The following is a 243,793-nucleotide window of genomic DNA, read 5'->3' on the forward strand; positions in this document are numbered from 1 at the left end:
AACTAGGAAAAGACTCACAAACCATGGAAACTATTTCCAGGAAAAGAGTGCAGTGTCGTGAGAACACCTGATTTGGTGACAGGTGAGTAGTGTTTGTGTTCTGGCTTCCCTATTTCCTTGCTTTGTGACTTTGGCCACATCACCTAATCCAGGCTAGGTCTCTTGGCCTGCAAAATGTGGGTCATAACACCTCATCTCTCTCCCTTGCTGAACTCCCAAGAGTTTTAGAAAACATCAGTTGTGACTGTGATTTCCCTCCTGCCCTCTGGGAAAGTGGTCTTACACAACCCAGGGCCAGGAGTGGGTGGTTAGGACTTTCCTGGTCTGAATTTGGATCCTTTTAAGACCTTTAAGTAAGACGGAAGAAAAGTTAAATAAGGGCCAAATGGAAAAATGAAGCTCTCAAGGAAACAGGAAACTGGATGTGCTGTGGGATTTTATTTCTCATATGCAAAGCACATTTTCTTCAACCTATCATTTCTGAAATAAACGATCCACGATCATTTAATGTGAATGCATCCCAGACCTGGGTTGGGCCCACGTAATTTGAAATAAAAAGTGACTGACGGGTTGACAGAAAAGTTCTGCCAATAAATTACATACATCCTGTTAGTACAGTCTCATACCTAAAAATATCTTCAGAGACTAAAGAGAATTGGCAGTGTCTATAGATGGACTGAAAAGAAAAAAGTCAACCATAAAAACAAAGCAAAATTATATCCACACTCCCCAAACTGTAGTTAAAATTAATTTGCTTTTAGACCAAAGTCAAACGTGTCAGTGCAACATGTAGTTCATTGAATTCATTCAGTCAACGTTAACTCAAACTGGATTTTTGTTGTGTAAATTCAGCATCCAGATACAACTTGTGTTTTGTTTCTAATAGAAGTGCAGGCTAGTACCCTCCCGGGGAAGAGGGCGGCCTGTAACTCCATAAAGTGTTTCTGTTTCGGGAAGAAGAGGTGGTAACAATAATAAATAAAGAGATAGATTCTAGTTCTAGACAATCAGATTTGCTATTTGCTACAAGTTTGCTATCCAAAAAGCAAGACCTTTAATTCCTATAATACTATTGCCCTTGTAGCTGGAAGTCACTTCCACACAATTTGCCCACCGGAAGCAATTTGGAGCTTCAGGCCTCAGAATTATCTTCCACTTCCCAGATGGAAGATCAGTGTCTGGTTTCAAAGGAGCTCGAGGTGAGCATAGTTAAGGCTGACGTTGAGAAGGCCATTCCTCAGCTACTGCTCCCCATCACTGTTGCCAGGTCAGGTCAGGAAAAGCTAAATAATTTGTTTAACCCGATCCCCTTTCCCTACCTTGAGGGAAAACTCCTATAAGCTCACTGTAAACACAATTATGCCATGTGGGGCTTTCATTAATCTAGTACAAACCACAACCTGACATACACTGGGCAGGATTTGCTTTATTTTTTTTCTTAGCTCATTTTCAACACCAGCTTATCCTCACACTTCCTACCCAGAGGTGGTTATTTGTACAGTGTGAGTTTGGGGGAAAAGAGAAGTTACCAGAGCCAACCTTTGCCATGGCGAAAGTGTTTTCCAGGACCCAGAGATGGTCTTGGATTCTTAGGATTGGGTTTCAGGGGACTCAGAGTTCATCATAAAGTGCTAAAAACTCATTTTATAAGTAGGGGACTGAGTCCCACAGGTCACCTAGCCAGTGACTGGGGTTCATTCATTTAGCAAATATCTATTTTGTGCAGATACTAAACTAGATGCAGGGATGCCTTCATGAATAAGAGAGATGTGATATCTACCTTGAGAACCCAGAGTCTAATGGCCTTGACCTAGTATTCTTTTTATTAGATAGCCCTGTAGGCTCAGACATTAACTAGGGACAGCCACAGCTTTGGGCTGGGGAAAATCTGTGTTCATCAAACTCTTTTGACTGTAACCCACAATAATAAGAAAGACATTTCATCACAGTGCATGAAGAATATATATGTATATGGATATAGGACATATATGTATATAACTAAAGTATTAATGTATATAAAAAATTCCAGAAACAATATTTACATTTACTGAGTATCATGCACTCTGGTGTTTTCTATTTTGTTTTTTCAAAATGCTGACGGTGATCTTCTGCTTTAGAAGGTGCAGGTTTGTGGCAGAGCATTCCCTGAAGCTTAAGGGTGTGGTGACATTGGTGGAACTGTGATTTAATGAAGGTTTTCAGGGATTTGAAGGATTATGGTGTAGAGGATGAGGAACCAGCTGCTCTTGCTTGCTTAAGGCGCTGGGGACCAACCTGGAGGAAGTGGGCTTAAATGGTAATGGCTGCGATTTAGAGTAGTAGACAGAGAGACTAGCAGCAAAGGCTGCCAGGGGACGCTGACAAAGCTCTTACCTGCAAAAATGCCATCTGTTGAAAATGGAAGTGGGGGAGGATGACAAACCCCCAGAGACCCTACATCATGAGGACGTGGGGACTTGTGGGGAGAAAAGATCGGGCTCATTGGGAGTCTTGGCTGCAAGTGGGGGCGGAAAACATGCCACTGAGAATCATGGCACAGATGCAAAAGTTCAGGGATTCATGTGTCTAGCCTCTGGAGGGATCCCTCTCTTTCCAAAATCTATAATCCAACCCTTCACGCAACCCATCCTTCTCAGTGAATTAAAGAGAGACAGGAGAATACAGCACTATTGACAACAGCACGTTGGTTTCTTTGCTCTAAAAAGGAACTGGAGATGTTTTTGAAGAGGAAAAGACTAAGAAGACGCAACAAGTATCTCCAAATATTCAAAAAGTGGTCATGTGGAAGAATAAGTAGTTTTGTTCTATGTTTCTTTGGATGACAGAACTAGAACCAATGGGTAGTAGAAATAGGAAGATAGACCTAAGCTCAAATAAAGAAAGAACTTTCTAATGATTAAATGCTGCCCAAGCCTGCAAGGGAGATCCAGATTATCAGAATTGTTTAAGAAATGGTTGGATTACTTTGCTTATTCACAAACCTTTACTGAGTTCCTCTTGTGTGCAGTGTACCATGCCAGCCCAAGGAATATGCCGCTCTTGAGGATCTCGTAGAAAAAAAATTCTGCACTGTTTGAAGAGTAGCATTTTGTAACTTCTTAGATTTCTTCTAATTCTAAGATGTTGTTCAAGGTTTCCAGGGTGCCCTTAACTTAGGAAGAAGATCTGTTAAGACCTCATGTGAGGGGGGCACCCTTGGGTAGTGTTTCCCTGGTTACTTGGTGCAAGGACTACCACTGATAGAAATGATCAATATCTTAGGCTTAGGGAATTTTGTGTGACCAACAGTCTATCTTGCTCTGCTTATCCGTAAGAGTTCCCTATTATTCACAGGATGAAGTCCGAGTTGCTTAGCCTATCCAATTCATTTACCCAGTTATTGCAGCATTATAGCATAAGTTGCCAAATGGTGATTCTTCATGCTAGCCTGCCTGAATTGCTCATTCTCCTCTGATGTGGGTTCCTATACTCAGTCTTCCAACTTCCTGGAAGTCTCTCTTTTCCTCTCCACAGTGCCCTTCATGCCTACCATTCAAAGTCTTTCTCTGTGAAGGCCTCCCTAACGCGCTCAGTTTGTTCTCTATCTTCTTGCCTATTGTATTAAATACATCCCATCTGTATGGTCAAATGGCATCTCTTGGGTAGATCTTTAACTTTGGGCACCTGTATAATTTACCTCATCAACTGGATTGTGATCTTCTTTTGGGCAGAGGCCACACATGCTACTTTATTCTGTCTTCTTTTGCCACAGGGCAAAGCATACCTTCGATTCATATGAAGTTTGCTGTAAGTGAACAAGACCTTTCCCCATCTGGTCTTGTTACAGCACAGTCACAGCTCAGGCCTATTATTTATATGAATGGAGAACATCTTATAGATAACAATGCTGATAATGTTTCAAAATGTGTGTCGCAGGCTTATATTTCACATGGGGTTTGAACAATAAGGGTTTTAATTTTTATTTTGCTTATTTACAAACATTTCTAGAGCATTTACCCTGTGCCAAGTGCTGACTCTCTGGGTCCATGAGCCTTTCCAGGAGCAGGCCCTTTCTTGTTCTCATTTTCTTTTTTTTTTTTTTTTTTTTTTTTTGAGACGGAGTCTCGCTCTGTCGCCCAGGCTGGAGTGCAGTGGCCGGATCTCAGCTCACTGCAAGCTCCGCCTCCCGGGTTCCCGCCATTCTCCAGCCTCAGCCTCCCCAGTAGCTGGGACTACAGGCGCCGCCACCACGCCCGGCTAGTTTTTTGTATTTTTTAGTAGAGACGGGGTTTCACCGTGTTCGCCAGGATGGTCTCGATCTCCTGACCTCGTGATCCACCCGTCTCGGCCTCCCAAAGTGCTGGGATTACAGGCTTGAGCCACCGCGCCAGGCCCTTGTTCTCATTTTCTTTGCCATTCTCTATTGGTGTGTCACTGCATGGTGTATGATGCACTAATTTTCGTTTTGTGTGCCTAGTGAGGATGTGGAATTCTAGAAGGATTGAAGGATCTTCTGGGGGAAGCCTTATGTTTTCTTTTGGGATTGTAGCTGTCTAGAATGAGCCACATCACTCTTACTTCTCTTGCAAGACTTGTAATGTTTCTCCACAGTCCTTTCTTTTGAAGAAGCTCTCTTAGCTCTATTCTTTTCACATAGGACTCTGCTTTTTCCCTTCTTGAACCATTTCAGGATGGCTGCCTAAGGTCTCCATTCTCTAGGAATTTTTCATCCAATGGTGGAGTAAAGGGTGGGCTTTGAGAAAATTCTCGGAAGAAATATTTCTTCTTGGAGGGCTGTCCCATTGATAAATATGAACATGGAAATGTGGTATGATGTGAGAAAACTGTTTTTTTCCAGAATGAGGGGAGCCTAAGGGGCGCTTATTATTAAACTCTTGCCTTATCCAACCCTCCTCACCTTCCCCACCCCATATTACACATACACACACACACACACACACACACAATCTCTCTCTCTCTCTCTTCTCCAGCCTTCCAAACATCTTGTGGAGCTGTTACATTAAGTTAGAGTATGATAGAAAATTTCCCTTCTCAAAATTAGAAATCAAAACTTCATTCCGAAAACAGTATTTTCCTTGATCAATAGATTTAAGTAAATAGAATTCCTCGATTTGTGTATTGTGACCTTAGTCAGTAACCTTTGCATTTTACACATGAGGAAACTGAGGCCCAGACACGCTAAATCATTCATCTGAGGTCACACAGTTCATTGATGATAGAACTAGGTTGAGGCTTTCCATCTCCTCTGTCTCAGTTGGTTGCTTCTCAAAGGAAATGATGACAAATCCCGATAGCTCATGGATAACCCTTTTCCTTCTCAGGCTCATCACCAACAGTCATGCTCTGAAGAAAATTGTTGGTTGACCGCTGTTTTATTTGGATGCACTAACCCTGAGATTTGTTTTGAAATTGATTGGCCCTGACTGTTTCCTAGTATCACAAATAGGCAAAGGTTGAATTTATTCTGTTGTTATTCAAATTGCATGCTTTTCTAAAAGGCTTATTAGATGGAACGCTTGGGAAACTAAATAGCTTGGATTTTTCAAAGAAGTTTTTTAAAAAAGAAAGAACGTTCTCCAGATGACAAAAATGTAATGATTATTAGAGATTGATTTTATGTAGCCAAGGGGACCACTGAAAGTACCAAGAGGGCTTGTAGAGAGACTGTATTTGCCAGCTCTTCCAATGAATCGATGCAATTAGATTTGTTTCAGCAAACATTAATGACCGTTGAATATATACAACACAATGTGTTAGCAGGAGAATTAGATGGGTATGAAGGAGTACAAGACCTAATCCCTGTCTCCAGGTGTCAGCAGACTAATATGGAAATGCAAAGACCCTTAAGCAATGTTGTCCAGATTCTTATTTTTGGTTGAAGAAGACAACTTCCCCTACCTAAGAAACTGACTATTCTTCGGGCAAAGATATACGAAGAGATGCATTTTCTTTCAATAAAGCTCTCAAATTTATCTGTATTTTTTTCTAACCTTTCTTGAATATATTTATAACATCTGCTGCATTCTTTTTATAGAATAACAACTTCCATGTATTTCCCATGGATAAATGTGATGTATCCTGTGATGTATCACACAATACCTGTGATGTATCCTTTAAATTTATATTGCTTTATTGAATAAATAGGGTATGCTTTTTGTTAGTCTGGCCCCAGAACTACTTTCTCTAAACTCCTATGAGTGTGAGGAAGGAAGGGAGCCATGGGAAAACCCATGACCACCTTGCTTTCTCCTTTGTAATTTTGTGGATATTAGTAATATCCCTTCTAAATGTTCCCGATTAAAGAAACTTCCATCACTTCAATTATTTCAGTTTCCCTTTATTTAACATGCTTCAGTCCGGCCTCCATTTCTCCCTGCCTCAATTCATTGTTTCTTGTTTCTTTTGCTGTGTTTGCTTTCTTTGTTTTCTGGGTTGCTTTGCTCAGCTCATTACATCTTTTGGGGGTCGAGGTGGGGGGTGGCGGGAATGAGAACAATGCAAATTACCCCGGTTGGGTTGCACCATGCCTTTATTCAGGAATCAGATAAATTGTCTATATTTTCAAAAAAGCAATCGTGCTGATGATGTGCATAGAATTTTATTGGCCTTTTTGGCCCTAGCTACACATTGGGATGCTGTCTTCAGGGAATAGCCTATAGAGTCTCCTGAATTCCTCTCTTGTAACTAGTTGATTGTGGGGATGCCAGTTGGTTATGAATCTGCGAGATGCCAAGTGTTTCTTTTTATTGTTGTTGTTATGCTTCCAGAAATGCTTACGTATTTTGGCTTATTTTCTTTCCATTTCCCGCACCTGTTGGTTGTCTGATTAGGTGTACAAATTGTCCCAATTTCTTCTTACGTGAATGGATTCTTTCCAAACCCCTCTAATAAGAATTCTGAATTTCAAGCTTACATTCTTCTTGTTGGAATCCCAGCCCGTTAGAGTGGAAAGCACCCCAGTGTCTAGTTTAGCAGTATCGATTATTCTTCTTTATAACTGGGGAAGCCTTTTTACAAACCAAATTTTAAATCTTAAATGGAAGCTCACTGTAGTAACATCAGGTTATGCATTCAAACAGATTTCATCCTACATACATACATATATGTGTGTGTGTGTGTGTATGTGTGTGTTAGAGAGAGAGAGAGAAAGAAATTTGGCTCAATGACGGCATACCTCAGAGTAAGTGTGAGATGGGAGATGCTCTTCCTCACCTGGTTTTTGTTCTTTTGTACTTCCCCCAGCAAACATTTGGGTGATTTAGGGTTTTTTAAGAGTAATTTTGATTCCATGCCATATTCCTTTGTGAGTCAACTCTAGGACTTTACAAGTATGGCTATTTGATGGAATTTGGGATGAGGACTCACATCCTATCCTTATTGCCCACCTCTTTCCTTTTCTCCCTAATACAGGTTCCAAGGAGCATAGTTTATAAGTCAGTGAACCAGACTAATTCCATTTTATGTGCAAGGAAACCTGGACTTAGATATAGGCATTGATTTGCTTAAGGTTGCACAGCTGATTGGTAAGCGCTAGAAATGGAATTTCTACTCTCAAGACCCATAGGCCATTGCTCTGAAAAGAGCATATTGGCTTCCCCTTTCTTTTTTGGTTTAAAATATCTTCTAGCACCTTGTAAATATTTATTGTCCATGTCTGGTGCCACTTTAGTTCAAGCTGAGAGTAGGTTTTCTGTGGATCTGCTGCCAAAGATCTCTTCCTAAACTCTGCTTACTTTCTATTGTCCAAAACTTCACTCTCCAACCCTGCTTTTCTATCATCTCCTGCATGGAAGCTGAGATTGTTCTTTGTCAACCAGTTGTTTGGGCCCTGTTCACAATATGAGCAATGATTCTAGAACCTAGAGGGCTACCTAGTGTCCTGACATTCATTAATGATCACAAAAACTCACTCGATCCGGGGAGATATTTACAATGGACCTAGCACTGTGTTAGTCACATTACAAAAATTGTATTAGTTAACTCTTACAACAAGGTCTGAGGTGGATACTGTTTCCCATTTTTCGGATGGGGAAATGAGGCTCAGAGAGACTGCCCAGCGAGCAGCAGAGTTGGAATCTGAGCCTCGGCCCGTCTGACTCTAAAACTATACTTTAGGCCTCCAGGCTCTCCTGACTCTCAGGCATTTGGAGCCAGGACTTCCTTATGCCATCAATACCCACATTTATTGTATAAGTAACTATAATAATTAGGGGAAGGTGTGGGGTGGGCCGCTGCTTTTTGTAGCAGACTAAAATGATTTTAATCTCATTTTATAAAGCAAAGACTATGGGTGAACTTGTTCATCAAATTCTGAAATACAAGGCAAGCAGACAGTTTGGAAGCTTGAGGTAAGTTTAGGGAAAATAAGGAAATAATACTTCTCCTAGCACGTAATAAAGTTATGGAACTCATTACCCTGAGAGGCTGTACAGACAGGAAATGTAAATGGATTAAAAAGGAGTTTGGACAAATTTATGAATGACAGAGTCATAAAAGACTTCTAACAGAAGCTGGAATATATGAGGTATGACTATAAAGCAATGAAAAAATTTTTAAAAACAAACACTACAACTTGTGTATCCAAATAAATATATACTTTTCCTGCAAAGTAGTTGCCTTGGGAGAATATTAGCTTATTTTAATATTGTTTACTTGTTCAAAACATTTTTGGAACCCATGGAAATTTAGAGGTTTAAGTTCACCCCTCTCCTTTTGCAGATGAGGAAACTGAAACCTAAAGTAATTAAATAACATGCTCACAGCTCTGGGCTTAGCATCCTGGTTGCCTGACTCCTGACTTATTGCTCTTTTTACAGCCGTAAGCTGTCTCCTGCAATTGATTTCTTCAGAGTCCATGACTAATTCTTTAGGATACCCTAATCGTGGTAAGTCTTCATCCTTTGCAAATGGGTTTTTGGAACAGCCAAAACTGATTTAGATTTAAGATTGATGGTTAAGATGTGTGTTCAAGCTGTACATTAATATTATTTGTTCAAAACCTGAGAACTTTTTTTTTTTTTATAAAGAGGCAGTAAAGTAGTGTTTCTTTTGTTCCCTATAAACCGACTTTCTGCTAGCCATCTTCAGCCGGCCTGAGGAATGTATAGCACACCTTTTAGATCACTTTTCATAAGCCACAGCTTTGAGCTGAGTTGCTTGTGGCGCCTCCTTCTCCATTATAGTTAATGAAAGCACAGCCAAGGGAACTCGCTCTGTCAAGGACAAAAGGAAGAGATTGGAGAAGCGGCCCCCCTGGGGCAAGAGGAGAGTCTTTGGAGCTCTCAGAACGCCTGGAAGGAATGTTTCAGGTAGACCAGAGCCCTATTTCAAGGAGATCAAAGCTATTTTGAATAATGAAAAAGGAAAGAAGAGAGTAGACAAAGTGGGGTTAAAATCTGGACACAGACTACTGTTGTCAATGAAAAGACAAAAAAAAATTCAGAGCTCAGATGGAAAAAAAGGAGATTTGGCTACAGTTCCCTAGAGGCAGCAAATGTGGGTACCAGGGAGGGATCTCATCAAGATCCAACCAAGGACAGAGGTCACTGGGAGCTCACTGGTTTGTGTTCATTTATGCCTTGCCAGTTGAATTCACTTTGATCACTTGAATCACTAAAGGATATCCAATTGAATATCCTTTTCACTTGGATTTCTAAGGAAAATAAGGAGAGAGGGGAGTGACGGAAGGAGGGGTCAGGCATAGAGAAATCCCACAATCCATGAAGCGTATTAGATGACTTTTGCTTAGGCTTGGACACTTTGCTTCCCCAAATGGATTTACAGCCCTGAACCAAAGCTAACAGAGAAAAGACAAACATGTCACTGAAAGTAACATGTTGACATGTGTTGATATCTCAGCCAAAATTTATAGCATAACCCAGAAAAAACACTTGAGATGCAGGGCCATGCCTCCCGGCTGATGGCATGTTTCTGGAGACTACTGGTAGGCGATATCCCAGACAGGTAAAGGCTAGCAAGGAAAGCACCAAACAGTGGCTCTAGATGTAATCACTGAGGCTCAGAATTTAACCTCTGTTTTGTGACACTTGAAGCAGACATAACAGAAAGTCTGGATTGGGTAGAAATGGACAAGAACAGTTTTTAGATTTGATGAAGACTTTGGAGGAGAATGAGGAAAAAGAGAAGGGATAAATACCTGTGTTTACACATACACAAACACACATGTACTGAAAACACTTATATAAGCATCTACTGTCTATATATATATAAATATCTACTATATATATGTGTGTGTGTATATATATGTGTGTGTGTGTGTATATATATGTATCTGGGGAGTGGAACATGTCCATCTCTGCAGTGTGGTGAAGGTAGGGATATGGCTGTGCAGTGCTTGTGTGTAGGTGTGTGTGCGCTCACATGGACCACTGTGCACATGCATGCCTACAGACACACACACACACACACACCCCACACACTTTATCTCACAAAGCAGAATTATTATATATATCCTTTTTGGCTAAGAAAGGGGAAGGGGGGTTGAGCCTTAGCTGTGGGCGCGAAGTTGCTAATAGTAGGAAACTGCTTATTCTGAAAACTTCTACAATTCCAGTTAATCCTATCTTGGCTCCAACCCAACTCCACAGAGCCTTGTAGATTTTGCAGAGATACAGAGGTGAAAAGGGACCCCAGGATGCTATTTTGAAAAAGCCCTCATTTCTTGGGGCCTGCTTTGGGTTCCTGGAATGAGAGGAGGACAGCCCCCTCAGCCTTGTGGAGGGGCTGCTGGGCAGGTTGTATCCCCTTTGGGTGTCACAATTTTGGAGGGGCTCAAAGTACTCTGCTGTATGGTGAAGGTGTAGATAGGGTTATTGAGTCCTTGTTGTCTTTACTTAAGAATGGGGTAGGTTTCTGGCTTAAAAATTGTTTCTTTGTTTTTGAGACCGGGTCTCACCATGTGGGCCAGGCTGGAGAGCAGTGGTGCAATCACGGCTCACTGCAGCCTCGACCTCCTGGGCTCAAGAGAGTCTTCTCACCTCAATTTCCTGAGTAGCTGGGACCTACAGGCACAGGCCACTATAACCAGCTCATTCTTGTAGAGACGGGGTTTCATTATATTGCCCAGGCTGGTGTCTAACCCCTGAGTTCAAGTGATCCACCTGCCTGGGCCTCCCAAAGTGCTGGGATTACATGTGTGAGGCACCATACCCAGCCAAAAATAATTTTTTTTGGATGCCTGTCTCTGTCCTGCTGACCACCAGACTGGATAAGTGTTTGTTACTTCACCTTGGCAGATGTGTGTCTGGGTCCAAAGTGGCCAAGGCCCACAGGGCTATGTCACAATCAGGTCACAGTGGATCTGGAAATGCTAAGTCCAGAGAGGGGACGTCAGCCAGCTCATTTCTACCCATCTCCATCTAAACCCCTGGTTCCTGCGACTTGTTTCAGCGTGGAATGCAATAAGCCTCTTTAATAGGTGGCAAGTATTATTTCTTCTAAGAAAATTCATTTGTTTTCAAATTAAGTTATGTGTTTCAAATTGAAAAAAAATCTTAACAGATGTTAAGAAATAAGGGACAGTCAATGCTTGTCAGACTTGAAGGGGGCAGAGAACACACTAGAATCATTTGATCCATGAGTAACCTCAGGGCTAGGACAAGGAGCTGCCTACTGGTTCTTTTCAGCCTCTTGTGTGTTCCTCAAATGCAACCTTGGAAGCTTGTTGTCCCTTAACAGACTAAAACAAAATCCTTGCCACTTCCCTGCCCTACCATTTCTAAAAAGTTGAACGCAGAGAGTCAACTCTGGCTCATGTGACTCTCCTCTTGAGTTTAGACAGAAGGAACTCTTGGTTTGTGCATCCAGGTTTCAAATCAAAACCTCATCAATGAAGAGTAATGGAAAAAAACAGACCTTTGGCAGGAATCTCAGAATCTCACAAGTCCCAGAGAAGATTGTGCAGCCTGAGGGTACCTTCAAAGTCCAGTGCAGGCCCTTCTCCAGGACTCTTCTCAATGGATCTTCTCATTACCTCAAACTCAAGAGCTTGTCTCTTTCCCTAAACAACTGACCGTGCCCATATTATTTAAGTACCTTAAAAGGAAATGGAGAGTAGGAACTGGTCCCATGGATCCATTTACCTGATCCTTGTGTAATGCTGAAAAATGCAACATCTGGCCCATTTTAAATCTATGTGGGTTTAAGAAAAATGGCACCTGTCAGAAAAGAAAGCTTTTTCTTGAAGCATTTGTTCTGACTTCATATTTTTGTTTAACAAGAACTATTTTTTTCCGTCTATTCTTCAGACCAATCCCACACAGTAAGCTCCTGGGATATTACCAGGCAAATTAAGGCATGAGGTATGAAGGAACTGGTCCAGGCAGATTCATGATCCTGGACACTCAAAGATCAAGCCCTGGCCTGAGAGTGGTGTAGGAAGATGAGTAAGGAGATGACTTCTAGGCTGTGCAGCTCAACCCCAAGTCCTGTATGAAATGTGAGGCAGTGCTATGTGGTAGAAAGACAGGCACATAAGCCAGCCAGCCAGCACGGTTCTAGCTGGGTGAATGTGACCCAGTAATTTAATTTCTCTAGAGCTCAGTTCCTTCATCTTTAAAATGGGAAAAATAGTGGTAATGTGACAATTTGACTTGGCATTTTGGTAGACATTTTTGGCATTCACAGTAAATTTTTTTTTTTTTTTTTTTTTTTTGAGACAGAGTCTCGCTCTGTAGCCCAGGCTGGAGTGCAGTGGCCGGATCTCAGCTCACTGCAAGCTCCGCCTCCCGGGTTTACTCCATTCTCCTGCCTCAGCCTCCCGAGTAGCTGGGACTACAGGCGCCCGCCACCTCACCCGGCTAGTTTTTTATGTATTTTTAGTAGAGACGGGGTTTCACCGTGTTCGCCAGGATGGTCTCGATCTCCTGACCTTGTGATCCACCCGTCTCGGCCTCCCAAAGTGCTGGGATTACAGGCTTGAGCCACCGCGCCCGGCCCACAGTAAATTTTTATGATACTCAAAGAAAACCATTAAAATGTCAGCTTTAATATGTAGATTTATATCTATGATGCTTGTATATATTTGAAAGAGCAAGAAGGAATAACTGGGCTTTTAGCATTAATTATCACATGAAGCAGAATTTGTGAGAGGAATTATTAACTTACTCTTCATTTATCATTTGATTATTTAATTTGTTATAAGATTCATTGATTACTTTTGTTTTTAAGGAGATCTAATAGATAAATAAAATTTATTAAATAAATAAAATAATAAATAAATAAAATTAAAATTAAAATCAACTTTAAAAATATCAGCTCTAAAATATTCCCTAATAACTTCTGAGGAAGACACCTTAACACATTCCTGACTCCTACCCCATTCCTGAACCTCATAATAGGGATGGAGAGGGTTTGAGACGGAATAAAGCTCCAGATGGGGTGGAAATGTCAGAGGTGAGGTGAAGTTCAGGGATGGGCTGAGGGCTACAGATCAAATGGAACATTTAATTATATGACTTCTGAGCTTTATTTAATCAAGAGGGCATATTTTTAAATGCCATGTTTTGAATGATAAATCCCATAGGTTTGGAGGAGGTTTAAATGAGATACTGTTTGTGAAGAGCACAGCACACGGTGATGATGGGATTACTATTAGCACTCCTTGCCTGATTCCTTCCTCCTTCTTTCCCCTATCCTCCCTCCTTCCTCTGGGTAGTGAAAGAGCAAGTGAAAGACACTCTTACTCTTAACCCCATGCTACGCTACCACGTAAACTTGCCATCTCAAACACAGAGCCCTGTCATGATACAGAGGGGCTGGCACTAATTTTTCTGGTGCCTTCAGGGCACACGGCCATGGTCCTCAGTCAATTAAAAGATGGTTCTTCTAGAGCCTTCCCCCATCACCTCAAGGACACTCTTCTCAAGGATCTTTTGGATCTCTGGATTCTGCCCCATGCTAGGTCGTTAACGAATCATTCACTTCCCCAGCTAGATCAAAGGAGAGTGAAAGACACAGGCCAGGATTCCAGAAGCCCTGCATGGAACTGAGCTGGGCTCATAGACAAGTGAGCAAACAGTAGGGGCTTAAGGGCTGCACTGTACACGAGGGGCCAGGAAAACCCCGAGGAAGCCAAATTGGCTGAGAACACCACGTTGGCCTTGCTTGTCTGCACTGCCCCTTGGGCTCTGAACGATCCTGCTCTAGGTCTGACTGAGAAGCTTGGAATAGGGTGTTGGGAGAAGTTCACATGCTGTGATTGTTTTAATAATTTAATTTTTTAGTTACCCAGAACAGCAGGGATTTTCTTTCTCCCCACAGCCTACTTTCTTTTGAGCCTGCATCCCTTTTGAGAAAGAGATTTCTGAGAAATACATACAAAGCAGACTTTGTGTGTGTGTGCGTGTGTGTGTGCGCGTGTGTGTGTGTGAAAACTTATCAAAGTTACCCTGCATGAGGCAGTCAACATGACAGGGAAGGAACTTTGCTGTGCTGGGAGATGCACCTTTCTGAGATATCCCAGGAACCTAGAGCCTCAGTAATGAAGGATCTCACATTTCCCCCTGCAGGATGGAGCTGGGGCAGGCTGGCCCCAGAGGTTGGATCCTGGGTTGCAGAAGAGGGAGATGCGTACTTTCCACTCTCCACACTGACATAGACCATTATATATGTATTTTTTCATGTCACGTAATTTCAATCACCTTCCTACACTAAAAAACGTAGACTTCTCCAACATCATTCTTAAGGCCTGCGGTGGATTCTATGAGATGAAGGTACCTTTTCATACATGTTCAAACTTCATAGCCTGTCTTTCCCAGTGGCTTGTGATGGAGTCCTCATCAGTGTAGCGAGTTGGGGAAACATCTCCGAGGAGGAAGCGATGACTGGCCTGATGTGAGGTGCTGCCCCAGAGGTCCATCTTGTTCTGAACCCCCTGCGATGAGCTGGGTCGCAGGCCCTGATGTTTGCAGCCACGGTACATATGTGACATTTCTGCCAACATACGCAATTATACTATCCCTTAATTAGAAACCCTGTCTTTATACCAGGGAAAGCTTCAGCTGCTTGTCAACAAAAACATATTTGTCCCACGGCCTTAAGAACACATACACATAAATTGCCAATTATTCCCCATTCATAGACTTTGGCAAGACACGGGAGAGCTGTTTGCTTTCCCTTAGGCCAAATTAAGACTTACCTTTCATGGCAACTTATTTACTGGAGTAATTTTCCACCTCATTTAATTAGGCTAATTGATTCAGCAGCCCTGTCAAAGGACAACGCAGTGCTGGGTGCTTGGGGCAAATTATTCTGACCTGCTTTGAGCAAAGGCCTGATTCGCCTTCCTGTTTTCAAACCCAGATCAGCCTTTTTTTTCAACCTTGTGTGTCTGACTTCTCAGCACATGGATAAGTACATGTGGACAGCCATTAATTTATTAAGCACTTTGAAAAGGGCTGGGTGCTGAGCCCAAGCTGGTGATTCATTGATCCAAGGAACAATGAGCCCACTGAAGCCTGAGAGTGAATTGAAATAACTGGATCTGGGGGAATCGTGAATTCAACAGATTCCAGCGCAACTAAGAATTGTCATTCTCTCCAGCTGTTAGTTCAGATGTTCCAGGAGGCATTCCGCAGGCCATGTTCTAATGCATCCAGTTCAGAAATTTTATGGTTTTTAGGAAAAATAAATAAAAATCAGTGTAGCAAGCTGGGAAACAGCTCCGAGAAGGAAGCAAAGGCTGACTGGGCTGGGTAGATCTTAGATCTTGCTAAATTGCAAAATGGATTTCTATTCTCTTTTTCCGTGTTCTCCTTCTTGCCCCTTTTCTGATACATGTGTGTTTCACTGAACGTCAAGTGTAGAGGAATGGCTACTCCACACAAAGCAAACAATTAGAAGCCAGTGCTCACTGAGGCCACACTATGGGAACGGACTGTTCTCGACTCTATGTGTATCGATTCATTTAATCTTCGTTACAACCTGGTGCATTAGGTATGATCACAATCCCCGTACACAGACAAGAAAAACTGAGGCACGAGAGATTGAAGGACTGGCCCAAAGTCACACAGCTGGAGAGCATGGAGTCAGGACTCAAACTCTCTGTTTTTCACCACTACTCTAAAAAATGCTTCTTGTATGGAAAAGCAGTGACATGTTTTATAAGATGTGAGAGAGGGTACATTTTGAGGAAGGGCCATGTGTTCTATTTTTCCATTAATATATAAACTTCCTCCTATTAAATTAGTGAGGAAAATGAGATTGTGCCAATGTTGGTCTAAAACGGGAGTTGGCAAATTTTTCTGTAAAAGGGCGGATGGCAGATATTTTAGGCTTTGTGGACCACATATGGTCTCTGTTGCAACTACTCAACTCTGCCTTGTGGCACAAAAGCAGCTATAGACAGTATGTACACAAGCGAGTGTGGCTGTGTTCCAATAAATCTTTATTTACAAAAACAGGCGGCTGTCCAGATGTGGTCCACAGGTCATACTTTGCCAACCTGTGGTCTAAAAAATGGTATTTGTATGGGCTTAAACCATCACGAAAACATTCTGAAATCTTAAAAACAAAGCAAAACCTATAACCCATTTATGTTCCTTGTAATCTAAATGCATTCATCTTTCCATGCCCAGATGAACTGATTTCTTGAGGCTTTCTCTCTCTCTCTCTCTGTTTTTTTTTACAGGTGACAGCTTAGTGCATCGCATAAACCTGAATTTGCCATTTTCCCAACCTGAAAGCAAGGGTGGCCAGGCCACCCAGGGCAATGGTGAATGGTGGGTGAGAGGCAGAGCCCCTCTCCAATAAACAACCTGGACTGTTTATTGGGTTTTTGACCAACAAGACCTCAGGGAAATTCCGGGAGCCTGAGGTTGGCAGAGACACATAGAGGGGTGTGCCCTGTTGTCACTGACCAATGGCAGATGTGCCCTTACTCTGAACGCCATCAAGAACACCTCTGTAATAATTTTCCTGTCCTCATTAAGTTTGAGTTTGCAAGGAGACTCTTGTAAGCCAAGTTAAATACTCTGAGGCTTTATGTCTGAGATTCAGGTAGCTGCCACCCTGAGAGGGGAAATGCCTGGCATTAGAGCTTCTCCCACAGAACAAGGTGGGGGTGTGGATTTTCTTCCAGAGAAATCACCATAACTCAGCCAATATTGTAATTAAAATAATATAGTCTATAAAGAAAACGGATAAAGCAACTTGAACACGCGTAAGTACAAGGCTCAACAATAAGATACAATATGTATTTACATATTGTACTACAGTATGACAATTTAAAGAAATAAAAAGTATAGTTTTAAAATGGGAAGAGAGATGGGGAGGCGATGATTCTTTTAATCTTTATATATCTTTTCTATTTCTCTAGCTATATGAATCATATTTTTATAGAAAATCATCAAATATAAACCCATTTACAACATAGTAATGGTAACAAAACAATGGTCTCACCTTCTGCTGCTGGTTGAATGTGTTTTACTGTGGCACCAATGTACCTGGTGTACTTGTCTAGCTACTCTTCCTTATTTGGAAGTTCCTGTGTGTAGGGCATACATCCATCCTGGTTTATTCAGGAAAGTCCCAGCTTATGCCTTTTGGCCTTGGGGAAGAGTGTCCCTTTCACTCTCTAAAATGCCTAAGTTTCATTGATATTATGATACAGTCACCCTAGCCATAAGCTTTGATGAATAAATAGACTTAGGAAGACGTGTTCTTCCCTGGTGATCTGCTTTTGTGTCCACATTGGGTTGAATCCCTCATGAACCTCTGTCCAAAGCAGAGCTAATAGGAGTCCCTCTCTTGAAAATTTGAACTGACTCACCAAGGTCAAGCCAAATGGATTTGAACAATGGAGTTGAGGTCAGGTGGAGCGGTGGCCAGATCTGTTACGACAACAACCTAAAGGCATATTTGCAAGTCATCATTACGGGGGTAAAGGAGTCAAAGGCTTTGGAAGGGAGACAACAGGGAGAAGGAGGTCCTGTTTTCTTGTCATTAATGGGTCAGACATCACCACTGGTCTGCTGAGAAGCATGGCTTCTATTATTCCCCATCCCTTCTTCCCATAGCTATCAAAGGGCAGCTAGGAGTAGAATAAAACTGCCTATATAAGGGAGTGTTATGTGGCCCCTACACCATTCTCCCTTCCCCTTCCCCTTCCCAGGGGGCTTCTGCTCTCTTTGAAGTCAAAGGGTGGAACACCACTCATGCATTTTTATGCAGACTCTTGAAAGTAAATCCAACTGCAGAAGGAGTTGTGCTTTTTATTTCCTGTTGGTGGCATCCAGTCACCAGGCTTGAGAACCCATACCTGGGCTACCAGAGCAGCAGAAAGAGACGGCATGGTATGCTACCAGGCAGCAACAAAGACTGTCCCTCTAGGGTTCCTGGTTCCTGAGAGAATGGAAAACAGATCCTGTACATGTCATGGGCCCCAGATTTGGGGTTAGGAAGGGAAATTAGGACTTGGTTCAATAGTCTTGCCAGAGACCAAAGGAGTTCGGGGCATCAGAGCAAGTGGATGAACCCATTGGCTGGAGGACAAGTGAAAGATGTGGCCTAGTCTCCAGGAGACCACCTATGCTTAGAAGAGTTTTTTTGTCAGCATGGCTGTTGGAGCTACCACTTGACCAGGTTGAGTTCATAGATAATGAACCAAGTCAGCAGTTACTACTAACCAAGGTGATGTCTGAAAACTCACTGTGACATTCACGTACTAGATACACACCTTCTCTTCCTCTGATCTCCATTCCAACACAAGAGGAGACAACAGGAGGAAGGAAGCATGTGAGAGAGACTGTGTCTCACTGTCCACCCCTGGCCAATCCAGTAAAGCTCCATGCATAGTCTTCCCTGAGGCTGAGAAGGTGGAAAGAGAAGCACTACCCGTTGAATATGGAACTGGAGATTTAATATTGACAGCACTGACTCTTAGAGAACTGAAATGAGACAGGAAAGGCATGCTGTCCTCTTGGGTGTTGCTAAGAGTGCCCCCACCAGGGAAAAAGGGTAGTTTGACAGAGCCCAGTTGGTAACACTTGATAAAAGAACCTGTTTTATGTTTATTATCTAATGAATCAAGATTCCTCATAAAATCAGTTTGTGGAGAGAATGTTAGCAGCTTCCTCAAATTCAGCAATTGTCTTTCCTGAAAATCCTAGTTCCCAGCACACTGAGCTGCCACCACGAAGCTTCAGTTTCTCTGCCACCTGACACCATGGTGATCGCTCCCCACTTCCAGTGGAAATGTGTCAAGGAAGCTGCTAATGTGAGTAAAATCAGATGCACAACTTTAATATATAACAGTTGCCACCCCCGATACCTATGTCATGGCTCAGCTACCATAAGTCTGTTAGACTTGGAGCCCAAAATATAATTCCAAGATTTTTACAATGTCTTAAATTAAGCTGGTCCACTTAACTATGGCATCGGAGTCCAGCCATCAAATATTGCAACAAATGGCTCCATATAACTCTTGTCTAACAGCAAAAGATCATTGGAAGATTGTGTGATCGAGATACTTAGGCATTTGTACCTGTGCAGGAGGTGCACAGCCCTGGGCAGGAACAGGTGAGAGCCTTCACCTGGAGCATACTTAGAAGGCAACTCATGTTCCCAGAAGAGACTGAAGATGGGAAGGTAGCTGCCTGATGATGACTTGCCAGGTCTTTTAAGGCTTCCTGACACCAACTTTCCTGACATTTCTTTAATAGAAATAAATCCCTTTTTACTTGAGTCTGGACTAATGCACACTAATAGCTGCACTCAGATAAAGGAGAATTCTTGTCATTGTAATTCTGAGGACAGGATATGGGTGCAAACTTAGAGGTGGTTTTAGCCTATTCCTTTCTTCTGCTCTAGTGAAGAATTTGGCACTCATTCGTTTAGGACATGCATTCTCAACAGGGGCAATATTGCTCCTAAGGGGCTAAGATTGACTGGGGAGGGAATTAGATATTACACTGGTTTGTGGCTCTTCAAAGCTCAACTTTACCCAACAATATATACAGTATATCTATGAACTCAAATTTCTTGGAGAAGACAAGGAGACAATTAAGAAATACATGTCTAAAAAGGCTATTTAGAGTGAGACATAATGAAAACAGTTTAAGAAACACTAATTAGGGGAAAAACATAGAAAATGGAGCCCTTTCAGTTTAAAATGCTGAACAATGTTTTTCCACTTTCTTAGACATGTATAAATTCCTTTATTGATGACTAATGTGGGAGAATTAGATTTACAGATGGCCTCTGCTTCTGAATGGAGATTTGCCTCTGTTTTCTGGCTTCTTTAGAGGTCCTAGATTCAGAGAAGGATCTTTCACACACTAGATATTACCTGCTTTTTCCAGGCTACTTAAGTGTTATATAGAATTTGGGCTAAAAGGAACTGCTTCCAAGTTTCATCTCCCACGGACACATTATCCTAACCTGTTAGCAATATTCAAGGTCTAGGGGTATTTTTATGACTTAGCACTGGATAAATGTGGCAAAGTCTGGGATTTGTTGAAGAGAATGTATTCCACACAAATAAAAATGCAGAATGAGTTCTCAGAGTGTAGCAAGGCAAAGTGAGCAAACATGAGAGTTTCCATGCATGAATACTACATTCCAATAATAGCTGGATACATTTTTCCTTCCCACTTTGCATGGTTATAGGCATAGCTAGAATAGGCATAGCATAGAACCAGCCACATTGTTCTCTAGTAGGAATTATTGGCCAGCTGAAGGCTGGTGCCTCACTGGGCACTGCAGGTAGCAAGCTTGGCATGGAGGGCACATCTTACTTCTCCCCTGGGCCTGATGCATCTGTGGCACTTCCTTGCTTGGAACACTGGCTGCCACATGACACATGCCAGCTCCATGGCCTGGCAGTCCTTGCCTGAATTAGTGTCCACCACAGCCAGCGTTGGTAACCTCTCCAGCAGATGAGGAACTGTGGTGAGGTCGGAGAAAGGATGGTGCAAAGATACCACAACCAATTTACATGAATAATCCTTGGTTTTTGTATCTTCTAGGGATGCAAGACTGTTTCAATATTTGAAAATTAATCAGTGTAATCCATTATATAGACAGGCTAAAGGAAAAAAAATGTCATAGGATCATATCAATTATCCAGAAAAAGCATTTGACATAATTCAGCACCCATTCATGAAAAACTCTTAGAAAAATAGGGATAAAGGCAATTTTCCTAACTTAATAAAGATGATCTGCAAAAACCTACCTCTGCCATTACACTTAAAGGTGGTAGATTGAATACTTTCCTCCTACAATTGGAAACAGGCGAGGATGCCAACTCTTACTTCTCTTATTCAATATGATGCTGAAGGATAAGGCAGAAAAACAAAATTAAGGGCTTGTAGATTAGAAAAGAAGTAATAAACTGTTCCTATTTGTAGATGATATGATTGTTTACATAGAAAATCCTAAAGAATCTATAAGCAAAACTCCTAGAACTAATAAATGATTTCAGCAAGATTACAAAATGTAAGATAAGCATGTAAAAATCAGTTGTATTTCTATATACTAGCAAACAGCACATGGACAGCAAAATACAATACTATTTATAAGTGCTCAAACTAGATAAAATACTTAAATGGAAACCTAACAAAACATGTTCAAGACTTGTATGTTGAAAAGTGTAAAATGGTAATGAAAGAAATTAAAGACAATCTAAATGAATGGAGAAACATACTGTGTTTATGAATTGTAGAAACACAGAGTAAAGATGTCAGTTCTCCCCAAATTGATATACAGGTTTAGCTCAATCCCTTACCACATCCCAGCAAGATAGTCATTGTAAATATAAGCAAAATTATTCTAAAATATATATGAAAAGCCAAAAAAAAACCCCTCTAGAATACTAAAACAATTTTGAAAAATGAGAATAAGTGGTGAAGGGCCAGGCATGGTGGTCACGCCTGTAATCCCTGCACTTTGGGAGGCTGAGGCAGGCGGATCATGAGGTCAGAAGTTTGAGATCAGCTGGCCAACATATAGTGAAACCCCATCTCTACTAAAAATATTTAAAATTAGCTGGGCATGGTGGCAGGTGCCTGTAATCTTAACTACTTGGGAGGCTGAGGCAGGAGAATCATTTGAACCCTGGAGGCGGAGGTTGAAGTGAGCCAAGATTGTGCCACTGCACTCCAGCCTGGGTGACAGAGCGAGACTCTGTCTTAAAAAAATAAAAAAGAATAAGTGGTGAAGAATCAATCTACCTGATTTAAAGATTTATATTATAGTTACAGTAATCCAGACTGTGTGGTATTGATGGCATGATAAACACATACATCAGCAGAACATAATAAGAGAACCCATAAATAGACTCAAACAAATATGCCTGACAGATTTTTGATGAAAGTGCAGAAGCAATTTCCTGGAGGAAGGGTAGACTTTTCAATAAATAGTGCTTGAGCAATTGGGCACCCATAACACCCGCCCCCCCCCATAAAAAAGAACCTTGATCTAAATCTCATATCTCACACAAAAACTAACTCAAAATGGCTACTGGCCTTAAATAAGACATAAAATTATAAAACTTTTATAAAACACAGAAGTAAATCTTCAGGATCTAGGGCTAGGCAAAGAAAGATTCTTACGTTCTATCTTTTGCTATTTTTTTTTTTTTTTTTTTTTGTAGAGACAGGGTGTCACTGTGTTATCTAGGCTGGTTTCAAACTCCTGGGCTCAAGTGAGTGCTGGGATTACAAGCGTGAGCCACTGAGCCTATTTTTCTAATTCAGTCTTTTTTTAAAATTTTTTCTGTAGCAATTTTTAGGGATCTCACTATACGTTGAGGAAATTAGCTTTTTATGATATAAGTTACAATTATGTTATTTCCATTTCATCAGTAATTATTTGACTTTTTGTGGGGTTATTTTCTCTGATACAGAAATTTAAAATTTTCCTTAAATCTTTTTATGGCTTCTGAATTTTGTGTCATACTTATAACAGTCTTTTTTTCCTCTAAAGTTATTTGTAAAATCTCCCCACCTTTCTTTTAATACTTTTTCTTTTCTTTTTGTTTTTTTTTTAAGACAGAATCTCGCTCTGTTCCCCAGGCTAGAGTGCAGTGGCGAGATCTTGTCTCACCGCAAGCTCCGCCTCCAGGATTCACGCCATTCTCCTGCCTCAGCCTCCCGAGTAGCTGGGACTGCAGGTGCCCGCCACCACGCCCGGCTAATTTTGTGTATTTTTAGTAGAGACGGGGTTTCACCGTGTTAGCCAGGATGGTCTCGACCTCGTGACTTCATGATCTTCCAGCCTCGGCCTCCCAAAGTGCTGGGATTACAGTCTTTTAATACTTTCATGATTTTTGCTTTTCATCAGGGATGCAGGCTCTCTCCATCCTTTTCTATTAGCTTCCTTACAATGTATGCTTCGGTCTTTTTACTCACAAGATAGTGTGCACCTCTAGACATCAAGTCCACATTCTAAAACAGAGGTGGGAAAAGGGCAAAGGCATGAAACAGTCAGGATAGTAAGTTTGATTTTTTGAAAAAGGCATCCAGAAAGTTTCAATTCAAGCTCAACTTCTGCTTACACTTACTGGCCACAACTGGATTACGTGGCCACTCTTAGCTTCAAGAGAGTCTGGTGATGTAAATAATTCTAGCTGGATACATTGGTTACCCACCGCCCTGCCCCAAGAAACTGGGGTTCTGTTAGGAAAAGAAGGTAATAGTTATATTGGGCAAATAGCTAGCAGTGTCTTCCTCCAGCTTCCTTGCATGATACACAGGTGCATTTTCTGGGTCCCTTGCTTCTCTCCAAATGTGTATATTTGCATTACTTAACTGACTTCTAGCATCTACTGTTAGCAACAAGTAGCATCTACTGTCAACAACAAGTAGTCTGATGTTAGTCTGATTCAAGTTCCCTTATAAAGACTTTTTCTCTTAGAAACCTTTAAAGTTTTCTTTTTATTTTTTAAAATACTGTAAGGTTTCCTATCCCCAGGGTGGAATCTTTTCCGGCATTTTGTTGAGATCTTACGAACCCCTTCCAATCTGTAGATTCTTACTGCTCCTCAACCTAGGGAAAGTTTATTCCTCCTTTCTTTGATTGTTTTCTCCCCTCCCTTGTCTCTGTTCCCTCCTTCTAAAACTTTTATTGAACATATACTGGATCTGGTAGATTTCTCCTCTTTGTCTCCTAACTTTCCTATCCCAGTTTCCATTTCATTGTCTTATTGCTCTACATTATGAGTGGTTTGCTTCGTTGTAGATTGCAGACCACCACCCTCATCTTTAGGCACTTTTGTTTTATTGTTGATATGGCTGTTTTATTTTGAAAATTGTTACTTTTAAAGTTTCCAAGTATTCTTTCTTGTTCTTTGAATGCTTCTCTTTTTTTGTAGTTAGCCTGTTCTAGGTTTCTGAATGCATTATCTTCTTAAAACTCTCTGTGGATACTAATTATACTTTAAAAAAAATGCCATTTCTGTTCTCTGAATTACAACTGATGTCTTTATTCATCCAATCCTTTTACGGAATCAGCTTTTCTTCAACATGAGATTATCTTTGGTCCTAAGGTTCCTTTGCTTTTTGTACAACAAGGCTGTTCACCCAACAAACCTCTCCCATAAATAGGGGAGCAGACTGTGTGCTCTGATTAAGTAGGCAGGGCACGGGGCTCTCTATAGGGTGCAAGGGCATGGAGCAGCCAGGAGAACCCTAGAGGGACAAAATAAGGAGGGCTATAGTCTGGGAGTATTGCCCGTATTTTACTCCTAGGTGGAGCTGCCTTTTTGGTTCCCTAAGAATCTAATCAGGGTGATGGTTACAGTTACCAAAAGATTTGTTTCAATACTCAGACTCAATCCTATACCTGCATCCTTCCCAGGCAGAAAACATATTTTCTTCAGAGACCAAATGTCAGGCTTTTTCTGGGGACAAAAGTTGTCAGCAGATGTAAGGTGCTGTTAGGAAGGGGAGAGGCCTCACTGCCTCCGCTGCTTAGAAAGCATCTTAAAAATAATAAATAGCCTGACGATCTCTAAAAGATTCTCAACAGAATGTGAGGGCCCAGTAAAATGAGTGATGCTCATAATTGGAACCATCATGAGTCACTGTTTACAGTCTACACCATGTTGAGAATTTTTTGTTTAAGAAGGTAGAGTACTGTGTATTTTCTTTTAGAAAGTTTTGTGATCCCAATTAAAGAAATGTAACTTTAAATGGATGAGCTTTATTTACTTGGGAAATGTACAAAAATAATGTCAGATAAATGAAGCATTAATCTGACTGCAGATGTGTGTGTGTGTGTGTGTGTGTGTGTGTGTGTGTACATGAAAGAATTATAGTAAGGTCTTAACTTGGCTTAGTGTAACTTGATCAACAGTCAGGTCCATACTTCAGTTATCTATTAGGTGCACAACTTTGAGCTAAGTGCTGTGAACAATTCTTTTAAGAAATGAAGAGGTGAACAGAGGGCCCTGGCCATATGTTTTTCATAATCTGACTGCACATTCAGTATTCAGAGTTTTCTGTATTTTTTTATGAACTTAAGATACTTTTTTCCCCTGAGATATTCAAGATAGTCACACAACTTTTGAGAAATAAACTATGGAATCATCACTATTCCAATATGTGATTTAAATTACATATGCCTGTAATCAATGAAATGTTCAACACTTGTTGTTTCTTTAATACTCTTAGCCAAATAAAACGATATATCATGTAAACAGATATATAGCATAAATCACTATATTTCCTCATTGTGGGTGGGCTTTTATGTATGCACATATGTAATATATGTATGTATATATAATATATACACCGTATATTTTTTAACAGAGAAGAGGCTCAACATAGTGCCCTGATTATGTGACTTATATGACCATAAGGGTCATTTATCAAATTCATGAGTTTATTGATCAATTTATGATTCAAGCTTTTGTACCATTTCAAGAACTGACATTTTCTCTAATACCTTTATCACCAATTTTATCTTTATTTAATTTTCCTAATCCATATTTATTAATATTATTAAAAACAGAAAATTTTATCTCTCATAAAACATGTATTTTTAAAAATTTGTAACTACTGGCTTCTAAAGCAACTAAAATCTCATTAACTTCTTTTTGTCACCAGCTTCCAAGGATGAAGTGTAGAGATCTTTTATAACTCTTACACTGTATAAGGTGTCAACAGGGACAGATGGTGCCCTGCAATTAGAATTGTCCAAATTCTGTAAGAGCTTATTTGTTATACAAATGCAGGGAGCATCCAGAGGAACCACAAGGGAGGTGGCAGGAACAAGGGCTGGAAGCAGCAGAGTCATTGCCACTGCCAGGCTGAGAGGAGAGGGAGGGGCAAAGAGAAGACATTGCCAGAACCAGAAGGAAGAGAGTTCTGAGAAGAAGAGTGAGGGACATAGCAGCTCAGGGCAGCCTCACAGGGAGGGAAGTGGGAGAATAAATTTCCAGGATACCTAGAATAAGTAGCTAGAAAAATACCCAGAATTCATCCTTGTTTTCTCCGAACCCCATCAGGGCTCTCCACTAACCCAGTGGGCAGCAGGAGACCCAGGAGACTACTGGTGGGGTATACACTCGTATCAGCCTCAGGGCAGAGATCAGGTGGAGAGGGATATGGAGGGACAAACCAGATGACCAGTGCATCCACAGTCCCCTCAACCAAATGACCAGTGCATTCACAGTCTCCCCAACCAGATGATGAGTGAATCCACAGTACCACGAACCAGATGACCAGTGCATCCACAGTCCCCCAACCAGATGACCAGTGAATCCACAGTACCACAAACCAGATGACCAGTGCATCCACAGTCCCCCAGCCCGGTGACCAGTGAATCCACAGTACCACAAACCAGATGATCAGTACATCCACAGTCCCCCAGCCAGATGACCAGTGAAGCCACAGTACCACAAGCCAGATGACCAGTGCATCCACAGTTCCCCAACCAGATGACCAGTGCATCCACACTCCCCTCAACCAGATGACCAGTGCATTCACAGTTCCCCAACCAGGTGACCAGTGTATCCATAGTCTCCCAGCCAGATGACCAGTTCATCCACAGTCTCCCTATTCAGATGACCAGTGCATCCATAGTTCCCCAATCAGATGACCAGTGCATCCACAGTCCCCCAACCAGATGACCAGGCCCTGAACAGCTCCCTCAACCATATGACCAGTGCATCCACAGTCTCCCCAACCATACTACCAGTGCATCCACAGTGCCCCCAACCAGATGACCAGTGCATCCACAGTCTCCCCTACTAGATGACCAGTGCATCCACAGTGCCCCCAACCAGATCACCAGTACATCCACAGTCTCCCCTACTAGATGACCAGTTCATCCACAGTCCTCACAACTAGATGACCAGTGCACCCACAGTGCCCCCAGCCAAATACCCAGTACATTCACAGTCTGTGTTTGTGTGTTCACATGCATGTACATGAGTATGCGTATCTGTGGCAAGGGGACAAGCATATCATGTATGGAAGTGTCAGAGCAGATGTCCCAAAGACTGAGCCTTAACTTGGTATAAAATTCAAAGGAGATAAACAATGACACTTTATTTGGTCTATAAGAAGGAGATCTCAGTGACTGTAAATAACTAAAGGATAAGGTGTATGTGCTGCCAAAGTGTGCTTTTAAGGATAAAGAACACAATGTAGGAATCATTGAAAGAGGCAGACAGGATCTTACAAATCTTAGAATTCTTCCATTTTTCTGGGTGATGATGAGGCCCACATGGCAAAGTGACTTCTTAGAGGCCACCCTAGATTAAGATCCAGTCCTCCTGGTTTCCCAGCCTCCCCTCTTTCCATAACACTCACCTGCCATTCTCTAAATTCTACTGACTTCCCATTGCATGGAATTCTGTGAAATGTGGATAGTTGACCATTTAACATACACAGTCCACACACTTCTGCTCTCCTGGGCGGCCTCTGGTTTCATTCCCTGCCAACTTTGAATCAGGCATAGCTCTTTGTTATACAGCTTGTCCCCCAGGCTAATCCATTCCATTGAGCATCACTGAGGAATGTAGGTTTTTACTGGAAATCAAGAGGGGGAGACTAATAAAAGTCTCATTAAAAACATGTACCATCTACTCCAAAGTTACCCGTAGGCTATAGACCTTTCCTTCCTTTCTCCTGACCCTTCCCTACCCGCTTCTGTGTCTCTTTCTCCCATCTCTCTCTCTCTCTCTCTCTCTTTCTCACACACACACACACACACACACACAATCTCATACACAGACACACAAACACACACATGCACACACACACCCACACAGACCCCTGCCCAAATCTACTTCCATATTTTCCAAACTGGATCATAAACCAATAGTGAGCTGTGAAATCAATTTAGTGGGTGACACTGCCATTTCTAAAAAATGAAATAAATTTTTAAAAATGAAATTAAAATAGTGTGTGTTGGTGGGGGACTATAGTGCAAAATGTATTTCATATTGTGAGTCCTGGTGAAAGGCATTTGGAAAACGTCTTTCATCACATTGCCATCAACATGTGCAAGCCCATTATTTTGAGAACCATAATGTGGAGCTCAGCTTATTAAAAAGATCTTCTAGTTTCCAGAATTCACTCCTTTCAGGACACATGGTAGGGGCAGAAATGACAAATGATATATATATATATTTTCTGTCATATCCATTAGTTGGTGAGCAGCAAGCGACATTTTTAACATGTTATTGAGTGGGATGTGGGAAGATTCCCTATCCCAAAGAGTACAGGAAGAGGTTGGGGAGCTCAACCACTCTTCATGAAGAGCGGACAGAAAATAGGGGGCCAGGGGTCTACCAGATACATGAGAGGAGCATCCCAAAGGGAGACCCCAAGTACTATAGTTGTAATCCTCTTGAACATGGAATAGGAGTTAATTCAAGGAAGGGTTGATACCTCACCAGGTTGGAAATTCCGTGGATATCAAGGAGTATAACTCAGGGTACACAAGCTTTGCCTTCTTCTTTACATTAAAAAAAATACAAATTAACCTTCATTTCTGATCCTTTTACATCAGGAAAAGATTCTATGTGATAGCAGAAGATGACAGGTGGTGTCAAATGTGGGGGAATCCTAAAGTGCCAGTCTTAGATAAGGGAACTAAATCGTTGGCTGGGGCTCCTAAGGATGGCATTATTCATGTCACCTATATATGTTCCAAGGCTTTCTAGGGAACCAAGTTCTGCTTTCATAAAGTCCAAGATTGTGAGAACATGAGTTCATGCCTGCAGACTTTCTGGAGGCCATCTCCAAAATGCCACTCAGATGCTCTGAGAGTTTTGTGGAAGGCTATGATTGGAACAACCCTCAGGTTCCATCTTCTGATCTTGCTTCTGGCTGAGTGTGGAATAATCTGATATTGCCTCTCCACTGTCTCATGGGGGTGTTGACTGGTGATGACTTGACTCCAGCCTCAGAGTGAGGCACTGCTCACCTCAAGTGCACAGGCAGGGCTGATTGCTCTTGACCTTTCTACTGGCACTGGATACCAGATGATTGGTACTGGTACTGGGCCTCACTACTTGAGTTATAGGGCATCACAGCTGCTGTCCTACATCCTGGCTGCCCAGAAACTGGCCACCTCTCTACATTGCTGTTGCTGCTGGCTCCTGCCACTTTCCCAGGGACAGCTCATCCTCACTACTGGAATCAATCCAGGATATCCATGTCTTAGCGTCTGGGCCCAGTGAACTACTGGCCTGAGAGAAACAGGAAAATCCTCCTTCCCAGTCCAAAGATTGTGCCTTATTTCTTCCATTATCCTATTTTCTTCCTAGTGGGGAAAACTCCATTTCTATGCACCAAAGTGTGGGCTTCTGCCATTGCTCCAGGAAGGTATAACAAAATAGCTCTAGATTGATATACATCACAAAATCCGGCTTATCTTGTCTTATCCGTTGTCACCTTGGTAAAACTTTCTAGAAATTGTCATTCATTGCTCGCTGGGAAGAGAGGCAACGGTTGGAGTTGTTTACAAAATGACTTTACTAGGTACCTTCTCTCTGCGTTTCTACTTATTCCACCACACTTTTCATTTCTTCCCTTGCTTTGCAAACTATGAATATGGTTCTTCTCTATTCTGCTAGATCCATAGACCCACTGAGTTTTTTTGATACAGATTAATTCAACACATAATTTTTGGACATTTATTGTGTCCTAGTTACTACTGCCAGACTACACAGTTTGCGCCTACAGCAGAGAGACCTCAAAAACTCATCTTGCTAGTGTAACATGCGTCCAGTGGCCCATGTCTGGAAGCTGCCCAAAGAGAAACAAACATGGAGGAAGATCAGAGTATCTATGCCTGTGAGGGCTGCTGAAGATTTGTCTTAATTCCAAATGGCAGGAATAAAATCCATCTGGACAGGGTGTCTTAGGAAGCTACAATAAACCAGAAGTAGTGTTTTCATGTAGATTTTACAGGATTCCAGAGAGAAACCATAAATTAGTGTTTATTTTTTAATCCCCCTTACAAGGGTCATTTTAATTAAAGTCTTAAGTTAAAGGGAGTTGGTGAGTTTATCAGCCTAACATCTGACCTAATGTATTTTCTGTTTCTTTGCAGGGCCATGAAATTCTTCATGCTCTGGGATTTTTGTTTTCCTGAAACCTTTGACACAGAGCTTTCATTGAGAAGAGGAAATGAAGAAAGAAGCATGGTTCCAAGTACCATGAATAGCCCCACCCGAGGGGAGCAGTTTGTGTATGCAGAAAGCGCCCTGGGGTGAGTAAAGGAGCTGCCATTTAGTGGACAAGAGGCCCACTGTAAACCACGGAGGTAAAGGGAATTTCAAGGGAGGAAAAGTGAATTGACTGAAAAATGTCCCTTGCGAATGCGACCAGTGTCAAATGCAATCCTGGACCAGCACCCTGCCTGGCCTAAGCATTGTTACTCTATCTATCACTGAACTGAGAGTTGAAAAATCACCTGGGGGAGAAAGGTTATGAGGAATAATGAGAAAGCTTCTGGCCCAATTTGGTCCCAACTTCAAGATTTCTTAGTTTTGAGTCAGATTCAAACCTTTTGGGGCCCAGCTTTATTTTTTTTCTCTTGGCAAACCACAACATCCTATTTTTAAGAAAGGAGCTTTAAGAAAGAGTTTTTGGCCATCAAATAGCTGTTAGAAAACAACATTTTGATGAGTTAAGTGTAAATGAATCAGAAACATGTGGATTAGATTTACCTCAAGATACATGTGGGTTTGAAGGGAGAGGAGGAAAAGGCCTAGGCAGACTCACACTTGGGGTTTTGCTGATCCTTAGATGAGTGAAACATAGATTTGAGGGGGCATCAACTGCCAGCACCAAGAGGATGTGGCCGGGCCTGTGAGTATCATTGTCATTGTTGTTCTTATCATTATTGATGATGCATGTGGCCATTTAGATACCTAGCAGGGTCTCTTTATCTTTCTTATGCTTGTTGCTCAGACCATCAGTCCCTATGAAGGGAACTACCCAGCACAGTGAAGTGTTAATGGCAAGACTGGGCTTAGGATCGAGAACTTACACTTCCTTTGCCACTGAAAAATGCTTTGTCTCTCCAAGGCTATGAGAAGATGATGTATAAAAATATCCCTTATGGTGCTTAAAAGGGGATTTTTAAAAGATATTATGGGAGACTTTCCAACATAAAATATGCCTACCTTGTATCACTCAAGAAGCCCAGTGACTTCTCAAAGTAGTATGGAAGTAAAAGGGAATTTCAAGGGAGCAGAAGTATATTGATGGAAAGATTAAGTAATGTCCTGGCAGTTGTACTAAATGGTCTTGAACATTCCTCCCAATATCCTTTATTCACCTACCACCAAATCTTCAAACCTTCCTGCAGCTGTTCCTTTCTATCTTTCAAGGGAGAAAATGTTGTTTACTTCATCAGAGGTCAATGTCTCTACCTGTGCTCTAGACTTGGGCTGTCCAGTATGGTAGCCAGCGGTTACGTGTGGCTATTGAGCACTTGAAATGTATCCAATCTGAGTGGAAATATGCTGTAAGTGTAAAATAGGATAAAGATGAATGCAAAATGTCTCATTCATAATTTATTATGTTGATTACATGCTGAAAGGGTAATATTTTCAATATTTTGTGTGGAGCATAATATGTAACTGAAATTAATTTCACTCCTTTGATTTTACTTTTGCTAACATATTTACCAAGATATTTAAAATTACATATATGGCTTGCATTGTGCTCTAGATGCAACATTCCCTAGGGGCTCAGAAATGTTACCCTTCTAATGTTGTCATTTGTTTCCTGTATCTTCAGCCCACCATTCTTGTGTGGATCATTGTGTTAGCTTTCCACTTGGGTAAATGGCTCTCCAAACAAAAGCAAACTAAATCCTCCCTTGACCTCATCACCCTCACTAGTTTCCACTCTCTCCCATATACCGTCATTAGCCAAGCTTCCTGAAAGCACTGCCTACACAGTCTGCCTCCGCTTCCTCATTAGCCCATCTCAGTCTGTATTCTCCTCACCGCAAGCCAAAACCTGCTATTGCTAAAGTGATGCATGGTCTCTTCAGTGCAAAATCCAAAGGGTACATCTTTCCTGACCATCTCTGCAGTGTTTGACATAATTGATCACTCCCTGCTTCTTAAAACTCTCTTCTCTTGGCCTTCACCTCAGGTGCCTGGCTCCCCTGCTCTCTCTGGCCATTTCTGCTCATCCCTTTTGTTGGACTTACATCTTTCACACCACCTCTAAATGCTGGGGCACCTTAGGCTTTCACTCTGGTCTTTTTCTCACAATATGTTCTTTCCTTAGACAACCTCTTAGTTTAAATATCATTTATGCTGAAAACTCCCAATCTAAAGACACCAACTGCAGACATGGAGATACCCAGACCTCTCTTCTGAACTCCACACTCACGTGTAAGTGCCGAATTGACTCTTTATTTAGGACTGTCTTAAACATTCCAAACTTATGTCCAAAAAAGAAGTTGTAGGCTTCACCTCCAAAGTTTGTTCTTTTTCATCTCAGGAAAGGTTATCCCCATTCACTCAAGTTCTCATGTCAGAAACTGGACAGTTTATCCTTAATTCTTACACCTTCTTCTGTATATAAATATCACCAAGTATTCTCAATTATACCTCCAAAATGTGTCTCAAATCCATCAGCTTCTCTCCACACCCTAAAGAAGAGTCCATCCTTTCTTCCTGGACTACTGCTAGTGTCTCTTAACTAATCTCTTTGCTATTGCTCCCACAATCTGCTCTTCATATTGTAGCCAGAGTGACCTTTAAAAACAAGAATTGGACCATGTTACTCTACTGCTTTAAAACCCCTGATGGTTCTCCATGGACTTAGAATAAAACCCAGAGTCTTTAATGTAACCTGCAAGAGCCCGCATGTTGAAGCTGTTGGCCACGGCTACACTCTGTTGGCACTGCCCGCACTCACACGCACACACACACTGGCCCTCCTGGAGCCACACTGGCCCTTCACATCCTTGCATCTCTAGTATGAGTCCTACCTGAGGGACTGCACATATGATAGCCCCTTTCTTCAACCGCCTTACTCTTCCAGCATCCTTCACTCCCTTCAAGAGGGGTTCTATGATTCCTGCAGCCTAAATTAATCCTTCCCACACCCCATTAGCGTCTCCTATAGTGCTTTGTATTTTTTCTTCATAGCACTTCTCACAATTATGCAATTATATGCTATATCTACATCTCTTTCCCAATAGTTTAAAGCTCCCAACCTGGGCTGCATCTTACAAACTATGTGTGCCTGTGATGAAGTCGTGTTTCTTACAATTGATAATGTCTTAGATCAAAGAAACAAGGCATTTATCTGTGCTTATTTGTTAATATCTGTTTCTTCCACTTGGCTCTAGCCATGTGTGGGCAGGGACTATGTCTCCTTGGTTGTCCCTCATATTCCCCAAACTGCCAGGACTATGCTACACAGGAGGTATTGTATGAACATCTGTGGAATGAATGATTGGATGAAGGAAGGAGGGAAGGCAGGATATGCACACTGTGTTGTGGCCACTGCAGCCTCCCATTCTTTCCAAATGTGTCCCCTACTATTCATGTCCATAGGCTGTTCACTCAGTACAGGTATATTTGCTCCATGTCCTCTTCTCTTGATTGATTGTCTTTCCTATTCCAACACATACACTAAGACTGAACATGATTTTCAGCTCCTCTAAGAGGACTTCTCCCAAAATAATGAACTTTGCTTAACTTCCTGAGTTAGAACCCAATCCGATCTTGCCCAAGACGTCTTTTTTTACAGGAAATTTTATAGCCCCAAGGAGGAGACACACCTGGGTTCAAATCTCAGCTTTCTACCTGTGTGAGCTTTAGTGTAATATTCAGTTTTCCCTCCTATAAAGTGGGAATAGTAACAGAAAACCTACCTCACACGGTTGTGGAAGGATTGAACAGGATATTGACAGCAGGGTGCCCAGCTAGCATAAGAGCCTTAGTGAATGTCAGTCATGATTATTATTTGATCTATGTATTCTTAATTGTCATGTGTATTTTTAGGGATCAAAGGAAGGGGCTATAAGTTAAAATCACTACTGAGTGTTCTATTGCTTGTTTTGGGGATATAAAATCTTCATCAATTTTATTAAAGCTTCCTTTCCACCAATAATTGCTGTCTGTGGTCATTTCTGTTTGGCAGAAGCCTCCTTCACATATTGGCCAGAAAGTCTAACAGCAGTCCCACCATAAACTCCCTTTTGCTTGTTGCCCTTCCATCTTACCTACTGTCTTTCTACCTGCCACAATATAGTGGAAAGACTCATAAGACAGGTAGTGTTGGAGCCAGATCTTGAACCCAAGACCATGGTTCATGTTATTAGTCTGTTTTCACACTGCTGATAAAGACATACCTGAGACTAGGCAATTTACAAAAGAAAGAGGTTTAATTGGACTTACAGTTTCACATGGCTGGGGAGGCCTCACAATCGTGGTGGAAGGCAAGGAGGAGCAAGTCACATCTTACATGGATGGCAGCAGGCAAAGAGAACTTCCGCAGAGAAACTCCCATTTTAAAAACCATCAGATCTTTTGAGACCCATTCACTATCATGAGAACAGCACAGGAAAGACCTGCCCCCATGATTCAATCATCTCCCACTGGGTCTCTTTCATAACATTGGGAATTATGGGAGCTACAAGATGAGATTTGGGTGGGGACACAGAGCCAAACCATATCAGTTAGTGTTATACATTGTTCACTCTCCTGCTTCCTATTCTCACTCTTTATTTTTTCCTTACTGCTAGAAAGTAGGGAGCTAGAATTTGAATTTAAGTCTCTCATAATTTTTTAGATTGGTTAGGCAAGGAAGGTCTCAAAAGAGGTGATACTTAAGCTACTATCAGAGTGACAGGAAGGAACCAGGCATGAGAAGATCAGAAGACAGAGCAGAGAGAATTGCAAGTGCAAAGTTCCTGGGGTGGGAATGAACTTGGTGTACTTGAGGAACAGAAAACAGGCAAGTAAGGTGGAGTTGACAGAGCCTGCATTGGGAGTCACTGGCTGTGGGTTTGAGAGGGGAAGTTGGCAGCTTGAGCTAGAGGATGTCAATAGAGATGCAGAAAAGTAGATTTCTTTGAAATGTACTTAGGAGATAGAATCAACAGTACTGGCAGTAGACTGGTGGTAAGAGAAGGGTAGGCTCAAGGGTGACTCTCAGCTGGGTCTGGCTTGAGCAGCTGGGTGGATGGTGATGCCATGTACTGGGATGATAAATACTTGAAGAAATAGATTTGAGCATATGTTTGTGATCTCTCTGGGATACATCAGTGATGCCAGACAAGTAACTGAATATGCTAGTCTCAAGTTTGAACACAAAGTTAGAAACTAGAGATGCATGTTTTAGAGTCATCAGTATACAGATGGCATTGAAAGCCATAGGAACGGATGAGAATGTCTAGGGAAGGAGGAGGGAGAGAAACAAGAAGAGAGCCCAGGAGAGAATACTGACATGATTGATAGGTGGGTAAGAGAAGTGGAACTGGGAAAGGAATGGCCAGAAAGCAAAAAGCAAAACAAGGAGAAGGTGGGTTTCACACTGAATCTAGGAGTAAATCATGTTACAAGAAGAAGGAATCAGTCTTGTGTCAAATGCTACTACAAAGGTGCTGGAGACGGATTTAAAAAATGTGTCTATGGAATCTGGCTTCATGGAAGGTTGTGGATGACTCTGACAAGAGAAGTGTAGGTAGAATGGAAGGGAAGTGACAGATTGCCTGCATAGCTAATATTTTTAAAGAACTTATTTTAAGGAATAGCAAAGAAATGGGAATATGGGTCAAGAGGTCCTTTTAGTAGATGGGAGACAGGAGGGGCTTCTTGTTTTCTGATGAGAATGATCTAGAAGAAGTAGAGAGATGTATGACACACGAAAAACTAAAGATCCACATCTGTCCCTCTTCTAAAACTGGTGCTTTTAGTACTTATTTGCAGAGTCACAGTCCCTGTGGCCATCGCTTGCTTCTCCTCCATATTGAAATTAGCTTGGAGAGGGTGCATTGATTCCTTCAGATCAAATTAGAGTCTCTTTGTGTTTCTCTTTGCCTAGACATTCATGTGACCTTCACAGACAAGTGTTTACTGGAGTTACCCAGAACTGAGCAAGGACAGCTTTGGTCTGATAAAAGCACACTCCCCACACTGGCTCAGAACCCTCAACCTTCCCTTTGAACACAATATAAATGCTACTGTGGACCTCAGAGGTTAATCCATTACAACAAGGCAATTAAATTTAGGGACTGTTTGGAAGATAAAAAGCAGCGAGTAATAACCAGGTCAGAAAACTCAGCCATGATGGATTTCTATAATTTCCTCTGACTTCACGGAGCTGCATCTGGTGACCTGAGGCAGGATGGTGTGACTGCCCGGTGGTGTCAGAAATGTGAGGGGGAGACTATTTTTATTAAACTAGTTACTTCTAAGGCATTGGCCTCTCTTGCTTCCCCTTTCTCTCTCAAGAAGGTCATTTGCCAGCTGGTAATACATTTAACCCTTAAGCATACAGTCAACCTCAGGTTAGCGAGGAGGATCATTTTACAAAGGCAAGCTAATGAAACTGATGTTTCTCCTGGTTAGTGTTCTCAGTTTTGTATTTGAGCTACTTCCCCCTCTCTTGTCAAGCCACTTTGGTTTAAGTGCCTAACCTCCTCTGGGGGATTTTGTATAGATTTTCCAATAATAAGATGGTTAGTTTGTCCACATCTTCGCTAGAGGCTTTACCTATGAGAAAGAAGAGAAAATTGCTTTATGTCAGACTGGAGCTGGGATGAGAACCCTCAGACCCTGATTTATTGCTCTTCAGCTTTGTTCCCTCCACCTCTGTCTCACACAGCGTGTGGTCATCCTGAGTCATTCATACCACAAATGCTTCTGGACACCCACTCTGCCTGTGACACTGCGCTAGGCACCATGGCAGAGTGTTTGACTACATGGCCCCTGCCCTCTGGGAACTGGTTCCTACTCTGTTTCAGCGGGGAGTGCAAGGGGGTTGCTGACACAGTCATTTTAGGGGTTTGTTTTCTCTGCGCCAAATTGCCCTGTCTCATTAATGACAGGCTCAATTTCCATCAGGTTCCCTGATGGATCTTGCAAGACATCCAAGAGGGAGCTTCCTTCCAGCGCAGAAATGTAATTCCCTGCGGATACGTGTTGGCATCTACCAACTCAGAGACATAATGAAGTTAATTTTGAGGAAAAGCAAACACAAATATAACGGTGATCAGAAGAGCAGCCACAACTGTCTGAGCCATTTATTTAATGGACTAATTAGCTTCTTAAGTACTTTGTACTGCCCTCTTTTCCACAGAGGATTTAAAGAGATGATTGGCTCAAAGGACTGGTTTCGGATTTGTGATCAGGACACCGAGTTCGAGTCCCAGTTCTGATCATCTGAGCTCTGCCTCCATCTCAGCCTGTAGGGACCCAGTGTCATTAAATCATTTGTCTTACCTACTTTATGGGACTGATGGGAGGATAAAATGAGATAATAATATACATGAAAGAACCTTGTTAAAGAATAAAGCGCTATGCACATGTTAGTTATTATTTCAGAAACCAAAGTTAGCAAGAGATAAAAATCTTAAATCTGGGAGGAATTTTTCTGTGGAGCTAGTTGGCAGGTCACTTCTTTTTCTCATTTCTTCTTTGTTTGCATCTCAGAGAATTAGCAACCAGATAGGAAGGAAATGCCATTATTAGAATGTGGGCTGCCTGGGTGGTGGGGAGGTGCCAGCTGAGGCATTTTTAACAGTGTGGCTTCTAGGGCTCTGATTTGCATACTTGCAGCTGTCTAGCCCACTGATAACCAAAAACACACCCAAGTGATATGTATATCTATATTATGCTTCAGTTTGCCAAGGCATCTTTGATTTTTATCTTCAGGCTCATTCTTTTGGGTAAAGGCATCAACTTCGAACAAATAAACAGATAGCTCAGAATAGTGCTTAGGTGTGTTCAGAGGAAAAATCTCTTAGAGAGACTAGGCATCAGCAGACCAGGCTTTGCCACTAATAATCATATTGTCCTAGCTGGGAGAGGCCATGCCTTGCATCTGATAGGAACTGGCAAGTAGCTCAGTAGGCTGTATTTTGAGAAATCCACCTTAGAAATTTCTTATTTGAAAATTAAAATGTCGCACACAAGTATACATATATATATATATATAAATACACACACACACACACACATATATATATTTTTTCCTCTCTCTCTTAAATTTCTAGTCTTTTTTGTTTGTCCACCAACAAATAGGTGTTTATCAATCGGTTTTTCACCAATATTCTTCAAGTGTTTCTCAAGAGTGGTCCATTAAAAGTCCACTTTTAAGAGAATCGCCTGGAGCATTTATTAAAAATTCAGACTCCCTCCTTTGGACCCATCAAATAAGCCTATCTGAAGGAGGGGTCCTGGAATCTGCATTCCCAAGAAACTTCCCAGGAAGACATCGAGCATACTCAAGTTTAGGGCCCCATTTGTGAAGATTGTCTTCAAGGGTTTGGTAGTTTCTATTGCTATTTCTCTTAGGTTAAGTTTCTGGGCCAGGACTCTTGATTTCATTTTGGGCAGCTGGATCAGCTCATCCTGGCTCTATATCCCTCTTTAGCTTTGGGAGATCCTTCACCAATTTTTATATTGCTCTTGTTGACCTGAAGATCACTGTTCTTTCCAGACAGGACAGAAGCAAAGCCGGAGTTGGAGAACTCTGCTTTCATGATGTCATCCTCCAAATGTACAGCATCAGCACCAGTCCCAGACCCCTCTCAGATTGTTGGTCCCATCCTTCTAAAAAATACCCTCCTTTAACTCTTACATTGTCACTAGCCTCACTCAGTGTGGACCAAGGTGACCAACGATTCTTTTTTTTTTTTTTTTTTTTTTTTTACTCTCCCAGTTATAGCACTGAAAGTTCCATGCCCCAAGAGTTTCCTCAGTCCCAGGCAAACTGGAATGGCGGGTCACCCTGTCAGGGAGGATATTGCCCTCCTTGACACTCTCCTTACTGTTAAGCCAAACTTATATTTTCATGTTTGATTGAATGTTCATCTTTTGTATCTATCTCTTAAATATTCCCCTGAGAGCTTCCTGTGCAAAAATATGGGTTTATTCAACTGAGTGATTATTTTTATTAAAGCAGGTAGAGATGTTGCTTGACTTCTGTTGAATGAAGGAATACTTAGGACTCCCCACTAAACATCCTGGGAGTGGAAGCAAAGCTACTCAAGGATTTGGCTGCATTTTAGTCCCCTGCCTTTCTGCATCCAGCAACGTGTCAGCTGTTCTGCTTTCCTTATCTATTAGTAGGGTTATTCCCTTAATGTCTTAGGATATTTTGTGTCATTCTTTTAGTCAAAAGTAGGATCAATGTGGCTCGGATTTACCTGTAGGTAGGAATAGAACCCAAACATCAAGCCAGATAGGCCTTATAGTGATGCTTAACAAGACATCAAGCACTCACAAGAAGACGCAAATATTGCTAAGTTTATCCCATGCCGTCTGCTAATATACCCCTCCCTGTGCCTCTTTCTCTCACCTTCTGATGTGGGTAGTTCTAATGTCATTTGGGGAGGAGACTGAAAGCAGAAGACTATTGCCTTGAGGTAAGCAAGGGAATGTCTTGAGATTTGTATTTGTCTTGGTCAAAATGTACACATTTCCAACAGACTTGGGACATTATATTATCTGTCTCCTCTGCAATCCTTTGGTTTCAAATGAATAGAAAGGTCTCAAATTACTTCAAGCCAATTCCACTTTTGTCCATACACCCAGCACTTCTATTATCATGGCTGTAAGGCAATCTGAAGCCTCCAAGATAGGACAGTAGAAAAGAGGGGAATGTCAGGATGTAGAAAGCCAACTCTAGGACTGGCCTCCAAGGAGGAGGGCTGATTAAGTGTCATAGTGACGTGGCCGAACTGAGATTGAATGTGTGTTGATGAAAACATCCTAAGATACCAACATGGTAGCTGAAACTCCACAGCAACAGGATCTGGGCAGAGGCATATTCTTCGTCTGGGCGGTGGGTGCCTGTGTGTCTAGGCACTTTTGTCTGTCAGCAGCAAAACCCGAGCCAGTAGGGAGGCATATGGTGAACAGACTCCTGAACCTAGGCTATGTTAATAGGCCGGGATAGAATGTTGCGTTTTTCAAACTCATGAATTTCTAATACTCAACCAGCTGCTTATCATTGCTACAGGTTCCTAAGGGAGAGGGGCAAGGGAAAGATGCTTTATTTCTAACTCAGGTTCTGGCCATAGTTAACCATAGTCTTCGCTACAGTGGGCTGGGTCATGTATGAACTGTAAGGACCCCATATTTCTCGTCTAATCCAAGACCTAGACTAAAGTCAGGACACTTTTGACATATCACTCTGACATGAGGATGCACACAAAAAGAACCCCAGAGAAAGCGAAATTGGCCATGTTCATGCCCATTTAATCTCCTCCCATCCAAAGTTTCACTGCCTACAACTGAGATTGAAGTCTGTCCTGAGACTCTATGATTTCAGAGCTTTTCCTCTTGGAAGCAGAGAGTGAGGGGATTGAAGAAGCCACCTAGAGAAGAGAAGCCTTGAACTATTTCTAGAGGAAAGGGTATCAGTAACACTGTTAGGGTTTAGACCTGTGTCAGTGGGCTGTGGTTCAGAGCAGGGCATTCACCCCCATGGAAATAATGGGATATGGAGTAGCAATGATTGCAAAGAGGGGGCTAAGGTTAGTGACTTGGTGGACACATAATGCTCACCTAATTCCTATGAGCCATCAGCTTGTATGATGATCCAAACTAACTCCAAACATGCCTATTGATTGAGATAGGATTTCTAATTTACTGCCTGGCTTGGGCTGGCTCGGGGCTACAGTGGGTCTGAGGTGTTAATGAAGGGTGTTCAGTTCCTACAGGGCATGAGGCTGAGGCAGGAGAAAGAGTTACAGTACCTCCAGTAAGATGCTGTATGCTATCTTTCTCCACTAGAAAGACCTACATCAGTTCTTTGTAGCTTACCTGCTTAACCCTCAGGGTGGATGGAGAAAAGAAACAGTAATCTGTAGTGATTCTGCAATGACATCCCTGATATACCCAGGAGAGAGTCAAATTTTCATACTGCAGCAGGACCTTCTGAGATTAACTGCTCATTGCAGACCCCAGTATATCTTTGACTAGTTGTTATGCAGCTGTTCTGATATGTTGTTTGAACATATTGGTTTCTTGACTAGACTTATTGCATTTAATACATTTTAACAATATGCAACAATCGGTTTGACACTGGTTTGGACAATCAGAAGGGATGCCAAGATCAAATGGAATGGGTGCCACACCCAATCAGCATGCTATCAATGACCTGTCCAATCAAAACAGAAGCTAAGCATAAGCAACCAATGTATTCACACAAGCTCAGACCAGCTGAGGAGCAGCCCAGTTTAGATGAATGCTTGGAATAATTAATTCCAAAAGACGCCTTCTACTAGAAAGGGTTTCAAAAAGTATGATAAACTTGTTGAGTCTGTGGTTCCGTAAGTCCTTATAAGAGCTTTCCTGAGGCAAGCCTGGTGTGAGCACATTGCATGGCTTTATGTAGTGAAATATCTTCATGGAGGGTAAGGCAGCAGCTGGAGTTTGGCCACTGGCCACAACTCTTCCTCTGCAGACTTGCGAGCCAATGTGTATATGGGATGGAGGCAGAAAGATATATGCCAAGATTGTGCTTGAATTCCCTGGAGATGGCTTGGAGGCTGATACACTGACATTCACATGTGTGCACTCACATGGCACTCTGTGCTGGTTAGTGCTGCCGGGGTAAAGGGAGCTGGGCCCAGGCAGAGCCAGCGGCTCGCAAAGGCATTGTTCATTGTATTGTAAGTGACATGAAATCCACCATTTGACAGCTAGCCCACATAACTGTGGTGATACGAAAGGCTCACTTTAGATCATGCATTCCACTGCTGTGCATGGATTAATATGACTTTGAAAGGGCTTTTCTTTCTTTCTTTCAAATTTAATATGGGAATATATGAGGAAGAACATGGTAGCAATTAGTTGCTGGTATGAATTTTATGAGCAGTTTGCTAGAAACCACATTAATGACTCCATGGGTAGTGCTGAGATCAGTTTTGTTATATTATTTTTTCTCTTTTTCACCCCTTTCCCTCTTAAAAGGCCAGCCTGAAACTCCAGGATGGTGTCAGGCAGATGGCCCTAGTAGACAAAGTTTTCTTTTCCAGGATAGATAGCCCAACTCAACCCTACATTGGATCTTGTACTGAATCTGCTGGTGGGTCCAGCCCTGTTTCTAACCCTGGAGCACTATAAAGATGGGAAGTCATCTGGCATCGGTTCTGACAGGTGGAGTGAAACCCTTGCAGGAACTGTCCACAGGGAAGTTGTTACCAAGGAGGGAAAAAAGAAAATCCTGAGTGTTTTTCTCAATGTTAGCAATGGGAATAAGAATAAAATGTAGGCATTAGCTAGGAAAAAAATGGAAACAAATAGTCTTTATATATTCTCAGGAAGCATGAAGATGGTTTTTAAAATATTTCCCCAGAAGCCAAGGGAAAGGGTGGGTATTGGATAAAGGGACTGGATTCAGGAAGCAAACAGGGCACAGCTTCCTGGGAATGTGTGATGAAGCCAGCTGAGGTCTGTGTTCAAAAACGGTTTCAATGTTTGGGTCTGGAATCTTGAAAGAAACAAAAATAAGTTTGTTACCAAGTCACAGGCCTTGATCAAGTCCCGAGAGAAGCACCTGTAAACACAAAGCAAATTAGGTGCAGTCTCAGCCACAAGAGTGAATCAGCAAGCAGGGGAGGTTAAATGGAAAAACAAAATCAAAACAAAACAAAAACAAACAAGAAATAACCTCATTCTGCTAGAGAAAAAATAAATAGGCACAGGGAGGGTTGCAGCATAGCTTTTACTTCTGATTCTTTTCTCCAACATGGGAAGTTGGCAACCAAGAGCTCTGGAAGAAGTAGAGCCAAGAAGGTAAACTGAGGCCTTTTCTGCAATTAGGCATGAGATAGCCCTCTGTGATGAGAGACGTAGGAATATCAGAATCTTGAGAACAAGCACTTGCAAATCTTTGAACTGAAAGTTGTGGCTTTATCTCCAGGAAGCTCTTTGGCTTTTGACTCAAGCAGAAATTCAGATGGACTATAAATGGTAAGCTATGGACCAATGATATAATGGCATCTCATTAACATATTTTTTCCTAAAACTTACAAAATGAAGGTGATTGGTTAGTGCTACTAATTTCAGATATTTTCATGAAGTGGTGTCTTTTGGACTGATAAGAAGTAGAAAATTCATGACAATAACTCCAGGGAGGTTTGAATCTCTAGCTCGCCTGGATCCCAGGCACATCTGCTTCTTGGCAGTTTGTCTGAATGATGGGAACAATACCATCAAATATCATCTGAGAGAAACATGATTAAATGGCCTGTTTCCTGACATTTCCTGATGAAAACATTGTTTTAGCTCCGACATGAATATTTTAATAATAGAGAACAAGACTCTTAGTAAAACTTGGCTCCTTGGAAACATTCCCCCTTTTAAAGACTTTTTGATGTAGCTTAGGACTTTTTAGAATGGGCTGTCTTATAAAATTTTGATGCCTCGGCTAAATTTTGTCAGATTTGAAGGAGGCTATAACAAACATGTGTGTAAGAGTTTAAAAAGTATCATTGGTTTAAAATCTAATCAGTGAAATCCAAATGTAAATGTGATTTAAAATGTAATCGCCTTCCACCTCCTCTCAAATAAAGCAAAATCAACACAAGGTCAGTTTTAATAGAAAAAATAAGTTATGGTGGGTGCATGCGCTGTCATTTTATTTTGTTTTATTTTATTTTATTTTATTTTTTTACTGTGCTTGTATGTTATATAAACTCTTTTTGATATCCTTCACAAAGAAAAAAGTTAAAAAAAAATAACTTGTTGGAACTGGGAGCTAAACGTCCCTCCTACACGAGCATACACAAACTCACACACACACGCATTTAGTTAGTATTAGTCAAATCCTCATAAAATTTTGAGTTCATGCCTCTACAATTTGAGTGACACAGAGTCATGAAAATAATGAGTTAGAAACCAGCAACTATGAGGGAAAGCTGAAGGCATTGGCGTCGTTTAACCTGGAGAAGACAAGGACCCGGTTGATCGGTTGATTTAATAATGGTCTCCCAGTTTATGGCGGGTTATTATGCAGAAGATGGTGTCCATCTGTTTTTCATTTCTAGTGAAGACAGAAAAAAACGGAGAGGCTAGAATTGCATCAGGGGAGATTAGGGTGAGAGATGAAGAAGGTCTTGTTTGATAGGGTTGCGAGACTGGAATGAACAACCAAGAAGGATTATGAAATCCCCATCTTTGGAATTCTTAAATTAATGTGATCTGCATGAATCAATGTGGCGGGATGGTTTTGTTATCTGCCTGCTAGCCAGCAGAGGGATGGCGGGGCCAATGATTCCGTAGGCCAAGTCTCCTGGTGCGCCATGATTCTTTGAGTTGAGTGTATTGCCTGTGGCAGGGAATCCAATGTGCAGAGCCAGGAGCCTGCTGCCCTGTGGCAGGGCCGCTGCGTCTGTGTGCTGGGGTAAGCTGACACTTCACGTTCCTTTCGACTCAAATGGCTCCAAAGTCGTTTAGGATCTTTCTGACTGCCAACTGCCACCTTGAAATAGGAAAACTATTTTAAACAAATCCTCCAGGACATGCAGGCAAAGTATGCATTTGCAGTACTCAGAATACATGGTCACCGGACACCTCCTAGAGACAACTGAAAACTATTAGCACAGCAGGAAACCCCATGGAAAAAGAGGTGGGAAATGGGAAGATTTGGATATTAAACTTATATCCTGCCTTTCTCATTTTGAGACATATTTTTGACACAAAGCTAAATTTTCTTGATGAGCAGATTTCTTCCTCTCTCTCTCCCCCTCTTTCTTTCCTTTTCTTTTCTTTTTCTTTCTCTCTTAAGTTCTTTCAAGCTTTTTTTTTTTGCTTGAAAGCAAAATATCTTAAGTATGACAATTAGGTCTTATGGATGCTAGAGGTAAACCCTGAGAATTTGAAGGAGGCAATTAAAATTTTTTTGTGTGTGAAAAATAAAAGTCTAGTACTTTGCTTTACTTATAAAAGGATACTCTTACTGTATCTGTTTTAAATATATTTCTTAAGGTGATGAAACATCCCAGGGAACAGAGCTGTATGTGAAGAGATTTGTGTGGAAAGGAGGATTTTAAAAGTTTTTTTCATCTTTCTTAACATTCTCCCCAAGCAGCCCAACCTCACACTTCAAAGGAGCAGAGCAGAACTTTTACCTAAGCGAGGTCTTGCCTCTCCCAGCAGGCTTGGTTTCCATACCATGGTTTTTCTGGAAATGTCCTCTTTCCATACGCTACCTCTGAGTCACGCCTCATTGAGAGCGATGATTATGATCGCTGGACGTTCGGATGCTGCTGAGAATCGGGAGGATATTTTGAGCCCTGGAATTCGGGCTCTGCCACATGTTTGGATTAACAACCAGTTAAACCTTGCTAAGGCAATATTTTTCTATGCAGTTAGTTTTTATACCAAACAAGGTTTGTAGTAATTGGATGCCCTACTTGAGCAAAACTGTTTACCAGAAAATAAATCACTCCGGGCATTAAGAAAACACAAGCCCAGGGATTCGCCAGCGCAGCATCATCCCGTTCATTTCTCATAAAACTAGCCCCAAACATGTGCATTCTCATCTATGATGACTTACACTTTGAATTGTGGTCTCTTTATTTCCATGCCCATTATAATGCTTACCTAAACATTTCCCTCTGTTTAGCTGCGGTGCTTCTGGTAATGACTTCTATTTGGCTGCTGGGAAACATTTGCCAGGAGAGAGAGAGGGAGGGGGAGAGAGAGAGAGAGAGAGAGAGAGAGAGAAGAAGGGAAGAGAGGGGGGAGGAGAGAGAAAGGGAGGGGGAGAGAGAGAGATAGAGGAGAGAAAGGTGGGGGAGAAAGAGAGAAGGGAGCAGGAGAGAGAGCAGGGGAGAGAAAAAGAGGAGGAGAGACAGTGAGGGAAGGAAGGAGGTGGGGAGGAGAAAGGGGAAGACAGAGAGGTATAGAGAAGAGGGAGGGAGAGAGAGAAGGGAAGAAGGGAGAGCAGAAAAAAAAGAGGCATACTTTTTTCATAACTGGCCATTGAATTACAGATAATTAAAATTTAAAACAACTTCAGGCTATCTAATGTAGTTTCTATGATTGGTAGATGAGGTCAGGAGGAGAGTGACTGGCCCTAGGTGACATAGGAGGCAGAAAGGTGGGCTGTGAGCTCTGTTGACCTTTGCTCTGTCCTGACCCTCCTACTGCCCCCAGTAGTCTTCTTTTTCTCTGGAGATCTTGGCTACCTAAAGAGGAATTTTAAAAAGTAAGCTAGGTAGGCCATGCTCTCTTAGGAAGAGAGGATGGAACCGAGCTCCAGCTAGAGGTTTTTCCATCATGCTAACTATGAGAGTCAGGAGGTTCCAGGAAGCAGGACCACATGCTGGTGTGTGGTTGTGCCTCTCATGAATGGTCCTGCTCAAATTCTGGCAGTCACTTAAAGCCAGTCAACTATGTTTGAAGAAGAAGCAATTAACAATGCAAATATCAGGGCAAAACAAGAAAATAATCAAAACATGTTAGATTTTCAGACTTTGAGCATTTTGGTGAAATTCTTACAGAAAATGGAAGACCAGCCTCCCCTTTGCTGTAGTCTGAATGTTTGTATCTCCCAAAATTCGCACGTTGAAATTCTAATCCCCAGGGTGGTGGTAATAGGATATGGGGCCTTTGAAAGTTAACTAGGTCATAATGATGGAGCCCTCGTGAATGAGATTAGCGCCCTTATAAAAGAGACCCCAGAGAGCTTGCTTGCCCCTTCCACCATGTGAGAACACATGGAGAAGGTGCCATTGATGAACCCGATAGTTGGACCTCAGACCCCAAATCTGCTAGTACCTTGATCTTGAACTTCCCAGCCTCCAGGACCATGAAAAATCAATTTCTGCTGTTTGTAAGCTACCCAGTTTATGGTTTTGTTATAGCAGCCAGAATGGCCTAAGACACCCTTGAAAAATGACTTATTTATTCTATTGAGCTCAAGTCAAAGCTAATAGCTTTGGTCATTTGGAATGACTCTAATTGGCTTTCCACCAGTGGGAAGGCCTGATTCAAGTCAATTTTGTTCATAAGTCATAAATGCTATAAAAGGGAAAATGTACCCCAAAAATAATCCAAAAAATTTAGAATTTGCCTCCCTCATGGCTTCAATTTTGACTTCAGCAGATTGAAGTATTTGTGGAGATTTTGCTGCTAATGTGTAGCTTTGACAATAAGACCAAATTCTTGGTTTTTGAGAGTACAAAAAGAAGTTGCTAAGCATAAGATTTAATCATTAATGAAGTGAACATAATTTTCCCTTCCAATGAGACATTTTTCTTCACTTTAACAGTGCCTTGTAGTTTGTCAGAGGAATTGGGGTCATGAACATAACTTCAAAGGCGTTTCCCCAGTTCACTTATTTCAATGATAAAGCCATTCACATGGAACCATGTCTTGCTTGGATTCTAGTGTTGAAACCACTTCTTCAGGTCCAATTTGTGTAGTCTAGAAATTGCGTGAGAGCTGGGATGAAAATTATTGAACCAACCACATTGTGTAGCATTCTTCCTTGCAAATTCAAGGTAATAGATACACTTTTGAAGAAGAAATCTATGAATGAAGGTCAGAATAAATCATTTTATTATGCAATATGCTTTAGATGTTCCTACTCCCATAACCATTAAACAGTAACACTCAGGTCCTTGCTGTGCATAAAGCAGTGTGAGAAGCACAGAGTGAGACACACAGACCTGAATGATAGTACCTGGTCCCTTCCCTCAAGAGCTTGCACATTGCACAGGGCAGAGCCACTATTTTTAGCCTTTTCCTCTTGGCGACATCATGGGTCAAGTCAGACCATGAGACCTGCAAGACTTGGCTCCATATGCTTCTCTCTACCTTTCCACCAACTTCCTATGTCAAATCACCTGGCAGAATAACTGCAATGGATGGTTGGGTTTCTTAACCTATTTGACCATTACTGAATGTTACTGGGGGAAATCATATGAAATCTAAATTTTTGTAGGTTAGAAACAGTCAACTACTGACAATTTCATATGGTTCAATCAAATATTTAGCATGTTGTATGCAGTGAATAATTCTCAAGCTTTTGAAAGTGCTTTTAGGTTTTTCCAAGAATTCATCCCCTAAGACTCTCTCTCAGCCAGACAGGCTGAGTGCCAGAGTCTGATACCTCCTTAGGGTGATTGTTTCTGGGAGGTGAGAGGTGATGAGGTTTGGTTAATTCCAGCTGAGGTGCCCTGAAATGGGTTGCTTTTAGTGGGAAAGGTATTTTCAAAACTCGTTTGTTTGCTGAAACAATCTGATTTGGGTAAGTGCATCATAAGAATTTCATAGTATATAATAAATACAACGATATGAAAAGTGATGTGACTTTGTAAGGCCCTGTTTTCACTGTAATCTCTTCTGTTTAAACTCATGCTTCCTAGTGCTGTGTTTGAATAGCGCAAACTGATTTCATTTGAATTTTAAACATCCATTAAAAAAAAAGAAACCAAGTAATGGATTAATCATGTAGATATTAAACCAAAAAATGAAGAAGAATAGGAGGAGGAGGAATGAAAGAACATTTAAACCTCTGTGACCCCACCATAGAAAGGGCTGCTTTTAATATTTTGCTGAAGATTCTTCTAGATTCTTCTTCAAATATTCTTGGGAAGCTGAGGGGAAACTATTAATCATGCGTAACCTACTTGGGATTGATTTAATCAAATGTTTTTAGAACTGGAAGTGACAAAAAATATTGTAGACCAGTCCTCAAACAGGGGTATTTCACCCCACAGGTGATATTCGGTAATGTCTGGGGACATGTTTGGTTGTCACAACTTAAGGATGATCCTGGCATCTAGTGGGCAGAAATCAAGGATGCTGCTAACACATTGTACTTAACACATTGTACAAACAACACACATGACAGCTCCCACAACAAATAATTATTGGGTCACAAATGTCAGTAGTGCCGACGGTAAGAAAGCTTGTTTTAGACTAGTATCCTTATTTTCTGAGTAAAAAGTCCAGAGCTAAAAGATGGTTTGCACAAAGTCACTCAGTCAACTGGTGGTAGGAGAGAGATGAGAACCTTTGCCACTTCTGCCCGGTCCAGGGCTATTTTCACTGCATTGGGACAAATGCAAATTTTGGTAGCCAAAGACGGGCTCAGGAAAGCATGAGAGCATAATTCTAAAACAGGGCTCTGGGGGGAAGATAGATCCAGGTATTGAGGGGACAGGGCCTGCAAACAGAAGGAGACATTAAATAGATAGAAGTACAGTGAGACCACTGGGAGCAAATTTTAGAGGAGGCCCAAAAAGAGCAATGGAGCTCTATCCCTAGCGAATATGGCTTGCTAAGCAAGTTTATATGGATGTTTCCATGGTGCTTGTATGACCTTCTCTTTCCAGTTTGCCTGGAACCGTCTCAGTTTTAACACTGAAAGTCCCATATTCTGGGAGCCTCCTCAGTTCTGGGCAAACCAGGATGGTTGTTCATCCTGTTTCCCATTCCTTCACATAAATATACTAAGCAAAAGTTATTCTGCCAACTGGACACTAGTTTGGTGAATTGGAGGAAATTTGGTGAAGAATGTGTGGGACCTCTCTGTATATTTCTATAACTTCCTGCGAATATATAATTATTTCAGAATAAAAGTCAAAAACAACTTTGTGAATGAGATCTAAGTGAATTACTAACCTTATCTCAGCTGAGACTACAGGGAACTTTCATGTGGCGAGATAGGATGCCCAAAGTAGAAAGCTCTTTATGTTGATATCATAGGCTGCCACACCATCACCATGGGTGACAGCTTCATGGGTACCTGAGAAGGGCAGGGAGGATGGCACAGTGCAGATAGTGTGGTTGGCATTTAGGTATGACCATAGTGTTACTTAATCTTGAAGCAGTACAAGTCTTCTTGTGGTGGGAAAAAACATATGTTTGGGAATAAGAAGGAAGGCTGGTTTATACAACAAAAAAATTATGAAGTCTTCCTTGAGGGAGTCATTCATTCATTAATTCTTCCATTCACTGCAGTGACAAACACTCTGCTTAGTGATAGAAAACTAAAGTTGAGTAGGAATCCTTCTCTCCCCTTGAAGGGTTTTTGGTTTGTGGGGGCTGAAAGAAAGTCATCGAAGAAAAACGTCCTGTGTTTACTTTAACAATGTAAACTACACTTCTTTCTTAAGAAAGGGAAGGGAACATTAGTTGAATACCTTCTATGTTCAAGAATATAAGTTCTTGTGTATATAAGTTAGAAATCTGCAGCTGTGTCTTCAGGTAATTAAAACAACTGGACTTTATAGAGGCACATGGGGTTTTCAATGTATGGAAATAATTTAACTGGTATTTTAATTTAATGGAACTTCTATTTTTTAAAAGAAGCATATCCACAAATTGGAAAATATCAAGTAAAATTATCTGATGGGCCTGGATGTCTGAACATTGGGTGGCAGTTTTTGACCAGAAGACTTCTCAATCCATTCCACATTTTTTTTTTTTAGCATTTTAGGTTAAATCTCGGAGAATTTTTGTCTAATTTTCCACTAGGGGTCAAGTGCATATGATGCTTACACATAGCCAGAGAAGGTAGTATTCTACATGGTTTGATTTCAGCACGGCTCCTGACATTTCTAAGTGTCCCAACCTATTTTGCCTGAAGCTTGTGATGATGTTCTCAGTGTTATCAAGCCTTTCATTTTACTGTTATATGTCTTCTTTCCTGAGAGGAGGAACTCTGGAGATGAATTCTTTTTTAACGGCAAATGAATGCTACCATACGTGTTGCCAAAAGAGGAAGAAAAGTATATTAAGTGCTAAGCCATAGCAAATGGGTCAGGAGAGAAAGGGAATCAGGAAACAGATGGTAATGGGGGAAAGGAGGAAGAAAAGCATAAATATGCTAAAACAGGAAGTACTGGAGGCAAATCTTGCCCTGTTTCTCTTACTTTGAGAATTGCCCGAGTGGTCAGGAAGTCAGAGCTGCCATCTTGTTTTCAGATGTGCCTCTATCTAGGGTTTTATCTTTAGTTTTATCAAAGGAGGTACAGCTGGGAGAGCTTTTAAAAAATACCTACCCTCCAGCCCCACTTCCAAAGAGTCTGAGTCAGTAGGTCTTAGATGGGAGGGCCCCAAGCATCAGTATTTCCTTGAAGTACCCTGGGTGACAGCCATAGTTGAGAACCTGTATCTAGAATAGTGCCCTAATTTTTCAGATGAATAGATCATGTCCAAGAGACATTAGGTAACTGACAAAGGGCCACACAGCTAAACCCAGAGGTACATCTAGGACTCAAGGCTCCTGCTTTCATGTAAGAATCTTCCAATAATATATTTAGAATCTCCCAAGTGTAAAGTACTAGGCTAGGCTTGCTCTGGATGCTAGAGAAGTCCTAAATCTTTCCCTAACGGGCTTCTTTTTGTTGTTGTTAAACACCTCACATGGTGCCTGCACATAGTAGCACTTAATAAATACTTGCTGAATGAAGGAGTGTGGCTCATGTTTAATTTTCTCCCTCACGCCCACCAGAAGCACTGAAGTAGCACTGCTCTAAAGTGCTAACGTGGAATGGAATTACTCCCCACTCAGTCCCTTTCTCAGAATGTGTTACTTCTTTGTGACTCAACCTATGAGCCTAGGATTGAGTAGATCATAGCATTCGAGGGGATTTTCATTAAAGTAATGAAGTAGCAGTTGGCTTTTCAGCTTCAAATTCTTTCCCTTGTTAAAGAAACTGAAACATTATCTTGAGTAGGATTGGCTATTTAAATCCGGCTGAATGGTTTTTCAATAGAAGTGATTGAAAAAAAAAAACATTTTTCATTTTTTGGAGGAATTTGTTCCATTCTGTCTTGTGTTTCATTATAAACAGTTTTTTAATAGCAAAAATTATTCTTCATGCCATAAATGTGTGGTGAATGCCTCCCAACCATATTTCCACACAGACTGCAGGTCTTTGCCAATTTTTCTATATGTAGAGCCTCCACTGATGATGGCTCAGAACTGAAACCCAATCTAATGCTACTAAACTCCTGGATTGAGAAGGGTTTTAAAATCACCTTTGGTGGTTTACACAGAAATTAACCCAGGGCCTCTGGCTTCTCTCCTTTCCTACGGTTGTTGATGATGTAAGACAAAGCCCACTTCATGCTGGAGTGTATGCTCTTGAGGGCAAGGGTCTGGTCAATTTCCTCACTTTATATCCCTCACTCAAAGCAAATGCTCTACACCATGCAGGAGAGGAGTTGACAATGCCCCTAAGGGATGCAAATTAATTCAGGGGGTGGGGATGTGAAAATGGTTTGTGACCCTTCAAAGGGCCATAGTACATAAATTAATATATAGTATATCTATGTCATTAAATTTTCATGGGGAGATTGGGGGAAAATATCTAAAAAGACTTCTTAGAGGAGTCTAAAAATAAAAAGATCAAGAGACACTGCTTTAAACCCATCTATCAATTGATTGAACAAATGTAATGTTAGAGGCAACGGAACTCTGTGCCTCTACATTTTAGAGCTGGTCGACTAACATGAGCAAAGATTCCTATGTTAAGAGATTTAGCTCACTGCCACAACATTTTGACTTTAGTCTGAACTGTTTTCTACATTTTCCCATCCAAGTACTAACCAGGCCCAACCCTGCTTAGCTTCCGAGATCAGACGAGATCGGGCGTGTTCAGGGTTGTATGGCCATAGACTGTTTTCTACATTTTCGATGATCATTTTGAGGTTCAACATTAAACCACTGGAATCAAGGACTCCTTCTTGGTCTTTTGCCTCTTTGGGTGTGAAAATGGTAGAAATGTCTAACGGGAGCAACTGGACGGAAGGCGATGAAGCTGGGTGTCTGTGACAGTGGCAGTGACATGGAGCAGAGCACAGCAATTTCCCTGGGAAAGACCCACCAACTCTCTTTTAGGGAGCATCTATCCAGAGGCACGTTAGCTTCTTACGGCTCTGCCACTTATCAGATTTTGATAAGATGTGAATCTCAGTTTCCTCCTTTCTAAAATGGGGACAATGGTAGGTGATACCATGGCCACATTATAGGGTGTGTGGTATCATATGAGATCATACAGGTGAGCAAGTTATAAGTTATTAATTTTGGTATAAGTTATTATTATCCTGCTGTTTGAAATATTATTTTGAATTGATCTCCTGTGAAGAAGCAAGGGAGGATTTGAAGGAAAAAGACCTTTTCATGCCCAGGGCAGTCGGGGCCCTAGAAGACTCCATATGACACTCCACACGGCCCCACTTAGATGTAGGGGAGCTTGGAAATGAGACACCTGGTTGAGCAGTCACTTGCCAGAGGGAAATTTGTATAATGGAAGGGAAGCACAAGGTGGACAGCTAACAGTCTCTGCCACAAAAGAAAACAATTTTAACCTGTATCTAATTTTCTGAGAGCACGGATACCTAAGAAGTTAAATCATCCTAGAAGGGTTCCCTTGAAGGTGTTCCCAGTTTGCAATCTTGCTCCTCTGTCTTTGTCCTTAAGTCACTGCCTCTTTTCAAGAGTACTTTCTTCTTTTTAATTCTGTTGTGTAAATTTCTACATTTTTGAGAAAGCCACTCCACCTATAGAAACTTCTCTTACCATAGGATCCACCCTTTTCCCGACAGGAGTTTTCCCCTAAATTGGATTTATTCAATGTGGTATCATCTGCCCTCTTGGGAGGTTACTGGGGGAAAGTACGATAGCAGCCATGGTAGTCTTTGACCTTCCAAGACCTTTAGACTAATCTATGAGCGGTATGGGCGCAATAAATGTGGTCCCCATTGAGCCTTTTACATAAGGGTGAGGAGAAGTTACACTTTCTTATTTTTCTAGTTTTCTGGGGTATTGTCAGAACAAATACACACACACACACACGAATCTTTGGAGGACAAAGTTTAATTCTCGGCTGGGTGCGGTGGCTCACGCCTGTAATCCCAGTACTTTGGGAGGCTGAGGCGGGCGGATCACGGGGTCAGGAGATTAAGACCATCCCGGCTAACATGGTCAAACCCCATCTCTACTAAAAATACAAAAAAAAAAATTAGCCGGGTGAGGTGGCGGGTGCCTGTAGTCCCAGCTACTCGGGAGGTGGAGGCAGGAGAATGTCGTGAACCCGGGAGGCGGAGCTTGCAGTGAGCCGAGATCGTGCCACTGCACTCCAGGCTGGGCGACAGAGTGAGACTCCGTCTCAAAAACACAAAAAGTGTAATTCTCAGTGAGGGACAGAAACACTTTCCTAATCTTCCTAACCACTCCTTAACTTGGTAGACTGCTTCTCTTATAGAAGAGTTAGCAATTTAAATGTTATTGCAAAATAATATTGTTTGTTTTCATTCATCATTTACTTTTAAATGTACTCCATATCTTTGGATAATAAGAAACTTGAAGCGTTGGATTATCATTTGCAATAGCCCAAATAGATTCCTAGATGAATGCCATCCTCTTGTCCAGTCTCCCAGGGCATCCGAATAGCTTCTTCTTCCACTTATGCCATTTCTGTGTCCTCCCAGTGTACTTCCCCTGGTCATGCTTATGCATGCCCCAGTGCTGTTGCCTGTCCTGTTCCCCCGGCCAGGAATGCTCTTTGAATAATTTTTTTATCCTTCAAGACCCAATCCAAGTCCCACTCCTCCATAAAACCTTCCCCTACTTCTCCAGCCCACACTGACTTTGGTCTCTGACCTTTCATTACATTCCCCAGAGTTGAGTGAATAATTATTCTGTGTATTTTCTCTCTGTTGTCAAGGTGGTATTTGCAGATACACATACTAAGCACTATATAAAAACGTATTGACTGGATGAATGTTGATGTGAGACTAGAAGCAAGAGAATATTCTTGGATATCAGATGACAGATGGTGTTTTCTAAAACTCTTCAAGGACAAGGAAATTATCATATATAGTTCCCTATTCTCTCTACTTTTAGAACTTTGGGCAACTTATCTAACTTGTTTAAGTCTTCATTTTTTTGTGTATAAAACAGAGGGAATGAAAATCACTTTATCCAATTTTTCGAAGACTCAGAAATAATTTAGGAAAAGTATCTAGTTGAGTCCCTGGCATACAGTAGGTGCTCAATAAACATTAATTGTCATTACTATTATTGTTGTTGCTGACATCATTGTTATTTCCCACAGTGTCTAGTATAGTGCTGAATATGTGATATGCCGACTGACTCTTTAATCCTGGACAATGAGGTTGTTCAGGGCCCTGCAGTGTCCTTCATTGCTCTGAATATTTCTGCATGATTAGTTCACAGTGCAGGAAATCTGTTGAGGGAAACAAGTTGGAGGAGAATCACAAAGATCCAGTAGGAGTGCCTTATCCAAGCCCCACAGCCTGAGCCAGGTAGAAATGAAAACGTTCTCACTGAATTCCCTAGACTGGCATGACCCCAGACCTTAGCTCAGACTACGTGAGGAGTGTGATAAACCAGACTCTGAATAGTGGCTTTCACGAAGCAGCTCAGATAAAAATCTTACTATTCAATTTTTAAATTTACAACTTAGAAATTCTAGATTGGTTGACATTGGCTCAATACTTTAAACCAGCTGATGGAAAGAAAGATCTGTTATTGATTTACTGGCCTTCTTCTCCCCCACCCCTTTCCTCTGAGCACTGACTAAAATCTCTCCAAAACAAGTATTGGAGGCCTCACAGTCTTCAGAGCACTGACGGTGGGAGGAGGAGTGCAGGAAGGGAGGCATTCACATCTCTTTGCTGGCATCTCATTGTGTCCCTTCTTCAACATTCGCTGTCTGGCGATCCACCATTCTTCTCCATCCCAGAGCAAGACCTAATCCAGCAGTAGGACCCCAAAACATGAATCAGGCCAGACACGGTGCTCGTGCCTGTAATCTCAGCACTTTGGGAGGCTGAGATGGGTGGCTCACTTGAGGTCAGGATTTCGAGGCCAGCCCTGGCCAACATGGTGAAACCCTGTCTCTACTAAAAATACAAAAAATTAGCCAGGCGTGGTGGCAAATGCCTGTAATCCCACCTACTCGGGAGACTGAGGCAGGAGAATCGCTTGAACCTGGGAGGCAGAGGTTGCAGTGAGCCAAGATTGCACCACTGCACTCCAGCCTGGGTGACAGAGCGAGACTCCGTCTCAAATAACAACAACAACAAGAACAAAACACGAATCAGCTAACCTGGATTCTGTTTGGGCTGAGCTCTCCCAACAGCTCCTCTTCCACCTCTGCAAGTTATGCATATCTTAGTGGAACTCTTCACCAGGCAATCTTTGCAATGCCACCCACAGAAGGAAGGGTTTAGGGAATGGACTATTCCTATCAAGTAGTTAAGGTTATGGGGAGAAGGAGAGGCTGGTATAGTCTTTAATCCAAGGAGCCTCACACTTTATCTGCTCTAAGGGACTAAGGCTAACAGAAGGCACAACAGAAAAATGACAATCATCAAATGAATAATAATTGAGTGTCAGACACCATGCTTCATACTTGGCATGTATTATTTATTTTTCATAACAATCTGAATATTGGAACTCACTATCCTGAACAAATTAGGCTGAGAGAGCTCAAGCAGCTTGCCCAATATCATGTGGCTGGTAAGTGGCACAGCTGAGCAGAACTTTCTCCTGTGCTTCATGACCTCTCATAGGAATGTACTTCTTGGGCTTCCTTGCCTCACTCGGGATTTACAGATCACAGGACAAATTGTGCTCAGAAGGACCTGGTGGGAGAACACTGCCCTGTGAGGCAGAGGCCTGTGCTCTAATCCTGCTTCTGCTATTAACTCTTTCACTTTGTGCAAGTCAAACAAATATTGTGGGTCTCATGCGTAAATTGAGGGAATGGAATTTAAACATCTCTGGAAGGTTTCTTGCGGCTCTGTGATTCTATGAACTAGTATCTAAACACATTTACAGGAATAACACAAACTTCTCCTCCATCCTACACTCAGTCATCTAGCAGCCCTATTCATACGGAATATTGGGAAGAACCAGATTATAAGCAAAACTGCTGTCACAAAATCCCCAAACATAAAGTCATGCCCTTTTGTAGAATCAGGCCCTTTCTCTAAGCCTGTTTATTCATACTTTTCAAATTACTCTAAGAAGTTTCTTCCACTCAAAATGTATATGACAAATTAGAAAAGGCATGAGGAGAAGCTGACATAAACAGGCACAAACAGAAAAATGAAGGAGGAGGGATCATTTTAAAAATACCTAAGGAAGAAAACAGGTGCAGGGCCAGTTAGTATAAGGAAGAAAACCCCAATTATTTCAATAGACCCTTAGGAAATCTTTGCATCATTACAAATAAGACAAACACATGATGATGTTTACATGGATACATTTGAATCACCAAGAAAAGATTAATCAATGTGGGTAAACTCTGTTTAGGAAGGAAGTAAGATGCATATTCTGTTATAGAAAGTTTTCCATTTATTATAGTTAACATTTTTCCTTTTCAAGTTTTGATACCTTACTGGGTAGACTCTGAACTCTAGAAAACTGCAGTTTTGGTTATCTATTGCTGCATAACAAAGCACTCCAAAATATAGTGGCTTATAACAACAAATATTTTACTGTCTCATTATGCTATGGGTTAAACGGGCTCAGCTGGGAGGTTCTTCTGCCCCAAAGAATGTCGGCTGGGGTAAAGTCATCTGGGGACTTAATTGAACTGGAACATCTTGAGAGCGTTTGCTCACATGGCTATTGGTTGATGGTGGCTGTTGTCTGGGAGCCCTCCTGGGGCTGCCCCCAGAGTGCCTGCACATGGCCTCTCCATGGATAGCAGCTGGGTTCTGAGAAGAGCAGTCCCAAGAGTGAGAATTCCAAGCAGAAGAGACAGGAAACTGTCAGTCCTCTAAAAGGCTGGGCCTGGATTTGGCACAGCAATACTCTGGCCGTATTTGATAAGCAGCTGCAGGACAAACCAGATGAAGGGAGGGGAAATAAACTTGAGCTCTTAGTGGGGAAAGTGGCAGTGAAGTTGCAGCTGTATTTAATCTACCACACCTGGTCTCCAGGACAACTTTTTCCCTGAGAGGCTTGGAGGACTGAGTTTTTACTGTGCTTCATTTTCATGTTGTACTTTTGTGTTTTTCAAAACACCTTGGGAAATACGTTATTTGATTCTCTCTCTCTTTTTTTTTTTTTTTTTTTTTAACACAGAAGCTGAAGAGACTCTTTTAAAACCCCAGGAAGGTTATGTCACTGCTCTGCTCAACATTCTCCAGTGGCTCCTGTCTCAGAGAAGTCCAAAGCCTTGCAAGGCCTACCCTATTCAGTTCCACATCCTTTCTAATCCAGTCTACATCCCTCCCGGCCACTCTGCTTCAGCCACTCTGGCCTCAGGGCCTTTGCACTGGCTATTCCACTATCTGGAATGCTCTTTCCCCAGTGATCTCTCAGCTCACCTTCTTACTTCCTTTGAGTCTATATCTCAATGGCACCCTCTTAGGGTACGCCTTTTTTGTCCTCAGCACTCCTCCTTCCCCTTCTAGGCTTTGCTTTTTGCCAAAGCCCTTAGAAATCCCGTATGTTTTGTTTATTCATTTCTTTATCTGCTTCTCCCAGAACTCCAGGGAAAGGGAGACTTTTGCTGGTTTGTTTACTACTGTACCCTCCGGGACTACAACAGTGCCTGGTCCTTAGTGATGATTCATATGTGTTTGAATGAGATATTGAATAAATGAATGAGTTCTCATTATGTATTAGTATTTATGAGTCATGGTAAGGGCTGTGTTCTTGGCTTTACGGATGAAGAAACAGAGTCCCAGAAGATTTTGTGACTTGTCTGAGGTCACGCAGCTAATGGTAGAGCCAGCTCTAGAACCCAGGGGCTATGATCTGCAGCCTCAGGTCTTTTGGGCAACCACTTGCTGCATTTCCATGGGGCTATTTCCAGGCAGGCACATACCTGGCTCTGACATGGACTCCGGACAGGCTCAATATGCAGATACACAGTCTTTCCCCGAAGTGAGAATAGGGTACCACACTGCTGCTGTCATTTCCTGGACAGAGAAATGTGCATCTTGCCCGCTGGATTCAGAGCAATAGTAATTACGAGAGTCTGGAGGGAAGTGAGAAAAGGCATCAGGGGCATTTAACAACCTTCACTGACCTGCAAATTATTATTTACAGTAACACAGAGCATTTCCTCTTCAGAGGCAAAGATGTAGAACATATCATACATGTGTCTTTCTTTTTTTCTTTCTTACTTTTTTTTTTTTTTTTAAATAAGACGGACTCCTCATAGTGCTCTCCGGAAGCAGACAGAGAAGAGAAAGGGTTATTGGGCAGGTCAGAACGGACTTACCCTTAGGAGATGAAAGGAATGAATCTTCACCGTTCTTTATTAAATTCCTCCAGGAACTCTATGAAGATGATATTGGAAAACCTGAGAATCACATTGTAAACTCTTGAGAGGCTGGGTCGGGTTTTATTTATCATACATCTCCTGTTGATCCGGCACACTGCTTTGCAACAGCAGGTCTGGAGAAGTGTGTTCAGATTGACTGCCTGGGCTGGGAGGGGCTTTGGTTCTCATCTCTTCCAATCTCGTCCCCAGGATATAGACCATCTGCTCATTCCTAGACTGCTGCTGCCAAACCAAAAACACGTCCACTGACTAGGAGCTCATTACCTATCAGAGCAGCCCTTCTTTTCATATTGTTTATGTTGAGCTACTGTCTTCTTACTACAAGCGCCACCTTTCAGGTCTGGTTCTTTCTTCTGGATTGACAGAGGATAAATCTACTATGTTAGTAACAGATAAGCTTTCTTACATGAAATAGAGCAAGTTCTCCTTATCTCACTGGCTCTAAAAAGCAGAACTTGGCACCTAGCAGTCTGTGAAAGCAGGAGTTCCCTGAGAGGCCTCCCAGAGTGTGTGTGTGTGTGTGTGTGTGTGTGTGTGTGTGTTTCTGCATGGGGAGTGTGTTTCTAATGCGGTGGTGCAGAGTTTGACATTGGAGTCAAGCTACTTGGGCTCATTTCCAGGCTCTATCACACAGCCGTGTGACTTAGATATGACTGTGTCTCAGTTTCTTAATCTGTAAAATGAAAAGAATAATAGTGGCAACCTGATGGGATTGTTGTGAAGATTAAATGTGCGAATGCCTGTGAAGCATGAGTACAGTGCCTACCTAGCATATACTGTGTGCTTGATCCATGTGAGCTCTTGGATGCTAATGATGCAGTGTCTTTGGGAGGAGGTTCTGCTTCTCACAGGTTATAACAAGCAGAAGAAACCCGTGGAGCTAGGGGAATTGTCCCTGGTGCCTTCTCCTTCAGTGCTTCTCTGCTTTCCTCCCTCTTTCTCCTCCCCTATCTGTGCCCAAGCCATTCTCCAGTGGTCTAGTCCCAGGATACTGTTCTCTAAGCTGGACAGCTGCTGCTTCCTGGTGGGTGTGCCTAGGGACTCTTAGACTTTTTCACAGAGAACCAGGGAGATCCACAATTCTTCCAGGTGTAAAAAAGGGTGACCTCTCAGTGTGGTGAGTGGGAAAGAGGTATTCAGGAGACTGAAAGTAAAACCCTTCCCACTACCCCTCACCCCACAACCACAGACACTCACCTACTTGGACCATTGATTGTGTATGTCCATGAAATCACATCTTCCTGCCACGTGTTTTAAACCTGACATTTTCTACCTTGCTAAGTCGTGACAAATCCTTTGATATGGCCAAGAGTGAACTGTTTTCAATTTAGTCAGAATTCTCGACACATCACATGAAATGAGAAGAAAGACGACCTGATCAAGAAATGATATTAATGTTACAAATTTTGGCTGGGTTTAAAAATAAACACAGAAGAAACTGACAGGTTTTTTTTGTTTGTTTTTGTTTGTTTGTTTGTTTGTTTTTGAGACAGGGTCTCACTCTGTTTCCCAGTCTGGAATGCAGTAGCAAGATCTCTGTTCACTGCAGCCTTGACTGTCCAGACTCAAACCATCCACCCTCTTCAGCCTCCTAAGTAGCTGGGACTACAGGCATGTGCCACTATGCCCAGCTAAATTTTCTATTTTTAGTGGAGACGGGGTTTCTTCATGTTGTCCAGGCTGGTCTCGAGCTCCTAGGCTCAAGCCACCTTGGCTTCTCAATGTGCTGGAATTACAGGCATGAGCCACTACACCTGGCTGAAATTGACATTTTTGAGGGCCTGTTTTGTACCAGGCCCTGTGCTAGGTGATTAGCATAACCCAGAGAGGGGTAGTAGTTATATTCTCCCTATTTTCAAAGATGAACAGTGAACTTCTCAAAGTTCACAGCAGTCACTTGAGCATTCCAACCCTAGTCAGTCTGCATCCAAAAGCAGAAGGTTTTGGGTTGTGCAGGCAGAATTTGAAGCCAGTGATCAGGAGACTTGTTTTCTAATCACACAATAGGGCTGGCTGCTATTTCTTTCTTTCTTTTTCTTTTCTTTTCTTTTCTTTCTTTTCTTTTTTTTTTTTTTTTTTTTTTTTTGAGATGCAGTTTTCCTTTTGTTGCCCAGGCTGGAGTGCAATGGTGTGATCTCGGCTCATCGAAACCTCCGTCTCCCGGGTTCAAGTGATTCTCCTGCCTCAGCCTCTTGAATTGCTGGCACTGCAGGCATGTGCCACCATGCCCAGCTAATTTTGTATTTTTAGTAGGAATGGGGTTTCTCCATGTTGGTCGAGTTGGTCTCGAACTCTTGACCTCAGGTGATTCACCCACCTCGGCCTCCCAAAGTGCTGGGATTACAAGTGTGAGCCATCGCACCTGGCCTCCTATTTCTTCATATGTAAAATGAGAATGAGAATGATAATATCTACCTTGCATTCCTCCTGAGGTAGGTGAAGCTGCTTTTTAATCATTTAATTTATTTATAACAGTAATGCATACACATGAACAAGAAGTGTCAAGGGCTGTTGGAAGTACGTCTCTCTGCCCCAGCTCTGAGCTCATGCCCTGGGTGTAACTCCTTAGCCATGTCTTTTTAATTCTGGTAATTCTCACCACAACCTTCGATAATTACTTTATAATCTATTTCTGGAAATAGTCCTATTTAAACTGTATCCACGCCCCCCTACTTTGACACGGATTTTTAGCACATTTACACTGTCTCATATCTTCCGTGGATTTTTGTACACACTGATATTATCCCCATTCATTCTTGTGGCTACTTTTATAGGTATTAAACAACCTACTAAAATCTTCACTTTGGGATTTGTTAGGAGGAATCTATTGGCTTGTGACGGGAATGGACGTGCTGCTAGGGCTGAGAACATCTGTTTGGTTCCTCCATACCTCGCCAGGCCTGGAACCGTCCTGACACAGGCAGGCACTGGAATCTCCAACAACAGCACACCCGGGGTCCCTGGCCCTCACCACCTTCCCATCTCCCTTTTCTGAGCTGTAACATTTCCTTCTGCCTTTACTTCTGGTGTATACAATTTATATTCTAGGTCTCCCAAGTTTTGTCTGTAGGCTAATTCGGAAAACAGAAAAGCAATACATGAATGTGAAGTATTCTGGTTATGAAAATTTTATATGCTGCAGAACCAAGTAGTATGACCAAATCCATATCATTGAACAGGGAACATTGAGGGGAAGAATGTTCCCAAAGCCAAGACCAAACGGATACTCTTTTTTTTTTTTTTTTTTTTTTACACAGACCAATGCGATGGCTGCCGGTTGCTCTCTGAGGAGGAGGGCGGGGAGTTATAAAACTCAGAAAGGCCTTTCATTAATCTCCCTGCAGTCCATCCCTGCTTGTGGCCCCAAGGCTCTGATCTGGGAGCCTCTGCAGGGCTTTGCTGGGAACGGCGGCTCCACCTCCAGGCCAGTTCTCCCCCTGCATGTGGTTCTGGGATGTAGATTTTTCTACTTAGTTTTATCTGTCGATATGATCCCATCTTCTTTTGGTCCAGGTATTTGTAAAATTTTCTGGATTGCAGCTGGAACCGTTCATGCTGGTTATGAATTTATTCTTTTGCATTTATGTGTTGTTATTTCAATGGGATTGGGGAGGAAGGAGAGGTAAAAGTAGGCCTAATCTACCATGTTGAACTTCAGGATTTATTTCAAAAATTTTAAAATTCATAACTATTCCTTCAATGAATGAATATATGACCTCATGGTTTAGGTAAGGGTTGACCATTATGGTGAGTTTTTGACGGGGCCAGAGAATCTGCCCTTGCATCCTTCCCTCTCCCCACCCCAAACAAACAATGCCATTTCACGTCCTTATAAATAAATGAATATTCCCATCTGGACTGACTAATTTGACAAGTCCATGTGTCAATGAGATGAGAACACAGAACAGAGAACAGAGTACAGGAACGAGGTGCAGGGACAAGGGAAGAATGAAAGGGGCATTTCATACATTTTAAAAGTATCTTTTATTGTTATATCTAGGGACTTGTTTTGCAGCCAAAAGAATCAAGACATCTTCAAGATAACGTGACGTAGCTGAAAGTGTTGGGATGGCAGTAAGCAGAAAGACGTTTGAGAACAGTTTTGTTTCTTCTATCTTCTGCAAATTAGGTACAATGATAATACATGCCTGGGAGGTGGTAGTGTCGACTGAGCAAGGGGGTATGTGGAGAGCACCCAGCACATTGTAGGTTCTCAGCAATGTTAATTCCCTTTCCTTAGAGAAGAGATGGACCAGCACAGAAGAAGGAAGATGAAAGCTCTTTACCTGCTCTGCTTAGTTTACCACAATCAGTTTCATATCTTTATTATTTGTCTTTGTTTTTTTCTTTTTTCTTTTTTTATCTCCCTGCCTCTTCTCTCCTCTTCTCTACCCCAATCCGCAAAGCTGGTAAAATCTTTAAGCATACGTTTAAAGAAAATTGCATGGTATCAGCCGTAGGAATGTGTTACCATTTCACGGTGGCCATCCTCAGCTCCACCCCAAGGACCCCAGATGGAGAATCCCAGCTGAACCTGAGAGCCTTGTGGTGGTGTTTCCCGGATGCTCTTTCTGCCCTGTCAGCCACTTTCCTTTAAATTAAATAGCTCTACAGTGATGGGACAACTGAGGCCCCTGGTCTGAGATAAACCCCACGTTTTCTGTGGCAGGGGCTCTGGCGGCATCCTACCGAGCTCTCCATCACTGTGTCAGATCCTGAGCGGAGCACATTATCAAACAACCTGGGATTGACAGAGGAAGATTTGAAAAGTGCTTTATTCTTTCCACAGCACCAGCTTCAGACACTTAGTCAAATTGTTCTTTCCTGCCTTGAAGTCAACCACGGTTCACAGACTCACATGACCTCCAGGAAGCCGGGCATGTCCTTGCCCAACTAAACTCCCAGAGGCCTGTCATGTGCCTGTCAGCTTCTTGTCTCTAGATATTTTTCCAGTGGTGAGAGAGATGCAATGTGAGGTCCCCAGACTCCCTGAGGTTAAGCCCTCTTGCCCCCACTGGGGGATTTGAAGTACATCTGTCCGGATTTGAATCCTGGTTTGATCAGTGGACAAACTTCTGTACTTTAGTTCCCCCAGCTACAAAGTATTGATATGATTTCACATGAGAACCTACTTCATAGGGTTGGAGTGAGAATGAAACAAGTTAATACATGAAAGGCCTTTACAGCAGTGGGTTCTCAACTTTGGTGCTCACAGAATCACCTGGAGGGCTGGTGAAAACATAGATTGCAGGGCCCCAGAGAACGCCCTTTAGTTGGTGTTTCTAACAGGCCTGCAGGTGATGTTGATGCTACCCGACTGAAAACCCCTGTCTTAGAGCAATGCCTGGCACAAGATCGATGCTATATGATTGACTTGTTTTTCATTATTTACTTGAGAGAAGAAAAAAGAATGCCTCACTATGTTTAGAATACATGCATGATTACATAGTACCCTTAGAAGATTCTGGGTAGCAACTGAACTCGCCGTGCCCCCACTGTGTTAGATGGGCTTTAAAGGGTTAGAAGACAGTGGGGGCTGGAGACAAGCAGGGCAGCCAGCAGATGCTGCAGTATCCAGGAGATCCCCTGGCCCTCCCTCTGTGGCTGAATTTATGGGTAAAAACAAACAGGAGCTTGGGAGCCAGATAAGGCTTGCCTTGCCTCTCTCTCCAAGTATTTTGGACTCAGCATGGCTCTAGGTGTTACAGGAAATAATGACACCCAAGATTGGGCCCAGCCTTAAACGACCTCAGTTAAGGAGCTAAATCCATCCCATACCAAACAATAAGGAAATATGGGAGGTGCTTCAGGTCTGACATGATGCTAGCTGAACACACAGTAGGGGATGGCCCTGGGTGTTAGTGTTTGGCAATGTTTGTCACACTGACCAGCATCTAAAGGTTGTTCCACCGCTAGCAGTACAGCACTGCAAAGGGTCCTCTGGCCTGCTGCACCTAAATTTTGTGTCCAGAATGAGAACAGGGCAGCCTGCTTCCAGGGCCCCTGTGAGGACAGGAAGCACTGTAGAATGCCACGAAGTCAGGGACCTGTCTGTTCTGTGCACAGCCACACCCCTGGTAGGCATCCTGACAGTGTGTTGAATGAGTGCACGGCTGAGCGAAGCACTCTCAGTGTCTAGCTGGCGGGGCTCAGCATGGATGACTGTCCTTACTGCTGTTGTTATTTTTGGTAAGGACCAGCCTGATTAGGAGAAACCAATGGAAGATGTAAAGAGTGATCCAGACCTGAGGGATGGATGGGATGAGGAGGACAGATGAAGAAGGGTATTTTGGGTATGGCTGACGGTGTTGGGCAAGGTGGGAAGCAAGAAGGAGCATGATATGGCCTGGCTCAGCGAGGAGGCAGAGGGACTGTGGATTGGGACTGGCTGGGGGTGCAGGCTCTACAGAGCCAGACATGGGGAAGCTTCAGGATCTGTGCATCCAACAAAAAGCATTCATCTCCCAGCTCACTGCCCCATGTCTTTCTGACACTTTTGGTCATATAAAAAGCAAGAGTCAAAGAGCCCAGGTTGTAGTTTCTTCTTCTTTCTCTCCCAATTGAAAAATCATTTTGATAAAGAGAACCAACTGGGGCATAGAGGAACATTTCTCAGGTTCTCAGGTCAGTGTGTCTTACTCATTCTACCCATATATACATGGCTTAGGTCCGGGTGCTCATATCTAGGCTGACTCCAATATCTAGGGTATTAGAACGGTTCTTGGTAATGAATGGTTCTTGCCTTCTAGTTAGTTTGAATGATTTTTTATTCTCTGAGACATAGCTGTTTCAGGGGTGGCCTTGTTCTGGACTTCTAGAAAGCCTAGATACAAGTCTGGTCTATGTGTTCTTAGAAGGAGGAATCAGAGGAACCAGGAGCTCCCTGCAGGAGGAGAAAGAAAGGAGGTTAGCAAACCTGCAGAGAGAGAAAAAAAACCACATCCTCGTGTGCCAGCTGGCAGCACTCAGTACACAAAAATGTTGATAACTTTGACTTTTTTTCTGATTACTGCTCACACCCTAACTCCTACCCCTCACACATACACAGTCTACCTTCCACACTGCCATAGGGAACCCTTAATAGGATGCATACCTGACTGCTCTATCTGCTTTCCATTTCTGGCTTATAAAACTCCAGTGGCCCCCCCAAAACCTGCAAAATTGAGTAGAGTTTGGCATAGGAGGCTTTTCCCAATTTGGCTCCAATTTAACTTTCCAACTTCATTCCCATTCCCTTCCTTCCTCCTTCCCTTGCAGGACTGTGGTGGCTCCCTAGACAGTTTGGTGTCCTACCTGACAAACTCCTATTCATTCTTCAGGACCAAGTCAGTGCCACCTCCTTACCCAGGACTGATAAGAGGAGAGTACTTTTGTGATAGCCCACAGTTTCCCAGCCTCCAACATGGAGGGAGAAACACAAGCCAACAAAGCTCAGCTCTCGGTTCTGGCCCCACCTGTGTCCACAGGAACCCCAAACCACCCTCCAAAAGCCCCCTCCTCCAGTTTTCCCAAGAGTCTCCAGAAGGTGTTATCTGCATGCTCATGTGTGCAGCTCTCTAGCTCCTTCATGGCATTTGTCAATTTCCTTCTCTATGGTGCAGGAGCTGGTTGCCGCATCCCCACAGCTGCTGACAACAGGCTGTGGTACCACTGAGGCCACAGCACTGTCTCCTGCTGATGCTTGCTGAAGGCTGTGCCTTCTTTCCTTCAATCATATGTGTGCTGGTCTGGCTCACAGCTCTGCACTGCAGTATAACTTCCAAATGGGGAGCATGGGAGAATGATAATGTGAATAGGATATGAACAGCTCCCACTTACCAAGCCCTTGTGTGCACCAGGAATGGTGCTAAACACTTATGTGGATTCTACATTCTAATCCTCATGCTCACCCAAGAAGTACATCTTGTTATTATTCCCATTTTACAGGTAAGGACCACAACACCAGAGGCTCAGCAAGACTAAGTGGATCCCCTAAGTTCTCATAGCTGCTAAGGGGGGGGCTATGAGTTTAAATCTAGGTCTGTTTGGTTCCAGAGTGTAGAATCTTTACCATTAAGTGGTGCTGCCTCCTGCCACAGCTTGCACACCAGAGCAAGTGAGATGGAGCAATCCAATTCCTTACTCAGCGATTACTGATTCCCTCGGCAGTCTAACAGCTGGAACTCTCTGTTTCACCCACAGCAGCGCCTGGCACGTAGTGGAAGCTCAATAAATATTTAATGAGTGAAGGAATGCATGAATAAGTTGAATCTCATTCTAATCTGACCCTTTCTCCCCTAAACGTTGGGCCTGGAGAGGGTCATCATATCCTTCTTTAGCCTTCAAACTCAGATCAATAATATGGCTCAGATGGAGTTCTTACAAAGCAGGCTGAGATGCTGATGTCCATGAAATGAACCTTGAAGCTTTCTGGCCTCGATGGCAACAATAGGGTCTTCACTACGTTTTCCCATCTCTTCACACAAGGCCTCGGTCCTCCGTAGAGCCCCACCAGCCGTTTTGGGAGTCCTGGAAAGATGTGTCATGTGTGCCAGTCGTGGTCACTGTGTGGTGTCCTCTGTCACTCTGGCCCCCCAATGATGTCTTCTGCCCGCACGACCTCCTGGGCTGCCTCTCCCTGCCCCTGCTCCAGCACCTCCTGCAGAAATACCATGGTTTATGTTCAGGGCCACGTCCTCTGACTGCTGCCAGCCTTCACCCTGCCAGAGCCATGCTGTGTTCTGTTCAGACATGGAGGGGCCACTACCCCACTTTGTCACACACTCAGCCTGCTGGAGCTCGACTGGGTGAACACGTGAGTGCCCATGACTTACTAGGTCCTTTGAAACCCTCTGCTCTGGCTTCACATTGTAACCCGTCTCCACAGTGTCCAGACTTGAGTTTGGAATTAGTTGGTATGTGTGTGTGTATGCATTTGTATGTGTGTGTGTGTGTGTGAACATGTGTATGCAACACCACACTTTCCTCCCTCCTCTCCCAGCTTCCCACACCGACATGAGACTCTTTCCTTTCCTCCCCAACAATGCTAATCAACCCCTGGATATAGACATTTGCTGGTCTTGGTTCCTCACCCTCCTCCACTTCATCAGACAAATCCAGCCACATATGGATTCATTTTAAGGATTATCTGGGACCACCCCCACTGCCATCCTCTGGCTACAAACTTAAGAAGATCTGCTTCATGGTGCAGATGTCAGGTGACCCAGCCTGCTGAGGAACGGGGAAGCACGTATTCAGCTTTATCAATGGGTCTGCCATTTCCAGATTTAAGGCCTGGATTTACTGTGAAGCTGATGAGACTGAAGCTTTCGAATCTCCCCCTCACTCCCCCTGCCCTCACCCCTTGCACAGGAGGGCCTTAGTGCTCATATGTCTTTGTAAAATTTGGAAAAGTAAGCCATTTTAACACAACCAGTTAAGATCACTTTTTCTCCCAATCTTTCCTCCATCACACCTTCCTTCCAGTTAGGTGACCTTGAAGCAGCCTTGGGCATTTTGGGGATCTGGCTAAAGGGCAATAGAGTTGGGCATACATGAGTTCAGGTTTCTTAGGGTATGTTAGGGTTGTTTGTCATCTTTTCTATGTATGTGTTTTTTATTTTTTAATTTTTATTATACTTTAAGTTCTGGGATACATGGATAGAATGTTCAGGTTTGTTACATAGGTATTCACATGCCATGGTGGTTTGCTGCACCCATCAACCCGTCATCTACCTTAGCTATTTCTCCTAATGCTATCTCTCCCCTAGTCCCCCACCTTCTGACAGTCCCCAGTGTGTGATATTCCCCTCTCTGTGTCCATGTGTTCTCATAGTTCAACTTTCACTTATGAGTGAGAACATGCAGGTTTTCTGTTCCTGTGTTAGTTTGCTGAGAATGATGGTTTCCATCTTCATCCATGTCCCTGCAAAGGATAAGAACTCATCCTTTTTTATGGCTACTTAGTATTCCATGGTGTATATGTGTCACATTTTCTTTGATGGGCATTTGGGTTGGTTCCAAGTCTTTGCTATTGTGAATAGTGCTGCAATAAACATACATGTGCATGTGTCCTTATAGTAGAATGATTTAAAATCCTTTGGGTATATACCCAGTAATGGGATTGCTGTCCTGGGGCAGTACTGGCAGGGATACCCCTACTAGCCGCTAGGTGGACTTGTCCCTTATTGTGGTACAAAGATGCAGGATAAAGGTCATCTTTTTCACCATGCCCTAGGGAACCTGGCATGGGGGGTAAGAGAGTAATGGAGGAGAAGGAAGACAGAATAAACGGGTGGAACCAGAAGCTGTGCTGTGGAAAATTCTTCCCATGCCTGATTAAAACTATTACTTGAAGGAGGGAGGTCCTGCTGAATCTGATGGGGCGGGGTGGGGGAAGAAGGGTTGGGGTGGGAAGAATGGGAGAAGGTAACTCAAGCTAGGGCTTCCCCGTCCACCTGTCAGACTCTGCAGGACAGACATCCTGGCATCCACCATGAGCTCATCTTCAGGCAGCCCTTGGAAGGCTTCCTCTTCCTGCAACCCGTAATCTCTGGACATCTTTTGGGCTTTTTCTCCTTGGATCTTCTTAATATTCACTAGTTCTTTTAGCTGTGATGCCTCAAACCTTGCTTCACAGCCCAGCCCCAGATGAGATCCTGAGACCAATTTCCCTCTGTCTCAGTCATCGCTCTGTGCCCAGCCTCACTCCTGGAGCTCTGACCACCAGTGAGGTTGAATCTTTTCCTCCATTGCTCCCTATTCTCTCTATAGAGGGTCTCAAGCTGTGCTCAGAATAGGCAAGGCTCTGTTACTGAACAAGGATCTTGTCTAACATCTTTGTTTCCCTCAATTCTAGAAAGAGGGTCCCAAAAACTTCACCTTGTTTTCAAAGGCCTCAAAGCCATGGTTTTGTGGGTAAAGGTGTCTCTAATCTCTTTTGAGTTCATGGTATTTGAAACCTCTTAGCATTTGAGGTCTTCATACAGACATAGAAGGCCATGAGGACATGCCCATGTCCTTCCTCCCTATCAATGGGACAGTTTTCCAGGTCATTTGTTAATTTCATTCCCACTGGGTGAAAAAAAAAAAAAATCAACCTGTAGTTAGATGTGATTTACATATTCACTCTGCTACTAATTGATTGAGTGAAGTAAATTTACAGAAGTAAATCACTTTTGTCTTGGTGCTCATTTCTTCTTTTATGAAATGAGGTTGTTGGATTATATGATCACTACAGTCCCCCAAGCTATAGATTATTATTTTCTATGACCTTGTGCTTGCAAAATTCTAATTAAAGAGAGCTTAACTACTCATAATTGTCACATAGCTAGAATTTAACTCACCTTAACTTTAAGGAAAAGTCACACACACAAAAAAGGTTTGCATTAGGGAAAGGAGACAGGGGAAAAAAAACCCAGGGTTTGGAACAATCTTATAGCAACTCTAGCTACAGCTATAATATTATGTAGTGATCATTCATATATTCAATAATCTAAGAAAGGCTCAGTCATGTTTCTTGGACCTTAATTACTCAGAGAGAGAATGAATTAAAGCATTTTAGAAAGATTAACCCCAAAAAGGTAGACTTTATTCATTGTTGTTGTTATTTTTGTTGTTTTAACAGAAAAAAAAAAAAAAAAAAAAAAAAACCTGGTCTTGAGATTCTCTGTCCTCTCCAGCATTACAGTTAATCCATCAGCATCTTGTTATGTGCAGAGAGGTTTCAAATGTCATCAACGCAAGGGGATTAGAGACACTTTGCTCTCATCCTTGTAAACCATGGCTATGTAGACTTAGGCAACCAGGTGAAGTTTCTGGGCCTGTCTTTCTAGAATTGAGGGAGACAAAGGTGTCAAACGAGATTCTTGTTTAGTAACAGAGCCATGTCTCTAAATGTGCACAGACCTTATTCTGTCCTCTCTCTTCCCTCCTCTTTCTTCCATGGCTAACAATAGTCCCACCCTTCACTTTCTCCATTAAAAAATAAATAACCAAAGCAGTGGAGGAGATTCAGACTCTCTGAAAATACCAAGGACATCTTTGAAGTGGCTGAGTACACAGCCTTTCAAGACAGACAGAGACGGCTTCAAATACAGGCTCTACCACTTACCAGCTCCAGGGGCTTTACGAAAGAGAACACAAGGGAGGCAGGCAGCTTGGAATTGTAGAAAGACAGAAATATGCAGGGGTCATCTAGGCCTGTTCATGAAAGAGGCATTTTGACTGGGGTGAAAGGTCTTTTAGGGCCATCTTCCTGCCTTTGTTGAATCAAGGCTGTCTGGCTAGCCACCTTCGGATTCTTAGGATGGTTTCCCAGGTGTCTGAGGAAGAGCATTTTAAATAGTACAGGAGGGAAGAAGGGACACACTGGCTCCTGAAGATGTCAGCTCTACTGTTACTTAATAGACTAGTCTCTGGTTTAGATATCAACCCACTATATGTTTGGCTATCAAATACCAGTCCACAAGAAACTGATCTTTCTTCTCTGGATAAGTGCAGACTAACTCTAACTGCTGGACCTGCCAAGCTGAGGACCAACATGTGGACTGCGGTAACTTCGTCAAGCTACTGCTTCCCTGGGAGCCAGCCAGCCTGTCCCTGATGACAGTCCTCTCTCTCGCCAAGCTTCCTAACTGTAACAGATCTCAAAACATTTTGCAAATAAGCCAGTGCCATCGTTGCACTTTGGAATATACTACTTAGCCAGCACAAACAGCTTTTTTCTTTTCTTTTCTATTTTTTTTTTTTTCCTTTTTACCAAATTTGGTAGTCTGGCTTATCGCTGGCTCCTGTCCTCTGGCAGTTGCAACAGATGCTGGTGGTTTGTTGTGGGGCATTGGCTCTTCGGGGGTGATGATTTGTCACTTGGGTTTATGTGGCAAAAGAGGGATTCCAAGAAACACATGTTTAAGAAATTTAGGAAGGAACAAGGAAGTGGATATGATCATCAGCTAATTGGTTTGTTAGGCCAAAAATGCCTTTTGGTGCTCACCACAGCACTGTCACCAGCTCTAAAGTAGCAGTGACCTCCCTTGAGGTCACTGTGTGAATGACTGTGATAAATGTCTGGTTTTGGAAGGTTAGGGATTTTTCTCTCTTTGCTTGTTCTTCTTCCCGCCGACTCTATCCCCCTTTGGTTGTTTGGAATCCTATTGAAAATCACAAACCAGAAAGAAAACAGCTTCCAGGATCAGTGGTGAATATTTCAAGAATCAGGTTACTGTGGCCTGCGGCTCTTGAGCTCAACTTGAAGGCAATCCAGGTTGCTTTGGTGGCCTCCCAGTGCATTTTCCCTAAAATAACCACTTTCTCTTAGTTCACCAGTGAGCAGGAGGTGGAAATGGGCTGAAGGGTCAGGCTAAGTAATATGGCAGGATATATATATCCCCCACCCCCTACTGTAATTGGGTCTAGATGAGGCTACCACTGAGTCAGATGGCTTGGAACACAAACGAGTGTTAGAGGCGGCCGAGTACCTGATTTTGAGGGAAACTGAGCAATTTTGTAGGCGGGCTCTCAGTGTACCTTAAACTAGAGATTCAGGGGGTGTGTGAAGTTAAGATACTGGGTCAGTATAAGATCATTTATAGAAATGCAAGATGGGCCTGGAAGGACCCTTTTCCACTACTCTGGTCTCTATGGAAGTCAGCTGCTTCTGGAAAGTAGAGACCAGGGTAGTGGAAAAGCCTGAACTAAGAGTCAAAAGTCATGCTTTCTTGTTCTTGCTTCACTTCATGCTGGACTGCAGAACTTTAGACAAATCAGTTTGCCCTTCTGGGCCTTACTTGCCCGGTAATAAGATAATTGGATGAATCTTTTCACGATGTGTTTTCCTTCTGTTTACCCAAACTCACCTCAAATATTCTTGTCACCACAAGTGCTTTCATCATTACCCTCAGTGAGTCACATAAAACAAATTTTGCACCATGATCAAATGTGATCAAACGTTCCATTTTTCAATGTGGTATACTATATAGCAGCAATATTATAAATTTCTATTAAATTGAGGCACCAATACACTCCAAAGGGAAAAAAGCTAGAATTGTAAAATGTTTCAGAAATAATTTTAATTATAAATGGTGTCGCAAATAATGGCTAAATATATATTGTGCAAAGAGGGGCTACTTTACCAACTTTGGAGATTAATTTAGGATCATTTGTATTTAGCACCTTCTTTAATGCTAAAGATATTGTTACTGCATTTAAAACAATGTCTTCTTAAGAACATTCAACCTTCCTTAAAAGTCGTTTACACTACTATTTGCCTATGCACCCTCAAGATATATAAACCCTAAATTAATGAGATCTGAATTCATGAGATGTTATCACATTTGCTTTGGAGTGTTTTGAACCATTTGGTAACTCCTGAATCACCCTAAACTAGGGAAATAAATCTGATGTGATCTATGAGATTACATATGAAGCAGGGAGTTCTCTACTTAACAAATACTAGAGTATATAGAGTTAAATTTAAACCAGAATGAGATTTCCTGAGATCTTGAATACTAATATATACTGCATTAGCCTTGAGATGGGTAAGGTCCTTCATAACAAAATAGAACACATGCCAAATCTGGTATCTTAAAGCAGTAATGTAGACTCCAGCCTTCTGATTAAATTCTTTGGATATTAAAATTTGGTTTGACCTAAATTCAAAGTGACTGGATATTTTTTTTCTCCTGTAAATTTCAGAGTCCTCCATACCAAGGCAGAGGAACTACATCTAAATCTCCCTTTTAAAGGCACTCATAAAAATGCACTCAGTGCTAAAAAGTTTCCACCCAAGAAAATGAACAAAAACAAGCTGGATTCAAATGGGAACAACAAAAAATAAAATTAGAAAATTCTGTAATTAGACTCAACATAGAAATATGTTCTACATAATTTCAGTAATTGTGATCAAATAAAGAACAGAAATGGCAAAGTAATTCCATTTTTGCAGGAGCTGGTTTTCAGTTTCTTTCCCCTGCGCTCATTAGCATCATAAAATGTTAGTGCTGGAAGGGTCATTAGTGGCCACTCATTCCAGGCCCCCTTGGTAGAGGAGGAGGCCTAGAGAGACAGTGGAGCTGGCCAGTGTCATGGAGCCAATTAGTGGTAGAAAGAGGACTAGAACCCAACTCTTCCTGAGCTACCACACTGCATAGCAGAATGTCTAATAGATCCTTGCTAGGCATTTGTGGGATTGAATAAACTGATGTCCTTTGAGTTTTTAACTGGGAGCTAAATCAATCAAAGGCCATCCATTCTTTTTCATGTGTGTTTTTTCTCAAGACATATTTTCTCCATCTGATTCCCTGAACTCAATAAAAGATTTGTAGAGAAGGGAGTTGAGGTGGGGCCATTGAGAGAAGATATTTTTCTCCACACTGAAGTTTGTACTAGTGGGTGGAGGGTGAGGGAGACAGATAAAGAGAAAAGGGCTACTCAGAGGATATGATTATTAAACACTGAGTGACGGGAACAAATTTTCAAGTATATTTTAATAGGTTTGGTAGCTAGGTATGCATTCTCCTATTTTTGAGAGAATTAGAAGTTATTCCTGTGATGAATAGAGTAGGCACTCACTGATTGAATGAATGAGTAAATCTGTGAAGGGAAGAGCGTTACGGTTTTATCCACGATATTTTGTTCAAGTCTTCTCAGCTCTTGTTCCCATTCTCTAAATGGACAGACTAAGGCTTAGAGAACATATTGACTGGCCCAAGGTGTTAAGTAACTTCTTCGCATACTTCATACTTTTCCCTCTGCTTTCTAGTGTAAGAAGTTATCTTCTTATCAACTTCTTGTTTTTTTTAATGAAACTTTTTAATTGCAGAAAAAGGGGAAAAGGTAACCTTCTGGGTGCATGGCTGAAACCAGAGATGAAAAATAAAAATAAAAATGGCTTTGAGATTGGCAGCTGCCAATGTCATTGAACAAAGTAAGTTGCATATTCATATTGGAGCAAGTAGAGGAGGGTGAGAATGAATGGCTTAAATGCTTTGTGATTTGCAACTGTCTTACTCAATCCTGTTTCCAATTGAATGGCACACTGTGGGTCAACAGAGTCCTACATTCAAAGAGACTCTGTGGTGTCTTTATATAATGAGATTGATATCAGGTTCCTGGGTTCCCTTCTCTGAAGAATCCTGCATAACTCCATCAGCATGACCTCTTCCAATGAGAGGAGAACAGCAGCTTTATTTATTCCCAGGTCTCTGGCGTGTGTCTCAGGGAATGACATCACCTCTCACTGAGTAATTCAGCTCATAGGCCAGGTTAGGAAGAAGGACCAGCATCTGCCTTTCCTGAATCCCACCCAATCTCCAAAATGTGCTTTTTATGGAGTAAATCATTCGCTCATTAGGTAAAGTAAACAGAGAAATGATGTCAAGTTTAAATGGACCAGGCTTTGGTTCAGAGTGACACTGAGCAAACAGCCAGGCAGGACCTATCCGGCCCTCTGGGGACGTGGATGTGCCCACATAAGAATGACCCCAATTAGCACCAGTGGGGAAGGGCTTGCAGTGTGATTAGTATGCTCCTCTGAAGCCTGAGCTTTCCAGCCCTGGAAAGCAGAAAGGCTGAGGCAGGGGGATGGGAAAGGCATCTGACTACAGCGTGAGTTCACTTTTTGAAACTCTGAAAATCATAGTCTCTGATAGAGGCTGATATCCTCCAGGTGACTTCTGTCTTTCTAAACACAAGGAAACTGAGGCTCTGGGAGGTTTAAAGGCTTGGCTAAGGTTTCAGAATAATTAGCATTTGAATCAAGTCTTATAACCAGGTTTTCTTGTTATCATGAGTTGGGGGGTAAATATTTCTTCCTTCTGGCATTCCAAGAAAAACCATCCATAAGAGCAAGAAACACATCTGTCTTGTTCGCCAAAATGCTGGGCACATAGCAGATGCTCAAGAAATATTTAAAGAATAAAAGAAAGAAATCCAGATCTCAATACTCATGAGGTCCAAAGATAAAGTCAAACCAGAACACCAGATTATACCCAGCTTGAGCCCTGAGCTGGTTTCCAGGATGCAGGTTGGAAATTCTATTCTGCGCCTGAGCTATGCATACACCAAAAAGAATCTAGAAGCAAAATGTTGTGTTGATCAAGTGGAAAAGTCAGCCACCTCCCTCTAGCTTATAGTATTATGAAGCTTAAATGAGTTTATAGTTAATATCTAGTGGAAAGTGAGTCCTCAGTAGTTGCTAGAGGTGGTGATGATGATAATGAAAATGAACTTTGTGCTATACCAGATCCAAGCCCTCAGTTTGAAGTTCCTTCCACCTTTTAACAGCGTATCTGACTCAATCATAGCCGTTTTTAAATAACTAGAACAAGTACAGATATATTGTTCTTTTAAAAAAAAGAAAGAAAAAAATAAACAAGAAAAAAAAAGATGTTGGGATTCCACTCTAGGCTTTCTTATATTTTGTGGTGAATGTAAGTAAACAAGGGATGGTGAGAAGAGTCAGAGGATGTTTCAGAAGGATTTGCAACCAGAATGAAGTCAGAGCGTGTGACATATAAGCTATACATGTAGCTCTTTCCACATCATTCCATTTCATGTGATGACCAGATTAGCTTTCCTAAACATAGTGTTGATCATGTCACCCCCCTGCTCACAAGCCTTCAATGGCTCTCCATCACCTTTCCAGAAGAATGCAAATTCACCTGCCTGGTGCTTGCAATTGTCTTCAGTCTTCCCTTTACTAGTCCCTGTGGTCTGCATGGAGCCTGTCCTGTAGCCAAGATCCACTTGTCATTGCCTGAATACCTCTTGCAACCTCCACCTTCATGCATCTGTCCCTGCAACCATCTTTATTTCTAAAATCCTTCCCATTCTTCCATTTCTAGCTTGCCTCTAAAACCATTAGACAGGGCCGGGCACGGTGGCTCACGCCTGTAATCCCAGCACTCTGAGAGGCCAAGGCGGGCAGATCATAAGGTCAGGAGATCAAGACCATCCTGGCTAACACGGTGAAACCCCGTCTCTACTAAAAATACAAAAAAAAAAATTAGCCGAGCGTGGTGGCAGGCACCTGTAGTCCCAGCTACTCAGGAGACTGAGGCAGGAGAATGGCGTGAACCTGGGAGGCAGAGCTTGCAGTGGGCCGAGATCGCGCCACTGCATTCCAGCCTGGGTGACAAAGCGAGACTCTGTCTCAAAACAACAACAACAACAAAAAAAAAAAAAAAAAAAAAAAAAAAAGGAGAAAAAAAAAGCAATAGAAAGAACTTCCTTTCTTCTGAACTTTGAAAGCGTTTTGTTTGGTTTTTGTATGCTTGATAGGACCTTTATGTACTATTGCCTTAATTTGTGATCTTTGAGGTTATCTTTCACACCAAGTTATAAACTAGAGCTTAGGAACCATTTCTTATTCATCTTTTTACTCTCCTTCGTGTTTTTCAATGGTAGATGGTTAATATTTTCTTATTGAAGACATGATGGAATGAATGGTGGATTGGATAAGAAGCTCCAGCATCTCACAGATTGAGGAAACTATAAGTACACATGTTAACAGCAAGGGTTCTAGCTGCTCCCACCCTGCTGAGGATTGTGCAGATTTGACATTTTCTCCACTACTTTCACGAATGTGGAAGAGTCTGTGCTCCCAGGCATAGCACCAATGAGAGAAGGAAGGCAATGCAGGGTATTTGAAGGGCTGTGTCTGCTGAGCCTGGTATCCCTAGATATTCTGCCCCAGCCCCTGGGGTCCCCCAAGTTCTTTCCTCAGATTGATCTCATTTGCTTCAAAGATCAAAAGGCCCAAGGCCCTCCCAGTAAGGGGCTCTTTCTATTCATGGTCAAACAACTGGGCAGCCATAGTAACGGCTCTGCTTGTGTATATATGTGTGTGTTCATGTGAGAAGGATGTGTGGAAGTTATGATATTTTAGCTGAAACCTAACTATGTGGTAAAGGGTAGGGCATGGTCATGGACGCAGGATGGTACCAGACATGTTTAAGTTCAGTAGTAGCTTAATTTGGCTGGAACTTCAAATGGAAGAAGAGTGGAAATTTGAAATGCAAGGGTGGGGTCACATCAGAGATGACTTAGAAGCCGGGATAGGGGGAATGGCAGGAGAGTTGAGAGTAGGAATGGAAAACAGGTTTCCAACTCTTGCTGTAGGACTTAACTCCTCTGAGTGCTGGTTTCTTTTTTTTTTTTTTTTTTTTTAAATAAAGTGGAGATATAGTACTCACCTTATAAAATCATCATGAAGATTAAATTATATGGTATATGTAAATTCACTTTTTCAGGATGAGTATTAGATGAATTTGGCAAATTATTGATCCTATTTTTGAAAAGGGTAAAAAGATAGTTGCTAACTGCAGAACAATCAATGTGATAGGGCCCTGGGGTGAGATTCTAGATCAAGCTGTTGAAAAGTTGGTTTGCAAGCATGAAAGAAAGTTCCAGTAATTACCAAGAGCCAGCATGGGTTCCCTGAAACCTGTTCATGACAGCACAATATTACACTCTTTGTTGTGAGAGTAGTTTGACTCATCCAGAAAATGTAACCGAAGTGGAGTACCTGGATTCCAGTGAGGCAATTTGCAAGATTTTTCTTCACAACAGGCTGATGAACAAGATACAAAAGTACAAGCAGAAGGGCAATGTATTTGACTGGTTTTAAAACAAGTTGCATATGCATGTCCCCAAAGTAATGACTGGTGAAATCATGTCAATCTGCAAATGATTTCTAAGTGACAGGCTACTTATCTTTGTCTTGTTCAATCTTTTAAAAAAAGAACTTAGAGGAATACTTTGAAGGTCTGCTTATTGAATATGCAAATGGTGAAGAGCTTGGAAGGAAAACAAATATTAGGTAATAGAACCAGGATTTTAAAAACTCTACTATTTAGAGATTGCTACAGTATTTGGGTTTTGACAATAAACACTGTTTATTTCATGATGAGTCTTTAGAACACTGTTATCCATGCATCCAAATCACAAACATACTCTCCTCTTTCTCTTGGCTTCCTAAACTTCTATGAATATTCTGTTCCCCTGGCACTGAACCAGCACCATAGGAATGGAACAAAGACAGAGCCCTCCTTCTGAAAGACCAAGCTGTAAAATTAGCAAAGGAATAAAAAACAGCTGGCGAAATGTGATAGTTGTTATTCTGAGCCCATGAACCTGAAAAGATAGTTTATTTTAGAAGACAAACAAAATCTGCCTTCTGTTTGATCTGGGATAGCATCCACCGTCAGAAGCCGTCCACTCGCATTTAGTTACTCTGGAGGTTTGGGACAAGCAGTACAGGCGCTATAAACAGAGAACAGAAAGGATCAGTTTCCATCATAATTTGACAGTAAACAGTACTAATTTGACTCTGCAGCTGTTTATCGATATCCCAAAGAAAAAGTTGCAATTCAATAGAGAGAACAGTAGCCAGTGTGTTGGGGCAGAATTGTTCATAAGATGGCAGGAGCCAGGCTGTCTTGAATCTCTTGATGTTGGAAGAACACAATGTAAATTGCCACACAATGTGGTTTTCATCTGGCAGCAGATCCAGCAATGGGAGCCTATAGTTTTTAGCCTCCAGAGAGGGTTCTCTGTAGTGGCTTCATCTTGATTTATCTTAGTAACTGCCAATGGATTCCCTGTCAATCATTTAATATTTTATAGAAAACAGGTCTGGCCCAAGGCAAAATTCACTTACTCACTCACTGACTCGTTTTACGAGTACAGTGTTTATTAAGTGCTTATTATGTGCCAAATGCTGAGATGTGTATTGAAGAGAAAAATGATGAATAGCGTTCATGCCACTGTGATCTTCACTTTCTAGCTATAGAGAAATCTGCAGACTGATAATGATGATACAATAAGATAAGTATAATAATAGACATGTGCTCTAGTTATCAAAGAATCTGGTTAGTTGAGTTCCCATGTGTGTATCATCTATGAACTGGTCATACAGAACTAGGTTAAATAGTATCATAGACTAGATTCAAAAGCTGTGGCCCACTTTATGTATGTGTGTATGTATGTATGTATGTATTTATTTATGACATTTTAGGTGATTTTAACAAGAACTAATATGCCAGGGAACTTGGCAAGTATTTTCCATGCATTATGTCCATCACTCCTCACACCCACATTATAAGGTAGGCACTATCGTCATCACTCACTTGGGCAATAAACAAGCTATGACATGGCATGAAGGTTGAATTTCTTGCCTGTGGCCATGAAACTAGTGAGTGGGGAAACCAGGGGTAGAATCCCAGTTCAGTAGACTCCCAGTCCCATGCTTTTTATAATAATGTTTCCAGTTAAGGTACTTAGAGGTCGTGAATCCAGGAGCTCATCATGGACATCAATTATCATTGTCATACGTTTTTGAAAAAGCATAGGTTTTGCCAGTGAATACATTATTCTACTAATTTATTACCCATTACCTCTCAAATATCTCCATATAACATGAAACTGCCACCTTTCGGTGATGCTCAGGGCCTTTTGCCTAGGATAAACAGAATATTGGACTTCAGTTCTTTAAAACGTATCTGTTGGACACTTACTATATGTCAGGAACAAGCATATGCTCTCCCATTACTGGGAGCCACAAGTCCAGTCAAGATGTGACATTATCCTGATTCCCTACCAGGAACAGTTGTCTGCCTTCTCAATCCAAAATTTAGAACAAACACAATCCCACAACATTTTAAATAATTTCAAAGACATTTACCATTTTCTGTCAAACCAGAGAGAACAGTAAGAGTGGACAGCTATTAGAAGAGAAAATCCTTTCCCATGTTCAGTTTAGTAAGAATATGCACTTTTACAACTTATATTTTAATTTATCTTCCTTTCAGATGCAATTGAATCTTCATCATTAGGTCATATCGGGCCTGGCCAAATAAAGCATTCTGTTTAGAAAATGGAACACTTCGTTCAGCCAGCATCTCTCCATTTCACTTAAAAAAAATAGACACAGTGGACTTGTGACTTCCAAATTATTTCACGCAGTTGGTTTGCCCATGTTCTGATGCACAATAGATGTGAGTGAGCTTTGGAAATCCTGAGGGCAAAGGAGAATACACGTGATTTGGTAAAGTGGCAGAATTTTCTCCTTATATGTTCCTCATGTGTATGTGTGTATATATACATATGCATGTACACACATATACAACACACATATATGCTATATATAGCCTATATAACACATATTATGTTGTATATGTATACACACACATAACATATATATGACATGTGCATATATAACATATAATATACACATATGTATATTACTGTATATAACACATATACATATATAATGTATCTATAATATATATATTTAATTTCTTTGGTACATTCATCATTTGTTAAACACACAAAAAATGAGGGAGGTATAGTTCTAAATATCATTAAAGATAAATAAACTGTGAAGCTCAGTTAGGCCTCCTCATGTTATACCTTGATTCCATCCCCATCACTGATCTGTGCCTTGTTACCCGAGTGCTACAACTCACTCTGACTTTTCTTGGCAGTTTGTTAATATCCTCTCACTTAAGGAGTGAGTTTGGAGCATTCAATACAAATAATAGTTTATGTGTAACTATATGTGTGTCACATATGTATTATGTGCCGGTACTTTACAGCAGCAGAACACACATCAGTGTGTGTATTAGGATGCTCTCAGTGGCAAGCAACACAATATCCTGACTTCACTGCCTTTAGCAAAGAATACATTTACTATTTCATGTGGCAGTTCCAGATACAGCACATTCAGGGATGGTTAATTAAGTGGCTCAACGACATTATTGAAGACCCAGGTTCTTTCCATCTCTCTGCTCTGCCATCCTCAGAGAGGTGGCATTATGCTCAAGCATGTCCCCTCATGGTAGCAAAATGTCTGCAGCAACAGGACCAGTATGGTCATCTAGATATGATTGTGACCAGGGGAAGAAGATACCACTTCCTTTTATGCCCCCTCATAAAAGCAAGGAAACCTTTCATCCAACCCCTCAAAGACTTCCCCTCACATCTCAGTGGTCAGAATTGCATTACAGGCCCTTCTTTCTACCAGCCACTAGCAGAGGGAATGGAGCCACCATTATGAGCTTACACTAACCAGAACACACCTCCTAGGGTTCGTGACCATGTGGAAGAGGTAGATACCTGAATAAAATTGAGGTTTGTTTATTAAGAAGTTGGAGTAAATGACTTTTATGTAGGCAGTCAACAGTGTCTGTTACAAGCGGTCATGCCTGGCCTGTCTAACCTTCAAATAGTCTTGTATAGAAGGCAAGTCAGGCATTACAACCCCCAAGAAGCAGAAGAGAAAAGCAAACATTTTAGTTGTTTGTACAAGGTCACCTGGAATTAAGCAGCAAAGTGAAGATTTCAACCAAAGTCTTCAGTCTCATATTCAATGTTCTTTGCATTACCTGTCTCCTGGTCTTGGCATAGTCAGGGACTTTTCATCACTTTAGTGCTTGCTATCTTTCCTGGCACCTGAATTCAGCTAAGATTTGTCTTCTTCCAATGATGGATGTGTAGCTGACACTTAGGGAGAACTTACTATGCCCTGTGCTAAACACTTTACACAATTAATCTCACGAAACCCCAAATCACACAACTAGTGTGAGGAATTGGGTTCAATTGGGTTTAATCAAGTCTAGAAACCATATTCCTATTACTACAAAGTGGGTGTACTGCCTGTTGTCAGGAATGCAATGGGCAGGCATGGAGTTAATTCAACATTGCACAAACCAAGGAGTGCTTTCAGATGGAAATTGATTTACAAGAGTAGATATGTGCCTTTGTGGTAGAAGAACCTTGGTATTCAATCCAGTTATCCTCAGTTACAGGCTATTAGAAGCTATGGCACAAAGGCTGGATTTCTCGCCTGTGGCTGTGCAACTAATGACTCTGTTTTCTTATTTGCAAAATAAGGATAAAAGTAATTTCTACTTCAAAGCCTTGTTGTTGCAAAGATTAGGAAAGAATATATGCTGAAATACTCTGTAAATTGCAGAGTATTATAATGATTATTAATAATGTTTATGATAATTGGCATCATCTGCTTTCAGAGATCAGGGTGTTCCATGCCTGTGACTCATTTTCTCTGTCCTCTAAGAAAGGCAGGGGTTAAGAAACAAGAAACTGTGAAGTGATACCAACAGTCCTGCAGAGAGGTGAAGGCTGTCATAGCCTTAATTTTGCCCTGGGCTGGGCACGGCTATTCAGTCCTGATAACCCACCCCCACTCCCAGGATGACTTCCTCACCTCTCCTATTCCTCACTCCTCTCACCTCTTTCCCTGGAACTGTTTAATGCTCTCCTCTGTCTTGTGGTTTTTCTCTAGGTGGCAGGGAAGGGTAAGATTGTATGTAACACTAACAAAATCAGTGAATGGGCATAAATTACCATGTGGATAAACTCCGGTAGAGGGCACAGGCTGCTCTGTGTGAACTGAGATGCTCCTCAGAGCTGATTTTACTTACGATGCAGCAGACATGGAGCATCACCCTTGAACAGCACGACATAGACCTGCCGGATGCTACAGCTGGGAGAGGGAGAGACCCTGGCAATCACCTAAACCCTTCTGTTCCAGATGTTAATGGATGTGATTAAGAAAGAGAATTCATACTCAAAAGTGTCTGGCAAGCACAGGGCTAAACACAGTTAAACAAGTTTCTTTATTTATGGTTGGATCTGGGGAGTCTTTAATAGGCTAACATGTATTATGGATGTCTAAGAAGGGATTTCCCAGGATTACTTGATAATAAAATAATTTTTTCACGAAGCATCTGATGAAACCCATTTTCCATAGAACACTGAATAAATCCAGTCATATTATTTTATATTTGGGGAAACTGAGGTTCACAGAGGTGAACTGAGTTGCTCAAGCTAGTGGAAGAGGAAGGCTCCCAGTTCATCATGCCCTATATAGACAGTTCTCAATCTTTATTGTCCATCAACATTCCCTGGAGAGCTTGTTGAAACAGATTTCTGGGTCCCATCCCCAGAGTTTCTGATTCAGTAGGTCTATGGAGGGGCCCTGGAAATTTGCCTCTCTAACACATTTTGGGGTGTTACTGATGCTGCTGGCCTGCGGTTCACACTTTGAGAACCCCTGCCTTATAGCACCTGACTCTTATTAGATATTATGGCAGAAAACAGATGAGTCGGGTTTCTTCTATTTGGAGAGGTGTGACTTCCTGGAAGCAGAAGCAACATGAATAGAGTAAGCAGGTGCCCTCATGATGGGATTTAAGGAGCTCTGGGAGACCAGCTCAGCCTTCCAAACTCTTCTACCCTTCCTGAAGATTTTCCTTCCCTTTGTCACCCTACCTGGAACCCTACCCAATGGAGATTCATCATGGTTCTTGCTTTCCTTGTTTTTATCTTGTTGTATTTTACAATGTAAATCTCCTGGGAGAGTTGAAAAAGATCATCAGTCACTCACATTTGAGTAAGATTTAGTTACATTAGATTTCCCTTTGTACCTAGCTGAGAATACTCTCAACAGAGAAAGGGATTTTTGACTGGGTTGGGGAAATTGCAGGAGGAAGACTTATGTTTGGAGGATGGAAGGGGACTTTCAAATGGGTTCCTGGGTGTCTGGTGAGTGAACATGCCAGATGGCATGCTGCTTTGGGTTGAGCTGTGCTTTCGTGCTGTCTCCTAAGTATCGCTAGCTTCTGAACCAGGAAGGAGGGGAGAATGCATATTTTCCTGTTGGATCCCAGGAGGACTTTCCTCATTCCACTATGGGAATCTGGGGTAGTGGGGCAGATACAAATGACTCCCAGGATCTCTGTTGACCAGGGAAGCTCCTTTGGGTGACAAAACGCCAGGATCTGATGGAGTCTGAGCGTCGGGTGGTCTGTCCCTGTGCTGTGCCCTGTGTTCATGGGAACATCTGCCGACTTCTTTGCTGAATTCTGTTTACTAAGGAGCTATTGGTTTATTCCCTGGGGCTATAACAAAAGCTGCTGCTTCATCGTTCTGTCTCCCTCTGGTTTTCTTTTTACCTTTTTCCTCTTGTCAGCCTCTCTGTGTTTTGCCCTGTTTCCAGTCACAGTCTCTCTATGGAGGGAGATGGGAAGAAACTTCTCTGGACAGGAGATTTAACATTTTACATATTATGCGGCAGACATGGAGCATCACCCTGGAACAGCATGATATAGACTTGCCAGACGCCACAGCACCTGGACTACAACTGTGCCCATTTCCAGGGGTGCCATTTGCATAGAGTTCCATCAAAATGTTACCCTGTACAAGTCATGATACTTGGGTGGCTGTGGCCAGTGCCTTCCCTAATCTCTGCCTTTAACTTGTGAGGAAGAATGAGGATGGGGTGAGAGTAGAGGTGAGATGAGAAAGAATAGAGACCCCCTTCAGCAGACCCAATACCAGGAAAAATTGCAATTCCCTTTCACTTTCTTCTCAGCTGCCCCAGGGTAGCAGGTGGCCACCCTTAGGATCAACCTCAAGTAGCATAAGGATGGGAAATTCAGATCCCTGGAATGCTGATTGGGGATATACTCTGGGTCCAAGATTTGGGGCTGCCCATAGCTTTCAGAGTACTCAGCTCACTCTATATGTAGGACAGTGATATCTGGAGGGCAATTGACATCTGCTACCCCAGTTACTGAATCCTTTAAAGGAGAGTTTTAAGGCTATCTTCTCCTGGCACTCTTGTCTTTTGTTTCTAAAGTACAGGGCGGTGGACAGCAAGGACCAACAGCCATGGAGAAGTGTGGAAATCATTTACTACAAGTCTCCCAGAAGAATGCAGAATTTCAGATCAAAGTTAGAATGGACCTGTCAGGCAATATTTATCCTTCTCTTTCTGAGTTCTGATGACTGACATTGTTCTGTTTTCATTATTGGCCCTCAGAAGCAATTGTTTTAGAAAAATATTGTCTAGACTTGAAATTGAGTGAATATGACATTAATTACAGAGGCTTTCCTCTGAATGTCTCTTTGCCAGCTGTGTTCTCTGTGCATGAGCCGCTGGTGGCTCCCAGGAGACGCGCATGGTGAAGAAGGGAATGGCCGGTGTCAGAGACCTGCTGTACGAAGGTTCTGGACTCTGCCTTGAACAGAGGTCCCAGGTCCTCACATTTCACCCTCACGACAACCCTATGAAGTTCGTTCAATTTTCCCTGTTTTACAGCTGCAGAAACCTAGGCTAGGAAACTTCAATACTATGTTCAAGTTCAGACCCAGATCAGCCTAGTTCTGAGATGCGTGTTCTTTCCATCTACCAGGTAGCAAGGTAGCTTGGAGTGAGACAGGATCCATTTAGTAATGGATTCACTTACATTACTAATTCATTGTATAGCTCTTTAAGGCTGTTTTTCAGCTGTGAATCCCTCCATTACTGGGCCACAGCCTCCATATAGTGGGTTATGATGGCCAACATTTAAAAAAAAAAAAAAAAACTGAGAAAGAACCCAGCGTGTGCAAGTATGTCAGTAGTACTGGTTTTGTGGATCTAAAGCTTACATGACTTGGAGGGCCCTATTTATGAAAAAGGATATATAATTATGATACTTTTTTTGAATAAAAATAAAATCACAAGAAATCAGGAGTTTTAAAAAGCTGACCACAAAATCCAGACAACAACATACTATTTTTATTAATTAGCAGTTTGACACACTCTATGGTACCAGTTATCCTACATTTGTTGGCTGAATACTCTGACCATGTCTTCATACAATAACAATGTTGTAATGTTTTCTATGGAAAGATAATTTGATCTTTACCTTAGCATCATTGATTGAGACTTTTACAATCATTGGTAGAAAAGTTTCTTTCAGCATCACAACCTGCATTAATAGTGTCATTCAACATTTTAAGACTGTTGTCAGATTTGGGAAAATCTATCAAGTTTCTTTCATACATGAACTTAAGGGCTTGGAAGAATTTTCCACAGACTAGCTTCTGGATTTACACATTTCAAAACCTGTTTCTCCTCCACTACCATGCATTTTTCAGTGATGGGTATCCCAGAACCATGTTCACATAGCACTAAGACCACTAAGCCTGCACTTTTGTGTCGTAACACCAAAGGGTCAGCATGGTGGGCAATGGAAATATTCCCACAAGTCATTCCTATCTTGGGAGGTACTAGCAGTAACGTAACCATACAAAGAAGAGACTGTGAAATGTCTTTCTCTCTGTCTATTTCTCTACATCCCACTACACCCAAGCTACAAATATCCCCAATTCCCCATCTCAACTTCTGTTTAGTTGGCTCCTCGAAATGCCCAAGGGCATCCTAGCAGTACCCAACATATGGAAAAGACTCATTGGAGAAAAACTGGAATGGAAAAAGACAATAGTCTCCGGATCTTACTTTTTCAAATGATTCAAAAACAGGTAACTATATGAACACCTCACATGGGCCCTTCCCAAGGCCTTGTGCATATGAGTGACCCTGAAGCTTACATTTCACTAGCTTCTTAGGAATTCTTTGCTCATGTATGTGCATGCTGGGAGCCTTTCTACTAAGGGGTAAGACAGAATTAATGATGAAAATATGTGTTTTTCCCTCAGATGTGCAAGAGTGACAACAGGGTTGAGAACTAGAGCTTTGGAGTTTATAAAATGCCAATCTTAGTGCTCCAAATCTGGAGCTCTTTCTAGTTCAGGAGCAAACAAAGGATCCTTTTCTGTAAAGGATCAGAGAGCAAATATTTCATGCTTTGTGGCCACATGTGCTCAATTGCAATCACTTACCTCTACCTTTGTATTGCAAAAGCAGCCCTAGAGAATGCATAAACAAGTAGTGTAGCTATATTCTAATATAACATTATCGAGAAAAACAGAGATAGTTGGCTGGCTCCTGTTCTAGTAGATCTCCCTTGAGTTGAAAGTTCCCTGTATTGAGGACAGGAACGTCCTCATGGAGAGGGTGTGTGGCTTCCATTGCTGCCATGTGAGGCAGTCATTGCTGGCTCTCACCATCTTTTGGTAACTTTGGAGTAGGAGGGTTTTAAAGGAGAAAAGAGAGATGACTTGTGAGATAAACAACATCAAGGAGTTTTTAAGTGCAGAGATTTTATTTTCTGTTTCTTTCTCCCATCTGTAAGTCAATCATAGACTAACATATAGAGCAGACGTGGCTTTTTGAGTCCAAGCATGAGTCACTTCACTAGATGTGACTGAAATATTAATATTAAGTTAATCTAATTTGTTCTTTAAGTTTTTGAGAGCTCCAGTGAACCTTCTGGTACTGACCCTTGTCATTCATACCCACCACCCGTGATCCACATCCATTTCTACAACATACATGTTCACATTACCAACATCTTAATTTTCCTAGGTCAGAATATTAAAATGATTAAGGTAAAGTTTCTGTATTTGTCTTTTTGAAGAGAAGCCTTGCAGAAGAAACACAAAACTATTATTATTATTTTTTTTTGCTTTGGAAACTTCAAACTATTTCATCAAATCACTATGATTATTGTATACTTCAGAGTTAAAATTAGGAATAAATTTTAGTATTACTTTCCCTCTCTCCTTTCTCTTCTCTCTCGTTTTAACTGAGTTATAAGAAAGGACTTGATTAAATAAAGTGGAAAGCATCATGTTGTAATTTAAAGTATTTTGGAGTTCAATTTTCCTCCTGTATACATTCTCTTTATTATATTATATTTCCACTCCCCCAGTTAGATGTTTAGCATCGCTAACAGATGCATATGTTACGTCTAACATACACTGATGAGATAATGTCCAATATTAGTCTAACAAGTTAGATAATGTTCAGTGTAAATAGTATAAAAATATTTTGTTTAACCCTTTTGGCACAAGAAATTTCGTTTACTAGTCCTACCAAGAAAAGTAGCACTGGTAAATGATTAAATGATCATTGACATTTAATTTAAAGCAATAGTAAGTTCTGGCTAATAATGAGTTCAGTAGAGAAGCCTACTGATTATAACTTATTTGTGTTTGCTTTTTTAATTTTTTTTTTTTTTTTTTTTTTTTTGCCAGAATTTCACTCATTGCCCAGGCTGGAGCCAATGGCTCACTGCAACCTCTGCTTCTTGGGTTCAAGTGATTCTCCTGTCTCAGCCTCCTGAGTAGCTGGAATTACAGGTGCCCGCCACCATGCCTGGCTAATTTTTGTATTTTTAGTAGAGATGGGGTTTCACCATGTTAGCCAGGCTGGTCTTGAACTCCTGACCTCAGGTGATCCACCCACCTTGGCCTCCCAAAGTGCAGGGGTTACAGGGATGAGCCACCACACCCAGCCTTGAATTTTTTTATTCTGTTTCTTTATTTTTTGTGTGTTTGTTTTTAATTGCTTTCATGGAAATGATTAGAAATTTTATATTTCTTCTATGAATTGTACAGGACCTATCGGAAGGGACATGTCTAGAATTACACTTCTGATAAATGGTAGAATGGGGTACAATTTGAGGCTTGAGTACTCTATCCAAGAATTTCCCGCATGGCAAGTGAGTAAGGGCTCAGTGTTGATTCTCAGATAGCCTGAGGATAGTATAGGGTAAACAGCAGGGCCTCTGAATCAGCCTGAACTGGGATCACTGGCCACTTGCTGATGGTGTGACTTTTCGAGCCTTTGTGTATCATGTGTGATTGGGAACATTAGCACTCACTTTTCTTTTGTCATTAAATGAGATTATGTCAGAACATTCGAGAAACTGTTAACTTACTGAGTTAGCTATACTTTTTTTTTCTTTACCTCAGTTTCTTTAAAGCAGGGGTTACTGACCACATTCCAGTTACCTGGATGGCTCTTGATGATCCAACAGACCCCAGATAAATGAAATCTAATAAATAATTGAAAATCAGATTGCTTGTCTCTAAGATCATTTGACTGTCCCCACACCAACAGTGGGTACAAGTGAACCAGAAACCTTAGCTCTCCACTCAACAGTGTTTCATGTGCATGTAGACATGTGGAGGGATGGAGGGGTTTGTAACAATAGATTATATTTTCACAGCTCTTTTACATTATGTTTTACAGAGCTCTTTATGTATGTTTCTGATTTTATTATCTTGGCAACTCTGAAAGATTTTCAGCTTCAAAAAGATTACAGCACTTATAAAAGTGCATGCAGTTTTCAAGTGGCAAAACCAAGGCTCAATCCCAGGCCTTCAAACTCCAGCTCCTTCTCAGTCTTCAGACTTTGCATTAAAAGGCTGCAGAAGAGGCTTTGTTACCTGTTTCATCAAGGTTTCTTCCCTCTAGGCAGAATTGTGATGGGAGGAGAAGAAGAGCAGAAGAGGACCAGGGAGGTGATTAGTAGAAAGTTACCTGCTTCTATACTGCAGAATAAAGTGCTGGCTTTCCAGACAGCTGGAAGAGGGGACTAAATTACTCGGGGCTATGTCTTCTGTAGCCTGAGAGCCCAGGGTCAGTGGTTCTTGGGTGTGTGGCTTTCCAGATTAGAAAAATTTTCCCTAAAATTGGAGGATGAACATGTGATTGCCAACTTTTTATTTTACTGAACGAGGATAGGACATAAAAACAAAAATGAAAACAAAGCAAACACTTGATACATATAGCCAATGTCATTTCAGTGAAGACATTAAACACCACCTCCCAAAAGGCAGAATATACTTTCAGAATAAAAGACTAAATCAGGATCTATCAACAATTCTCTCCCTCTCTCTGGCCCTCCCTCCTTCCTTCTCTCTGTTACTTCCTTTCTCCTTTCCCTTCCCTTCTCCTCTTTTTTTCTTTCTTTCCTTTTTCCCTCCCTCTTTCTTTTTACCTTTCTCCTCTTTCTTTCTTTCTTTCTCTTTATTTCTTTCTTTCTCCCTTTCTTTCTTTCTCCATTTCCTCCTTCCCTCTCTTCCTCCTCCCTCCCTTCCTTCCTTCCTTCCTTCCTTCCTTCCTTCCTTCCTTCCTTCCTTCCTTCCTTCCTTCCTTCCTTCCTTCCTCCCTCCCTCCCTCTCTCCCTCCCTCTTTCTTTCCTTCCTTTTCTTCCTCTCTCTCTCTCTCTCTCTCCCACCCCCCTTTCTTCTCACTGGAGCCCACTCCATGAACTGGCTGTTGAGAGCCAGGACCAGAGCTCTCAGTCCTCCCTGGGAATGCATGCCTCTCCATTTTGGAGTGAACTATACAAATTGTGTGTTTCTTGGAGTCTCTGAGATCTCTGGTTCCAAGAAATGTAAAGGATTTAAAATACTAGTGCACCATGACTTAAGAAAGCACACAGCAGAGCAGAGTCAGCCACCAAAGTGTTGAAATGTGCCCACTAAAAACAAAGGGGACCTACCTCTGCTCTTCCCAAAGGAGGTGCAAAGAGCTCAACAGCCATAGAAAACACGAAGTCTGAGAACTACCCATGCACTTGACAGCTCTGGAGGGGTCCTTGGTGAAGAGCCTGGGTGGGTCCCATCAGGAGAGGGTGGAGGCTGTATTGCTTGGAGAGCAGCACTCCAAGTTGGACATTTCCCTTTGCAGTGGGGAGATTGGGTTTCCCAATGATTGAATTTAATGCTCAGGCAATAGTAGTTGAGCATGAATCACTTCATTTCCTTTATGTTGCCCCACCTTCCTACCCACACCCCTCTACACACACTTAAACCACCCCCACAGTGCCCAGAAACTATCCACGGGCCCAGTTCTTTAGAAGTCAGGATTGTTGGATTCTGCTGTGACTGTAGGGAGGTGGGGGATAGGGAAAGACACAGATTCCTGGGGGGTTTGTGAAGACAGTTTGCATCCTACAGACTCACTAAAGTGGTGTCCATTGACGGCAGAGTTGGCCTTACCTGGAGGCTTATGAGAAGTGCCCCACCCAAGAACTAGCAAATCAGAATCTGCATTATAACAAGTTCCAGGTAACTCATGTACACATTAGAGTCTGAAAGATGCTTGTCTACAGCACCCTGGGTGTTAAAAGACCCCTGACACTGGCCTCTGCCCATAGCTGAAATGTAGTTGATAGTTTTCAAGAAATTAAATTAAAAATTCCTTTACAAGTATAGAGTGAGCACGAGTTAAATATTTGTTGAACTTATTAATCAGGGATTCTGCAGGATGCTAAAACTATTTTAAAAGAGAATACAAAAGATGGCAGTGTAGATAGCTAATGAGAGAAAAATTACTGAAATAAGATTAAAAACTTAAACTGTAAAACTAGTTAATGTACTATAAGACAATAAAACAGTAACCTTTGGGGTTACCTTTTCTAACAGACAGAAATTGCTTGCATTGCTACCAGATAAAATTGTCATACAGCCTATCAGCCTTCTACAGATTAGCATCTAACTTTACAGAATTTGGGCTCTTGATCAATACTAAATACCTTAAAAACATATATCTCCAGGACAGAATCAAACAACTCCTCAGAAGGCTTGTTAGACAATGCTCTAGAATAACTCTGAGAGGGAACTGTGCTTTTTTCACATTTCAGATAACTGCTTTTTTCACATTTCAAATAACTTTTTAAAACATGGAGTATGACCAAAGAGGTGCTGCAAGCTTCCTCCTGGCACAGAGCATCTTCATCTCCTGCCTCCCCAGGACACGCATCTCATTCCAGTAGGTGTCAATACTCCTCACGGGAGACCCTTTGCGGTTAGAAAATAAGATCGAGGCAGTGCTTTCAGAGAGCACGCGTGAAGATGCATGTGGTTTACCTAGAAAAGAAATGAGAGGAATGAAAGCCTTGTCTGTTTCTCTTCTTTCCACATGTTGACATGGGTTTCTTTAGCTGGTTGGCTACCATCATAGATGCCAGACAGCTCAACTCTTGGGAGATGAGATGCAAGATGGTCAAATAACAATGAGAACGTTGATTCACAGAAAGGACAAGTTTTAGGTGTTTTGAGAGGCCCCAGCTAATTTGGGGTTCCAGTACCAGAGTGACAGAGTGGCTAGCAACCTTGCCCTAATGGGAAATGAGGTAGAGCTGGATATAGTATTTATAGTGTGCCCTTCACGGGATGTTTCTTTTACTTAGTGGAGAGCCCAACGCCTATTTTCCTGCCCCAGATCAAAGGGTCCCTCACATGGGAACCTTGTTTATACTGGCAGATGCCCTCATGGCTCTTGTCTGAGTTGTGTCCAGTTCATGCCTGCCTGACCATCACTCTGGTGCTAGGAACCCCTTCCTTTGTTCCCCTCCACAAGACATTCTGGCAGGGGCTGGTGGGGGGTGGGGGGTGGAAAACTAGCCTGGAGCAGTCCCTGGTTCTCCAGGTGGAAAGCACAAATTCAGTCCACCACGACAATGGGAAACAAGTTCGAAGGCTTTCGCTTACAGATCTGGACAGGGAGGGTGCAATGAGTCTGGAGGGCAGATGCTCCATCCCTGGGCCATTCAAGGCAGAAGTGAAGAGTGAGGCAGGGAGAGAGAAGAGAGCTCTGCAACTAGCAGCATAAATAAAGGAGTAGGGTGTGGGTCATTCAAGTTAGAGGGCAAATGCCGGAATGCTGTCTTTAAAGGAAGGATGGGAAAGTGGGGAGCTCCATCTGCAGGGCTGGAGAGACACCTCTGAGTTCTTGAGCCATTTGGGTGCTGTTGAACTGGAAACTGTGTCAAGGTGACTGAGACCCATTTCTCGTATGAGAAAGTGAAATGGCAGAAATAGATATCAAGGCAACATAAATTATCAGAATTCACAAGGATAGGAGCAGAAACCACAGATCTGAGTAGGTCCCATGAGAGTCTTCCACGTGGGCACCTGGGATCTGTAGGTAATGTGGACTTGTGGCCTAAGGCAGGCCGATTGAGGGAAGTCCCTGGGGGCCAAAAAGTGAGAGAGACAGAATTCATTCTTGTATCATCCACTCAATCTTTATTGACCAATTACTGTGTTTGGGGCATTGGGCTGCTAAGATGAATAAAAATCAGTCTCTGTCTTCAAGGACAGTTGAGTCAAGGCATTTAAACCTGGGCTTCATGAGGAGACATCAGGAGGGTTCCTAAAATTATAAGCATAACTTTGTATTTATGTTAATTTTTCTGGGAAGAGAATCTGTAACTTTTGTTAGAATCCTAGAGTTTTTGTTATCTGCAAACAGAATATAATGAGAGTTCAAGCAGAAATAAAATGTTAAGAAGAGGGCTCAAACTCATAAAATATGCATTGTTAGCACCAGAGGCCAGCAAAGTGGGCACATGAATCTCTGTAGAGTAGGAGTCGAGCTTTTTTAGGAAGCTCTCTCATGGAGAGTCCAGTGAGCCTCCCAGTGTTGAGCACGTCATTGAGAACCCTGGTGACCTGGCTGAGCAGTCATCACAGTCTCCCTGCTCCTTCTTCCTGAAAAAGTGTGTCTCCCTCCTCTCTGCTTTCCCAAGGCCCCATTCATCCTTCAGGGCTCCAATCCTCCATGGGACTTTCCTAGAATTCTCCAGCCCTCAGAGACCCCTTTTCTCTGAACTTCCATGTCCCCTAACCTGCCTGTCCTTATTAATATTTCATGTCTTTCTTTTCAGTACATTTCAAGCAATTTTAGAGCATGGAATGGAATGGAGGGTGCTGCTCCTTTATGTCTCAAAGCATTTGGCTCAGTGCTATCCAGCATTGCTATTCAACGGTATTGTGATTTTATTTTTTATTTTTTGGCTCTCTGGCGCCCTGTATAGAAGAAGGAGGTTTCTTCCTGGGCTCCTACTGACAGAAACAGAAAATAGCGAGAGACACAGACACAAACCAAAGGGAATAAAGTGGTAACGACTAGAAATTCACCGTTGTGGTTACAGCCGCCATTTTACTCCATTTCTAACTTGAACCATTTCCTTTGCAAATTGTTTGGCATGGAAACATTTCAACGCTGCTTGAGGGAGGTGGAAAAGAAGATACACTAAAGAAAAATGTAGTCTAAAGAGGCAAAAACTGTAAAAAGGAATACAAACGGAGGATTCCAGAGTAAAGCAAGAGGCTGTGCAAATAAACAAAGACGAGAAGAAACTTCTCCAGACAACACGGGCTCATCGTTGTCCATGCATTGCCCACAACTATGTTTGCACAAATATATCAGGGATATCAGGAATGCTATAATGATACTCCATCACCCATGGTTCTCGTTTTAACCACTGTAATAAGCAAAACATACACAGCACATTGCTGGCCCTAAAGACTATAATTTTCTCTGAGGAGAAATATTGCAAAAAGGGAAAAAAAGAGAGAGAGAGAAGAAAACATGATATTTTGTTCAGTTCCTAAAAAAAGCATTTTTCCCCTTTCTCTGCTGCTCTTTCCTTTCATTAAACTGTCCTTAAGTGCTTTTAGAGAAAACTAAGTAGGCCACAATTCTGGGCTGCTGACTGAATAATTATAAGTCTGGGAGACTGCTGGGATGGCCAGAGAGAGGCCCAGGTCCCTCTCCTGAAATCCAGAGACCCTTGGGGATTGTGCCAGTTGCGGCTGGACTCCTCACGTTGAAATGATTTCTCATTTTGAAGGAAAATCAGGGACATTCTTATCCCTATTAGTCCTCTGAGAACTTGGGCCACTGCCAGATTTTATTGGAAAATTGCAACAAAAGAAATTAGAGATAGTGAGTTCTTATATTCGAAGGGTTACACTAGAGGCATATCGAAGCCAGATTATTTCCAGATCAGCTCTGCTTCATGAGTTAAAATATATTCTCTGCTTTTAAAATAGTCACAGTTCCTTAGATTCAGATTCTTATTGTTAACTATTGTTAGTTTCTCCCTCTCTCTCTCTTTCTCTCTGTGTATGTCTATAAGAAGTTGTTATAAGTTTGTTATAAGGAAAAGTACAACAGAAAGATGAGTGAGCACCCTACTACTAAAGTTGAAAGCAACTGAACATGTGTCTGTTTACTAGGGCCCAGGAGATGGCTGGGCACATGAAGGGACACCAGAGAGAGACGCTCCAGAGGTCAGGACACATAATCCACTGGAGGATAAGACAGAGATGATATATACTCAAGCACAAAATAATCATTGCAAAAGATCTGACAACAAGTGCGTTTGATGTTTGAGTCCTGCCATGATGTGAATGTCTGATTCCCAGGGACAGCCCAGCATGGAGACCAGGCTTGGGAGCAAGACATACCTGATGTTGTGTTCTAGCTTTACTCCTTATTGGTTGTGAGCTGGGCAAATTATGTACCCTTGTTTGGTTTTTGAGATGAATGAAATGTAGCATAAGATTTCCAAGTTGCTTCTTATTCTAAAATTCAGTATTTCCTCCTTTTCTAACTTTTCTGCAAATCTGGTAGTCTTTGTCCAAGTTGTAAGTATAGCCTCAAGGTGACAGGGGCGACACAAAGTAGGCGTGTACCCTTTCTCTGTCCTCACCCACCCTCTCTTCCCAGTACTCATATCATCAGATGACACCCTGGCAATTCTTAATGTAGTGTCCTCATGTTCTGAAACAAAAACTATTTTTGGTGGTGATGGGGTAAATGCTAGAAATGTGAAAGAACGCTACTTTGGGAGGCCGAGATCACGAAGTCAGGAGTTCGAGACCAGCCTGATCAACATGGTGAAACCCTGTTTCTACTAAAAATACAAAAATTAGCCAGCCATGGTGGTGAGCACCTGTAATCCCAGCTACTCAGGAAGCTGAGGCAGGAGAATCGCTTGAACCCGGGATGCAGAGGTGGCAGTGAGCCAAGATCATGCCACTGCGCTCCAGCTTAGGCGACAGAGCGAGACTCTGTCTCAAAAAAAAAAAAAAGGAAATAAATGTGAAAGAACACAAACCACAATTTTATGTAAACTCAACATAGTGAATTGGGACATGTGTTAGGTATGTCTTTGTTCTCTGGCAGTGTAAAGATCACAAATACTAAAATAGGAATAGAAACTAAAAGATAAAGGAAAATCATGGGCACAGTCTTATACAAGTCTCTAAGTTAAAGTTACCCTAGACAGGTAAAGACTAGGTCTTCCTTTCTAGTGCAGTGTTGGGCACGTAGCTTGGTTTAATAATTCTTGTTGATTATTGGCCAAAATCAGCACTTTTGATCTAACTGAACCAAACTCCCTCAGGTACAGCCATAAGGGAAAATACAGGGGGCAGGTGATGGGGTGCCTATTTTCAGGGGATCTTTGAGGTGAGTTGCAATTCCTGGAGGGACCGGAAGGAGGAGGAGAAGTGGTTAGCTCTGGCCCATGCATTCCCAGAGACTCAACTGGCCCAGTCCCACATGTTAGCTAAGGCTCCTCATTCTGAAGTTTTGCCCCTTTAGCTCCCAGAATAATCGATATGGCTGCTCTTGCATGTTATTCTATTATCATTTAATGGTAAAACACCAAGTTTCTTATGATGAATTTAAGTGGCTAGCATAAAACATTCTAGGCACAAGGATGAAAGTTACTTATACCGTGTTGATGATGGACACTTTGAAGCAGAGTGTACTCATCATGTGAAGACTGTTTATCAAATGCAGTCCTGGGTACTTTTTTCTTCTAAGGGAGTGACAGGGTAGATTTGTTTGTGAGGGTGTGGTTTTGACTAGAATTTCTGAGCAACGAAAAAACTGTAGTGTTAATAAGGAAATGTAGGTGCCTCAAACGTAACAATAATTAGGTAGGTCAGTGCAAACATTCTCTCCTCTCTTCTTCCAGTGTGTGTTTTTGGAGATGACAAAGTGGTTGGCTATGCTTAGGAGGCTCAGCTAAAGACACTCCCTCCCACCTCCCTAGCCCAGGGGAGCCTGGAGTCCTGTCCCTGCGCTAGGGTAGGCGCTGGGAGGCAAACATCATTCCGTTTCTCAAGTAGATGGTCTGCTTATCTCTGAATCTCAGTCTCTCCCGCACCAATGAGTTCAGTGAACATGTTAGAATTCCCATAAGGAGCAGCCCCTTCAGCCTTGTTATCAAGTGCTGTTTCCAAACCTCTGGGCCCCTCCCTTCTTGCTGTCTTTCCAAGAAGCAGTTTTCACTTGAGGCTCCCGCTTTATAAATGTTAGGCTGGCTTCTCTCACTGTTCCTTCACGGAGAGCTCCATGAAAGGAGGATTAGGGCCATATTTTGTCTTCCTTGGCAGGGTTCCCGTGTGAACTGTAGAATGATTCTCCCAATGTATTACAAGGCAGGCCTGGTATTATCCTGCTTTTGGTTCCTCAAGAAATTGCACAGCAGTAAGTACAGTGCCCACACGCTTTGCACAGAGTAGACAGTCAATAAATATTTGTTAGATGCATAAAAGCAACTCACGACCCTATTTTTGTTACTTCATTTTGCATTAACAATGTTTGGAGGTGATGAATGTCGGCTAAAGGATTCCATGTTTTATCAAATACCTTTCTTAGCCAAATTTTTATTGGCTGAAACTTGAGTCCACCCAGGTCAGGACAGTTGTTGAAGAATGTCCCTTTGTCCTATGCCCTCCCAGCATCCTCTAGCATGCCTCCTCCCTCCTCACAGGGGGCATCCCTTCTGTAGCCCTCCAAGGCCTGGACAGTATTGCCCCCACCAGTCTGCCACTGTGACTGAGTTTGGGCTTCCATTTATACCTGTTCTGTGACTAGCAGCCAAATCTTGCTAAAATGTAATATATCATTTGAGTTCTCTCTCCTGGGATAATATAGTTGCATTTACTAGTAGCTTTTAGGAGATCCTGTGCTTTAGTTTCCAGAAGTAGTTCACAGTAAGGATTTTGGGAATAGACATTTAACAGCAACAGTAATTTATCTCTCCTTTAGGACTAAAAGCATCTTGGGGGTAGTCCCCTTTTTACTCATCTTGTATCCCTGGAAATACTCACTCTGGTCAGTTATCAATAACATTTCATGAATAAATATTGAGATGACTAGTTAATGTAATAAAATAATTTGAGAGATGATATACATGAATTAATATAACCCTGCCCATGTGATATCTTTGCATCCTTGACAATTCTTTTCAATGGCTTCAACCCCTTCAGTTGAGAGAGAAATTTTTCAATATGGGGGTTATGGTAAGCAGTCTCTAAGATGGTTCCCAACGATACCCATGTCCTGATATTCATGGCTTTGGGTAATCCCTTTTCCTTGAGTAATTTGCTTCTAATCAATAGAACACAGCAGTATTGATTAGGTTGCAAATGGTTGTCACTTCCTTCCTGGTAGTTCGCTTCTGTGCTGGCTTTGATGAGGCAAATTGCCATGTTAGAGGGGTCCATATGGCAAGGATTGGAGAGCAGTTTTCAGCTAATAGCCAACAAGGAACTGAGGTCTTCAATCTGACCACTTACAAAAAATTGAGTGCTGCTAACAACCTTGTGAGCTTGGAAGCAGATACTTCCCTGGTCAAACCTTTAGATGAGCCCTCACCCATAGCATGAGCGCAGCCTTGTGAGATCTTGGAGCAGAGGATCCAGCTGAACTTCCCACAGAGTCCTCGCCACAGAAGCTATGAGACAATTGTGTTGTTTGAAGCTGCTAAGTTTGTGGTGATTTATTACACAATAGAAGACTAATAACAAGATCTCTTATGTCATTTGTCATCCAAGTTGTCCAGGCTTCCCAAATGACATTTTAAATAGAATTAACTCTGGGGAAAAATAACCAAAATTGAGTTGAATGATAGTCTGGGTCTTGAGAAAGTGGCACCTTTCCATCTGGTCTCATTCCTCAACATGAATCCTTCAAGGAAATTCATAGCATTGGCCAAACCCCCCAGTCTCTAAAATCCTAAAGAACTCTGACAGTGACCGAACTGACCCCAAGAGAACCTTTTACCCCGTGCCCCCTGTCTAAGCCTACATTCATGTCTCCACAGAGGTCTGCTTTGGTCCTTAGAGATGTCTGTCTCCCTGTCCTAGAGATTCTGTACCTGATCCTTATGTCTGAAGGAAATGGCAACAGTGGGTACCCCATCACCAGCTCCAGCAGTGGGTATCAATCTTTGCTTCACCAATCATCTGGGAAGTTTGTTCAAATAACAGATTTGAGCCTTACCACTTAATTCAGAGGGTCTAAAATAAGGTCGATGAAAGATCATTTTTAATAAGTTGCCAGGGGGTGCTGATGGTTTTAGTGAAGTCCCAGGCTTTCACACACCCTGGTCCAGAGGTTCTGAAACTTTGTACAAAGTTTTCCCAAGAGCACCAAGTGTCTATATTTCAGTGATCTGCCAACAGAATGTCATTGCATGCTTATGACATTGGAAAAGTCAGAAAAATTAACCTATGTAGACCTCAATTTGTATAAGTGCCATAAAAATTGAGTAATCCAGATATTCTCCTTTAGTCCTGGAAGTTAAATAGGGAAAGGGATAGTTTACTAGTAAAAAGAGAATTCACAGACAGTGGTCAGACACCACTCAAAAGTTATTTTATATTAACCCCTTTGGCCCTTACAACAGTCCTGTGAGGGGCGTGCCATTGTTAATTCTACTTTACAGATGAGGAAACAGAGGCCCAGAAAGACCAAGTGACTTTTTCAACGTCACACGTGTGGTAGTACATGCAGGACTCAAATGCCAGCAGGGCGGCTCTAGAGTCCATGCTTTTAACTACAGGGCTAGACCACCTCTCCTTCAAACTATGAGTGTTCCTGAGTTTATAAAAAGTGATATCAGTGTGGACTGCACTTATCGGGGAAGACAAGTTGTGACTGAGCTTTATTGTGGAATAGAATTGTCATTGGCAAAAGCCATAAAGAGAAAGATACTATAAACAGAGGGAATACCAACAGGAGGACAGAGAAGGGAGCCTGAGTGTGACACATGGGTCAAGTGATGAGGAGACTGGCTGACCAGAGTGTGGTCCAGCAGATGAGCAGTGGAGGGTGGGGCTGCAGAGGGGAGTGGGCTATGGGGTGGCAGAGGAGTGGGGGCCTGAATGCCATGTAGAGGAATTGTTGACTATCCAATAGCCTTTTCCCCTTCCCCCTTGCTAAGGAGAACTCCAACATTCTTATTGTCCCACGGTTGTTCTAGTTCAATTAGAGGCACTCTCTTCCCTTTTGCTGGTGATTGGCCTAGGGATAAGTATGTGACTCAATTCAGCCAGTAAGATACAAGTAGAACACTGCTAGAGGCCTCCAAAAAAGATTTTTGTCCACAATTAAAAAAGAGAAATTGTCGTGTCTTGAATGTCTGACTCCAAAACTCATGTTGAAATTTAATTGCCATTATAACAGTATTAAGAGGTAGGACCTGTAAAAGGTGATTAGGCCATGATGTCTCCACCCTCATGAGTGAGATTGGGTTTGTTATAAAAGGCAAGTTTAGCCCCCTCCTTTTTTTTTCTCTCTCTCTCACCCTCTTGCCTTTCACTGTGAGATGATGCATCAAGAAGGCCCTGTGAGATGTTGGTCCCTTGATCTCAGACTTCCCAGTTTCCAGAATTATGAGAAATGAATTTCTACTCATTGTAAAGTGCCCATTCACAGGTATTCTGTTGTTGCAGCAAAAATGGACTAAGACAGAGATGCCAGAGGTAAAGCATTTCTGACCCCTGCCTTACTTCTTAGGATACTGTGGTGTGAAGACGTGATGTGTAGGCCTTTGACAGCCATCTTGTAGCCATGAGGGGAAAGTCAGAGAATCACAGAAATGCTAACTCAAATACCTGAATTCATAGAGCTACTGATCCAGTCCTAGAACCACCTCCTTCTCTTCTTGGTTTTTTGTTTTTGTTTTTGTTTTTGTTTTTGACATGGAGTCTCTCTCTGTTGCCCAGGCTGGTAGTGGTATGATCTTGGCTCACTGCAACCTCTGCCTCCGGGGTTCAAGTGATTCTCCTGCCTCAGCCTCCTTAGTAGCTGGGACTACAGGTGTGTGCCACCACAGCTGGTTAATTTTTGTATTTTGGGTAGAGATAGGGTTTCACCATGTTGACTAGGATGGTCTCGATCTCTTGACCTTGTGATCCACCCACCTTGGCCTCCCAAAGTGCTGAGATTACAGGTGTGAGTCACCATACCTGCCCTGTTCTTGTTTTTATGTAAAATAATGTAATGCCTTTATCACCTGGGCCACTGGCAGTTGAGCATTCTGTTGCATGCAGCCACACACATCCTAACTAATAGAGAGTATCTTAGGAAACCAGGGTCTTTAGTGAAATAATAATAATAAGAGTTATGAACAGGATTGTACTTCCACACACATTATTTCATCTAGTTAGAAATGAAATAGCACCAGCTTTGGAGTTAGAGAGCATGGGCATGAGTTCCAGCCCTGATCTGGAAGATATTATCTTCTTGCACCTTAGTTTCTTCATCTGTAAAATGCAAAATAACATCTCCCCCTTCAAGTTGTGAGAACCAATAAAATAATAGTTTATGGCGTCCAGCTCAGCATCCAGCACTAGCTATGTCTAGAAGATAGATATATTGACAATGATAATAGCAAATGATTATGAGTTCTTACTGAACACCAGCCTCTGTATCAAGGACCTTATGTGTATTGTTTTATTTAATCCTCTTGGAAATAGGTATTATTAAAAACTTCAGTTGCATTTATTGCTCTTAATCACCAGAGCCCTTTTGAGGAGGAGGCAGGGCAGTACAATCATCATAATTCTCATTCTGTAATTGAGAAGGCAGTGCAGTGAGTGGAAGTGGTTCTGATGGCAGAACCAGGGTGTAGCTGGGGTCTCCTCAATGTAAATCCCAATTCAGAGCCATGACATGTTGGTGACTTGTCTCAGAATCTTGGTGGCTCAGTCTCAGGGGTGACCATTTGCCTTTCACTGGCCTTGCTTGTTAATAAACATGGTAGCATCTGTGATAGTTATTAACAATATCTATCACCAAATACACTGAAGGAGGGGAAATTTAATGCTTTGCGTGTCCCAGGAGAGGTTTGTGGCTTCTACCTGATGTGCCCAGAGCATCTGTCCAAAGGTCATGATGGACCCGAATTAATGAGGTTGTTAGCCAGCTCCCCAGGGGTGGTAACAAGGGGCCTTATTAGGAGAAGTTTCCCCTAGCTGAGGAGTTCTTTGCAGGGTGATGGACCAAATTGTTGGCAGTGGGAGGTCTGGAGAAAGATGTGGGGCTCTTCTTATGTGGAAAAAATCCTTTGAGCAGGTACATGTTCCTTTCCACTTCCCTGTGGAGACCACCCACATGTTTGTGTGCACTGGAATGGGGAGGGTAAGCGGCCATGTGTTTCTATTTAGGTGTGGGTTGCTCATTTGTGTAAGTGTCACTGCCTACGTTGTTTCAGCCCATGTGGCCTGTGGATTCTGAACGGCGGCGCTGACTCCTTTGCTCTGTTTTTGATCATGCAAGTTGAAAAAGAATCATGTATGTTAGAGAAGGACTGAGTCATTAATGGACCTTCCTTTGTGTCCGGAGGGTCGAGTGAGTTTCTCAAGTTCACACAGCTGGTTTGGTGGCAGAGCCAGACCCAAAACCTGGAACAGCAGCACACCAAAGTAGAAAGAGCTAGGGGTGCCAACGAGTGCCCAGAGTTGTAACACTCCAAGTGACACCAGTCATCTGGGACAGGTCTCTCTCTATCCATCCATCCATCGTCCATCCGACATCTCTCTTTATACAAACGTTTTCATACACGTAAACAGATAAACATATATGTGTTAAGATACACAAGATACATGCTATATATTTCAGCCATTCGTCATCTACGTGCATATGTCCATATGTATACACATATATACATAGATTACATTTAGAATATAAATACAGGTACGTCACACATACTATCTCCCTATTCATTCACGCATATATTTCATACGTTTATTCTTCCATCCATCTGCTTGTTTTCTTAACCCTGATAATTTTTTAATGGGTGAAGGGGACCCTAAAAGTAGTTTCTAAGGATGCTTGTGTGATTGGTATCCCTCCAAGATGTCTCAAGATTAGGATAGGTCCTTATGTGGAAAGTGATTGTCTGTGTGGTCCAGTTTGAGGAGGGTGTGTCTTCCCTTGCCATATTCACTTCTGCGATGTCAGAGAAAAGAAGATCAGTAGATCAACTGACTTGTGATGGGACTAACAATAGTTACAATGTATTGACTGCTTATTATGTTTAGGAGTATACGTAGCATTGTTATTTGCATTATCTTGATTGGTCCTCATTTCAGCCTACAAAGCACATGCTGCTGTTATACATCCATTGCACAGATGGTTGTGGCCCAAGGTCACACAGCCAGTAGGGGACAGAGTTGGTTTCTCCCCCATGGTGCTCAGAGCTAGCCTGATGTTTGAACAGATTCCAGCTGATCCCAGGCTGTCCTGAAGCCTGCTTCTTCCCTTCTGGTATGGGCTGTCCGTGGTGGGAACTAGAACCTGAGGGCCCTGGAGCTACATGGCAGGCATCTCTGTTACCATCAAAACTCACGTTTTGCCCATGCCCTTTTCCCCACACTCAGGAAGTTCCATGCAGAGGTAAAGTGTGTACTGACAGCAGTGGCATGATTTGAAGGCTGCTGGATGGCCCCCAGTCTTGAGTTCCTTCCCTGGAGTCTTGTTGTTGATAGCTAAAATTTGAAGCATGGCTTTCGCTTTCAGTTTCCTTTGACTGCAGACCTTTCTTACGGAGAAGGTGCACCCCATAATTCTTGAGGATTCAACTTCTCTAATTTGTATCTGAAGCTTTCCCAGCTCCCAGCCTGGAAGACTAACAATATGAGAACACTGAGATCTCAGGGGTGAGGGATGAACTGAACTGAGGGAGGAAAGAGGGATAAACAGGGAAGCTGAAGGGCTAAAGTTGGACTTCAGCTACAGTCTCATTGGGCCACATCAGCTCCACATGAATCTGAACTCCAGGATGCTCAGCTTCCAATCTGGCTGGGGCCAAGGCAGAACTCTCAGCCATCAACACCCAGGGAGAAGTCACGTGAAGAGCAAGAGACCTGCTGTGTGGTGGGTGTTTGCAGAGGGCACCAGGGAGGCTGCCTGTGGGTGGCACAAGAGCCCGGCTCTGGTATTTCCATTCCCGCCTGATGAGGCCGAATGAGCCGGTCTTCCCAGGGCAATTGCAGCACAGCTCATTTGTGCATGTTTTACAATGGTGTTGATAAAATCCCCATGGAGCCCCGAAGCATGTGTGAGGAGTTCCCACCAGAAATCTAAACAACGCCCTGGCGTTGCTGACAGCTTAATAATGTGACAAAGTTCAGCTTGTTCAATGACAGGGACAGGAATGCAGCTGGGCTGTTCTGACCCAGAGCTTTGAAAATATCCCCCCTTTACTCTGACCCAGCATTTGACAAATAACCTTTTCTTAGCCTCCTTGAAGGCACCAGACAGAACCAAGTGCCATGCAGGGGCCACATGCCACCGTTAAAATGTTAAATGGAGTGGCGAGGGCCACCAGAGTCACTTGGGGCTGACATTTATCTTTATTATTATTATTAATAATAATGCATATATTGCTTTTTTGGTGCATTCCAGAGTTTTTTTGCACTCCTAAATCATGTGGCTGTACATCACCCAGCCCGATAAATCACCCAATGAACCCAAATTCAATGCAGCTGTCAGGTCAGATCTGCGAGAGGCAGAGTTAGTTTAATTGAACTGCAGCAGGGAACCGACGGGCGTTGCCCAGAAAATCAGAATAATAGCAGTGTTGCCGGTGACATTTCAAGAGCTAGACGTGAACTGCTAGCTTCAGCTTTAATTTTACTAGAGGGAATGGGGGGATGGGTGCAGGGAGAAATCCAGACTTCAACAAATATTTAAACTCTTAGGGTTTTTTTTTTTTTTTTTTTTTCCTGCCTCAAAGCCAGTACAGACAATGAGTTCCACATTTAGAAATTTCAGTAGAAAGAATCCCATTTTTTTCTTCTTTCTCCAGCTTCTCCCCATTTCTTCTGCTTGCTTCTTCCTCTACTCCATGCCCCCTTGTTTTCAACAAAAAGAAAGCTGAAAGTAAAGAAACAACAGGATTTGAGTTGGAGCCAATTTAATGGGCCAAGAGGTTACATATGGAGCCAACAAATCATGCAAGCATGAAGGATATTACTGACTTAAAGTTATGTATGTTAAAGCCCAAATCTTAACAGCATTCATAAAGGTAAAGGTAACTAATGGAGAGGCTTAACCGACAGAAAATGGGCTTTTCTCCCTGGCTGCCCTGCCTCCCTCTTAAAAATGGCAGTGCATCTCAGCTGAAGAAGGCCTTCCGGCGGCAGATTCTCCCCGTTAAGTGATGAGAGGGGAGGGCCTCAGTCTTACTCACCAAGAAAAGACAAAGCTCAATTGGGTTCTGTACCAATAGAAGGCTCCAGACACCATTGTTTGGTTTATTTTTGTTTGCATTAAGTGTGTCTCTTCATATGTTTTGGGGTTACCAGAAAAACCATTCCCTTTGCCCCCTTAATTTTTAAAACTGTGTGTAATTTTAGGGAAATTTGATCCATGTGTTTCAGATTCATTTGCACTTAATCATGAAAATCTCTCTGGAAAGAGCTATTTTCTCTCCCAGAAGACTTTGGTGCCCTTTTAAATAAGCCCTGTAAGTGCCCTTCCACCCCAGGCTGCCCTCTTCAAGTGCAGAAGGTTGTGTTTGGCCAAAGGAAAACCAACCTGACCACCAAGGGCATGGGTCTGGTTTGAAATGTCAAACTCGTGAACTTGGACTGTATTCTGGAAATGGGGAAATGACTTCCCCTTAGCCCCAGTGTTTACATAGTCAGAGAAAGAAGCTTTTCCTTTTTTAAAAAACAAAACAAAACAAAACAAAAAACTGATGTGGAGATGTGTGTATCAACTCTACAGCATTATAGTTCCTTCCAATAAGCCAGGCAGGGCTCACTGGAAATGCCCCATGGCCATCCACAGGTGAGTGTTAGACTCACAGGATCACAATGCACACTTGCGACTTTTCTTTGAAGTTCCTGGAGAAAATGCTTTTACCAGAGACTCCCAATTACCAAAAACACCCTGGAACCATCTTGGATGGCTCCCAGGGGCCATGGAATGACTGTGTCCAGGATACACATCTCCCCACCCTTTATCCACAGCAACCCAATCACTGCATGGAAGCCACAATCCAAATCCTTCAATCCAAAACAAACATGTCATTACCAATCTCAGATTAATTGATGCCATTTGTGTGCCCTGCCTGTTGGGTTTCAGCTGGAGGCTGCCCAATGGCAATGGCCACCACCCTTGAAAACCTCAAGGCACTCACAACTGTGGCCCTTGGCAGAACTTCCTTAGCTGTTCTTCTTTAACCCTGTGACTCCAAGCCTTTCTTCCTTCCCACTCTTTTCCCACTCTGAGGATTTGGACAATTTTGAAATGAGTTCCCAGTGAAATGAGAAGATCTGTGGAACTGAGTTTTGCTTCAAGTAAATTTCTTTTTTTTTTTTTGAGACAGAGTCTCGCTCTGTTGCCCAGGCTGGAGTGCAATGGCGCGATCTCGGCTCACTGCAAGCTCCGCCTCCCGGGTTCACACCATTCTCCTGCCTCAGCCTCCTGAGTAGCTGGGACTACAGGCGCCCACAACCATGCCCGGCTAATTTTTTGTATTTTTTAGTAGAGATGGGTTTCACCGTGTTAGCCAAGATGGTCTCGATCTCCTGACCTTGTGATCCACCCGCCTCGGCCTCCCAAAGTGCTGGGATTATAGGTGTGAGCCACCGCGCCCAGCCTCAAGTAAATTTCTTTACTGTAACTCATTAATAGTAAGATACGCATGCGTTTTTATTTTAGCACCCTTAAAATTAGAGTGCTCCTTATAATCAATGATAAGAAATACTGTGGTGAGGTGATGGAACACATTTTCCTCTTTAGTGGTACAAAAATTAATGGTGTATCTGTTCTAGTCCCCAAAGAGATGTGATCACTTTCCAAAATAATGTGGTAAATGTTTAACTCCCTCATTCATTCATGTACTGTTCATTCTTCAGTCAGAGTATATCATTGACCACATGCCTGACTATGGACAGCGAGAAGACTAGCAGAGGGTTGAAAAGACCCCTCCCTTTTAGAAAGTTATAATTTAGCTCTAGACATAAGTGCATACATGACCAACCATGCAAAGTGCTAAATTAGTGGTGTGGCCAGAAAGTGGTGGAACAGATCAAGATGGAGCCACAGAGCGGGATGGAGATTCCAAGCTGGTGGGCAGGCGGCCCCATTACCAGCTTGGCTCTGGGATTCAGGAAAGTAAATTCTTACCTGTAGAACTAAGGGCTTGTTTCAGATCAGTGTCCTACAACATATTCCCCAGGAACGAGTTCCACAGTGGGGGTGGGGGTGGAGTATTGAGAAATGTTACCTGCCATTTGCCTTTTTTCAGAGATTCCCACCACATGTCAGCATATAATGGGCTCTGAGAAGTTCTATGGTGAAGGGCTTGTTTAAATTTTATTTAATTTAGTGTTTCCCAAATATATTTATTCCTGGAATCCTTCATTTTACTCACTAGCCATTCCTGTAATAAACCTTAGGAAAACTCCAAGGTCTCTTCCACCTCTAACAGTCTAGGAATTCATTAGACAAGGCGGAAGTAGAGCATGGGAGGATGAAAGGCTAAGAGAAGGGCAGGAGCTATGCTCACAGAGTGATGGGCTCCTGGCATGGGCAGGCAGTGTCATCACTGACGGGAAAGGCTTTATCTATTGTTCAATCAAGGCACATTTGCTAAGAACCTATAGTGTACTGTGCTGGTTGCCTGGCCCTCACAAAAAAGCAAAACACTGCCCCATGACCTCAAGTGGCTCCTAACTATGGAGAAGACCAGGGTGTAAACAAATAGCCACAGTAAACTGTGTACCTGGCCTGTCACACAGGTAGAAACAGTGCCACAAGGAGACTAAACACGCCTGGAGGAAAGCCATGGAGGCTTCTTGTAGGAAGAACCATCAGAACCTTGAAGCAGGGGTATAAATATATATGTGCCTGAAACAGGAGCAGAAGGGAAGCATTCTAGGCAGTGAGAGGAGCATGAATAAAGACAAAGAAGCATGAGAATGTTGAAGTGGCTTATAGTGGCTGGTGGGCAAGATACGTTGTGATGAAGAGAGGAAACTGAGGCTGACGAGTCAGGTTGGGACCAGACCATGAAGGGTTTATTTCAGCAAGTAACAACAACAATAAGAGATTTAATTATTTTCCATAATAAGGAGTCTGGAGGTACATAATGAGAGGGTCTGGGACTGGTTCAGAAGCTCAGCGATGCCTCCAGGGGCCTGGGCTCCTTCCATCCCTCTACTTGGCTATTCCTCAACATGTTGGCTTCCCATCCTCTGTTTGCCACCTCACACTGAGAAGGCAGCCATAGAACTGGGCATGTTTCTCATGGATGGTATGCCTTATCCTTAAGCATAGGCATCTAAAGGTGTCCCACAGGCAGGAGAAGCCAGCCTTGTTTACAGGTGTTTTTATAAGATGATTGGCAGGAATGTAGAGACAAGAGTGGAAGAGGACAAACTGGATGCAGGAGACAGTTTGGAGTTATTGAAACTGTCTAGGGAAAAAGTACTGCATGCTGACACCAGCGTCCCTAGCAGGACTTGGAAGAAGGGGGCAGCGGAACATGTTCTTTCCATTGATTAGGAAAGACAATTCTCCTGGGCAGCCCCACAGCCTCGCCTCTCTCATTGGCTGGAACTGGGTCACATGGCCACCCTAGTGCAAGGCAGGCTGAGAAATGGAGTCTCTGGCAAAGGAGAATGCAGCAGTAGCCATGAGCCACTCAGAATTCAGTCATGGAAGCTGGGCTGTGTCCTGAGTGAGAAATTAATCTTATTTGGTGAAGCACTGAGATTGGGCAGTTACTGGTCGTGGCAGGTAAGACTGCTTTTCCTAATACAAGTGGATTCCAATGCCCAATAACTGAGGAAGACCATGTGGCCTCCCATGTGGGGAACTGGATTCAAGGCTGAACGATGACAACACAATTTTGGGGAGAGAGGCGATACTGGGGGTCTTGTACCCCCAAGTCTTTCACTTCTCTGGAAGTTAATAATGATTTGTAACTGAACAAAATGTGGTAAACTGTCAAGAGTAGAGTCCATAACACTTGCCGTATGCTTCAGGAAATAGGTTTTTAAAAAATCACAACTTTTTCATCAAAGGCCAAGAAAAAAAAAAAGACAATTCAGTTGAGAGATCTAACTGAGAGACTCCCCACCCTACCACTGCCCACTACCTAATCCAAAGATTGCCCTCCTGCAATTGACTGAATGTTTATGTACCCCAAACTCATATGTTGAAATCCAAAGTACAATCTGATGGTATTAGGAAGTGGGGCCTTTGAGAGGAGCTCTCCTGAATGAGATTAGGACCCTTTCAAAAGCGATCTCACAAAGCTTTCTCGCCCTCTTTCTACCATGTGTGGATACAGTGAGAAGTCAGCCCTCCACTACCTGGAAGAGGTTATCAGCAGAACCCAGCCATGCTGGCACCCTCATCTTGAACTTCCAGCTTCCAGAATCGAAAGAAATAAATTGCTGTTGTTTATAAGCCGCCCAGTCGATGGTACCTTATTATAGCAGCCCATACTAAATACCTACCCTAAATATTTTAGTTGTGTTATGCCCATAATGTCAACAGAAGATTGTTATTAAGAATATTTTTAAAAATAGGTCAAATTGAAAGAGTGGGCAATTATCAGCCACCTCCCCTCAATAGTGGAAATGTGTGGACAATGCTTTCCCATTGTGGATACAAATCTGACAGAGAAAAGATGGAAAGATGAGGAACATCAATTCTCTAGACATCTTCTGAATCTCACTTCGGCCAAAAGGAAGGGCTGATTGGTGAAACAAAATCATAGAGACCTTGGGAGAAAGTGGCCCTCTCATTCTGGAGCTCCCAAATGCTAAGGGAACACTGGGCTTTTTAGGATGTCTGCAGTAGACTTTAGGAACATACATATTCAACAAGTTCAGAGAAAAAGTAAATGTGATTCCACAGCAGGAGGCTTCAAATGTGGAGATGGCCTAAAAAGGATGGGAGACCCTCCAAGTCCTGAGAGCAGAATCAAAATATGAGCTCCACGAGGAAGCAGACCTCCCCATCCAGAGAAACTGATACTGCACAGGAACTTCTTTAGTGCATTTCCACGGATGAAAGCAGAAAGTAACTGAAAATGGATGCTAAAGGGTGGGTCCAATTGGCTAGAGCAGTAACTGAAAGATGAAACTCCAAATGAGCTCAACCTTTCCCCATTCTAAGGTTACCAGAAGGAGGCGACTTCTTCCAAGAAGGAGGCTTATTTAGGTCACTTCAGAATACATCATGAAATGGGTTTGTCGGTGGTCCCAGGGCAGGTGGTAGAAGATACCATGTGGTGCAAAGGATCAGAAATCTTGTACAACTCCCCAGGGTGCAGCCCCAGTCCTGACACTGACCCAGGCTTTGCCTCAGCATCTGAATCGGTAGCCAAAGGTGAAGCACAGAGGAAGAAGCCTGCCTAATCCTCCACCGTCGGGCGTGCTCGCTCTGAGTGGCCCCACCCTGCACAAGTACGGCAGGTCTCATCCGCCTAAGTCACACCTGTGCACACCCCTTTCATCAGCCCTCCTTCAAGTGGCAATTTAAACATTTTAAGGCCATCTGTTAAGCACCTATTTGGTAAATTTCCTTTTATCACCAGCTCATGGGGAGTAAGTGGGTAATGTAATTATGGGGCAGGAGAACGGGGCGTTTGATTTGTGCTTTTTGAGGATTAGCCAAGTGCTCCAATGCCAAATCCATGATCACCTGAAAGGAAATCTGAAGGAAGAATCTGCCAAATAAGTAAGTCCTCCAGTTGCTCTTCAGACAAATGCCTTTGAAAATGGGTCTCTTCTGCCTTTAGTCTCTGGAGAATTCAAAGGCTTTTGGGGTGGCCAAAGCTGATGTGTTTGCCTCCTTGTGTGATGAGCCCAACGAGCAAAGGAAAACGTTTTCCGAATGCCTATAGCCAGGGCAACACAGGATTGGGAAGTGCTGGGAATGTGGAGGATTGTGTGCAAAACAATGATAGGGAGCTAGGCTTCTGATCTCCTGAGCATTCCTGGGATGCTACTTGTGTCCACTTAGTGCAGAGGATCTGGAAAGTTTCTAGATGAAGCCAGGGAGGGGGCATGAACCAGTCACTTGGTCTCAGGCTGCAGGACACAGAATGCTAAAATCCCACCTTTGATGCAGCAGACAGCCTCTCTGATGATACTTGGATGACATTCCAATTTGTCTGGAATATGTGGAAAAAGGTCAGAGAAGGGGCACATGCCAGACATTTTTAGAAATGAACAAATGCATGGCATATTAGTTTCCTGTGGCTACTGCAACAAGTACCACAATCTGAGTGGCTTGGAAAAAACAATTTATTCTATTTATTCTCTTGCAGTTCTAGAGGCTAGAAGTCCAAAATCAAGGTGTTGTGGGGCTATGCTTTCCAGTGCCTGTAGGGGAGAATCCTTGTCTCTTCCTCCTTCTGGTAGCCCCAGGTTTTCCTTGGCTTGTAGCAGCACTTCAATTTCTGCCTCTGTCTTCACATGGCTGTCTTCCCTCTGTGTCTACATCCAAATTTTTATCCTCTTGTAAAGACACCAGTCATACTGGATTAAGGTGAGCCCTAATCCCATATGAGACCTCATTTTAGCCTAATGACATCTTCAAAAACCCTGTTTCCATACACAAGTTCTGGGCTTTATATCTCAAACATAGTTTTTGGGGGGACACAATTCAACCTATAATGTGGATATATGAAAAAACAAAGTCACCATCCTTGATTTGTCTCATGAATACATGGAAGGCAATGGCAGTTTTGATCTATTGTCATCTCAGCTTAGGATTCACCCTTAAAAGAGACAATGGCTTTTTAATTTTTTTTCTCTAATTCTAAAAAGAGATAATCTGGTATGATGTAACATAATAGATAATACACTCACATGTAATAAAATCATAATACAACTATAGAAGAAGGCTGTAAGCCTAAGGACAGGCAAGCCTCTGGGGACCTAATTGTCACAAGAAGGGCTCTTAGAAGAGAAAGAGAAAAAAAGGAGGAAGAAAAATCATTGAATGTTAATTGACTAAATTTTCAAACATCTCCTGGCAATTCTAGGATGGCTTATTGAAGAGACAGCATAGTTAAAAGAAAAATGAACAAAGCAGCTTCAGAATATAGTGTATGACCCTAAAATTTCTGGAAGGTCCAAGTAATGGGAGAATGTTGGGTGTTCACAGAAGCAGCAGTCCACAGAAGAGGACTGAAGTGAGAGCAGCTTTACAGCCCGCCCTTTCCCTGGGGTGGGGGGGATTTCCTGTGAGGCTTGAAGCACAAAGCACTGTGTATTTAAATTTCACACATGGGCCAGATGAGTGAGGTACTGTAAACCAAGGCTGCCCAGGAATTCTCCATAGCCATAGGTCATCTTTTTACTTAATGTTGGATATATGTGGGATGTGGGGCATTTTCTATTAATTACATTTCTTAATTTACTTCTGTAAAAAGAATCTGGTAACTATTTCTAGTGTTTCTAGAGTTTCAGGGAAAGAGAGATAATGCTAGCAATGGGCAATTAACCACCTGGGGAAAAACTTCATGAAAATTGATGCTTACAATTATGCTACAAGCCAGGTAAGGAACTACGGGATGAGTTTAGAAGAGAAGCACATGGCCAGTTATAATTTTGCTTCAAAAGCCTAAAGATGCCTTAAACAGCCTATTTTTGAAAACAATCCCTTGTGAGTGTATCTAAGTCTATCATAAACATATTTTGATACATATTACATAATTTTCAAAGTAGTTATATAGTACTGTAGCATATTTACATGACTCAAATAATAAAAACATGTACAAAGGTATACAGAGAACTTCCCACTTTGTTCCCTTTCTGTAAGTTCCCATCCTTTCCAGCAAGGAATGTTATTATTAGGTCTTTGTTTATACTTCTGATGAATTATTATATATTTGCTAGCCAACACAGATATATAATTCTGTGTTCCCTTAATTTTTTATAAGTGGTAGCATGACATCTATTTATATGAGTATAAAATGAGGTATGTACATATTTATTCATTACAGCTTTTTTTGTAGTAGCAAAAATTTGAAAATGACTTTAGTGTCCACAGAAGGGGACTAATCGAGTTAAGGAACATCTACACTATGGAGTAGTATGCAGTTGTAAAAAGGAATGGGGGGTGATCCCTATATACTTATAATGAAAGATCTGTCAGTCTGTTAGGGCTGCAATAACAAAATGTCAGCAGCTGGAAGGCTTATGAACAATGGAAGTTTATTTTTCACAGTTCTGGAGGCAGGAAAGTCCAAGATGAAGGTGCTGGCAGATCTGATGTCTGGGGGCAGGGGGAAATTATTCCTAGTTTGCAGACAGCTGTTATCTCCTTGTATCCTCACGTGGTGGAGGGCAGAAAGAACACTTCTTTCATGTCTTTTCTTATACGGGCATTAATCCCATTCCTGAGGGCTCTACCCTCATGACTGAATCATCTTCTAAAGGCACCACCTCCTAATACCACCACACTGGGGATTAGGTTTCAGCATATAAATCTTTGGGGAACACATTCAGTCCATAGCCAGATCTCCAGGACACATTAAGTGGAAAATGTAAGACATAGAACAATGTATACACTATGTGCTTTCGGGTAAGAAGGTGGGGCAGTAAGTATATATACTTGCATTTTCTTGCATCTGAATACAGAACAATCTGGAAAAACTACAAGACACAAATAAAGTCTTAGTTTAGATAGGGTGAAGGAAGTACGATGATCAGGGACAAGGAAGAGTATGACAATTTCCAATGTTTACTGTGTTCTAGCATTTTAATTTTTGAGTCATGCAAATACATTTCCTATTTAAAATAAAAAAATAAAAATAATAGTTAATTAAATGTACGTCCCTGGGATCTGATAATCACACCTCTAGGCTAAGAACCTAGCCTATAAATATTTTCTCACACGTATTCAAAGACACCTGCAAGGATGTTTGCTGCAGCATTATTTCAACAGCAAACGACTGGAAATGACTTAAATATCTATTAACAGTAGACCAGTTAAGTGAGTTAGGTTGCATTCATAGAATGAAACACTATATAGATGTTGCAAAGAATGTGAAACATATATTAATATGAAAAGCTGTCCAATACACATTAAAGTAAAAAAAATACAAAAAACATTGTGCTTTTTTGAGAAATGTCTATTCAAGTTCTTTGCCCATTTTTAATAAGATTAGTTTCTTGTTACTGAGTAGTCTGAGTTCCTTTGTGTGTTTTGGATATTAGTCCTTTATCCAATGTATAATTTGCAAATATTTTCTCCTAATCTGTGGTTTGTGTCTTCACTTCATTGTTTCATTTGCTGAGCAGAAGCTTTTAAGTTTGATGTAACTCCATTTGTCTATGTTTTGCTTTCATTTCTCAAAAGAAGACATACCAATGGCCAACAGATAAATGAAAAAATGGTTAACATCTCTAATTATCAGAAAAAAATGAAAATTCAAATCACAATGAGCTATCACCTCAGACCTGTTATCAAAAAGATGAAAGATAACAAAGATGAGGATGTGGAGCAAAGGGACCCTTATACACTGTCAGTGGTATTGTAAATTAGTACAGCCATTTTTAGAAACAGTATAGCGGTTCCTCCGAAAACTAAAAATAGAATGACTATATGATCTAGCAATCCCACTACTGTGTATATACCCAAAGGAATTGAAATCAGTGTGCTGCAAAGATGTCTGCATTCCCATGTTCATTGCAGCATTCACAATAGCCAAGATATGGAAACAACCTAAGTGACCCAAATCGACGAATGAATGGATTTAAAAGATGTAGTATATAGACACAATGGAATACCATTCAGCCTTAAAAAAAAAAAAAAAAAACAGGAAATAGTGTCATTTGTGACAACACGAATTAGTCTAGAGGACATTATGTTAAGTGAAATAAGCCAGGCACAGAGGGACAAATACTGCATAGGTCTCACTTCTGTGTGGAATCTTAACAGTTCAGAAATATAGAGTAGAATGGTGGTTACCAGACGCTGGGGGAATGAGGAGTGGGTGGACAGGGAAGGGGGAGACATTGATTAACGGGTTCAAGGTTACAGATAAATAGAAGGAATAAGTGCTGGCAATCTATTGCACAACACAATGATTATAGTTAATAATAATGTATATTTCAAAATAGCTGAAAAAAGAGAATTTTAAGCATTTTCACCACCAATCAATGATTAATGTTTGAGGTGATGGATATGCCAGTTAGCCTGATTTAATCATTCCACAATTTACACATGTATCAAAACATAACATTGTATTCCATCAATACATATAATTACTATTTGTCAATTAAAAATAAAATAAGACAAAAAAAGAAATTACCAAAAAGAACATACAAAGCACATTCTGCTTCTATTTTTTATAAAATAAATAAGATGTATGCATATGCATCCACCAATATATCCTGTATTCTTATTTTCAAAGAATGTGTGGACCGGGTGCAGTGGCTCACACTGGTAATTCCAACACTTTGAGAGGCCAAGACAGGTGGATTATGAGGTCAAGAGATCAAGACCATCCAGGCCAACATGGTGAAACCCCATCTCTACTAAAAATACAAAAATTAGCCGGGCGTGGTGGCGCACGCCTGTAGTCCCAGCTACTTGGGAGGCTGAGGCAAGGGAATCGCTTGAACCCAGGAGGCAGAGGTTGCAGTGAGCTGAGATCGTGCCACTGCACTCCAGTCTGGTGACAGAGAGAGACTTGTCTCAAAAAAAAAAAAAAAGAATGTGTGTGTGGCATATGATGCATGTGTAAGTGTGTATATACGCATGGCAATTTCCTGGGAGCAAATGAAATAAATTGTTAACAGTGGTGAGCTCTGGGAAGGGGGTGAGAATGTTTAGGGTAGGAGAGTTGCCTTCTTTTCATTGCAATGACTTTTGAATTGCATGACTTTTACTGTGTGTATGTGTTTTCCTTTTTGAATTAAAAATATAAATAAATAAATGTACAACTGTACAATGCAGATTATACACCTGTAAAACAAACAACTGAGAAAACTATATGTGCTTATAAAGAACTGTATCCAAGATACATTGTGAAGCAATTTTTATTTTTAATTTTAGCTACTACAGGGTTTCCCGTACTGTGTGCTACCTGGTTTACACTATATCTGGAGATCAATTCACGACGTTTTTCACGACTTTCTGTTTGATCATATCACATCTCTGCCTTCCTGACTGAGGAAAACTATTGGTTGTTGCAGTCTGTTTTCCTCACCTATGAGACGTGATGGCAGTCTTTGGGTTGAAATCCTAGCTCTTATTGCTTATGAACATAAGCAACTGTTGTGGGCCTCAGACTATATCTGTAAATAAGAAAATAGATATGGTACAGGAATGTTGTAAGAATGTGAGATAATATAAGTATGTACTACTTACCACATGAGGACCACCTTTAACACTATTTGTGATATGGCAGTTGGAACTGCAGAAAGGAGTGACCACACCTTGGTTTTGCACTGGGAGAGATGAAGTTTTTTGTGTCATGGCCAAGAATGTTCTAGAGGAAGCCTAGCATTTGGCTGGTCTTTTTGGACTCAGTAGTCTCAGACCAGTATCTCAAAGAATGAGCCACAACTGATAGTTCAGAATTTATGATCCTGTGGGTGCAGTGTGGGCTTTATTCTTGCCTGTATGGAGGCATTTCACTGCCCCTCTTAGGGGAGCTTATTTCCATGATGCAACCATGTGTTTTATCTGGTGGCTTCACTCTCAGGATGCCTCCTGTTGTCGGTTTTTGCCTTCAGTGCATTAGGCATATGTTTGAATCCATATTTATGAACAATGTCTTTCAAAATAGTGAGTTAAAATGTCCATGTTGTCTTTCTTCATCTTCACAGAGTTAAAGGAAAAATAACTGCCTTTCCATATTTTTTCCATTTTAGAGCTACACAGAGTTCTCAGTGCAGCTCTAGGTCAAGTGGTCTTACTGATTATCTAGTTGGCATTCTGCCTTGATGCATTTATAGGAGCTTTTATTATTGACTTTGGAGCTCCTTGCAAGGTACTCCAAAAAAGCATTTTAAAATAGTCTCCAGTGGGCAGTTTACGTTTTAACTGCTCCTTTCATTATCTTCCTCAACACCCTTATACAGTTCCCTTTTCTAGAATTAAATAACCACACGCTAGCTTTTGGGCTCCATGTCTCTTTTGGATGTTGAACTTGGCCCTGTTGTCGTCTTTATTATGTTGTGGTTCAGCGAGAGTCTCATGCTCTTTCACATTCACCACCTTTCTCCTAGTTTTTGTTTTCATGTTGTATGACAACTTGATAAATCAAGGGCCAAATATTTAGTGCCATCCTGTTTTTTTTTTTTTTGTTTTTTTTTTTAAGAATTCCTTTGAGAATCACTGTCAATGTGATAAGAGGCAGAAGTGTGTGATACATAATGTGGGTGCAAGAAGAAAGATTGAAGACCAACATTTTCCAAAAGTCCTGTGGTTCCAGGTGAATGTAAAGTCTCCTATGCCATTAATTAATTTAGGATTTAAAACTGAAGATCTGCCTGTCTCTTGGGTCTTACTTTCGAGGCCACAGTACTTTGCAGACCATTTTTCTAGAAATATAGACTCTGATTTTAGGTTCTCTTGCTTCACTTTCCTATATCACACTTCCACAAACCCCAGGGCAGGGCCTGCCAGCTCTCCAGGTTTCTCTTCTCTCATCCACACTCATCTTCCCTAATGGCAGCCTGATCGATCTTATGCTGAAGGCCAAGAGCTCAATGAATTGTGAGAATTTCTGGTGGAATTTCTTGGTAGAAAACAGCTCTTCACAAGTCCAATACTAATATTTCCAAAGCTGTAAGTCAGAGAGAACTCCCTACCCCCACAACACATATACACCCATTTCCATAATATGCTCCTAGTACCCTTGAGACTATATTGCGGGGATATATACTGGGTTTGACCTAAAATGGTAATCCTTATGTGGACTAAAAAAAGAAATTTTTTCTTTTTCTAATTTTCTTATGTTTTAGTTAAAGAAAGAACCTATGTTTTGCCATCTACTTCAAAATATACTGAAAGGGAGCAACAACTACCATAAGAACCAGTTCATACTCAACTCATCCCATGGTGTGGCAGTCTCATGGACATGTAGCTAAGTTAGAGGGGAGGAAACTAGCACACTTCTGTCTGAGAAAGAGAGAACCTAACAGTAGTAAAGAAAGTGGAATTGTGTCCTTGGGAAAGATCTTCAACACGTGATTAAAGAGACAACCATGAGGTGTATTTCACTTATCCATTTTAGTGGAATTGAAAAATAACACATCTCAATACTGGTGATGATGTGAGAAAATAAGCACTTGTATTCTGCTGGTGAGAGAGTAACTTGGAACAATCTGGAGGTAAATTTAGCAATCTATCTCAAGAGCCTTACAATAGATGTGCCTTTTGACTTAGCAATTCCACCTCCAGAAATCTATTCTAAGGGAAAAATAGACATAATGAAGAAGCCAGCTTATTGGTACTCCATTATAGCATCAATTATAAGAGTAAAAAATTAGAGTGACCCTAAGGGCCAAATAATAAGGAACTGGTTAAATGTAATACACAAGAATGATGTTATAGGTGAAAAAGGGCATGGAAAGATATTCATGATGTATGCATGAGAAAAAATCCCATTAACAAAAGTGTGTAGAGTGTTGGCTAATGATAATTCTCAAAAAAGACGGCTAGAAAAACTTGTTGACCAAGAAAAGCTAAGTTTATCAGATTTATTTTAACACAGAAGAATACCTCCTTGACAGAGTCTTAGTAGCACATCAGAAGGGAAGGATATTTACAGGGTCTTAGGGCCATTTAGGGCCAAATGATTTTAAGGTGGGTCTTGAAAGGCAGAAAATGGGCTGGAATTGGGCAAAGTTTATAATGTAAAAGCTTTGAATCAATGGGCGCTGTAAGGTGAGGTCTTGAACAGTTATTATTGAGCAAGCTGTAGGTGTTGATAAGTAAGCAAATATTTCCTGGAGAAAGTAGGAAGTTGTTTGTTTTGTCTGGTCCTAGTATTGTTTGGCATAGAAACAGAAAAACATATTTGCCCCAGAATTGTTTATCACGGGGACAGGAAGGTACATTAGGTTCAGTTCTCAATATTAGCTCTTGTTTTGTTAAAAAAAATTATTCGTATTTATATTTATATCTCACTAGAAAAGGTCTGGGAAAATAATTATTTACAAATTAAAGGTGGTTATCTGTGGGCAGAAGGATTACCAGTATAATTTATTTATTTTTTATTTATTATCTGTATTTTCAAAATTTTCCCTGATGAACCTATATGCAGAAAAAAGATGCATTTGTTTAAACCTTATTTAGCTAGATAATTCTAGGACTATGGCATCCAGAATCACCCTCACCTCAAAGCTTCTAACCTGTTTCTAAATATAACACCTAATCTAGGCACAATTCTGTGGCTAATTTGGACAACTGACTAAATTATTAACTCATCAGAACCATGTGATAAAATAAGCTTAGGTAGCTTTTGATTTTTTCAGCCAGATAGACAAATGCTGTACACACTGTTTTAGAAGGATTCATTCTTCAGAAGCACCTTAGAAGCGTATTTAACTAACACAAACACCTATTTCTCTCCTTAGCTCTCCGTTTTCAATCTATTTTCAGAATTATGGTACAGTGGGTGTCAGAGACTAGAAGGAAATGAAGAGTGAGATCCAAGGTGAACCCAGAAGTCTGCAATAGTGTCTCATGATCTCTCCAGTCAACCACTAATAAATACTTTTGAGCATCTAATATTTGCTGAGTGCTAGACAAGGTGACACACAGCACAAAAATTGAATAACCTGCACTCTATCTCTTAAAGGAGCTTAGTTTTTAATTGGGGACAGGGTGGTAACAGTGACTAACACACAGGAAACAATTCTAGACAGACTGAAAATGGTGTGAAACCAAGCACTGCTCCACAGATGGAATAGTACTGGGTTCTACACTGGTCTCTATTATGGCATTTGTATTATGCATCTTAGCAGTCTAGACTCCAAGGCCTGTATGAATTTGGAAATAAGAGTGGGGCATTGAGATATTCTAGTTAAAGGAGGATTACATTGAAACTTGCTTTTCTCATCTCCACTTTTTTTAATTAAAAATCTTCCCAAAGTTTGGCTATGCTTTACTCTTTGCATAAATAAATGCAGCTGAATGAACCCAGTTGCAGGGCCTCAGAGTCATGTTTATTGCACATGGATGTCGATTTCAGTGAATCTAGGTAGAAAGATAGGAGACCCATATAATGTAAATTGACTCCAAGTCATACTCTGAAATTTACTTTAAAAGAAAAAACTCACATAGACAAATACCTGATGGCTGTGTATTTTCTGGGTTTTGGCTTCTTTCCATTAAAGAAGACCACAGAGAGACCTCCCAATAGACTGAATGTTCCAATTGGTTGAAATGTCATTCCACTTAAAATAACCCTTTATTACCAAAAAGTACTCTTCATCAGAGACTGTATACTCTCATAGCCAAGGAGACTTCGTAACTCCCTTCAGGAAACTGAGGCCCAGAAAGGAGCCTTGCTCAAGGTCACATATTAGTTTAATGATGGACCTAGCAGTCAAATTCTCATTTCTTTGTTTTCAATCCTGAGCTTCCTACCTCTCCAGTCTTATACTCCATGCCTTTTCCCACAAGGTAAAACTTACAGGGGGCTCTGGGTAGGTTAGCCACTAGACATAAAAGTAAAAGAAATAAATAAAAGAAGTGTAGGTCACAACACCTTTGAGTGTAATGAGATACTCTCATTTCCAATGTTACTTCTCTGGAACCTTGTCTGGAATAGGACTTAGTCTTCCTCAATGCTAGACACAGTCACTGCCATCCTGTGCCCCTTGGTTTCTTCATAGCACCGTTAAGGAAACCAAGACACAGAGAGATGATGTCTCCCATGCTCCCAGCTCTTGGTCAGCCTGGAGAGCAGATGCCCTACGTTCACACAGTGGAAGCCTGGGACGCCTCCTGGGTGAGCAGTCTGATGATCTAACTGGCTATTAAAAAAATAACCACCACAACTAACTTGGCTAATATACCACTTAGAATGCCTTGGGTCACTCATGGGGGAAAAGAAAATCACCTTCAAACAATCTGGGATGAATTACAGAACAGGAAATCCAGAGTTAGGACCAGTTTCAGGGTTTGTTGATTTAGCAACTCTGTGGTCAAATCAAGGACCCAGGTTCTGTCTCTGTCTCTTGCTGTGTTTTGTAGCATGTTGCCTTTGCCCTGAGGCTGCTACCCTCTCAGGGTCCCCAGAGGACGGCAGCACTTCCAGGCCTCATACCCACATCCAGAAGCAGTGACTTAAGGAGTCACTTTCTTAAGAACAAGGGGATCTTTCTCAGAAGCTCCTGAGCAAATCTCCCTTCACAATACTGGGCGGAACTTGGTCAGGAGCCACTTTGAAACCAACTACAGCCAGCAGGATGGCCCAGATCATTTGTGCTTTACCCTTGGAACTGGGGATGAAATCACCCTCGCTTCAGTCATCTTAGTAGTGTGGGTGAGTACCGAGGAGGGAGATGGTGGACTCCTGACCCAATGAGAGCTCTGCCTGTGGAAGATGGGAGTCGGGATGCTGGGGTGACCACCAGCTGCATCTGCTGCACCTGCCCTGAGCCCCTCCCATCAGGCTACACCTCCCATCAGGATCCACCCCTGGGTCTGCTGTTTCATCTATTCCAAGATAATGAAGTGCTGTTATGACTGAGTCTAGAGGACACAAGAGACAGCCGAGAACTTTGTACCCTTTAGCAATGTGAATGCTCACAGAAGTCTTCATCAGACGTCACATTGGCTTCAGGCAAAGCTTACTAAGGATTCTGGGAACCTGAACCAGAGTCAGTGATGTGGTGTTGAGAGTAGGGATTTCAGCCCAGGAATGCTGACAGGGCTACACAAGCCACTGAGAGCCAACAGAGAGCTCTGGGCACAAGAAGAACGATATTTTAAGGAATTATTTAAATTATACCTGGACTGTCACTGTTGATCTACCTCTATGGATGACAATGCAGATGGGAAATATGAAACACTGAAAGGGCATCAGTATAATTTTTTACCTAGCCCAAGTATTATGAAAGAATGTTTATTTAGCCTTGCAAAAAAAAAATGGTTCTAAGATGGCTGGTTCACAAACTTTGTGCTTTTCCTTTTCTTCTTACTCCTTTCCATTTGCTTTTGATTTTTTTGTTTTGTTTTGTTTGAGAGGGAGTCTTGCTCTATTGCTGTCACTCAGGCTGTGGTGTGATCTCGGCTCATTGCAACCTCCACCTCCCAGGTTCAAGCAATTCTCCTGCCTCAGCCTCCAAAGTAGCTGGGGTTACAGTTGGATCACTTGAGGTCAGGAGTTCGAGATCAGCCTGGCCAACATGGTGAAATCCCATCTCTACTAAAATACAAAAATTATTCAGGCGTGCTTTTGATTTTTAAAAAGAGTAAACATTTCCCTTTATAATGGGAAAATAAATTAACCTTTATGTGGAAAAAAGGTACTTCATACTTGTCATCTAAAACAGCATAGGAAATTCCCACCTCAAATAAGAAGTTAGATGACCACTTTTGTAATATGTGAAAATAAACCAACTTTATTTGAATCAGTCAATACCAATCAAGACTGGAACACAAATTTGTAATTGGTTCAGATTCATGAGGAAAACACTCAGCTCTATCTTCATTAAAAGGCATTTTACATTTATTCAGGCTTGAAAGCAAGTCCTGTTATTTCATCACCACAGTTCAAGGTCTCGAGAAAATCAAGTAACTATCATTTGGAGTGTCTTTGTAAAATGAAACACTTGCTCTTTTACAAAAGCTAAGCATCTTTTGTTAAGCTAGTTAACTCCCCACCTTATAAAATGGAACAACGAGGTGGTCAGGAAAGTAAGACAAATTCAAACATCAGTTGGATATTTTATATTTTAAATATATGTATAGTCAATATTGTGAAATCTCTAACTCTACATAAAATACTTTAGATGACTGGATCCTTAAAAGTACATTTTACCAAAAACAGATTGCCTCTATAGAAACACAGAATAACCCAAACCTTATATTGAGGCAATGTATTTTATTTATTTTTGGTTGCAAGAGAGGAATTGGATCTATTTCTTTAAATAACGTTAAATGAAATTATGTACACATTGGATCATACATAATTATGAATCGAAAGTATCCTGACACTAAGCTGGGAGACACATACTGACAAAGGAGAAGAATGTGTGCTCACGAGGAGGGCACATGATGCTTGCTTTGAATGATAAAGAGAAATGGATAGAAGACAATGGGGCTGTGTGCAGCAGGTCCTGTTCACTTAAGTTCTTGTAACATCAGAATCAGGGTGCTTCACATGCACACGTCTTTCTCTGATGCTTTTTTAAAGATTCTCGTTAATGTCATTTAAAAAAATAAGAAAGTGATCCCTTGGGAATCATTGTACTTAGTTTTAACCATGAGTTAACATTTCCTCTTTCCAAGAAGGATGACACCAGCGTCTTGATTCACTGTGCAGTTGAGATGACCCCTGGCCAGTGGGAATTGAGGCGAGTCACAGAATTACTTACCAAATACCTACCTGCTGCTTCTAGATCAGTTTAATTTTAGACACAGTCTCTCACAGTGATGCTAAACTCTTTACAAGGTCAACCTGCACCTTCTTCCCTCTGCCTCCCTCTTAATTCTCTATTTGTCCAGGCCTTGCTGATTTCTGGGACTCTCATATGGTCAAGATCTATTTCAGGCATGACCCATCTTATGACAATTCAAGATGCTTGGTATTGTCTGTCGAGTGGCCATGGGGCACAGAACTGTGAAGAGCTTCTGTTGTTTCATTTGACAAGGGCCTGAAAAGGCAGCCCGGGAAACCTCACTCTTGGTGTGGCCTTTTTCTGATCAAGACTTCGCTGGCCCCACCAGCACAAGAAGGTGACGCTGAGGACAGGCCCATTTCCCAAGCTAAAACTAGTTTGGGATCGTGTGGCCAAAAAAGCTGATGGACTGTGTTTCCGACATTTCAGTTCATTTGCTTAGTGCTAGGTCACTCTACTTCTTGTTTAAAAGAATATAGCCATGCTCACATCTGTGACTGAATTTATCAAGCATTTGACTTTCTGTATCAGGAGCTGAAGAAACTGTGCTCTGGATCCATCATGATTTTCCTTATCCAGCTTACTTTTTTATAGTTGTTAAGATCTTACTCAATACCTTCTCTCTGGGCCAACCTCAGAAACAGGCAGTGCTGAATAGACGGTGAATTCAACTCAGTCATTCTGAGTTTGACTCTTGCTTCTCTCTTCATCTCCCACTACCCTGCTTCCCCCACCCCCAATAGTGCTGTGCAAGTCAAAGGAGATAAATAAATACAAAATAAAATAAGATCTCCACACAAATACATCCCCTTTCTGTGCCACCAAAATGCTTTCTGAGCGATTCGTATTCATTCAGGACCAATGACAAAGAAACCTCCTACCCTATAGCTGTGTAGTGTGGGGTCCCAACTGCAGACCCTCCCATGCTCCCTGAGTTGTTCTTGGGCCACCTAAGGACCTCACCACACTGTTGCTGAGACATGATGTGCTGCACATATGATAAGAAGCCTAGACAGGCTGAAGCATCTGGAGAAAGATCTCTTTTGAAAAAAAAAAAAAAAGGAAGGTAATGTTAATGGTATTGTTACTTTAATATACCATAATAAATCTAGTCATAAGACACCATAACTCTTAGTCCAGAGTCACTTGCGTTATATGACAAACCAGTGCTGAAATATGAAGATATTTCTGAATTAAGGACCCAGAAGTGCCTTCCTTCTGTAACTCCTCCCTCTCTTTTAAATGGCTATAATTGATCATATAACATCCCCACCTCCTTGCCTTAATATATTTATCTCTGTAAAACTAACTCAACCACAAGAAGGGACATCTAGAAACAGCAATATTGATTTGGTTTGGCCTGTTTGTTTTTAAGGACTTGCCAGTTGCTGAATTCTGAACATCCAATCCGAGTCCTTGGAATTCTGCAGCCTTCTCTGGGGTGGAGTCACCTCACCGGACGCTTGGTTCTGTTTTCTCTGTGGCAATTGGCTATGATTCACAGATGTGTTTCCAGAACAGCCCAACTGTGGGTCTCAGGGAAGTAAACTGCCTCTTAGGTCATCTTGCCTGTGCTGTAAATTCGGGGAAGGATTTCTGAGTACAGCAGGATTTCACACTAATTAAAAGGCCTTCGGGATCATTCCAGCCCTCATTCCCCAGGAGGCCAGTTTGGGGCTTTTCCCTACAGTAAAAAAGGACTGTTTCCTCACCAGTTCTCCTTGTTAAACATCTCCAGGGCACAGTTTCCAGGGGGACCTGGAAAGGTTCCTTTAGAGGTGGAAATGAATCAACTCATTCTGTCTTTTCAAAGCTTTCTCAGGCTTATAAAGTGTCCTACTGAGAAAGTTCCTCTTCCTCAGTGGGCTCTAGGAGGCCTCCTGCTTCCTCTCCTCTGATTTGATCAATGGGTCACCTTTTTTCTTCAGAGATCCCTGGAGGCAGGTAGGTCCAGGGATTGCTTGGGTTAGAATTTGTTGATGTTTCTATGGAAAGGACCCGTGCTGTCCTGCCCTTACTGAGAAATGAGCCAAGTCCAGGGGCTTTCCGGCACTTGGGAGCCTCACCCTTTCCCAGCGAACGCCATAGAAGGGGGATTGTTGAAGGTAAGGGCCTGTGGCAAATGGATTTTCTCACTGGGCGTTCACTGGGAGAGGGAGTTGATGAGAGTATTTTTCTTAGTTTCCTCTGCGCAGGTCCCCAAGCTCGGGCTGGGTAAGCTTTTTAAGAGATGAAACTCAAGGAGAATGACAAAAGAGTGAAATATTAGCTTAAAAATTTTTCTTTTTTTTCATCTGGCAGTTAAGTCTGATTGTAGGAAAATTAACCCAGATGGGTCTATATTTTTCTTCAAGTTCAAGCCACATGGTTTTCTAGTCAGAAAGGCTCATGGACTTTCTTCCTAAGGTGTTCCATGATCTGACCACCTCCTAAACGTGGCTCTTACCCATTACAGGCTACAGCCGAATCAGGCAGGAGCAACTGCTGGAGAGCACCCAGCCAACAGACCTGCATTCCAGAAGCAGCTTGGAGAAACCAGGAAGACATTTTTGGCTGGTTCTTGGGTTTTTACTGTACGGTTAGCAGTTACATGACGCCACCAGTCCAAGACTTAGATCATGAGAGAAGGCCTTTTTAAAAGTTTACCAGGGAACATCAAGAGTCATAAAGAACTCTTTTGTCTTCACCCATCCCTCCTCCTCCCACTCCCATCCACTTTCTCATAACTCAAAAACCACTCATTGGTAAGCACAGTCAAACCGAGGCCTGTAATCACCACTGAAACAACTACTCCTAAGCAAGCAAACCCCATGGCTGGTAGACCCCGTGGGCCTTTTGGCATCAACACTGCTCCCCTCCCCTCCCATCCCAGTCACTGCAGTTTAGAATTGCATGCCAATTTCCTTTTCTGGCAGGGCCTGGACAGCATGGAAGCCAGGGACAGCACGGGCCAGGTGCGCAGCAGCAGCACAGCATTCCTGGCACTGCAACAAACTGAGACTGTGTCTCAAGTGACTTTCCAGTCTGGCCCTTAGTGCCCAATAACCGGAGTGTTAGAAGTAGTGAGACTGAAGCTGTGTTTACCAGACACCCAAGTCCACAGCCAGCTCGGTCCTCCTCCATTCACTCTCTCTGTCTCTCCTAATGGGGTAATAGATCTCTTTCTAAGAAGGATGATGGCATTTGTCCTTGGCCTTGTAGGTATGGACGGAGAGGAGGGTACAAAAGGAGCTGGTGTTGCATGTTTCTAAAGCATCTGAGAAGGTATTTTGATATTGGCAGAAGAAGCCAGTGGCAATCCCATATGTGGGCTCTCCAACACTGACTGACCCCAAACATGCTGAGCCCAGATCAGGCTGGCAGGCCAAGAGGTGGACTGTGTCTATCATTTCTGCTAGATTCCTATGTGAGGAGGCCAGGGATGGTGCGGACCTTCGTGAAAGAGAGCAAGCTGGAGTTCCCATGATACCAGCAAGGATGAGGCTTGATTACAAAAAGTGTGCCTCAAGGCAGTGAGAAAGAGGAGTCTATGAAGCTGGAGTCTTAGAGGAGTGGTTGAGTCCTTCTGCAGTGGGGATGGGGCAAAATGGCTGTGCTCAGGATCGGCTGAGGCGTTTGGCGACGTCAGCGTAGGCCAATTCGATCTCACTGTCAGCTGCACAGGTGTTAGTGAACTCATCACGGGCGTAGGCGTTCTTGAGGTACCGCCACAGGCCTGTCATCTCAGCTGGGATATCATAGTTGCGGTATTTCTTGGCCACAATCTAAAACAGAGATGGCAGGACAGAGATGGTATGAAGCCATGAAACAAATCATTAGAAAGTGTTAGTGGCCATCCCAGTGTGTGTGCACTGCAGGAAACCTCTGCACATCACCACGGGCCATTAGCAATATGTTTGAAATGCAAGGTGGCAGTGCTGTCTTCTTTTTGTTTTGTTTTAATTTAATTTCTTAAGTAAATATAATTTGCCCTTTGACCTAGTGTTTCAAATTCTAGGATTTTTTTCTCAAGAAATAATCATGGATGGATACAAAGATTTAGCTACACAATTATGATCCCAGAAGTATTTTGAATAACAAAAATGGTGCACAGCACTAATGTCCAACAATATGTGAATACATACATTATCTTACACAAATAAAATGGCATAGTGCAGGGACATTAAAAATGATGCTGCTGAGAAAATCTAGTGGTCTGGAAAACTCTTCAAGATAGACAATTACACTTAAAGTTCAAGTATAATGCATTTGGAGAAACATGTATGATGGCTAGATGTCTATATACCTATATATTACCAGTGGTTATGTCTGATTGATAGAATTACCAGCAAATTTTCTTTTCTTTTTTCTCTTCTTTACTTTGTTTTACACAAAGTGTAAATGGCGTCCCCATTTATAGAAGGGAAAAAAAACCCATGAAAAGCAAATTAGATATTGGAATGTATATGTAGGTTTAGACTATGACATAAGAGTAAGCAAATACCGATTTCTGTTCTTGCCCTGGTTTGCCACACTCGGAGGGGACGTGGACTGGAGACTTCTGGAGAAATGGTATTTGCTTTGAGAGAAACAGGAGCATAGTGATTAAAAGCACGGGCTCTGGATCCCAACTGACTGGATTTGCAATCATGGCTCCACTTAGCAGCTGTGTGACACTGGACAGGTTACGTAACCTCTCTGAGCTCCAATTTCTTTACCTCTAAAACGGATGTAATAATAAAACCTACTTTGGAGTAATAGATTAGTTAATACACATCATATGCTTAGAGGAGTGTCTGGCACATACTAAATACTCAATAAACCTCAAGTATTATTATAATTCACTGAGACCTAGCTTGTACCCATTTGCATGCATTTTCTTAATGGGGGGAGCAGGATGGTTTCTTTAATGAGGTCTCTCTAGCTGTGGCAGCTTCATGGACCTGTGACTGTGTGGTCTCACCTTGCACCCAGAAGAGCTCTGCTCTTGGTTTAATGCTCTGGGGTCAATATGTGGAAATTATTAATAATTTTTAAACAGGGCCCCCCTGTTTTCACTGTGCACTGGGACCTGCACATTAACTGGTCCTCCTCTAGCTCTTCCAGGCTAGGCTAGGGTAGAGGTAACAGGAGAGTAGTATCACTTCTGGCTCCCCTCCCTCCCTCTCTTCTCTCCCTCCCATTCTCCCTCCCTCCCTCTCTCCTTCCTTCCTTCCTTCCTTCCTTCCTTCCTTCCTTCCTTCCTGCCTTCCTGCCTTCCTGCCTTCCTGCCTTCCTGCCTTCCTGCCTTCCTGCCTTCCTCCCTCCCTCCCTCCCTCCCTTTCTCTCTCTTTCTGTCTCTCTCCTTCTCTTCCTTCCTTCCCTGTTTTTTTTTTTAGGGGATACAACGGGGTACATGTGCAGGCTTGTTATTTGGGTATAATGCATGATGCTGAAGTTTGGGGTATAATTGATCCTGTCACCCAAGTAATGAGCATAGTTTTTCTACACTTGTCCCCTCCATCCCTCCCGCCAAGTAGTCCCCAGTGTCTGTTGTCGCCATCTTTATGTCCATTTGTACCTATTGTTTATCTCTCACTTACAAGTGAGAACATGTAGTTTCATGTTTTCTGTTCTTGCATTAGTTTGCTTAGGATAATGGCCTCCAGCTGCATCCATGTTGCTGCATAGGACATAACTTTGTTTCTTTATATGGCTATGTAGTATTCCACCATGTATATGTACCACGTTTTGTTTATTTAGCCCACTGTTGATGGGCACCCAGGTTGATTTCAAGTCTTTGCTGTTGTGAAGAGTGCTGTGATAAACATATGAACGCATGTGGGGGTTTCTTTGGTAAAACAATTTATTTTCCTTTGGATATATAACCAGTAATGGGATCGCTGGGTCGAATGATAGTTCTGTTTTTAGTTCTTTGAGAAATCTCCAAACTGCTTTCCACAGTGACTGAACTAATTTACATTCCCACCAACACTGTATAAGTGTTCCCTTTTCTCCACACACCAAACAACATCTCTTGCTTTTTGACTTTTTAACAATAACCATCCTGACTGGTGTGAGGGGGGTATCTCATTGTGCTTTTAATTTGCATTTCTCCAGTGATTGGTGATACTGAACTTTTTAAAAAATGTCTGTTGGCCACTTATTATGTCTTTTTTTGAGAAGTGTCTGTTCATGTCTTTTGCCCATTTTTTAATGGTATTATTTGGTTTTTGCTTATTCAATTGTTTAAGTTCCTTATAGATTCTGGATATTAGACCTTTGTTAGATGCATAGTTTGCAAATATTTCCTCCCATTCTGTGGGTTAACTGTTAACTCTGTTCATAGTTTCTATGTGCAGAAGCTCTTTAGTATAATTGGGTCCTACTTGTTAATTTTTATTTTTGTTGCAATTGCTTTTGATAACTTCATCATAAATTACTTCCCAAAACTGATGTACAGAATGTTTCCTGGTTTTCTTCTAGGATTCTTGCTTAGGTAAATCTTTAATCCATATTAAGTTACTTTTTATATATGATGAAAAGTAGAGGTCCAGTTTCATTCTTCTGCATATGATTAGTCAGCTATTCCAAAACCATTTATTGAATAGGAAGTCCTTTCTCCATTGCTTATTTTTGTCAATTTTGTTGAAGATGAGATGGCTGTAGGTGTGTGGCTTTATTTCTGGGTTCTCTGTTCTGTTCCATTCATCTATGTGTCTGTTTTCGTACCAGTACCATGTTGTTTTGGTTACTGTAGCCTTATAGTGCAGTTTGAAGTCAGGTAATGTGACACCTCCAGTTTTTTTTTGGTTTTTTTTTGTTTTTGTTTTTGTTTTTGTTTTTTTGCTTAGGGTTGCTTTGGCTATTCAGGCTCATTTTTGGTTCCACATGAATTTTTAGAATAGTTTTTTCTAGTTATGTGAAAAATGACATTGGTAGCTTGATAGGAACGGCATTGAATCTGCACATTGCTTTGGACAGTATGGCCATTTTACTAATATTAATTCTACCAATTTATGAGCATGGAATATTTCCCCATTTGTTTGTGTCAGCTGTGATTTCCTTCAGTAGTGTTTTATAGCTCTCCTTGTGGATATTTTTTTAACTCCCTGGTTAGATGTAGTCCTAGGTATTGTACTGTATTATATTGTATTGTATTTTTGCAGCTATTTATAAATGGGATTATGTTCTTGATTTGGCTCTCAACTTTAATGTTGTTGGCATACAGAAATGCTGCTGATTTTTGTACATTGACTTTTTTTTTTTTTTTTTTTTTTGAGACGGAGTTTTGCTCTCATTGCCCAGGCTGGAGTACAATGGTGCGATCTTGGCTCACTGCAACCTCTGCCTCCTGGGTTCAAGCGATTCTCCTACCTCAGCCTCCCGAGTAGCTGGGATTACAAGCATGCACCACCATGCCCGGCTAATTTTGTATTTTTAGTAGAGACAGGGTTTCTCCATGTTGGTCAGGCTGGTCTTGAACTCCCAACCTCAGGTGATCCACCTGCCTCAGCCTCCCAAAGTGCTGGGATTACAGGCATGAGCCACTGTGCCCAGTCACATTGACTTTTTATACTGAGATTTTACTGAAGTTGTTTACCAGTTCCAGAAGCCTTCTGGTGAAGTCTTTAGGGTTTTTGAGGAATAGAATCATATCATCAGTAAAGAGAGATAATTTGACTTCTTTTCCTATTTGCATGTCTTTTATTTCTTTCTCTTGCCTGATTGCTCTGGCAAGGACTTCCACTACTATGTTGAATAGGAGTGGTGAGAGTGGGCATCCTTGTCTTGTTCCAGTTTTCAAGGGGAATGATCCCAGTTTTTGCCCATTCAATAAGATGTTGGCTGCAGATTTGTCATAGATGAATGGCTCTTATTATTTTGAGGAGTGTTCCTTTAATGCCTAATTTCTTGAAAGTTTTTGTCATGAAGGGATGTTGAATTTTATCAAAAGCTTTTTCTGTGTCTATTGAGATGATCATATAGTTTTTGTTTTTAATTCTGTTTATGTGGTGGATAAAATGTATTGATTTGTGTATGTTGAACCAACCATGCATCCTAAGAAGAAACCTATTTGATCAATGCGAATTAACTATTTGATGTGCTGCTGGATTTGGTTTGCTAGTATTTTGTTGTGAATTTTTTGTGTCTATGTTCATCAGGGATATTGGCTTGAAGTTTTCTTTTTTCATTGTGTGTTTGTCAGGTTTTGGTATCAGGGTGGTGCTAGCTTCATAGAATGAGTTAGGAAGGAGTCCTTCCTCCTTGGTATTTTGGAATAGTTTAAGTATGACTGGTACTGGTTCTTCTTTGTATGTCAGGTAGAATTCAGCTGTGAATCCATCTAGTCTGGGGCTTTTATTGGTTGGTAGTTTTTTTAAAATTACTGATTTAATTTCATAACTCAATTAGTCTGTTCATGGTTTCAATTTCTTACAAACTCAATCTTGGAATACTGACTTTGTATACTTCACCTTTCCTGAAGTTGTTGATCAGTTCCAGGAGCCTTTTGGTGAAGTCTGTAGGGTTTTCAAGAAACAGAATCATATCATCAGTAAAGAGAGAATTTAACTCCTTCTTTTCCTACTTGTATGCCTTTTATTTCTTTCTCTTGCCCTGTAGATCTGGACTTCCATATGATGTTGATTAGGAGTGGTGAGTGGGCATCCTTGTCTTGTTTCAGTTTTCAAGGCAAATGAAAAGTGTATTTCTAGGAATTTATCCATTTCCTCCAGCTTTTCTACTTTGTGCGCATAGAGGTGTTCATAATAGTCTTTAAGGATCTTCTGTATTTCTGTGAAATCAGTTGTAATGTCTTCTTTGTCCTTTCTGATTGTGCTTATTTGGATTTTCTCTCTTTTTTTGGTTAATCTAGCTAGTGGTTTATTGATCTTGTTTATCCTTTCAAAAACTCCACTTTTAGTTTTATTGATTCTTTGTAAGAATTTTGGGGTCTCAATTTCATTCAGTTCTGCTCTGATTTTAGTTATTTCTTTTATTCTACTAGCCTTGAGATTAGTTTGTTCTTGTTTTTCTAGTTCCTCTAGGTGTGATATTACATTGTTAATTTGAGATCTTTCTAACTTTTTGAGGTAGGCATTTAGTGCTATAAATTTTCCTTGTAATATTGCTTTTGCTGCATCCAGGAGATTTTGGTATGTTGTGTCTTTGTTTTCATTTATTTCAAAGAATGTTTTTACTTTTGCTGTAATTTTTTTGTTTACTCAAAAATAATTCAGGAGTGAGTTGTTTAATTTCATGTATTTGTGTGGTTTTGAGACATCTTCTTGGTGTTGATTTCTACTTTTGTTCCACTGTGGTCCAAGAGTATGATTGGTATAATTCCTATTTTTTTGAATTTATTGAGATTTGCTTTATGGTTGAGCATGTGGTTGATCTTGGAGTATGTTCTGTATGCAGATGAGAGGAATGTATATTCTGTGGTCAATGGGTGGAGTATTCAGTAGATGTCTATTATGTCCAATTGGTCAAGTGTTAAATTTAAGTCCAGAATATATTTGTTAGTTTTCTGCCCTGATGATCTAATGTTGTTAGTGAGTTGTTGAAGTCCCCCATTATTATTGTGTGTTGTTGCTGTCCAAGTCTTTTCATAGGTCTAGAAGTACTTGCTTTGTGAACCTGGGTGCTCCAATGTTGGGTGTGTATATATTTAGAATGGTTAAGTCTTCTTGTTGTGGTCACCCCTTTATTATTATGTAATGCCCTTCTTTGTTCTTTTTTTTTTCACTATTGTTGGTTTATGGTATGTTTTACCTGATAGAAGAATAGTGACCCCTGCTCTTTTTTGAGTTCCATTTGTGTAAAAATCTTTCTTCAGCGCTTTACTTTGAGCCTATGGATGTTGTTACATATGAGATGGGTCTCTTGAAGACAGCAGATGAGTGGCTCTTATTTTTTATCCAAATTGCCACTATATGCCTTTCAAGTGGGGCACTTCAATCATTTACATTCAAGGTTAATATTGATATGTGAGGTATTGATCTTTTCGTGAAGTTGTTAGCTGGTTGCTTTGTAGTTTCTATTGTGTGGTTGCTTTATGAGGTCTGTGGGTTATATACTAGTGTGTTTTTGTGGTAGCAGGTATCATTCTTTTGTTTACATGTTTAGAAGTCCCTTAAGGATCTCTTGTAAATATAGTCTAATGGTAATACATTCCCTTAGCACTTGCTTGTCTGGAAAAGATTTTATTTCCCTTTGTTTACAAAGCTTAGTTTGGTGGCATATGAAGTTCTTGGTTGGAAGTTCTTTCTTTAAGAATGATGAAAATAGGCCCTCAATCTCTCCTGGCTTGCAAGATTTCTGCCAAGAAGTCTGCTGTTAGCCTGATGGGGTTCCATTTGTATGTGTTCTTATCTTTTTCTCTAGCTGCCTTTAAGACTTTTTTCTTTGGCACTGACCTTGTAGAGTTGGTGACTATATGCCTTGGTGAAGTCCATTTTGTAGAGTATCTCACAGGTGTTCTCTGGATTTCTTGTATCTATACATCCACCTCTCTATCTTGTTTTCTTTTTCAGAGAGGGCCCTAGACCATTGACCATGGGATCCTCCCACTCAGAGAAGCCCCAGATCAGCCACTCTGGACTTTCATCTTCATTTTGATGCTGGTAATATGCAGAGTTTCCCAGAAAGTTGTGCTGAAGTGAAGGATGATGAAGACTTGATGGATGAAAAACTCACTGTTGCAGACATGTTCATGGACATTTGGGAACATTTTTTTCTCCTCTTTCTCCTCTATGCTTCTAGACCAGTGTTGAACTTACATTATAACAGTGAGCTATAATCTATTCTGAATCATGATTACTGTTTCAGTACCCTTTTTTTTTTCTCTAGCTTGTGGGAAGTGAAAGGATAGCAATTGCAGCTTCTTCACTTCTGTACTCCTTGATAATCTCAATAATGATGTTAATCAGAGGAATGATAATAACAAACATTTATTCACTGTGTGCTCTGTTCTAGGGACTGCTTTAAGTACTTTGCAAGGTACTTAGATCTCTAAATAATCCTATAAGGAAGAGTCTATTATATTCCCATTTACAGATGAGAAAAGCAAGACAAAGGGGGATTAAATAGGTTGGGATTCAATAAACGGTTGTACTTAGTCTTTACAATCTTAAGTTATCTGTACATCAGGCAAGGTCCTCTAGTGTCATGTGTAATAAAATAATTTGAAAGCACTGAAGATCCCTAGCAATGAGCAAACTGAAGCTACAAGAGATTATGTGGCTTAATGTTACATGATAAATTAATTAATTTGACCAATATCTATTGAGTTACCATTCATATTTATTACAGTCCCTGCTTTATAATCCACAGTTCTTTCTACTTTGCTACTCAGCCCTACGTAGCTGATAAAGCAATGGGTCTACTCAGAATCCCTCATGGGCCAGTCATTAATCTATTGTTGCTTATCTCCAAACCTACTCTTTTATTTGCTTTGTTTGTGATACTGGGGCTGGGACTGAGCAGATCACATCTCTTCTTTGCCAGTGAATCCTGTTAGGTTCTGCCAAGAGGAGTTACTGGAGAAAGCCAGCAAGGTTGGAGGAGGAGATGGGAGGGAGAAGCCCTTGCTTTTCAGCTTCCTCTTTCTGTCAGAGTCTCCATTTATTTCTGGGAGCAGCAGCTGAATCCAGTTTGCTCTTTTGCCAATACTCACAGGACCAGCTTCATCATACCCACGCAGAGAGGCCAGCACACAGCAGAGACTCTGCTTTGGAGGCTGGATCCCAGCCAACCTGAGCTTGGACCCTCACACCAGCTGAACAGCCCTTTCACCCACATTCAGCTTTGCAGGGTCCCTCATCTACAAAGCCTCGAAGTTTGTAAGTTTTAATAATTCCAACCTCTTCCCTTTGTTCCTCCTGCCCTAGGAGTCGTAGCTGCCTCTTGAAGGTAGAACCTCCTAGTATATTTTGCCTTTCCAATTCTTTAGTACATAGTACTTCTTTAAATTCTCTCTGTTAAAATAACTGGTATGGTGTGGGCACCAAAGAAGCCACCTCCACACTGTTCTGTCTGGCTTAGGTAACTACAAGCAAGGGTGATGAAGTCTGAGTCCTTTGATAAAGCTCTCACAGCGAGAGATGCCACCATAATATCTCCCCAGTCTTTCTGTTCAGTGAAAGATGATGATCCCTTAGGTTGGGCCAAGTTCCTTTGAGAAGAGACTGTCTTGGCTAAGAGCAAATTCATGCAGGAGTGGTGGCCTGACCAAGGGAACTGGCTGGAATTTGCCAGAGTGGATGAAAAAGGTCTACAATAAGGTAAAGGGATCCAAAACTATTTTTCACAATGACACACTGATTCATAGAGTAACCTCAAGTCATTTCACACTGAAATTATATTTTCAGGATTTTAAAGGGCAGAATATTAGCTTCAATACAGCAGAAATGCATTTTATAAATATGTATTTATATTGATGTTGATGTTCCCCTTCCTGTTTGTCTCCAGGGCTGAACATCATCACTATGCTAGGCAAGGATCCCAGTGGGCAAGGAAAGGCCTGCGGATGCCCCTCCCAACCAAGACCTGTGCACCCTGGTCCTTGGCTGCTGAGCTGGTCATTTCTTCACACATTGGCTTGACTTTGGGAGATGAGAACTAGGAGGGGGCCAGACAATGAATGTTCAAGCCAAACTCTCATGGGGAGCCTGGGCCAGAGCAACTCCACTTCCAGGGATGGAGAAAAACCTGAAAGTGAGCCAGGCAAGAGGAGAGAGAGCATGAAAGCAGCAAGGGGGTGAGGATGCACACAGAGCTCTGATGTTCACAGGGACTTCCATGCTCATGTTCTGAATTTGCTCTTTCATATGAAAACAGTTAGCTCCCACAGCCCAGATTAAGTTTTGGCATCTGAAGCCAAACTGGAGGCCTGACTTGGCTTCCCCTTTGCTCTTTGTGAACTTCAGAGGTTTGCCAGGTTTCTGGGATCTGATAAGCTGGATCAGCAGAAATCCAAAGAGATAGGGGCCAAAGGTTGGCCTTTATTCTCTCATTGGCCATCTTCTTTTTGATCTCCAGCTTCTCTCGGTGAACCACCCACTGAAATTTCTCCAAGGACAGGGCTTCACTGAGTCATTTAAGGCTGGTGGGAATTAAGGAAATCACAAGATGAAGCCCAAGGCTTGGGAGATCCATTTGTTTGCCTTGTTCAACAAATGGTTTTTGAGTGGTAGTGAATGTTTGAGCAAGAGAAAAGGGAAGAAGGAGGGGAGGAAGAAAGGAAAAGAAGGCAAGAAGGAATACTATCCACTTCTGTTCTCCTAGGCACAAGAAAAATGAATTCCAAAAAGATTAGATGATGTGCCCTAGCTCATGCTGCTAGTTGGCAGCAAGATACAGGACTAGAACTTGGGTCTCCTGATCTTTGCGTTGTATTACTCTGACACAGTGTGACTGAGCTGGAATTATATCATCCCTTTCAAAGGTACTTGTTCCTAAGGAGGAGAAGAATAAAGGATGATGGGTGGGGCGTGCAGTACTTAATAACTTCAAAGAGACATAGATTGGCTGGACCTACAAGTGACTATTGGCTTGGCCCCAAATCCAAAATGTTTTTGTCTAAATAGGTTGTATTTGCCCAATCCATTTTTATGCAAGATTCCCTCTCAGTCTTCAGCTCTGACTAAGGCCTGTGGAAACACCAGCGTACACACAACTGAGTGACTTCAACTCAAGCTGGTACATGCTCTGGTTGGAGAGGAGATAGCATTTCTGTCTCAGGACTTGAGCTGAAAAATAATAGGCATATATCCAGCTGACAAATGATTGAATCTGAGTCTTCTCAGTGAAGCATAGAAATAAACTGGGTATCATAAAGACATACACCAGGCGATCACATGATCAATCAATGAGTATTTATTAAAGGGTCACCATTTGCCCACCATCATGTTTTGAAAAGGTCTTATCCTCACAGAGCTTGCTGTCTGGCTGAGACAGTGAGAAATAAGCGTGTGTAAAAGTAGAGCACAGTATGGCTATCTGATACTAGGCTGATGAGGGTCAGGAAAGGATAGGGGAAGACGTGCTCATTTACAGAGCTTAGGGGGATACAACTACTGTTTTCAAACGAGGTGAAGGCAAGCAGAGCTGTTCTGTGTTGCTCTACAGAACAAACGGATAGCAGGGAGGCATGCTTGGGCTCATTGTAGAGAACAATGATTTAATAATCAGAGCTATCTAACATGGTAGGGCTGGCTCGTTAGGCAGAGGACTCCTCGTTCTCAGAAGCTGCAGTCACAGCTTCACAGAAGCTTGTCAAAGAAACAGCAGAAAGTGGTCCAGGTTGAAGTGGGAGATTGTTTTGGATGACCTCTAAATGTCCTTTCCAACTCTCAGATTCCCAGGATTTGTTGTATAGGAGAGGATTACACTACATGTTGCAGATGGTTAGTAAGTGCAATGATAGCAAGAAAGTGACATCACCTCTTGCAACCTCCACCTCTTCATTTGATAGATGAGGAAAATGATGTGGGCTCACCTCAGGAAGCTGCTGGAGGAAGTGAGAAGGTGGGTCTGGGCACAAAGAAAAAATGCATATGAGGGCACATTTAATAGAGCTGTAGGAGTGTGGCCAGGGAAATCCTATGAGGAAGAGGCCTCTGGAGTGATATGACTGTATACAACAATGATGATTGTGACTATTACACATATTAAACCCCTACAATATGCCAAGCACTTTCACGCTGTATTTACTCTTCCACCAACCCTTGGAGTAAGAAATATATGCCTATTTTTATAAATGAAAACTGAAGATCAAAGAGGCCACACAGCCATCAAGCAGCAGAGGGTGACCTTGGGTCCTTATTACCTGACTTCAGGGTCCAGGCTCTTGACCAACAGATGCTACTGTCCTTGACTCATCCACACAGGTGACCTGGACCTAAGAAGGAACTGGATCTTGCAGGCCTCTGTGGGTAGAGCTCTCTTACCTTGACCACATGGAGCTTGGGCAACAGATTGCAGTCAGCCAGGGTCAGCTCATCCCCATCCAGGAACTTGCGCCGAGACCCCTTGTCTTCCCCACAAGTGTTGGCGTCAATCTCCTCTGGTAGAGGGGTGTTCAGGTAGTCATCCAATTTCTTTAGAGCCTTGGTTAGGCCTCTCTCAAGGGCTGGCATGGAAGAGTAAAAGAAGGGCCTTTATTCAAACTGCCTGCCAGTGGATACCGTCATAGGGTCTTCAGAGTGGAGTAGCTCATCTAGAATCCTGTCCCCCTCATCACATTGCCCGCTCCCCACACACTGCAGAATACCTGGAAACCATTAACACAATGCAGTAGAAGTGTACTAAATAGCCTGAAAAGGCAAACCCTAACCAAACAATAAACATTAGCTAATCCTTTGCTTTGAAAAACATACATAAATACAGAAATACAGGCTGGGCGTGGTGGCTCACACCTGCAACCCCAGCACTTTGGGAGACCGAGGTGGGCAGATCATGAGGTCAAGAGATCGAAACCACCCTGGCCAACATGGTGAAACTCTGTTTCTACTAAAAATACAAAAATTAGCTGGGCATGGTGCATGTGCCTGTAGTCCCAGCTACTAGGGAGGCTGAGGCAGGAGAATCTCTTGAACACGGGAGGCAGAGGTTGCAGTAGGTGCAATAATACTAGCCAATTTATTTGTTTGTTTATTTATTTATTTATTTATTTATTTATTTTTCAGACAGAGTCTCACTCTGTCACTAGGCTGGAGTACAGTGGTGTGATCTGGGCTCACTGCAACCTCCGACTCCCTGGTTCAAACGATTCTCCTGCCTCAGCCTCCCGAGTAGCTGGGATTACAGGCACAAGCCACCACACCCAGCTAATTTTTGTATTTTTAGTAGAGACAGAGTTTCACCATGTTGACCAGGATGGTCTTGATCTCCTGACTTCACGATCGGCCCGCCTCGGCCTCCCAAAGCACTGGGATTACAGATGTAACCCACCACACCTGGCCAATACTAGCCATTTTTGTAAAAAGTTTTGGTTATCTATAATTTGCTAATATTCCACATCAACCTACATATTACATTTTTAGGAAGAAAAGGCTATTACCTAGGTAAATAAACACTATATAGAAGTTCCAGGACAGAGATATGCATCAGATTTTGTGGAAGTATTAACTATAACTAACCCAACCCAAGAAGAGTTGGGGACAAGTCCTTCGGGGGACATGACAGAGGGAAAAGAACAGCCCTTTTTGACGTCACCCCCAGAGAAGTGATGAGTATCAGGGAAGAATGCTTGGGTTTACTCTAGGGAAGCTTGTTCTAAAAATCACTGCTGTCTCAAATGGAAGGGCTCCACCAGAAATGTGCAGCCCCCAGCCGCACAGAAAGCTGTCATGGTTCTGACTCAAAGAATGAACACCCAAAGGAAGATAACGTGGGAGAAGGCTTTTACAGTCTTGCCCAAATAATTATCTGTCACATAATTTGTTTAGACACACAAGCAGACAAAATACCCAAAAGAACAACTGTGGGAAGCCATCATCACTGAAAATCATTTTGCCCAGAATCTCATAGTCCATTCTAATGAGAGAACACTACCATAGACACTTTCTACTTGAGCTCAAAGGAAAAACATGGAGGAGATGGCTGACCAGGGCATCAGTCATTGCACCTGTGTCATCAGCCCCATCCCCAGCAGCTGTTTTTCCAGACTCTGGTTTAGAGCCTGACACTGAGATAATGGAAGTCGATCCTGCTGTTCATTCCAGTAGACACAAGGGGGACACTGCCTTCTGGAGGCAAAGCCAAGAGGGCTGTACTCTTGTTCAGGTTTTCCCAAATATGCCTTGTTAGCCACTCCTCTCATAACCCACTTTTTGTCTTTTCATAGAAGGCCTTTTGTTTGAGACAATGGAATGACACCAGCCCAACATAAATCAATTGAACACTTACTGGAATGTTTGAAAACTGCCTGGAGGCTGGGCATAGTTTCTCAATACTTTCTTCTCCCTGGTGTGGCATTTGAACTACTTCATCATCTGCTTTGTGTTTCCAGTTTGGGAGACTAGACTAAGCAGGGCTGGGAAAATGCAGTATATTCCTTAGTAATTGTCTAGACTGTGATGGGATTGCAAGGCTATACAAAGGCAATGGCAAAGGGTGGGTACTAGACAATGCTTATTATGCTTTTCTCCCCAAAGCACTTGTGATTTATTTGTTTGCTTGCTCAAAACCCTCTACCCCTTTCATTTATGGAGATTATGGCAAAATCTTGATTATAATGAAGAAAGGAAGAATCAAATACTGGGCCTGTCAAACTTTGACCAATAAATATCCTCTGAGGGAAAGAGTCATACGATAGCAGATGAGACATTGCAGGTTCTAATCTCAAATGGTCCTGGAGACCTGAGTGGGCTGCTGCAGAAGTCTGTACCCATGTCACCAGGTCTGGGAAATATCATGAAATTTGGTGAAGAGCCTGGAGCAGTGATTGAAGTTCCTTGGGAAGATAGTTCTGTATATCCCTCCGGTAATTCCTTGAGATGGAAGGCATCAAGTCCGGTGGCAGGAATCATTGTTGATTTATGTTGCAACTGCGGCATTCCATGGAGCTTTCCAAGTCAGCACATTCTGGAAGGCACCCTCTGTGTATCAGTCTCCTCACTCGGGTTTGTGTATTTTTGACCAGGAATGTGAAGGCTGCAGTTGGTGGCAACCGTGGTAGAGCAAGAGGAGACAAGGCAGCAGGGAAAGGACTGCTTGGCCTGGGGCTAACCTGTGTTTAAAGCTCAAGGCTGCTCAGGGTGGATTCACTGGGAAGCTGCTGAGCCTTCAGCTTCAAGGTCTCTTACTTTCCTGGGTCCCTTCCAAGTCCTTGGATCTGATTTCAAGAATTCCGTGTTGGTACTTATTGTATTGCCTTAAGGCCTCATAAATCCCACAAATGTCGTTGATCCTGGCACTTACATGTGACCTTGGGCAAGTTTCTCTACTTCACTGAGCTTCTGCTTTCTCGTCTCAGTAATGGGACTAAGGATCCTTCACCCTGGTAAGACCACTGCTGGGATTAACTCAGATAATGCAGGGAAAGCACCTAATACAGTGCCTGGCCCATACGAGGACATCAATTAATGGTAGTTGTTGCTATTGCCTTACCAAATGTGGGGTCCTCCTGTTCTCTGTTCCTTGCCCCATATTCTTGGTCAATATATTCCTGAATATCTCAAGCTGCAGTGGAGAATGGGTGATTTTAAGAAGCCTCAAATTTGTGGCCACCTCTCTGGAGAGGAAAATCAATAGCCTGGAGATTTGTTTCCCTTACTTATTTAGTATACGGCCAAAGCCTTATTCCTTATATTCCCTTGGGATGCTCCTTGGTGACAAGCTGTGTTGAAAGGCACACCCAGAGCAAAATAGACCCAACATGCCTGTGTGCTAAAACACTGCCATATTATCGGATAGCAAATGGCAGCACCCACTATACTCTCTGCCAGTTCTTTTCCTCCTACCTGCCAACTCATTCTGACCCTGGCTCAATCTGCCATCCATAGAATTTAATGATCTCTCTTGGCTGATGGTACTCAGGTCATGAAACTATTTGTGTTGAACTTTCTGCTCTGGTAGGAACAAGGAGGATGTCAAAGAAACTAGAGCAACAAAAAGATGTTAATTCCTTGTGTTTATATTTTAAACCCTCACTCTAAATAATTACTCTGAGCAGCTAGATGGGGTATCCCTCCGACTACAGCAAGTGAGCCTAGGGTTGGGGCACCCAAGACTCAGGATCACTAACATGCCAGGGACTTGATAGATACCCAGTGTTTTAACTGCTTTCTTCCCCTCTCCACCTCTGCTCTCCATAAAGATTTATTCTGTACCACACACAAATGCACTGGGTAAAATATGTGACGAGGAAACAAGGGGAATAGTTCATAAATATTCTCAGCCATATGCAAACAATCTTAGATTTATTTTTCTCTTTTTTAAGGAGGAAAAAAAATCCACCCATTCCATGATCACTTCCAGATTCATTGAGGTTGATATTACATAAGACCCAATATTGTTTTCTCGTCGTAGAGAAATAATGACTTGGAAACAGCAATTTGAGCTAAGAAAATAATATATTCTTACCAGGGCATGGAGGCTGAATGGGGACTGGGGAGCCAAGACTCTAACCCAGCCTCCAACAAGTTCTTGCAAGCACAGCTCAGCCCTGGTTTGCTGGCAGGCTCAGTGCAGCACAGGTCCTGATGAGCATAAGGCAAAGCAGATCCCTAGGGCTCAAAATGCACATGGAGAGGAGCAGATGTCAAAGGTGGTCTTTGAAAGAACGAGAACGGCTCTGTGGGCCCAGGTGGCTGCACACTCAACTTCTCATATGTGGATTTTCTCTTGTATGTGTGTTGCAGCAAAATAAAAACCAGGAACCCACCTGTGACTGTTGTCTGCAGATTGGATGGGTGTCTGTTCAACTCTCCATGGAGAAGGAGGTTGTGGCTATTGGGCACTGGCCTGGGCCAAGTACCCTCTGCCCTATCTTGTTCCTTTTATTGCCCTAGTCTCGTACCTTAGCACCAGCAAGGAAATACACTCACTGAATCCTTGCAGTGAGCTAGGGATGTTTATGCAACTACCATTTAAACACACCACAAGGCTATTGAGATGGGAAATATTATTCATCCTCATCCAACAGATGAAGAAACTGAGTCTTAGACTTGCCCAGGGCACATACGCGTATGCAAACACACACATAGCTGGTCCTTAAGCCATTTAAACTACTCCTGGGATGTACAGTGGAAATGTGCCTCGTTTGGTTTTCAACTGTTACAGTCTTCCTTACAAGCTCCTAACTTCTGGGTGGTGGGAAAACAACAACAACTTTAATTTCATCCATTTTGGACGATAACCTAGTCTGATGTAATAATCTAAATAGTCCTTCTAGAGAATTCTGTCTCTTTTGCATTGAAATCCTCAGTTTCTCAGAGAACCTGCCCCTCCTTGCTCTCCTTCTTGAGTCAGTGGGGCTGGGAGTCGGGGACTAGGCTCCTGTGACCTCACAGCACTGGGGAGATGGGGGTTCTGGAATCTATGGGTGGAAGACTTTGGAAAGCGAATACGGGTTCTGCATTTCTTCTGTTTGTCTTCCAGAGTAACCATGGGGATGCTGAGTGGGGGTTACAGGTGGGCTGCTTGCCTCCCTCCACAATCCGGAAGGACACCCAAGCAAAGTACCACATGGAGCTCCTAACATGCTCTAGTTCCCTGACCCCCCTGCCTCTCCCTTCTTCTTCATCCCCAACTCCCCTGTGCCAGGAAGGGTGGGCTGTTTTTTTACTTTTCCTAGGTCAAATAGCCCATCAATCATAGAGCAGAAAGCCTTGCGGCCTCGCTGCATAGCCAGTATGACTGTTTCTACTCTGTGAGTAGAGGCCTCCAGGCAGGGTTTTTGATGGGTAAAAATTGAGAAATAAAAGAGTTTAGAATATCTTAAGAAAATACGTTGGGTAAAAGTCTACTGTCTTGTTGAAAATGCTATTTTGAAGATCAGAAGCTGAATATTGAATTCCCTTTTCTCTCTTAGAATTCCTTCTACAGAAATCCTAATCTCTCTGAGGTCAATGAATGCCTAGGGCAGATTAGAATCACGTACTCAGAGTGGCAGAGAGAAAAATATGTTTAATCTATTAGCCCTATTATAATTTAGGTGCAAACCCCAGGATTTAAGCACAGGCATGTTAGATTCTAAAACGTAAACTCCTTCCCCTCTGCAAGGCCAATTCTGGGTGCCAAGGATTGTCCCATCACTCCTTGGGTATTCACGTGGCCTGACAGGTGCTGCAAACTGTTCTCATTCCCCTGACAGAAGAGGATGGGGCTCCCTCATGACTCCCCCATGCCTTACCTTCCAGCTAATTTGGTAACATATTTGTGTTCTGCTACCAATGCTTGATTTCAGATATAATTCTTAGTACTTTCAGTGACAGTGATTGGGTCTAGAAGTTTTCTCTGAGTAGAGGGGCAACTATGACCCATCACATCATTTTTCAACTCTGCCTGTATTAGGGGCCAATGCTGTCACAGGGGCTGTGTGACAGTAAAACACCTGGTCAAAAAGTGAGAAATCCATTTGGATTTTTCCTAGGAAGAAAGAAATATCTAGATATTGAGAAATACCTGGAGCACTGAAGGAAGTTTTTACTTTTCATCTTCTCATTTGAGATCATGTTGATATAACCAAACGGTGCAAAAAATGTACTACAGTGGTTTCAGGAAGACCATGGTGGAGATTTCTGTGGCCATCACATATTTTTGAAGAGAAAACACAAAGATAGCCACGCTTGTTGACATTTGATGGTTTAAAACATGAATGGTAACGTGATGGAAACAAAAAAATATATAAGAAGAAGAATATCACCACACACTCATCTGTTGTAAGAAGAAGCCTTTCTTTCCACAGGCAGCTAGGACAAGAGGAAGAGAAACTGAGAGAGGTCAGACGGACTAGGCCCAAAGATCCAGGAGCAAGTGGGGATGTAGGAACCGCAGCAGGGTCCAGGAGGATTGGGAGGGTGAGGAAAAGGGCAGGTGCAGGCCAAGCAGGCAGAAATGTAGATGCTGCTATAATGAGCTCAATTTTGAGAAGAGACAAAGGTGTTCTAAGGGGATTTTGAGGATGTTCAGCTTTGTGATGGGCAGTGTAATCAATCCCCTCCCCCACCAGAAAACTTTACATAAAGATCTGCATTCACCTTTCAGGTTTTGGAAATGAGTCATGTAGCTTTTTTCTCAGTTGCTGAAGTCCTTAAAGAGAGAGAACAGTGTCCCAGTTACAGTGAGGTTATTTGAGTATGAATGACCACACAAAGGCAAAATTATAAAGCAGGTGGAAACTGGGGTTTTCTCATCCACAGTGACCTTTCTAGGACACATGGCAGGTAAGTGGGGGCTGATCTTCAGGCCCCTTTGACTTTCAAACAATGTCTACACCAGGTTCTTAGACCACACGGAGTCAGAAATGGCAGCAAGGTTTTAGAAGATTGGAAGGGGGCTTTCTGTCAGGCCTGATGGGACTCTCCGCTATGCCTGGGCCCCTCTGGCTATGTTTGCATGTCACTGGTATCATCAAGGAAGAAACAGAGAGTCTGGGTCGAGTATATCAGGGAGCCATGGCTTCTGATAACAAACACGGTAGCAGAGCGGCACATTCACTCTGCCGTAAGAGATTTGGGTTTGAATCCTCAGTGATGCTTGTTCACAGGTTCACATCATCTAGTGTCTGGTGCAGAGTGGGACTTGATTAAAGTTAACTTTTATTATTATTATTACAGCTGTAGAACTTGGGTTTATGAGAGGATGAAGGGGAAGAAGACATCGAGTGAAAGATGAGAGAACAGGTCAGCTCAAGGCAGAAGTTCAGTGTCTGAAGTGAAGCTTATCTGAACATCCTAGAATGCTCTAGGTCCAAGGAGAATCCTGGAGAGCTCGCAGAACGAAGCTCGCTCTTGCCTTTGCTAACACGTTAGGGATCTAAAGTTGCCTGGAAGCATCTCTTTGGGTTTGGCTTTGCTCTCTCCAGGCCACATGGGTGTGTCAGATTTTCTTAGTTTGACAGTTTAGAGAGTTCATGTCCACCTTTGGCACTGGACCAAGAACACTGGACTTGGCCTCATAGCCAGAGAGGAGGATGTTGTCAAATTGGCCTTGGCTGTGAACGACCCAGGGGCTCACATGGGGAAGGCAATTCCCAGGCCTCTGTTTCCAGGCACTACTCAAAACAGGAAAGGCGGAAAGACAAACAGCGGTTTATGAGAAAGCAAAACGCAATGGCAACTTCAACAGATTCCCCACTGTTCCCTCGTGTGGCGTCAGTCGGGCTACAGAGAGTGTGCAGCACGTGGTGCCATGGGTATTATTTGTTTGTTCTAGAAAGAATTTCAGCCTCAGAGGAGAAGATGAATAAAATGACAAGCTCCTATAGTTCTTTCCAGTAAGAGGCCAGTAAATGATTCTTTATTTGAAAGGTAGGGTTTAAGTCTTACAACTATGGTGGGTTGGGATATAGGACACTGTTGGTTGCCCACCCTCCTCTGTGGTGGGGAGAATGGGGTGTTTTCTGATATATTTCCAAGGCATTCAGAAACTTTCTTAAGGAAGACACAGATTCTCCATATAGCAGCTTCCCCAAGCTCTATAGGGGATTCATATAAAGAAGCATCTTTTTATTTAATACAGCTCCACAAATCACCCTTATATTTGGCGTATGTTCAGAAGTATTAGTACAATGACAAAATGCATATTTTTTTTTTAAAGGCAAGACACTTTGGCCAGTATTTGGCTATATTTAAAACACCAGCATGGTAAACATTTGGGACAACTTTAGCATGCCTTTAATATAATATTTTCTTAAACTATGAAGAGAAGTATGGATTCCAGATCCAAATAATTTTCTAAACCTCTTAAAAGCCACAGTAGAGAAAGATTATCACTTAGGTCTTCGAATTAAGTTTCCTTTTGTGTACTCATCTGTAGCATGCAAGCTGCCTGAATGTTTATTTATCAACAGGAGGAGGGAGGGGGAGAGAGAGGGAGGGAGGGGGGGGGGAGAGAGAGAGAGAGAGAGAGAGAGAGAGAGACTGACTCTGAATGCGGGAGGAAGCTGCAGAGCCAGCGATCTCAGAAGCGATCAGGGGAGAAGTTCTGATTCGGGAACCCGGCCCAGACTTTAGTCATGGGGCAGTGGCGACACCTTCTGGCCTATCCTTAAGCAAACAAACAAACAAAAAACTCCCCAAAAACCTATTGTGCATTTTCCACAGAGAACACGTATGTGTGTTTTCTATTAGACTTTCCAGAAACTCATAAATGATTATAAAACCCATTGTGCTAATAGAAAATACGGCATAAATGTTGACTGAAGCTATTAATGCTGATCGTAGTTTATGTGGCCCAATGAATCAGGCTGAAATTTGTGAGTTTTTTAATGGTTACTTTATAACAGGTTATTTTTAAGTATCAGGCCATAGATTAGGTTTAATGCTGATGCTCATACACTTTGAATGAGCTGGTTAAGAGAGATTCTAACTTTATCAGTCATCTGTTCCAGCATTTAGACCTAGAGACTTTCTCAATTCTCCCTCCCCCAAAACACGTAGGCTGAAGTACGGTCACCACATTTTGTCTTGTTTCATCCTCAAAGAGCCACATCTTTTATATAAGAGCCATTCACAGACTTAAAAACTGCCTCCCTGCCACTGCAATGCTAGATTGAAATAATTATTGGATTTGGTGATTCTGAGAATATCCTACAAATTCTCTTCCAGTTGCCCATTCTTTCATTTGTTAAATAGGCATCTATTCGGTGCCCACTGTGGGCCAACTTTGTGCCCCTTTCCCCACATGGATTGCTGGGTGAGGACCCTGATGGGGAAGGTGGGAATTGTTGAGTATATTTAAGGAAATACACATGGTAGTCATCATTGAGTATTCATCGGATCATGAACTGATTTGGTCACCATTTCCTAAATGACACACTCTTGTTTAACTCAGCACTACATACATATTAAATAGTGGATTATATTAAATGTCAATATATGCAAGTCAAGAGCACAGATCATGGGACCAGCTGCCGGGGCTGGGGTCCTGGCTCTGACACAGACTAGCCTGGACAGGTTGCTTAACCTGTGCTTGTTTCCTTCTCTGCAAAGTGGACATCATAACATGGCATACCTTAGAGGCTTGCTGGGAGCAATAACTGGGTCATCACCTGCAGGGGGCTCAGTACAGTGCCTGGCATGCTGTAAGCAGTTGTTACATGCAACGTGTATGTGCGATGCATGATGATGCTGATGTATGAGAAACAAAGCATACCAAAAAAGCAACAAAAAATTCTTAGAGCTGCAAGAAAAAAGTGGCTCTTGCCTCTGGCCCTGCTCAGTAAACATCGTGCTTGACTCATCTTCTGCCCTGAAATGCTGACACGAACAGGGATATTCAGCTGTTCCTTTCATTCTGACTCTATAGCCAGAACCACAGTCCCCCAGCCGAAAGCCTTCATTATCACAGATGTGAAATGGGGCAACCTTAAAGGTTGGGGGTGACTGATAATTACACAGAATTCCCCAGATATGCTACATGTACACCTGGACCTCCCTCCCCCTTGCTCAGAGCAGTTCCCTGGATACCCTAACTTGCCCCCACAAAAATCACGGTTTATGGGGAGACACTCCCCACTGGATGTTTCAGTTGCTTTTATTACACGAGTCTTGCATCTTCTAAAGTTTCAAGTGTGTAGCAAATTAAATGTGCAATTATGCACTTCTGTTTCCTGAAATCTAGTAGGGAGTAAATGACAGATTTTTCCAACACCAAAGGAGAATTTAAAATAGTGTGTCCTTTTTGGTAATGGCTAGGACAGGTATTTTCACCAGAGAGAGAAAAAAAATTACCTTAACTTGAAAGTGAATATACAAGAATCGAATATACAAGAGTTCAGTCTCCTTTTCTTTGTTACTAGTAGAAAACAGAGCCCATATATATATTTTTTCAGGGTAGCAATGTGCCCTATAAAAAATACTTATCTTCATAGATTCCCAGAATTTCAGCTATAGAAGGCCAAATAACCAAGTTCTGGCTAATGAGATATTGGTAGAAATTAATTAATGGGCTTCTGTAAAAAATAAGATAGATGCAGCTGGCATTGTCTGGAATGTGGATGCGATATTTGGAGGTGGAGCAACCATCCTGTGAAATAAGAATGAAGATCACACACTAAAGATGGAGAATCAGGAGCTCTAAGCAGCAGCTCAATTTTCGACTTCTTTCAGAAACTACATTTGCCTGGAACTCTCTACTCTCTGGACTTCTTGTTATGTGAGAGAAGCAAATTCCTCTTAAGAAGTAAACATTTATCAAGAGTGTTTAGAACAGGGCATGGCTCATAGTAAAACACTAGATAGGTTTTGCTAATAAAATACATATTTGCTTTAGCCACTGTAGTCAGGCTTCTATTACAAACAGCCAAACACAACATTTGCCAAAATACATAGGTATTGCCAATATGGCAATATTTCATTATTCCTTTTTTTTTTTTAAGATAGAGTCTCTCTCTGTCACCCAGGCTGGAGTGCAGTGGTGCGATCTCAGCTCACTGCAACTTCTGCCTCCCTGGTTCAAGCAATTTTTCTGCTTCAGCCTCCCAAGTAGCTGGGACTACTGGCACGTGCCACCATGCCCAGCTAATTTTTGTATTTTTAGTAGAGATGGGGTTTCACCATATTGGCCAGGCTGGTCTCGAACTCCTGACCTCGTGATCCACCTACCTCAGCCTCCCAAAGCGCTGGGATTACAGGCATGAGTCACTGCGCCCAACCTCATTATTCCACTTTTATTCTAGCACCTTGCACAGCGTCTGGTATTGAATAAGTATTTGTTGAAAGAATAAGCTATTCAGTGTGGTGTGAGGAAAGATGAAGGACCCTAAAATCATGCGACTCTATGTCTATATACTGATGTAACAAGCTTTAACTCTGTAGAGGAACAACGGTTCCCTTTCTTTGTCTAATAGTAGCCCTTGGTCTTTTGAGAATGGATGAAGGGATTTGATTAGTTTGGTCTGAGATGCCCTCCCACAGAGTCCTAGCCATTTTGTTATCAGAGCCAAGAGAGAAGCATAGGTTAGCACCAACCTCTCTGCCAAATGACTCAGGTAGAACTGAGGCAGTTTCAGACCTGGGCAAAATGTTGAGTAAAACTCATCTTTGGGGTCCCCACAATGGAAACAGAACATGGATAACTATCTTGGCAAACATCAGTGAGCATGAGACCATCAGAGTTTGAGCTGAGTGCAGGAGGTCTGAGAAATCACGTGACTCAACCCTCCCCTCCTCAGAATGTTCAGGAAGGGAAGAGGTTCTAGACATGCACACAGAGAAACATATATATATACACACATACACACACACACACACACATATATATACACACACACATACACACACACACACACACACACACATATATATATTTATTTTTATTTTTTGAGACAGAATCTTGCTCTATCACCCAGGCTGGAGTGCAGTGGCGCGATCTCGGCTCACTGCAAGCTCCACCTCCTGGGTTCACGCCATTCTCCTGCCTCAGCCTCCCGAGTAGCTGGGACTACAGGTGCCCGCCACCACGCCTGGCTGATTTTTAGTTGTTGTATTTTTAATAGAGATGGGGTTTCACTGTGTTAGCCAGGATAGTCTCCATCTCCTGACCTTGTGATCCGCCCGCCTCAGCCCCCCAAAGTGCTGGGATTATAGGCATGAGCCACTGCGCCCAGCCAGAGAAACATATTTTATTTACCTTGATCCAGATTATTAAATGCTTTGTCCACCAGGGGTCTTAGAAAAATAATTTGACCTCTGACTTCTAGCTGAAAAAACACTAGAAATTAGCCTTCTGTGTTTTCTCTTTTGACTCTTGGTAAAGTATCACCTTTAACACCAAATAGAATTTCCCTTGAATGCGGTTATAAAAATAATGGTGAAAAGAAAAATTCCACTTCAGCAAAGCCCACCAGTACACTGGCCATCCTACTAAGGAGAGCTGCTCAGTTTCTTGCACTCCTTTGTTGATTGGTTCTAAGTGAGATTATTCACCATGAAGCTTGATATCATGTAACAGAGGCTACAAAATCATTGTATGTTCTCAAGTCAAAGACAATGCTAGTCACAGAACATCATAGGATTTAAAGGGGGACTGGGAAGTTTTAAATAAATACAGTCAGAGCATAGCGGAGTCTGCAACATGGGGACAGATTTAAAAGGTGAGGTTCCACAGCTGGGACAGGAAGTGGCTCGAGGACGTGCCTGTGGCTCTGATGAGGCCCCGTCATCATCTCCTAGGCAAAGGCATAGACATGGTAGAGGCATGTTGAGGTGTTTGGTATACTTTTTTTCACTCATTTAACAAATAATGATGGAGTATCTGCCCTGGGTCAGATGCTGAGCTGGGGTCTGGGGGTGACAATGATGAAGGAGGCACACTCAGCACACTTCCTCACAGAGACAGCTGCTCGGAATCCTGCTTCTCACAGCACAGCCCTGGACCAGCAGTGTCAGAATCGCCTGGGAGCTCTCAGGCCTCGCCCCAGATCCACTACCTAAATATCTGCTTCATAACAAGACCCTGTGGGAAACCAGGATATGCCACCCCCAAAATAGGAAAGATTGTTGAGACGAAGACAATTCAGAAGAAACAGACAGAGTAAAGCTCTCTGCCCTCCATCTATTTGTCTAAAAGGAGGACATAGATTTACAAAGACAAAATGTATCTTGCCTCCCCATTTCTTCCAGGGAGAACCACTGAAAACAACTTAAGACCCTTATGCTCTTGGAGATGGCTCTGCAGGAATCTACACTGAACAAGATTTGCTAACTGGCCTTTATCTGCTATTCATTTATCTTCTATCCCCCCAAGTTGATGCCCCTAGAGACTCAAAGTTTTTTTCCCTTGTCACATCTCTAAAAGTTTACTGTCCTTTGATGAAGATGCTGTGAAACTAGAATTCAAAGCCATCTCTTGGAAAACTCCTCATTATAGGAAATACACGTGTTAATAAACTTCTACTTGTTTTTCTCTTGTTAATCTGTCTTTTGTTACAGAGGTCCCTTCCAACTAAGAACCTATGGGGTTATTCTTCCCCTAAAACTCCCAGGGGATTCAAATGTATGTGCAAGGTAGAAAATGGTCTGGCTAACAAGAGGAATGTAAAGAAGTGCTGCTTTATGCTTAAGCCTTAAGTCTGTGCTTGTCTTTAGCTCATGAGGCTACTCCGGTTCAGCCTGGAAACAAGCTTGAGGTGGGGTGGAGTGCCTTCCTGCAAGACGGCTCTGGAGCAGGATTTGAAAGAAAGCCTGGGGTTTTAAAGGCAAAGTTCCATGTAGCAACTTTTCCCCAACAAATTATCCTCTCTAAACTGCTGATAAAGTCAGAATACCAGGCTAGATTTAATCCCTGGTTTTAATTCTTATGTCTTTGCAACACTAGTTGGTAGCAAAAGATGTTTCAAAGCCGAGAAATGCTGAAGCTTTTGCTAGAACTATGATACTTCCAACCTACACACACACACAATGAAATGTAGACACACACACCCATGGACACACTACTGTACTTCTGTAGTCTGCATATCCTGTGCTTAGTGGTAAAGTTATGAGACTTACATTGTGTCCCATCACGAATATAATTTTGCATGTAAGCACTTTTTTTCAGATTAATTGAAATGAGCCTGTCTAAGGAGGTATGTGATGGGCTTTGCCAGTACATGGGAACATCAGAACACACACGAAGTGCATAAGTGTCTGTGTGTGTGTGTGTGTGTGTGTGGAGAGAGAGAGATTGAGAAACGTATTTGGTTCCTATGTGTAGACTGCACAAAGACAAGAGGTGTCGGTTGCATAGGATGAGGTAACGGTAGGAAGAGGTGAAAGAGCATTTAACTCATGTGCAAATCGGTTGTTTAATGTTCCTTTATTCCCCAGGTCTTGATCTGCATCCAGGCCAGGCCAGGAGAACTCATTCTGGTCAGACAGCGGGAAATTCCACCACATGGAATGGTGTTGGTGGTCTCCGCTCTACTCCAGTCAGGGAGCCCACACAGCAAAATTCCACTAATGAATGCGCCCACCCATGCAGGGCCCAGCTCTCCCCACCCCCTCCTCCCCATGCCTGCCCCATTCAACAGGCCACACCGCCACCAACCGCCTTCCTTACAACTGCCCAAGGATTCGTTTCAGGAGCAAGATTTGTTAAATTATAAATTGCAAGCATCCACCTCAATAATGAACCAAATCGAAGACCCTCTGGAGGAATCCCTCGGGCAACTCATGGGAGGGGCCAGAGAAAGCATTTGCCCCCTCCCCTCCCTCCTGCCCTCAGCCTCAAGGACCCTCCTTGAGGGAGGAGACGAGGACATGCAAGTGCAGAGCCCACCAGACCTCCGAGGTGGGTCCCACCGAGCCTAGGCTATTTGTTTTTCCTTGCAAGAATGCTAGTCAAAGCAAAACTTTAACCCAACAAACCAACAAACAAAATACCCCTAGTTGGCTATTTGCACACAGGGGTTGCCAAGGAAGGCAGCCTGAAGGGTCCCTTTGTGACCAGAGGCGTTTTTGAAATGAGACAGCAATGGCTGCTTTATGAGGAAGTGGCGAGACGGTCACATGTTATCCGCACTGCTGTGGAGGTTGGCCTGACCACCCAGGAGCCTTCATCGAGATGGCCTGATAACAGCCCACCGTGGGGCTCCCAGGCCTCTGTGGAGGTCTTCCTGGGACCCAAGTGTCCTCCAAAAGAACTGCTCTGTGTTTCCAACACAGTAGACATGGAGCCCCACGGCCACCTAAGTGACTGTTTCTGAGCATGCTACGGGGTAATTAGGTTTCACATTCCTGCTGCTTTTACACGTAGCCTTCGCTTCCTCATCAGACTCGTGGCAGAGCACAAGGCAGAATGAGAAGGGGATGCCGCACCCATCCCCTGGATGGCCAGGCCCTCCAGACAGGGCCACTGTAACACGGGGTTGGGGGCTGGGAGGGAGGAAGGGGAGAAGGCATGAAGCGCCTTGTGATTGAAGTGGCTTGGAATAATAAATACACACACTCTCTTTTAAACGTGGCTCACCACATCCTGGGAATCTGGAAAAAATGCCCCACCTCACTGCCCCCCACCCTCCTCTCCACCTACCCCGAAGCAGCAGTGGCTTTCATGACGCTTTGGGGGAAAGCACAGGGCCTTTGATAATAAGAGGCTTGTTAGTTCTAGGCTAACAGCCCTCCCAGGCCGCTCTGAATCCTTTCGAGCACTTTTTTATTTTAGGTCAAGGAAGTTCATAAATGTAAAGACTGGAGGTTGTAGAATGGGGAGAGGAAAGGGAGAAAGAAACATTTTGGGGGCAGTTGTCATTGGGAAGGGCTGCCGGGGACCTCCAGGAGATCTGTCAGGCCTGGTGGACATGCCCTTCCCTTGATGCGGGGGATAGATAGTGGAAGGTGACTTTGAGCCTTGAAGAAGACTTTGAGCCTTGAAGAAGACCTAGCCTTGTCTGAACCCTCTAAGCTCTGGCTTAGCTAAAACTGAATCCTTGTATAGGAAGACCCTTGCGAATCCACAGGCCTTGAATGAATTGTATCAGCTGGCTCTGGCGACGATTCCTCTGCCTGCCAGAAGAGGGCAGCACATGCTCCCACATTACAGGGAAAGCTGGGTTGCCCAGTCCAAAGGGTGGACACTAGGTATGGGGGTAGGGGGGAAGCATTGTGAAATTAATAGCAGCAGCAGCAACAGCAGCAGCAGCAATAGCTATCACATATTGGTGCCTACTGTGTGCCAGGAATTGTCCTAAGTGATTTATATGCATTAATTCATCTAATTAACATGACAAATCTACAAGAGAGGGTGCTATTACAATCTCCGTATTACCGTTGAGGAGGCTGAGGCATACTGAAATTAGCAGAACTTGCTATTGTAGCCACGGACTGCCTAAGACTGAGGTCAGCAAATTACAGTCCAAGGACTAAATCCAGTTCACTGCCTACTTTCATGCTGCCCTCAAGCTAAGAATTGTTTTGTTTTTTACATTTTTGCATGGTTGGAAAAAAGTCAAAAGAAGAAGAATATTTCATGATGTGAGAATGATGTGAAATTCAAATTTCAGTGTCCCTTAATGATGTTTTATTGGAACACAGTCCTATTTATTTGCTTACATATTATCTGTGGCTGCTTTATGATTCCTGCAGCACAATTGAGCAGAGTCTAGTAGAGGCTATGTACTCTCTGACCCTTTACAGAGAAAGTTTGCCAAAGCCTGACTTACGAGGAAGTGCTACCTGTTTCCAGGCAAGAGGGACAGAGAGCGGAGTTGCTATTTACTGGAAATGGAGCTAGTACAGCTATCCCAGAGCAATTTAGAAGCAATATTGAACTTGATTCACTTTTTTTCCAACAGGGTAGCTCAAGGTCAAGCAAAAGGAGGGTCTGATATATCACTGAATAGCCTCAAGGAAGCAATAAAAGGTTAGATCTGGAAAGGACTGTGAAAGTCCACTATTACATCTCATCAAGTCTAAGGTGCACATTTTTTTTTCACTCTTTAACATCTGTGAAATCAGGCAATGTCTTACAATCAAAATATGAGAGGCTAAGTGAAAACACTTTGTTTAAGTGATAGCATTTTTTGTTGTTGTTTCTTAGAGGTTTTGTTGTATGTTTGTTTTTGAGATGGAATCTTGCTCTGACGCCCAGGCTGGAGTGCAGTGGCATGATCTTGGCTCACTGTAACTTCTGCCTCCTGGGTTTAAGCGGTTCTCCTGCCTCAGCCTCCCAAGTAGCTGGAATTACAGGTGTGCACCACCATGCTTGACTGGTTTTTTTGTACTTTTGGTAGAGACTGGGTTTTGCCTTGTTGGCCAGGCTGAACTCAAACTCCTGACCTCAAGTGATCTGCCCACCTTGGCCTCCCAAAGTGCTGGGATTACAGACGTGAGCCACCATGCCTGGCCTAATTGTAAACTTCCTAATGTTAAGCTGAAGTGTGCAAGCCTACATTTTCTATACATCAAATGAGGATGATCTTGCTTAATATGTTTACTTTAAGAGTCTTAAGATTTTATTAAAAGGGAGTGAAGGGGAGGAGGCACTGTGACTCCCAGGTAGGCAGGACCAGAGCAGGCTGCAGGAATCAGCCTATTGGTGTGGTCACACCAGGCAGTCTGCAAGATGGGAGAACAGGGAAGGGTTGTTGGGGACACAAACCATGAGAAACCATGAGAACTTGGAAGGAAAAGAAAGACTGCCAGTGATACAGATGAGTTCTTTTTCTAGCAGCATCAGCCAGGAGCATGACCTACTGCAGGTGGCACTTCTTAGAAGGAGAAGACTGGAGCAATTTGAAGATTCGGGCCTGAATGGAACATGAAGACAAAGAAATAGCGAGGAATGCAGCTGTGGCTGGCTGGCCTCTGCTGCCTTTTATGAGGGCTCTAGGAGATGAGGAAGGGAAACGAGAGAGGCAGGATGGCAGTCATTGATATTGTGTTAATAAGAACCACAATGTACTCCTTCAATCACGTTCCCATTCAGTGAGAATGATCATCTGAATTCTGAGATAAGCTCACTGAGGTTCCTAGAATAACCCGAGAGTCTTCTTCCATTCTATGTAGGACGGACAATCACTTTTTCCAGAATAAGCCCAGGGAGCACACTGCCCACTTCCAGGTTCCAGGAAGAGGAGCCTCTGATGTGAGCCTTAGGGAAGTGGAAACCTTGGCCTTCATTTGGAAACAGAACCAAGACTGCTCAGGGACCTGTGTGGCTAATGGCTACTTTTTTGTTCCAGCAACAAATTGGGAACCAGGAGGTGGTGGGAACTGAGGTACACTCCCTCGCCCTCTGGTAACCATATTTGAGCTTGGATTGGAGAGAGAAAGGAGAAGCAGAGGGCTTAGCCCTAACCAGGTGCTTTTCATTTGGGGACATGTGTCCTGGATTTCCTGGGACAGTACCAATTTCTTATAATTTGATTATTTTCAATGAAGGCAATTTGTTAGGCATCTGATTTTCAGTTTGGAAAATATGGCCACTGCAGTTACAACTAATGAAGGGCAACGCAGTCTGAGCATGGTCCTTGTACCCTGAACACACAGCACTGTGCCCAGCACATCACAGATACCAAGGAAGGTTTTTAGGGCTTTCTTTAGGAAGTTAGAAGCACCTTCTTAGGACAAATATTTTAGGAAGAATATGTTAGGACATCTCAGAGTCTTCCATAAAAAGAGAACTAGGTGCAACCTTTCGCGCGAAAGGGGTGCATTTTTGCATACTTAATGCGGGAGCCCATTCGTCTTGATGAAAATAGATAAACCCAGATGGGCTGTTCTGTGTCCCATGTCCTGGGTGGACAGAGAGGAGCAGGGAGGTTGGTGACACACGTCTGAGGCTGCAGGGAGGTCTCCTGAGTCTTCCAGAGAAGATGGAGAGAAAGGAAGAAAGTGAGTTTCAGGTGAAGAGAGAACACAGGGGTTGTGAGATGGGGAGGAGCACAGCCCACAGGTGGGGGAAGGTGGAGAGGAGTCAGAGCAGCAGAAAGTCAGCAGGGCCTGGAGTCTACAGCAGCCTGAAAGAGAAGTCACAGGAGGGGAGAGCCAAAGAAAATGGAAACCACAGCTCCTCCGTGCCTGCGGCTCACAGCAGGAATATTTGTTATTCTTCTGGGAGGCTGGTTTGTTTTTATCTTCTAGGAGGACCGAGCTGCAGCTGACCAGGGGCCCTGTTTTGCTTTGTCTGCTCACAAGTTTAGAGCCAAATTTGTGGTCTACCTTCTGTGTGGCGCACGAAGGCCCCGGGGCTGCTCCGGCTGTTTTAACTCACCCCGGGCTCCATTTTCTGGTAGTCTCCTTGTTTTTCTTTCTCACCTCCTCCTGGCCTTTGTTGGTTTGACATGCTTTATACATCCCTGTGAGTAACTATAAAGCCTTTCTGAAACAAGTGGAGTATAAATTTTAAAATAGAAAGAAGGCCCCCCAAGACAGAGGAATACAGAGGTGGAAATAAGAGAGAAAAGTGGACTTGAAGGGGGAAGAAAAGGGGGAACTCATAGGAAGCCTTGAAAGACTAAAATCATCCAGATTGGGCAAAACACCATTTAGTGCAGGTCGCCTGAGAGGCCTGAGAGAGCTTAAGCCTCGAGCCTGCATGTGATACAGATTAGATACTATTGCACTTGGGGCTTTTTAGACCGCTCATGAGGGGAAAGGCAGTCCTGTGGAAGTGGGCTGTGCAAAAGAATGATGGATGGAAGGTGGTTGGCGTGAATACAGCAGGAGAAATACTCAATTCTTGTCTTAGGCTACAGGCATAGGCATGCCTGCTTCCTCTCCAGTTACAAAGAAAGGGGCAAAAACACATGAGAATACAACATTGGCACCAAAAGCAAAGATTTTCACTCTTGTTGCCCAAGCTGGAGTGCAGTGACGTGATCTCGGCTCACTGCAACCTCCGCCTCCCGGATTCAAGTGATTCTCCTCCCTCAGCCTCCTGAGTAGCTGGGATTACAGGTGCTTGTCATCACACCCGACTAATTTTTGTATTTTTAGTAGAGACAGGGTTTCGCCATATTGGTCAGGCTGGTCTCAAACTCCTGACCTCAGATGATCCACCCGCCTCGGCCTCCCAAAGTGCTGGGATTACAGGGGTGAGCCACCATGCCCGGCCCCAGCAGCTGACTTTGAACATGGTGGTGGGCATTATTCCAAGCACACTTATGAGGTATGCACAGTTATTACCCCCATTTCACAGATGAGGAAACTGAGGCATTACAGAGTTGAAGTAACCTGCCCCATGTTACAAGGACAAGAGGCAAAGCTGGTGTCTGAACTCTAAAGCAGTCGGCTTTAGAGTCTGCAAGTTGAGCCACGCAGAGTCGCCTGCCTCTCTGCATGGGAAACATGGCATGTTTAGAAACACAGCCCTTATCCTTCTCCCCAAAACAAGGGGTGGGGGTGAGAGATCTTAAGGCACAAGAAAACGAAGCAAGTTCCCCAAGTAGCACCTGACTTAATGTGGGGTCTTGCCACCCAGTCATGAGAAAATCCAGGCTACATTTAAGTGAAGTGAAGAGCAGGTTTGGAAAGAGTGAGAGGAGGGGGCATGGAGGCAGAATCTGGTTACTGCAGACCAAGGGGACCCGGATCTAGAAATTACAGAGGAGGGGCGAGTACAATGATAGGCCTCAACACGGAGCACAGAATCATCACTCAGGGAACAAACAAAAATGCAAGGCTGCTGAGGTATGAGAGTCGGGCCAGGCCACTGACGCTCCTTGATGACACTTTGGAGAGGAGGACCATGCACCAACAAAGTCTAAAAAGTAGAAAATAGACTGAATGGGTGGGGGATCTGGAAGAGCTCACTGAGGGGGAAGCAAGAGCTGAAGCAGCAGTCTCTGATGCCATTACTCATCTTGATCCTATTTTTGTGCTAATAGCAATAATCAAAATAATCAAATTTAACAGTTACTAGGCCAGGCTCTGTGTTAAGGGTTTTACATGCACTGAGTCATAAAATAGATGAACCTGCATTACAAACCTTGGTGATATTATTTTGCCTTAATTGGCAGATAAAGAATCTGAATATAAAGTCCATTTTACAGATGCAGAGCCAGAGGCTCAGAGAAAGTAAGTCTCTTGGGTAAAGCTGTGCAGTTAAAAGTGCTGGGATTCAATCCCAGGCCAGGAATTGCATGTTTTCATGTTTCACAGCCCCCTATAGATTGTTAGGTTCATGGAGGGCAATGACTTTGTCTCATTGCTTTGGCAACTCCAGAACCTAGCACAGTACCTGGCACATAAGCAGTGCCCTTTAAATATTAGCTCGGACTTGTAGACACTTTGTATAACTTGCGGTTTTTTGAATGAATCAATGAATGACTGACTGTACAGACTAATGGATGATTCTCTCCATTACTCCAGTACTGCCAGGATGATTCCCATGGATGTGGTAGCTGGGGACCTATGAGGCTTTGGGGAACAACAGGGAAATTTTACTTGGTGGTTCCTGTAGTCACCACAGGAGTGGAGAGATGACCCACCATGGAGAACCATGTAACAGTGTTGGTTTTTCTCATGCTTTCATGAGAGAAGGATCATGACCTGGGTCAGTGTGTGTATGGGGGCTGGGGCATTAGTGACCAGGTGGAGGGGAGGGAGGGCTCTGCTCAAGATAAAGTAAATGAAAACACAAGAGAAACCCTTTAAAGAAAGAAAGTTGCAGAACTAGGTGCAGCGCTGAAGATCCAGAGGGGAAAGAAACTGGCAAAGTAATGTAGGGCGGCATATGGAAGGAGGCCCGGGCCTGAATGCTGATGCTCTTGGGGAGCGGCCACAGCCACAGAGCTCACACGGAGCAGACAGGGGATGGACCCCCTCCCGGGTCAGGGGCTGTGGGGCTCTGGGACCGTAGCGTAGGAGCCATGCTGCTCTCTACAGGAGGGCAAGCCCTACAGGAGCCTTGACCTCTGGCTTGCTAAGTCTAAGAATTTTGGACCCAGTGGACCACAACTGGGGGATATTGGGTGGGAGGAAGGACAAGTAAAGAGGAAGGGAGGGGCGTGGGCAAGTTATAGTTCTAAGGAAGGAATGTGTGGTGTCTTGTTAAACAGAAGGTGGAATAGCACATCTGGGGACAGGCTTTTTGGGAAAGCAGCAATGCTGGAGCTTTGAAATGTGCAAATGAGTTAGGGGAAGCAGGAGTCACAAGGGCAAGTCTCATTACAGAAGAAAACAGGGTGAAACAGAAGAAGGGGAAACAATGAAAATTGGAGAGTACTGAGTTTATAAGAAATGGATATGCGGCATTTGGTGGAAACTGGCTTTGGCCTTGGGAATAGGAGAACTGTAAATATGGATAATATGTAAATACCATTTATAATTTTAAAAACCTGGAAGGCTCAAATAAGATAATCTTTCTGAGGGCACTTTGACAAGTATGAAAGAAGATATTTGTGGCCAAGAGGAAAGGATACTGGGTGTGGCGTCTGAAAATGAGGGTTCGAGAGCCAGCTCTGCCTTGGGGGCAGACAAGTCATGGGCCCTCTTGTTTGGTTCTGTGTCCTCAGCCAGGAAAGCAGCAATGGCTGTTGTTTCGCACAATGGCTCTGAGGGGCCGTATTCATTTCCTAGGACTGCTACGACAAAGTACCACAAATTGGGTGGCTTAATACAACAGAGACTTTTCCCCTTACAGTTCCAAAATCAAGGTGTTAGCAGGTGTCTTTCCTTGCCTCTTCCAGCTTCCAGAAAGCTAAGAGTTCCCTGGCTTGTGACAGCATCACCCCAGTCTCTGACTGTCTTCACATGACCTTCTCCCCTGCATGTCTCTATCCTCTCCTCTCCTCCTTTTTTTTTTTCTTTTCTTTTTTTTTTTTCTGAGACAGAGTCTCATTCTGTTTCCCAGGCTGGAGGGCAGCAGTGTTATCTCAGCTCATCGCAATCTCCGCCTCCTGGGTTCAAGTCATTCTCCTGCCTCAGCCTCCCAAGAAGCTGGGACTATAGGCATGTGCCACCACATCTGGCTAATTTTTGTATTTTTAGTGGAGACGGGGGTCTCAAAGTCCTGACCTCAGGTGATCCGCCCGTCTTGGTCTCCTACAGTACTGGGATGACAGGCAAGAGCCACCACACCTGGCCCCTCTCCTATTCTTTTAAAAACAGCAGTCATTGGATTTAGGGACTACACTAAATCCAAGATGATCTCATCGCCAAATCCTTAACTAATTATAGTTGCAAAGACCCTATTTCCAAGTGAGGTTACATTCTGAGATCCCAGGTGGACATACATTAAAAAAATTTTTTTTTTAGAGACAGGACCTTGCTCTTTCACCCAGGTTGGAATGCAGTGGCATGATCATAGCTCACTGCAGCCTCGACGTCCTGGGTTCAAGCAATCCTCTTGTCTTGGTTTCCTGAGTAGCTGGGACTATAGTCATACATCACCTTGCCCAGCTAATTGAAAACAAGTTTGTTTTTTTTAAGACAGGGTCTTGCTATGTTGCCCAGGCTGGATGTGAATTCTGGGGGGGTTCAGCACACTACAGGGTCCAAGCAGCAATGAAGCAAGAGTACCAAGTAGATTGAAAGTATTTTACACAGCCTTCTTCTTATTTCCCAGAAGCCACTCTCTTTCTAGTTTCTCTACACACACCTCTAATGGGTGCCATTGCCCACAAGACAAAGAACCAAGCCCTCCAGGCTGGCACTGCAGGCTTCAGTCACTTTTTCCAGTCTCTGTCCCTGACCTTTTCTCAACTTTCCCACATCTTCCACTCAATGATCTCAGCCGACTGCTTCTTTCTTAATCTTTACGACCCAGTTAAAACTCCCAGAAAAGGAGTCTCATGCATTTACCCGCATGGTAAATGCTTCCGGTTCTGAATACCTTCGACAGAAATTATTTTGTTCTTTTACCTGCGGTTAATTGGCTCTCCAGATCTCTTGGATCAAACTGACTTGAAGCCTTTCCTTCTGCACCTGCCAGGCACTGAAGACTGAGGAAGTGTTTGTTTCTTCTTTGGACCTCCAGAATCGAGTTTTGCACTTGTTACAATCCAGGTCCTCAGTAACTTCCTAAATTATTTACTTCCCACTACACCAACTCTGTTCCTGCCAACATTTCATCTCTTTGACCATGCATGGCTGCATATGCTGGTCGCCTTGATCCAAAGAGATGCTATTCTCCTTGGAGCTTCTGGGGCATCTAGCATCTATTCCCTTGTTTTGGTCCATTGTGCATCAGTCACTCGTTCATTCACAAAGATTCATGGAGCACTTGCACTGCTTGGCTTTGTGCTGGACTCCAGTCATCCAGCCTGTGAGGCTGTCTTGTCATCCCATTCTGAGGGCAAGGGAATGGCTGCCATTGCCCATAGGATAAAAATCCCAGCCCCCCAGGTTGGCACTGCAGTGGCCAGCCTGTTCCTCATGGCCCTAACACCGTTCTTCAAGTGTTATGCTTGCTTAATTGGACGGTTCCATTCAAGTGACTTTAGGTAATTCTTAAAGGACAATGACAAATGAAGGACTGAAAGTGCTGTGAGCTTAATTGGAGGGGACTCAGCTCCCTTTCAGAAGGCCCCGCAAGAGAACCAAGTTCTGAATTCTGCAGCCAATGCTAGAAATGAAGGGCCCAATGTAGGCTGGGACAGGCTTTGAGGAGTGGCTTTCCAGGACCCACTGTCCTGCAGAAGGGGAGAACACAACTCAGGTCTGCCTTCCGCATTTGCCACAGTAGTGACTGTGCTGCCTCTCCCTTGGCCTCTGGAAAAATCCCTGGAGAAATCTTGCAGGGACCAGAAGGAAGAGGGAATATGTTTTTCTCATGTGATCACAGGCAGGGTTGTGAACCTGGGACAAATGGGCAGTTAGGACTGTCCTGTGCAGTGCACTATGCTGTACAATAAGGCAGGCTCAGAGCACAAACTGCGTTCCTCTCTCCAGCTTGGCAGTAAAGCCCCTGGCCTTTCCTCCTGCACCAGCCAGGCAGCAGGATCCACCACCGCCTCCCCTATGTCAAGGGGGACTAGATGGTGGTGGGGGGGGAAGTGGGGGCAAATAATAAGCAGTATTGGTTCCAGATGCTTCTCTGGCCCAAGTATTTGACATACCCATGGGCAAATTGAAGATGCCTTGGGCAGCAAGCAGACACTGCCAGGGGTTCTTGGTGGAAGGGAGTCACTCACCGGCATTGTTCTGCTGCTTGGTGTTTTTGATGTAGGCAGAGAACTTGGAAAAGATGTCAATGCCCGCTGTGTTGGATTCCCGGTGTTTTGCAGCCAGTTTGGGGTACCTGAAATTGAGGACGCAGTGTTCTGTGAATCAGTAGACTTGGAGCTCCTTTAAGGGTGAGCCTATCCCTATCACGATGAGCAATACTTCCCTTTCCAGCTGCATCTACAAAATGTTTTGGGGGTCTTTATCCTCATCCTATAGGGAGGGTGGGCATTCTCAGCCCTAGGTCATCCATGGAAGAAACCAGAGCCCAGAGAGGTGCTGAGATCTGCCTAGGGTGACACAGTCTGCTAGGTAAAGAACCAGAATACCACTCAGGGGGCTTAGGATGTGTCCTTTTATTGGGACCACCAACAGTGATGTGCCAGTGAGAGCGCCCAACCAAAGTTCCTGCTGAGCTTGCCTCTCTATCAGGTAGAGTTCTCAACACTTCCCCTACCCACTAAAATAGCCATCTATTGCTAGTACTGTGATTATAATCCTAGCTACACAGAGCTGATTCTGGGAGCAAGGAGATGCCAGGTATGTTAGCACTAAACCACTTCTCCAAAGGAAGAATACCCACGGTCCTCTTCTGACATGTCCTTCACACGCTTATTATTTGTGTGCAGTAATAAGATGCAGAAACTACCAAGCTCCAAAAAAGGACATGTGTTTTCAATTGTTTTATTTTATTTTATTTTATTTTATTTGGAGATAGATTTGCAATGATCCAGCCCTCCATCCCCCCCCCCCCCCCAACAGAGCCTTTCATTTTGAAGCCAGAATAATACAAGAGGCAGGCCGGAGTTAGGACGATTGGCCTTGAGACTGAAGGAGGTAATCTTGCTCATGTGGGAACCCACGGCTTGGACTCATTAGCCCCATCAAAGTGAGAAAATCAACTCAAGTAAGTATTATTTCACAAGCATTTTATGGGTATGACCAGGTAGGGGTGGGAAGAGATGGGGGACAGTTGCCAGGTTATCATTATTTTCAATTAATGTGCACCTTTGTGATCTCTGGGTGAATAGTTTTTGACTGCGGGCTGTTGGATTGCTTTATGCTTAAAAAGCAAAATCCTTTTCGTTTGTTTTGATGTTTTTGATAGTTTGAACCAAACAAGATTTTTAAAAATATTTGTTGTTCTTGAATGCTTTTCTGTTCCTCAACTGGCCCATGAGCTAGGACTCCTTTTGGGGCCATGTTATGTGGCTGTGTAATTTCAGAGATACTGCCATTGGAAGAGTCCACTCTCTGCTGTAAGGCAGATAAGGAAGGCATTATTGTCCTCCTTTTACACGGAAGGGAACTGGATACCTGAGAAGATAAATGTTGATGGCTAATAAACGGTGGAGGGACGATGAGAACCTGGTTTCCTGGCCCTGCAGCAGTGTCCTTCCCCCTCCACTGCTTCTCTGGAAACAGTGAAAGGTAATTTGCATTGAGCACCTACTGTGCGGCATGCACTATTCTAATCCTTTTACACAAATTCACCATTTGCTCCTCAGAACAACTCTGTTGGTACTGTTATTAGCCTAACTTCCCACATAAGGAAACGGTGGCATAGAGAGCTTAAGCAATTTGCCTGAGGTCACGTGGCTGCCTGGCAGAGCCAGGATCCCAACCCAGGCAGTTTCACTGTGGAAGACTAGGTTTTAAATTCCACGTTGTGTGGCTTCCCATAAACTCCGCTGTTGATTCTCAAAGCCCCGGAGCCCTAAAGGCTGAGCTACGCACCCTGGAGGAGCTGTCTCCATCCACCAGGAGGGGGCGCTCTGCACCGATGCTCCACATATGTCTTCCTGGGTAAACTGAGAATCATCACATTCATCTGCTGTGGCTGGGGGCACACAGCAGGGCTTCTTGCAAGATACTAGATAATCTACCAAGACGTGGGAATTTAGTGGCATCTCTTCCCATTTCGGCCATCTCACATAGAATTCAGCATGCTATTAGAATCGATAAACTTAAATTACCATTAACAAATGCCAAGTGTTCTTTGTTTCTCCTTGATAATGTAAGGACAGAAAGGCCTAGAAAATGCACCTCAGTGGGTAGCTTGGTTTGGGTTTCTTGCTTTGTTTTGCTGTATCTCATCAACTGGTCAAACTTTCAGTCATCTGATCATTTCTTCACAATCAGGGTGGGTCAAACAGGGATATGTGGTACCAAATCCAAGCTGATGACAGAGGATTGTGTATTCAGGGTGCTATGGTGGTGTCATCCTGTTTCCCAAGCACTAGAACTCATTGGGACTTTTCTGTATAGTGCAGTGTTCCATTTGAGCTTTGTTCTTGTGGGAAACGTGTCTCTAAGATGTTAATTTCACAAATTTCAGTAACTACACTGAGGGAGGATACTGTATAGGATAAGTGCATTCATTTAACCTCCATATTTATGGCATGTTTTAAATATGCAAAGAAGTGGGCTACAAAGAACATTTTGTTTCTCTAAAAGGCTAGGGAAGAGTGTTTCATTCACAGAAACAGCTTTGAAATAACATTTGATGTGATCTGATGATAATCAAAGAGATGATAAAGTTTTCTAACTCAGGAGTCAGCAAACTGTGAACCATGATCCCTATTTGTCTGCGGTTCTCAAGCTAACAATGGTTTTTACATTTTTAAATGCTTGAAACAAATCAAAAGGAGGATACTGTTTTGTGATATGTGACAATAATATGAAATTCAAATTTCAGTGTTCATAAGTAAAATATTATGGAAACAGCCATGCCCATTCATTTCCATACTAGTTTATGGCTTCTTGCCCAGTGTCACCGTGGAATTGTGACAGACACTGAAGAGCACACAAAGCCAAAAACACAGGACTATCTGACCTTTTACAGATAAAGCTGCTGACTCCTGATCTAACTGATGAAAATTTCTCTAAAACCTGTTTTTAAGATATCTTATTTCAGATGCGTGCACTTAACTTTCATTCTGGGAAGTAAAACAGTTGGCTTCTCACCAAAAAAAAAAAAAAAAAAATTCAAAAGTAGAAAATAGTAGCAAAAAGGAAGAGAAAACCATTGCAGATGGTAAGTGCCCTAACTGGTTTAGAGTTTCAACTGATTTTTCACTGACTAGTCGCAGCCAACCAAGACACTAAACAAAAGGATACCCGCCATGCAATTAAACCAATGTGCATGAAACACCTACTGAGGACCAGGCCCTGAGACTGGTGTTGGGGATAGATACCCTGGAGAAAAAGAAAGACGATTCTGATGGAATGCCCTTGTTGATGGCAGCTGGAATGTTTTCCCTCCTTTTTCTAACGAGCTGAAAAGTGGAAGGACTTCCTCTCTCTCTCCTTTCTCCATTGTTCCCACTTCCTTAGTTCACCAACCCCTCACGCGAGAAAGAGGTTAATGCGTCTGACTTTTCTAATCCTTGACTGTGTGCTTTACTCATGTCTGCTGTGTAAGCAAAATATCCCTGGAGGTGAAAGAGGCCTGGCTTATTCATTAAAAGATATCCCTTAGGATCTGGGGTTTTAAGACCTAAGGTCACCAATTGTCTGTACAATTGCACCTGGGAGACAGACCCAAAACAGGCACTGACCACTCTTTCTAACTCTTTGAGCTACCATTTAATGAGCTCTTACTTCATATCAGGCACTATGCTCAGTAGTAGTATTTTCTACAATAGCCCTATAAGATCAACAGTATGGTTCTTGTTTTATAGATGTGAGAATTAAAGATTTTAGAGATTTCAGGTCATTTGCCTGATGAATGAATAATGCATATTCATTAAATAGCCATGTAATTCTCTTTCCCAGCTGCTCTCTCACCTAAGCACCTAAGTTGGCATCGTGTGTGGATTCTGACCAATGTGATAGGAGGGAAAGTAACGTCACCATGACATTTTTTTTTTCAGCCCTGGCCCTGCAAAACCCTTTGGGAGATCTTTCTTCTCTCTTTCCCTGCTGAAGGAGCCTTGGAGGGTATGTATTCCAAAAGCTACAGGATGGAACAGGGCCAACTACCCTCTCAGAATTTGCTCAAGTGAGAAATAAACCTGTGTTCTGTTAAGCCATTGGAATTTTATGGCTGATTTGTTACTGCAGCCTAGCACAACCCTAGTGGTATGGATTTGAACCTGAGTCACTCTGACTCTAAACCTCCTGTCCCCAGCTACCATGCCATCCTGTGGGAGGTCTGGAGACTGTTTCTCTACCTCCCAGAAGGTCAGAACATTCTTGTTTTTCACTGTGGTCAGTTATCGCTATACATTTTTTTAAATAATGAATTCAAGTTGTCTTCCAATTCTGTCAGTGTTCTGAACCCTGTTGATACTTAAATCGTTCTTGCTAGATGAGTGACTAAATGACATACTGTGTAACTAGACTATATCAGTTTACCCTTCTGAATTTTTATTACAGCATCTATGTAGTAGGATTATTTGAGACAGTAACCAGCTCTGGAAGAGTACTTTGAGAAACTCATGGAATCGTGGAACATGCAACAAAAGGCATTTTGGAGACTGCGTAGTTTCACCCCCTCATTTTAGAGATGAGAAGGCAAGGAGGGTCTGAGAGGGAGAGAGGCTTGCCCAGGGTCATATAACAAACACTGGTGGAGAGGTGGCCAGAGGCAGGGCTCCTGACTCTCAGTGCTGAATCCTAGAAACTTTGGCCACTCCATGGAGATGAAAGGCAAGGGCCAGAATGTCTCAACAGTAATCCCAGCATTAATCACAACACTTCCTTGTCGAGTGTTCACTGGGTCAGTCTAAGGAGAGGGATGGATGTTAGTCTCATTTAGAAACAACTTGAGACTTCCTGGATTCCTCATTTTGACACCAAATGCTCCCTGGGATCAAATGTGATTTGAAAAAAAATGGTTGGAGTGTTTGTATGTGGTTTTCTCCTTTAAAAAATAAAGCTAAGGGGAAAAAGGCTCCCATAATGTGTTGGCTTTTGGCAGCTTTTACAAATAGTGGTATGATGAGAAACACATGGCCGACCAGCACTTGGTGAATGGTTATGAGGGTTTTGCTGCCCCCTAGAGAACCAGAAGGCCAGGCTGCCCTGCTCCAGAGGCCTCTCAACCTGCCAGCCACTCCACCTCCCAGCCTGGGTCGCTTGGGAACCTGGTGAGGCTGGTGGTTTGTTGTGGGCAGACCAGCAGGTCTCTATGGGGCTGAGGCACTGGCTTGGTAACATTTACTGGGAGGTGATTATGGCACCTGCCTCAGTCTGATGGGTGCAGAGGCAGCTAAGGTATACTCCTGGAGCTCTCTGGAATACCTGATGGCCTCACCCTTAGCACTCCCACCTTGGTAGCCTTCTGGAGATATGCATTTTAACAGCTTCGAGGGTTTGGCTACCTGAGTGTACTGGATTGTTAGGTCACTAACATGGCAGGAATGCACTTCATAAAACCTCCTATACACAACTGCAGTGCAGAGAAGGATCTGGACCAGTGGGAGCAGAGCTCAGGACAGGGAAGGTAGGTGGAGAGGAGAGACTGGAGGGAGGGTCTGCATCCAGCCCTGCCCAGCTCTATTTGGATCACGGAAACTTAGAATCTGATGAAATGATGATGAAGTCAGATGATGACTCCCCTCTGGAATAATGTTCAAGGACACATGGGGCATATGACTCCAGTGATCTCTGCCCACCTTGTGGTCCCACTGTGGTTGCAGATTGGAGACCCCTGAGTTAGAGAAGCAGCCCAGGAAAGGCACAGTTGTACTGGGGGTGGTGTGGTGGTGGTGGGGGAACCTGGCTAAAGGGCATGTGAAGAATCAGAGAGCAAGAAGGGCTCTGGGAGGCATCCTGTCACGGAGAAGGGAACTGAGGCCGAGAGCAGAGAAGGGACTGGTTCAAGAGGTGAAGGGACTGGCTCAAGAGGTCACAGCACATCACTAGCAGACTAGGGTTGTACCCGAGCCCCTCACCCCTCCATCCACTGCTTGGCAAAAGACCAAATGGGGCCCTCTGCTCCTCACTGGTTCCACTTTCCACTTCCTAATGATCATGATGGAAGCCCCCACTCCTGAGTGCCAGTGTTACTTCTAAAAGGGAAAATGTTAACTGCGTCATGAACTTGCCTCTATGAGTCTCCCAGGCAAAGTCTAAACTCTAGTTATTGAAAAGAGCATATTTTTTCATGTGGGATTTCAAACCAGTGCTAGCCATGAGGTTGAGTCCCGGGGACGGGGATGGAGTCTGGGCTCCCCCAGGGCACTTCCAGTCAAGTGGCTGGCTGGTGTCCTGTTCAGAGATGTGTGTGTCTACGTGGGGCTGCCCTATTGATTTAATTAATGCACTTATTTAAAGTGTATACTCAGCTGCTTCCAATGGGCTTGAGGTGGCTTTCCACTCTCAGTGTGCAAATAAACTGTCTGAATATGGATGACAAAGAATATTTTTAAGGAAGAATGTATGACTGTTTAAGGCTTAATTGGAGCATGACTGGGAGTTTTAATTTTTTAACAGCAATTCACTAGATGTGCGACCTTGGGTAAGTGACTTACTCTCACCCTGTCCTGACTGTGAAATGAGGTTAATGATAGTACCTAAGATGCTAGAAGGATGAAATGAATCATATTAGCTAAGTGCTGTGATTGGTGCCTGACACAAAATGAAGGCTATAAAAGTGTTGATGAATAAATGAAACTTTAAAATAAATGCAGAATAGTGGTTTTTAATAGTCAAATCCCACTTACTTTACTAACTTAGTATGTCCTGAACCTTTCCTACTCCTCTCCTTCGATTTTTCTGCCCTGTCTTGGCTCAGCCCTTCATTCTGTCCTGCCTTGACAGTCCCCGGAATTAATTCCTTTATCTCCAGCTTCATGGTCCTCTAGGATGCCAACTTCCCTCAACCTCTAAAGTAGGTCTTAAAACGGACTCCCCTCCTCCTGTGCTTAATCCCTCTCAGGATACCCCACAGGACTCACTGCAGGATAATACCCTACAGGATAAAGGTCTTGCCTCACTCTACATGTAATATTATTTTTCTAGTTTTTTCAAAAATTGTGATTGTTTTAATCCTTGATAACAGTATTCTGTAATGAACAAGTCTAGCTTGAGTACATTTTAGCAGCCATCTGTCTCCTTTTTACGCTCTTTTCCATCAGTAGCAACATGTCACCCAACAAGAACTTATAGCTCTCTGGTCTATACTCTCCCCGAACCTGTTTGCAGAAGAGGAGCTGCTTTTAGTTAGTTTTTTCATCTGTTTAATTGTGGAGTCAGACCAGACTTGGTCAGATTTAAGACCCTGGATGTTGTTTTAAGTCACTGGGTTACCCTTTCCTGACTTATTTTCATTCTGTCAGCCTTTCAGCTCTCATGCTGAAATGAAGGAAACTTTGCCCTCACTTTGAGGTCTTCCAAGCAAAGTGAGCTGGAGAAAAGGGGACATACTGGGACGAGGGAGGCGTGGTATCCTAGGGCTCCTAAAATCACTCTGTGTAGTTGGGAGTGACTGGCTCTTGTTCATAGGCCATATCTACTCTTGAGTGAATTTCATGGAGTGGTTTTGAGGTTCGCAGCCCTTTGGGGGTCCTAGGCTCTCTCTTTGAAGACAGAGTCCTGTTCTCTGGACTGGTGAGGTTCCTTTGGAAACGCATCTGCTCAAAGTTAACACCAGGCCTTTATAGATCCAGCATGAACTCTTCCCATTCAACAGCTCCAGAAAGAAACAGATCCTTACTTTTCAGGGGTCAAGGTCTCCTCCAGGAACTCCTCGATCTTATTGACGTCTGTCTTCACGTCCCCGTTGAAGGTCAGGAAGGGCGGGTGCGTGCCAGGGGCCAGGTTGTGCAGGTCGGCTGGCTTTCTGTAGACAGAGCAAGATTCAGGTGTTGGCTTACAGCAGGGTGCTTCCTGTTCTGGGAAACCTAAGATTGATTGTAACTTAGACGCCCTGTACTATCCAACATGCCTGTCAGGGGAAACAGATTTATGGTGTGCAGTGTAGGGCAGGGGAGGTTGGAGAAAGTTCTGAAAGAATGTAGTGTGGCCCAGGAAGTGTGTCCAGTAGAGTCAGCAAGAGAGCAGCAAGTCAAGATGAAGAAGTTGAGTGCTATTTCAAAAAGTGGAGAGAATCCAGGTGACTAAGTCAGATCCAAGCTTTAATTACCCAGGGGAGACGTGGGGTTTTGCTTTTAAAAACTCTTTTACTAATCTGCCTAACAAAAATGTGCTATACATGATTCCATACTTCAAAAATTAATGAATTAGATCATACTTTTTTCCTAACAAATATCTCCAGATACAAAAAAATTGGGAGTTTGGGCCATTTGTTCAAGTTAGATGCTTCTACTGTGTGTAACTTATATTTTAATATCTAATAACTAATGTCTAACATTGGTCAGCCTTTTGTCACACTCAACAAAATACTTTTATTGACCTATAAACAGCCCCAGATATGGCCTTTGGGTAGCCAGGAAAATAAACAAACTATTAGATTGAAAACAAAACTATTAAATGAAGACGTTTTCAAAAGTCTTCTTATTGCTAAGATTATTCCTCCACAAACACCAGGTAGGCTAGTACCAAGGATTCTGAACCAAGAACCTCCTGTTGGGGAGTATTGGTGAGTAAGAAGATACCTGAGAGAAAGCCTTACGATTCAAGCTCCATGAGGGAAAAGACCCAGAACCATGCCTGGCATATAGGAGGCCCTCAGTAGATACATATTTTTAATGGCTACATGAATAAAGCATGCATTTTTGAGACAGCTACAGTGGCTCATGCCTGTGATCCCACCACTTTGGGAGGCTGAGGCGAGAGGATCGCTTGAGCCCAGGAGTTTGAGACCAGCCTGGGCAACATAGCGAGACCCCATCTTTACAAAAAAAAACAAAAAACAAAAATTAGCTGGGCATGGAGGCATGTGCTTGCATTCTCGGCTGCTTGAGAGACTGAAGCAGGAAGATTGCTTGAGCCCAGGAGTTCAAGGCAGTTGTGAGCCATTGATGTCACCACTGTACTCCAGCCTGGGGGACAGGGTGAGACTCGGTCTCAAAACAACAACAACAAAAACTCATATATTTTAAATTTAAAAATGAGTGATTGTAGCTGCAAAATTAGAAATCAAAGGTTGGTCTGACATTGGTTAAAACTTCAATCCAGTTATGAAGGCTTTCAGCTTTCAGTTGAATGTGGGGAGGACCAGCAGGCAACTCCACTGCTACAGTACTCGTGCTCCACCATAATCTACCTTAATTCAAGCATCTACTGTTCTCAAAATATGACTTATGATGGTTCTAGGTTTACTAGAAAGAAGTTATTTTCCTTTAAATATTTAAAAATTATGTTCAACATACATAAATCAAAAGTCTAGGAGTCAGAAATTGTGCCTATTTTTAAAAAAATTATGGGGTTACTTAAATGCTATCTTAAGTTAAAAACAATTTATTTTCTAAGTAAATGCAACTTCTGCTTTGTGATTGTATTCAAATAGAACACTTGGTTTGTGAAAGTTATTTCTTTTTATAGCAAACTTTGCTGGGCCCGGTAGGATCTTTTAGGTAACATATACATATATATGTAATAGGCAGCAAATTTGGTCCCTAAGAAGACAGACAGCTCTTTGGTGTGCCTGTTGGTTTCTGGGTCAGACACTTAAAGAAATCCAAGATAACCAAAGCAACAGCGCATTTCTCCCCGCTGGGAAAGAGGAGACCCAAAAGTCCTAAATTATCCTGAAAGAAAGTCCTAGATGATGGAGAAGTGGGTGAAATTCTGGAACACAGCCCCAATCGAATGAATGAACAATTAATTAACTGAGCAATTAATTGAACTTTCTGCACTTAGCCCACAGCAGTGCTAAGTGGTGTTTCTGGTGTGCACTGGGGAGCACACTGACTACCTGCAGGAAGGCCAAGTGCAGTGGAAAGGAAAGTGGCCTTGTGTTTGACACGGCTAGGTCCTGTTAATATCCAGGAGTGTGCTTCTGTGTCTGTGCCAGCTGGTCAGAATGCAAGAGCAAGAATGGAGCAAAGTGAGGGGGAAGAAGGGCTGGCAGATTGGGGAAAATGGGAAAGGGGAGGCTTATACTAAAATAATGTAGGGAAGAGGAGAGAAAATGGTGGCGACTTCCAAGACAGAGCTGGAACATCGGATTCACCCCAAATGCTCTCTCTGAGAATGCCACATTTCTTGTGGGAGTCGGGAGTGGAAAACATTAAACGCAGAAACTGTAAAAAAGTAAACAGTGGGGGTAGAGGAGTCTGTAATGAAACAAATTCCTGGCGTAATCAGTTTGGGAGGGGAAGAGAAGAATTTCAATTACTGTGCTACTCCCATGTCCCTCCCCAAACACACACGCTCTCCAGCTGCATTCTGAGGCACTTGGAACTCAGACAATTGAGACGGAAAGTATTTTTAAAATCTAATTTACTTAGTCCCTTTGTTTACTTTGTGCATGTCCCTCATTTTAGACAATGAAAGGACATTCTTTATTTGCTCCTGGTTTTTAGAGCTGACACAAGGCAGCAACATGTGTGCTCTCAGTCACCGCTCTGTGGCTTAAAGATACAGAAATGTGTTGTGGTGGTGGCGGTGGGTTTCTTCCTGGGACTCTAGAGAATCATGGCCACTGGAGTCAGACGCCCTTGGAAAGTACTGCCTGCGGCCACCGATGCTTAGCTAGAGTTGCTGCCCTCTGTCTTTGTTGACCCTGCTTCAGCATTTATAGTTGAGACTATATCATTAGCATTGGATGACATATTGCCAGGTATGATTTATGAACTGTGTAATGAGTATCGGTCTTCTTTTCCTTACTGGATTGCCAGCTCCGGGAACCCAGTGATAATTCTAAGAATAGCCAACACACATGGAGTTCTTGCTATGAGTCAGGTACAGGACTGATAGCAAATGTTTTACATGGCCTGCCTCAATAAATCCTCACCACAATCCTATTGATTAAAAACACACATTGTACAGGTGAGGAAACCAAGGCTCTGAAAGTTCAAGATTATTCAGTCACTAAAGGGTGGTACCAGGAAAATAAATCAGTTTTCTTAGAAATTACTGTGTGTGTTGGTGGGTGGGGGGGACAGTAAGAAAGTTTTCTTATCTGGAAAAATGGAGTGGTGCTACTTGCCTGGCCTACGTCAAAGGGGTGTTGGCTGGACCAGGTGTGTTCGTGTGAAGGAGGAACCAAACCATCTGAAGCACGCGGGCAGAGGTAGTTCCCTCTCCCACTCTCTTCGCCAGCAGACATACAAGTCCTCTCTCACACATGGCAATCCAAACACCTCCAATTCTCCACTGAAGGAAGCTGCTCTTTCAGAAGTCTGCTACTCTCTTTACTTATCGCAGACACTAATTGCATAGTGGATGCAAGTTCATTTATTTGACAGATAGTAGTTGAGGACCTTTGAAAAGCTGGTTGCTATGAAGGATACAAAGAAACTTAAAACCCGATCCCAGTCTGTCCTTGAGGGACTTAAGGTCTCATTTGAAAGATGAAACAAACTTCATAACTGATGTATTATGGAGAGCATAGTTTTTGAACCAAGCAGATGGAGTTTTTAGCCCCTCTAATTTCTAGTTGGCATCTTGGGCATGTCATTTAAATATATCTGTCTCAGTTATTTCTCAAATAACACAGAGTAGTAAGACCTCCTTCAAGGATTATACATTATTATTATTATTATTTAATGAGAAAGCTCTCACCAGCTGTAAAGCATTAGGGGTGCAAACCTCATAACTTGATGAAACACTGAATAACGACACAAGGCAACATAGACAGCAGGTGCGGGGTGATTCTGGAGGGAGGCTGGGTTGATAGGTGTGCTTGTGAGTGTGGGGGGATGGGTATGAGATGGCCTCACAGAGGGGGTGGGGCTGAAGCTGAGCCTGAGGCCAGGGACAAGAAGGAAGAGAGGGCCTGTTTTAGACAGAGGATGCAGCTCAGCCAAGGGATAGAGGATGGAATGAAGAAGAACAGCAGAAGGCAGACCAGCCTGACAGAGTAGGTAGGTCACAGTGAGAAGTGTTAGGAAAGAGTGTTGGGAAGAATGAAGGAAAAGACAGATCGGCTTTGGATGCCTCAAGTCCGTGGACAATGGGAAACATCAAAGGTTTCCTGTGCATGAAAGTGGCCTGATTAAAGCATTATTTTAGGAAGAATAACCTTAGAATCACATAAAGGATGGGCCAGACAGAGAGAAAAAGAGAGAGAGAACGTGTGAACCTGGAAGACCAGTTTGAAGAACAGTGAGACTATCAGGATGGCAGTGGTGAGACTTGAACCAGTTGTAGGCTTTGAGAATGAAAAAGAGAGTTTGGAGGAAGAGAGAGTGCAATAAGAGAATGCTCTAGACTTGGCTACTGATCAACAATGAAGGCAGCAATAGAAAGGAGCAGGAAGTGTTTAGTGCCTAGAAAATAGAAGAAAAAGGCCAGGCGCGGTGGCCCACGCTTGTAATCCCGGCACTTTGGGAGGCAGAGGTGGGTGAATCACAAGGTCAAGAGTTCAAGAACAGCCTGGCCAAGATGGTGAAACCCTGTCTCTACTAAAAATACAAAAATTAGCCTGGCGTGGTGGCACGTGCCTGTAATCCCAGCTACTCGGGAGGCTGAGGCAGAGAATTGCTTAAAGCCAGGAGGCAGAGGTTGCAGTGAGCTGAGATCGCACCACTGCACTCCAGCCTGGGTGACAGAGTGAGACTCTGTCTCAATAAATAAATAAATATATAAAAAGAAAAAGAAAATAGAAGAAAAAAGGAGTTCAGGAAGAGCTCAACTCAAAGGAAAAGGATACAAATTGATGTATACAATGTTAGACATATATGATAACAGAACATCCAAGTGAAAATATCTAGATGAGAGCAGGGCTCTGGGTGTAAAATAATTCATATAAAGATGACAAGGAGAATATGTCAAGCTCACCAGGGATGAAGGTAGAGGCAGAAGATGAACACTCATGGGGTGAGCCTCGAGCTGTTCCACATTTAAACAACAGGTAGAAGACAGAAAACAGAATACATTCTGTGGGAGTGAAAAGAGTGTGGTTCCTGGTGTTTGTAAGTCATGAAACTGCACTCTAAAAACAGAACAGTAGCTACTTTCCACCCAAGCCTGTAATCTAGAGCTGTCACACTGAGGACTTCTAAAGCTGGGAACATAGCATAGGAAAGGGTCTGGATCACAACTCTCTGAAGACTCAGACTCTCACACCTGAAGTCCTGCTAGGGTCCCACAGATGATGGCCTTAGTACTACTGAAATGACTAATCCTGTATTTTTAGATGTCTGTGCCCATCTGTGCACTGGACACTTAGTTGCAATGCCAGTGCCCATTCCTTCCTTCTTCTTTGCTAATGGAAACTTGCTAATCAGGTCAGTGAAGTGCGTGGCACCAAGTGAAATACTTGCCTTTGCAGACTCTCTTGTAGCCAAGACTGGACCCTGAGACACAGTTTTGGACAATGAAGTGTGAGCAAGGGGCTGCTGGGAGCCAAGGGAGGCTTTTACCCTCCTTCATGGAAGGTTCTCTGTTCGTGCAGCTAAACATACTCCTCATTTATGCAATGTACTTTACCTTTTCAGATCCACAGTGGTGACATTGAACACGACTCCTTTCAGCCAGAGGATCATGAAGAGGCGCTGAGAGAATGGACAGTTGCCAATGCTTTCCCCATCGATTCCAGCCTGGAAAGAAGAGAACCAGTGTCCTGAGTGGGCAGGTGCAATTAGCACAGGGAACATAAGATTGTAACGCCCAAATGCAGGTCTGAGGAGACCTTACTAAAACCATGTCCCAGCAACTTCAAAGGGCAGTAGCCTGATATTATTCATCTTTGTCTGCTTAATGTCCATGCAGAACAATGCCTGGCACCATATAAGGGCTCAATAAATACTTGCTGAACTGAAATGCAAAATCATAACTTTATGAAATCATAGAACCCTGGCATCTTGTGGTAAAAGTAGACCTGCAACATCACTTAGTCTGATACAAATGATGTTGGAATGGCAACTTCTACACCCCCAAGTAATCATCTAGTTTCTGCTTGAATATCTCCACTGACCAGTCATTTGTATTAATATAACTCAAAGCAGTTCATTCTGAGGATTGCTCTAACAGTTAGAAATGCTTTCCTTCAGTACCTAGCCAAAATATGTTCCTCTGTAGTTTGCCCTCCCCCACCCCCTGGTCCTTGGTTCACACCACACGGATGTCATGAATATAAATATCTCAGACTTTGATCCCATATCCCTATATGGAGGCTAATCAGGAAGCTCAAGGTTTTAATCAATACGCCACTTAGTTCTGGCTAGTACTTGGCCTTCACTGTCAATAAGCTATTCATTTGTTAAATTACACTTTTACTCAACAAATACATATTGACTATCAGTTATGTGCAAGGCACTAGAGAAAATTGCCCAGGAGATTCAAAACTGAATTCCTCCAAGGAGCTTATGGCCTTCTGTAGGGTGGGCTTGGGGATAAGACAGAAACCCATGTAAAAATAACAGCATTATTATTGGGTGTTCTGCGCTTCTGTCATTTCATTTCCCTTCCTCTAAATAATAGGCTTTTTTAGGTCTGAAAAACAAGTCTTCTTTACTGCACTTCTGAGTGGGCTGCAGATCCATGAATTTCATAAAGAATTAATTTCAAGCAAACCTATGAACAAACAAAAAAGGTTGGGGAATTGGTCTCTGTAGAATTCATTTCCATTGGGTGGTTTATTGGCTGCCAACATAATACTTAGAGGAAGAAATAACCCATTTGCTCCAGACTCTGATGTTGGCTGCCCTGGAAACCATGGCCCCTGCAGGTGGCCTGGCAGGGGATTCCACTGACAGGGAGGGCATGTGTGGGCCTGGGTACTGAAGACTCGTGCAAAGCTGTAAACAATCCAACCAACATCCAGGAATGGGGGCTTCCTGAGGTTTTGTTTTTGTTTTTGTTTTTGTTTTTTCAAAAGAAAGGGAGAAAACAAATGCATTCCCAAAGCTCAGCACGGTTTTCCCCCTTGAGGTTTGTTTTGCTGCTGCGGCATTCAGGTGGGGAGGCAGCGATGCCTTCTTTCATACATTAGAACCTCATTATGCACTTTTTTCTACCTTGCAAGTTGCTCCCAGCAGGGGCTCAGGTTTATAATGGAAAACTGGAACCTTTGACAGTTCGCTGTATGTAATTGCTATGAAATTACAGTTATTTTACCTTCCTCTTAACTACACCAAAAGCCCCACTCCCTATACAGTTCTCACTTTTCCCCAGTGCTGGAAACAGACCCACCCCTGAGTCTTGAGAGAGCACGGACTCTGTTACATAAAATGGGAAAGGTGGGAGAGCACAGTGTGGGCGCTACACCTGCCCACGGAGCTAAAGTTACCAATAAAACATGCTCAGACAGGTGGCTACCAATTTAATAATAGCTTGGTCCTAACTTGAGTTTATGATGTAAGTTCCCTAGGAACTTCTCAAGAAGCACTTGACAGGTACCAGGTTCTGGGTCCTGTAAGACATCCCAACACAGGAAGAATTCCCCCAGGGCCAGGAATGGTGGAAGTAACAAGAGGAGAATTGAAAAAAAAGCAAAAATAAAAACAGAAGCCAGATCCATATACTGTTACCTGTTTTCCTCTGGTGGTGGTGGTGGGAGGGTAAGGGAATTGAAGGAGGAACTAGCAAAATAGTGGATTTATCAACTACATAAAAAATTCATATAATAATAATATTAATAATAACTTATGCCTATATTGTCAGGCATTGTTCTAAAGGATTTACCTATATTATTAACTTGTTTATTTCTCATGAGAAGCCTGTAAAGAGGGATATTTTCAGCTCTTACAAATGTGAAACGGAGGCCTAAGGTTATCATCGTGGTGAAGCCAGGATGAACCAAGGTGGTCTGGCTAGAGATCCAGTGCTCTGAGCTGCCATTCCTGGAGCCAGCCTGAGGGTCCAGCCAGGTGACAGGTCCTCCCCCGGTGCTGCGAGGGCTGGTGTTGAATTTTATGGACATCCTCCGGTCCATGTGCAATCAGCTCTGCCTGGAGCTTAGGGCATGGTGTCCTTCATGGCTCCCTACATTTTCATTATGTCTTATTAATCTTATATTAAACTATGATTCTAGGTTTAGTAAACAAAAATTGTCAAAGGCCAATAGAAATATGCGAGGATGCTACCATTTACTTCCACTGTCTGGGTGTCCCTCTTTCAGCTTCCTCTATTCCCCCTCAAACCCCAACAGCCTTGTGGCCCTAAGAAATAGTTTGTTAAACTCATGGGTTATATGTGATGAGCTGTGACAACCACCTGAAACATCAACAGAGAAGAACCAGGTGGGGTTCAGCTGGACCCCACATCCTGAAAAGTGTGAGGGAAAACCCAGGTGGACTTTGTTCCAGAGAGATTTTGAGCACTGGGGGCCAGGGACCGGCACAAAAGCAGTGTCCTAGGTGGAATCATGTTCCCCCAAATTCATGTCCCCCTGGAATGTGTGTATGGGACCTTACTGGGAAACAGGGTCTTTGCAGGTGGAATCAACTTTAAGATGAGGTCATACTGGATTAGAATGGGCTCTAAACATGGCTGGTGTCCTTACAAAAAGAGGGAACTTTGGGCACAGACATGCAGAGGACAAAGTCATGTGAAGATGAAGGCAGTGATTGGAGTGATGTATCTACAAGCCAACGAACGCCAAGGATTGGTGGCAGACACCAAAAGCTAGAAGAGACAAGGAAGGATTCTTCCTCGGAGCCTCTGGAGAGAGCCTGGCCCTGCCCACGCCTTGATTTTGAACTTCTGGCCTCCAGAACTGTAAGAGAATCAATTTCTGCTGCTTTCAGCTATACTGTGTATAGCAATTTCTTGGAAACTAATGCAATAAGGGAAGCGTCAAAAGACGATGGTATATATATATTAACAGCTAATGGCAAACTTCCCAAGGTCAAGATTCTGCTTTGAACACAATTGCCAGCTATAATCCCAAAGTACTTCCTGTTCTCTACAGTGTATATAACAACTTATTATAAAATATCATACCACATATAATATTCCATATGATGATACCAGTACTAGTAGCATAATGTAATTATATAAGCTGTATGATTGTACTTCATGTTATATGCTTGATACTTCGTATTATATGCTATTATAGATTGCCTTTCATATGATCTCTCTCCACATATTATGAGCTTAGCTCCCTCAAAACACAGTTGATGTTTTATTTTGTTTGGCTTCAGCAGCAACAAGCACAGGCACCTGAAACTTACTTCATATTCAGTGCCTATTTAAAAGGATGCACATTGAGGGGAGGGTGATGTCCCTCCCTTTTTGTGGCTTGAGGATCTCAAAATTATCTCACTGGCATTCTGAAAAGCATCCTAAAATACATGCATACATACTACATACACACATACATGGCTAGCCTGAGTTATGTAGCACACTAGCCGGAGACTGTGGTTCTAGACCCATCTCTGCCTCTACTTCACCATGTGAATGACCTTAGGTAAATTATCTCCTCTTGGCCTCAACCATTGCACCTATAACTTCCTGCAATTTTGTAAATTCAAGTGGAAAATGGAGATTTGTTTAAGACTGTGGTTCTCAAACATTTTAGTCTTCAAACTCTTTTATGCTTTTAAAGATTGTTGAGGATCCCAGAAAGGTTTTATTTATGTGGATGATAGTTATTGATATTTACTGTGTTGTAAGATAAAGCCAAATCTAAATATTTATAAAAATGCTATAATTAATGTGTCTATTAACATAAACATAAAATAACTATATTTTCTAAAAATAAAAGAAATTTAGTAAAAGTGGCAATGTTTTATATTTTTACAAAATCTTTAACATCTGGCTTAATAGAAGTTGGCTTCCACATTTAATCTCTTGGTATTTAGTTGGGGTATATGGGGCTTTTGTTGTTGTTGTTGTTGTTTTTGAAACAGAGTCTTGCTCTGTCATCCAGGCTGGAGTGCAGTGCCGCGATCTCAGCTCATTGCAACTTCTGCCTCCCAGGCTATAGCAAATACTGACAAATACTAAGTCTGAGTAAGCACGGTGTGTCAGCCAGTTGCCCTTTTAAGTAAAAACTGCTTTGTGAGGGAGGCAGCTGGTTCAGCTGGCAACTCAATCATACAAGTGCTTTTCCTTTCACAACCATCAGACTTTGGAATGCAGCCAAAGAGCTTATGTGCATTTCCCATTTCATCAACCAGAATGTTTAGAAGACATGTATGCAAAAGTTGAGATATAATAACATTATATAATTTTTAATGCTTCATCAAGGACATTCATAATTGACGCTGTTTTTTGTTTTTGTTTTTGTTTTTTTTTCTGCATATGCATGACTGGCTAGTACCACTTATGCCACTGCTTGGATCTGTGCTGAAACACCAGTGAATTTACCTACGAAATGCCAATCCCAGAGAGAGAAGCATACCATCTTGATGTAACTCTAAAAATAGTTGTGACCTCTTAAAACCCCTGAAAGCCTTTTAGGGACCCCAGAAGTCTATGAACAACATTGGAGAACCATTGCTTTAAGACGTTCCATGGACACACCAGGTATGTAATTCTTGGTCTACAGATAATGAAGGGAAAGCTGATAATTGGCCAAAAGTCACTCGAGGGTACCCAAGTCCGGAAGTGGGAGGAATCGTTCAGAGAGGATCCAAGAAGAAATTGTAGAAAGTGACCAGATGACATTGAAGCTTGATAGATGTGTCAGTTATCAACTTACTGCCTTTCAGCTGCAATGCACCCTTGAATATATGCTCTGTGAGAATGGGGAATTTCTTTAAACATTTCTCCTTTAAAGTGAGTACAAAGTTAGGCTTTCTCACCAAGGAGAACTAGACGGGCACTACAGGAGGAAGAGGCTTTCTTGCTGACTGTGGTGTGGGCTGGGGGTGGACGGTGTAGCTGTGACAGCACGCAGTGGAGCCACCCCAGCTATAGGCTCAGCATGCAACCCACCTGGCACCTCGTAGCCTCAGCCTGGTAATAACCTTTCCAGCACTCTTGACACAGAAACCAAAGCCCCCATTAAGCCTATATCCAGCTGGCCTATGGCCACGGTGTCCACATAGCTTGGTCACTTCCTTTGCAAGCCCCATGTGTCCTGAAGGCCTTCTTCTCCACTGACACCTGGATCCTGCTGCACGCTGTACCGATGCCGATTGCTTGTTCCCTGCCTGAACTCTGGGGCGTGGCCTATTGCTTGCTCAGCAACTCCAGACCAGCTCTGGCCTGACCAAACCAGTGAACTTCTGTGCCAGGTTGCGAACAGCTTCTAAGTTTGTCCTTCCCTGGCTCCTCTCCCTCAGCCCTAGGGTACTGTAGAGAGTTTCCTTATATGTCATGGTTACTCTTTTATCTTACGTAATACTTCATGTTGAATTTCTCCTGTTTAACCTACCATGTAGTTTCTCACTCCTGATTGGACCCAGACTACCTCAGATGCTTAAATGTCTGTTATTTCAAAATGTAAGATTTTTATGACCTTTGATTTCTTTAAAAACCTGGCAAGGTTAAGTCCTGGATGAAGTATTAGGAAGGAAACCTCAGTTTTCTCAAGAAAGATAATTAAGTCACCATTTACGTCACATTCCCACTTTTTGTTGCTGTCGCCCATGAAACTTGTCCCTGAGGACTCAAGTGATTAAATAATTTTGTTAAGTGTACAGATAAAAATTATACAACAGTAGGGCTGTATCTGACCTCAGGAATGCTGTACTCCAGCTCTTTCTTTTTACTGGTAGAGAAATAGGCCCAGAAAGGTTGAATGAATTGCCCATGGTAGCACAGCCAGTTCCCACAGCAGAATCAGGTCTCTCTAACTCCTGACTTCCAGCTTTGAGCAGACTACGTTGGCTGTTGTCCTTCAGAAAAGAGTGGCAAAGTGGCAAAGGCCACACGACGAGGACTTTCTTTAAACATAATAACTCATCTAAACTGTTTAGACAAAGAAGCTTTCTTCATAATGATATTTGCAACTGTCCATTTTTAATTAGTTAGTGTAAGTCAGACAACATTTCTAGTTGTGACTATTTTTTTTTTAACACCAAACGGTCTATCCTTCTAACAATTTGGCTGGTAAGACTTCAATTAGCAGGGATGGGACTTGGTGGTACGTGGTCCACATGAGGACAGAGAGGTCTGCTCTTGAAGAAATCAACATTCTCTTTCACAGAAGCCACAAAAGGCCTAATTCACTGGGGTTACCGAGGCATTTTTCATTCAAGAAACAGGTAACAGGTATACATTTGAGGCTACAGAGACCCTCAACATTTATCTAAAGTTTAACATATGGGCTGAATCAGCTCTATGTAGACTGCTCCTTGTACATTGTGATATGAAGAATTCTAGGTATGCTGGTCAGAGTTCTCCAGAGACGGAACCAGCACAATATGTATGTGTGTGTGTGTGTGTGTGTATTTTTATATAAATATATATATACACACACACACACATATGTGTACATATATACACACACACACATATCCTGTTATATCTACTATATATGGAGAAACATATACACATCTTATTTTAATAGAATACACTATAATAACATTACATATATGTATATGTATATAAATACAAATACATACCAGTTGGAGTGTGAAGATTGAGAGATTTATTTTAAGGTACAGGCTCACACAGTTCTGGAGGCTTGGTGTGTTCAGAATCTGCAGGGTAGGCCAGCAGGCTGAAACCCCAGGGAAGAGCCACAGTTCGAATCCAAAGACTGTCTGCTGGCAGCATTCCCTCTTCTTCAGAGGAGGGGATCAGTCTTTTTCTCTATGAGACCCACCCACACTATAGAGGGCAATCTGCTTTACTCAAAATCCACCAATTTGAATATTAATGTCATCAAAAAAAAAAAAAAAAAAAGCACCTTCACAGAAGCATCCAGAATAATGTCTGGTCAATATCCGGGCACTATGGCCCAGCCAAGTTGATGCATAAAGTTAACCATTACGCCTGGCATAAACATTTTACTTGATTCAGGTAACCTGTTAATTCAGTATCTGTCATCTGCACCTTAGCTCACTAGATGGTTTTGTAAACAATTGAATATAGTTGTGTACATGTCCCCTTCCAAAAGAACTCGTAGTAAGCTCCAGACTTAGCAGGCTCCTTGGTTTACATCTCTAAGTGAGCAGGGTCCAGTGGTGCCTTTGATGTATAACTAGCCTGGTTTGATGGTGGCTTTGGGCCCAAGGCCACCTACAACTTTGTATGTTGCACAATGCTACTGTGTTTGTGGCCTGTTGGAGTGTCTGTCCTTCAGCCTGCCTTGAGCTTTACGTCCATCCACCACTGAGTGTATATTCATCCTCCCGTACTTCAAGACACACTCTCTGAGAAAGAACTGCCCTTTCCAACTCAACACCACTGCCCCTTCTCCCAGCCCCTTCTTTCTACTCCCACGTGGCTTCTTTCCTATTCTTCCATGTCCCACTATTTGAATAAATGAATGGGTTTCTTTTAAACCTCTTGCCAGCTCTGCTTCTGTTTAACAACTTCTGAAATTGTTGTCTTTTAATCTCTTTCTGGGTTAGTCAATTTTTTTTCCTTTGTGTCTTCACCTACCTGGTATTTGTCTTATAGCTAAAACTTTTGATTATCCTTTCTTCTTAAAGCTTAGCCATCTGCAGCCTCCCTTGCCACTTGGTGCCTCTTAGGAGGCAGGGGCTGGCTTTACAGGCAGGCAGTCTGTGCAGTTGAATAATGGGGCCCCACACTTAGTTTAATGCTCTACTCTTGCTATCCTGAAATTCTTAATAATTTTGGAGCCTAGATCCCTCATTTTCATTTGGCAGTAGGCACTGCATGTTATGCACTGGCCCTGCCTGTGGCCCCCTTTTTCTTCCTCATTCTTCTTGCTGACATCCTCCTCTTTCTGGTATTTGCCCTCTCAGCTCACCACTCTTCCCCTCCATGCTTGGTGCTCTTTGGAGAACTTATCTATTCTTGAAAACATGATTGTCCTTCCCAAGTCAGCAATAACTCTGGCTTCTAGGCCTATAAACATGCTACTTACCCTAAGCTTTAAACAAAAGTAGAAAGGAGAGTCAGAGAAGGAAAGAAAACAAGGGAAAATGTTGAAAGGCTGTAGGGCTTGCTTGGCTCAAGTCTCCCTTGTTGGTTCCACCTCCTAGCCTATCTCATTCCAATGTCATATGTTATTCTAGAATTTGCCTCATTTCAATTAAATATCTCACCAGTTACTAGATACTTGAGGTTTTCTTATAAGTCAGACAATATGCCTTGTTATTACTATTTTTCAAAACTAAATGATCTGCCCTTCCAGTAATCTAGTTGCTATGCTCCGTTAGCATGAATGTGACTCAGTGATTTATTTATCTACTCTCAGAAACCTGTAAGTACTCAAGAAATATAAGTTTGATGGCCTTGATATATCTTCCAAGTGATTCCACCAATCTTGGGAAGGCAGAATGGCTCTCATATGTTAATACTATAAACCTGCACTGTGCCTTGGGAAAGCCCAGAGTCCACACTCTCTGCCTCCAAGTTTGGCTGTTTCTGCTCACTAGCCCAGGTGTAATATTTAACAGCTAAATTCCATTGCAGTAGAGGCAGATTTCAGTCCTCAACTTCACAGAATACTGTGGTACAGTGTTAGGGGCATTGTATAGACCCATGCAGACCTGGGTTCAAATTCCTCCACGACACCAACCAGCAGAAAAAATGTCTGCAGCACTATTTCCAATCCTGTATGCCCTTCATAACCTTTCCACAGTCCCAGCTAGAGGTGGAGTCCACATTTCCCTTCTTCTTAAAATAGGGCAGGCCTTTGTGGCTGCCTGCGTGAATGGAATATGGCAGAAGTTACACAATGTGTGACTTCGGAGATTAGGTAATAGAGGGTGATACAGCTTCTGCCTATCTCTCTCTCTCTGTATCTTTTGGTATGCTTGCCCCTGGAACCTAGCCACCATGTTGTGAGGAAACCCAGAGCACATGAAGAGGTTCTCTGTAGTGTTCCAGCTAATAGTCTCAGCTAAGTTTTCAGATGACAGGTTGCCTCAACAACCAGACAAGAGAATGAATGTAATTTCTGATTATTGCAGCCCCCAGGTATTGACTTGTCCCAAATGACATCTACTGAAGTAAAATTAGCCATTCTCACCAAGTCTTGGCCAAACTGCAGGTTTGTGAGCAAAATAAGTGTTGTCATTGTTTAAAACCACTAAGTTTTGGGCTGGTTTGTTACTCAGCAGGCAACTCACCTACACACTTAGCCTCAGGCCCCTTATCTTCAAATTGGTGGCAGAGTTGTTATGTAATTGGATAACAATATGTATAAAACATATAGTATTTCCTTTATACATTTATGATTATTGTCATATGGCCAGAGAAGAACAACATTTAGGAAGAGCTTCTTAAACACTCTGTTTATGAAATGCTATGCCTTGGTAAAGAGTCAATAGACCTCTCTTTGATGGCACAAAACTTCAATAGTACCTAGTGTTCAGGGTTTTGTGTATGAAGCAATAAATTCAACAAAGAAAGCAAATACAGGAAGAACTACAGCTACAGTTCATTGACCAGAGGAGAGTGTTCCTAAACTAGGTCAGTCATGCATTTACTATGAAGAGAGAGAGGGAAAAGTGGCTCATGTTTGGTTAACTGTTGGTACAATGATAGATACATGCATGTATGTTCTTTACAAGACCATTGAATTTCTGTGAAAAGCAACACCCTCCAACCAGACACCTTTTTCAAGTCGTTCAAGAGTCAAAGATGAGAAGGGCTGGAACCCAAGGAATATAGATGGTTGAAGCTGAGGGATCAGGTCTGGGACCGATTCCTGGAAGTTTTCTATTGAAGTTTATTGGAAGCCTTTGTGTTCTCTCAACATCCGGAAACATTTTCACAGCTATTTAAGGTACTGTCATCCTATTCTTTAGACCTGATTATGGCTCTCAATGCTTGGATCAGGAAAGCTGAAAGCTGGAATTCTTCCACCTCAGAAATGTACCAAAACACAGGAAACCAAAGAGTGATACAAATCTACAGCCTCAAATAAACACAACTCCTTTCCACATTGGCTTAATTTGAAGAAGAGGTCTCCTCACTTAAGCCTTCCTTGGAGAATCCCTATCCTAATAGAGGAAATATGTTTTCCACTTAATGAGGCCACTGTCAAAGTTTTGCTTTCCTCCCTTGACACTTTTTTTATTTGTTATCCAAGATACTATGGAAATTAATGGCAGCTCTTGATCATGAATCCATTCCCCCTACATTTAAGGAATAACCCTGCAATTCCTATAATCCTCATACCAAACAAGGATATCTTGACATTGAGCTCTCCTACTCCTACAGAGGTTGGTGTGTGGGATCCTGAGATAGCTGAGATTCCTCAATTATTACTCATCTGCCCTTCTGTTCTGGTTGTCTGAATGTCGAGTTTTGAATATAGCCTCTTAATAGGATAAGCTGGTCTGGAAAGACTTTAGAGACATCCCAAAATCTGTCATCCTAGCTCTCTGTTGGTTTCAATAATCACTCATGAATCCCACACTCAAATATAACAAATTAAAAGCTTATGACACTAAAATGAAATCTGAGTCCTGAGGTTTATTAATTAGGGTCATGTACATCTGAGAACTTATGCAAAAAGCTTTTGCAAAATTACTAGTTTATAATATGTCAACAAAGTATATTTTTAGAGCTTGAAAATTCCACTCAACTAAGCATTTTAAAAACTGGAATGCCCAGACCCCACTGTCAGATATTCTGATTTAATTAATCTGGGGGTAGGGCTCAGACATCAGAATTCTTTTCCCTCAAAGTTCTCGAGGTGATTCTAATGTTCAGTCAGGACCGACAGCTTCTGATCTGGTGGTACCCACAGTGGGAGATGTCCAGTAGAATCACCAAAGGAGCTTGTTAAACAAACAAAGAAACAAATGAGCTCCCTGACCCCACTATAGACATGCAGAATCAGTCTCTGGGCTCGGGACATGTGTGATGGGCTGGACCAAGCACCGACTGTAGCACTTGGACGTTGTTTCTCCCTCCTCTTTTTGTTTCCTTTTTCCTTATCTAAACCGGAAACTCCTTCACATCCTGGCCCCACTCCTACTTCCCACTCCGTTTCTGTGCTGTTCCTCTTCACCTTCCATCCCTGCACAGGCCCTGAAAGAAGTGCACCATTTTGAGTTGTTCAGGGAATGGAGAGCTCATTTTGGATCAAGACATCTGGAGAACCTCAAGTCAATGCAGCCATAAACAACGCCAAGAACTTCACGTGCCAACTAATATTTTTATGGTTGCATCTCCACATAGAACTCTTCAGTTCTGCCAGGTGGGTCTTCCCTGAGGGTGACAGAGTGCTGTGACTGGGTATAGAAACCCTAGCCACTGGGCTCAAGTTCTCATGTGGTCAACCACAGGCCATATGTACCCAATCACATTTGCTCTCTCCAGCCACCTTCCTCTAGTCAGCCATGGTGAAAAATGTGCCTCTTAAAAAAATTCAGGGTACTCATAAGGTCCTGTTTTGGGCTTTCTTGGCTATGTGGAGTGCCAGCAGGCTTTATCTCCATTCTCAACCATATGCAGGCACTTGGCCACTTGGGCAGGGTGGATCCACACAGCCAGATATGCATCTTCACCAAGGCCCTGCTTGGTTCCAGAGACTAGGGATGTAGTGATGTGGTGATGAATGAGACATAGTCCCTCTCTTGAGAAGCTGTCACACAACAGAGGCAGCAAAAAGTAAAGAGATGATGGCCAGGTCACCACTGAAGTGCAGTAGTGGTAGAGCATGGGTGGAGTGGGGACAGGAAGGAGCCCACCTAAGGGTTCAGGGAAGGATTTGGGGCAGCAACAATGCCCAGTATGAGCCTCAAATGTAAGAGAGTTTATTCATGCAAAGTGGTAGGTAAGGCCATCCAGGCAGAAGTGATGGCATATGCACATGCCTGGAGGCTGGATTGCACAATGCAGGTGTATTAGGCTGTTTTTGCATTGCTGTAAAGAAATACCTGAGACTGGGTAATTTATATTGAAAAGAGGTTTAATTGGCTGATGGTCCTGCAGGCTGTACAAGTGTCATGCCAGCATTTGCTCAGCTTCTGGTTAGGACATCAGGAAGCTTATGATCACAGTGGAAAGCAAAATGGGAGCAGGCACTTTCCATAGCAAAATCAGGAGCGAGAGAGAGAGAGAGAGAGAAAGGAGGAACCAGGATCCTTTAAACCACAGCTCTCCTGTGAACTATCAGAGTGAGAACTCACTCATTACTATGGGGAGGGCACAAAGTCATTCAGGAGGCAACGAACCACATGACCCAAACACCTCCCACCAGGCCCTGCCTCCAACATTGTGAATCACATTTCAACATTTGACAGGGGCACACATTCAAACCATATCAGTGGGTGTGCAAGGAATTCCAAGCAGATCTTGTTCATGCTCTGTCAGGAAAACCCATGCAGGAATTCTCTAGTTCCCTTTTTTCCTCCATTCTGAGGACCCCAGCCCAGTCACAGGCAAAGCCACAAGGCAGTCAAACACTCATCTTCTGGGGGTCTCTGTGTCTTCCTGATCTGCTATTTCCACCACCATGTGTCTCTAAACCCCTCAGCCGCCCTTGGCCAGCATGCCTCTCCCCACTTGTATCTCTCAATGCCAACTCTGAAAGCATTCACATTTAAGTATGAATTGTTAATAACTGCTAAGCACTTATTCCTCCTGGGGTACTTTTATTTATCATGACCCAGATGTAAGCAAGGAGATGAAGCTTCTATAGTGGGGCCGCAGGTGTCTGCCAGAAAGTGATTAAAGAACTGGGAAAGAAGGAAGAAGGGCAACAATAGCTTCCTGGAGGTCCTGAAACCAGACATGTAGGTTTTTATCTATTATCTCCTATGTGAGATCCTGCCAACTTATTACTTCTGCAGCTTTGAAAGACTAGCTCACACAACGAGTGCCCCAGACCAAAAGGCAGGCACTCTTTATCACAAAACTGCCTTAATTTTCATTTAAAATTCTCTATTTAAAATTACTTCAAGGTTGGTTGGAAGGGCAAGACTTCAAAAACAACAACACCTCCTTTTTTAATTAGTTGGAGGTGGGTGACAGTAGGAATGTTTTAGCTTTGCCGTTAATATGAGTGCTATGAATTTGCAATAGTGACATCTTCCTAAACTTGTGTAGTAAGATCTTTGTTAGCAAGAATGTTTGGAGAGGCAAGATGTTCCCTGGTGAACTGAATTCCCTGGGTAGCCCTTTAAGCAATACGGGGCAATGTAATAAAAAGCAGAAGATTTACAGTCCTGCGTTCCAGACCTAGTTTTGACACAAAGAGTTGTGTGATCTGGGGCAAGTAATTTTCCCTCTCTGGGCCTTAACCTTGTTATTTTTAAAGTGGATACATTAGAAAAGATGGTCTTAAAAGACACTCTGTTCCTAAAATGTGGCTAGGAGAAGGTGAAAATCACTAAATCTTTTATTGGCACCTAAAAATTCCAATGGCTGAATAGAGACTCCATAAGCCACTACAGTCCTCTCTCCCAGCACCATGCGTGGCTCACAGCACAGGGCTGGATAAATGTTTGCTGAGAGGATGAAAAAGCTTGTGGACTAGCATTCTATCCTGAAAACACAGGCTGCTGGGTCTGCAGGGGAGGGGCCAGCACTGTAGATTGCAAGGAAAATCAGCCCACAAAGGAAGAACAACCTGTGACCACTTTTGCTAGCTGCTTCTGGGCTCTGCCTTCTCACAACTTCCCTGTAGCATCTTTCCATAGTATTCTCAGCACCTTACCGTAAAAAGCAGTTGAAGAAGCACCCTTTTTGGAAGGCTGTTCCCACCCCATGTCTCCGCCCTCCACCCCCTCCTGCTTTATCCAACTCCTTTAGACTAGGGCAGCTGAGGTCCAAAGACTTCAGATGACTTTTCCAAGGCCACGTAGACCATCGGTAGGGATGGAGTTTGCTATTGAATGGAGATGGCTGAAATCTGTCAAAATCATGAACTTATGTAATTTAGACATAATCATGGAAGATAGGAGAAACAGAACTGAATCTTTTGGAAAGTCATCTTCAGAGAGACTTTCCTGCTAACCCTTGCTTATCTTTCATTTTATTCCCTTAAAAGAGTAAGCAGCTGAAGACAGAGGAAGAAAAATCCTGCCTGGTTTTTGAAGGGTATGGATTCACATCAATGTGTGTGTTTTTTTTGTTTTGTTTTGTTTTGTTTTAATTGTGGAGGATTTACTCAGGGTAAAGACAGCAAGCCACACTCCTACTGCAGCTCTGCAACTCCTGAGCTCCTGGGGGAAATAGAAGGGAAGCTGTGTAGCTGTCTCTTCTCACTATGTTCCTTCTTCTCCGGCCTAGGGTGATTGGGAGGATTAGGGGAGATAACACAAGTAAAGTGGGGGCACAGTGCCTGGCAGAAAGCACTCAGTGCATCTGCCATCTTCAAGGTCACTCTGCCCTCTGGGCCAATTCCTCCTTCCTCCCTCTCCTCACCCCCAACCAGCAAACAACGGTCACAGGTCTGGAGAAAGTCCTCTGCCACCATGCAACAGGGAAATGTTTCTCCCAGCCAAGTGCCCCTGTCACGTGGGCCCACCCAACTAATTTCTTTTGAGCTCCTATAGAACTTACAGTGAAGACTGTAGTTAGTCCTGGATGATTATATTTTCTGCTTTAGAAGGGAGCTTTGAAAACAGCCTCACAGTTACAGACAAAACCAAGCCAGTTTTTGTGTCAAGAAGACCCAATTTTGTTTTCTCAGCCTTGAAAAAAATCAATTTGAACTTGCTGCTGGCTGAGCTATATGTTCAAGCTCAGGCCGAGCTGTAATTGGAAAGGAGTCTGTCTTTTGTAATCCCCAGGCCAAAAGGGGAAATGAAAATCTTTTTTAAATGGCAGAGGAAGGCAGGAAATGTTCTCTTTATTGTACTCCCATAAAAATATAAACCTACCCAGTAATTATACCACATACACACAATAGTCCAGGCCCTCACCCAGGAAGCCACAACCTGAGATGAAGGAGTCAGTGGTTATTTTCGAAAAGGGAATGTTTCCAAGCCCTACCATATTTTCTTTCACACATTCCTTTGCATTTACAAGAGACAGATTGCCCACACTGCTTTTCTGCCTGACCGGTGGAAGTCAGACGACCTGCATACTGGTCCCAGTTGTTCTGCAAGATGAATGTGCCCTTGAGCAAGTCACTGTCTCAGTCTGGCATTCTGCACCCTTACCTGTGAAATGAAGGGACACCTAGATAATGCCTACATCTAAATTCTCTGATTCTCGTTATGCTCACTTGTTCGTTGGGCACAAATGAGTCAGAGGTGATCCCTGCTTATGAAAAGCTCTCATGTAAATTCTCTACTTTATGTCTAGGAGAGAAAACCAAAAATTGCCATTATAAAAATATAAAACTGCCCCATTGGTGGACTCCTAAATAAATGAGGTGCAGAAATTGTTCTTTTCCTCTACTGGATCCTTTCTGTAAGTCCTAGAATTTAGTATGATGTTCTCAGGGCATTCAAATTCACAAGCACAAAAAGAACTATATTTTGGGTGCCACATTCTAATACTACTATCCACAGAGCAGATTCCTCAAATCAGCCATCTTGTATATAGAATATGTGAAAATGCATCTCCAGTTCTAGCAGAAATTGTTCCATCCATAGGTCTAGAGTAGAAGTATATGTAATCGTTGACAATCAACAGAGCATGTCACTTGTATCTTATTTAGTTTGAAGGTGCCAAACAGGGTGTTGTACATGTTTTTAAAAAAATTTTACTATGGTCATCTCATCTCCACCCCAACCTCCACCAAACTATTTCTACTGTCTTAAGCCAGGATGAGCCAAAGTCCCAACCTTTCCTTTACGTACAAGACCTATCTAAGGAAGGAAGCCTGCTATTGTTGGACTATTTTTAGAACACATGATGTTACGTGATGACCTTCAAGCATTAATAACAGATAGTCTTCCAGATCCTATCTAATGTTTAGGATCAACCACTTCAAATTGTTTTTTTGATGGAGGCCCAGGAACGGCAAAGAAGCATTGCAACTTGTGCTTCATCTTCCAATTATTGAAGGAGGCTGCTGGAAATATAATATAGAAAATTCTGAGGTCTCAACTAGGATTAGTAGGAAAGAATGTAAGCATTATTTGGTGATGACATGTTTTATTTATAAAGTCAACCTTAGATGCAATTCTGCTGACTCTTCTACACAGAGAAGAGGCCTACTGAAGAATTAAAAGATATGAACAAAACTAAAATGAGAAGCATAATTTTCCCCTATGTCCTCCTAGTTAGCTCTTATGCACCTTTCTGTAACATGAGTTTTTCTACTAAGTTGTAAAACAGATCCTATTTTACTTTTCTCTTCTCAGTCCTATGATATAGTTCAAGGCCAGAGACACTTACTCTAGTTGTTCAAAATGTAGCCTGCATGCAAAGACCAGAGACATACCAAAGCGGGAATAGAAACAAGGCTTAGAAACAAATTTAACATAAGTAAAGCATGGGTATCAAGGACTTTTACTCTATAGCACTTGCAATTATGTGACTAGCTTTGAGCAAGACATGTCTTTTCTCTATCTTTTCACCCAGAAAATAATTTAAAAAACAAAGATAGCTTGAATTGGCCTCAATGCTGTCTCCATCTCTGTAATTGGGAATAGTAACAGCTGCCCACCTGCTTCATGAGTTCTCTATGAGGATCAAAGATGCTCTGAAAGGATGACATACAATAATGAACCTACCACTGCCATATCCAGTCTTCTTCATTAGTGGATTGACATTCCAGTTAGAACACAATGTCCTACAGCTCTACGGCCCCGTTATAAGTTTATCTCTCTATCAAGTCTCATTAAGAGCTTTTTATCTCTCCCCTGGAACTCTCAGAAATGGCCCTAAAGGAATAGTTTTCTTGTTAGGAGGAAATTCTGGGTTGTCTACAGCCTTGTTGCTCCAAGTAGGTCCACAGACCAGTAACATCAGCATCCTCTGGGAGCTCATTAGAAATGCAGATTCTCAGGCCCTCCCCATATTTACTGAATCAGAACCTGCATTTTCAATAAGACCTCTAGGTGGTTTATGCCTCTTAGTATTTGAGAAGGCTGGTCTTCAGAACCTTTGCAAGATAAAGACCTCATACCGCAATAATCAGAAGACCTTTATAATCGATGCATTGGGTCAGTGATAGTCAGCTTTTCTTTTTCATTTAAAAAGTGCATCATTGCTCATCCAGATTTCACATAATTCCTGGCTAGGAAAAACGAAAACAAAAACAAAACTCCACTCTTGTTCATAGTAATCTGGCCCTACTGGCTTCTAAAAATGTCGGTGAATCTCAGCCAAATTTCCATACCTCGTGCAGAGGAGGAGCCAGCTTGCAAATAACAATGGCAGCCAGTGCTGAAAGTGAACACTGAAGCTGAAACTAGAGCTGAGATTAAATTATTTATTGAAATTCCATGACTTGGCTTGTCTGTTAGAAGCCAACTGAACCTAGAGTCACTGAGCATGTTCATCTCCAACAGGCCCCATCCTGCACCCCCTGAAGTTACCTGCCTCTTTGCCTGTGGGACCAGTCAAATGTCAGACTCTCCCTCCAGGCATTAAGTTATGGAAACTCGACATGGCTGGGTTAGTATACTGGGCTCTCTGAAGGTACTGTCCTGAGAGCTCCTGATGACCATGGCTGAGCAGTTCAGTGGCTTAGCAGTCTACCTGTGTGCAACCTCTAGTTCGTAGAAAGCCTCCCTGTTGCAGGATAAATAACTGGCTTGCAGCTAACTCCTTCTTTTCATTTTTTAAAATAAACACCCGTTGTCTCAGGGTTTCTATTTGTATAGCAGAGAGAAATGTGTTTTGTGGGTGTTTTTTGTTTGTTTGTTTGTTTTTGCCAACCAACATACCAATATATATAAAATGAACTAAACCCTGTAGATATATATTCCTTTTACAATATAATCACTAATATGTGATCCTCAAAAGCAAAATACTATGAAAACATGTTCATCAATAGCAGAATAGGTGGCCGGGCACAGTGACTCATGCCTGTAATCCCAGTACTTTGGGAGGCTGAGGTGGGCAGATCACGAGGTCAAGGGATCGAGACCATCCTGGGCAACATGGTTAAACTCGATCTCTACTAAAAATACAAAAATTAGCTGGGGGTGGTGGCATGTGCCTGTAGTCCCAGCTATTTGGGAGGCTGAGGCAGGAGAATTGCTTGAACCCAGGAGGTGGAGCTTGCAGTGAGCCAAGATGGTGCACTGTACTCCAGCCTGGTGTCAGAGCAAGACTCCATCTCAAAAATCAAATCAAATCAAATAAAAATAAAAAGCAGAATAGTTGATTACAGTGTGATACCACCATATGATAGAATAGTATACAGCTATGAAAAAGCATGAGTTGGATTCTTATGTATTATTCTAGAGGGAGTGTCACAGTAGGAGAAAAAGGCAAATGAAAAAGTAATATGAACAGTGTGATCCCTTTTTGTATTTAAAAACAAAACCCTGTATGTGTTCATGATTGTGTGTGTGTGTGAGAGAGTGAGGATATATATGGTTTTATATATAAAACCACCAGGCTGATAATCAGAAATCCTGGGTTCCTGTCCTGATGCTCCCCTGAAAAGTGGGAGCTGCTCATCTCTGGGCCTCTGACACCTTCTCTGCCTATCACTCAGAGTGACCACAAGGGTCAAAAGAGACCATGTGCATAGAAGGGCTCTGACCAGTGGAAGTGATTATAGCTTCCAGGCACCTATGGAGAGATGAAGGTTAATATAACAATTATATTATATATAGGGCAGAATGAAATAAATGGTAAATAGGAGACCCAACAATATGTTTTTCACATCTTGGGAAGCAGTGTTTACTATTTTATATAAATATATATATATATGGAGAGAGAGAGAGAGAGAGAGCGTGCCATAAAGAGAGAGGAGTTGAGGGTGGGACCTGATACTGATAACATCAGTTTCTTCAGGTGGGTGCATTCAAGGGGTGTGTGAAAGAAGAGTCTTCATATTTTCTTTATGTGGTTTCAAGCAAAGAAATATTTCAAACCCTTGGGAACAGATATGTTTCAAAATTCAAGGTATTTTGGAATGTAGAAAGGTAACATGTGTGGATATACATGTAACCCCATCCCCACCCCCTGCAGGCTCTGGGACACCACACTGCTGTAATCAAGTCTCATATAATCACATCTCTGCAGCACTAAGCAGGGTAAAGAGAGACTACAAATCATTTCAAAAGTTCAAGGCAGTTTTGCCTCCAAGTAAATTTCCACAAACTTATGAAAGAACTTACAGTTTTCAGAGCTTTTTAAATTTCAGGATTACAGATAAAGGATTGTGGACCTATATATTTCTTTCAGGTTTGAGTTGCCACAGTCATCTTGTATTTTCAATTTTAAAACAAATAAACTAAAATGGAGGTGACAAAAAAGGAAAGAATATATGAAGGGGAAAACCCCTCTGATGTGCCCTTGGGTCCCTTTACTTGTGCCTCCAAAGACTCCGATTTAGAACTGGAGAGTGAGCAGGACGCAGCTTTGGTGAGGCACACACAGGGGACAGTTCCTCTCCAGTCCTGACCTGGGCACTAGAGACTCAGTAAATTCAAGCTCACTGGCCTGCCATGTAGTAGATACAGGAGAATGGCAAATAAAGATGAAAGAAAGACTTTCAATGAAACAGAAAGTAACTTAGGTGCCAAGAAATAACCAGATCCTAAAGTGATACACATATGGCTCCTGTCATTCAATATGAAACTGAAACAAAAGTATTTCTGTCAAAGTTAAAATGCATATTTTAACTTTAGTCAACAGGGACTGTCCAACACACATATAGATGGCATCCCCAGTCCAGTGTGCCAGGAACCAGAGTTGCCCTCAGATTCTCACTGGGGCAGGCAAGTGCTTGTTTCTGTCTAGGTCTCTATCAATATAGACATTTCTTTTAAATATATATGTATACAGTTGTGTTACTAATCTTAAAAAAAAAAATCTTGAAAGGTGCTTTAAATCCAAGTATTTCAGATTACAAAGAACAAGACAGTATGTTACCTGTCAATCTCTAAGTTGCAACTGCTGTACAACCTGAGCTAAGTTAGCTGGAGCCTTCATTTCTCTTACTATGAAAAAGGGGTACAGTACCATTCATCACCCTCACTTGAAAGGTATACAATATAATTAAAAAGTGCTTAAAAGTCTTTGGTTTAATTTACGTTGTAAATTATAAATAGCCTATTTCTCTGTTATATAGGTAAAGGATCACAGCCTGAATGTCATAAAGAGAGTGTAAATGATCAGTGGTGGAAAAAACCACCAGGCTTGGAATCAGAAATCCTGGATTCCTGTCCTGATGCTCCCCTAAAAAGTGAGGGTTGCTCATCTCTGCGTCTCTGACACCTTCTCTGCCTATCACTCAGAGTGACAGCAAGGGTCAAATGAGACCATGTGCATAGAAGAACTCTGACCAGTGGAAGTGATTATAGCTTTCAGTCACCTATGGAGAGATGAAGGTTAATATAATAATTATATTATATGTAGGGCAGAATGAAATAAATGGTAAATAGGAGACTCAACAATATGTTTCTCATATCTTAGGAAGCAGTGTTTACTACTGGGTGGGACATTGGAAAAGTGTCCTTTCATTTTTAATAATTCCTTGGTAGATTTGGTTTTTGTCTGCTTGTTTATTTCTTTGTTAAATGTGTAGGGTGAGTAACCATCCCAGGTTGCCTAGGACTGGGTGGGGGGATTCCAGGACTTTCAGGGTTTAAAACTGGGAAGGTCCCTGGCAAACTGGGATGAGTTGTTCACTCTATGTATGCACATTTCTACTTTCAGAAAAGAATTTGAAGGCATGGTTAAACGTAGAGGCTTACACTTAATAAAAATTGGTGCAAATGTAATTGCTGTTTTTGCCATTACTTTTAATGGCAAACTCATTCGTACAATGTCTATGCACAGACAGAGTTTATTCAATTCAAAGCAATTAAAAATGTCAAATAACCTCTTCTTAGTACTTTTGGTTCATCGTACTACAAATTTATCCTTCACTGGATCAAATGTAGTGATTCTCAGTGTTAATAATCACTCCAGACTCTGTCTAAATGTTCAGATGGGTGATGGACATTGTAATGGCGTAGACCAACAAGGTCTCCTAACATTAACTAGAAAAAACAAAAGGCAGTTTGTTGGGAAAATAACACTACCAACTACAAAGGGAAATTGTTGATTCTTTCCAGGGCTGGATGTTACGTGTGTGCTGTATGTATGCAATGTGCATATTGTCTTCCCATGTTTGGTTGACTTTTCAATGCTAAATGAGCAATGTAGTTCATACAGATCTGCCCATATACCAAAAGAGGAAATTATTTCCTCTCAGGGCTTTGTCTTTTGCAAGAAAGTTGTGATTAAACTATACAGATGATTTATAATACATATTTGCAATAAATATGTATTTTAAATAATAAACAGATTGGTTGATTATTTTTATTTCACCCTTGAATAACAAGGATTATATTAACTTTTTCATTCTTTATTTTTGATTTTGTGGCCTTTTGTATTTTGCATCCTTTTCCCTATGTCACTACTTCAGGCTGTTTATAGTGAACCATAAACCTCTTTTTATCAAATTCCAGTGCAAGTTTTAATGACAAGCATATTGTAATTATTCTTGCTACATTCAAATTGTAAGGAATAAAAATAGTATGTGACTTTTTTTGAAAGATGATCTTCTAGTTGCTATTTCAACAAACCTCCCAGATCTGGAGCCTAGCTAACTTCCCTCCATCATTTGTAAATTAACAATAATAAATGGATACAGTAAAATATCCTAAATTATTTCTTTGGCCCTTTTGAGCCCATACTCAGAACCCTCCAATGACTTTGCACTAATAATAAAATCCAAACTCCTTGAGCTGCCTCTCAGGGACCCTTACTTTCTTTTTCCAGGGTTATAAATGCTCCCCTTTCAAGGCCTCTTCCCCTGCCTCCCCTCCCCTCTAGGCAAACTGCTTGCCCACCTCTTCTGACTAGGCTCAGATTGGCTATGTCTGCACTTTTGTTCATGTCATTTCTCTCTTTTGGACAGCATTATCTGTCTCTACTTTCAAATACTAACTCAGACCCCACCTTCTCTGGATAGCCTCTTCAGACTACTTCTATTAGAATTATGTTGTGTATAGTTCATTTCATTCATTTACTTGGCAAATACTAAACATCAAAAATGCATAGGGTGCTGTTTGTTCTAGGTGCAAGGGATGCCCATTGGGTCTCCACTCAGTGTCTTTCCCTGTCGCTTGCTGCAGTGGTGGGGCTCCCCTCTGGAAGCAACAGAGCAAGATGACAAAAGACAATAGCAGGGAGGCTCCTGGGCTTTGAGTCTGACTAGACTTTGCCACTTACTAGGGTTGCAATCTTGGGAAAGTTTCCTGGCTTCAGTTTGCTCATCAGTAAAGTAGAAATATGATGTGGTACTTAAAAAGTTGTGGTGAGAATTAAAAGAGATCGTCCATGTAAAGCATTTAGGGATAGTTTATGGTGCAAAATAAGTGCTCAATAAACAGCACTACATTATGATCTTATACCTGGTCTGACCCATCCATCATACTGCCTCTGCACATGGTGCTTTTTCCCTCAGTGCTTTCCACATCCAAGAACATAGTGTTGGGCTTCCTCATCATTGTGTGATAAAATACTCTTCTCTCTGACTAGGGATGGCTAACAATGAGTGATTCCTGAGCAGGCATCGTAAGCATTCCAATAAAAATATATGTAGGAATTCTTAAATATTTTATATATTTCAATGAAAGTCTATGGGGATTCTAGGAAATATTCAACAATATTTATTGAGAACTTCCAGAACAGTGGCTCTCCAATGTTAGCACGCATCAGAACCATTTGAAAGCCTTGTTAAAACACAGTAGATCCAGGGTGGGGCCCAAGAATTTGCATTTCTAACACTTTTCCAGGTAATGCTGAGGCTTCTGGTGTAGGGTCCACACTTGGAGAACAACTGTGCTAGAAGTTGGGATTGAAAATAATTATGAGGCCAGGCACGGTGGCTCATACTTGCAATCCCAGCATTTTGGGAGGCTGAGGTGGGTGGATCACCTGAGGTCAAGAGTTTGAGTCCAGCTGACCCACATAGTGAAACCCCATTTCTACTAAAAATACAAAAATTAGCCGGGCATGGTGGCACATGCCTGTAATCCCAGCTACATGGGAGGCTGAGATAGGAGAATGTCTTGAACCCAGGAGGCAGAGGTTGCAGTGAGCCAAGATCGCACCATTGCACTCCAACCTGGGCAACAAGAGCAAAACTCCATCTCAAAAAACAATAATAATAATAATTATGAGAGAGTTGTGGATCAGCCTTCCAAAGGAGCTCAACAGCCAGGGTTTGAAAGAAATGCACAACAGGGTGGGATACACAATAGCTACAGGTCAGGTTAGACAACACTAAGTGGAGCTCTGGTTCCATTATTAACTGAGACATAACCTTGGACAAGTCATTTACCTCCTCCAAGCTTTGTTTTCCTTATTCATAATGTTAGAATAAGAATCTTCCGTTCATATCTCATAGTGCCATGAGGACCCAGGACACATGTATTATATGTGCTGACTGAAGACCAATCTTCAGAGTTCAGGGGAAGGAGCATTTCCTCCCTTTTTTCCAGTCCAAAGTACCTCTTTGAATAGACAAGAGACCCTCTAAGCAAGTCACATTCTTTCCTCATTCGCTAAGGCATTGTTCAATATCTTAAAGACTGAACTAGCTGAATAGATTCCCTGGTAACTCAAAACCTTAAAGCAGCTTTGAATTAAGAGCCCGTCTCTGAGGAGTGACATTTAGGAAAGGTCCACTAAGGCTATGTGGGCTCCACCCACTCTTCCAGCCTTCTGCCTTGTCCTGAATCACATCGGTCTGACAAGATTAGATATTCCTACTGCATAAGATTAGCACCTGTGAAAAATCATTCTCCATGAATCACATTTTAATGCTCTGGCCTCAGTTTTTACAGTCACTAGATGAAACAATCACCCAAAATTTCTACTGCATTTTCTATTTTAAAATGTTGATGGCATTGTTCATTATATTTTTGAGTGATCCCCACACACTACTTATAAACCACCACGTGAGAAATGGCCTTACAGATTTTAGGTATTAGACTGTTGTGAAATGCATCATACTATTCAAATATTTTCTCCCATTCTGTAGGTTGTCTGTTTACTCTCTCTGTTGATAGTTTCTTTTGCCGTGCAAACTTTTTTTAGTTTAACCAGGTTCTACTTATCAATTTTTTATTTCTGTTGCAATTGCTTTTGGGGACTTAGTCACTTTTTTTTCTTTTTGCCAAGGTTGATGTCTAGAATGGTATTTCCTAGGTTTTCTTGCAGGAATTTTATAGTTTTAGGTCTAAAAGTTAAGTCTTTAATCCATCTTGAGTTAATTTTTGTATGTGGTGAAAGTAGGGATTGAGTTTCAATCTTCTGCATATGGCCAGCTTTTTATCCCAGCACCATTTATCGAATGGGGAGTCCTTTCTCCATTGCTTGTTATTGTCACCCTTGAAGATCTGGCCTTAGGTGTGGGGCTTTATTTCTGGGTTCCTTATCCTGTTTCATTGATCTATCTGTCTGTTTTTATGCCAGTACCATACTGATTCAGATAGCAAATAAAGGCAGGAACATAAAACCAAATACTGCATGTTCTTTACTTACAAGTGAGAACCAAACATTGAATACATATGGCCATGAAGATGAGAACAATAGACACTGGGGACTACTAGAGGGGGCAGAATGGGAGTGGGGTGAGCACTGGGAAACTACCTATTGGGTACTATGCTCACTACCTAGGTGACAGTGATCATTTATATACCAAACCTCAGGGATGTGGAATTTACCCATGTAGCAAACCAGCACGTGTACCCCCAAAACAAAAATAAAAGTCGAAAAAGGAGAGAGATGGCTTTAGAATTTATCGCCACAAAGAAAAGAATACTTAATGTTAAGGGAAAACACTAGTGATAACATGTTGTGAATAGAGCATGCTGCAAAATGTATAGGTTGTATGATTCCAATAATTTAAAAAAAAACTAGAAAGAAACCAAAACATTATCAAAAGTTATCTAATTACTTTTATAAATAGAAAAAAATACTTTTCAAAGTAATTCAATGACAGGGAATTTTAGCTTCTCCAAGAAATTGTCTTCTTTCACTCTCAAAAACAGAATTCTATGTTTTTTTTTTCCCTCCTTGCCTTCTAAGAAGCTCAAAGATCATTATTTGAAGCATGCATTGACCCTTTTCACAGGTTCATTTAGTGCTTATTTTCATTTTCTGTTTCATTTTGTTTTGTGTTGAGACAAGGTCTCTCTCTGTAGCCCAGGCTGGAGTGCAGTGGTGTGATCTCGGCTGACTGCAGCCTCAATCTCCAGGGCTCAAGCGATCTGCACACCTCAGCCTCCTGAGTAGCTAGGACTACAAGTATGCACCACCATGGTTTTTCCATGTTTCCCAGGCTGATCTTGAAATCCTGAGCTCAAGCAATTTGCCCACCTCAGCCTCCCAAAGTGCTGGAATTACAGGTGTGAGCCACTGCACCTGGCCTTATTTTCTGTCTTATTGCTATTTCATTTTATACACATTTACTTATTAGATGAGTAGTATCTTCTTATAGTATATAATTTCTGAAATTGTGAAACATCCTGAACTTTTTACAAACTAACTAAGGAGCCAGAAGTAAGTAATATGTAAGTTCCAAGAAAATTAAACAATTAGCTTCTAAATATACCTGAAAAAGTAATGTAGTTTCTCAAGGCTTGTGATTTGCAACCAGGGAGTTTAAGCAGTGGGCAAATCTGATTATATATTTGTCAAAGACCATAATGGATATTACATTCCTTTTCTGTAAGCAGTTGATCCTCAATAAGATACAATGTGGACTCCCTTAGTTACCACCTCTGTGGGTGGCTGGCCTAGGTGGGAGGAAAACCCTGCACTTTCATATTGCTGTTCGATTTTGGTGGCCATCTACCAAGGGAACCACTCTGGAGGAAGACTCTATGTCTGATGAAATACAGGAGACAGGCCAGGTGCAGAGGTTCATGCCTATAATCCCCACATTTTGGGAGGCAAAGGAGGGTGGATCACCTGAGGTCAGGAGTTCGAGATCAGCCTGGCCAACATGGTGAGACCCCATCTCTACAAAAATACAAAAAATTAGCCAGGCATGATGCCAGGTGCCTGTAATCCCAGCTACTTGGGAGGCTGAGGCAGGAGAATCTTTTGAACCCAGGAGGCAGAGGTTGCAGTGAGCCGAGATTGTGCCATTGCACTCCAGCCTGGGTGATAGCGGGAGACTCCATCTCAAAAAAAAAAAAAAGAAAAAAAGAAAGAAATACAGGGGACAGTCAAGGATGACACTGAGGTTTTGATCTCGGAACATTGGAAGATGGCAAAACCAATGTGAGAAACGGGAAATGTGAGGGAGCCCAGCTTTAGGGGAAGGTTTCTGTGTAAGAAGAGGTAGCTGTGGAACCTGTAGTTTAGAAAGGTGAACAAAATCTGGACACCTAACCATGCAGGGGCTGTGATTCTGGTCCTGACTCCGTCTTATCAGTTTGGGTCACTAGGGGCATGTCCTTGCTGCTCCTGCTTGGGACTCAGTATCTTCAGAAATCGAGTTCATCCATCTCTAAGGTGTTTCCAGTCCTTTCAGTGGATGAATTCATAATATAAATTTTTTACACAGTCATGAATTGCTTAATAATAGGGATGCATTCTGAGAAAGGGATCATTAGGTGATTTTGTCATTGAGTGAACATCATATGGTATACTTACACAAACCTAGGTAGTTCCAGCCTACTACACACCTAGGTTATACAGTGTAGTCTATTGTTCCTAGGATATAAACCTGTGCAGCATGTTGCTCTATTGAACACTGTAGGCTACTGTAACACGACGGTAAGTGTTTGTGTATCTGAATATAGAAAATGCATAATAAAAATACAGTATTGTAATTTTATGGGACACCATCTTCTATGAGGTCCATCGTTGGCTGGAAAGTTATCATGTGGTATGTGACTCTGCAACTCATGAGACATTTTACACATGGAGACTTGGGTCAGCTCTGTTTGTCTCAGATTGCATGGCTGCATAGATGAGTGGTTTTAATAAGGGACATTTAAGAAGTCAATGATTCGCTTTTAGTACTGACTGACACTTTTATCTCTTGTCTGGGAATCAGTCTAAATGACATGCATTTAGGGTTTGTAAGAGCTGAAAAGAATAATGATAAATCCAGAAATGGAATAAGTCTTGGTAAAAGGTGAGAAACGATTCAAGCACAAGGTGCATTACTGAGCCTGGTTGCCTACTTTTATGAGCTGCATAGGGAAAAGCCTGCAAGGTCAGGGAAATGGAAGAAAATGAAATGCCAATAAAATAAAGGAGCTGGGCTTCCTTGTAACATACATTCAGTGAGAGCCCATAATGCTCAACAAATCTGTTAAATCCTCAGACCTCTACCCAGGGAGTTTTTCACAGCCTGACCTCACCCGATCTAAATTTCACGCAGCAGCACAGGGAGGGAGGGAGGGTGAGAGAATGCCAGGGAGGACTTTGTCAGCATTCTTACTAGGAAGCCATAAAAATGCATACATTCTAGGACAGGGCGTGTGCTGTCATGCACAGAGCCACCAACGTGTCATCAAACAAGTAGTGTCCCTATACTATCTAGTGGGGGTTGGGGTTGGGTAAGTGATGTCAATATACAGCCTTCAGGACAGGAAGATGAGTGCTTGGCACATTGAGAATAGTTTTGTAACAATCAGCTGGAAAAGTGAATGTGGCATTCCTTGTAGCTCCGCTCTGGCTACCCTGCTCCTGCATATCATGGCCTTAGGAGTTACAGATGCATGGGACCTCTGAGGAGACACATAGAAGAGTTAGGTATGGACTGGCTGGCATGTAGGCAACAGGTAGCACAAGGTAGGTTGGGGAAATGCCTGCATAAAGAGAGAATATAGACAACCCTTCATTCATTCATTCATTTAAATGTATGCATACACCCATTCACTCACCAAATATTTCCTCACCTGATAAGGGCTAAGAACCTGCCTTAGGTCCTAAAATATAATGCCTTTCTCAGATAAGTCTTTTATACCCTTCTCCCATTTAAATTAGTCCTCCAGTTATTTCCTTAATAGCACTTTTTATCACCTGAGATTACTCGACTCATTTCTTTATATCTTCTCTGTCTCATCCACTAGAATACAAGACTCCTTAAGTCGGGAACTATATCTCTTTTGTTCACTGCTATAGTCCCAGCACTAAGAACAATGTCCAGTACATAGTAGGGCCTCAGAAAAACTATATTTTTGAATGAAAACATCATCACAGAGATGAATAGAACCTGGGCCTTTCAAGAAAAGCATCAAAGAGAGTGTGGGAAAGTACTTAGTGGAACATAGTAAAGGAAAGAGAAAACCAGTGCAAAAATTGAACTGGTTTTCCCCTAGAGATTTAAAAAAGTACTTGGGATTAAAAGACAAATAAAACATTAGAGGAGCCATCAGTGCATTTGTGCCTTGTGCTCAAGATGAGAGGGGTGTGTAGAAATAATTCTCAAGTACTTTCCAGGCCCCCTGGCCTGGGAGTCTGCTGTCTTCAGTTCCACAATGCCAGTGCTGTCTCCTGTGCTATCCCTGGACTCACCATGCTGGGGGTGGAAAAGACTCTTGGCAGGAGCTCCGGAGCCCAGCCTGACATTGACTTCTACCTGGCTGTGTGACTCTGGGACAAGACACTTGACTTTGGGTGCTCCAGGTCTTCTCTACCAGTAAAAGGAGAATGACACTTGTACTAAGTGCCCCACCCCCACAGTTTTGTTTTGAGGTCCTAGGTAACGTAGTATGTGTGCTTCATAAACTGTGAAACAACATACAGACGTTTGCAAATGACAGGTCACCAGGATGCTCTCCCCTGGCTCACTGCAGGGCAAGGCTTCTTTCATGGTCTTCTTGCCTTCGCTGGGGATAGTTACCCACAAAATGGAGTTCTGATGGTGGACTTTAAAGGAAAAACATAAGTCATTCAGTGAGTAGCTTTGTTTACAGCCATCCGTTCAAAATCACTCATGAAGAATTCATTGAGGTCTCCACGATGCTTTCTTTCTTTTCAAAGATGAGACAACTGGGGCTCAAGAAATATTTCTTTCCCTCCAAAGACATCCATTGAGCAGCTCTATGCCTGGCACTGTCTTAATACCAGGGAAACAATGTCAGTAACTGCCATCCTTGACCTCATTGCTGCCTCACGGGAAGACACAGAACATTCGGCACACTCTTATACTCTTTGAAGGCAACGGGATCTGAGCAGTGACAAAGTACATGGGAGACAGGGAAACACCCAAGAGAGACACTGAAATCAGCTTGGTCATGCCAGAGGGAGGGCCTGAAAAGGCCTCCAGAAGCTAAGCCCTGGGAAAGAGGATAAGGAACATCCACATAGAGAGGGAAACCTGTGGGAGAGGAGAAAGAGCCTGGCCCCTCTGGGAGCCCTGGGCTGTTGTTCAGTGTGGTTGTCACTTGGGCAGTGAGGTAGGGAGTGGTAAGAGATAGTCCGAGAGATAACAGAGAGCACATCATGAAGCAATTCATTCTACCTTCAGGGTTTAATCTCACATTTTCTAATTTTCAGGGAAGAATCTAAAAGTTGCTATGCCAGTTAGTACAGCAGAGCAGGAAATATGTGTATTTGACCTCCTTGCTAATTTCTTCCCATAGGTACCTTTCTATAAAAAGCAGGCTCATCCCTAAAACACTGTGTTTCAATAAGCTCTACGCAGTAGAACAGTGAAGTGACTCCTTTCTTAGCAGCTGGGTTGGAAACGCCTGTGTGTCCCTCCAGATCTGCCCTCTACTCTCCAGCCTCACCACTCTGCTTGGGGCCTGGAGGCCGACAGTGGGAATAGCATCAAGGGGCTCCCTGCCCTCTGGCTGCATTAGGATCAGAAGTCCTAATGCATGTGAAGTTGGGTATTTATTGCCTTGGCCCCATCCCTACCAGGCCACTCTGGGTTGACTGCATCCCTTTTCCAAAGGTCATCCTCCTTCCAGTGACTCTCTTTGGGTAAAGGGTCAGATCTAAGTAAAGGGTCCTTGTAGTTGTTCTCCCATGTATAGGCCTTAATTATCTCTTGGTGCCTGATGTGGGTTGGCTGTGTATCCACCCAAATCTCATCTTGAATTGTAGTTCTCATAATTCCCACATGTCATGGGAAGGACCCAGTGAGAGGTAACTGAATCATGGGGGCAGGTCTTTCCCATGTTAGTGAATAAGTCTCAGGAGATCTGATAGCTTTATAGAGGGGAGTTCCCCTACATAAGTTCTGTTTTGCCTGCCACCATGTAAGATATGACCTTGCTCCTCATTCACCTTCCACCATGATTGTGAGGCCTTCCTAGCCATGTGGAACTGTGTGAGTCAATTAAACCTCTTTCCTTTATAAATTACTCAGTCTTGGGTATGTCTTTATTAGCAGCATGAGAACAGACTAGCACAGTGCCTTTAACCCTGCTCATACCCTGAGATCCTGACACACCATCATTGATTTCCCCAGCATCACTGGATTCTTTGGTGTAACAGGAATGCAGGTTGGTCAGAATCCTTGGTACCATTGAATAAGGCTACCCAGATGGTGAGGAGCACTAGGATAGGAGTCAGGAAACCCAGGTTCTGCTCCCAGCTTGGCCTCTGATTAGCTGTGTGACTGCAGGCAGGTAAAAATCTTGCCATGCATTCATTCTGATGAAAGGACATTGTAGCCTAAGAGGGTAGTGATGTCTGCAAATGGAAAGGGTAGAATTGTCTGCTCCAGCTTTTTGTGAAGGTGCCTTAAGGGCCACTTTGGGGTCAAGAAGGACATAGCCAGGATAAGCCAAAGAAGGCCTTCTTTAATCTTTTTTTTCTCTATAGTGAGGCTCCACACATGACTTAGTTGACATAAAAAAGAATTCCTTGGCACCAGGAAACACTTGAAAACAACTGGGCTCAATTAAATTATGAAGTCCTTTTCGGTTTTCAGAGCTGAGATTTCCTTTGTGCTCATTCACTGGGTGGAGAACCTGGTAAGGATACAATCTCCACTGCATTCCACAAGTACAGCAACTAGTAGCTAAACCACTTGTGGGGTCACTTAATTGCTTCGATTATAAAGAGGCAGTAAATGTGACCTTGCCCAACATCAAGAAGTCTTGTGCAGGGACAGAAGACCCTGGGGTCATATTGTTTGTACACAATTCCAGGACAGCATTAACCTGAGTCATTTTCCATGAACTACTCACATGTATCAGTGGCAGTGTGTCCACTTGAAAGTCAGTGTGTCTCTTGTGTTGCCCATGGAACTGGAGACCTGATACTCTTTCATTGGCAGCCACTGGAAGATGCTGAGAATAGCAACATGAGTGGCACTGTGGACTTAACCCAAGCATTTGACCCCATTAACTTAGTTGGTATGTGGGAAGCTCTGCAAAATGTTTGCTTCCTAGAGATATTTATTAACATCACTTCTCACTCTACAAAACCTTTCCTGATAATTGTCCTGCCAGAAGTTATGGCCCCTCCTTCTGAACTCAACATTCAGCACTATCTTCTGTTGCCCTTTAAAATTAGATTCCTGTTGGTGTACACACTCAAGCTCTATCTCTTCTGCTAAACTGTGGTCTCCATTGGAGAAAGAAACATGTTGTTCACACGTCTATATTCTCTACAGTGCCTTGCAGACAGATGAAATCCAGAAAATGTTTATTGATTTGTTAACTGACAGTCAGGGTTGACCTGTGAGGGAAATATAAGATACATTTTTGTGTTGTTATAATCACAACGCTAAAGTCTTAGCCTATTCAGACTGCCATAACAAAATCCTATAGATTGGGTGGCTTAAACAACAACAACAAAATTCTTTTTCACAGCTCTGGAAGCTGGAAAATCCAAGATCAAGATGCCGGCTAATTTGATTGCTATGGGGGTCTTCTTCCTGGTGTGCAGATGGCTGCCTACCAGCTCTGTCCTTACTTGGTAGACAGAGGAAAAGGGGGAGGGGGGGAGAGAGAGAGAGAGAGAGAGAGAATGTCTCTCTTCCTCTTCTTATACATCCCCGAACTCTATTGGGTTAGGGCTACACTCTTATGACTTTATTTAACCTTAATTATTTCCTAAAAGCACTATCTCCAAATACAGTCACATTGAGGATTAGGATTTCAACATATGAATTGGTGAGCACAATTTAGTCGATAGCATTCTGTCCCTGGCCCCCCCAAATTCATGTCCTTCTCACATGCAATATGTATTTATTCCACCCCAACACCCCTAAAAGTCTTAACTCATTCCAGTGTCAATTCTAAAGTCTGAAGTCCAAAGTCCCGTCTAAATATCATCTACATCAGGTAAGGGTGAGACCTGAGGTGTGACTCATCCCGAGGCAAAATTCCTTCCCAGCTGCGAACCTGTGAAATCAGACAAATTATATGCTTCCAAAGTGTAATGTTGGGATAGGCATAGGATAAACATTATAAAAAGTAGAAATTGGAAAGAAGAGAGGGGTGATGGGTCCCAAGCAAGTCCAAAACCTAGCAAGGCAAATTTTATTACATCTTAAGGTCTGGGAATAGTTCTTTTTAGTTTGATGTCCCACCTTCTTAGCCTGCTGGGGTGGTGGTTCTGCCTCCATGACTCTGCCAAGTCAGGTTTTCAACTGATTAAGTCTCAGCCACGTTAGGGAGGTCAATCTATTTTTCTCAGTCCACTAATTCAAATGTTAAACTCACAGATACATTCAGGATGTTTGATCAACTATCTGGGCCTCCCATGGCCCAGTCAAGTTGAAATGAATTAACCATCACAAGGGGCTTTAGGAATCATCTGATCCAGCCACCTTTCCAAAGCATGAATCCCTGTGGCTACTTGCCATTAAAAAACCTGAGGAGATTCATGCCATACTTAACTATTATCCTTGTTTTAGCAGGGTTCTATTAAATTGCCTTCAAAGGTTAAGTTTAGATTAAAATTAGAAAGAGTATGAAATCACACCATAAGCATTTTGAGAACAAAGGCTGCTGCCGACTTCTCAAGTTCCTCCCTTGTGCTTTGTGGTGCTGGCCCAGCTTATAGTGTGAGCACAGGAGGGCAGATCCTTTCCAGGTCAAGACAAACGGGGTTCCCGCCAAACTCTGACCTCTGGCTGGCTCAGTGCAGCTGCAGCCGCTGGCAGAGGGGGAATGTCTGAGGAGAAAGCTAAAGGCCAGTCTCAGTCTATGAGGCCTGGGTTCTGAGTGCAGAGGGTCAGTACCAAGGGTCCAAGGCTCTCCCCTTCCCAGGCAGCAGCATGACTCTCCTGCCCCCATGGCTAGAACTGCTCTGCAGCCTGGAAGCGTTGATGTGTGGGATTCCATCTGCCCATCTAGGCTGCATTTGACATCCATTTGAATCTTGTTTCACTCTTGTCAAAATGTTGGGAGGAGGAAGAGACACACAACAGGACTGACTCTGACACTGAGTACTCTCCCCACCCCACTGATGCTTTCCAGGTAGTGTTTTAGGAGAACATCGTCTCCTTTCCTGATTGTCATCACTAAGACCTGAGACCCCCTTTTCCAGCTTCTCCAACAATTAGCCTCAGCATCCTGTGGAAGCTGTATAGCTCTATAAATATTCCTGATATGATCTCTATAAAAAAGGTGGTATCATTTTGGCTAGGAAAATTCAGAATTGCTTTGAAATTGTGGTAAAAACATTAAGAAAAACCCCCAAATTGAAATGTAGATCAACGGAAGTAGTTTTCTAGATTCACCACTTTTCTGTGCCTAATATTACTGTTTGACCAGTATCTCTAGTGCTGCCTTCACAACATCGTACTCATGACGTTAATAAGCATATAAGTCAGGTAATATGGTTTAATTTGAATGGTCAAATGAGAAAGTCCTACCTTGCTCTTTATAGCAATCTCTGCAGTGGTTCTGTTTTGCAAATAGGGTATATTAAAATTTGCCAGAAATTAGCTGGAGCAAGGTAGGCATCCCATTAAAGATACCAAAATTCCCCAATGGACAGAGTTGCAGGGAAAGTCATATCTGCCGTTTAGAATGGTATAGTGAAAATACCAGCCCTGGGCTAGCAATTTGAGGAACTTTAGCATCAGGACATTGATGGCTAAACTCTGGGTCTAACTCCTGGGTATTTCTGTATGTCTATGATGGGATTCATCTCAAATCCATGCACTCTCTCCAGCGACGTCTCCATCCATATATGCCTCTGTGTTCTTGAGAGGGAAGTGTAGAATAGGAGCTTGGAAGTGAATCCCTATGCACAAGACCCTGCTTTTTCTCTGAACCAGGCAACCTTGGGGAAGACATGGAGTTTCTCCCTGCAACTCTTCTCCTCATCTGGAAAGTTGGGTCATGTGAACAGACCTGTTAGGACAATTAAATTGTATAATTATTCAAATATTCTTTCTGGGCTACTGTGTGTTTTACAAATGAAAGGTATTGTTAAGCTCAAACAAAACAAGGCTAGACTTTTTGCACTCATTGGAATGCCTCATCCTGTTTCACTGTAGGCAGCACCAGTGCCCTGCTATTACTTTTTAAAGTGGTTTCCATTCATGTTTAAGTCACTAGTTTCCATTCCAGCAATAGGTTGGCGAGTTAGGGACAGCTAAAAATATAACTGCCTAAATGAAACAAAGAATCCTCCATCTCAACTTTTACTGTTTTTTTCCTTTTTGTTTTAGAAAACCACTTGAGTTGGCCAACAAGTGCCCAAGTGTGATAGAAGGATGGTGGGTTTCACATCTCACTCCCATCAACCATATATGTGTAGTGTCATACAAGCTCCTTGAGCCTGCCAGCAGGTGAGTTTCTTCATAGCAAAAATTTAAATAATAATGTTCACACTGCAGTATGGGTGAATTCTTCTGAAAACCCCTGTTACATAGTAAGGGTGTTCACCTTGCCTTAGAAAATGTACTGATGCCAAGTCCAAGATCAGAAATGTGCTCTTAATCTAAGTTTAGGAAGATTAAACAAAGTTGATGAGCATCCAGAAAAGTCAAAATAAAACTTGTGTTTGCAATATAATGATAACCTTGGAGTATTTCAGACTATCAGCTCCCTTAAGTGGCACACAGATTGTTGTTTGATTGGTGTGATGTCAGACAAACCTGAATTCAAGACCGTGTTCTTCTTCTACCAGCTCTGTGATCTCGGAAAAGGGAATGGATCTCTGAAACTCAGGTTCTTTTCATGTGAAATAGACCTATATCAAGTCTCTCCTCAAGCTGTCCATGTGAGGATAAGATGAAGCACCTGACTACTGTTATCATGGGTGGAGGAACATTAGCTCAAGCCACCCGCAGCAGACAGACCCTAAACTTATCCCCAGATCCCCTTGCCTTCTGGCATCCATGCCTCGTATATAATCCCTTCGAGTGTGAATGGGATCTATGGCTTGTTTCTAGCCAACAGAACATAGTAAAGGAAAGATTTTCTGCAGATGTAATCAAGACCTTAAATCAGTTGCTTTTGAATTAAGCAAAAGAGAGGCTATCCTGGGTGGCCTTACTGGGTGAAAGTTGCTAGAAAAGAGATTCTTGCTCGCCCTAAAAAGGTAAGCTACTATCATGTAAATTTCCTGTGAAGAGGGCCAGGTGGCACTGTACTGCAAGTGGCCTCTAGGGACTGAGGGCCTCAATCCTACAACTGCAGGAAACTGAATCCTACCAACATCCACCAGAGCCTGGAAGAAGACTCAGAACTACAGACAAGGATACAGTCCTAGCTGACACCTTGACTGTAGCCTCTGAGATACAGAGCAAAGGACCTAGCTAAGCCATTGTCAGATTCCTGACCCATAGAAACTGTGAGATAAGAAAGGTATTTGTTTTGAACTGCTAAATTTGTGGTAAGTTGTTACACAGCAATAGCAAAGTAATACACCACTATTTCCGGAAGTCATTTCCTAAAGACAGGCTTGTACTGGAGGAAGATGGGGTTTACTCATGTCCCATCTACAGAACTGATGAATGTAGAGATGAGGGAAGGAAAAGAAAGCTTCTTCAGACACATCTGGGAGTGGGTACGTGTGAGCAGTGGAAAGAGAGGTTAATGAGACAGAATGTGAGGAGCTCAACACTGATACTTGACAGCCTTGTCAGACACAGTTATTGGGTGAAACTGTGTGAATCTGTAATGAGATTTTTTAAAAATCAGACTTCAACTGTTATGTTGTGGATTTGTGTATACCATCTACTTCCTAAAAGGCTTTAGGGGCACTCAAAATCAAAACAACTTATGATCATAGCAAAAATAATTAACAAGAGGAAAGATGGGCATCAGAATAAGGTTGATAAAGGGCAGTGATGGAAGAGAAAATTTTATCAAGAGTTCCAGAGGCTGTGAGGCAAGCCCCTTCCCCACTCTCAGTGGTATCAGCTGGTCACACCTGTAAAGTCCACCTCTAAATCTGACTCTGCCTTGGGGGCCTCATCCTCCATTTCTCCACATCCTGTGGGATACACTGTGATGCCCCACACATAGGAGATGCTCAGCAGATGTCTAGTGAAATGAATTGTTGACCCAGCTCATTTCTAACAGGCAGCCTTTCCAGAGAATGACAGCGAATATGTACTCTCTGTGTTTGAAGGCTGTGTGATGTTAATTAGAGTGCCTGCAAGTCAAAATGAGAGTGACAGTTTATTTAAAAAAAAACAAAATTTCAGTGGGATACCTGAAAGTGAAAACAAATGCTTCATGGAGAGATTCTTTACTGAAGAGAATTTTAGAAGGACTACAGAATTCAGTCCTGCCCCACTACCAATCCAATTCCCTGGGTAAACCTACATAGTGTGTGTTTATGCCTAACAGATACATATGCATCATATGCATGGGTGGCCTGTATGTGAATGCAGAAATGCTCGTGTATTTAGACGTCAGCATATCTGCTGTAAGTCAGTGTTTCTCAACCCTATTTTCATTATCACCTCCCTCAAGGAACTTTTGTAAACATGTTTCCTTAATCACCCCTTATATAGACGTAATACCACAGATACACTGTATATCTCTTTAAGGGCTATATGTATATATTTATGCTTTATATATAAAAGGAGTGTAATTTTTGCCCCATACAATCCAATTCTATTCCCTTTGGGGTGATAATTACCCCTCTGCCTTGAGAATACATGGTCTATATGTGCATCTGTGTATCTGTGCATATGTGTGCCTGCGTGTGCACATACACACAGACACATACACACAAGCTAACTGGGCAGAGGTCTGAAAAGCATTTTGAGATATTTGAGGAGAGGTTTCCCATCAATAACCAAAAGAGCAGTTCTGGTCCAGTGATTCTTGTAGGAAACAGATGCTAGCAATTAGAAAACTGGAAAACTCCAGTTGGTCCTGAAGCTCACTGAGAATGACCTGGTTTCCAAATCTTCAGAGATGGGGGAGATTTTATAAGGCCATATGAGCAGAAAACATCTAATTGCTCATAAAAGGAAAATGTCTGAAATTCTAATGTCTACATTGCCACTGCAAACTATGAAGTTCTCACATCTATTTTAAAGTAACTGAGCAAAATACATTTTGGACAAAAGGGAACCATTAGCATGTTTAATAGTTTATAAATATGATCACTATGGTGGGCAAGACTTTATTCAACAATCAATCAAGCTCTGAAAATCTCATTTGCAACTCAAAATGCATAGCTTTATACAAAGACTTGTAGAGAATGTGGAAGTAAAGATCAATGCATCTGCTTTCAAATATCTTCAATTCAATTTTGTTACAATATAAACCGGATAAATATCTGAGGACCTCAAATTTGTGTGAGTTACATCAACTACAGGACATGGGAGAGAAAATCCCTCTCTTGCTACTCTGAGTAACTGTAGCACTACAAAAGCACAGCATCATTCAATCACATTTCTAACCCTGACAAACTTTCACATAACAGAGGTACTGACCACTTTCACTTTTCCTTTTTAAATAAAACTGTAAACTAAGGAGAAGGTGAAAACACGGGCCACTAGAGTGGGAACAACTTGCTAACAATTGCTATTGGTTAATGTATGCTTACTACGTGCCCAGTACTATGTGTTGGGCCCAAATACATGAATATTTTCTATAGCAAGCCGTGTGGAAATCATTCAGCCTCTGTTAAAATACATCTGTTTATGGGAAACTCACCACCTTTCTCAAGATATCCCATTGCTCTGTTGGGGAAGTTTTATTTTGAGAAAGTTCTTTGATGTGTTAAGCTAAAGTTGGCTTCTCCACTTAAAATCTTAAAATCAACCCTCAGCTTTTTTCTTGAGATTGACACAAATAAGTCAAATCATTTCTCCATGTGGTTGACTAAAGGCAGGGCTCATGGTCAGCAGATATCCCCACCAAGACCACATCTTCAGTGAAGCCTGACCAGATGGGAATTCAACAGGCTGAGGGTAAGGATAACAGTTAACTGTCTTACATGTTGTTACTCAAGTAGTGAATGACATGAGCATTAAATTGGGCATTTATTTGCCTATCGATGATAGACTGGATAAAGAAAATGTGGTACATATACACCATGGAATACCATGTAGTCATAAAAATGAATGAGATCACGTCTTTTGCAGGGACATGGATGAAGTGGAAGCCATTGTCCTCAGCAAACTAACACAGGAACAGAAAACCAAACACTGCATGTTCTCACTCATAAGTGGGAGCTGAACAACGAGCACACCTGGACACAGGGAGGGGAACAATGCACACCAGGGCCTGTTGCCGGGTGAGGGGTGAGGGGAGGGAACTCAGAGGATGGGTCAATAGTTGCAGCAAACTACCATGGCATACATATACCTCTGGAACAAACCTACACATTCTGCACATGTATCCGGGACTTAAAGTAAAAAATAAAAATTAAAAAAAAAAATTGGCCATGTATTACCCAACACCATGTATCAAGAGTGGTGAAAGAAGCAGATAAATCTGGGCAAGTAAAGGAAGTCAACTGGGCACAGTGTCCATGGACCCACAGAGGGTGCCCAGCGCCTACACCTTCGACCTCCCTCCAACCACTGCTGAAGCTTCCTTCACACTTCCTATCCTCGACACTTGGTCACAATTATGTCTGCTCTTGCCCTCACCCATTCACTCTCTCACCAGAAAATAATTAAAGGGAACTAATATATATATATTATATATATTAGAGATATGTATATTATATACATTAGGACTATAATTATATATATATATATATCAGCCCTTTTCTTTTTTAAATTTTCATATAAACTTGGGACATGTAAAGTGAACAGGTTCTGTTAGTATATTCTCAATATTCAAGCCTACTATAGTATTCAGGAAAAGGGATGGCAAGAAAGAAATTAAAGAAAGAATTTTAAAAAAACAAAACTCAAGGTAGCCAGGGAACACTGTTCCTTCACCCCCAGACACCAGGCAGACCACATTGGCCCTTTGGCCACTCTTTAGGAGAGGTGATAGGTTAGGAACATGTATAAGCTGTGTGGCCTTCAACAAGCCACTTAATCATTAGTGCCTCAGTTTCCTCATCTATACAATCCTAATAATAGTATTTAATACATAGAGTTGTGGGGATTAAAAGATAAATTCACATAAAGCTTCTAGAATTACTGCAGTTGTGGGTAATGGCAGAGACTTACTGTGGGTATTACAGAAGGAGCAGTATGCAGCTAGTATTTTGTATTTTGGGTGTGTGTTAAACACAGATTAGATTCAGCAGATTGAGGACGTGCCTTGATATATTCTAAAATCTGTTATGCAGACCCAGTGTGCACTCAAAGCAGACACTAATGGCAATGACAACAAAATTTTTGAGCTTTTGTTTAAAAAATTTACAAGGATATTTTTAACAGGTACTTTCATGAAAAATATGGATTAAACATAACAATATGATTGTTGCTTTAAAAAATAACTTTTGCCTTATATTGTTAACAAGAATTACAGCCTCTAATTTACTGCTAGAAATTAGCAACCCATATAGGTTAAATTGAATAAAATCCTATCACATTAAAAAGAAAAATTCACATAAAGCTATTAGAACACACATAGTAAGCATTTAGTCAATGTTAGCTGTTATTACTATTGTTCTTTTCCCTTGAAGGAGGCTTTCAGAAAGTTTTATAACTTGATTTCACTCAGTGAGAAGCCTTCACTTGGGTAACAGAAGAGAGGATGGAGAGGGAGGAGAAAGAATTCACAGTGTGATCTGCTTTACACAGGCCTCCCAAGGCTGGCCCAGCAACTCAGATGATTCTGTGTTCATACAAGCCCTACCTACAATACTGGATTGACATTTCTGTTTTCTCTATTAAAAGCATCCTAAATAATTTACTGAAGTTTTAAAATAAATCTTGGGTGGTAAACATCCTAATGAGACATTTAGAAGCACTCAAATTAGGTATTACAATTAATATCATAGGATCTATAAGAGTCAAAAGAAAATTCCATTTATAATTTTTTTCTAAAGAAATAATAATCTGAGACTGGATAAAGAAAATGTGGTACACATACACCATGGAATACTATGCAGCCATAAAAAGGAATGAGATGAAGTCCTTTGCAGGTACATGGAAGCTCAAAGTCATTATCCTCAGCAAACTAACACAGAAACAGAAAACCAAACACCATATGTTCTCACTTATAAGTGGGAGCTGAACAATGAGAACACATGGACACGGGAAGGGGAACAACACACACACACTGGGGCCTGTTGGGGGCTGGGATAGGGGGAGGGAGAGCATTAGGGAAAATAGCTAACACATGCTGGGCTTCATACCCAGGTGATGGGTTGATAGGTGCAGCAAACCACCATGGCACATGTTTACCTATGTAACAAACCTGCACATCCTGCACATGTACCCCAGAACTAAAAAAAAAGAAAGAAAAGAAAAGAAGTAATGATCTGGGCTCTTTGTTGCAAACCATAGAACTCACTTTAGCTAAATTAAGCAAAAGAGAAATGGGGTTAGAAAGCCAGTTCTTGGCTTCTGCCTTGAAGATGCTGGGCCTAAGAAGCATGTTCAAATGACACCGGGTAGCAATGAAGAAGGACAAACGTCTACTACATACGTCAGCAACAAAATCAGTTAAAAAATACTCCCAAAATACAAACATATGAATAGTGGGCAAAAGTGCCCTTTATTATTACTTGTTGGCATAAGAAAGAACCAATTTCCTGCCAGATCATGGCATTTGAGACTATGGAAAAAGGCCTGGAACATGAGGAAGTTAGGCACGCACACACACACAATGAAAGTGGCTAATGTGAAAGTTAACCAAAGTAACTTAACCAAAGCCAGAGACTATAAGCAGATTCCATGAGTTTATACAATCTGAATTAAGGCCAGCACCCAGCAGGCCCAGGAATGTGGTTCCATCTGTTTCATGGTTGAAAAATTCCCCAGAGAGGCCAAGTATCTTGATCAACGGTGTAGGGGAGTCAAGAGCAGAAACTGCCCCGAGTGTTTACCATTAGGAATGCGTGACCTCATAAGACAGTATTCTCCTTTCTCAGGTAATCTGTCCTTGGGAGTGGTTGTCTGGGGCCTCACAGAATGGCTTTCCTGTTTGAGTGGCTTGACTGTCTCACCTGGTGTGCAAAATTGGTTTGGAAATGAGCTAATCATTATATTTTTCACATGGTGACATCCTGGGAAGACCTGCTGTGAGTTCCCACTAGGGAAGACTAGCTACCTTCCCATAGGCAGGTGGCTATGTCCCAGCACACAGATGTTAGGATACTGCTCAGAGGAGCAGCATGTGTCAGCAGCACGTGGCTTGGCAGGAGCCAGGAGGCTAAGCAATAAATATCAAGGGAATGATTTGTCAGAATAGCACCCCAAGTGCAGGGGAAGTGAGAGAAGGCATAGTGGTAGAATCAGGGAATGAGTTCTGCCTTCATCGAGGTCTCCTACATGAGGACTTGGGTCTGCAACCACAGAAACTTTTTTATGGACCTGGCAACAAAGTCCTAAGCCTCAGCCCCTGTGAATATTTCAACACATGCAGGATAGGAATATTAATAACCTGGATTCACATCAGAATGTTCTCCAAGTAATTCAGAGTGTTTCGTTTTACAACTCAACCCCGAGGTTGCCAGATCTCAGTGCTTCATGGAATGGACAGTGACAGGTGAATATGGCCACTCCCACTGAAGGCAGCTCCTCCAACCTCATCACCATTTGCAGCAAAGGCCAAATCCACAACTCTAAGCATCATGCCACATTCAGTTCAATTCCTTCTTAGTGGGGTACCTAGGTCAGGGGTCAACCCACACCTGTTTTTGTAGACGAGGTGTTACTAGAACACAGGTATGTCCATTTGTTTACATATTGTCTACAGCTGCTTTTATACTACAATGGCATGGTGGGGTAGCTGCAACAGAGACTGTATAGACTTAGACCTTTAAGGTCTAAGACATTCACCCTATGACTCTTTACAGAGAACATTTGCTGACCTCAACCTAGGCTATGGGAGCTCCAAGGCCCTTCACCAAGTATACTGTAAACTCCCTGAGAGCAGAGTCCTTTTGGAACCTCCCATGGGACCTTACACAGTGAGGTACACAGGAGAATCAAAGAATCAACTTTTAGAGCTGAAAGGGACCTCGGGTATCATTTTATCCAATCCTTTTATTTTAGAGATGAAGAAACCCAAGCTGCCAGTTGAAAATAACTGAATGACAGAAAGCAGAACCAAAAATCAAATTTCCTGAACTCCACTGTAATGCTCTATTACTTGACAACTGGTGAATATAAAATAAATGCAAAGATGGTTATGGATTTACACAGCAATATCATTTGCTGGGTACATGGTGTGTGCCAAATACTATGTGGATGTGGTTATTTCAGTTTTGGACCTCAAATCTCAGGAGAAAAGTATATGTATACGTATTATATATATACATAAAATTTATATGTGTATCCTGTATATTATGTGTGTGTGTATACAGTTGACTCTTGCAAAACACAAGATTGAACTGCACAGACCCACTTATACATGGATAAGTGTAAGTGGATCTTCCACCTCTGTCACCCCTGAGAGAATAAGGCCAACCCCTTCTCTTCCTCCTCCTCCTCCTCCTACTCAGCCTGCTCAATGTGAAGATGAGGAGGATGAAGACTTACGATAACCCACTTCCATTTAATGAATAGTAAATCTATTTTCTCTTCCTTATGGTTTTCTTAATAACATTTTTGTTTATCCCCTTACTGTATTGTAAGAATACCACATATAATGCACATAACCTACAAAATGTGTGTTACTTATTCATGTTATCATAAGGCTTCCCATCAGTAGTAGGCTATTGGTAGTTAAGATTTTAGGAAGTCAAAAGTTATACACGGATTTTCAACTTGTATGGAGGGGTTGGTGCCCCTAACTCCCGTGTTGTTTGGAGGTTAACTGTATACACGTAATACACACACATACTGTGTATGTCTGTGTAATAATAAGATGATGGTGCACATGCTCCTTTGAAGGAGACAGCCACCATGAGGGAAGGATCCATCTGATTTGTGACTTCAGGATCACTGTTTTCAGTTATTACCACCTGTTCATCTGAACCCAGCTGATGGGAAGTCAGTACCGATCCCAAGGAGCAGAGCCATGACACAGATTGTCTTTGTCTTCCATCCCCAGTGTATTGGTTCGTTCTCATGCTGCTATGAAGAAATACCCAAGACTGGGTAATTTACAAAGAAAAGAGGTTTAATTGACTCACCGTTCTGCATGGCTGGGGAGACCTCAGGAAACTTACAATCATGGCAGAAGGCACCTCTTCACAGGGCAGCAGGAGAGAGTACGAGTGCCAGCAGGAGAAATGCCAGATGCTTATAAAACCATCAGACTCGTGAGACTCACTCACTATCACGAGAACAGCATGGGGGAAACCACCCCCAAGATTCAATGACCTCCCACCGGATCTCTCCCTTGACACGGGGATTATTACAATTCGAGGTGAGATTTGGGAGGGGACACAGAGCCAAACCATATCACAGGGTCTCTTTTTCCAGCTCTTCATTGACCATCCCCTACGTCACAAACCTCTCATCAACTAGGTGCATCTGATAACCACTCTTTAAAATGAAGCCTGGGTATTCCTTCACTCCACAGTGTTCACCAACAAGCCATTCCCTTTGAGAGGCATTTTTCTCCACTCTGGAATGAAAAGTGCCTCGCCCTAGTTAGAGCAATTCTTGGCACACAGATGGAAAATGTTTTCTGAGGAGTGTTAGGCCTAGATAAGCCTCTTATCAACCTTTAGGGTGACCTAAACTGGGAGAGGAACCAGAAGAGATAGTCCATGGTTTTTCTCCAGCAGTGTCCTTACTCTCCTGGGGGAGGTGAGTACCAAGAGAGGGTCCTGGGGTCTTGCCAGGGTGGAGAGCCTGGTGTCCCTCTATCACCTGCTCTGGAATCTGACCTGGCAACAGATCTACAGGAGAGAGAGGGGAAGAGGTGGATGGCTTTCTCCCTCTTCTCTGCCTGAGCTTAGCTGGGCCTCTCCCCTAATTGCACACTTGAATTGAACCCCAACTTCTTCCCTGCCTGTGCTGCCAAACTCTGCTCAGTGCTTTCCTGATACCATGTCCCTTGGTTTGGAGCTCCCATAGCCTCGTTCTTGCCCTCCCCCTGCAGTCCTTCCAAATGCCCAGTGGCTGCCACTTTCCCAGACCCCCAGGCCACAAGTTCTGCCAGGGCCCAACTGACTTCCCCCACAAGACCCAGGGCCTGGCACCTGGTAGGCTTCAGTAAACAGCTGCCGCATGGAAAAGTGCATTTCAAGCACGTTGACTTCATTTTTATGTCTTTAATTATGAACATACATTAAAGGGTTTTGGAGTTAGTCAGACCTGGCTTTGAACCCCAACTCTGCCACTTTCCATGGGACCCTCAGCAAAACACCTAACCTTTCAGAAGCCAGATTTCGCATGTAAAACAATCACAATATATCTAAAGGAGTAGGAATACTAGATTAAACAGAATGTCACCACAATGTCTGGTGCATAGGAGAGAGATGCTCTACAAATTATATCTATTATAATCCTTTCCTGATCCTGCTACCCTTGACCATGCCAGGTGTCTTAGAATGACTCGGAAAGTCCTAGCAGTGAGGCTGGACACCCCTCCCCTCCCTGCCAGGGAGTAAACTCAACTCAGCAGCAGCTTTATTCTCACCCCTGCTTTCAGTCTCCTATGTGGTGCTATAACCGCCTAACTTGTCTGGGCCTTGAGGAGGAATGAAGCTGCTAGAATCCTGCGAGGACTTGATGGAATCCACTGAATTCCATGGACAATATTATAAAATTCTTTAGATTTATTGTTATATCTCACCTTTATAGTGCCTGGCGAATAGTCTGTATTTTTTTTTTTTTTTATTGTGGGACTCTGCCATACATATCTGTAAATGAGTCTAGGTCTTAGTAATGGAAGAAGAGTCGACTGGAATAGACATAAGATTTCTCTCAAGTCAAGGGCTTCATCCTTAGAATCCTGCTGACACACTTGGGCCAAGGCCACCTCTTGGGCAAACTGGCCAGGGGACAAAATCTGCTCTTGGTGGCCACCCCCACAATGCACAATGGGTGCACTTTTTTTTCCCCAGTGGCATGCGATACTCCTGGTCTCTCTTACCTGCTTCCTTCTGGTCCTCTTCCTTCTGCCTACTGACCTGATAAAGTAATCCCAGCTAATGTGTCAGCTGGGGCTACTGCATCCATAGGTAGCCCACTATGAGTAGCATATGTATATTGTTTAAAGGACCTCTAAGGAACATTCCTTAATCCAAAGGGGTTGATCAAAGAATGGGAGTTCGTGTCACTATGGCAGAGAAGTGGGAAGGAGACTCTAGAACAGGTGGGTCTTTAGGCAGCTCTGACTCACCCTATCTAGTAATTGCCCTGCTTGCTTGTCTTAAGTGTTGGAATCTGACCTTGACCTTGGACTATTCACTGCCATCTGTAGAGAATTAAAGAAAGGCAAAACCTTGGTCATCTCACTCTTGCTCACCATTGGAAAAATGCCTTCTGATTTAGTGCAGCAATTTCTCCTTATTAAGCTACAAGGGGCTGGGTAAAGTGAGGCAGGAAAGAGCACAGATTCTGATGCCAGGGGATGAAGTTTGAAGCCAGGCTCTACAATGTTCTAGCTCTGTGCATTTATCCAGAGGGGACTCAGTCTGACCTTCAGCTTCCTCATCTGTAAATTGGGAATAGCACCAAGACCTACTCCATGGAATTCAAGGAATCAGCGTAACTAAGGTGTTCAGAATAGCAGTTAGCCACTGTTGCTGTTATTTGGTTTCCAAACTGATTCTCCGACTTCTGAAAATGCTCATGGGACCAAAGAGGATTGGGGTTTGAAAACTGGGTTTTCTGTATCATAAGCCACTTCAGGGCTCCTCTGTCTCACCTACACTTTGCCCTCTTCCATCCCCGCTATCTCTTTCCCAACATTCTCCTCTTCAAGAACCTTATACTTTGAGGATAGGGATGAGTAGCTTTGCAAAAACAACACCACCACCACCAACAGCAACAAAACAGTAGACAAGGCTGCAACTGTTTGTGTAATTCCACGGGCCATGGAGCAGAACCTAAGGCTAAAGGTCACTATATAAAATGACTGAGGTGCTATATACCTCAGGGTGACCTGAGAGCAGTAGAAGACCGCTTGCCTACCAAATCTCTCCTACATTTGAATGTCACAGGGCTTTAAATTTCCACTGTTAGACTCACCCTTGTGGATTTTGGATACTCCCATGGGCCCTGGTTAGGTTAAGGATAGTGTTCCCTTAACTAGGCTGGGCACAAGAATCACCGGCAGCACTTGTTAAATTGCAGATATCTGGGACCTCCTTCCCTGAAGACTCTGATTCACACATTTGGGCTGGAGTTTGGAAAATGTCCCAGGTAGTTCTTATGCTTGTACAAGACTGAGAAACCCTGTTCTGGTGGAGAGTGGTCAGGTATGGAGTCCGGATCTCCATGTTTCTAAGTTTGTACAGAGGAACCCATCAGGTACCTGACAAGTCACCTGGTAGGTGAGAGGATTAACTATCTTCCTTCCTTAAAGGATAAGAGACTCAGAAATGCTTCAAAAAACTGTATGGACACAGAAGGAACCATTTTAATGAATATGGGAAATAACACTGGGAAAAGGAATGCAAGAATAGCTTCAGTATCAGCTGGAAGCCGTTGAAGTTGATCTAGAAGATGGGGAATAGATGTGATAAAGGGGAAGATTCTTCTTTAGGAAGATTAAGTGGACAGTATTAAGCATGGTGGACAAGAGGTGAGAGAGGCTGCAGGTAGGATGCCAGCTTGTAGTAGGAAACAAGAATACATAACTTAGTTTCTATGGTAGAGACTAGCTCCAAACCTGCTTCCTTTCTCTCCTTGGAACACAGTTAGATGACACTTCCCAGCTTCCCCTACACAGAGAAATAACCGCAGGATTGAGCTCTGGACTATGGAAAGTGGGTGGAAGTGATTCGACAATGCAAACCTACCATGCTGTCCTCCAACTTCAATCTTCCCTGTGCTGGCTGACGGTAGAGAGCCCAGTAGAGGAGTTAGCACTCCCATAGGGTGGCAGAACTACAGTGTGCAGGGAGGCCACTCACCAAACACTGCATTGAGCTACTGTGTGAACAAGTTGGCAGGTTGCTGTTTCAGCAGTAGGCCTATACCGAGCAGGACAGTACCTGACATATGAACAGTGAAGACTGCAGTTTGCAAAAGGGGTTCATGTTTCTTATCCTATTTGACTTCATAATAATAATCCTGCCACACAGATCAGATCCCTGTTATATTCACAAAGTACCTGAATGAGGAAAGGCCACATAACTTTCCCCACACAGCTCCCCTCTCCCAGAGCCTGCCCAGAACCCTCAATTCCACAAGAAAAACCTGAGGCATTTGTGACAAAGGGCCACGGACATATGGCTCCTTTGGTTTCAAGGGCAAATTCCAAAGACACTGCTGTCTCTAGATTTTATGCTATGACTATAAAATGTGGCAGAGAGCAAATGTGCAAATGAATAAAAGGCAGGTGAGATGGCTCCTCGCCTTCACCCTCGGTGTTGACAGGGCCTATGCACTCTGGCAGCATTAGGAAGCAGAGGTGGACATTGACAGGAGAGGAGCCTTGGGCTGGATCAAGAAACCTCTATCTGTTGCCATGACAACCTCCCAAATTGAATGTTTAAGAGAGTAACTGGGACATGGTGTTTACTTCGTCTCTATTCTAGGTAATGGGTTCCCAGTTGGACTCCATTCACTGCACATCCTCCCCTCCTTCCCCTTTTGTGTTATTTCTCCTCCAGTCAGACACTTGTTTCTTTTACCCCTTACCATAGAATAATGTTAAACAAAAGTGGAAAAGAAACCATCAACCCAAGGTCCATAGAGGTTGATATAGGATGTGGGGTAACCAGCACCAGATTTCTACACCAAAGCCTGTGGGTAACCCAAGACGTGCTGCAAAGGCCTCCCATGCCAAAACACCCCTCCTCAGATGCAGGGCCAGGTACACCATATTTAGATAATTAAGCACTTCCCTCTTAAACTACAGTTGCTCCATAAGCAGGTAGGGGCACAGCAATCTTCCACTTTATAAACAAAAGTCTGGATCCCCCAGCTGCCGTCAGAGATACTTCATGATACGATCTGTTAGAGTCTGAATGTTGGTGTCCCCCTCCAGAATTCTTATGTTAAAATTTCATCTCTAAGGTGATGGCATTAGCAGGTGTGGGCTTTTGGAGGTGATTAGGTCACGAGGGCAGAACCCTCGCAAATGGGATTAGTGTCCTCATGAGGGGCTGAAGAGAATAGAGTTCTCCTCCACCATGTGAGAACCCAGTGAGAAGGTGCCAGCTACGAATCAAATAGTGGCCCTCACCAGACACCAAATCTGCTGGTGCGCTGATAGACTCCCTAGCCTCCAGGACTGTGAGAAATAAATTTCTGTTGTTTATAAGCTACCTAGTTCATGGTATTTTGTCATAGCAGCTCAAACAGATTAGGACAGAGGGACATACACACACACACACACACACACACACACACACACACACACACACAGAGTCTTGCCCTGTCGCCCAGCCTGGAGTGCAATGATGTGATCTCGGCCCACTGTAGCTTCCACCTCCCTGGTTCAAATGATTCTCCTGCCTCAGCCTCCTAAGTAGTTGGGATTACAGGCATGTGCCACCATTCCCGGCTAATTTTTTGTATCTTTAGTAGAGATGGGGGTTTCACCATATTGGCCAGGCTGGTCTCAAACTCTTGACCTCGTGATCCGCACACCTCAGCCTCCCAAAGTGCTGGGATTACAGACATGAGCCACCGCGCCTGGCCCCTTACTTATATTTTTATGTGCCTTCCCAATATCCATTCACACCCTCTTCACCACAACCAAGCAGAGCTCTGAGTTTTCTGGGACACATCTGGACTTGTCTTGCTTCTGAGCCATTGTTCATACGATTTCCTTCGCCTAGGACATTGCATTTATTTCCTACCTCTTATTGCTTGATCACCTTGGCTAACTCCTCATGTGCCTCATTCCTCCCTCTCAAACGACATTTCTTTTTTTAACTTTTTTTTTTTTTTTCTTTTTTTCTTTTTTTTTCTTTTTGAGACAGAGTCTTGCTCTGTCACCAGGCTGGAGTGCAGTGGTGCAAACTCACCTCTCTGCAACCTCCACCTCCCGGGTTCAAGCAATTCCCCTGCCTCAGTCTCCTGAGAAGCTGGGACTATAGGCGCGTGCCACCATGCCTGGCTAATTTTTTGTATTTTAGTAGAGACGGCGTTTCACCATGTTGGCCAGGATGGTCTCTATCTCCTGACGTGATCCGACCGCCTCGGCCTCCCAAAGTGCTGAGATTACAGTCGTCGTGAGCCACTGCGCCCAGCCCCCAAAGACATTTCTTAAAGCATGGCCTTATTTCTGTACTTCTTCTCCATGCGCTCTCCTCTGGGGAACCTCCTCTGTCAACTGTAGCTCTGAGCAGAAGTTCAGATAAACATCCCTAGTCCTGACCCCCTCTGATCTTCAGCTCTGATTCTCCAGCATTCTAAGGAACATCTGCACGGGACTGACCTGCCAGTACTTCAAATGAAACCATTCCAAATCTAAATGATTTTAATGAACAGCAACTCCCTTCCTCACAGGATATATAGGCTTTCAGAGTTAAAAGGAAACTTAAAGCTCAGTTTGTCTGTACTCTTCAATTGACAATATCTTAGACAGTAATGGTCAAGCCCATCAAAGATAGCACCATTCTTGATGTGGACACTAATCTGTCCAGGGGTGAATGTACCAGGAAACTGCTGAGTCTTCAGTGTCGGTGCCCTTAATACACAGTATTTGCACAGGCTTCTTCCAAGGCATGCACCTAATTTTGTATTCACTTCTCTATTCCACAACACACTCTGTCTTTCGGCCCTCGTTTGGACTCATGTGGCCTCATGATGGGACCACTGGGATAGCCTCCTCACTGACTTCTGCCTCAGGGCTCTCCTTATTCCAACATGGTCACAGTGAATGCAGCCCTAATAGCAATGGTAAAAACAGTAGCAGCTCACATTTTATCTCACTACTCTTCCTTAAACCCACATAGCATGTATCCCAAAATGTTAGATTGTGAACTTATCTCATCAGAGAAGGTCAGACTGGATGACTTCTGGAAGCTTTTCCAAATAATAAATTCTATGGTTTTATGAATGTTGATCACATTTTATGGAAAAATAGACTTAATCTTAAAGCAAGTCACGCAACCAGTTTGTGGCAGACCTGGAATCCAGGTCTTCTTTCTTCCATATTTTTTTTTTCATTTGCACAAATTTCTGGGGCATATGAGCAATTTTGTTACATGCATAGATTATGTAGTGGTAAAGTCAGGACTTTTAGGGTATCCATCATACTTTGAGTTCATTGATCTTCCCACTAAAGCACAAAGTCCAGCTATGAATCTTTCTAAACATAACCCAAATCAATCTCCTATTGTGTGTAGACACTTCCAGTTACTCCCCACTACTTACAAGGGAGCAGATACCACTTACCTCCCATTCAAGGCCCCCTCCTTCTGCTGTTGTTGGCTTTTTTGCTGTCCTATTTCCAATTGCTCCTTCCATATACCACTTGCTTCAGCCAACCCCACGTACCCATAAGCCCTGAGCATCCTCATCTCCACACCTTTGCTGGACCTGACATGGTTGCTCACTTTTGGTCACCTCTGAATCCTGATCATTCTTCAAGACATAACTCAGGTCCCACCCTACCCAAAGCTGGGCCTGGAGGCACCATTTGGGCCACACTGGTCCCATCATATGCATGACTCATTTCATTCCTGTCCCTCATGTGCCACTGCTGCTTGTTTGCATTGCACTCCTCAGTGGCACCCTCATGAGCTGCTGGGAGCCCGTCTTCTTCTCTGATCTCCCCCAGCCCCCTTCAGCTTTCACAGAGCTTGGCACAGAGTAGGTGCTCTGTAAGTATTTTCATATATTTATTGATTGATTATCTTTTATCCCCTAACTCCCTATATTCTTTATCTTAATATCTCCTTCATGCATTGCCATTTAAAATTATGTGTCACTCCTATATAATAAAAAATATACAAAGGAAGAAAAGAAAAGTTACAAAAGAAAGGTCAAAAGCATTTCTTTCCTCCCTTTTCTGGTTTATCTGAGGTCAATGTGGAGTGATTCATGTGAACCAGCATATTGCCTCGGCCTCCTCCATCCTGTGAAATGCTTGTGTCAAGTAGGGACTGGACCATATTTTGTCCTTTTGATGCTCCACTGAGTAGTTCAGCCCTATTTACTTATGGTTTGCACCAGTGGTTCTCAGTCTTTGATGAGCTTCAGAATCACCAGCAGGTAGCTTTTTAAGCATACAGATGCCTGGGCCTCACCCCACCCTCCTAAATCTGAATCTCTATAGGCAGGACCTGGGCAGGTATAAGTGAAGAAGGCATATGCAGTGACTCTTTCATGCCCCAAAGGCTGAGAACCACCAGCCTACTCATGGTTTACCTCCAGTGCTACAATAAAGGGGTTCCAAAGACTCTTCCAATGCCAGCAGAGCTAGAGAGAACTTCTAGAAGTTAACAACTCCATTTCTTTTTACAGGGAAGAACTCATTTCAGTTCAGACAGTAGGCTATTTATCTTACTTGTCCTTAAAGAATTTAACATCTCAGAACTAAGACACTTCTTGAAAGGAAAGACACGTTTCCAAAGCAGGTTGTCATTTAGGGAACTGGAAGAGAAATGGCCCTGACTGTTGGAGCCGACCCCTCAGAACACAAGCAGTGTTAGATTTGAGACACCCTGGGTAGAGAGAGCCCTTTACAGACCTACATCTTAGGAAACTCATGCTTAACCACTTTGCTTCTTTACTATCTCTAGTTCCTCCAGTCTTGACAACACATACAACTCAGGATGTGTTCTGGGTAATAGTTTTTAAATAGATACCAGAGAGCGAGAGCCTGCAACGTTTTCCTCATAATACTGAGAGATAATATTTGTGCATGTGTGAGTATTTTTGATGAGAGCACCTATGGTTATGCATAGCTGAAAGGTTGTTGAGGAGGGGGTAGGAAAATCTGCAAAGAGAACCAGGGATCCTCTTGAAAACAAAGAGGATCCTGTACCCTGTCCCGCTACCAGGAGCCTTGGGGAAGGAGTTATGTAGGAGCTTTCTTAGATGAGGGAGCAACTGACGGGAAGAATCAACTTCCCTTCAGTTTGAAGAATCCAATGGGTCAGGGATCTGCACCCAACCCGCAGTCAGGCCAACCACATTACTCCAGACATGGGCTCTAGTGGGCTCCAGCTTGTGGAGCAGCAGTCCAGTCAGAGGCAGCCAGATCCAGTGGTGGTTGCACTGTACTTCAGCTGCCATTGGTCTGCAGCAATGAGATAGACTGTTTGTGTTCTCAGGGGTCAGCTCCAACAATCGGAAACATTTCTCTTCCAGTTCCCTGACTGACCTGCTTTGGAAACTTATATTTTCTTTCAAGAAGTATCTTGGTTCTGAGATGTGAGATTCAGCCGGTAGGACTGAGCCTCTGACTTCTTGTACACATCAAGGGAGGGAGGCCCAAGGGCTTTACCTTTACCTATTGGGCTACATGGAGCCTACAGAGAAAGTCTTACTAATAACCCAGATCCATACTCAGCTTGAAATGCGCACACCAACTCCATGAGAGATGTGCTGCTGCTATTATCATTGCACTGGTTAAAAAAAAAAAAAAAAATCTGTGGTCCAGAGAGGTCAGGCAGCCCATCCTGGCCAACACACTGGTGAACCACAGCCTGACACCAAAGTCTCACTCTTCCACCACATCTCTTGCCACTACTAACATGGGCCCAGCAGCTGACAACTCAAAGGGAACCAAGAGTGAGAAGTTTTTGACCTAACTGACTGTCTAAATTGACAGACGCTTTGTCTTGCGTGGAGGGGGCCAATAAACACCCAAAGAGACAACACAAGTCATCAAGGAGGCAGGAGCTGATACTACTAGCAGTGGGCATCAGCCTCTGCAGACCCAGTTCTCACTCCCTTTGATGCACTTCAGATATGCATCATACAACCCTTGAGGCTAGCACGCCAGGGACATGTTACCAGGAGAAGAAGCACTCACTGCCATAGCAGGGCAGGCAAATTTGTGTATTGCCTTATTGACTACAGACCAAAACCTGGAGATAGTGGGAAAGAAAAACACAGTAGCTTAACATGATGAAGGGAACTTTAAAAACCTAGTGAGCTCATGCTTAGGCAAGCTGCCCAAGGTGACCAGGCAGTCACAGCAGCTCAGGGACATAGAGGCGACACCACAAGATCTGCTCCTATCTGTTCTGGAAGTCAGATGACCACACCACGAGTCACCACAACTTGTATTGCACCCTGCATCACTCAGAACCTTTTGGGCCACTCAATAAATGAAATAACTAGTCGTTTCCATCAGACAATTAGCAGGACTCTGTTTTACTTCCCGCATGCTGAATTGATGATTATTTGACTAGACCAACCCTATACACGATTGTTCTGGAGTCCTGTGGATAGGGCTTAATAGTTCGTCAGCATCTGTTAACTGGGCACCGATTGGATGCTAGATTTCTATCAACAACACTCCTGACTGTGATGCCCTGAGGCTGTTAGAAGTTCTGGACATTTAATCAGCATTAGCAAGGCCACCTATGTCAGCGGTGGCAGAAGCTGCCTATTATTGGACCTGCCTCTGATTATGACTCAGTGACTCTCCACCAGAGCTGCACACTGGGGTCACCTGAGAGTGGATATGAAAACACTGTTTCAGGGTCCTACACACAGAGACACTGATGTAATCGCCTTGGGGAGCAAACTGCCATCAGAAGTTTTAAAATCTCTCTCAATGGTTTGAATAGGTAGCGAAGGCTGAGAACCACTGGTTTCTGTTGAAACCTCAGTTCCTGGTGCAAGAGATATTCGTGACGAGTTTGTCTGTATCATAGTCACTTCTGGGGTCCAGGGGTGAGACTGGGAGTGGAGGAAGCAATGAAAATGGGTGGAATGCCTTGATCTAACCTACACAGCACATCCTGTGTTTGTCTTTTCAAATTGCTTTCTGTTTTGCTTTTACTTCCTTGCTCTATTTCTTTCAATAAACCACACTCACTGCCATTATCTCTAGCCTGTTGTCCTCCCCTTATGATCAAAGTCCAAGCTACATATGATCTCATTTACTCTCAAAATATCCCTGCAAGTGAGGAAGGAGCCAAGCCTTTGTTTCCCAAGGCAAATCAGAGACGTGCACATCCAGAAAGGTTCAGTCTGCCGTGGGACTCATAACATTATTCAAGTCAGTGTGTTTATAGCAATTTTCAACTTACAACGTGTTTTCACCTATATGCTCCCTTGGAATCCTCACAGCAAATCTGCAATGACAGTATATTCATAACCAGAGTGACCACATGTCCTGATTTGCTCCCAAACTATCCCGGGTTATACCTGTGGCTCCAGCCTAATTATTGATATCATCCCCTTTTCACTCTCAAAAATGTCTAGGTTTGGAAAATAAATTGTATGGTCTCCTTATTTATAACATGCTCTTGTTTTAAGAGGGGGCCAGTGAGTCTCCTGAAAGTTAAATAATTTGTTAAGGGTCATTTAGCTAATTAGAAGCAGAGGCAAGACTTGAACTCACATACTGTCTCCAAATCCCTGCCCCATCCGCAGGTATTGTGGAACATTAGAATCAGAGTTGATGTGATCTAACATTTCTTATTGTAGAAACTAAAAATGTGGGGAAATAATCTCTTAAAAGCCACTGTTAGAATGTTCCCCAGATGGGAAAACTTGGAGTACATAGCAGAAATGGGTTAGTCTCCTTGGAAGCATTCTGTGAACACATTAGAATGGATTAATAACGTAAATAATTGTCATCATGATGGCACTTGAAAGCTTAACTTCGTAAAATAAGGTACTAGGCCTGACATAAAGGTGTTAGGAAAAGAGCAAGAAATTCAGAGTCTAAACTGTTAGATTTGAGGACTGGATCTGAATGCTATCTGCTGTCTACCTTTAGGCATTTCACCTACTCTCTGTGAGCACATGTATTGTTCAACAGAACAGGGGAAATCATCATTCTTAGTTCCCTGGGCTGTTATAAGAAGAGCAAACTGCAGCTCATCAAGTGCTCTGACAGCGAGTCTCATGAGGTCCCCGTGAATCCAGTTTATTTGTTTTCTTTATCTCTCACATGAGTGAATCAAACCTTATAAAGTTGCTGAGGATCAAATGAGATAAGGTATTTGAACATACTTTTAATGTCCTAATATGCTGCAATCTTTCCTTCTTCTTATCATCGTTATCAGCAGTAGTAGTAAGAGATAATGACTATCAATTGACATGGGAGACAATTACATGCCCTTGTGAAACTCACTGGGTGACTGTGATTTAGAGTGGTATACCCAGTGGAAACAAGAGGTTGGGAGGTCCTTCCAAGGGGGTATTGAAAATGGCCAAGTCATGACTATAACTGGGTGGGACCCACCCTGCTTGGAAGTCTTCATAGAAACCAACCCACTCTGCTGTGCAGAAAGTGCTTCAGTTACCTGACACCATCAACAAGAAGGCCTTTCTTTTCATGGGGAATCATGTACTTCAGAGAAGCTCCAAACTTTGGAAGAGTGTGATTCTGTCCACAATGACGTCACTTCCCTTAAATGACACAGTTCAGGTAAGGCCTGGGCAGCATCTTTATTTCACAATATTTCTAGCCTTTACTTGTGCCATTTACTTGTAAATGAGAATTGCTAACCTGAAGCTCAAAAAAAAAAAAAATGGGGTTGAGGGAGGGGTCAAAACAACTTTCATACCTGATGTTTTGATCTCCCCATCAATCTGGTTTTTGAGGTAGCCATGAAGGCCTGCCTGGCTCTCATGGATTGATTTCCTTTAGGGAAAAAACAAATGATAACACAATCATTTTAGAATTCTTTGGGGAACGCTGCAAATTGTGCAGTAAGGTTTTTATATAAATGGAGAGACTCTCCAACACTGCCAACAAGAAAATTCCAAAGGTGCGGATAGAATCGGTCTCCACACCTAGGAGTGGGGCAAAGGGCTCCTTTGGCTCTAAAGAACCAATTTGTGTTTCAAATATCTTTCAGGAACTTGACACCTTGAAACTCCCTACTCTCAGGGAATCTGAGTAAGTCCTAGAATCGCTTTCTTCAAGGAGAGCAGCAAGACTCTGTTAAAGCTCTCCCTGTTCACTCCCTAGGCCCCAGGCCTGGATGATGGGGTTCAGAACACCCCCCCACCCCGCTGCCCTAAGGTCCAACATTGCCCAGGATCAGATGAGACATGACCTCCTTTATTACCTGGGTCTGCCAATGGACCTGGAAATCCTGCCTGGGGCGGGGGTGGGGGAGTCCCAGAAACCAAAGGAGCAGACAGGGACCACAGTGGGAAGAGAACAGGCTGAAGAAAGCAAGTGTCACTAAATGTCAGGTGTAAGCTTGAAAAATAAACACAAGAATGTAAAATTCAGCAGAAGAAATTTAACACACCTTTGTGGTAGCCTGGGACAATGGAGACAGATCATGTACCAAGTGTAAAGTAAGTCACAGTTTATTTTTATATATTTTAGGAGTCAGAAAGTACCAAGGACCGTGGATTGTTATCACGGTATATGTAGATCTCATATTTTTTGCAAAACATCTATTTAATTAGCTTGTAGAAAGGGTTTTTGGGGCAAAATAACATTTTCCCAATTCCAGGGAATATTTACGCCTTTTAAATTCTGCCAGGAGGCCCCTGACAGGCGCCAGTGACTCTTCCCTTCTCAGAGATCTGCATATTTCTCGGGAAACTTTGCACTGGGAGAGTTTTCCCCCTTTGTGAAAGGTCTTGGCGCCCAGGCAGTCCCCGACTTCCCCTCCCCCAAGTCCTGGCGACTGTTTCTGCTCAGCCCTGGAGGCTACTCTCCCGCAGCCTCAGGTTTCCCTACTTCTGCAGCGTCTGCACCAAGGGCTGATCAAATGTTTCTTTCTCTCTTACACCGGCGGACCAGGAAACGGCGCCGCGGCCTCGCCTCCATCCTTCCTCCTACAGGTTGCAAATAAAGTACAGCAGCTCTGACATTAGGCAGTTTCTGTCCAGGTAGCAAGGCGACTTCATTTAAATTTGCACTGTGCTCCTTCATCCCTGTCTGCATCAGGTTGAACGATAGGCTCTCCGTACTACCAAACGCCTAACATTTCCTCGATACTGCCTTGAAAAATTATGATTATGACAAAAATAATAACGTCGGAGAACGGAGAGCTTGTTTTCTGCTTTGCAAGTCACCAAGCAAGAAAACACTTTTGTCTCCTTGGCTTTTATTTTAGGATCTCTGAGCAAAAGAGAGAAAGGGAATTTTACGAAATGTCATTTTCGCTTTGCCAAAGATAATTGTGTCAATAACGTTTCTCTCCCATCCCTCCCCTCCTCCCGTTTTAGAGGAAAGGTTCACGGGTCCAGCCAGGTTCTGCGGCATCCCGACACCTGGGGACATCTTTCAGGACCAGCCCGAATCGCGCCCGGGCAGGGCTCTGGACTCGGACTCCCAGCGGTGACAGCGGAGGCGGGGGCGGGGGTTGACACACTGCAGGTCAACTCTCCGAGAAGATAGCCACCTGCCGGAACCTGCCTTCCTCCATTCCGCCCAGGAGCCTCGCAGCGGGGCCCTGGCCTGCGGAAAGGCCACGGGGGAGCGCAGGGCTCCGTGCCGCCCTCCTGGGAGGGTCCGAAGTCCAGTGCACCCCGCGCTCTGGTGCGTGAGCCCGGCGGGAGACGCAGCAGGTGCGGCAGGTGCGGCGGGAGCCTGGACTCCGACCTACCTTCACGAAGAGCTCGATCTCGGGGTCCCTGTCGTCCCCGTTAGCTGTCGCCGAGTCTGTCATGCCGTTGGCGCCCGGGGCCACCGTCCCGGGCCGGGGAGGCGCCACCTCTGCAGCGCCCGGGCCAGCACTCTGCGCTCCTGCCGCTGCCCAGCGGGGCCCTTCTTCAGGGCGCTGTTTAATTTTTCACAAAACCATCTATTTCTCCAGCCCTGGCAGCGGGGTCTGAGAGATCAGTGTCCCAGGTGCTCACAAGAAAAGGAGCGAAGCCGGGAGGAGGCAGGGGGCCACGGTGAAAGCCGGGTTAAGGGGATGACAACAGGTCCTGGGAGCAACAAGTGCCGGGCTGCCCGGAGGTGTCACAGGATCCGCGACTGTCAGCGATCCCGCCGCCGCCAACGCGCCCAAAATAGCCGACGGCTGCAGGGCGGGGTCAGCCGGGCGGGGACGCAGCGGGGACACCCCGGGAGCTCCGGCCTGGGCCGGGCCACGGCCCCCGCCCCAAGACCCGGCAGGGCAGGAGGCGGGGACAGAGCTGGCCCTGGCAAAGCCACATGTCCTGGGGGCTGATAATGAGGGGGAGGGAGAGAGAGTCGAGGAGAAGGGGAAGGGGAAGAGGAAGGGGAAAAGGGAAGGGGAAGGAAGAGAGGAGATGGCTCTCAAGTCTTCTGTTTCTTTAATAAAGCGTCAGCTCCTCCGAGTTACTCCACTACCAGCGTTACCCACTTGGAAAACCCTTCCTGTCTTAGCGATGCTCAGAACCCCCACCAAAAGGGGCACTTGCCATCCTTGGCCTGAGCAAAAGGAGAGTAGGTTGCCGGGGAGGGGCAGGGCAGGGGTGGCGCCTGGAGCAGAGGGGTGAGTCAACTGGGTCAGGTTCGGCTCAGGGAAGGATCCATGCCTTTCAGCCTTCTGGGTTTGTTTATTTTTCTTCCCCTTTCTTTCATTTTCTTTCTATTTCTTCCTCTATTTTCTGATCTTACTTCATTCTGATCTTACTTCATTCACACTTATTTATTCATTTTCTGTTGATGGACATTTGTGCAGTTAACTATCATGACTACTCTGTCATGAATATTCTATCAAACATCTTTTGGTTGGATTCACAGACACTTTTCTCTTGGATGTATACTTAGGAGTGGACTTGTTGAGTTGTAGTGTATGAGAATGCTCTCCTTATGTGTACACTGCCATAGGTTTTCTAAAGTGGTTGTACCAACAGACATTCCCACCCTTCATTTCTTTAAAAAATAGTTACTGAATCTTTTGCACCAGAATCTGGTGGAATTCTCTTTGTCTTCTTTGGCTTCTCTTTAATTAATCCTGTTTGTGCTCTGTCTTGCCTTACTAAAAACATGTATTTGTTTCATAGCTTTATAAAAAAATTCATTGCTTAATAAAAAATAAGTAATAATACTTATTATGTGCTAGACAAAAATGTTGAGCACTTTACATGTCTGAACTTGTATAATATTTACAAATAGTATAATGATCCCAATTTTACAAGTGGGGAAACTGAGACATGAATTATTTAAGTAACTTACCCCTAGTCATTCAGCTAGGAAATGGTGAAGTCAGGATTTAAACCCAGACAGACTTGAGCCTGTCCTCTCAACTGCTCTGTAAACTGCTTTTCTTAGTGCACACTATGGAAGTCACTTTGAGAAAATGAAGGCATAGTTTTAACGGTCTTAACAGAGATCAAAATCCCTTTCAGAATAATAGTTATATGAAAGGAAAACTAAGGCTGCCACATGAATTGGGAAGATGAAGGAGCTATACAAGCTGTCATGTAAAGATGCTATTTACCATGGTTGGGGTGAGGAGAGGAAAAGACTTCATGGAGCCAAAGGCATTTTAGCTGAATCTTCCTGAAAGGTCAGGCATCTGATAGGCAAAGAATAGGGAAAGGCGCCCTCACTATCCTTTATGGCAGGCTGTTTCTCCACAGACTCTAGTTGCAAATTCCTCCTTCCTGAAGAAAGCAGTCACCAAGCCTAACATGCAACCCTCTTGGTACATTGCAGCTTAATGAAGGTGATGTTTAATTGCTTTCCTCCTGCTTGGTTTCAGGCTTACATCACCAAAGCCTTTAGAGAAACGGTCACCTTCACAGTTGTACATTCTGAGCCAATGACTACATACTTTAGGGAAGGACCAAGGTTACAGAGGGAGACTGGTGCCTTCACTGCATGATGCACAGACTCAAAACATCCCTGCATTGAAGTATGGGCAATATTCATAATGGCAATGTGGTAGTAGCAAACAAAATTATATGCATAAAATGCCTTGAGGGTTTTTGTTTTTTGTTTTAATGAAAAATGTGTTACACGTATTTTAGATCATTTCCTTGAGTATGATCTAAACAACGTGTGGTATGATTTCCCTTTCCTTAATCCCAAACCTATCAGAGTTAACTTTCATTTTAACTTCTCCAAATACCTACTGCTATTAGAAAATTGGACAGATTCCTTTCAAGAACATTTTATAGGAAATATCTCCCATTTGGACATCCCTGCAGATAATTTATAGTTTTGATATTATAAAGCTTCATGCTGCAAAAAAAAGTTCTTCTTTGGCCATAAACTATTTCTGTGCATATTTTCTATTTTCAATTTCATATTATGCCTTAGAGCTCAAGATAAAAGGATTTTATTTTGTACCCTTTAATGTTAAAGAATAATTGGTTAGAGTCAGTTCCAGCTTTGTCCAGAGAAAAACACTATATGTCTACTTCCAGCCCATAGTTTCACAAATGTGGTGCAAGTTTTGAACAAATTTTTACCAGGAAAGTACTCTAAAAACATATTAAGTGCTCACTTTGGCAGCACATATTCTAAAACAGAAACCATACAGAGAAGATTGGCATGGCCCTAATAAAAGGGTGACATGCAAAACAGTGTAACATTCATATTTTTGTATGACTGTTGAAAGTGAAAACTATAACATATCTGATAGCATTTTTAATATATTTAGATTCAATAATATGACCACTGCAGCATAAAGGGTAAAGCGCAAGGAATTTATACAGTTGTAAGGTATATATACTTTAGTTGATATAGTAAACTCTAAGTAGCCTGAGAAAACCTAGGTGTGTGTATTGTAATACCTAAAGAAACAGCTATATGAGTTATAAAACAAAAGTATAGTAAAAAAAGCCAACAGATAAGCTAAAATGGAATGACAAGAAATTTTCAAATAATCTGAAAGGCAGAAAAGAGGAAGAGAATGGAAAACTGATTAATAAAATGGTACACCTAAATATAACCATATTAATACTTAAGCTAAATATAAATGGTCTAAACACGTAAATTAAAAGCTGAAGATTGTTGAATTGGATAAAAAAGCAACAAGAAGACCCAACTACATGCTGTTACAGAATTCACTTCAAACACAATGTTATTGATAAATTAAAAGTAAAAGGATGGGAAAGCCCCTGCCATAAAAAGATTAATCAAAAGAAAACTAGCCTCTAAATTAATATAATTATTAGTAATATATAAACTTATATTAATGTAAGTCTATTAGACAAAATAGACTTCAGAAAAAGGAAATTATCAGGAATAGAGACATTACATAATAATAATAACAAAAGAGCCAGCTCACCAAGAAGATATAACAACCTTAAATGTGTATATACTTAATAACAGAGCTTCAATAATGATGAAACAATAGCTGATGGAACTGAAAGGATAAAGACAAATACAGAACTATAGTTAGAGACTCCAATTCTCTTCTTTTAGTAATTTATAGCACAAGTAGACAAAAAATCCATAAGAATATGGAATATAGAAAACCTAAACAACATTATCAAAAACCCTGACCTTATGAACATTTATGGAATATCCCACCCAAACAACAACATAATGTACACTATTTTCAAGTATATATGGAACATTTACCAAAACAGATCACATCCTGGGTCACAGAACAAACTTCATTATGTTTAAGATAATGAAATTATACAAAGTATGTTCTCTGACCATAGCAGAATCAATTAGATTAATAGCCAGAAAGATATCCAAAATGCTTCCAGTTATTTGGAAATTAAGCAACACACTTTGAGAAATTCATTAATCAACAAGGAAGTCTCAAGGATTATTTTAAAATATTTTGAATTGAATTCAAATGAGCATACAACATATCAAAATTTGTGAGATGCAGCTAAAGCAGTGCTTAGTAGAAAATTTATACATAAAACACTTATTTTAGAAAATAATAGCCGGGCGCGGTGGCTCAAGCCTGTAATCCCAGCACTTTGGGAGGCGGAGATGGGCGGATCACGAGGTCAGGAGATCGAGACCATCCTGGCTAACACGGTGAAACCCTGTCTCTACTAAAAATACAAAAAACTAGCCGGGCGAGGTGGCGGCGCCTGTAGTCCCAGCTACTCGGGAGGCTGAGGCAGGAGAATGGCGTAAACCCGGGAGGTGGAGCTTGCAGTGAGCTGAGATCTGGCCACTGCACTCCAGCTCTGGCGACAGAGCCAGACTCCGTCTCAAAAAAAAAAAAAAAAAAAAAAAAAAAAAAAGAAAATAATAAAGTTCTGAAATCTGTAATCTAAGCTTCCACTTTAAGAATCAAGAAAAAAGAATAGCCAGCTAAAACCAAAGCAAGCACAAGTAATAAAATGATAAATATAAAAACAGAAATTAATGAAATTGAAGAAAAAATAAAGCAATAGAGAAGACCAATAATATTAGAGGCTGGTTTTTATAAAAGATCAATATAGTTGATAAATTTCTCAGTAGATTTACCAAAAAACTAGAGAGAGAAGATACATTATCAATGTTAGATATGAAAGATGGGATATCAATTATGAACTACACAGATACAAACAGGTAAGGGAGTACTACAAATGACTCTCTGAACATAAATTAGACCATTTAGATAAAATGGATGAAAGATACAGACTAACAAAATTCACTCAATGAGAAGTAGATAACCTGAATAGTCCTATATTTATTAAGCATGTTAAATTCATAGTTGAAAGCCCTCCAAGAAAAGAAAACTACAGTCCCAGCTATCTTCATTAATGAATTCTACTAAACACTTTAGAAAGAATAACACCAATTCCATACAATCTCTTCCAGTAATGGGAAGAGGAGGAAGCAAAGGACTTGTATCCAGGATTTGTAAAGAATTTTTACAACTCAAAAAAAAAAAATAATAACCCAACTAAAAAAATAGGCAAAATATCTGAGCAGATGCTTTATCCTAGAAGACTTAGCAATGGCAAACACATGAAAATATGCTCAACATTCTTCAGTAGAGCAATGCAAATTAAGAGATACCACCATATACCTATTAGGATGGTTAAAATGTGCATTCATGACAACCCCATGTGTGAGCAAGAATGCAGAGCAACTGGAACTCTCATACATTGATGGTAGGAATGCAAAATTGCACAGTCATTCTGGACAGCAGTTTGGCATTTTCATATAAAGTCAAATGTACACTTACTATATGGCTCACTTACTATCTCTTGGTATTATCCAAGAGAAATGAAAATTTATGTTTACATAAAACCTTGGCACATACATTTTTTACAAAAGTGTTATTCATAATTGCCCCAAACTGGAAACATCCCCAAATATTCCTCAATGGGTAAATGAATAAATAAATGGTGATAACATTTATACAACGGTATATCACTTAGTGATAAAAACGAAGAACTATTAATTGGTGCAAAACACAGGTAAATTTCAAATGCCCCATACTAAGCGAAAAAGAAAAACAATCTCAAAAGGTTACTTACTGTATGGTTTCATTTACATGCCATTCTAGAAAATAAAAAAATTATAGGGATGGAGAGAAGACCAGTGGCTGCCAGGGATGGGGATAGAGGAGGGTTTGATTACAAAGAGGCAGCTTTC

General features: G+C 42.5%; 1 protein-coding gene and 1 non-coding gene across 4 annotated transcripts; one reads left to right on the forward strand and one right to left on the reverse strand.

Annotated features, from left to right (window-relative positions):
* Window positions 1-106,304: 106,304 nt before the first annotated feature.
* Window positions 106,305-238,323, reverse strand: CLIC5 (chloride intracellular channel 5). Of its 3 annotated transcripts, none has more exons than XM_017957913.2 (6): window positions 235,911-235,983; window positions 179,007-179,116; window positions 173,164-173,289; window positions 165,470-165,576; window positions 140,193-140,374; window positions 106,305-106,588 (listed from the first exon to the last, which is right to left on the reverse strand). In XM_017957913.2, the coding sequence occupies exons 1-6, from the start codon at window positions 235,974-235,976 to the stop codon at window positions 106,574-106,576; spliced, it is 606 nt and encodes a 201-aa protein (XP_017813402.1). In that variant the 5' UTR covers window positions 235,977-235,983; the 3' UTR covers window positions 106,305-106,573. The 3 variants fall into 3 exon arrangements, with proteins under 3 accessions (XP_017813402.1, XP_003897730.1, XP_009203561.2); XM_003897681.3 differs by lacking the exons at window positions 106,305-106,588; window positions 235,911-235,983 and adding exons at window positions 124,259-129,044; window positions 237,918-238,323; XM_009205297.4 differs by lacking the exon at window positions 106,305-106,588 and adding an exon at window positions 124,259-129,044 and having other exon boundaries at window positions 235,911-235,973.
* A 2,406-nt stretch (window positions 238,324-240,729) lies between these two features.
* On the forward strand, window positions 240,730-240,836 carry LOC116275510. The gene has a single exon (XR_004184638.1). It is a non-coding gene; the product is annotated as a U6 spliceosomal RNA (small nuclear RNA).
* Window positions 240,837-243,793: the final 2,957 nt, after the last annotated feature.

This window comes from Papio anubis, chromosome 6 (assembly GCF_008728515.1).
Source record: "Papio anubis isolate 15944 chromosome 6, Panubis1.0, whole genome shotgun sequence".
Classification (NCBI taxonomy): domain Eukaryota; kingdom Metazoa; phylum Chordata; class Mammalia; order Primates; family Cercopithecidae; genus Papio; species Papio anubis.

Bases quoted from the DNA above. Each gene is read 5' to 3' on its own strand.
- CLIC5 (XM_003897681.3), bottom strand. From the start codon at position 237,980: ATGACAGACTCGGCGACAGCTAACGGGGACGACAGGGACCCCGAGATC. The intron at 179,117-237,917 runs GTAGGTCGGAGT...TCTTCTTTCCAG, and splicing joins AGATCGAGCTCTTCGTGAAG to GCTGGAATCGATGGGGAAAG. The intron at 140,375-165,469 runs GTGAGTGACTCC...CTTCCATGCCAG, and splicing joins CAAGCAGCAGAACAATGCCG to CCCTTGAGAGAGGCCTAACC.